Source organism: Aricia agestis, chromosome 6 (genome assembly GCF_905147365.1).
Source record: "Aricia agestis chromosome 6, ilAriAges1.1, whole genome shotgun sequence".
Taxonomy (NCBI): domain Eukaryota; kingdom Metazoa; phylum Arthropoda; class Insecta; order Lepidoptera; family Lycaenidae; genus Aricia; species Aricia agestis.
In genome coordinates, this window is record NC_056411.1 from 14,063,223 (window position 1) to 14,308,152 (window position 244,930).

General features: G+C 36.7%; 6 protein-coding genes and 2 long non-coding RNA genes across 13 annotated transcripts; 5 read left to right on the top strand and 3 right to left on the bottom strand.

The window, feature by feature from the left end:
* Positions 1–343: 343 nt before the first annotated feature.
* On the bottom strand, positions 344–40,238 carry LOC121728101 (rabphilin-3A). Its single transcript, XM_042116210.1, has 9 exons — positions 40,105–40,238; positions 25,914–26,059; positions 23,926–24,070; positions 23,107–23,275; positions 18,352–18,465; positions 8,251–8,578; positions 6,937–7,081; positions 3,334–3,561; positions 344–804 (listed from the first exon to the last, which is right to left on the bottom strand). The coding sequence occupies exons 1-9, from the start codon at positions 40,170–40,172 to the stop codon at positions 507–509; spliced, it is 1,641 nt and encodes a 546-aa protein (XP_041972144.1). The 5' UTR covers positions 40,173–40,238; the 3' UTR covers positions 344–506.
* Positions 21,661–35,222, top strand: LOC121728104 (ribonuclease T2-like). The gene is made up of 4 exons (XM_042116216.1): positions 21,661–21,737; positions 29,266–29,441; positions 33,080–33,668; positions 34,964–35,222. The coding sequence occupies exons 2-4, from the start codon at positions 29,317–29,319 to the stop codon at positions 35,096–35,098; spliced, it is 849 nt and encodes a 282-aa protein (XP_041972150.1). The 5' UTR covers positions 21,661–21,737; positions 29,266–29,316; the 3' UTR covers positions 35,099–35,222.
* Positions 40,239–53,223: 12,985 nt separating the features above from the next.
* Positions 53,224–105,532, top strand: LOC121728103 (RILP-like protein homolog). 3 transcript variants are annotated; one of them, XM_042116214.1, is made up of 9 exons: positions 53,224–53,651; positions 56,502–56,622; positions 65,274–65,413; positions 94,669–94,743; positions 95,187–95,285; positions 96,488–96,666; positions 97,835–97,963; positions 100,731–100,818; positions 101,721–101,805. In XM_042116214.1, the coding sequence occupies exons 1-8, from the start codon at positions 53,352–53,354 to the stop codon at positions 100,807–100,809; spliced, it is 1,122 nt and encodes a 373-aa protein (XP_041972148.1). In that variant the 5' UTR covers positions 53,224–53,351; the 3' UTR covers positions 100,810–100,818; positions 101,721–101,805. The 3 variants fall into 3 exon arrangements, with proteins under 3 accessions (XP_041972148.1, XP_041972147.1, XP_041972149.1); XM_042116213.1 differs by lacking the exon at positions 100,731–100,818 and having other exon boundaries at positions 101,721–101,832; XM_042116215.1 differs by lacking the exons at positions 100,731–100,818; positions 101,721–101,805 and adding an exon at positions 104,045–105,532 and having other exon boundaries at positions 53,225–53,651.
* Positions 66,943–87,302, bottom strand: LOC121728105. Its single transcript, XR_006035759.1, has 3 exons — positions 87,268–87,302; positions 84,773–84,777; positions 66,943–66,976 (listed from the first exon to the last, which is right to left on the bottom strand). It is a non-coding gene; the product is annotated as an uncharacterized LOC121728105 (long non-coding RNA).
* On the top strand, positions 101,846–104,049 carry LOC121728102. The gene has a single exon (XM_042116212.1). The coding sequence runs from the start codon at positions 101,846–101,848 to the stop codon at positions 103,079–103,081; it is 1,236 nt and encodes a 411-aa protein (XP_041972146.1). The 3' UTR covers positions 103,082–104,049.
* Positions 105,533–112,946: 7,414 nt separating the features above from the next.
* On the top strand, positions 112,947–187,409 carry LOC121728099 (stress response protein nst1). 4 transcript variants are annotated; one of them, XM_042116206.1, is made up of 7 exons: positions 112,947–113,085; positions 141,250–141,286; positions 165,971–166,165; positions 168,603–168,784; positions 180,145–180,419; positions 181,146–181,391; positions 185,881–187,409. In XM_042116206.1, the coding sequence occupies exons 3-7, from the start codon at positions 166,001–166,003 to the stop codon at positions 187,092–187,094; spliced, it is 2,082 nt and encodes a 693-aa protein (XP_041972140.1). In that variant the 5' UTR covers positions 112,947–113,085; positions 141,250–141,286; positions 165,971–166,000; the 3' UTR covers positions 187,095–187,409. The 4 variants fall into 4 exon arrangements, with proteins under 4 accessions (XP_041972140.1, XP_041972142.1, XP_041972141.1 ...); XM_042116208.1 differs by having other exon boundaries at positions 181,164–181,391; XM_042116207.1 differs by having other exon boundaries at positions 180,145–180,404.
* Positions 187,410–187,871: 462 nt separating this feature from the next.
* Positions 187,872–205,072, top strand: LOC121728106. Its single transcript, XR_006035760.1, has 3 exons — positions 187,872–188,588; positions 189,131–189,138; positions 205,058–205,072. It is a non-coding gene; the product is annotated as an uncharacterized LOC121728106 (long non-coding RNA).
* On the bottom strand, positions 196,207–235,513 carry LOC121728098. Its single transcript, XM_042116205.1, has 8 exons — positions 235,355–235,513; positions 203,476–203,551; positions 202,511–202,705; positions 201,053–202,437; positions 199,528–200,319; positions 198,171–198,362; positions 197,023–197,141; positions 196,207–196,635 (listed from the first exon to the last, which is right to left on the bottom strand). The coding sequence occupies exons 3-8, from the start codon at positions 202,703–202,705 to the stop codon at positions 196,400–196,402; spliced, it is 2,919 nt and encodes a 972-aa protein (XP_041972139.1). The 5' UTR covers positions 203,476–203,551; positions 235,355–235,513; the 3' UTR covers positions 196,207–196,399.
* Positions 235,514–244,930: the final 9,417 nt, after the last annotated feature.

Genomic DNA, 244,930 nt, shown 5'->3' on the forward strand with positions numbered 1-244,930 from the left:
TAGTTAAATAAAGTTGTTCGTGTCACAAGAAAATAGATTCTATACTCTACTTGGCACAATAATCCTGTATTAATATCATACTACACTTAACATTTTTGAACCAAATTTTATTAACAATTAAAACATATACAAATTTACTATTTTTTTTATAAATTCTAAAATTTTTTTGCAATGTTAGAGGCAAGTAAAATGTCTGTAACTTTTAACATTATTCTACTAACTTTTGAAGGGATTAGTCTCTTCAAAAGTGAGTAGAGATAAGCAAGCAGAAATAGAGCAATGCAGACGCCTTGATTTTTAAGTCTAAACAATTTGTAATTAATAAAGTCCGATCTGCTATGACGTTAAGTGATTACAGGTAGGCGTTTGAGAAGCTACGGAAAAGTAACGCCAAGTCACCAACACAAGAGCAGAAAGAAGATAAGTAGCCTATTAGTACAAGATTCGAAGCTCGATAATTCTTTCTGTTTTGTTTAGATTAAGTTGGATCTGAAACTATACGCATTTTACATATGCTGGGTGTCAGTCAAGGAGTGCCACTGCTCGTGGCGGTGGTCGGGAAACTTGATGCTGTCCATCCAGTGCTTGAGTCTCCTGCCCTTGCTGCTGGCACCGATGACGAGGCTGCCGAGGAAGTCGTTGGGCTTCCCGTAGTCCTTGTCCCAGACGGTCAGCGTGAGGTTCTGTCGGGCCAGCTCCATAGGCCGCGTCTCGAAGAGAAACTCCTCGTTCCACACAGGGTTGAGGTTCCGCCATTTTATGGATGTCTTGTGCTTTTTGTGATACGGGTCTGGATCTAGGTGTCTGTAATAAATGCATAATTACTGCAATTAAATATAAATAGTGTTTAACGTGTGGGAACCGTATATTTTGCCAGGATATAAATCCTTTATATAATATAATAATATCTATGGACGCTTCACACCACGTGGTTTAGATGAGAGGTAACAGACAGATAGACAGACAGACACCCTTTCGCATTTATAATAATACTAGATGTCCCGCGCGGCTTCGCCCGCGTAAATTAGGAATTTTACAGAAACCGTACATTTTCCCATAAAAAATATTTCCCCCGTTTTTCCCACATTTTCCTGAGTTTCTTTGGTCGTATTAGTCTTAGCGTGATAATATAATATAGCCTATAGTCTTACTCGATAAATGATCTATCTAACACTGAGATAAGTTTTTAAATCGGACCTGTAGTTCCTGAGATTGACGCGTTCAAGCGAACATACTCTTCAGGTTTATAATATTAGGTAGGTAAGTATAGATTTTTTTAAATTATCGCTTGACAAACTCGAGTCTCGATCTACAAGACTATGAAATGGTATAATATGGTAGTGATGATGATGATGATGATGATGATGATGATGATGAATATAATTTGCATAGTAGCAAATGCTTTCTGTTCTTAAAACAACGCCGAAACTCCCAAACTTGTATCTATAAAGAATCAGGAGTTCTCTCAGCACCTTCCGAACCACGGTATACCAGGTATATCTCGGAGCAAAATCTTACTTGTTGGTAGCATATGCTTAGAATACTTCTCACGAAACCGAAGTCACCACATGTTTCCCTATAAGTTTTGAGGAGTTCCCTCGATTACTTATGGATCCTTCATCAGATCACCACTTTTGTGAATATAATACCAAATTGGGATGATACCCTATATACCAAAAGAAAAATTTTGAAAATCGGTTAACAAACGGCGGAGTAATCGTTGAATATAAGAAAACGAACATAACACCTCCCCCATTTTGAAAGTCGGTTAAAATTGTAGCCTATGTGTTATTCTGATGTATAAGCTATATTATTGTAAAGTTTCATTAAAATTCGTTCAGTAGTTTTTGCGTGAAAGAGTAACAAACATCCATACATCCACACATCCATACATCCAAACAAACTTTCGCCTTTATAATATTATATGATATTGAATGTACCGTAACTTCTTGGTGGAAATTCATGTTTCACAGTAATAATATACACTTTTCATGCACTTTTTCTACTTTTATTAATAACAATTATGTTTTACACGACCGGTTTCGATAAAATCATCATCAGGTGTAGTGCAGGTAATTTTAAATTTTTAAATAATTGGTAAACAAAAATAGGGTTGTCAGCGTCATGAAAAATTTCTACCATTTTCTACAATTTAAATTTTCTACAATTTTCTACCAAAAACAATACTTTTCTACCAAAAAAACAAATAAAATTTTAAATGTAAAACCTTTCATATAAACCTTTGATATTGATAAATTAATGACTAAAATAGGAGTTGTACTTAAATAGCAACATAAATATAAAATTGGTCAGAAAATCATTAAATTAAAAAACAATAATTACATTAAATAGATCAACAATTCAATTTAAATGTCCTATAACTATAATAAATAAATAATAATAATTAACAATTCATAAAATGTCTACCAAAAAAAAGATGTTGAGCCGAAAAAATTTTTGGATCATTATCAGCAACGCAAAACTTTGTTATCATAAATATCAATACAACAATAAATGAGAAAATTGTCTGTCTGCCTGTTACCTCTTTACGCTATTAAAACGCTGAACCGATTTTAAGCCATTGAACGCAGTTACGGGTGTCACCTAGTTATCCCTACAATGAATCTCTTGGCAAATGGAAAAATCATAACATCATAATATAATGAGAGTTTAATGGAGAAAGGAAAGCGAATGTCATCGATTCCCAAAGGGAAAAAAATCGGTTTTCTTTGCTTTTAAAATTCAGTTTCTTAAGTCATTTAGGGCATTTTTGTGAAAATTCAGTAGAAAATTAAGCTAAATCACATGGGATGCCCGTTTTCACCAATCACGCTCAACGCTAAAGCTCTGGTTTCCTCCAAATCTTTTAGCGTCATGTTGCGAGCTGAAAACCAGCGTTGCGAACTGTGTTTTGCAACATATCATGCTGAGTAGGCGCCGATTTGGTAAGACTTGTATTTGAAATGTTATTGATTATTTGTATTGTACATATTTTACTGTTTTACCAAATTAAGTTTCTTTCTTTCTTTCTTCTTTCATGTATAATTCTTAGCACAAATACGTTTTTGAAAACCCTTATATTTTGTCAATGTTCTTAGGCCCTAAGGATGTAGGTGACACATAAACAATAATTCATTATTGAAAGATGGGTACACTTAATGGCCGCTAGGCGACACTTAAGCGTTAGGAGGTGGTTGGTGAAAACGGGCACTAGTCCTCTAAAGCCGTACATATTTATTCGAACAAAACTGTTTACTGTGTACGATGTTGCCACAGTGTAGCGTCCAATTATTGCAGTAATAGGTATTTATTGTCCGTGACAATAAAACTTACAATTTGACAAACGGATCCGAGTATCCGTTGCTGTCCTGGGAGGGGAGGTCGGCGCCGCGGCACACGGTGACCACGAGCGCGCGCTTCTTGGTGTTGTAGCAGAGGGCGAGCAGCAGGCGCGGGCCGGTCGGCTCGGAGCCGGACGGGCCGCCCAGCGCGAGCCGGAGCTGAGTCTTGCTGCACTCGCGCAGCGCTATCGTCACCGAGCCGATCTCGTCGCACCCATACCTGAAGAAAGAGAGAAGAGAGATTTTTTTCTAGATGACGCCCGCAAATCCGTTGCGTCATAATTCGCTCATCTTGGGAACCGTAAATTTTCGCAGGATGAAGAATATTATAGAATATTCTTCATCCTGCGAAAATTTACGGTTAGGTTTGTTAATTTTCGGAGATACTTCGAATCCCGGGAAGGGACATAGGTCCTTTCCCGGGATTCGAAGAATCTCCCTACCAAACTCAAAAAAGATTTTGGCGTGAAGAGGTTATAGACAGACAGACAATATACAGTGTGTTAGTGTAAACACCGTTATCCTTGAAACCATCAAATGAGCCCGTCAAAATAAACAACTTTTTCTACGAGAACAATGCTGGGAATTTAAAAAAAAATGCCGTCTTCATACCCATACGGATGCCCATATCGGCAATTTGTATGGGTATGAAGACGGATTTTTTTGAGTTCCCAGCATTGTTCTCATGGAAAAAGTTGTTCATTAGGACGGGCTATTTGATGGTTATGGCTAACTCAAGAAATTACGTATCCATTCATTTTTAATCAGTAGCACAAAAATAAAGTTTCATGTTTCTAACTCAAGAAATGACGGACTTTCATTCAAACTTTCAACTCCCTTGGGGGTAGAATTTCTAAAAACGCTTAAATACCTATCCATTCATTTTTAATCAGCAGTCCAAAAATAAACTTTCATGTTTCTAACTTAAGAAATGACGGACTTTCATTTAAACTTTCAACATCTATTTCACCCCCTTGGGGGTAGAATTTTCAGAAACGCTTAAACACGTATCCATTCATTTTTAATCAGAACTCAAAAATAAAGTTTCATGTTTCTAACTCAAGAAATGACGGAGTTTCATTAAAACTTTCAACCCTTATTTCACCCCCTTCGGGGTAAAATTTTCAAAATTTCTTCCTTAGTGGGTGTCTACTTAATAAAACAACCCTACTCACCAAATTTCGTGGCTGTAACTTTTACAGTTTTTGCTCAGCGATGATGAATCAGTCAGTCAGTCAGGACATGTAATTTTTTAAGTATAGATAACTTGGAATGTACCAAAACAAAGTGATAAGTAAAATACTTTATAGGATGAGTATGAGTCCCCACTCCCCTGTATTTCTATACAGATAAAAGTAGCAACTCTGAAAGTATTTTTTTTTATTTATATGGAAAAGGGCCCCAGTGCAGCGTCATGAATTTGCCTATACAAAAGGTTTAAAAAGTTGCCCTTTTAGCGCTACTATACTTTCGCAGTGAACTCTATGTTACATACAATAATGAGCAAAAAATCCCTTAGTAAATATTATTTCTTTTCATTTATCTTACAGAATTACGTCATCATAATATTAAGTATTTTTTTTTTCCAAAATATATTTTTACAGATAATTCTGCAGATAGAAACAAGGTAACCTCTATCTCAAAAAGCAGTATAGAAACAGTAAATTACAATTTTTGTTTAAAAATAGACCAGTGTCAGAATTTAATGCATCTGCTCAAATTTAACATTGCATTTTCATTTGCATAAATTCTTCTGTCTATACTATAGAACAAGCGGATATAGCCCGGCCGCACATTGTCCGAATTCTGATCAGAAACAGTTGAATTTCGCCGGACCGCCACCCCGCACACTATCCGAAATATCCTTCCGGCGAGTTCGAGCTCACTCGGCTCAGTACAAAATGTAAGAGACAGCGCGGACGTTCAACTGTTTCGTATCAGAAATTTTGGACAATGCGCGGCCGGGCTTAATTCAAATTCAAATTCAAATTCAAATTGTTTATTTCAGACAGCGCATAATTATAGTCCATATTAAAAATTATATAAATCCCAATAAATGCACAACATAAAATACCTGATTACAAATTACGTGCATGCATTTGTGTCCATTTCTTCATGAATGGACACTCAGTGTCCATTCGACTCGCAATGAGTTGCAGGTAACTGTTGGAGCTGCCGCGTACTCTTCTCATCAGGGATGCGGATCTTTTTCGCATTATTGCAGCAAAGCTGTCCACTCCGGCGTCCGCGAACATCCCTGACGCGCTACAGAATCGCGGCAGCCCCATCAGTGTCCGAAACCCATTATTATATTGGACCCGCAGGGCACTATAAGCCGTTAGCGTATGTTTGACCCATAGGCTGCACGTATAGAATGCCTGACAGTAGGCGCGAAACAAAGTAACCTTCGCCTCTGCCGTGCATTTAGCAAACCTACGAGCCAACATATTTGCCCTGACTGATATTGCCCTTCGTTCCCTCGACATGTCCAGGTCATCAGCAAGCGACTCGGTGATCCAGTGGCCCAGGTACTTTACTCTCTCGACTCTTCTGAGCGGCTCGTTGTTCAGAGTCACGCTCGGCATTGAGTAACTCTTGGTTCCCGCCTTGAACACGATTATCTCGCTCTTGTTGATATGCTCGCTAATGTTCAAGTTATTTGACTTTAAGGGTGGGTTGCACCAACTTACTTAAACTGTAACTTTAACTTTAACCATGAATAACAAAATGTCAAATGAACTTTCAAATCCCTAGTAAAAGTCCATAATGGACGCCATATTTGACGATAACCTTAACCTTAACTATAACTACGCCTCTGATGCAACCCACCCTAAAAATTTGTTGAGTTTGTCTGACAACCGCCGCCGTCACCGGGACGCAAAAATTCAAATAAAATGCCATTTTATGACCTAGGCCAGCTATCCCCAACCCGCGGCCCGCAGGCCTCACGCGGCCCGCCGGGACTTTATTTGTGACCCGCGTGATGTTAAACCATTTTGAAATTCACGCCTTCCGGCAAAATAATGTAAAGTCATCGTTAAGGTCGTGATTTTTTTTTCAATTATAAATCGTTAATTATGAATAACGTTATTTTTTAAACCGAAAAATGTTTGTTGCGGCCCGCGAGACCAATACCAAAACATGTTTGTAGCCCGTATAAAAAAAGGTTGGGGACCACTGACCTAAGCTATAGGTTTCATTTTGCTCTACGTCACTACAAAATAGCGATGGCATGGGTCGCTAAACCAGTGTCGGTAGAAAATCGGTAGATAATTTTTATCACCATTCACCGTTCTTGAGATGCAGCCTGGAGACGGACGCGGACGGACAGACAGCGAAGTCTTAGGGCCAGGCCACAACACTGCGTTGCGGCGTCGCATCGCAAAAACAAAATCGCACAAAAATGCGATGCGATGTGACAACGCAAAAATTTTATCGGAAATGTCGCTGACACATCGCAAATTTCCACGATGCGTGCTGCGACGTCGCAGATTTTTACGATGCGATGCCGCAACGCATTGCTGTGGCCTGGCCCTTAGCAATAGGGTCCCGTTTTTACCCCTTAGTTACGGAACACTAAAAATGTTGTAATTACCTGTCATCGTCGAAAAGTACAATTTCTAAGGACTTCATCGACAAATCCGATTCTGTGATACCAAAAAAGTGTAGGGTCTCGTTGAACTCAGGGTTTTTCGTTTTGTGCACAGTCTTCGTCCTCAGTCTGTTGGAGTATGAGTCCTCTGAAAAAAAAAGAACGATTAAACGACTAAAATGTATTATTCTAACTTCATTTGATTATATACTCTACGCAAATATAAATTTAATTTAAAATAACGGTAAACAGAGATTAAAATATTATGCTCGAAACGCTACCGTGAATAAATTAGTCTAATTTGATACCAGTGCCTTTCCAATTAGTGTCAAAAACGGGCAAAGAATCACAAAGAGATGCTAATTCATATATTTTTATACGTGGGAGAGCCATGCTTCGGCGCGAATGGGCCGGCTTGACCGGAGAAATACCACGTTCTGACAGAAAACCGGCGTGAAACAGCGCTTGCGCTGTGTTTCGCCGGGTGAGTGAGTTTACCGGAGGCCCAATCCCCTACCCTATTTCCTTCCCTACCCTCCCCTATTCCCTTCCCTTCTAGGGAGGGTAGGCTCTCCTTTATTACCCTATTCCCTCTTAAAAGGCCGGCAACGCACTTGCAGCTCTTCTGATGCTGCGAGTGGCCACGGAAGTTGCTTTCCATCAGGTGATCCGTTTGCTAGTTTGCCCCCTTATTTCATAAAAAATAAAATCTGCACACACTAAAAGCGAAAAAAGATTTCCGTACAAAACGCCCAAAGAAACAAGTTTGAGAGTCTTTGTTCAGATTTTCGCATTGCATTCAGTTCAGGGATACAGCCTTGAGACAGACGTACGGATATTGTAATAAGTCTGAGTAATTACTTTTTATAATTTTCCTAAATGTCGACGTTTTTGTTGGCCACGGTACATTCTTCTGTGATTAAACCAATTATTATACCTTATTTCTCTAAAAGTTTTTAAAAAATCTAAAGAGGTAACATACAGATTTTGCATTTATAATAAAATTACTAGATGGCCCGCTGTGAACTTTGCATCACTTTACCTCTAATATAAACCTTCTCTGAACTTCTACGAATATTTCATGACTAAGCTTAGTGAAATCGGTTCAGCCGTTCTCGAGTTAATTTTTACTAACGAAATTAATTTTTATATTATATAGATCATAAAACCAAAAGCGTGTAAAAAATGCTCAATAAGCATAAATACAATCATCCTCATAGGCCAAAGCATAACCAACCATAAAGTTAATATAACCAAACCATAAAGTTAATATTACCTTTACCGATAGGTAATATTAACTCTATGAACCATACTAACCGCGCGGTAATATTTCGAGTCGGCAGAATGGATCTGACAGGCCCGTCATGTCCATGCCGATGAGGCCCCTCGCCCGCAGGACTGTCACCGCCAAAGACGACGTCCCGACGTCATACTCCAACTTCACTTCCAACGTCCCGAAACCGGAGTCCGGTATCGTTGGGACTCTCTCTCTCTCCTTCCTAACACTCCTCATGCTGTAGGCGCTGCCTTTGCTGCCCGTGCGTTTCAGAAGAGACCGCTGGTTGAAGCTGTCGGTTCTGTGAAGGCTTAAACCGCTGACGCCATGGGAAAGGATGTCCGTTTCGTTCCATTCCTGCGGCGAATCCTGAAAAAACAAGTCATCATATTGTACCATCGAGGAAGTTGATTCCTATGCAATTGACAGACCAACGTTATTTGGTCGAATATGTCAATTCAATGTTAATTGTGATCTGTCAGCTGGGTTTGACGTAATTAGTGATGGGTAATTTTCCGAAAAATTTCAAAGCTCGGAAATTTTTCAATTTATTTTTCAGAAAAATTGAATAATTGGAAAAATAATGGAAAAATTTTTTTTTATTGAAATTATTAGTTTAAATGAAATAGTAAATAGTAAAAATGAAATGAAATATCAAATATGGTTCATATTAAGTTGAAATTCAAAGGCTTGATTGACTTTAGATGTTGTTTAGTTGTTTAAAAACACAATATCTTTTTTTAAGCCATAATATCTTAAATTTTATTTTTTACTAAAATGGTAAGGACCAAAGCTGTCGCAAATTTGATTTTCTACAATTTTTGTCCTTGTAATTTTCATTGTAAAATCAGTATTTAGGGAAATAACTGCAAAAAACAAGTCAAAGTAGAATTTTGCCTATATCTCAATAATTAAAATCAAATTTAGCGCAAATAATTGAAGAAACAAAGTTGTAGATGATAGATTATTAAATTTCCTACAAATTTGATCCTTATGAGTTTTTCTACGCCTATGGTAAATGTACCGGAGAGTCCGGGACCCGAGCCACTGGATAAAACTGGATATTTCTGATCATGGATTAGACCCAATAATAATAATAATAAATAATTATTAGTATTATTATTATTATTTTAAAAAACTGGCCAAGTGCGAGTCGGACTCGCTCACGAAGGGTTCCGTACCATTATAAAGCAAAGATAGGCAAGTGCTTTTTGTATGGGAGCTAACAAAATCCCCCTAAATATTTATTTTATTTAAGGTGAGGTCTTATCTCAATCCAAAAAGATAACTTTTGCACACAACCAAAGACCAAGCTTGTAATAAGTAATAAGATTCATTTTAGCTTAGCATAATATGTAGTTTTTAGGGGCGGATCTTCTCTATTTTTCATGTGTTTTTTAAAGTTCCCGAACCGGTGGTAGGCCTCATGTAGACGCGACGTTCTAAAAGTGTTAACTTTGTTAACCTACTTAGAAATAAATATTTTTCATTTCATATCTTTCTAAATAAATATTAAGAAAAGAGATTGTTCGGTTCAGACTTTTTTAAAATAGATTCATTAACAATTTATTAAAATAAAATGTAAGTTATTCTTGTTAATACTTATATTTCGATGACAAAGAGTTTCGTTTGAGGTGAGTTTGTAAATTAATTACAGCGAAAGTATAATTTTTTTTAAAATGTTTATGGCTTAAATCCTTTTAAATATTGTGCTCTATATCTCATATTTTGTTACGTTTCGTTATTATATTGGAACTAAGTAAATCGAGTGTCAAGAAATAACAAAATGGGGTTTCACTTTGCCTTAAAAGTTTTTATTATGACCGTCTAGGGTTGATATTGAACATTGCGCACCATCAATATAATAATTGTCAAATAAACCGTTCAATAAAATTAAAGCGTGATATTACACTATACAATAATTGATCGTCTAAGGGCCGGCTTATGCAACAAATCATAGAAGTTTTCAAGAAAAAGAATAAATAAAAAATGTTATCCCGTAGTTATCTTGTTTTATTTTCTAATCTTGGTTGACATTTCAATTTGGAAAAATATTTGAAAAATTGGAAAAATATATTGGAAATTTTTCTTTTTTCTTTTCTTTTCTTTCGGAAACTTTTCCATTACCCATCTGTAGACGTAATGCAACCAAACTACTTAGGTCCCCGATTTGCATAGGAATCAACTTCTCTGATAGTACCTATCATAGAAGTTGATTCATAGGCAGACCTACGTCATTTGGTCGCATTATGCACGCAGGTCGCACCTAGCAGACAGCTCACATTATATTGACATAGGCAGTTGACGGATCTACGTCATTGTCCCACCAAATGACGTAGATCCGTCAACTGCCTATAAATCAATTTATTCGATGGTACCATAAAGTTAATATACCTAGCGGAATAGAGCAACAATCTCGAGCTGTCAAACGAAACCGAAATTGGTTTCATCTGTGTGTAAAAATATGTGTACGTATACACTTACACAAGCATGATTGAACAATATGATTTCTATGAGATTAAATTGTCAACGTGCGGCACGTGCCGACTGGACGTCAAAAAAAGAGTGCTGCTGTCATGTATCACACGTCTCTTTTTACCACGCAGTGTTACTGATAGTGACATCTCTCTTGCTCAGGCCTTTGTTTCTCTATTCCGCTAGGTATATTAACTTTATGGATGGTACCTACATACCATCATAGAAATTGATTCATATGGTCAATTAAATTTTAGCCGTGATTTTGTACGCTCGGTTTGACGTAATGACGACAAAATTACGTAGGCGATTTGCCTATGAATCATCTACTAAAAAAACTCTTTCGGCGCTGCTAATTCGACAGCGAACTCTATATTTGGGACTCATTTGTCACTCAGTTTTGTTATACCCAGTATACTCTGACCTTTTTGTTTTGCAGATTAACTAAAATAAACCATATTGAGATTTGTGCCTGCAGATGTGAAATTTAATATCGTACGAACCCAGTCGCTTCAATTTCGTTTGAAAAAGAAAAAGATTTTCATTCGTCTATCTAAACTTCGTCGCAATAGGTTTTCAAGTTAAAAAGGTTTTGCAGAAAATGTTGAATGTTTATTTGATTAGGTATACCTTGTTATAGGTCACATTCGTAATAAACCAAAGTATAAATAAAAATATTTTATTAGCTGCCAACTCGAATTATTGATGTATTGGGTATTAATTAAGCCATACTGTTTCAATATTTGATTTGGTTTCCGTTTCAACAATGTTATTTTTAGATTCACTAGAGATCGCCCAATGGTCGAAATTCGACCTTACTTGCAACGATATTAGGACTACTACCTATATTTTGTAAAAAATATTGACTTTATCATAGTTTTTTTTAATTCTTGTCTCTGGGACTCAGCTGATCTCAGACTGGCTGTTTAAGCATTGTCTAATCTATACATATAATAAAACTGTAGAAATGACAATTCTGTACATTAAAGATATCCAAAAAATAATAAGCGGGGGCTGTTACTACATCGCTATAGAAGCCAAAACTGTGGTTAGTTTTTTGTCTGTCTGTCTGTCTGTCTGTCTGTCTGTCTGTCTGTCTGTCTGTCTGTCTGTATGTTTGTTCCAGCATCACACGAAAACTACTGATCCGATTTAAATTTTCCCCCCTCACCCCTCTAAGGGGACCAAAGAGGCGCAGCCCCCCCAAGTAAGGGCAGGAGCAAACCCCCCCTCCTGGTAATGTTGCTAAGCAAAATGGTGTTGCGTCGTTAGTGTTCAGTTTTACTTCTCCTTCTTTAGAATCGAAGTAAGTTATTTATTAAAAGTGAAATTAATCTAACCAAAACTAAACATGCAGATTTTGCGTGTCGTTTCATTAATATGTGGGAAGCTTTGCCCCTGCCCCTACTTGGGGGGGCGCAGCCCCCCCAACCCCCCCCCCCCCCACCTGGTAATGTTCCCAAGCAAAAACGTGTTCCGTCGTTAGTGTTGAGTTTTACTTCTCCTTCTTTAGAATCAAAGTAAGTTATTTATTAAAAGTGAAATTAATCTAACCAAAACATGCAGATTTTGCGTGTCGTTTGATTAACATGCGGGAGGCTTTGCCCCCGGCCGGTACTTGGGGGGGCGCATCCCCCTCCTGGTAATGTTGCTAAGCAAAATGGTGTTGCGTCGTTAGTGTTGAGTTTTACTTCTCCTTCTTTAGAATCAAAGTAAGTTATTTATTAAAAGTGAAATTAATCTAACCAAAACTAAACATGCAGATTTTGCGTGTCGTTTGATTAACATGCGGGAGGCTTTGCCCCCGACCGGTACTTGGGGGGCTGCGCCCCCCCAAACCCCCCCTCCTGGTAATGTTGCCAAGCAAAAACGTGTTCCGTCGTTAGTGTTGAGTTTTACTTCTCCTTCTTTAGAATCAAAGTAAGTTATTTATTAAAAGTGAAATTAATCTAACCAAAACTAAACATGCAGATTTTGCGTGTCGTTTGACTTAGTTGAAAGGATAACGATAAAAAGTAACATAGGCTACTTTTGGTCTTGGAAAAACATCATGTTTCTAAAGGAGATTTGCGAGAATATTCGTATTGTACACGATTTTCGAATTTCACGCGAGCGAAGCCGCGGGCAAAAGCTAGTAGTATATAAAATGAAATAAAAAAAACAATAATCCATTTTCAATCTGTCAACTTGTTGTCAACAGACTTCAACCATAAATAAAAGAGTATAATTCGTATGTATAGGCTTGTCACTCAAAAATCTGTCATTTTTCCTAGTAGTAGTGTCGTAGTGTGTGTAACGTTTTATTTTTTAAAAATATTTATGATAAAAGCATCATTTTAAAATAATATTAGCTCGATGCACTCCTTCACCATATAAACTATAACTGTGCAAAATTTCATGCACCTATGTTTCCCAATTTTTCGTAAAAAGGGTTACAAAGTTTTTCTCTCACGTAATAATATATAGATTCCCAGTATTTGGCCGGGCAAACGGGCGACCAAAAATCACAACATACAATTTCTACAATATCTTATTTCTTTAAACGAGCAATTCTTGTTATTTGACCGACATATATATATATATATATATATATATATATATATATATATATATATATATATATATATATATATATATATATATATATATATATATATATATATATATACATATATCTCGGTCAAATAGCTAGTAAATATTAAATTTGGAAGACCGTATGTGTGTTTATTTATTTATTTACGCTCATAATTCTCGTATACCGATGAATCTATTTAGATGATACCATAATTTTGGCTGATTTTGAGTTCAAGCGAGCTGGCTATAAGTCGCAACGACGGTTATAGAGTACCTACTTAATGTATATCATCACGTTGCTTTGATTACCACAGTCGCGTTCGGCTGTAGCTCGTTAGGCATTAGCGCCGGACAAGTGACGTAACAGCAGAAGCGTAGCGTGCATTGGCGAGGCCCTGTATAAAATAAATATTAAGGGGGGGGGCAGCCCTATGGGGTAGGGGTAGGCCTTTTTCACTTTTAAGAAATGGAACGTTTATAATACATATAATAATTTTGCTTACGCACGTTGGGGGCCCCTGTGGCGAGGTGGTAGCTACGCCCCTGCGTAACAGTGACGTAGTGTCACGACAGAATGTGTTTAATGAGGGTAGTCACACGTCAGTGACTTATTACTTAACAGTCCGAGGGTTGTGACTAACGATGAATACTCGTCATCGTCATTGTTAGCTGGTACAAAGCACTGGTTATTGCTATATTAAGTACCAGCAGAACATTAAAATTTAATGTTTAATATATATACAGCACTTCTATATCATAATAATATACATATAATATATATAATATTCATCCTATATCATGATTAAAATGAAACAACTGTACTTTGAGCGAATAAATAACTTTATTTTTCTGGGGGCACCGAAGTGCCGCCGCCAAGATGAGCCAAGTGAAGCGCGCAAGGGCACAACCTACCTTTTCTCGAATTATTATTATGAAGGAGTAAAAATTATTTTCCGAAGAGATAATTTACTTATTATAAGCGCGAAAGTATAAAATCTCCATACCAAAATATGACTGTATGGAAGTACTTTTAGTCCCGGGAAAGGACTTTGGATAGTTTTTGCAGCGTCGCAAGAATAAAAAACTTGAGAGGTGTCAAGGGACACCCGAATGGAACGAAGTTATTTCTAATGTTCAAAAAACCTGTATACATATTATTATACACTCAAAAAAAATATTTAAAAAAAACCCATCTATTGATGCCCAGGAATACTAACAACGCATCGCTGTTTATTCTCAAAAAACGACATCTATCAACGCCCTCTCTAAAACTCGGTCAGCAAAATGATTCCCAGGTCAATTCACAGACTCCAACACTGACATCGACGACGCGGATGCAGTCATTATCCGAAGGGATGCATAAAGTGCACACTGCACAGATTGTCTTCCTCCCGCACACGCACCCCGCTTGGTGACGCCCACTATCGTTATATTTTAATTTCGCCATAATTTCAAAACTAAACGTCCAATTTTAATCATTCACAGACCAAATGTTATCTACATAAACTGTACTTAGTGATGAAATAATTTATTTTCATAAGGATTAATAGCATAAGTAAAATAAACGCGTTTAAATGTAGTCCAAAAAATATTCAAAATTTTTAAATAAAAAAATGGTTATTGTGCCTCACTCGACATAGATAAGTATAGTGTGTCGCGGACTTTTTTGTAGATATTTATAAGATCTACAATTACTTATAACATTTATGGTTATATCTATTATAGTTTCGGCAGCGTACGCAAAATAAGTAACTTTTCTGGTTGATTTTCCACCTGGCGTCCGAAAAACCCAAATATCTTACGAAACCCAATTTTTTCCAAAATAAAATTTAGCCTATGTTCAGCTGAAATAATGTAGAATCCATTGGCTTTTGCTTGGAGTAGTTTAAATAAAGCCAAAATCCTCGAACTTGTATCTATAAGGATTCAAAAGTTCTGTTGGGTACCTTCGGAACCAGGGTACATCCTGGTGCAAAATCTTACTTTTTGGTAGTATATGCCTGAAACACTTCAGAAAAAATCGAAATCACTATATGTTTCCATATAAATTTTGAGGAGTTCCCTCGATTAATCATGGATCCCATCATCAGGTCACCACTTTTATGAACATGGTACCAAATTCGAGTCAAACCCTATACAACACAACAATAATTTTGTAAATCGGACTACAAACGGCTGAGTAATCGTTAAACATACATAAAAAAAAATACATACAGCCGAACGTATTACCTCCTCCTTTTTGGAAGTCGGTCAAAAATTGATGTTTTATTTCGAGAACAATTTTTTTCACAACGTCTACGTGTCGACCTACCGGTTCAAGAACTAAACGGAAAGAAGAACCGGCGTATAAAATTCATTTTTAGGGATCCGTACCCAAAAGGTTAAAACGGGACCCTATTACCGAGACTTCGATGTCTGTCACTCTGTCTGTCTGTATCCTGGCTGTATCTCAAGAACCGCTATAGCTAGACTTCTGAAATTTTCACAGATTGTGTAGGTATTTCTGGTGCCGCTATAACAAAAAAATAATAAAAACACAATAAAGTTGATTTAAGGGGGAGGGGGGGGGGGGGCTTGTCCAAGAAATTGTCATTTGCATAAAAGACGCGCAAAGACCCGCCCTATGTGTCTATTCCTCGTTAAAACGGCGGAACGAAAGCGGATAAAACGCCACAAATCATTTGTAGCGCATACTTATGTAACTGTTAATCCCGAAAATATGAACGCTTCCCCTGGGTACACGGTTTGACCCAGCATAATGTCAATACCGTATCAAGGTAATATAGAATTTAACATCAGCGCGTTTGGGCTTAATTTCGCGTGAACATCAAAGCGTTCCGAACACAATAGAGATTTCAAACTTTTTATAACAAATTCCGTTGAAATCTATCTGGATTCCGTCCAGATTCCATATTAAAGAATGTTCTGGATTGTTTAAACGTGATTGTAGGTTCAGGCGTGGGCGTATCGACGTTCTATTTATAAAGTGTCCTTGTTTTATTCCTACGAGGGAATTCCGGGAATACTTCATTATAAATATTAATTCGATATTGTCTACTTATTGGACGGCAATTCTAGTATGTAGGTTGCAATAAAAGGAAAAAAGGTGGAACATTATACTGAAAAATAAAGAAAAAAACTTCTATGACCTAACATAATATTATGTTTCTGTGACAAACGCCCCAACATCATTAATTTGACCATACAAAAATGAAAAAAGGAAATAAATTAGCGCTGCTACTTTTACAATGATTGGCTCTATTCAAGGGATCACCTTCACGAGAATACGTAGAAAAATACGTTAGGATAGTTAGGATACGACATACACAGGGTGTGTATGACGTTATACTAATGTATTATCAATTTGTTTTGTAACAGCCTGTATAAAAAGTAAATTTTTCCGCAGCTAATTAAAAACATCGGCCAAGTGCGAGTCGGACTCGCGCACGAAAGGATTCCGGTACCATTATGGAGCAAAACTTGTGTTTGAGCCCCCCTTAATTATTAATTTTATTTAAATTTTATAACCAATTATTAAAGTGTATTTTATACAATTAGGTATTTTGTGAACATTTCAGGCCTACTTGTTGTCATCATTTATATAGAGCAAAATTTTCCAAAAAGATCACATTTATCGTATGGGAGCCCCCCTTAAATATTTAATTTATTTTATTTTTAGTATTTGTTGTTATAGCGGCTACAGATTACCGTTCTTGAGTTATAGCCTGGAGACAGACAGACAGACGGACAGACATCGAAGTCTAAGTAATAGGGTCCCGTTTTCACCTTTTAGGTACGGAACCCTAAAAAGATAAGAAGATTATTTTTATTAAAATACATATCAAAAAGATAAAGTAACATGGCGAAAAATATACTCCCGGCAACAAGTTTCTATTTAACCACAGTAAAAAACTTTAGATTAATCTCGATAGGGCAATCCTTTCCTGCGCCCAAAGTCTACGGCATGCCTACGATGCGTAGACCCTCTACGACGCGTAGACCCTCTACGGCGCGTAGACCCTCTACGGCGCGTAGACATTAGCTTGATGGGCGAATATTATTCACTAGATGACGCCTGCACCTTCAAAATTAAGCGTGGGAACCGTACATTTTTTGGGAATAAAAGTATATCTTGTACTTAGTCCTTTCAGGACTCATAGTAATATCCCCATATCAAATTTCGACAGTTTAGGTTAATGCGGTTTGGACGTGAAGAGGTAACAGACGGACTGACACACTTTCGTATTCATAATATTAGTATGCAGTAGGGATTTCAGCTCCTATCTTAAAGCTATAAGACCTTCCTTCGAGACCACTTTTGTACATTTTTAGATTTTTTACCACATAATATGGTGGTCGCGTGAGATTCTCGTAGAATTAGGGTGAAGCCAAACGAGCGTAATTATGTTAGTCGTGAGTCGCAGAATTCCTGCCGCGTAAATATCTTTTCATACAAATCATTACTCACAAAATTACGCTCGTGTGAATCAAACAGGACTTTTGTATGAAACTGAATGCAGCAGAATTTCTGCCAGCTGAAATTCTGCGACTCACAACTCACAAATTACTCTCGTTTGTCCTCATCTTTACATGATCAAGCATACTATGAAGACCCGGATTAACAATTAGAAAATGAAGTTCTTACAGCGGGGCTAAAATGGTCGCTTTGGAGAATTATATATTGAATCATAATATGATTCATTTTTAATCTCCACTTTGCGTGCATTTCATATAGTGAGTCACTTCGATTAATGATCGGTCGAAGCGCGCGAGCGCCGCGCAAGAGACCAATAATTGATGTAAGCGAATCACTATATGAATTGCACGCAAAGTGGAGTTTAAAAGTGATTCGCTTCGATTAATGATTGGTCTACGCGCGCGAGCGCCACTCGCGGGGCCAATCATTAATCTAAGTGAATCACTATATGAATTGCACGCAAAGTGGAGTTTAAAAATTAATCATATTATGATTAATTATATGATTCTCCAAAGCGACCATTTTAGCCCAGCTGATCACGGCTAGCATTGAATTGAAATAACCCGACCTAATAATAAAATTCCGCTATCGGCCTATGAATAAATTACTATGATACCTGTGAGATGGTGACGGACCGTCGGTCGGAGCTGGTCTGGCGGGTGACGGGCGGGGCGGCCGTCAGCGGGGAGCCCGGCTCGGAGTCCGCCTTGCCCTCGTTGTTGCTCGCCTCCTGTCACAAACACGTTATTAGGAGTTACAGTGACGGGTAAGGGTGGTAACTGGTAGACCAAGACAGCTAAAAATACAAACGCATTATTTGAATTATATCCGAAAAACTCGAAACAAGACATTGCGAGGTGACGCGTCGACGTAACGCGATGCATCCATACTATATACTATCATCATCATTATCATCATATCAGCCTATAGTCGTCCACTGCTGGACATAGGCCTCTCTCAATGAACGCCAAGATGACCGATCTCCTGCTACTCGCATCCAACATGGGCCTGCAACTAAGCGGAGATCGTCGTCCCACCTAGTTGGAGGTCGACCTTCACCCTGATTTCCCAGCCTTGGTCTCCATTCCAGAGTAAGTTTACTCCAGCGATCGTCTGTTCTTCGAGCTACGTGACCAACCAGTTCCACTTCAGCATTATATACTATAGTATTATAAATGCGAAAGTGTGTCTATCTGTCTGTCTGTCGACTGTCTGTCTGACTGTTACCTCTTCACGCCCGAACCACTGAACCGATTTAGCTGAAATTTGGTATGGAGATATTTTGAGTCCCGGGAAAGGACATAGGATACTTTTTATCCCGAAAAATGTATGGTTCTCGCGCAATAAACGAATTTTGGCGCAACGGAGTTTCGGGCATAATTTAGTTATTGAATAAGTTAGGTATTCAAAACTGAACAGTTTTGAATACACAAGAAGATGCTGTATGCTAAACGAACTAAAGACTTGCCGCACGCGATGTCGAAATGTACGGTTTCCGCGCTTAATTGTTGAGTTGCAGGCGTCATCTAGTAAATAATATTCGCCCATCAGGACAATGTCTATTGCCTACGCATCGTAGAGGGTCTACGCGTCGTAGACATGCCGTAGACGACATTGGCAGCAGGAAAGGATTGCCCTATCGCGCCGTCAAATGACATTTAAGCCAGGGTTATATTAAACCGGACTGGATCAAGTGGACCAGCTGATCACACATTCGTCCGCACCGTTCGCGCCACATTTCGTGACGTCATATCATACAATGATTATTGATTTCTAAAATCGACGCGTACGGTGCGTACTATTGTGCGATCACCTTTAGCAACATTTCAATCGAAAACGATTTCTTTAAATGCATGAAATAAATTGGAAATCTGATTTTATACTTTTTAATAATAAATTTTTTGGCGTTACATTGAATGCGACTGGAGTTATATTAAAAAAGTTTTGTATGCTGCAGAAAGATCGAGTATAAAAGCAATTATGTTGAATTCTTCACGTGAAACTTGCATCATATACGAAACTGATAATACCTAACAAAACCGGCCAGTGCGAGATGGACTCGCACACGAATGGTTCCGAACCATAGTTTCTATAAGTACTAATTACTAAATATAGTTTTTATTATTCGTAGAAAAACATTTATTATTTACTTTATTCTTATTGTTTCAAAGCCGTTTAGTTAATATTTTTTGTGCTGCGCCAAAACAAACCTACCCCAGTACCCACATTAAATATTTGTTTAAGTACGTACATTTTATAATTTTAGCTTCGCTGTAGATACAAAAAATATCTCAGTTTTCATTAAAATTCACATTTCTGAATCAATTTAAACTTCTATTATTTTATCATTTCACATTATTTTAGTTCGCTAAACAAGAATGACAATTTGGAGAATTTCCCATTTGTCAGGAACGTGTGGGCTTGACCTTTCATAAATAATACAGTAATAATATGTTATCTCTGCCCTTTATACTACGCCATTTAGGGCCTTTCCACACGACATATTTTTTGCGCACTGACGACGCGCGCTTTTAATGCGCTCGTCTTCTGCGCGTTTTCATGGCGTCTTGGCCATAGAATTAGAACGTTAGAAAAGGCATTCCATACAATCGAAAATGTGTCACCCTCGAAATGAGTGAGCTCACTCATCTGAGAGCAGTGTGCCATAGGACGCGTTAACAGCCGGACGTGTTAAACTCATTAATTACCGCGTTGTTTTTCGCTACATTTCGCTCCAGAATGCCGTCATGTGCCTTCCGACAGTGCAATAACAAAACGAGGAATACAAATAAAGCCAAAGGTGTAATATTTCACACGTAATTACTAAGATTTTATTAATATTTAAATTATTGTCTTCCATTTTATGAGAAAACTCAAAGCGAAGCGTAAAATGAGCGAAAGAGAAAGTAGTATATGATATTACTGTTAGACAAAAAAGGACATTGTATTTAAAAAAGAAATTTCTTTGTGATTGGTTATTTCTTTTGTGTGCGTAAAATGTTACTGTGTGCGTTTTTCGACAGCAGTTTCAATGAAACTTACTTGCTATGCCCCTTCCTTTAGTGTTATATATTCCGTGGTTTTGGCAGATATAAAGTTTAAAACGTGACGGATTCCTTGCGTTTTCTGAGCGTTCAACTTGCGTTTGTATCGATACAAACGACTGCGCTGTAAAAAAAACGTCGTGTGGAATGGCCCTTATTTATCAAAGTTTATGTTACGTTAAAGGCCATTTATCGGTCATTGAGTATTACAAAAGGGATGGCCTTTTGCCCTTTTGTTTATAAACAGCTAGAATTTGCCCGCAATCTCCCAGAAATTTGCAAATCACGCGGAACACGACATTTTGCTGTGGCTTAATTTAGTCAAATAGTGGTAAATAAATTCTTAACATAGGATATTTATCAAATTTTTCCAAAGTTAAATTAATTGAATTTTAAAAATTTAAGGCTGCATTCGGAGTTATTTTATGATCGCTGGTGTTAGTGACATAATGTTTTGACCTTTAAGTCTATAATATTATTATATTATGTATATTATGTATAGTTCATAAAATAAGTAACGGTACTTTTTTTACATGGGGAAATGCTTTACGCATCCCCGGCGGATTGGGGACATCGGCCGGGGTATGTAGGACTCTCCGAGGAGCTACCCACTAAAACCCCATGGTGCTTCACTCCCCGCTTAGACAAAGTTAACGGTACTTAGTAATAATGAACTGCCCTACATGAGGCTGTAGCACAGATAGCTTTACATTATTATTCGTGACGTATAGACAGACAGAAAATAAATGATTTCTAAATAAGATACGAATCTTATGAAAAGAGTCTGAATATTCGTTTGTATGTATTTAGAATACCATTATAAACGAGCAAGGCTCATCAAATTGATTTCCTAGAAATGGATTCTCTCTTTGTACAATTATATAAAATTCGCATTGGAGTTCTTAGAATATTGTGGAACATTCGCAGTAGTACAGTCATCAGTGTTTTCTTGGAATAGGTAAGTAATATTATGTTGTCTGTTGGATACGTAACTATAGCGTTTTTAATTTTTTATCTTAGTTATCTACTTGAGAATCAATTGAGAATAAAGATTAATTTATTATGTCAAAAATAAAATAAGACGTACTTTATTTTTCTAATTAATCCTTCGATCGTGGATTCTTGGAAATCTATTGTTATTCTATTGTGTCTCGCTCACCGGTAAGCTTATGTGGCTTGATGGGTGTTCCTGTTAAAATATAATATGTAAATTGATCTAGATCAATTTACATATTATATTTTAACAGTAACAATATTTTAATAGGATTAGCTCCTATTAAAATATTATTCCTATTAAAGTATTTCAACATTATTATTTTCTTTCTATGATATTAGAATTTTGTTGTTGTTGTTGAAAATGTTTCTATTTAATTAATCGTCTTAAATGTTGTGAAATCTTCAAATTACATCTCCATTTAAATGATGTCCAGACCTATAATTAAACGGAAAAATCGAGATCAAAGGCAAAGGAGCGCTAAAAGCTTAGAGCCATTTTGTATTCCTTTTGTATCTTGCGATCACGTAAATAAATTGAAAAACAGGCTATGAATATTCAACGCTACATTTGAGGATCGTTTAACATAAAAATTTATTACAACTTATTCAATTAAATATTCGAACATCACCATTAATTTGCAGTACGGTAATTGTCGACTTCAGATTTGATTTTACCCTAGATAATAAGCCAAAAATTTTCTTTAAAGGCACTTAATTTATAGATTTACGCGCTGCGAAGAAAACCCAATTAACGCTTCAAAATGTACGGTTGCTGGTTACCTTTTTTATTTATTTATTTCCCCCTACATGATACAGGCCAATTGTTACTTTTATTTTCCTTTTCACAGATGATTTTATGATTTAATACAAATCCTTTTATAATTTCTCTTACAAATGAATCCTATGCCGATTACCATATAAAACGATAGAACATAATAATTATATTAATTTTAAACAATACATTATTGGCACTTTTCAAGAGAAAAACTTATATTGGCATACAATTTCTGAAAATCTTTAGAAATCTAGATACCAACAATGGGATGTCTGCCAGCGATAGGTTCATACAGTGGCGGGGCAAGACTTAAGTTTAAGTGGGGTGTGTGTATACAAGATATATTTTGCGAGGTCCCCTGATGGGTGACGCAAGAGGATGGATTTTGTTGAGATAAAGGTTAAGTTTATGATACTCAATTTTTTATTTATAAGTAAAACAAAATATTTTTTTCAAATTTAAGTATCAAAATTCATAGATCCGAAAAAATCCTACAAAATCCGGCGTAAGGCGTGGGCGATGGCCCACATCGACCACGCTGCCTCTGGTTTCGTACCTGTAAAGACCTGGAGAACTGGGTGTCGCTGTATCTGGCGGTGATCTTCTTCTCTGGCATGGTGTACTTGGGCAGGGTCCGGAAGAACCACGCGCCTGACTTCTTCCAAACCTCCCTGGACTCCGCGCACAGATTACACATGTACTGGTCCCGGGGGTATAGCGACGATCTACGTTATTCAAAATGGCGGTTAGAATATATTATACTCATAATAAATTCAGTTTTGATTTTGAAATTATTACAGGTAGTTTGTGTACCTTCATGATTAATAATTATTTTATGTGAATTAAGCTAGAGGCGCTACGTCTGACTACCACACAGTAGTTACACAAAAAAAAGTAGAGTAAAAGAGAGAAAATAGAGTAAAAGAGTGGAATATTACTTCCACTTTGGAGCCGCGTCGCATGACTTCAGCTGAGTCCTGGCGATTCTAATATTTATACGTTCCGTAACAAGTGTGCAATGCCACTAAAAGAGTATTCACTTTGAAAATGCTCACTTTTCTAGCCCTTTCAGTCTTCACGCTTTTTGGACACCTTTAACTTGTATCGTAATGGGCCGTTTACATTCAGATTTCAGCCCTGTCAGACAGTGAACGCTGGGTCACTTGCGCTGCCACTCTCATGCTGCTGCCGTGGCCCGACGCGGCACAGTAGACGGCTGAGTGTAAACGCTCCCTCGCGTGACACGTCGTATTCAGGGTAATATTTCTGACAACGCGAGGAGCAACGGCAGTGGCTGAATGTAAATGACTCTTTACATTCGTTATGCCCCTACCCCCTTCTTCCCGCTCCTCCCTCAGCTGTTACGTACACTCACCTTTGCGCTGGCATCTCGATGACGCACTTGGGGCAGGCGGAGTTCCTGCACAGGGAACACGTGCGGAGGGGCGACAGCAGCTTGGACGTGTCGCCGCACAGCAGGCAGGTTTTAGGTGCCGGACCGGACGCCGTCCGACGCATACCTGAGCAAGATGGTCGCCGATGATGTTTTATGGCTCTGTACACACTCGTCGAGCCGGCCGAGCGCGAGTGTGTACAGGGCGCTCTAGTCCTCGTCTCGTTGGCTCGCGAGGAAAACCAGAGCAAGCATGTACGGCTGCCGATCTCGGCGAGTGTTTACATCTTGTACAGCCGCCATTCACGGGCGTATATAAATATATAGCTTTGACAAGGGAGGCTAACGTAAAAAGCGGCTAAGTGCGAGTTGGATATTTTTTATACAATGTGTACCGCACCTATTTTAATCGCCGAGGTACATATTATATTATTGTCGAAATTGGACAAGACGTAAGATAGATAGTAATGGGGGGGAGGTCCGGACCCCCAGGATACCCCCCTTATATACGCCCATGCCGCCATTATACTTTATGTTACTAGATGACGAACGCAGCTCCGTTGCGCCAAAATTAGTTCCGGCATAAAAGTATCCTATGTCCTTTCCCGGGACCTAGTTCAAGACGGCTCACCGTTTTTGACGTGAGAGGATTACCTGCCTTTTAAGGCTGACAGACACACTTTCACATTTATAATATTAGTATGAAGTAGATGACTTCCGCAACGTGTATTACATTATTGTCGGGGAGATTGGGACCTGAGTCCCTCAGGTCCCAATCTCCCCGACATATACGACACCCTTAATTCTAGTCAACCACAGCATGTGGTGATATATAATATCAATAATTATCACACTTTTAGTCCCACTGTCCTAGTGTTTCTGTGTGATGTTTATTTCCCTTGGTCATTTTCGGCACGCGTGAACGGCGGGATCGATTTTGATGAAATTTGACGTCTATAGGCTATAAAGGGAAAGAAAGGGCATAGGCTACATTTTATCGGTTAAAAGTTCCTGCCCCATTTAATACTGCGCATACGAAATTCGTGGGTAGTTTAAAATAAAAATTAAATCATACTTGTTTGTTTGCGGCGAGTCGAAACGATTTAATCCAAGGCTGATTTGATGCGATCAATCGTCACGATTTTCATCAGATCGATCGTAAAGACCAATCGTATCGTATATGGGGCGCTTTAGTCTCACGCTGTCCGTCGTCACTGATGGCCCGAGATGTATGAAATTCTAGGAAGCGTTTCCGAAAAAATCGTATATTTATCAGCACGCACGCACCGAACGCGCCGCATTTTAGAATTCGTTGTATGAAATGATGTGAAACCTTGCACATTCGCATCTGCACCGTACGCGCCGCTTTTCGTGTACTACGAGTATGCGGTGCGTTCGACGAATGTGCGATCAGCTAAATTCGTAGTGGTTTGCGCTGATATTTCACACAATTCGGGGTCAGCGCCGACGGTCAGCGTGAGACTGAATTCAGCCTAAGGCTGCCTTCACATTAAGTCGCGAGTAGTACGGCAACCACGCGGCACGTTTTAGTATAAACTCGCGCGGCTGCCGCACTACTCGCGACTTAGTGTGAAGGCAGCCTAATGGCGCATTTTCACTGGTTACGGCCTGCATGCGGGGTGCGAGAGATCATGCCACGACCAATAGACATGCGCCATTCGTTGTCACTTGTCATAGACTCCCCGTATGCTGTATACCGTACGAGTTAACGACTAATGAAAATATGGGTGTTCGCTGCGTTAAGCGTGCGCCCGGCGCGGCCACCCGCGAGGCGTACTTGTATTATGTCATATCATAGAGCAGCGTTGCGTTGAGCGGGTCAGCCGTCGCACGAGGCGAGCGCACGGCGCGGGAGCCCGCGACGGGCAGCCGCGCCGGGCACACGCTCAACGCAGCGAAAGCCCTAAGATTTTTGTACACGTAATAATGTCGTTCGTCACGTTACTGACCTTCAAGTCGAGCGACTAGTCGTCCGACGCGTTTGGCTTCCGTTTCTTCTAATTTCTCAGCTCGCTTGACGACAGCCAGAATGGCATCCCTCTCGTTAGGAGTCAGCGGGGGCTCGCTGCGGGCAGCGCTCCAGCCCGTCCGAAGCCTGCGTCACACAAAATTACAATTAGACGTCTATTGTTATCGCCATAAGGTCGAAAGTGACGGTGACCGAGCAATGAACGTACAGACGAAATATTCAGAGGAAAGGAGAAATTGACCTACACATATACGTTGACTAATTTGAGGTTATTTGGAGCCTATGGGGGCTATTCAAGGATCAGGTGTTTTTTGTAACCGCACTTTAAAATAAATTTTGGTGTCGTTGGTAGCTTCAGACGAGTTGCAAAATACATAATAATATTATATTATGTAAAGTTGCTTGCAACTTCGAGTCGTTAGCGCAGAAATTAGTTTTTTGCGAAGCACAACATTATGTACGACACATATTTTTGTCTTAAAAAGTTTCGTTTGTCTTTTCAGTGGGCTCAAAGATTACAATAATCATCCAAGTGCGAGTTTTTGCTTATTTTTCCTCTATAACGGTACGGAGCCCTTCGTGCGCAAGTCCATCTCGCACTTGGCTGATTATTTTTAATCGTACGACGAATAAACGTCTGCCGCTAACCAACATTACTGAAAACCATTTAAATACATTTTATGGGAAATGTAGAAGCATTACACCCTCTTTTTTTTATTATCTTAACCTAATATTCAATTATAACTATCGTCGTAAAACACGACGATCTCATATTATGAAGACATGAGTAGATGAAAGGGGTAACTGACAAATTGAAAACTATTATTTTTTTATAAATGAAGGCTTTAGGACCGGGAAAGTAATATGTAATAAAAAAAAAGGATTATTTGTATAGCTAGACGTATTAGCTGATGATGAAGTGAGGAAGTTGCAAGGGTCATTCAAGTTATAATGAAAAAAATAAGTATAACACATTTACTTGACGCATCGCTGGAATGCAATAACATACCCGCTCCAATCTCCATAATTACGGAGATTCCGTAATTTACCGTATCTAGAGCCTTATAAATTATATATTAATAGTTTGAAAGCTATAAAAATATAATAAAAATACAGCAATAATCTTCACTATATCAACATTCCTTTCCCCGTTTTAAATTTTCAATTTTTGTTTATTATAGTCATGATATTATATTAGCTTCCAAAGTAGGTAATACCAATTTATTAAAATTGAAGCATACTTTTTGTATCTTCCTAGTATTTACAAATTACATTTATTTGAAACGCACGACAACAAATATACCACATTTCATTAACTACACATTCCCCGTTTTAAATTTTTTAGATCAATTTTGAACTAAGATAAGTAAAAAAAATAGGATTTTTGTGCGATCTCGGCAACGCGTCAAATGTATGGTCAAGATCGTTCGCTCGGGGGATGGTCTAAATGTGACCTTGTTATAATTGTTAATTGTAAATGTCAGTTACCCACTTCATCCACTCATGTCTTCATATATGACCGCTTTATGTGGCTTTATCTCTCATTGTAGTTATACGCCCTTATCAGCTAATCGTGTAAGCCCCGGCCAGCTTGTTGCAAACTTGTTGCTATTCTCTCATTATAGGGTGTAACAAAACTAAGTTATAATACTTTAGGGTGTGTACCTGTTGCTTGTTAAGGGTTCACTGTGAAAGTGCTGTGTCACTGAACTCTCTACAAGGAACACGTATATACCCTAAAGTATTATCAGTTTAGTCTTGTTACACCTTGTTTATTATATATCAAAATATCTCTTTATAAATAAAAATATAGTTTACGGGGTGTAAAATTACTTTACAAGTTAGAGGGGGATACACTTTTTAGCACTTTAGAAGAGTCTCTCTCGGAAACTATACAGGTTAGGAAAAAATGATATTAGAAACCTCAATATGATTTTTAAAGACCTATGTATAAATACGCCACACGCATAGCCTAGATGATTTTTTTTGTTTCAGTTGTACCTATGGGGCCTACAATTTTTAATAATTAATAAATTAAATTAATTAAATTAATCGCTGATGTGTCATAGAGAACTTGAAATACAAAGCTCCATACATTATCTGTCAAACTCTTCATTAAATAATTGAAGGTTAATCATAATTAAAATATGTCTCTGGCCGCCGTACTCAGAGACATTTAATTATGATTAACCTTCAATTTAATGAACGACACAAAAAATGACAGATAATGTATGGGGCTTATGTCAAAATTTACATTTAATATTTTAATTAATTAATGTTCCACTCTGAGTGCAGCAGTGAGTACGGCGGTTAGACTTAAAATCCCACTTGCATGATCTGGGTTTAAAGTTATCCCTCGGTTAAAACTTTTAAATATCATACGTCTCTTTCATAAATTCGAGGAACGAGAGAAATAGCAAGAGTGGGGAGGGAAGTGGGCAGCGTGAATATGTAAATAGGTGACTCGCGCAGCGCGCTGCCACTGCTCATGCCGCTGCCATTGCCCGGCGCTCCCCCGAGTGTCGGTTTTTCGGGCGGAAGTCAAAGGACGGGCAGCGCGAGCGCGAGTGTTTACATTCAGCTCTCTGGCTCACTTGCCGCCAGCGTTTTGAACGAGAAGCACGTGCGACAAAATCCACAAAAATGTCACCGTCTACGATATCGCCGCCAACTGAGTGGAGTAACGAGAAAATCATTAAGTTTTTTCTATTTCTATGAATTACCCTCATCCACAATTTCCTTAGGGTAAAAGGGGAGGGTAGGGAAGGGAAGGGAAGGGAATAGGGGAGGGTAGGGAAAGGAATAGGGATTGGGCCTCCGGTAAATTCACTCACTCGGCGAAACACCGGCGTGAAACAGCGCTTGCGCTAAGCGCTGTTTCACGCCGGTTTTCTGTGAGATCGTGGTATTTCTCCGGTCAAGCCGGCCCATTCGTGCCGAAGCATGGCTCTCCCACGTATCAAATGCGTTTTGATCTCTTTTTAAAATATCCATAGAGTTATATATACTCAGCAGACATAATGCTGTCGCCGCAACAGTTTCGATATCCGCCATCGTTGCGAGTCGTTACGTACCTAAAAGAGTATGAGGGCTGAGTGTGACCACCCAGTCGCCTCTATAATGCCGCAGAAGTATTTGAGGCAATATTTCCGACAGCGGCAGGAGCAGTGGCAAGGGCTGAGTGTAAACGTGTAATTATGTACATACCTAGGAATTTTAACCAACACTCGTGCAAGCTAGTTGACCTTAGAATTAAAACGTGTTCAGGGATCAAACCCAGACGTGTCACCAACGCTTACCTTCTTGAGCACTAATTGATAAGTGTTTGCCAGGGTGCAGGGAAAGTCCTCAGAATACCTAGCTTTGGACTTTAAATACTGAAGATGGAGTGGAACCAACTTTTGTTCCTGATCCTGGTCTTCCAAACGTTGCTGATAACCAGTGATGCTTTTTTACGAAATTCAAGCATTTTCGATCTAGATATTTTCGATTATGACGATTTTCGTAGGTAAGTTTTTATTTATTTTCATTTAAAGATTATTTATTAATTGCTGATTCTGATGTCTTTTCGTTACCAAACGAAACGCTACCAAATATTAAAGATGTTTTGCTGTTTCCCGCCTTGCTTGTTTTTTTTTTATGAAATAAGGGGACAAACGAGCAAACGGGTCACCTGATGGAAAGCAACTTCCGTCGCCCATGGACACTCGCAGCATCAGAAGAGCTGTAGGTTAATAGGGTAATAGGGGAGGGTAGGGATGGGAAAGGGAAGGTAAGGGAATAGGGGAGGGTAGGAAAGGGAATAGGGTAGGGGGTTGGGCCTCCGGTAAACTCACTCACTCGGCGAAACACAGCGCAAGCGCTGTTTCACGCCGGTTTTCTGTGAGAACGTCTTATTTCTCCGGTCGAGCATTCGTGCCGTAGCATGGCTCTCTTTGTAAGCTGGTTTACGTTGTTTTTTCTTTTAGTTCATTTTTTAGGGTTCCGTACCCATAGGGTAGAAACGGGACCCTATTACTGAGACTTCGATGTCTGTCCGTCTGTTTGTCTCCAGGCTGTAACTCAAGAACGGTAATAGCTAACGAGTTGAAATTTTCACAGATTATGTATATCTGTTGCCGCCGTAACAACAAATACTAAAAGCAAAATAAAATCTATATTTAAGGGGGGCTCCCATGCAACAAACGTAATTTTTTTTTGGCCTTTTTTGCTCTATATCAATAATGGCAACAGGTAGGTACTTGAATTTTTCTCAAAGTCCTAAGTTATATATCTACTTTAATATTTAATAATAATATTAAAATAAAATAAAAAATTAAGGGGGGCTCCCATACAAAAAACACAAATATTTGCCTAATTTTGCTCTATAATGGTACGGATATAGGTTAAGTTGAGTTTGATAATTTTTATGTTGTTTCAGTACTAATATTATGTTACATACCAAATTTCAGCTTTCTAAGACTTCAGGAAGTACCCTAACAGTTTTGATGATCGGTGAGTCAGTGACCAAATTGTGGATTTTTGGACACCTATAAAATCTAAAGTATAATAGCTACGATATTCAAACTTTGCGCATTTAATAACTATACCCATGTTATTATATCTTAAAAATTTCAACTATCTGGCATTATTCAAACCAAAGTTACGAGGGTTCAAAAATACGACGAAACGTTTCGAGAAAAGGTAGGTAGTGCCCTTGCGCGCTTCGCTTGGCTCATCTTGGCGGGGGCACTCCCGTGCCCCCAGATTTATTTGTCGTTTGATTTGGTGAATTGGCGGCAAATCTAAAACTCTTCTTATGGCGGCTCTCGACATAGGCGAACGCGTTGGCCAACGCGTCTGCAGACGCGTTGGCCCAATGTGTAGAACGGGCGTTCGCGCGTTGGCCGTAGGTATTTAGACGTTGGCCGACGCGTCTGCGAGCTTGCCGCGCGGGTCGGAAATGTCGGCAAAGATCAAAGGACATTTGTCGCAAGCTTCGTGCTTCATCCACACATAGGCCGCGCGATCAGTTCGCCCGGAGTTATAGTTATGATAAATATAATAATATGTAATAATTTTTATATGTAATAATTTAATAAATAATAAGTAGGTAATAAAATAATTACTTATATTATTTTAATATTATAAAATATTATGTAAAAGTGAGTTTATTTCTTTGTTTGTTACGTTTTCTCGCCTTTTATTTATTTATTTCGAGAATACCCTTTAAAAACTTTTTCTTGTCCACATTTACAAAGTAATTATATGCTGTGAATAAATATACAGCTACAGCTGTTAGCGACTCAACATCCATTTTGAATCCGTCCGCACATTGGCGCGATCCAAAGCATACTGAGCGACCTTCCTATGTGTGGATTACTCACAAACGCCGTTGCAAGCGCACTGCCAACGCGTCTGCGAACGCGTTGGCCAACGCGTTCGCCTATATGGGGAGGCGGCCTTACACGTGAAAATGAACTTAACGCGAGAAAATTTTCAGTTAATGATTTTTTATGACTTTCGTTGTGGGTTTACTCATTAACAAAGCTTTGATAGGCTGCTATTACCATTTCATAATGAAGCCGCATCTCGTGTCACTATTTACAATTGATTTAACAAGTTTAATCGTGGACGTAGCAATCTCACTGATGATCCGCGAGATTCATTTCCTTTAACAGCGACTACTGAAGTTAACATTAGTGTTGTGCGACGCATGATAGAGGGAGATAAAAGAGAGACCTACCAGCAGATATGGGCAAGCCTAGGCATTGCTATGAGTCAAGTTCAAAAAATATTACATGAACATTTAGGCGTCAGGAAGCTTTGTACCAGATGCATTCCCCATACTTCAATCGACGACCAGAAACGCCTTCGCATGGACTGGTGTCGCCAAATGTTAGATAAGTTCAACGGCGGTGACTCAAATGCTGTATTTGACAATCTCACAGGTGATGAAAGCTGGGTATATTGCTGTGAACCCGAAACCAAAAGACCAGCTCAAGGGGTGTTTCCTTTCGAGGTTTGGCCAACTAAGGTAAAGAAAGGAAGAAGTCAAGGCAAAAAGATGATTGCCTCATTCTTTGGTCGGAAATGTAATTTTGCGACAGTTGTGCTAGAAAATGAAAGGACAGTTACTGCAGAATGGTATGTCAATCGCTGTATGCCTGTCATCTTGGAAAAATTTCGACAGCAGCGCCCTCGAAGCAGGACACTCCTTCACCACAACAATGCTTCAGCGCACTCCGCGAGACGGACTGTTGAATATTTGACTATGGCACGTGTTGAGATATTGAGTCATACGCCATATAGTCCTGGCGCCCTGCGGCTTTAATTTATTCCCAAGAAATGAAGATACAATTCGAGGTACTCGCTTTACGAGCCCTGAAGATGCGATAAAAGCGTACGAAAATGCCACAGAAGAGACCCCTAAGGAAGACTGGGCCCACTGCTTTTTTCGGTGATTCCATCGAATGTGACGATGTGTAGAGAGGAACGGAGATTACTTCTAAAAACAATAAAAGTATTGTCAACTTTCTACATTAAGCCGTTTTTCATTTTCTAAACATTTTCAGTGTTACCTAGGTATCTCAATATCACACTACCACACTGTCTCATAATTAGTTCATTCATTTTGACCTCATAAATTGGCTTCTAGGCTAGGCATAATTCGTTTCCCGATTCATATCTTTGAAAAACATACAAATATAATATAGCTGAGTGCCTATCGATATAAACTCTTTTTTTTTTAATATGAAATAAGGGGGCAAACGAGCAAACGGGTCACCTGATGGAAAGCAACTTCCGTCGCCCATGGACACTCGCAGCATCAGAAGAGCTGCAGGTGCGTTGCCGGCCTTCTAAGGGGTAATAGGGGAGGATAGGGAAGGGAATAGGGGAGGGTACGGAAGGGAATAGGGGAGGGTACGGAAAGAAATAGGGGAGGGTAGGGAAAGGAAAAGGGTAGGGGATTGGGCCTCCGGTAAACTCACTTACTCGGCGAAACACAGCGGAAGCGCTGTTTCACACCGGTTTTCTGTGAGGACGTGATATTTCTCCGGTCGAGCCGGCCCATTCGTGCCGAAGCACGGCTCTGCCACGTCAACAATTATTTAGATTATCTTATATTATGATTATCGGGGATTATCGCTATTTGCCTGTTTGCAGATCAGATGCAGCCACAACCAAAAATAAATGTGTAGACACAGAACAGAGAATCGCACCGGCCGAGGACTGCTTCGACTACTTCATCCTGGCTGTGATTTGGACTTTCGGGTACGCATACAAGCAGAAGTTGATGGGCGTGCAAAGTAGAGCCAAACTCGGCGGGCAATGGGTCATTCACGGCCTCTGGCCTTCGTGGCTTCATGAAGAGAACCCAAATTGTGTAAGATACGACCAGGTCTTCGTTGAATACCGATTAAAAAATGAAAAATTTAGGGGTCCACTCAAAGACGACAATCTTCATACGTTTTTATCGAATAACTGGTATAGCATCAGACAGACACCGCCCAAGAATTTATGGGATCATGAATTTAAAGCGCACGGAAGCTGCGCTACCCGTGCCAGGAAGATTAAAGATAGCGTTGGCTATTATAGAGAAGCTCTCCGCTTGTTTTTTAATCTAAATCTAAATACCCTATTTAACAACAACAAATATCGTGCTGGAGACAAAATGAAATTGTCGCAAATTGTTGAAATACTTCACGAGCAAGTTAAGAAGAAAGTCAAAGTCCAATTTACACCACAAAAAGGGGTAAGTATGGGCTGGTATGGGTCAATACTCAATTCAGACCGCAACGTGACGTCAGAATAAACAGAACAGCCCTAGTAGACAAGGCGTTGGCGTTTACGATAATCGCTTGTCTAGGCCCTCCGGCGACGTGTAGAAGCATTTCTAAAGTATTGAATTGGCAGACTCCAATTCCATGAGACGTCATGCAAATCTGTCAATTCAATAAATGCTTCTACGCGACGCGTTGCGGTCTAAATTGATCCGGAGTGCGTCGTGCCGTCACTCGCTTCATTCCTGCGAGCTCAATACCCTCCCAGCCCTTCTTAGGGTAATTTCACATTGCGACGCCACGAGGTGCACCTTACCCAAAATCGATCCCTGAGAGGTCGGGTTTATTTGCGGTCTTTTATGTTAAAGTAGCTATAAAATTCTTGGAGATTTTAAATATATTTTTTATTTAGCGAGCCTTCGCTGGTTTAAAATAAAAACTGAACACTCGTCAGCTCCAAATATGTATTTATTTTAAAACACTTCGCTTATCCGAAAAAGAAAAGAAAATTTGAAAACCCATTCTACGCTCCACGATCTATATCCATAAATATTATAAACTAGATTTTCCGCGCGGCTTCGCCCGCGTAAATTAGATATTTCACAGAAAAATCAGTCACAAAAAAAGCCTATAATCCTTCACGTGGTCTACTTCCTACGAGTATCTGATCCAAATAACAAATGATCTCTAGTAGTTCGTGAGTTAAGCCCTTTCAAATAATTTCCCCCGTTTTTTCCATATTTTCCTCTATTTCTTCGCTTGACTATTAGTCTTAGCATGATAAAATATAGCCTATAGCCTTCCTCGATAACTGGGCTATCTAACACTCAAAGAATTTTTCTAATCGGACCAGTAGTACCTCAGTTTAGCGTGTTCATATAAGCCCTTTCAAATAATTTTCTCCGTTTTTTCCACATTTTCCTCTATTTCTTCGTTTCTATTAGTCTTAGCGTGATAAAATATAGCTGATGAAATATAGTGATATAATATAGTTCCTGAGATTAGCGCGTTCAAACAAACACCATTCCGATTTATAATATTAGTATAGAATATAGATGCAAAATATCTTTTTGTCTGACGACTGGTAAAATACGGTTCTAAACGGTCCAGACTTATACCACTGAACTGTTTTTAATGATATATTTTGACATGTAGATATTTTGAGTTCCAGGAAAGTATAACGGTTCCCGCGCCATGAACGAATTTCAGCGGAACGGAGTTGAGTGACGTCCCTTTATTTCGAATAAACCATTAAACATTTTTTTAGGGTACTGAAAATTATCTAACGGAGTTGTTTATCTGCTATAACTACAATCTGGAAGCTATTGACTGTCCCTATTTAGAGAGTCAAGACCGTAATGGGGATTTAGAGATCACGTTTCCTGCAAACATTCCTAAGTAGTCATCAACATCGTAAGTGTTTACTGTTTTACCTGTCTGTGTGAAACGGTGTAAAGTACCCGTGAGAGGTAAACCTGTTGGTGTATGACATCATGTGAAATGAATAAACTTTAACTAAAATGTTATTTTGTGTATTTATAATATCCTTGCTAATATTATAAACTAGCGACCCGCCCTGGCATCGCACGGGTATTAAATATATAGCCACTGAAAATATGATTAAAATCGATAGCCTATGATCCTTCACGTGGTCTACTTCTTATCTGTGCCAAATAACATAAAAATTGCTCCAATAGTTCGCGAGATAAGCCCTTTCAAATAATTTCCCCCGTTATTTCCACATTCTCCTATTAGTCTTAGCGTGATACAATATAGCCTTTAGCCTTCCTCAATAAATAGGCTATCTGACACTGAAGAATTTTTCAAATCGGACCAGTAGTTCCTGATATTAGCGCGTTCAAGTTAGCCCTTTCAAATAATTTTCCCGTTTTTTTCCACATTTTCCTCTATTTCTTCGCTCCTATTAGTCTTAACGTGATAACCTTTTAAAGGGATAAAATATAGCCTATAGCCTTCCTCGATAAATGGGCTTAATAAAAGTATTAAAAATATATATATAAATTATGATTTAATTTAACAAAATAGTCGCTAATTACAGCTGTGTATTTAATAATATCTATGGACGCTTCACACCACGTCAGTCTGGCCCCGTGGTAAGTACTTAAAGGACTTGTGTTACAGGTACCAGACAATGGAAATATATTTAATACTTATATATTATACATATATTTAAGATTTTATAATATCACACACATATTTAATACACATCCAGACCCGGGAACATTGAAAACCAGACAACGGAAATATATTTAATACTTTTATACTATACATATTTGATATTACATAATTATATTTAAGATTTTTATTTTATTGGGTTCCGTTTTTTGCCATTTGGCTACGGAACCCTAATGACGAAAGTCTGGCTTGCTGTATTCATACTAATATTAAATACAAATGCGATAGTGTGTCTGTCTGTTTGTCTGTCTGTTACCTCTTTACGTTCAAACCGCTGAGCTGATTTTGCTTAGGGGAGATACTTTTGAATCCGGGAAAGGACTACTTATATCTCGGAAAAAGGTACGGTTACCAAGCGAATCGAACCTTGACGCAACGGACGTCATCTTGTTTGTAAGTAAATGTGATAGAAATTGTACAGAGTTTGAACTTCGAACGTACAGGAAACGGATGCGGCTGATAGCGCTCAGTGACAAGGTCGCATCCTTGCTTTTATTTTTAGAACGAACCTGCGAGCAACCTTTAGCTATAGAAAAATAATGAAAGGTCAATGATCTAATAGTCAGGGAGCCCTAGAACAATTTTTTTTTATTACTATCAAGCAAATTTTACACATCAAGAAACATACAAAAAATCAGCTGGGTTCCGTTTTAGGGTACCGTAGTCAACCAAGTTTTGTTGATTACAATTTTTACCCTTAAACTGAACCCTAACCAGCAGATTTTTTGTAGGTATATTTGTAGGTATATTTGTAGGTTAATAGTTATATAATTGAAGAGTAACATTGTCCTACAAATAGAACAATCCATATTTTAGGACCATTAAATCAAAGTATGAAATCCTTTGTATCTCTGTTACCACTTTCAAGATTATTCGCAGATAAAAATGTTGTTTGTCAAATCAAAATGAAGCTACTCACAAAAAATTAGCTTGATAGAAATTAAAAAAAAAAAGACGGGTTACACTCCGGGTGTGTCGGTAGAAGTGAAAACTTGATTATTAACGTTGTGCATTATTTTTTTAACCCATTTTTTATGAAAAACGGGTAAAAAAATTGTTTTTTTTAATTAATCGAAACCCTTACAATCGATTAAATTTTTAACCCATTTTTTATGAAAATCGATTTTAAAAAAATCGATTTTCATAAAAAATAATCGAAACCCTTACAATCGATTAAAAATATAGACAATCGAAAAAACAATCGATTGTTCGATTAATCGATGTTACAACACTACTCTCCAACCGTCTTACGGTTTTTCGATCAGCACGAGAATCTGACGCGAGTTTCACAGTTTAATTTACCCATCCCACAAAAGTGCTCAACGCCGCTAAAGAAGTTTTCACTTCAAAAATTTGCTCTAGGGCTCCCGGACTATAAATGTTTCTCTGAGGGAGCATTATGGAAGTCCGTCTTTTATGTGGAAGATAATTAGCCTAAACACTTATATTTCTAGATCTATATGACTGGAATTTTCTTTGTCTAGGATCAAGTAGCAAGTACAGGGGGACACTAAAAGTTTTGCACTTCTAGCTTTTTTGTTTTGAGTTTTGAATGTTATATTTTTTTAAACCTTGCAACCTTCCTAGCAACATAAAAAAAAAAATTGGCGGGAAATCATTTGTCAATTGTTTTTTATCACGCATTAAAGTTCTACGTACGCAACGAAATTGGAATTAGGTCGAAAAGATTTTAGAGCGATGATTTTTAATGATTTTAAAAGTTCTCTCACTCCGCAAGACTGTGCTGCTCGTGTTCAAAATCTTTTGGGAAGAAAGTACCTTGTTTGAGCACCGTGAGGAGATGGTATACTGAATTTGAGAGAGGTCGAGTTTCTTTACATGACGAATTTCGTGAAGGGCGGCCTTCAACTGCCGTCAACGAAATTAATGTGGCTACTATTAAGCGGCTAATTGAAGAAAACCCGCAGATTATCTATGAGACAATTTGAGGACTATTGGGGACTAGTATGAACCAAATTAAAAAAAAATTACACGAAGAATTGTCAGTTCGGAGACTTTGTTGTCGTTGGATCCCTCATGAACTGACAGCGGAGCAGAAGCGGGCTCGCGTGGAATGGTGCTCACAGATGCTACTGAAGCACGCCCACGGACATTCTAACGCTGTTTATGACATTGTCACAGGAGACGAAACGTGGATTTGTTGTTTTGAACCCGAAAAAGAACAGAAATCTTGTGAGTGGGTGTTTGAAAATGAGAACAAGCCAACAAAAGTGAGGCAGGCGAGAAACGTTGGTAAGAAAATGATCGCGTTTTTTTCTGACATATGGATCCCATCTGTACAATTCCACTTGGAGATTAAAAGAGTGTTAATGCTGAGTGGTATACTACCATTTGTTTACCCAGGATATTAGAAAAGATTTGCGAAAGACGACCAAAAAGCCGCATTCTCCTACATCACGACAACGCCTCTTCACACACGGCCAACAAAACAAAGTCATTTTTAGGTTCCAAAAAATCACAACTCGTCACCCATCCTGCACATAGTCCCGACCTAGCACCCTGTGATTTCTGTATTTTTCCCAAAATTAAAGATTTAATGAGAGGTTTCACTTTTACCAACTCCGAAGAGGCAGTGATAGCGTTCAATCAGCACGTAGAAAACATGCCTTCAGATCTGTGGTCCTCCTGTTTTGAAAAATGGTTCGGTCGCATAAAAAATGTTTAGAATGTAAAGGAGAGTATTTTGAAAAGCAATAAACATAATATTTTGGTTATAACACGTCGTTTTTTTTAAGTTACGCAAAACTTTCAGTGTATGTTTATACTTGAAAATTTACTACTCTGCTCAAAATTCGATACTTACTAATAACGCAAAAATGCAAAAATTTGGCAGGCAAGCTTTAGGACTCAGGGCCCAATAAGTCAGCAAGATAGGCCTAGGAAACTATTGATAATACTTTTAATTATTTTTCCATTGGCTTATTTCTTACATAAAAACAAAACCGTAACATAATATAACCGTAATTATAGTGCTAAAACTATAAATAGCCAATAAGCACGACAGCCCCCCCTTTCTTTCTTTTTGAACTTAACTTATTTCGGTATACTAATCTTTACAGAGTTCCTACTATTTCTGAACTAAGACTCTTATGCCTGTTTTCACCAACCGCTTCCTAACGCTAAGTGGTTAGCAGCCATTAAGGGTACAATATCCTTCAAGATTTCACGAATGTTTGTGTGTCACGTTCGTCCTTAAGGCGTAAGAACTTTTTCAAAACATTACTTTTTTTAAATGTGTTTGTTTTAAGAGATAAATGACCCGCAAATATCGCTAGGGTTTTTTTTAATATGAAATAAGGGAGCAAACGGGTCACCTGATGGAAAGCAACTTCCGTCGCCCATGGACACTCGCAGCATCAGAAGAGCTGCAAGTGCGTTGACGGCCTTTTAAGAGGGAATAGGTTAATATAGTAAGGAAGGGAAGGGAATAGGGGAGGGAAGAGAGGGGAATAGGGTAGGGGATTGGGCCTCCGGTAAACTCACTCACTCGACGAAACACAGCGCAAGTGCTGTTTCACGCCGGTTTTCTGTGAGAACGTGGTATTTCTCCGGTCGAGCCGGCCCATTCGTGCCGAAGCATGGCTCTCCCACGTATATAGGGTACACTTAGCGTTAGGAGACCGTTGGTGAAAAATGCAAATAGGCATTAAACTTTGTCACTAACTCATGTAATGTCATCGATAAAACAAAATACTTTATCAAAAATTGGACTGCAATTTTCCAGGTAGGTTCTGAGTGCAGATAACCTAACTTCAACGTATTGCGTTTTCCGCACGGTTAAGCATGACCAACATTTATTAGTTTTTCAGTTGTTTCGAATCGCTTTTCTACCTTCATATTATACTACTGTGTGGCAAAATAAACTGTACAATTTTATTCTACTTCGAGACTTATAAACAAAAACTACCTAAGTATAAAAAAATCTAAATAATACGTTTTTAAGCCTTTTGGTAGCTGGCAAAAATGAAACACGATGAAAAAGTGGGTTTTGCTAATTTTGTTAATCTCTATGCAAGGAATTTTATAATAATTCCCTGGCTCATCACATTGATATCCTAAGTTTGTTAGTCAGTCGTAGATCGCAGATGGTATTAAAAATAAACACAAATACAAGTCACAAACACTGTTTATCACCGGGAAAACAACGATGTAAACAAAAACATTTGCAGCGGAAAAACGCTGAATACTCACTTAGCTCGCAGCGAGAGTTGTCTGTCGTTAGGGCACACATACTTGTTACCTTTGCTTTGATAGTTCATTGTAAAAAAAAAAAACTTTTAAATAAAGAACGTTCCGTTTCGGGATACACCGAACGCTCCCGCCTGTTGATTCGATACAACTGTTGCTTTGCCGAGGCCGTCCCACTCCCACTACATACATAATCGATAATGTACTGTACATTTCAGCATGTTCCGTCGTTTATCTCTCGCTACATCGTAAGGGCACTTAACTTATAATTGCTACTCGTCTTATATTATATTCTATCTTATAATTAAATTAATAAGAGGTTCTAACATTGTTGAGACTCGAAAGAGCTTTTTTGACGTGCTTTAATAAAATAATAAATATACTTTATTGTGCACACGTTAAGAAGAAAATTACAACATTTATTAACTAATACAGTGTACTACAATGGCGGCCTTATTACTAATTAGTAATTTCTTCCATTTAATTCAACAGGTAAAGGACTGAATATTATTGAATTATTATTATGAGTGTGCAATATTGTAGTAGATAAGATGACATTATTTTTAATGATACATACATAAATACATACATACCAACATTAATATAATACACATATAAATAGGTAATAACATAAAAAGTAAGTACAGAAACAAATTTAGAGGTTGGAACTTATAGCTAACAGTAATAACTTGATGATCAATTTTGAATATTAATTATAATAGCATGAATGTCAATTTATATAGGATGGGTATTATCACTAATAGAAAGAAAATGTTCTTTTACCAGCATCTTAAACCGATAACGTGTAGCCGTCATTCTTATATGGGTTGGTAGTGAATTCCACAGCCTTATTCCCGTAGCAACAAAAGAAGAGTTATAGTATTTAGTTTGTTGCACAGGCACGTCTAAAAGGCGATTTGAAGCAGAACGTAACTCTTTCTCTGCTTGTCGAAACGAAAAGTTATCCTTTAAATAAGACGGCAGATACGGATCATGTATGATGGAGAACACAAGTGACAGAATGCGAGCATCACGTCGAAGACGAATTGGCAGCCACTTGAGTTTCCTACGGTATTCGGATACATGATCGAACTTCCTAAGGCCGAAAATAAATCTTATGGCAAGATTTTGAAGCCGCTCTAGTTTGTTGAGCTGTTCCTCAGTCAGTTTGACAAAACAAGTATCTGCATAATCGAGAATAGATAAGATCAGAGACTCTGCTATCCTTATTTTGGTCGGTATAGGAAGAACGTAGCGCAGTCGGGAAATGGAGTACCAAGTAGCAAACACTTTTCTGCTAATTTCTTTACTTTGTTGTCCCCAGGACAGGGTTTCGTCAAGGTAAACCCCCAAATACTTTACAGTCTGACTTAAAGGTACAATTGTACCATCAACGACCACCGATGGTAGGCTACCCCTGTCAACTCTAGAAATCAGGCCAGGACTACCAATTACTATCAGCTGTGTCTTGGTTTGATTGATATGAAGACCGTGGCGCATCGCCCAATTGCAAATGACATCAATATCTCTATTCAAATTATTCAAGGTGGCATATAGGTTATTTAAAGTCGTCTGAGAGTAGATCTGTAAGTCGTCAGCGTAAAGGTGGAAAGATGACAGAATATTTTGAGTGATGTTATTAATAAAAAGGGCAAATAACAGAGGGGATAAGACACCACCTTGCGGAACACCAGTCGAGATAACAGTCCAATCAGAACAAGAGTTGCCCAACTTTACTCTCTGGCGGCGTCCCACAAGATAGCTTCGGAACAAATTATAACCGATGGTGATAAATTTAGAGACTTCAAGATTCCAATCAATACATCGTGGTCGACAGTATTAAATGCACTGCTAAAGTCGAATAAAGCTAGTACCGTGAGTAACTTTTTATCCATGCCAAGTCGTATATCGTCAGTTACTTTTATTAACGCAGTAGTGGTACTGTGACCACGTCGGAAACCTGACTGAAAAGAGCTTAAAATATTATTCTGCATTACGTAATTAGTAAGCTGATGACAGACCAATCGTTCAAACACTTTAGAGAGAAAAGGTAGTATAGAAATTGGACGGTAGTCTGAAACCAGCCTAGGTCTAACAGATTTAGGTAATGGAATTACACTAGCATCCTTCCACGCGCTAGGATAAATTGAAGTAATGACAGCATGGTTAAAAATATCCACAAGTATAGGCACAATGATATCGAGAACGGGGATAATCATTTTTCGACTAATACCATCGTCGCCGATAGCATTAGAAAATTTAAATGCAACATATTTTTTGACATCATCCTCATTGAATTTATTAAGAACAAATGAAGGAAAGTCGTGCGTGGGAAAATTTTCTAGACTGTCAATAGTTTGAGACTTTAGTTGCGAGCTAAGTAAAGTTAAGGGAGCTGCAAAGTGACAGTTAAGGGTATCTGGGTCTAACATGTTGGTATTATTATCCGCACTTTTGCCGACTCCTAGGGATCTCAGGAATTTCCATACTTGACCGGGCTCACCATTTTCCAAAGACGAATGAATGTAATGCCGCTGAGCGTCCCTACACATTCTGTTACAGCGATTTCTTATTTGGATGTACTTCTCTCGGTGGTCCCTACTGTTGGAGTTTTTGTATTTAGTTTTCGCAGAATGCTTTTGCTTAATTAGTAGTTTAATGTCCTCAGTAAGCCATGGCGCTGGATAATGTTTTAATTTAACGGGTCTAATTGGGGCATGTCTGTCATAAAGGCTAGTAAGAAGCGAGTTAAAAGTATATAATTTATTATCAACATGATCAGCCTGAAGGACCAAGGACCAATCAATGTTTTTAGCGTCATTCCTCAAATTCTCAATATTTAGAGCTGCAAAATTCCGCTGCATTAAAACTTTCCTCTTTACTTTAGGAGGACGCACACTATAAGAGAGGTAGATTAAGTCATGAAAGGAGAAAATATCAGCGGAACATTGACCATGCCTTTGTACAAGATTAGGGGATGACACAATCATGAGGTCCAGTAAAGAAGGGGTACAGCCAGACATATGTGTGGCGTTTGTCGGAAGCAGGTGCAAGTTACAGCTTTCCAAAATTGAGGCGAGTCTCCTAGATCTAGAGTATTAATCACCCTTAACCATGCAGGTATTAAAATCGCCCATAATAATAGTATGCTGGTAGTTCGGGGTGTGTGATTCTAGCAGTTGCTCAAATACTGAGAAGTAGTCCATCTGAGAAGAAGGACAATAGCATACGCCGAGGAGAACTTTATTTGTAATCGTTAATTGAACCTCAACGAACAAGTATTCTGGAGAGTTGGATACAGGCGGCTGAGCAGACAAACTCACGTGAGTATAAACTAGATCTGACCTTAGATATATAGCTACACCTCCCCCGGTCCTGCCAATTCGATCATTTCGGAGTAACTTATATCCAGGTGAGCAGTAAGTAGTGGACGGAAGGTACGGCTTGAGCCAGGACTCCGATACAAGGATGGCATCAATGTGAGATTGATCAGTAAAGGAAGCAAGAAAATCCGGGAAATGTGCCGGTATGCTTTGGGCGTTAATATGGACTACATTGAAGTTTTTATGGACATTCACAAAGTTGGAGGTAAGAGCTTCATCAAGGGGAACAAAAGTAGCACTTAAATAACTGTCATGGCTGTCACTGTTCACACAAACTGAATAAAAATCTTCAAAACTGGGATTATGCATAAGTTCTATAGCAATTTAGATTAATGTTTAATAAATTAAATATAATAAAATACAAATAAATAAAATATAATTAAATAAATAGTAATAAAATACTGTTTAAAAATCAATTCAACTATCACCTTTACCCAGCAGTGCCAAAAAAAAAAAAAAGAAGATTGTAGATATAAAATTCAAAATCCAACATAAACAAAAAACAAAAAGCAAACACAAAAAAAAATGCATAAAGAAAAGAAAATTAAAAAAGCAAACCAAACCAAGTCATTGTAAAATACATTTCTAAAAGAGGTACTAAACACAATAACAATAGTAACAAGTTTATAAATATTATAGTAAATTAGTAATATACAGTACCAATTGCATTAATAACTAAGTATACTATATTATAATATTATTAGTAGGACATTAATATCAAATTTAGCAGTATAAAATAGGTACAGTATAATAAAAATAAAAAATAAAACAATGGACTTTTACTAGTGCAGTGTTGATGGTTAATCAACGACTTAAAAAAAAATCTGCATTTGACAATTGACACTTAAATATCAAAACATTGACAAGTGACAATTGACAACTAAAATTTCTAAGATTCTAACCTGTTCGATTGTTAACGTAATTTTCAAAAACTTTGCTGTGCTTTATATTATTTTGTTACTAAAATATGTAGCTCTTAACTTCGTTACGCCAAAGTCCGTTCGGAAATCGTACATTATTCCGGGATAATAGACAGGCGATAGAAATACTAATACATATATACACTTTTTTATATTAGTGTGTATTAATAGTAATAGTGGCCCAAATATTTTGGTATAAGTATTTTCTTTTCATAAAGAACACTGGTTTCTAATGAGATATAAGCAGAGTAGACAGAACTATATTAGTATATTAGGTACAATTCGTATGTTGTACTACTACAAAAATATAAATATTTTTTTATTCTAGTAAACATAGAGTACACTGCTATTTAGTTATCTGTGCCCTAACCCCTAAGGTGACTTTCCGATCCAAAGATCGGAAAGTTGTTTGCGGTTTGGGCCATAAATACCTAGCGGCTAGGTATATTAACTTTATGGTTTGGGCACAGCGGCAAACCGCAAGCAACCGCGATCGACAAAAATTCAAAGAAATAAATGACACTTTATGACATAGGCCAGGGGTCACCAGATGGCGGCCCACGGTCCGCCTCCGGACCGCCGCGCCGCGCCGCGATTGTGTGCGGACCCAGGCATTTTCGAAGATCAACTTTGTTAAAAATAAATATCGGTCTCGACTTACTGATGAACATATTATTATCTCCAGGACTTAATGTCAATAGCTTGCACCAATTTCACTCCGAACTTCAGGCAGATAATTATTAATTACCAGCAAAACTTGTAACTTTTCTCATTGTTAATTATTGTGTAAATATTTTACCTTTGCCGTAATTACCTTCTGTTTAATAAATACTTTTTTTATGAAATGTGTGGACCGCGAAGGTCATTTCATTTCTTAAAATGGACCCCGAGCGAAACTAATTGGTGACCTGCAGGCGCGGTCCGAAGGGGGGGGGGGGGGTCATAGGGGACATGACCCCCCCCAAAATCTAATGTCCAATTGAAAAATCTCAAAATCTTGCCAAATAATAAAAGGAAATTTCTATTTATCCCCTAACCACCACTATGCCAGACCTTAGACAGCTGTCAACCCAGAACCGTTCTAGGGCGCAGATAAAAACAAAATATTATATGTATTAGTGTAGTGACTAGTGTGTGACCCCCCCAAAATTTCAGGCTGCGACCGCGCCTGACCGACCTGTGACCTAGGCTATAGGGTATATAAGGTTTCATATTGCTCTACGCTACTACAAAGAAGCGGCGGCATAGGTCGTGTGCCGCGCTGATCTGAACATTACCTTAAGAAAATTCAAAATATTATTATTCTGCTTTCTGTTATATTTCTTTTATGCGATTGATAAGTCTCTTCTTATTTAACTAGAAACAAACAACAACGTATGCAGAAACTCGAGATCCTTTGTAGAAGTAATTCAAAACTATGCAATTGTAGTTTTCCTTTAATTATCTAGTTGTATACATAATAGAAAAACATACAGTATCGTAACTCAGCCGGGCTCTTGAAATCAAATTCAAAAAAAAAAGACGGGCGTTAGTGTGAAGAGAGAATTTATCGCTTTATTCGCCCTCTTCAACTACGTGCGCTTGATGTAGCACCTACATCATGCGTATCGCAATCACAATAGATTCTCAATTGTTATGCGGCAGCTGATTTGTGGGTCAGGCGATACAGAAAGATGGTCTTCTGTATGTTTCTCCTATGGCTTAGCTTTAGGCTAGTATAATAAAACTTTATCTTTAAACTTTCAACTAACTAAAACGGGCTTTGGCCCACCACACATTCCCACCACTGTATCTCCTGTGTCGCCAGGATCGACAGCGGCATCCAACCACGAAAACCCTTTGATATGATCTCAGGGAGCCCGAGGGACATGCTAAAGCTGTCTTGGGACCCGCAACGAAATTAATCAGAAGAAAATAGGAGGAGTAGGAAGAATTCCAGATTCCCTCCCCAATATAAAGCGGGAGACAGCACAAAGTTGCAGTGACCGAAAGTCAAAGAACTGAAGGGGAGAAGCACCACGGGAATTTAACGTTAATAATAATAGTGACTACTATGCTACAGCTAAATTAATTTATTGTGTTAGACTGTTGCCAATAGTAATTGTGACAAAAACGCTTGAAGGCACGGAAGTTCCTAGCGCTGTCCACGAGATCACCGTAGTATGCGACACCAGATGTGCAGAGTAGGTTGTTTAGCATTGTAGTTCTTTCGTCCTGCCAGAGACTGCACTCCCAGAGAACATGATGAGCTGTTTGTTCAAACATATTGCCTTCGGTCGAGCACTCGCACATGGGTGATGCTACCAGATTAAATCCGTAGAGTTTGGCCTTAAAATTTCCATGACCGGTCAGGAATTGAGAAACGCAGTGATCAATATCCATCCAATGTTTGGATAGTCGTTCACGAATATTAGGGAAAAAATTATAAAGATGTCGCCCTTTGGTGGAACAGTCCCAACGCGTCTGCCATTCGGAGATTAGGCTTTGCAAAGAGTTTTCTAAAGGTTCAAACAATCTTGCTATTTTATTTTTATCGCGAGCGCTTAAAAAGAACGGGTTGTCAATGTTTTTGTTATGATAGTACATTGTCGCACGACGCTGAATCTCAAGGTCAACGGGTAAAACTCCGGCTAACACGGGCAAGGCTTCGGTGCTTGTGGTTCTATAAGCTTTGCACAAGAATATAAGAGCAAGACGTTGGCTTTGTAGCAACTTGCGACGAGCCGCGCCGATAGTTGCTCTGTCGGCCCACACGGGGGCCCCGTAGCAAATGCTACCAAGGTAAGTAGCAGTGTAAATTAATTTTAGGGTTTTGAATGAAAGGCCCCATGTCGAAGTAGATATTTTGGTAAAGGAGTAAAAGTTGCGTTTCGCTTTCTCACCGGTTTGAATTATATGTTCTAAAAATGTAAATTTATTTTCTAAGTAAAAACCAAGATAACAGAGCGACTGTTTGCGTTTAACGTTAATATTGTCAAGTTTAATGCTAGGGGAAGATATAAGGGAACCTTTTAAAAGAATTTGGTAAGTTTTTTGCGCGGCGAATTTCAGACGATTACGCTCACCCCAGTCAGATATTAAATTAAGACTACTGTTGGCTTTAGACTCAATTTCGGAACGCGAGTTTGCTTGAACGATAAGAAACCCGTCATCGGCGTAACCAACTAGTATACAAAGCGGTGGAAGTGGAAGACTTAACAAATCGTCGAATCCGATGTTCCATAATTTAGGCGAAATTACCGATCCTTGAGGGCAGCCGCACGTTAAATCTTTGACATGTGTACAATGTCCTAGACGAAGCTTAGTTTGACCGTTAGAAAAGTAAGAATGTATTATAGAATAAATATTGCAGTAACACCCTCGATTTTTTAGTTTTAATAGCACCATCGGCCACCAGGCATGGTCGAAGGCCCCGGAAATATCTAATGAAATAGCGACCACGTATTTAGTTTCCGACAAATTAACTATTTTTCTTACTTCTAACGCCGCGTCCACAGTCGATTTCCCGGCGGTGAAACCGAACTGGTGGCTATGGAATTTAGGGCCACCGGGTAGCAGGCGAGGTACGATGAGACGTTCTAGTAATTTACCTAAGCAAGGCAGTATCGTTATCGGACGGTAAGATTTTGGGTCGTCAGGAGGTTTGTTTCCCGCTTTAGGTATTAATTTTATGCAACCGGAACGCCAAATTTTTGGAAAAATACCTTCTGCGATACATCTGTTGTAAACATATAGAATCGATGAATTGGCCGCTAAACACGCTTGCTTTATCATAATATTCGATATTTTATCCTCGCCCGCAGATTTTTTTATAGGCAAAAGGTTTACTATTTTAATAAACTCCTCCGGGGTTGGTACATCTGAGACCGGTGTATGAATGGGGTCTAACATTCTACTCCTAATGTCGCGATGGTGTTCATCATCCAAGGAGGGCTCGTCGTCTGGGATGAGAACGTTTAGATATGCCTTCGCCGTTTCCTCTAAACTACAAGTGTAAGAGTTGTTAATTTTAATATTTGAGAAAAAGTTTGGCTCATTACTACTACTGGGTTTAAGCTCGTGATATAAAGAGGACCAGGATCCTTTAAACTTTCAACGTGCTGATCAATTTTTTTGCCTTTTATTCATAAATTTACTCGGTACTTTCCTTAAACAAAGGAAGTACGATATAGAAATTGAATACCGTGGCTGAAAAAGAACCGACCCCATTGTTTTTATGATAGATTTAGAAAATTATACACTTTATAGTCTATACTCTATAGAGCAGGGGTAACCAATTAGTTTCGCTCGGGGTACGTTTTAAGAAATAAAATGACCTTCGCGGTCCGCACATTTCAAAAAAATTACTAAAGTACAAATGTAAAATTACGGAAATAACAAAGGTATTCGTTTTCGTCAATGAGAAAAGTGTCAATTTTTGTTGCTACGTCATGTTCATCGGTATGTCGAGGACTCGAGACCGAAATTAATTTTTAACGAAGTTCATCTTCGAACATGCTTGGTCCGCACACAATGGGTCGGCGGTCCGGATGCGGACCGCGGTCCGCCATTTGGTGATCCCTGCTATAGAGTATAGTCTATAGTGTACCTATATGTTAGACTATATGGGCCATTGTCAGACTTATTAACTTAGGCCTTCGACACACAATAGCAATTAGCACATAATCGGGGCAATAGTTCCAATGCCAGATCCAAGAGCCTCCGCAACAGATTGTCCCAATTATTATTTATTACAGTCGCCTCGTATCACTTTCCTCCCAATATAAATCTTCCCTGGACTTCTACGAACATTTTTCGAGCCGTTCAGTTCAGCCGTTCTCGAATGTTAGCGAGACTAACAAAATTCATTTTCAATTATCTGTAAATTACAAGTACGTGAATATTTTAATTATAAAAGCTATATGACGGCCGCAACTCCATTGCGCCAAAATTCCTTTATCGTGCGGGAATTGTATATTTTCCGGGATAAAATGTATCCTATGTCTATTCATCACTCTATTCTCGGGATTCAAAGTATTTCCATACAAAATTTCAGCAAAATCGTTTTAGTGGTCTGGGCATGAAGAGGTAGAGGAGAGGAGCTCTAGTATATCCCACAACCTGTACATTTTGTGGTAAACTTTACAGAAAACTCTAACGCCTACTGATTTGTGCTTTAACACAGTAATTTTTATTTGTAGATGTGTTTAAATCATCATTCATCAGTCAGCCAAGGTTTATTATATTATGTAGGTAGATGTAAAAAAAACTTTTTTTTATATTATGTAGATGTATAGTCACAATAGATCCTTAAGGGTCGCAGTGACATCAGGGCTACTCTACCTGCCTTCAGCAAAAAAAAAGTAGATGTATTATCATCAGTCAGTCAAGGTGTAACTGACGACGCGAGCCCTCACAAAGCTCGGCTTTTAGCTAATAATCTTATATATAAAATTCTCATGTCACAATGTTAGTTACCGTACTCCTCCGAAACGGCTGTACTAATTTTTAACAAATTTTATATACATATATGTTCAGTAGGTCTGAGAATCGGCTACTGGGTACTTTTTATATTGATAAGTGCATTTGTTGAATAAATAATAGTAAATTATTACTGAGACTGACGGCGACCATTGTTTGTGCGACGGGATAGCGATGGACGTTGCCATGGACTACTTATTTAGTCACTTCAATAAAATAATATGGGCGAAATACTTAAATTTATGGCAAAGCAACGTTTGCCGGGACAACGTATATTAGTATAGAAGTATACATGGACTAGGATTAAAAAATATCTCGTAGCGTTGTCGTAGCTCGTAGCTCGGCGTAGCTCGTAGGCCGTAGCCGTGAAGTAGCAGCGTAGCTCAACGCGCGCGAGCTCCAAGGACACCTGCTAAGGAGCATGCCGATTTCGGGGTCAAGATGTTTATTTTTCGAATATGGAATAGGTAGCCAAACATAGAACAATGAGAAGTATTTATGTAGATTAAAGTTGATTAAAGATTTAAAGAAGTATATATTTTATTATGTTCGGGCCACACTAACGAGAAACGCCGTTAATTATCGCGTTAATTCTAAAACATGTTATAGCATTGTCGCCTTTACATGCCACTAATTAAAGGCGTTAATGCTATAACATGTTTTAGAATTAACGCGATAATTAACGGCGTTTCTCGTTAGTGTGGCCCGAACATTAAAAAATATGTTAATTATACAGGGTGTACCGTGTAACAAAAATAAGTGATAATACTTTAGGGTGTCTACATGTTCCTTGTAGATAATTCACTGTGAAAGTAGAAACACGTACACACCCTAAAGTATTATCACTTATTTTTGTTTTGTTACACACTGTATAAAAATAGATCACTAATAATAATTGTAAAGTTGCGAATTTATAGACCACCCTTGATCGGCGTCAAATCGGCGTAGACTTCTGTAAGGGTGGGTTGCACCAGCCTACCTAGCATACGCCAACGAGATATCTCACTCTACATGTTTTCTCGATGTTTGATGGTTTGTCTCTTCATCTCTATTCACCCTAGCATGACAAACATTTTTTCTCGCGTAGATCTATCATCGAAATAACACATTTTTATAGAGTGTGGTCGAGATAATTTCGAGATTTTGACAGTATGAGACGAGTAACTACTCGTCTCATAATGTCAAAATTTAATTATCTCGAGAGTGAGATATCTCGTTGGCGTATGCTAGGTAGGCAGAGGCCTGGTTATAGTTACAGTTATTGTCAAAGTTGTGGTTATAGTTAAGGCTAACTTTAACTTTAACCTTAACTTTGACCACAGAATTTGACAGATGACAGCTGGCCCGACAAGGCTTTAAATGAATGTGGGTGGGGGCGCTGCTGGTAAAGAAGAACTGTCAAGAATGGCGTTTATGTATGATGACAGCGTTTTTTCGCCACGTTCATTTAAAGCCTTGTCGAGCTTAAGATTACCGTTAAACGTGGCGTCCATTATTGACTTAAACCAAAGATTTGACATTTTTCATTGTAGTTAAAGTTAACCCACCTATTGTCAATTAAATAAAATCGCAAAATGGCTCCCATTAACATTTAATACTTAATACCCTAATAATTATGCAATTATTATAATTTGTGCGTTTTAAGATGATATGGGTGACACTTCTTATATTCATTGCTACGGGTTTTTTTTACAAGAAAACAAAAAAAATTATATTCCATCTACAAAAACAAATGTTTCCTATAATTGTAAATGAATAAAAATGAAAATTTGCTAAATGGTAACTTATTAATATAAAATTATAAATTTTAACTGTGAAAATTATTGTTACAAAAATATTTGAAAAATGTCAGATGCATGAAATCGAACTTATGCCAATAGAGATTGACACTGTTGAATCGAAATCAAATCGATAAAAAGGGCGGCCATTCTAAATCGCCGGCGCCACTCTGAAACGTCAGTACGAAATCGATAATTTCGATTGCAATTCCTTTACGAAATGATTCGATATTTTTAAACTATCGATTAATGTTCTTAGGTAACTTCCCTACTATTGTCAATTATAATGTGTCACCCATATCATCTTAAAACGCACAAACCATAGTATGAAATGTGCAGAGATGCGCAAAAACGTCACATTCAATCGTGTGTCGAAAATGGTTACGAAGCTTTTATACGTGGGAGAGCCATGCTTCGGCACGAAAAGGCCGGCTCGACCGGAGAAATACCACGTTCTCACAGAAAACCAGCGTGAAACAGCGCTTGCGCTGTGTTTCGCCGAGTGAGTGAGTTTACCGGAGGCCCAATCCGCTACCCTATTCCCTTCCCTACCCTCCCCTATTCCCTTCCCTTCCCTACCCTCCCTATTCCCTTTTAAAAGGACGGCAACGCACTTGCAGCTCTTCTGATGCTGCGAGTGTCCATGGGCGATGGAAGTTGCTTTCCATCAGGTGACCCGTTTGCTCGTTTGCCCCCTTATTATATTAAAAAAAAAAAAAAAAGCTAAAGTGTTTTTTGTATGGGAGCCCCCCTTAAATTTTTATTTTATTTTAATATTATTATTAAATATTAAAGTACACATTTGACAAAAAAATGTGTGAAAAATTCAAGTCTCTACCTCTTGCCGTTATTGATAAAGAGCGAAAAAGGCCGAAAAAATCACGTTTGTTGTATGGGAGCCCCCCTTAAATATTAATTTTATTTGGTTTTCATCATTTGTTGTTATAGCGGCAACAGATATACACAATGTGTGAAAATTTCAGCTCTCTAGCTATTACCGTTATTGAGTTACAGCCTGAGGACAGACGGAAAGATGGACAGGAGTAAGGACGGACATTGAAGTCTCAGTAATAGGGTCCCGTTTTTAACCTTTGGGTACGGTATTGTATTGGGCATTGGCACAACTTTTTATAATATTATGGCATTCGATAGGAAAAATAATATTATAAACTTTATCCATTCTCCTTTTGTTGCAAGATATGGAAATTAACTTGCCCACACTCTTCACTGACATCTAGCGGTAAACTTGAAGAAATAACTTTTAAGTTGCAAAGATAGTAGTGCCCTCTAGATTTGAAATAAACTTGTAGAATTTCTATGAAATTAACGTTTAGTTTCGCAGTACTAACTTTTTAACTTTGGAAGGCATGTGTTGGGTATTTTCCATACCAAGGAAGGTACCATACATGTTATTTATTTAGTTTTAAAACATGACTTTTATGACTTATCAGTTGTCACCAAGTACCAACTTAACACATAACATTTCTCTGTCTTATTTAAAAATATTAAAAAAAAAATATACGTCAAGCTGCAACTGTCAATATGTCAATGTCAAAGTGCGACGTTTGTCACGATGACAGATGATTGAGGATTCCTTTCCCGTTTCAAGTTTCCACTTTTCAGTAATAATGGCGCATTTGTTGAAGGTGGATATATTCCTGTAAAATTAGTGTGTTAACAGTGTAGTGAAGTGAAAATAAACTGTTTTGATGCCTTATCACAGGCGCTTGTGTGTCAAAATGCCGGATTACGACGACGAGGTGACCGTCGTGGACGTGTATGACTTGGCGTCGGACATTGGTAAAGAATGTGAAATAATTATCGAGAAATATGGCCCTGAAGCTGTAACGGCTCTATTGCCCAAAGTGATAAACACACTGGAACTATTAGAAAACCTCGCCGTACGGAATGAAAAGGAAAACCAGGCGCTGCACGAGTTGACGGCGAAGATATCGCAGCTAGAAAACGATAAGATAGAAAAGGCAGAATACAGACAACGGTTCGAAAAGGTGCGTAATAGAGGTCATGATTATTTGGTTATTAAATAATTACGTGCATCAACATGAAACTCACTGGTTTCAACATCTTCGTTCCTACATTGTACTTGTGTTTGTGGATATTGCACGACGCTCACAATTCACATTCCCAATACAGAACGTATTTCCAATGTTTGTTGTTAGAACTTTAAAAAGTAAAGTATAACAATAATTGTTACAACATTAATTGTAGCATGTACTTTTTAAAGAGTTGGTTTGTAATGTAAATTTACAAAATTACATGCCAGAAGAGCAAAATTGAATTTTGACATTACTCATCCCGAGATAACTTTCAAGTTGAGGGATAAATTACCTAAATTATTGTCTTAAAAAAATTTAAGGAACAATAATTAATTAAAAAAATATTTTTTTTTTACTTATCTTCGCTTGTACAATGTTAGTATAGAATAAAATTTAAATATTTTTAAAATTACCTTCATTTACAAAGTTTCACTGCAACTGCACTCAATGCTAACTTAAAATAAAATTACAAATACCTACATGATAGGTTTTTATTAAAATGCTTACGGAAGTGTTACTCATAATTCTGTTCCAGTATGTGTTTTTTTGTAAAAGGGAAGGAAATATTCTTGTTTTATTGTACTATTAGAGAAGTTGATTTCAAGGCAGATGGCAGACCAACGTGAATTGGTTGCGTTGAGTCGAACCCATCCAACAGATCACAGCTACCATTGAATGGACATAATCTGACCAAACGTCGGTCCGTCTAAGCCTATGAATCAATTTCTTCGATGGTACCTGAATGTGCATTACAATAATTATTCAAACAAATATAAGAACATGTTCTTTTATTAATATCCATCAATCCCCAAGTGGCAGCCAGCATGCTACATGCTGCATAACAAATAAAAATCTATTGTGCCTGCGATACCCACGATGGAGGTGTTAATTCATCAAGCCGCATCAGTCACCGTTGACCGAGACACAATAGAAATTCTATTGTGACTTGTTTTTCTACTATCGACGGGTTAAAGTTAATAAAGTTTTAACCCTCTAATCAAAATAATTAAAAGATCTACATGTATACTGGCATTATGGTTATGCTATGTTTTGTATTTGTCTGATGAATAAGAAAAGTAAATTAATTACAATAACACTGTCATCATGCTATTTAGTAAGAGATTAACAGCCACTCTCAGAGTTATTTAGATTACATTTAATGATGATTAAACTTCAATTTAATGAAGAGTTTGACAGATAAAGTGTAGTTAAGTCTTAAGTGAAAATATTTATTTAATCATAGTTAAGTAATTAATATTTATCTCAAATAGGGCAGAATGTTCTAATATTATGTACTTAGAAGATAATGTAAGGAAAGTGTTCACAAGACATTCGTTTTTGTTGTCATTTTGTATTACTGTTAGCTGGTATGATCAATTTCTAAACTACTTTCTATTGTTTATTGCGGATAAATGATTGAGCAGGTGGTAATTAACCATCAGGTTGTGGGTTCAAATATTCACATCCGGATTCTGGATCTGAGTTTTCCATATTTCTTGGTCATGAATACCATGTGCATTTAATTTTGTACATGTTATTTAACAAATCTCATCATTATTATGACTTGTATTGTACAAAATTATTGTTTAATGACAATAAGAATACATTAAAAATATCTCTCGATGACTAAAAGTAAAACTAGGAAGCAAATATTATGTAGGAATTACATTATAGTAGAACCTCTAGAACAACAAGCATGTATGCTGTGTTTCATTCATACCTTGACCAACATAAACAATGTTTGTGTGTTGCTTACAATATTTTCATATTAATGAGAATGCTGAAAAGCAAGTTACATAGCAAACTTGACTATTCTTTTCAATGTAAAATACATAACTGGATTTTGCCAGTAACAATGTGCAAAAATCTGTCTGTTTTAAGGGATTTTCAGACAGAAACAATTAAAAAGTACCCTATGCTTTCCTTAAGGTCTACACATCATATTTAACTAAGTTCAATACAAACAAACAAATCATAATTAAAATTATTCTATACTAGACGTTCCGCGCGGCTTCGCCCGCATAAATAAGATATTTCAACAGACAAAGTAGTCCACAAAAATAGCCTATGATCCTTCACGTGGTCTACGTCTCATCTGTGCCAAATAACATAAAAATTGCTCCAGTAGTTCGTGAGATAAGCCCTTTCAAATAATTTCCCCCCGTTTTTTCCACATTTTCCTCTGTTTCTTCGCTCCTATTAGTGTCACAATGGGTCGGCGGCCCGGATGCGGACCGCGGTCTGCCATTTGGTGACCCCTGGCCTATAACCTTCCTCGATAAATGGGCTATCTAACACCGAAAGAACTTTTCAAATCGGATCAGTAGAACTTCCTGAGATTAGCGCGTTCAAACAAACAAACAAACTCTTCCGCTTTATAATATTAGTACATAGATATGCAGCAGCAAACATTTTCTTTATGCAATTTTAATAAGAATGCTAAGCTGTACTTATGTTCATTAACAATATTGAATAATAACACACTGAATAATAATTCACTTTTGAATAATAATACACTTTTTACCGACTTCCAAAAAGGAGGAGGTTATACATTCGGCTGTATGTATCTTTTTTTCACCTTGCATAATATTTCACTAAAAATTTAATTAACTTTTTGTAGAAGTCATGATTAAACTTTCTACATTTAATCATGGTCCCTATATATAATATATAAGCTTGGATATATAAAGACTTTCATTCTCAGACATTATTACAAAATTATACTGTAATTAGAAAATTTTAAATAAGAGGCTAGACTTATCGCATAATATTAAAAAGTTAATGTTGTTATTTTTTTTTCAGGAAATTGAAGCCATCGAAGAGCAATGGCGAACAGAGTCGGCAGATTTGGTAACAGCAGTCGCACGCTTACAAGAAGAGAACAAACGCTTAAGACGGACCTTAAACTCACCGGCTGCAGATGGTAAGTCTTACTTTTACTATTAATGGTTATCCGGACTTATTTATTGGTAACACGATGTTGCCTGCAACATTGTTGCGTCAATCATTTTAATTTCAAATGTGGCAAAGTAGCCACATTTGAAAAGGCACATAATAGACGAAATAACATTGTTACTTGACACAGACTAATCCAGTGTCAAAATATTTTTTTCCACTGCACCATTATCAAGAAGTAGTTTTATATCTATGCGATCTAAGCAAATAAGTTGTAACATTTTATAAGTTCCTTTTTAGGGTTCCATAGTTTAAGTTTCTATATGCAAATAGTTCTTAACTACACTGGCGATTGTAAAACGCTACAAAATCTCAATGCGGGTGCCTGTCTAATTAAGTTGTCTGTTTCTTCATATTAAAAATGCGGGTCTGTCAATGCTAAAAGCCTTATAGGAAAATTTTACCAGCTAAAACTTAATATAACAATACTCAAACTCGCAACCGTGAAATATGTATTGTTTTATAGATTTTCTAATATATATAGAGCCAAAGCCAAAGTTGCTACTAGTCCCAAAAGTTTTTTTTTAATGTTGGAACGCTTTAAATTACATGTTTGTTTGTCTTTTTGATGGCAAAGTACTTTGTAAAATGAGACGTGAGACATCAATTTTTCAATCAAATCCTCAGTGAAACAAATGCTTTTAAATATATTTTTTTACACAATGCTGGCTTAATCTAATCCAATCTTGGTTCACCGTACCCAGAGCTTTGAGTAATCAGTCACCTTTTATCAGAAAAATTACGTGAAAATCAAGCGTTTATCAGGATCTCAATAAATCAATGCTGCTGATTAAGTTTTTAAGTATAAGAACCTTCAAGAAGAGAGGCCCAGAGGGTATTCCCTCTTAAAGGTTCGCGCTTACTTTGTCGGCGCGTGCCGGGGCTTGCCGGAGCAGATCTGAAAGCGCGTGTGAGCAAAATGCGCTATAGCACACTATTGCCGGGCTGGGCCGCATCTCATTGACGGATTTTGAGTACTTTGGATAGCTCCAGTGTGACCACTCTTAAATCACTCGTGACTCGATATATCAAAAACGTTGCTATATTCTACTAAAATCTAGACCGGGTTTTAGCTTCTACCGAAAATCTACCTTTATTAATCAATGTATTCTACGTGGTTGAAACTAAAATAAAACTAAAATGTTTATATGGGCTGTCTTCATTATGCATTTTAATTTTTTATATTATTTGTTATATAATATCGATCTTCTATTAAAATTTACAACAAATTTTGGACTACTAAATCGTCATTCATTTGACCTCAAATCTACCAAAAAGTGGAAATCTATGTGAAGTGTGGTCACACTGTTGCCGGGGCGCAGCGGGTTTGTCGGTCCTTGCCGGGCCTTGTCGCATTGACGGAAATCCGCTGCGCCCCGACACAGTGTGCGATCAAAAATGCGATGAGCCCCGGCACGGCCCGTCTCAATGGGCTCACTCCTTATAAGGCCAGCAACGCATCAGATGTTTCGAGCGTCCATGGGCGACGTTAGTTTCTGTCCATCAGGTGACCCGTATGACTTTTGCCCCCTAATTTTATTAAAATAAACTTGCAAGAGGGTGAACCAACAGCTTATTCGATCACAATATCATCTTCAGTCAAAATCAGTGTATGTATCCGTTTGAAGTTACGACGCGCGACGCGATACAGCACACAGATATTATGTCATAGTCCATAGACTTAAACATGTAGACATAGACTAAGTCTTAAAAACTTCGATCTGTTTGCGTCAGGGTTGCAGCCGGGCTAAAAATCAGAAATCAAATCAAAAAAGAAAAATCATTTCATCATCACGATTATCTTGACAGTTTTACCATATCGTGCGTGTCAATCCATCCGCATGGAAGTGCACCATGTCCGCTTGCGGTAACACTAAGCATCGACGAGTTTCCGTAATATTCACAAGAAAAAAAACTATACAACGTAAAGCATCCGTGGCCTTTTCAATCGTGTTCAAAAACGTAAAATATGTAAAAATACAAGCAGGGCTGCACAACCTTTTGTTTGTGCCGGCTCTGGCGATGTGATATTTTTAGCGAAGCCCCCCCCCCAAGCGTAGAAAAACGTTAATCTGCTCGGGCAGTCTCAACAATCTAAGGTCTAGACACCTAAATTCTCTGCCTAGAGATGAGAACAAAACATACAAATATTGACACTTAATAATTTTATGTGATTTTATCTCGTGGCTTAGACTAGCACACGATCGCATCGAATTCCACTAGCTTATAAGTCCATTCAGAGTTATGTTACTTCCGAGTTCCGACACAACCTTTATGCTAACAACATAAGGATGATTTTAGTAACAGGTAATGTAACTTTGAACGGACTGAAGCGAAATACGCACATTTTCCTTGTCCAAATATTTGTTGACGCAACCATAATGTGATCAATCTGTCGCAAAGTATTCCGTTGCCTAACTTATGACCTTGAGTATAATGAAGCCCAGACGAGATTGTGTCACAATTATTTGACTATTCGGCATTCAACGCCTCTGTAGTCCAGTGGCTTAGAGCAGTGTACCGCGGGCGTGGCCAGTGGTTGGTGTGCCTCAAAAAAATTACATTTTACCTACATAACATACCTACCTAGTTTAAAATAATCGGCCAAGTGCGAGTCGTACTCGCGGACGGAGGGTTCAAAATAGCAAAAATAGGCCAAAAATTGTGTTTTTTGTATAATCACCTGATTGTCTGACAAGTCAGACGTCAAAAGTGAGTCCTGCGCCTCACTCGCTAGTCGCGTCAATCTTTCGTTCCACTGGGTTATGACTTATGAGAGTAAAGGGATAGAGAATGCTCTTGTGGACTGCGCACATACTTGGGCACTATAAAAATACTCCTGCGTAACTGGTCCGGTTTCAATGAATCTAGCCACCGTCACCGAAACCGATGTCGGAGTTTTTATTATTCGGTTACAGACTACAAACTAGAATATCACTAACGTTATAGGTTCTGTAGGAAAGTAGTCTAAGATGGGGAGGTCATTATCATCGGTCCATAACGTCACAACTCACAACCAGTACAATAGTGGTGGAGTATATTCCTCAATGAGTATATCACAAGGCTTTTAACTATTTATTTAACTACTTTCATACTCAAGCATCAGCAGCAGCATGAGTGAAGAACATTGATATCTTTTTTTTCCATAACCTGTAATCTATTTGGAATGGAATGGAATGGCTGCACCATTTCCAATGGACTACCTCCAATCCGAACCTGAGGTACTCTATTGACTATTTTATAACAGCTGTCCAGTGTTCTGTCACAATAGACATAACGACCAGTAGTTCGACTGCAAAGAGACGGACAGGTTTCAATATCTGTCAAATTCGTCGGGTTTCACTAGGATTATGAACGGAATGTGCCTCGCGCTGGCTGATAAAATTTATTTTTAAATATTAAAAATTTTAATCACATGTGCCAAAACACAAACAACAATACGACCAAAGAGAAACACGTCCATCGAATATGTCATAGTTTTAAATTCGTATGTAACAAGTTAACAACCCTAGCGACGATTTTCGTCATAATACGTCAAATTTAAAAATTTCAACATCAGTTCTAAGTCGGCATACTCTATCATTATGTCTACTCTGGTTCTGTAGTCATAGATCGAAATTGATTTGTTTGAATATTTTGACAGTTCATTTGACATTAATTGAAGACATAGGGCCAGGCCACAACACAACGTAATTTAAAAACCATAAATACATTTCATATAACCTATGGGCAAATTATAGTGTATGCTTGAACTAATCTATATGTACAAATTTTGGAAACTTAAATATCACTCTCCTCTGTTGGCAAAATTAGAATCCCTGTTTTTATAGAGGTATTTTTAACCGACTTCCAAAAAGGAGGAGGTTATATGTTCGGCAGTGGAGATTTTTTTTTATTTTTTTTTATTTTTATTTGATTAATTATTGTGTTATAAAAGTTGACCAATCGTCTTATAGCTGGGTAATTTAAAGATAAAGACATGATGAATACTGACAATGAACTTTAATTTCCTAGCTTTAATCATTGTTGAGAAAAATCGATATTGCTGCAGCCAAATTATCAAGGCGTCACCTTTAAAAGATATTACACAGAGTGCTTGTGATCGCATCGTGTAGCGGCCGGTATCTCTGCATTTTTACGGATATATTATGTTGAAAAACAAAACTTAACGCCCTCATATGAAGAGCTTTGAGAGATGTATCGGCCCGCAGCAGCTAACGAGCGGGATTACGTAACGTCGTTCAACCGACAAGCTGGTATCACTTTTGAACGTTATTGCCAACGGAATAAGGTCGATAAGAGCTCACCAGGTACACCACTTCAGTCTGGCCTTTCTCCGGCATGATACATTTTATCACATAATTGGTATTCATTATAGCGTCTTTTCAATGGACCACCCCAGTCTAGGTTTGAGAGGATAAACAATAGATGATTTTATCTACTTTAGGTCGACTGGATTCCAATACCCTGATTCTATTTTAATCTAACATTAAAACGGCTTCGATTAAGTCGGGATTCTGCCAAATATCAAAATACTATTCTCGTGTATGTGCAACAAAAGTAAAACGATGGACTTTTTGGAGATCAATTAGAGCGCGTTTGACGTTATTTCGTATTTGTAGTTTACACTGAGACTGCGTCGATATAATATCGAAGCTGTATTAATGCTGGATGAAACTATTTGAATCAGAGTACAGGGCTCAGTATATTACATTTTACATTAATAAAATACGCGGCCTACGTATACTGCCTACGCTTGTAGTTTAGCTCCTATTTCGTACAGGGTTGAATGAGGTAAAATGTATGATCCCCTAAGTTATCCGCCCTTTAAGCTTCTTGCGGAAAATGTCGGAGTGATGGCTTAAGCTAGCTATTGCTTACGACATCGGGTAATGGAGCTTACTGTGAGAATAGATGGATAAAACGAAATATAAAATACTACTACGGAACCCTATATTGCGTGTGGCCCGACACGCACTTGGCCGGTTTTTTCCGTTATAAAAAGTACCCTATGTCTTTTCCCGGGACTGGAAGTATCTCCATACCTTTAACAAAATCGGTTCAGCGGTTTGGGCGTGAAGAACAGACAGACAGACACACTTCCTCATTTATAATATTAGTAAGGATTAGATGATCCAATCATCTAATCCTTGCTAAATTAAGCTATTACAATTCACATCTCTCTACCCTTCCCTTCCCTACCCTTCCCTATTCCTTTCCTTACCTCCCTTACCCTGTAATCCTATTCCCTCTTAAAAAGCCGGAAACGCACCTGCAGCTCTTATGATGTTGCGTGTGTCTGTCGCAGCCGACTGGTTTAAATAGCCGTTCGATCAAACAGCTAGCCCTTTGATTGAACAACGCCATTCAATCACACGTCTAGCTTTTATATTGAATATTTTAGTCGCTCAAAACGTTCAACACTACAGCTGATTCAAAAGCCGCCGTCTAATTGAAGTAGTTCAGCGCGCACCGCAGCGGCGCTAGGTGCGTTTTATTTACAATATGGCGTCAACTAGCAGGTCTTTGTTGGTGTTTGTGGTTGTTTTTCGGAAAGAAAGTAGATAATAAAAGTTACAAGTGTTATTAAAGAGACAAAAATTGTAGAGGCACATACGAGTGAATCAAAGTTTCAAAAAATATTCGAGGAGAAATTACGGGATTATGAAATGGATGGACGCAGCCCACCGGAAAAGGGGGGTTCGGGGGGCACAGCCCCCCGTCAAAACAAAAACAAACACAATCCAGAAAGTCCAAAAGTTGGTTAGGTTAGAACTTAGACCACAACACAGAGTGAGCCGAGCGAGCGCAGCGAGCGTGCTGCGGCAGGAGCCGGCGACCGTTATCAAACAAAAGGGGGGCTCGGGGGGCGCAGCCCCCCGCCGAAAAAAAACCAAACACAATCCAGAAAGTCCAAAATTAGGTTAGGTTAGAACTGTGACTGTTGTGCTGCGGCAGCAGCAGGCGACCGCCACAAAGCACGCCTCAGATTTTTTTATTTTTACTTATTGCATTAAACTTTTGGTCACCCCTTAAACTTAATCCGAGAATAATCTTTCAATAAAATACAAAAAGTTTTCCTATTCTCCCAAATTACAACATATTAAGCTAATGGTCGCCCTAGTTAATTTGCCATTAAACCAGTTGGCTAAGCGTCGTCTAGCTGTAGTGTTGAACGTTGTAGTCAACAAGTCGGCTAAACGACGTATAGCCGTGTGATTGAATGGCGTTGTTCAGTCAAAGGGCTAGCTGTTTGATTGAACGGCTATTTAAACCAGTCGGCTGCGACATGTCCATGGGCGACGGAAGTTGCTTTCCATCAGGTGACCCGTTTGCTCGTTTGCCCGCTTATTTCATTAAAAAAAACCTAGTTGATATAGACTGAAATGTAACTATTCTTCGACTGAGCGATGCCCCCTAGCTGACGTACAACCGGTTCAATGCACTATTTGGCATGAAACACTTGGAGATAGTTGTGAGAAGATCATATTATGTGTGGGGAGGTAGGTGGGAAGGCTATAAATAGAAACTAATACGGTAATGTAGTTTTATTTATTATCCACACTAATATTACAAATGCGAAAGTATGTCTGTCTGTTAGCTCCTCACGCCCAAACTGCTGAACCGATTTTCCTGAATTTTGGTATGGAGACTTTGAGCAGTTTTGAGTTCCGGGAAGGACTTAGGATTATTTTAAAGGTTTCCGTTCCGAGTTGCTGGCGTAGTTTTACTATAATTATTAATTGCCAAGTACTACTTACCATAAGAGTCTATAAAAGTTAAAATAGTAGTAGTAAAAATGCTAAGAAGGTTAAGGTTCAAGTATAGAAGTTGACGAACAAGATTATTAGAATTAAAAAATCGTATTTCCTCGATTTACCTATTATACGTTTTGAAGTTGCCTTTTGCTTGATACTTAATATGATACATGATACTTATAATATAATTATTACATCAACATTATGGCTCAATGAACGGAACAAAAGTAAAAGTCATCATATCTAGTTCTACGATCAATATTCATTCATGCATCATTTACTTAGTCTTTTTTTTTATTTATTAGGAAAACAAACAAGTATACTAAGAAATCACAAAGGAAATTACATACTAAACTTAAAATAAACAACAGTATACACTATACTCCACTATGTTTTCACATATTACTTACTAAGAAAAAAGCAGTATATATATTTTTTTCTTGGATCACAATTTGTCCATTTTTGACCTTATTGATCAAATGACCACTGACTTTGTCATTGGTGACTCGCCAAGGAGTCATTTACTTAAAAAGCCTTTTTGATCCCTCCGATAATCTTATATCTTTAAATGAGCAATTCTTGTTAAAATCGTTATAGCCGATTCCGAGATTCCTTATATATATATATATATATATATATATATATAAGGAATCTCGGAATCGGCTATAACGATTTTCATGAAATTTGTTATATAGGGGGTTTCGGGGGCGATAAATCCATCTAGCTAGGAATCATTTTTAGAAAATGTCATTTTATTCGTGTTTTATCGAATACCGAGCGAAGCTCGGTCAAATAGCTAGTAGTATTTATAAAAGCTTATGACTCAAGTGAGTAACCATTACAAAATTTCATACATTTGATGTCAGTATTAAATTGATTACACGTCTGGTCGTTTAGACCATAGTAACTACGTCCTCCTCTTATCAGTGATAGTTTTTTTCCTCATAACTCAGAAGCTACCTGTATTTTTTACAATGAAATAAAATGGTGACAGAATAAAATATTCACCTTCAGTAAATCAGTAGGTACACTCTCTCTTCAAAAGATGAAGATAAATGAGAACCTGAGAAAATTCTATGAAATGAAAAAACATAATATTAACGCTGAGAGCTTCGGCGGGAATCTGATAAAAATTCAATTTATTTTTTCTAACCTTTCTTATTTTCGCCCTTTACCATGGCCCTTTTTGTTTTATGTTTCCGCGCTTTGACACGAACGGGAGCTGAATTATGTTTTTAACCGACTTCGTCTAAAGGCTATGTTTTTTTACAGTTGGCATAAATTCTATACTCTTTAGCACGCAAGTCTAGAGCCCAAACCGCTTTTGAGGTTGGGTCATCAGAAGTCAGGACATATTTTGATGAACTGGTTTCTTGAAGGCAAAGAATGCGCAAAAAACAAAATAATATCTATATATTTTTTTATATCTATGGACGCTTCACACCACGTCAGTCTGGCCCTGTGCTAAGTTCTTGAAGGACTTGTGTTACGGGTACAAGACAACGGAAATATATTTAATACTTTTATATTATACATATATCGAGGATTTTCATTATATTTTTTTGTTCCGTCGGCGGGATTCGAACCCGCGACCGCCGGCTTGCGCTACCGACGCGCCACCAGCTGAGCCACAGAGGTCGTCAACACTTCATCCTAATTATTTGCGACGCATCGAAAATAATAATTACTTATATCTATTCCAAACAAGTAGGCATCCTTAGATTCGTTAGGCATTGGGTTAACATAGCTTGGCGCTGTCGAGTTTTCGCTATTTGACCCATTTCCTTCGGAGGTTAGGTGATTTTACCGTTTTCGTCCGAGGGTAGGCTATTTTAATTCTATTGATGCCGTTTCGTTTCAGGCACAAGCGCTCCACCATCGCCGGCCAGGGAGCACGACCAGGAGGTGTTGTCTCGACTCAGCAGCACGGCCGAGAAGCAGCGGGCCACGCTGCGCCGACAGGAGAACCAGCTGCAGGAGAAACAGCAGATGATTGAAAGTGTGAGTACATTACTCTAGAATCTTCTAGTATGATAAAAACCCTATAAGAGAAATGAGAAACTCTGAAGATAAAATATAATACCTAATTTGTTCCCCCTACTAAGTGATTACTTATAGGTATCAACTATCAGAGATATTACATCATTGCTACCATCCAAACTCAGAGACAATAATGATAATATTTTTTAATTTAATGACGAATTTGACAGATAATATATTGTGTTTAAGTGATGAATAATGATTAAATGTCTATGACGGCGGTAGACACCCCGCATACTGCACACTTTCTATAGGCCGATAGTTTGATCAGGTTGGGCTGTTAGCGCGCACACTACGCCAACAAAACGGTTGGGTTGGTGGTGAGTGCGCAGACTAGACAACAGTCGGCCGATTGTTCTCACACGATTCCATTCATAGCGATAGATTGCTACTGCCGAGTCGGCCGACCTAACGTCGGCGTCGTGTGCGTGCGTTGAAGAACGTCGTACTGATTAAGCATCGGCCGACAGTTTGCCGATGGTTAAGTTTGAAGGCAATCGTATAGACTATAGCCCATCAAACTTAATTATTTATCGGTCCATACAAAATCGTTGTAGTATGCGGACTTGCATACATCTTCATACTGATGATAAACCCGACCAGTTTTACATAGTAAAGATCCTGTGGATAGTAAGGTTTCTGTCAGTCTTCATTTAAATACCTAGTTACGTAATCAATAAATGGCTCTTTGTCATAATCCTTATGGTTACTACTATTAAAAATGCGAAAGTGTGTCAGTACGTCTGTTACGTCTTCACGCTTAAATGGCTGAACCGATTTGGATAAAATTCGATTTAGAGATACTCGAAGAGACGGGAAAAGACATAGGATAATTTTTGTTACAGAAAAATGTACGGTTTCTGCGTGATAAACTAATTTCGTCACAACTCACAAGTCACAACGGAGTTTCGGGCATCATCGATAGTAATCAATACAATATTCTTGAGTAGGTACAGTCTTTAAAATGTATTATCTATTGACTTTTTTTTTTAAATAAAATAAGGGGGCAAACGAGCAAACGGGTCACTTGATGGAAAGCAACTTCCGTCGCCCTCACTCGCAGCATCAGAAGAGCTGCAGCGTTGCCGGCCTTTTAAGAGGGAATAGGGTAATAGGGGAGGATAGGGATGGGAAGGGAATAGGGGAGGGTAGGGAAGGGAATAGGGTCGGGGATTGGACCTCCGGTAAACTCACTCACTCGGCGAAACACAGCGCAAGCGCTGTTTCACGCCGGTTTTCTGTGAGACTGTGACTATTTGTAACTAAAAATGTATCGGATCATCGACCTTAAAATGAAGTACAAGTATAATTAGTTAAGTCTGCGTGTAATTGGCAATAAAGTATACAAATAGGTAGTCGTTGTATTCAGTAATGTGCGTGCTCAATAAAAGAAAATCCATTCGACAACTAGACCTCGCAGTAATTCGTTTAGGGAGCTGTAAATTTTCTGCGCTAAAAGCTATATTATGTCCTTTTCCATTAAAGTGGGCTTAAATTATTCCAATCCAGTGATCAAATCCAACGCTGGTTGGTACTGGATAAATGTAAACGGGTACTAAAATGCACTGAATAATTATGAAGGTCACATGAATTACAGTAAAATATCTCCATCTAGAATTCAACTAAATAGGCTCAGTGGCTTAAGCGTAAAGAAGTAACACTGACGTGCAGACACACACTTTGGTTTGTTTATTAGTAAGGATAAGATTTCGCATTTTCAATATCATTGTTTTTATAAGATAGCGACATTGATAAATGGATCTCCTTACTCCTTATCTACCAAAATACATCGAAGATATTATTTTTCTTTGAGGAAAATACCTTATCGTTATTCTATTATAATATCATCACCCCCCTTTTAATCCAAATTCGATGCCCGAATTCTTATTTTGTGGATACAAAAAAGATTTGAATTCGTTCAACTGAAATTCTCGGCATAATGACACTAAGCATAAAAATGCAAAGTCATACAATGTATTGTTAGAAGAAAGCTACTTTGGTTAGACTTATATGTTTCTTAGGCTCTTTGAGAGCAAGTTTAAGACTATAGTGGCCACGGTGTTTTCATTATTTTTTAAATTTAAACGCCTTCGCGGTCTAGTGGTTTAGAGCTTGTCTCCCGACTCAAAGGTCGCAAGTATGATTCCGGAGAACTCAAAAAATTGGGGTCGTTTCATAAAATCGTAACTCATATTGATGATCATCATTCGCCTCTCCTGTAGGCAAGTAACTCATTCAACGCTGCTATCTTAAAGGTGAACTCACACACATGCCCTAATGTACAGACAGGATAGGCATCGGTATTGAAAAAAAAATCGGCCAAGTGCGAGTCGAATTCGCGCACTAAGGGTTCCGTACCGTTGTAGAGCAAAATTAGGCCAAAAATAGTGTTTTTTTGTATGGGGGGCCCCCTTACATTTTTATTCTATTTTAATATTATTATAAATTATTAAAGTAGGTACATGTTATATAATTGGACTTTCTGAAAATTTCATGTCCCAACCTGTTGCCATTATTGATACCGAGCAAAAAAAGCCAAAAAATTACGTTTGTTATATTATGGGAGCCCCTCTTAGATATTAATTTTATTTGTTGTTGTAGCGTTCTTGAGATATAGCCTGGAGACAGACAGACAGACAGGCAGACAGACGGACAGACATCGATGTCTCAGTAATAGGGTCCCGTTTTTACCCTTTAAAACGGTAGATGAAAAATATATATATTAGTTATAATATAGAGGTAACATGGTAATAGAAATGGTGACGAATATTTGACGAACGGTGATCTCATCTCACCTGTAGGTCACCTGGCGCGTCACAACGACCAGATAAATCTTTATTGCGACCTTCGCTTTACACCTCGTTTATTGGCTACAAACCCCAAATAAAGTTAATGGAACAAATAGCGATTGGGTAATAAGGTTCGAAATTAGATTTCGTTTAGCCTATATTTTAGCTAATTTATGTATACGTAGAGCAAAGGCTCCCAACCTTATTTTGTCTACCGCCCACTTTAAGAACAAATTATGTTTTAGCACCCCCATAGTTTCGATTTTAAATGCATCCAGATGAAATAAATCACCCCCCAAGCAGAGGTTTGGGGGGTGATTTATTTATCTATCTATACTTATAAAATTACATGTCCTGACTGATTGACTGACTGATTCATCATCGCTGAGCAAAAACTGTAAAAGTTATAGCCACGAAATTTGGTGAGTAGGGTTGTTTTATTAAGTAGACACCCACTAAGGAAGGAATTTTGAAAATTTTACCCCGAAGGGGGTGAAATAAGGGTTGAAAGTTTTAATGAAAGTCCGTCATTTCTTGAGTTAGAAACATAAAACTTTATTTTTGTGCTACTGATTAAAAATGAATGGATACGTATTTAAGTGTTTCTGGTAATTCTACCCCCAAGGGGGTGAAATTGGGGTAGAAAGTTTCAATGAAAGTCCGTCATTTCTTGAGTTAGAAACATGAAAGTTTATTGACATTTTTGTTTGACGTTTGCTTAAATAGGGTCCGTTTTTACCCTTTGTATAAGGAACCACAAAAACAAAAAGGAGAAAACTATCCATCTTTGTTATTATACTATGTTAACGCGGATGAAGTCGCGGGCAACAGCTAGTATAGTTATAAAACTTGTGTCTAACCTCTACGTCAGCCTTTCCCAAAGTGGGCGATAACGCCCCCTTGTGGGCGCTGAGGGTCTGAAGGGGGACGGTGTGGGACCCGGAAAAAAATGGGGGCGTTGTGTCTAACAACAACGCCCCCATTTTTTTCCGGGACCTAGAGGTTAGACACAAGTTTTATAGGTATATTTTGTCTGATATGTTAGAAAAGTCGCTTGATAGAGAGTAATATGTCTTCTAAACTATAGTCTACTAAGTTAAGGAGGAGACGAAAATGTACGGAAATATAAAAATAGAGTTTACTTTTTCACACAACTTGCGGATCCTTAATTCGTTATATTTAGCCAAAGAAAGTTGTGATTGTTTTCTGTTGAAAACTAAGAGCTGAACGCAATTATTATCGTAGTATGGATTATTACTAGATGACGCCCGCAACTCCGTTGCGCCAAAATTCGTTCGAATCGTACATTTTTTCCGGGACTCAAGGAATCTCAATACCAAATTTCAGCAAAATCGGTTCAGTGGTTTGGACGTGAAGAGGTAACAGAGAGACAGACATACACTTTCGCATTTATAATATTAGTATGGATTCAGTTTAATTATACCTAACATTCATAGGTCATCCCTAGTATTTTTAAGATCAAATAGAAACTTCGATGAAAAAAAAAAACTTAAATTCTCAGCAGACTGTTACGTGGTTGAAAACTTGAAGCTACCATGGCAATATTTCCGCCAGGTGAATGGTGTTATTGCGAGCACATCGTGTACAATGATGTGGTCACTTTCTTTCGCCATCAATTGTAATAATGGAATCTAGATAACTGTTCAGACTATAATTACTGGCGCAATGTAGACGCTAAATCAGAAATGAGTGAAAGTAAATGGTAAAATAGTTTTGTTAATGAACCAATATCTCAATGCTGTTATAAGCGAAAAGCGTTTAAATCTTTATTCAAAATATCCTACAACTGGAAGCTTTGGTGTAGGCGAAATTTAAAAACAATGTTTGAAAAGTGTATTTTTATTTTATTTCCTTCAAATCACAATCATCATCAGAACTCATTATCATACTATAAGTCCTAGCATATTATATTATGATAATGAGTGACTAATGGCTCGAGAAGAGATTATGAATTCATGTATTTCTGTTTGTAGAAATGGTGTAGGCCGAAATCTCTTTGGCATTAAAATATTGTGGCTTATGCAGAATGAATACAAGAGCGATCCGATAAATTTAAAGGCTTTTTCATCAGAGTCGATGAAAATTTTATTTTAATTGGTGTGCCGCATAAAATATTTTGTTATGATGATCATTGATCACACAGTTTTACAGAAGTGGTTGATGCCGAAAATGAACTGCATCTTAAATCTTAGAGTTAGCCTGACTCTCCATTTTCTGGAGAAAAATTGAGAATTGCCGATTTTCAAGTAAAATTCAAGTAAAAACATTAATTTCATAGTTATAAAAGTGCGCATAACAGTGTCTACCAACTTGAAAGAGATTAGGCTTAATTTTAGGGTTACCTACCGAAAGTGTTCTTGAAATTATTGTATTAGAACCGCATCAGATACAATCGTATTTTGTTTATTTGTGTAAATAATCTGCTGTATTGTGTATTCTGTGGAAATGTTATATTATGCATTACATAGGTGATGCATATGTAAACTCAGGGGCATAATAACCCTGAACCAACAGTTCTGTGGGGACTGAGAGTCAGCCGCCGGCGAATCGTGTCAATGGCGGGGTCGAGACTCTCGTAGCGAAATTCCACCCACAGCGTTATATTATTCATTTTTATGTGGAGTTACTTGAGTGTGTTGAAAATAACTAACTTACAGTAGGTCGTTAGGTACTAAGCGTGGGTTAATGTTTCATTAGATTTGTATAGTATTTCGGCTGGGTTTTAATTAAAAAGCTTTGTCCACATTGTGCCTTTTTCTGTTCATCAAGGGCATGCCTTATAGCGCTGTCAACAGCGAACGTGAGGCATGCCCGTAACGTCGTAGCGCGCGCTAGGACACTTTTCTTTCAACGCGGGTGGATTTTGACGCGCGTCACGGGCATGCCACATCTTCGCTGTTGACTGCGCTATAACGCATTATTGAACAAAAAAAAGGCACAATGTGGACAAAGCTATTGAGATTGAAATGAAAGTGACGCTTACAATATTATCATATTTAAGCGAACACTTGTGTTTGGATACATAATATAATTTTCTAACAGTGTTAAATTCGTCCAAATAACAGAAATGATGAGTCTTTACGATTCAGAAGAGATTAGCCTTTAAGTATACTGTCAGAAGTTTTCTTCTGACACAATACTCTTCCAACAATATGTAATTCGCCCTTACAAAGATAGGAATAAGCCTTTTAGGAGCCTCGAGCACTGCCTAGTGTTCTGTCCATTTTCATATCGTTGTTTTAGTTCGAGTGATGTCGGCAACAGTTCCATCACAATGTTTCTATCCTGTTACCACAATTTTGAACTTTATTCCTGTTACAATAAGGCTGACTTCTGGTAGGCTGTGACTGGGCATATGTGTGTAATCGAGTGGAACCGCGAATCAGCTGGTGTTGCATGAGCATTGGGCTGAACGCGTGCTGTTACAATATCCTTTACAACTGTTCAAGCATTAGTTGTTCCGTTTTTATTATCATTTTGTGTGTGATGCATTGTCTATAACTTAACGGCTAACGGTCTTACTACAAAAAGACTTAAACATCCGTTGAACAGTTGATTAGAGAAAAATTCAGTACAAAATGGTCTCAAAATAACTGTTCAACAGATGTTAAATCTTTTGTGGTAAGACCGTTCGCGTTAGTGTCTATACAAATTTTATGTAAGGTATACCTATGTCGTAAGGTGTATCTCAGATACAGTATCTGTCTGTCTCTTACCTTCTCGACCGAAGCCGATGAAATAAGCAAGTATAGTAATTTTGAGTCTATAAGAAAAACATAGGATGTATTAGGTGAAGAATAGATTGAAAGATTTAGAAAAAAGGAATAGAAGGGATTTCCCAAGGCATCAATTATGTATGTTCTTCATTTCTTTTTATGATGTTTCGAATTGCTATCAAATGTTCCAATACTTACCTTTAAAATTGGTAGTTGGGGATTGATACTTGGTTTTATCGTTTTTGCGTCGTTGATGCCCATTTGTCTTAAACAACTTTATTCCCAATCTATCTATAATCTATCTTCTGTAATATATAAAAATATATTTTCAATTGTGTTAGTAACGCTAAAACTCGAAAACGGCTGAACGGATTGGGCTTATTTTAGTCTTAAAATATTCGTAGAAGTCCAGGGAAGGTTTTAAAGTGACACGAAGGTTCACCGGGACAGCTAGTAAATTATATTTCTTGGTTGTTTGATGTTGCTCCAGATTATAATTGTTGCCTACATTTAAATTTAGATATCGGTTTTGGAATTTATTCAAATTTTAACAATTCACTAAATTCGTCCCCTGAAACCTTTCAGACGAACCTTGAATTTAAAATATGTTATCAAATGCCGAACATTGGAAAACACTTCTCAAAATGAAAAGCTATAAAATCTCTTCATCCTAAAAAGAAAGATTTCTCGTTGAAAAGATATTTAAGGGACAAGTCCTAAAATACTTTTCAAGGAAAAGGCGGTCTTCAAATCGATCAATGAGTAATTAAGATTCTCCCAGGAGAGTATGACAGCATTGCGAAATCCATAGACTATATTATAGGACAGCTTAACTCAACCTGCGGCCCGCCGGATCCTCATCATTTGCCCGCGTCAAGGTCAATTTCTCGTCCACCGGCAAAATTGTGCAAAGTCGTGAAAATCGTAAAACTTTTTCATTTAAATTAAATCGTTAATTTGTAAGAAACTTCCTATTTTTAATCGACGTCGAAATAGGAGTAGGGCCATAATATTGTGTTCGTCTATATTTACCCCTAATAATGTTTGTTTGTGGCCCGCGTTACAAAATATACTAAACGTGTTTGTGAATTGTGGCCTGTATAAAAAAGGTTAAGTACCATTGCATTGCTATAGAACATAAATAATATTTTCAATTCGTCTGGCGTGTATATTGCTGTTTGTTCAGGACTAAGCCGGGGGTGTACTAATAGTATGTATTCTGTGCCGGGGGTGAAATTTAATGAAATACTGCTTAGTGACAGTTTAGGGTCCCGCGCTTAACATGCCTAAATTATGGAATGTCTTTAAGGATACTAGGAATAACTTGGCGTGGGTCCTCATTCTGTTTTAAGTGTTTAGAGATTATAATTTTCACATAGAGTTTCTAGATAACAACTAACAACCGTACTTCGTATGTTTAGTTGAGTAATCATCGTTTCTGTATTACATGCCTAATCTGAATCGTTTTTGATCCTTAATCAACATAGTGGCATTCTTATTTTTCATTAGAATTATTGGAGGAATGTCAGGAAAAAGTATTCCGTTGTTTAGATTTTAACAAACTTTTTGACTACAAATTTTTTCAAACGACTTTCCAGAAATACGAAATATTTAGACACAAACATTTTTAAACTTTATTTTACTTATAATGTACTTACTGGCGTAGCGTCTATGAAAGAAGTTACTTTTTTTAAGTATAAAATTCAGTGGTTGCCAAAATAAACCAATAGGCGTTCAAGTCACAGCAATCAAATAAAATACCCTAACTTTTAAGGATATTTCATAAAATACAAACTGTTTTTACAGAACACTAGTCCTTGAAATGATGCATACGATACGGACGCGGTCGTACCGGCATTTTCCACCGGAAAACTCTAATCTTATGCGGCTGCATCGTGTTGCATACTCGAGCTCGGCTAATCTTGACAGTGTTATCGCTTGGGGCTAGCTTTTCAATTCAATCCGTTGTTTACTTGTCGGTAAAAATATATACAAAGTGAATGTTTAAAGTAATGTCTCGGCCAAAGGAAAGTTCAAGAGTTTATTCTGCAAAGTTTCTAAATAGAATGAAATATTCAATATAATACTGTATATTATGTATAAGCTATTTTTCTTTATTCTATTTTGTATTTAGTGATAAAACAAATTTCACCTCAACGAAAAGTTTAAAAGCTGTTATGATCGAGAGTGTTCTTAGTCATTACTCATTACTTATAATTCATCATCATCTGACATCTGTGTTTGCTTGTTTACTTAAAAATTAAATACAATACTAATATTTCCTTTAGCTATTATTTTATAAAGTGTGTGATTGCAGTAGTGCAAGTTATTTAATGATAGGTAGTAACTCAATAAGTGTAACAGATATTTGTTGAAAAGCCCAGAAAGATTCATGATTTCCAAAAATATAACGAGTCAAAATAAGTAAATCGTGTTTTTCGTTAGCCAAATCTATATATTAATACGTGAGCCAAAAACTTTGTATCCCTTTTGACGAAAAATGGGGAAACGTAGGTGAATGAAATTTTGCACAGTTATAGTTTATATGGTGAATGAGTGCATCGAGCTAATATTATTTTGAAATTATGCTTTTATCATAAAAAAAATTAACAAATAAAACATTACACACACACTAGGAAAATGACAGATTTTTGAGTGACAAGCCTATACATACGAAATAAACTCTTTTATTTATGGTTGAAGTCTGTTGACAACAAGGTGACAAATTGAAAATGGATTATAGTCTTTTTTATTGAGATACTATTAGACAATGCTTACACGGCCAGTCCGCTGAGTCCATAGACTTAATATATACTGTCGTAGCTGAGTCCTAGAGACAAGAGTTGAAAAGATAAAGTCAATATTTTTTTTACAAAATGTAGTCCTAATGTCGTTGAAACTAAAGTCGAATTTCGACCATTGGGCGATCTCTAGTATTAGATAAATATACAATCTATACTAATATTATAATTGGGAAGAGTTTGTTTGTTTGTTTGTTTGAACGCGCTAATCTCCAGTACTGGTCCGATTTGAAATTTTTTTTTACTGTTGGATAACCCATTTATCGAGGAAGACTATAGGCTATATTATTTTATCACGCTAAGTATAATAGGAGCGAAGATATAGAGGAAAATGTGGAAAAAACGGGGGAAAATTATTTGAAAGGGCTTATTTGAACGCGCTAATCTCAGGAACTACTGGTCCGATTTGAAAAATTCTTTCAGTGTTAGATATCTCATTGATCGAAGAAGGTTATAAGCTATATTTTATCACGCTAAAACTATTAAGAGCGAAGAAATAGAGGAAAATGTGGAAAAAACGGGGGAAATTATATGAAAGGGCCTATTTGAACGCGCTAATCTCAGGAACTGCTTATCCGATTTGAAAAATTCTTTCAATGTTAGATAGCCCATACATCGAGGTAGGCTATAGGCTGTATTTTATCACGCTAAGACTTATAGGAGCGAAGAAATAGATGAAAATGTGGGAAAAACGGGGGAAATTATATGGAATTGCTTATTATATTATGAACTACTGGAGAAATTTTTATGTTATTTGGCAAACATGAAGAATAGACCACGTGAAGGGACATAGGCTATTTTTTGCTGCAAAATGTACGGTTGCGTGAAATTCCTAAATTACGCAAGCGAAGCCGCGCGGCACATCTATATATAATAAAATCGTAGGAAAGTCAATTCTGTATATTGAATATTTTTGTACAATAAATAATACTTTGGATGTGAACTACTATGGTAACGCGGACGAAGTCGCGGGCAACAGCTAGTGATAAAATAAATCTCAACTTCATTTGAGTCAATCGTATTACGGGATCGTAATACTTATTAGAAAACACAGCAAAATTTGACAGCCCGCTCTTAATATTTAATTTACTGAATTTTGAAGTCGAGACTCCAGACAAAAAGTCATTAAAGAAAAATGTATATCTTTAAATCTGCTCACCTTTGACATTTATATAATTATTAGAGGATGTTCTTAACTTCAAACTGTGTAATGACTAATGACTAATGGCCTACCGCTTATCGATATGGCGAGATTTGATTAGCTAACGAAACGATACATAAGATGGCACTGGCCATTACCTGCCAATACACTGGAGTCTGGACTAGTTAAAGGAAGACCATTTTAATGACATCAAAATGAGTCATTACTCATTATAATATTATGAGCTATATCTGATGAATCATGTAACGTATACTAATTACTAAACACTAATCCTATTGGATATTGTGGTATCTTTAGAAAATGTAAGCAGATATATTATAGCAATTTTATAATGTGATTGCTTGGCTATTCGCTTAATTTATTAATGTAGGATCAATGGAGACTAAAATTCTATGGGATGGGATAATTTTTTAACTGCCGTTTTTAGTACCGTGTTTATATTAAAATATGGTCTTTGTTAACAGTATAAGTATCTTCATAAATACTTTGGTCTTCTCAAAAAAATGCTATAAGAATCTTTTTACAATTGGCGGCTTCATTACAAATATCAAATGTCTAAACACCTCATTCGTTAACTTTAAATCTGAGACGCCGCTACGAGGGCACTTACATACAAAGATTTCCAAGTTTTTGGTTTTGACATAGTCGAGTAAAATGCTATCAATAAGTAAAAAAAATGCTATCAGTATCGCGTTATAATTGGAACAAATAAAGACAAGTGAACCGCAGTGGGCAGGCGGCCAACTTAGTGCAAGTAGAGGCGGGCTAATTAAATTGTTTAAAAAGCACACCGCCTCGGAACTGGAAGTTGAGACAATTAATTATGTTAGAGCACTGTCAGCTATTGGACAACACTGTAAAATGTGGATTGTGCTGTGAATTGAGCTGCAAGAAACATTAATTTGTTGACGGTGGCCGGTTTCATTGAAACCAGGCCAGGTACGCAGGAGTAATTTTATAGTGCCCAAGTGTGTGCGCAGTACACAAGAGCACTCTCTATTCCTTTTACTCTCATAACCCAGTGGGACGGAAGACCGACACGACTGGCGAGAGATCAGGCGCAGGACCGACTTTTTACATGCCCATCCGACGCATGGATCATCTTACTTGTCAGACAATCAGGTGATCAGCCTGCATTGTCCTAACCAAACTTGGAAATAACATGTTTCCAACGCGGGATTCGAACCCACGACCTCCGGAGTCGAGAGCGACGCTCTAACCACTAGACCACGGAGGCGTTTAACAAATAAAACATTACACACACAACACACTAGGAAAAATGACAGATTTTTGAGTGACAAGCCTATACATACAAATTATACTCTTAATTTATTTATGGTTGAAGTCTGTTGACAACAAGGTGACAAATTGAAAATGGATTATAGTTTTTTTTTATTTAATCTTAGATACTATTAGACAATGCTTACACGGCCAGTCTGAGATCAGCTGAGTCCCAGAGACAAGAGTTGAAAAAAATATGATGAAGTCAATATTTTTAGTCCTAATATCGTTGTAACTAAGGTCGAATTTCAAGCATTGGGCGATCTCTAGTAAAATTAACTTTCTCAACAAACAAATTTCAAAGAAAGTTAATTCCACAGCATCACGAAGTTTATGTCGATAGAAAAAAGGTCATATTGTCAGACATAAAATAAGTCTTTATGCCTAAAAACTACTTACTAATAAAAAGCAAGCCCTAAATTATAATGTCAAGCAGAGCGTTGCCCTGCAGTTAACATTTACAAGGTCGGTAGTCGGTACATTTGACATTTGGAGGCATTGACGAACTTTGGTATCAAAGGTTAGATTTGGGCGTTGCGTGATCACTTTTTAGTTGACTACATCTGATTAATGCTACTACAGTACATTTCTTTGGCATACTCTAGACCACGGGTCACCAAATGGCGGACCGCGGTCCGCATTCGGACCGCCGCGCCGACCCATTGTGTGCGGACCACCGACCAAACATTTTCGAAGATGAACTTCGTTTAATTGCACCAATTTCACTGCAAACTTCAGACAGATAATTAGCAACAAAAATTATCACTTTTCTCATTGCTATGTAAATAAATACCTTTGTAATTTCTGTAATTATTTTTGTTTAAAAAATATTTTTTATAAAATGTGCGGACCGCGAAGGTCATTTCATTCCTTAAAATGGACCCCGAGCGAAACTAATTGGTGACCCCTGCTCTAGACTCAATGCCAAGAAAAAACTGCCGTAAAATAGGACATATTATTATCACTGCAATATTTTCAGGCTAGAGGCAGCACCAGCATTTAAATATAATACAGTTAACAGAAAGTTTTGTTTCACGTTGACAACGTTCCTGTCAATATTCGTCACGTTTATGTCGGATTTTGGTAGGTTTATTAAAGTACCCCGTACACGGTAATTCAGCATGACCATTCATTTACGTGAATTACATGCTGCATGATGAACGCTCATTTTTCATCATGCAGCATGATAATTCAGGAGGATAATTCAAGAGTATAATAATAATGTTATTTACTAAACTAAAAAATACGTGGGAGAGCCATGCTTCGGCACGAATGGGCCGGCTCGTTACCACGTTCTCACAGAAAACCGGCATGAAACAGCGCTTGCGCTGTGTTTCACCGAGTGAGTGAGTTTACCGGAGGCCCAATCCCTTACCCTATTCCCTTCCCTTCCCACCCCTACCCTCCCCTCAGGGGCGTCTTTCCCATAGGTGCAACGTGTACGGTGCACACGGGCGCCGCAGTCCTAGGGGCACCGAGCGCCGCTCGCACTTGGCGCGCGCCCGCGCTGGCCGGGGCAGTCGAGGAGAAGGTGAATAGGTGTTTCATCCTCCTCTTCACAGAATCTGCAAGTCCTAAACAGAATGGGTATTTGTAGCATAATTTTTGTGTAATATCCGAAGCTCTTCTTATATTTGTAGAATTACAGCAAAGCAAGGCGCGCCATTACCGGCTCGGCTTTTGCAATATAAATATTATAATCTTTATTTTTCAACGTGAAATGAACCTTAAATGTGAAAAGCATAGTGTTCTAATTTAGAAAACAAACTGTGCCATGCTGGCTCTTCGGATGTAGAGAAGTTAGAGCTCTTCAATGAAATCGAATAATGAAATCGAATTAATACCGATGTTGTGATGATGTGATGTTTGATAAGTATATAACATGAAATTTAAAGTAAAATTGAAGTACTTAAGCGATATAAAATTTTATGTTTTGGGGTTAAGCTTGTTAGGGTCAGTCAAGACATCATGGTCAAAACCGAAAAAAACTTCAATCTACAAACAAATAACAATAGAGTTTGTTATCTATTTATATTGGAGAAATTTGACAGTACCTTTACTAACTTGATGTGCTGTTATAGTTCGTCTGGTGGAACGAAGGAAGCCACCGCCTAGAGTCCTCACCCTCAAACGGCCGGACAAACTGTACTTTTACTTTGTACCCATTTCATTTTGACCGCGCGCGCGCTTCTTAGGGGGCGCTAGGGTAATGTTTGCACACGGGCGCCACATGGGCTAGAGACGGCCCTGCGGCTCCCCTATTACCCTATTCGCTCTTAAAAGGCCAGCAACGCACCTGCAGCTCTTCTAATGCTGCGAGTGTCCATGGGCGACGGAAGTTTCTTTCCATCAGGTGACCTGCTTTGCTCGTTTGCCCCCTTATTTCATTAAAAAAATATACAAAATTTTAATTGTTCTCAATAGTTTATAATTTATATTATAAACTATTAAAAACTAATTATTATAATTTATGTTATAAACTATTAAAAATAATAATTAAAATTTAGTGCTGGTATCTGTACACGGGTGGCGGGGCTTTTGTCATAATAAACACACTCGTGTTATTAACAAGTTAATTAAAACAAGCGACCCGCCCCGGCGTCGCACGGGTAGGTATAAAATATATAGCCACTAAATAACTGATTAAAATCGATAGCCTATGATCCTTCACGTGGGCTACTTCTTATCTGTGCCAAATAACATAAAAATTGCCGCAGTAGTTCGCGAGATAAGCCCTTTCAAATTATTTCCTCCGTTTTTTCCGCATTCTTCTATTAGTCTTAGCGTGATAAAATATAGCCTATAGACTTCCTCAATAAATGGACTATCTAACACTGAAAGAATTTTTCAAATCGGACCAGTAGTTCCTGAGATTAGCGCGTTCAAGTTAGCCCTTTCAAATAATTTTCCACATTTTCATCTATTTCTTCGCTCCTATTAGTCTTAGCGTGATAAAATATAGCCTATAGCCTTCCTCGATAAATGGGCTATCTAACACTGAGAAAATCATCAAAATCCGTTGCGTAGTTTTAAAGATTAAAGGGAACAAAGGGACATGAGGGAAAAAAAGCGACTTTGTTTTATAATAAGTACTAGCTGTCCCGGCAAATGTTGTTTTGCCTGTTTACCCAGTTTTTCTGCTTTTCTTTTGAGGTTTTTCTGATTTTTTTTTGTTTTATAAACCTCACGGAGCCCGAGACCTTTCCAACGAATGCAAAATCGTGGAAATCGGTTCGTGCGTTCTGGAGTTATAGCGCGAGCGTCACGAAGGAAACCCCGACTTATTTTTATATATTAGCTGTGATATTAGATAGATACAGATATGTATTGAAAGAAGTTACATATTAAAACACTTTAATGAACAATAAAACTAAAACGTAAATTAATAAACTAATAAAATGAAATAAAAGAAATGCGAAAACAAGTTACCGCGTGGAGCTCGGAAAATTATCTCCTTCTCTATTCTATTATTATTTTATATTAGGGTATATACGTGGGAGAGCCATGCTTCGGCACGAATGGGCCGGCTCGACCGGATAAATACCACGTTCTCACAGAAAACCGGCGTGAAACAGCGCTTGCGCTGTGTTTCGCCGAGTGAGTGAGTTTACCGGAGGCCCAATCCCCTAACCTATTCCCTTTCCTACCTTCCCCTATTCCCTTCCCTTCCCTACCCTCCCCTATTACCTTATTCCCTCTTAAAAGGCCGGCAACGCACATGCAGCTCTTCTGATGCTGCGAGTGTCCATGGGCGACGGAAGTTGCTTTCCATCAGGTGACTCGTTTGCTCGTTTGCCCCCTTATTTCATAAAAAAAAAAATCGAAATTCAGAACAGACGAAAAAAAAACACATACCTATTATATCCGATAAGTACTTATATATTTTTTTAAATTTATGTTTAGGCACAGAATATATATTAGTAGTACCAAGTATAGGTTAAACATTTTAAGAAACATTTCAGTCTAAACTCTAAACTGCCAAAAATTAAAAAAAAAAAATTAGCTCGAATAAATGTATAATTTCACAAAAATATTTCACACACCATAATAACGGAAAATAAACAAAAAAAAACTTGAGAGGTGTCAAAGGACACCCGGGCTTAGATAGGTATTATTTCTTATGTACTTAAGTAATACCTGTATAGGGGAACTGAAGGCAAAATTGTATATTTAAGGCAAAACTCGTCTTACATCAACAAATATAGCTTTACTATTAAATTTTTTATAGAATATCTTTATTATTAATCACTCTACAATTCCTATTAATCACACAGGCCATTTTGCCTGCGTGTGAAGGTAAAATGGACCACGGTAAAGGGCAAAATGGTCCCAATGCATATGTCATTTGGGGAATACCTTTTACAAATAAATGTTGTGTACAACTAAACTACAATGTGCCTAGAGGAGACAAATCATGCACTGCACCCGTCTTTTTTGTTTTTAGGTTCTCATGAATAAATGTCACATTTTGAAGTTAACCGTTTTACCCCTTTCATTCTTTACATACTATATTAAAGTTAAAATCATGCAGAACACTGTGTCATATCATTAAATAGAAAATATTAATTACAACAAAAGTGCGGACTGGTCAAAATTGTGTTTTTTACATCAAAATGTGAAAAAAATATTTAACCGCAATAAAAATCCGCTGTTCCGTATGACAGTTTCGCCGGCACTGACCGAGAACGGGAAGGGCCCGAGTAATTAGTAGCGTTACCTAGCAAATAGATGGCCCTAGAAGGTTTCAAGTAATTTGACCGTTCCGTTTTGCCTGCATGGTCCGTTTTGCATGCAGTTCCCCTACACTCAAAAATAGACGTCGCTTCACCGCACTGTTCAATGCCAGAGAGGGGGAGAGAAACAAGCACTACCGCACGGCTTACAACTATTTAGCATTTTTGCTATAGTTTTTAAAGTAAGTAACTAGTATAACATGTAAACTGGACCTTCGTTCCATCCGGGTGTCCCTTGACACCTCACAAGTTTTTTATGATGATAATCTTATTCATTGCACCTTGAATAAATTATTGAACAAATATTTCCGGTTTCCCACACCGGTTTCGGTGACGGTGGCCGGTTTCATTGAGACCATCCCACAGGAGTAATTTTATAGTGCTCAAATGTGTGCACAGTACACAAGAGTAGGTATACTCTCTATTCCTTTTACTCTCCTAGCAGTCCTAGCCCAGTGGGCCGAAAGAACGACACGACTGGCGAAAGATCAGGCGCAGGACCGACTTTTTACATGCCCATCCGACGCATGGATCATCTTACTTGTCAGACAATCAGGTGATCAGCCTGCATTGTCCTAACCAATCTTGGAAATAAAATATTGTTTCCAACGCGAGAATCAAACCCACGACCACGCTAAACCACTGGACCACGGAGATCACGATACGTTCTTGTAAATACTTACCGACGTTTTTTGTATAAATTAAATTGAAAAAGTTATTTCATCATCATCATCATCATATCAGCCTATATTCGTCCAAAAGTTATTTATTAGCAATAAAATATTATATTATGGCAAAATATATTATTTGATTTATTAATTTTGCGCACATTAACAGTTTGTATGCCCTGTTCAAAGAAACGCATAATTTTTTTAAGTGCTCGGGAGCACCACCCTGGAACTGAGTTGTCCCATGGGCATGCCGATGACATGCCGATCGCGCGATCCGCTGCATTATTGCATGACGAAAAATTAAACCACTTGTAAATCAATGTACAGCACGTAGTTTGCATGTCATTCGCGTCATTCACTACAATAAACGATCATGCGTGAATTACAGCACGTAACTCATGTCGTGCTGAAAAATTAAAGAAGTTGTAATTCAATGTACAGCACGTGGTACAGCACGTAGTTTGCATGTAATTCGCATCATTCACTGCAATACACGATAATTCATGCATTACAGCACGTAATGCATGTAATGCAGAATTACCGTTTAGCGAGCGCATAACGGCCGTTCCCAATATTTGACCTATTTCTGGTTTTGCCCTACTAGAGATAGGAATAGCTCACATTAGACATTAGAGACATATATTTTATGTCAATTGTGAGCTATTCCTATCTCTAGTAGGGCAAAACCACAGATAGATCAAATATTGGGAACGGCCGTAAGTGTATGTGTTAGTAGCGCCCTCTACTGCGACCTTTGCGTAATATACCCTAATATAGAACACTATAGCAGGGGTTCCCAAACTTATTTTGTCTAATGCCCACTTTGAGAACAAATTATGTTTCAGCGCCCTCCATTGTGTCAATTTAAAATGCATCTGGATGAAATGAAAATACAAATTACCCCTCAAGCCTCTACACAACGCCCCCATTTTTTTCTGGGTCCAACAAGACCTTCAGCGCCCACAAAGGGGCGCTATCGCCCACTTTGCAGGGAAAGGCTGCTCTACAGTATAAACAGTTTATCTGATTTAAGCCATCTTTGTCGGAGTATGTCATTCTCATCACCACAGTCGCTTTTATTTTCCTCGTTTAACAATCTTTGTAAGAGAAGTGAATAATAATATATTTCAATAAACATGCTCAAGTGAAATCTTAGTTAAAAATCACATGCACTGTGTAAAAGCTACGTATGAACGTAGTAGTGTTTCGTAAAAGCAACCACTTGAATGCGATAAAGTCGTCCATTTGCCTCCGCAGCGGGTCAAGTGTACTATTGCCACAGTATAATATTATGCAGTAACTCAACTGAGTCCACAAAATCTAAGGCTTGATTTACACGTGGCGGCACCGCATATATTTAAAATATTCCTTGTGATCTCGTGGTGTAGCCGCCAGACCGCGCGTTCGGGCAGGCGCATCCAGCCTTATTCGGTCTGGAGGCAAGTTTTCGTGCAACGTGAGACTGCATTGCTTACTATCTACTTAGGGTCACTTCCTATTAAAATAAGAAGCTTCAATTATATTCAACGAGCCTTTGAAAATTCGAACGGACAACCAGATACGCGACAAGTCTGTTCATGCAATGTGTACTTTCTTGTGTAATACAAATTTCAGCGTTGCATTGACGCGTTATTTAGCGCGAACTGTTCTTTACAGTTACTTATATAAAATTTTGCTAGTAAGCACAGGCATACCGCGTGCGCCAGACAGGCGTGGACGTTCTAGTACATGAAGGTGGTCTACTGTATAATATGTCTATATTGTGCTATTGCCGGCCGTATATTTACTTGTACTGGTTGGTACAGTTTACACGTGCAATTTCCTTTTCTGGAACGTTCTGTTCAGGATTTGCATAAACGACTGTTTATAGTTTGCCTACCTTCTGTCTACTCATTCGGTAGTTGTAGGGTACAAGGATTGTCTTGTCTTTTAATTATATTCATCATTATCACTACTAATACCTTTACCATTGTAGGACTAACTTTCTTAATAAAAAGTACTGCATTAATCATAAGTTTACCTTTCGTTTAAGGCCTGTATTCACTTTGATTAGTGATAAGTGCAGGTGATTAGAGATTAGGAGTAGTTAAGTAAGTGTGGACAGCGACTGATTAGTGCAAGTCTTTCTCCTAATCACTATAATCACCTGAACTTATCACTAATCAAAGTTAATACAGGCCTTAAGCTTCACCGTATTCGACTAAAATTCATTAAAATTTGTATCTACTCTTATAGTTCGTGTACCTGTAAGGTAACTTGCCTAACCATAGAAGTTAGCGCAGATGTTACAATATATACAACACAGTAAACTACAAAGTCTGACGCTGGAGTAGAACTGGCGTAGTTCCAAACACCAGAGCCTTCTAGGCGTCATAAGTTCACAAATCATAAGTTTATTCTGTAGACATAAAGTTAATCATAAATAAAACAATTTAAAAGGTTTAAAATTATTAAAATTGTATGTGGGCTGCGGCCCAAAAAGGTTTGCTTTTTCTATCAAATCCTAAATGTATAATGCAGCCTCTCTGCGTTAGTTAATGATGTACCCACAGACATAGATCAAGATATAAGTACTGTGACGTACCGATGATAAGAAACGTGTCCATTATCTAGGCTAACGTTTCTATTTGAATTTCTACAGCTCAATACGGCACTTTTAGGCATTTAGGCCTACGAATCATAAAAACTAAGGAAAAGTAACTCCGTCAAAAAACATGCTCCACAGTACTTGTAAAAAAAGTGTACCTTAGGTACACATTTGCAATATTTAGGTGACCTTGAGCGGTACTAGGGTGACGTTACATGACAGATCAGAAGAAAGGAACCAAATTTAAAACGCTAATAGTATGGGAGTTACGATTCCTTAGTTTTTATTATTCGTAGATTTAGGCATTTCAAAAATTCCGATTGACGTCCGATTCCGATAGTAGACTAAAGAAGCATTGCACGTCGTTTGGGAAATATCACTATCACACTCACCCGCGTGGTTAGTACTGCACCGGGGACGACGCCGGCGCCTTCCCCGAGGACTTAACACGACCCGAACGACAAACAGACAGACCGACCGAAATCCGGTGCCGAGCTCGATCCCGGGTTCGAGTTCGCATGCGGATAGCATAGGAACACACCTAAATCATGACCGCAACCGCGACATTGTCGTAGAGAGCTCTACCAATTACTTTGACATTAGAACATACACGCGTATGTCACCCCAACCGGACTCGGAAGGGGAGAGGGACGGCCCTCTTTTAAGCAATAACATTAATAACTTGAGCTTATCTACCGCAATAACTCGTACGCAGCTAGTTTGTGCTACCGCGCGCGAGCAGCCTCACTCGTCTGAGAGTGAGTAAGGGGTCGGACCCCTTAAGAGCAGGGGGGACCCGTGTCCCCACGTCAGATAAAATAGCTTATTTTCGTAGCTCTCCCCAATATTGCCCGTCTAGAATGTCACACGTGTGACTTTAGGGGAGGGAGTCAGGCCCCCCTCATTGTTTATTTCCAAACCAACTAGCAACAGACTAGTTATAGCCACGATTAAACTACCATGGTCTTAACCAGACCAGTAGCTTAGACCCTTTCGAAAAAAAAAAAAAGTCGTTTGGGAACGCGATATGGCCCGCGAAGTACATACACATGCGGTATCTATCTTGATCTATGTAGGTACCAATAATAATAGGTAGTATCAGAAAAGTTGATTCGTAGGCAGATGGCGGACCTACGTAATTTGGTCGCGTTAAGTTAAACCCAGCTAACAGATTACGAATTATTACAAACTAGCTGTCCCGGTGAACTTCGTGTCACTTTAAAACCTTCCCTGGACTTCTACGAATATTTTAAGACTAAAATTAGCCCAATCCGTTCAGCCGTTTTCGAGTTTTAGTGTTACTAACACTATATATATATATATATATATATATATATATATATATATATATATATATATATATATATATATATATATATATATATATATATATATATATATATATATATATTCGGCTGTTTGCCCATGTTCTACGTCGATTGCTACCATGGTTGTCCATCACAGCCTAACAACGTCATTAGACATACGAGATAACATTGTAAAATTTAAACAATGAACTTATTTCAGGCTTTACTAATAACTTTGAATTATACGCATTTAGTACTAAATTATATGTGAATACTTTAAGTACATTTTGTATTTAATTAAACTGCAACTGAGTTAACAATAAACGAGTGAATTCAACGTATGAAGTGCAGTCATACATTAAATTACATGGTCGCTATACTCTGGTTTAACACGTAACATGAGGTTATTTGCATAATAATACGGCCAATAGAGCGCGGTGAACTTCGTCAGTTTAGAATATATTAATATGATGAATTGATGATGCTTATTACTTGCCATGAATATAAATAATGGATGGAGATGTTTGCAAAAATACAAAGTTTTGAAAAACTATTACAACCCGCGACATCTTTACTAATCTATTGACACCTATTTTTTTTTTAAATCAAGCTAGTTGTTTACCAGCTTCGTGGGTATAGACTGCCAAAAATTTAAATCTTCTTTTTGGCTTCGCCGTAGTCTGGTTAAAATCTGGAAATTCCTTTAGCCCCTAATGGCAGGTTTACTTTATTCCAATCCAGCGCTACATTGCTACTGGAACAATGTAAACGGGTACTGGAATGGTATAATACAGTGTCTATTTACATTATTCCAGGAACAATCCAGCGCTGGACTGAATTATTGGATTGGAATAATGTAAACCGACCATTTAGGCAAAAATAATTTACCTTGGCTCTGTCCCAACTCCAAATGTATGATTGAAACTTTTCATATCAATTACGTTAAAGGTGCTCCATCTAATGGGTCGTTATGTCAAATAGCGATAGCAAAAATTTAATAGATAATAAAATAATTAGTTACCTGAACATAACCTATATTTTAGTTTGACGCGGGACAGTATCAGTAACCATTCGATATATTTCATTTTTAGAGAACTCCATTGAAATAATCCTTTCTGATCCATCTTATCTTTAGGCTTATTAATTACGTGAATCAGCACGCGTAAAAATAAACTGCTTATAAATAATTATATTTAGAGATTGTGGGAGTAATTTGTGTAAGTATGTGATAAAAGATAGAATAAAAGTTATTCAAACGACTTAGCAAGAGCAATCCTAGTTATTTGCTTGAATTAACTGTAGTTGCAGTACATCTCCTTAACTCAGTGTTCAGTGTAAGTTAAGGAGATAATAAATAATTATATTGCAACTAGTTAATAAAATAAGTTCCCAAAACTGCTGCAACGAATTTGTTGACGCCCTAACAGTGCAGCGTGCCAGTTTTTCAAGTGGAAGTGGAAAATGCATTGCCGCAGGGCGCAGGACGAATAAAACGTATCATGCGACAGCTATGTTACAGGCGTTTGACAGCTAATATAACGCAATATATGCTGTCAAACGCCTGTTGTATATTTGCGAGGTATTATGTAAACACCCTGCCGTTTTTTTAAACCTCATGGATCATGATGCAGGTTTCATAGAGACTTGGCTCTCTCTAGGCAAAATGTTGCTCAGTGAATATTCCTGAAAAGATTCTGAATAAAGCAGGAAGTAGAGTGCGGGTGTCGTAAAAATTCAACTGTTATTGCTAGCACACGTGCCGCGTTATGCATACGTTTGAGATGGAAAATTTTATGCCCCACGTAGGCAATTTTCATTGCTTTCAATTTACTTAGTATATTTTATAACTGGACATTAATATCAGAGTAGACAGAATTATAGAGTATGCCGACTTAGAACTGATGTTGAAATGTTTAAATTTGATGTATTATGACGAAAATCGTTGCTAGGGTTGTTAAATTGCTACCTACGAATTTAAAACTATGACATATTCGCTGGACGTATTCCTCTTTGGTCGTATTGTTGTTTGTGTTTTGGCACATGTGATTAAAATTGTCAGAATCCAATTTTGAAATCTTTATTTTAAATATTTAAAAATAAATTATATCAGCCAGCGCGAGGCACATTCCGTTTATAATCCTAGTGAAACCCGACGAATTTGACAGATATTGAAACCTGTCCGTCTCTTTGCAGTCGAACTACTGGTCGTTATGTCTATTGTGTTAATATGTTTCAACATTACAATATATTATAGCTAGAAGCACGAGTATTTCATTCAAAAACGAGCATGCAACTATAGTCTATAGGTACTCACTACTATGTTTGGGAGTAAAATAGCAAAGTAAAGTAAAATAGCCGTTTTACCAACCACCTAATAACGGTAAGTAACTACTAAAAGAGCGCCAGGGACAACTATCTCTTGTAACAAATACGTTTTTATCAAAACTTAGGCGTCGTAAAAATTTCTTGAGGATTAAGGATGTAGGTGTATGTAAATTCTTACTGGATGTGTACACTTTTTTTTTATAAAATAAGGGGGCAAACGAGCAAACGGGTCACCTGATGGAAAGCAACTTCCGTCGCCCATGGACACTCGCAGAAGAGCTGCATGTGCGTTGCCGACCTTTAAGGGAAAATAGGGGAGGGTAGGGAAGGGAATAGGGTAGGGGATTGGGCCTCCGGTAAACTCACTCACTCGGCAAAACACTGCGCAAGCGCTGTTTCACGCCGGTTTTCTGTGAGAACGTGGTATTTCTCCGGTCGAGCCGGCCCATTCGTGCCGAAGCGTGGCTCTCCCGCGTACCTACTACAATCGTAATGGAAATGACATCCGAATACCAAACCAAATATGCGTAATTTCGATTGTTAGTCACGTTCGCGACTAATCGCCAATAATCTCGCATAAGGCTTCATTAACATGAAAGCTTAGCGTTCCGTCAATACAAATCAAATGGAATTTGCGTATTGCTGAGCGTCGACGCGTTTGAACATTGTAGGACTGAAAGTCTCTACTCTCTACTTACAGTCCAATTTCGGTCCAGTGAATAGGTCAAAGGGTTACTTGGTTGTAGCATGTGCTATAGATGCAACGTTTTGAGAACTCAAACGCCAATGTCTGAGTGACCGTAATCTGCAACTGCATTGGGAGCATTAGAATATTTTTGTACATTATAACAACAACGCTTTTACTATTATATGTACAATTGTACATATATACCTATCGGTTTGAAAATTCTGGTCCCTAATAGAAATGCAAAAAAGGTTTTGTAATATTTTGCTTTTTTTAGAATAAAATTCGAGAAGTTATCCTTTTAGGATACTTTATGGTACTTTTAGGATAGTGTCGCATTTGCCAAATGCGACACTATCCTTAAAGTATCATATTGGAATAAAATTCAGACGATAGTTTTAGCAATCGTGAGTGCACCTCTGAATTTCATTATCATTGCTTGCACGGAGTGCATTCGCCTAAATTTACAATCTTCATTTAATATTAAAGTTAAAATGTGATTCACTGGAACACATTACTGGGAATGGAGCTGGATGCTGGATGGATAGCGTGCATTTATAATGTAAAGTATAATCTAAAGCTGCAAAGTATTTCCAGCTCTATTCGTACGATATAGGGTTTATATTTCATCGCTCGAGTAAAATTTTTCGGCTGGAGCGATTGACATCGCTGATGGATCCGTCCATAATTAATTTTTGAGTTATGACAATGATAAGGGAGGCTTAAGAGCTCCTGTAAAGTTGCGACACTTTTATTCCTAATTAACCGGAAGTTCTACGACTCTTGTCTCTCTTACCTCATCAGTTATGTTTTTTAAGTCTACTGTTGTAATAGTCAGGGATCCCTAGAACAATTTTTTTTTATTATTATCAAGCAAATTTTTTGTGAGTTAGCTTAATTTTGATAAGACGAACAACAATTTTATGTGCGAAAAATCTCGAAAGTGGTAGCTAACAGAGATAGAAAAGATTTCATACTTTAATTGTATGGTCCTAAAATATGTATTTTTCATTTTGTATGACAATGTTACTCTTAAATTATATACAGTAACTATTAACCTATCAATATACAAAAAATCTGCTGGTTAGGGTACCGTTTTAGGGTTCTGTAATCTACAAAACTAGGTTGACTACGGAACCCTTAAACGGAACCATCAGATTTTTTTGTATGTTTATAGGTTAATAGTTATATAATTTAGGAGTAACATTATCCTACAAATAGAACAATCCATATTTTGTCCACATAAACGGACAAAAATGTAAGTACCTAAGTAAAGAAATCGATTATACCAAAATTCTCGTCACTAGTTAGGCTTGATATTTATTTATGATTTAACTTAATCGACGTTTGTTATTTTAATAATATAATATTACTATAGATAGTCATGATGGTTTTACATACTATAAAACTGAAGAAGTGGTCAGATGGGGCAAATGACGTAGGCCTTCTATTTTAATTTGTTGGTTAAGAAATCTAACATACTGGCACCAGCTTTAGGCATATCTTCCAGTGGCAATTTGCATGTTAACTTGAGAAGTGTGTACCCATCGATACCCGTCAATTCTACCCTCGTCCTAGCGACAGTGAAACCTTATCAACACCACCCAACCCCTTTATAATGTGAGTTATGGACATGTCAACAGATCTATATGTATAGGGCTAATGTTTTGGTAGGTAGCTATCCCTTATTCAGAGAAAAGCCTTGACTTGTGTAGAGATTTGGAATGGCGGTATAGAAACCACGTCAGTGGTAGGTAGGTGCTCTTGACGAGTATTTCAATTACGAAAAAGAAATATTTAAGTTTCTAATTGATCACTTTTATCATTTACGCTGATTTCCCTGTCACGCTGACTGCGCGCGCACCGTCGGCGCTGATGGCCCGAGATGTATGAAATTGTAGGAAGCGTTTTCGAACAACGCGTTGCGATCTGCGCTGACACAATAGACATAATACCAGTAGTTCGACTGCAAAGAAACGGACAGGTTTCAATATCTGTCAAATTCGTCGGGTTTCACTAGGATTATGAATGGATTGTGCCTCGCGCTGGCTGATATAATTTATTTTTAAATATTTAAAATAAAGATTTCAAAATTGGATTCTGACAATTTTAATCGCATGTGCCAAAACACAAACAACAATACGACCAAAGAGGAACACGTCCAGCGAATATGACATAGTTTTAAATTCGTAGGTAACAAGTTAACAACCCTAGCGACGATTTTCGTCATAATACGTCAAATTTAAAAATTTCAACATCAGTTCTAAGTCGGCATACTCTATAATTCTGTCTACTCTGGCGCTGATGTTTCATACATTTCGTTAGTCGGTCAGCGTGACAAGAAAATCAACCTTATGATTATTTTATCATTCACTGTGACTCTGCCCGCATAAACATTTATCCTAGAGAAGCAGTGCCTTTTTCGAGATTAAAAGTAGCCCATGGTTTTCCAGACCCCTAGGCAAAGTTTTCATTTTATTTTGAGAAAAAAAAAACATACCCAGTTAATTTTATAACGATGTTTATGATCAGAATTTTGCCCCCAGAGGGCTACTCAATTATTTATACAAGCGTAATAAAGCCTAATTGTGTTAGTTAAAAATAACGGCTTTCCAACGCGGCTCCTGCGTTAATGAATTAAAAGCTTCTCCATTAGTCTTCGCAATGAAATTATCATTAATAACTTCAAAATAGAGGTATATGTTTTTCAATTAGCCGAATAGTGATGGCGTAATCAAGTGCTCTATAAAAATATTATTATAAAAGTAATAGTTTCTTAAAACAGGCATATTCTAATTTACATGATTTTGTCAACATCTTCAGAGCTTCTAAAATCCGCGTAATGGAGAATTTGCATGCGTCGGTCAGCCAAATACCATTAGCTATGTCCACACTATCCAATTTCATCTTCAATTTTCGTCATCATCTTTTTATTCAACTTTTGTTTAGCATATTCAATAATTGAATACGTCAAAATCCACCCGCATTGGAAAGAAAAGTGTCATAGCGTCACGGGCATGCCTCACGTGCGACGTTGACTACGCTATAACGCATGCTCTTGATGAACAAAAAAAGGCACAGTGTGGACAAAGCTATTTACGACTTTTATTCAATGATCGGTCAGAACTCAAAATTATAGAGACAAAAAGAGTGTTCCAGAAGGCCCCAATTTTGATTGTTTTATAGCTACTTTGATGTGTACTTCGTAGTACCAGACATCTAAAATACTTGTTACCTACTTTAAATATTATCTTCATCGACATGTAAATAGCTAAAAGGGAAAAGTAGGAAAATCCACCGAACACGTCTAAGGGTCTACACAGACGGACCGCATTTCAACTGCAATCCAACTGCAAATTGCAGTTCAAGTGCAGTTTAAATGCAGTTGACACGACTGCAATACGACTGCAATAGAACTGCAAACGAAACGCGCAGTCGGCAGTTTGGTTGCAGTCGGCGTGCAGTCGTGCAGTTGAAATGCGGTCCGTCTGTGTAGACCCTTAGAAGAGCACTGAAAGTATTCATAAATGTATGATGTAAAAATAATCGTAAATGCTCCCGCTAAGCCTCCGGCTAAACGTAAATATACACTATACAGTAGTATACAGCTCACAATCCGCTCGTCAGTAACAGAAGTTCGCTTCACGAAGTTGTTTAGAGCTTCGCTTTGATATTCTGAATACAGATTCATTTTAAATGCAGATGAGATACCAAGTACCAAGTTAATAGTTGTGTACCTGAGACAAACTATAGAAGGTCGTAATTTTACAGCTGAAAATCTTTTTGACTCAGCTTATTCGTAGAAACTTGTTAGCTATTGTTACAGTATAAATAAACTTATATCTTTAAATTATACTTTAATTAGCATTATACTCGTATAGTAGGTAATATGGATAAACGAAAAAAAAACTATAAAATAATGATTTTATTAGCTGCATAAAGGGATTTTTGCATAATTTATGTCAAAATACCACATTCTTGAAATTACGATAGGTTTTTTTATCTATTGATAAAGAAAATTGAATTTCGTAGATGTGAAATCATTTAATTGTTTATCAGTACTATCAGTTATCGATCTAGGAACTCCTAGCTCATGATAAACTTCAATATAGTTGTCCCCAGACCCCAGCGAACACATAAAATGTTTTATCGGCACTTATCTGCCTAATGCCACCACAATTCACAATTCACATGACACTTGACACACTATAAATAATTTAAAGTAGAGTAACATATTGTGTCCTTGAACAAAATTTGTTTATTTAATAAACAATCAAATCAGCTCAACATAATATCTGTGAGTTTTCTTTACGCCGGTTCTTCCCGACGAATTAGTTCGCGAATATCGATTCGGAAACTAATTCGGCGAATAGTATTGTACTAATAATAGAATAGAATAACTAGATGGGGCCTACACTACATCGGGTAGGCCTCATGTAGTCGTTCTAAAACAGTTAATTTTAAACCGATTTGGAAAATTGATGTTTATGGTGTTTATGGTCGCACGCAGGTGCGAATAAATACTGCATTGCCTTGTTCAAGTTATCTGAAATCACGCTCATGTCAGTGCTCCCGATTGTGATCTAAAGGGAGATCGCAGACGACAGACTTTTTGTGCGTTCGAGTCTGCGGCGCCCATACAGTCGGCATGGCCGCGCCATACCGACTGTATGGGCGCCGCAGACTCGATCGCACAAAAAGTCTGTCGTCTGCGATCTCCCTAAGAGTGTCAACTGTTTATAATACTGTGGTTGACATCTCAAGAGAATGAAAAGCAGAAAATGAACATCAAAGGCTCCGAATCCGATATCTTATCAATGTCAATCGATTTATGAAATATTCTCGATAGATATTGTTTTCCTCGTCCCCAGCGAACTTGGCATTTTTATCGGCAACTGACACGCCCTGTCACATGACATTATCGCCATCAATTTATCATAGCGATATTGGCGATTTACTATGGAACCATTTTAAAAAAAGAAGTAGAAGTGATAACGTATCTTTTGCGCTCGACGCGCAATACTTTGCACGTGAAAAAACGATGCAACGTTAAAAACTTTTAACAGTTTTGTTATGACTTATGATCAACACTATTATGCCAAAATCGTATTAACATGGCCATTGTTGACGTTTTGCAGTTGACGAATCAAGTGGAGAAGTATGCGCAGGTCGCGAGGGATCTCCGACGGAAGCACAAGCAGCTACAAAATCAGGTACATAATAAGTATAATATAATATTATTTCAACGGAAAGTTTATGTAATTTTTATAGTTTTCCCCTAAGTGTCAGAAGACTGCTGTTTCTGAATTAAATTATATGTGTACCCTATTTCTGCTATTTCTTTAGAATAGCTTTGTTTACACTCACACAGAGCAGTCGCTAACGACAAAGGAACGCCTAACGACTGACTTTTTGAAGTTTTGACCAATCAGAAGTCATAACGCGTTTGATATTTATTAACAACAAATCCCGATGCAGGGGGCTTACAATGAAACCATTTTGAGACTCAAACGATCGAATCAGAATGCCGCGTCCTACTCTAACAACGTCATTTCACGTTTGTTTGAGTAGGACGCGGAATTTCGTTGTCCGGCCCCTGATTCGGGGTAGGTACTATAACTAAGATTTTTTTTACATCTTCGGTGTTGTTTTTCAGTTGCGGTTAGTATGCGAGGAGCGGTCGGAGCTGTCCGCGATCGTGCAGTCGCAGCAGAGGGACCTGGCCGCTATACAGCAGTCGGACGCACAGAACAAGGTAACCCATAGACTAGGTAACTCTTAGACGAGGTAACCTTATGACAAGGTAGCCTTCAGACGAGGTAACCTTCAGACTACGTATCCTCAGACAAGGTAGCCCTCAGACAAGGCATCCCTCAGGCAAGGTAGCTCTTAGGGCCCCGCTACACCGGAATGGCAGAGGCGAGGCGAGCAATTTTAGTGTCATATGATTTTAAACTTTATCTTCATTATTGTAATTTGTAATACATAGTACCTATCGCTTGAGAAATCGCGGCCGCCGGCGGCCGCCAGCGGCCACGAGTGTAGCGCGGTCCTTAGACAACGATTCCCTTAGATATTTTCCTTTGACGTCTTCGTAAACCAAAATTATTGTCAGAATCACCAGGGTCCTAATACTCCCAAATGGCTTTCTATACCTATTTTGACGAAATTTTGCACTGGAGTTGGCCAAGAAGCTACTTTAAGCCGTGAAAATCTCTACGGTAATTTTACGGTTCCTTTAGGATTTCTTATTCCACCCACTAAGCCACGAGAATAAGAAAATATAGCTGCATGCAGAATAGAGAAAAGCTTTGTAAAATTCGCTAAAACACATAACATAATAAGTGTTACCCCCGGGCAGTCCCGTGGGTGAACAACTTTATCAATTTAAGCGAACTGTAGTTATTTTATATGACGTAACTGTGGGTATGCTTTGGAATTTTCATCATAAAGGTCCAGATCGCAGTTCGCGCTAAGAGTTACAGTAGTTCGTAACGGAGCGATGCGACGCGACTTTTCCACGTGCTGAAGTGGCGTTGCAGTTCCGCTGCCGTAGAGTGCGGTTACCTCATACAATTTCATACAATTTACTAGCTGTCCCGGCAAACGTTTCTTTGCCATATACAGTATTTCGCCCGTATTATTTTATTGAAGTGACTAAATAAGTATGTCACCATGGCAACGTCCATCGCTATCCCGTCGCACAAACAATGGTCGCCATCAGTCTCGAGTTGTAATCATTTACTTTTTTTTTTTCGAAATCGGTGTGTGGTTGTGTACTGCTGCATGCAGTAGTGTTCAAGATGAATTTCCACCAAGAACAGACAGTACAATCAATTACATTTAAGTTGTGGATAGCCTATCCGACACTTATCAGGAAGTGGTGAAACAGGCCCTAAGTTTTATTGTACATACAAACCCTATAGTAAGTTCTAACATCATCATTTTACCCTCCAGTGCACATCATGCGGCGTGGCGCTGGCGGACGGCGGCGACGACGAGGACCAGTCGTCGAAGCCGACGTTCAGCGTGCGCGAGCTGCGCGCCATACTACACGAGCGGAACGAGCTCAAGACCAAGCTCATCCGGGCCGAGGAGCAGCTGCAGGCGATGCAGGTCGAGCCACAGCCTGACAGGTGAGTTGGATATAAATTGATTGCAATTTTTTTTGCACATTCCTTCGATCGCGGATTCTTGGAAATGCTATTGTAATCTATTGTTGTCGCGATCACCGGTGCTCTTATGGGGCTTGAAGGATTAATAATTTTAGCAACACCTGATTTGTGACCAAAAAAGTTAAGACTTAAAATGTAAATAAAAGCTGTGAATTCTTCGAAGATCCGTTGAATTCTTCGTAGTGACTTTAAAGCTGTCTTCACACCAAAGTCACCCAGGCGGCATTAACCCGTCGGGTTAGTGGCGGTGGTAAATCCGGCGGCTTCTGAATGTTGCAATTCGGATATATTGGCCGGCGGTATGACGTCGCGGTGTTTTGGGTCCCAAAATAATTGTTTTGAACGTTGTTAGTTATATTAGTTTTTCGATTTTCCATTCTATATTGTTTTTGTTCATAAAAAACGCACTATTCCTCGAAGGCCAGTGAGCAAAAGGATGCAGAGCGCGGAGTGTGCCGCCGGGAAAAAAGCTTGTTTCAAAATAAGGCCGCCAGCATGGCTCGGCTTTGGGGTGTCTAGACAGCTTTACGCGGTTATAAAAATGTATTTGGTCGTTTCGGTCGTTTACCTATTATAATAATTATCATTAGTACTGGCTTTCAAATTGATATTATTCTTGCGGTCTCTCCACGTTGGCCCATTTAGAAAGACCGCAAGAACGCAAATAAGTGCGATTATAATATACGTGTAGAGGGGCATACAAGATGATGATTGTCCATGATCGACATTGTAGCAAAATGGTTATCGATTTGATTTGGCTATGGCCCAAGGTTAATAATTCCAGTGCAGTCAGTTCGTTATCACCATTTAACGTATTACTTTTGTCTTTACCGTATATTCTAAAGTTTTAATTAACTACACAACTGCACCCATTATACTCGCTAGCTATTTTACCAAGCTTTGCTCGGAATTCGATAAAACACGAATAAAATGACATTTTCTAAAAATGATTCCTAGCTACATCGATTTACCGCCCTCGAAATCCCCTATATACTAAATTTCATGAAAATCGTTGGGGCCGATTCCGAGATTCCAATTATATATGTAAATACTTAATATATACAAGAATTGCTCGTTTAAAGATATAAGATAATAAAATAGACTACAATGATCAACCCGAAAATTCCAGTACGAGCTCAGCAGACACGTCGCCATCAATAAGCACTACGGCGGCGGACGACGAGGCCCCCGTGCAGGGGCCCCTGCCCGCCGAACCCGACGACGCCCCGTGGAAGAGGAACAGCGGCATCAGGAAGTTGTGAGTATACCTTATTGCGTTACGTTAGAGTCGATATTGCAGTGTGGGTGATCTGAAGAGGGCGAATAAGGAAAACTAAATTAAAGTAACTACACTCGTTTTTGTTAATTATTTTTAAGAGTAAATGTAAATTCCTACAAGCTGTTGATGTGCCAAAATAAATAAATAAAGAAATAAATGGTAAGCCATGCCACCAACAGGCAAACACAGACATATATCCTTATAATAACTCTTTTTCGTCGGGTCTAAAAATCTATAAAATTTTCGGGTTTTTATCCATGCATAAAACTTACATTTTACCAAAGTCTGAAAGAAAGTATCTGGTTAACTGTTTTATACAAAATTATTTTTGTGACTCTTCAGATCATTCATACTGAATTCTATATATTTTTAAATATACATTCTGATATTATGTTATTTAATATATTTTTAGGGAGTATAAAAATTATCATTTATTAAATTCAGGTTTATTAGTTTCAGTAAAACTAATTGATTTAAATAATAAATGCAACCGTATACAAGTAGTGTTCTTAACATTTTAAACTTTCGCGTTGCATTATAATTAAACTTTTTAATCCGGACTTAACGCGCTTATTCTAGTAGTAATTCTACTACGAGTACATACTTTTTCCCGACGTTCTTGACTTTTCCCGACGGCCGAAACGTCGAGAAAAAGTATGTACCTACTCGTAGTAGCATTACTACTAGAATAAGTCGCGTTAAGTGCCTTTTAAAAAGTCTAAGTAGTGTTCTTATTTGCCTTTGTAAGAATATTTTAGAGCTGAAATATGAGCCGCAGACCGGGTAAAATATTGCAGTTCTAAAATTTTAACTTTTTTTGTACAAAAGTTGCAATTATTACTTCTTTGAAATGCTTGTTCTCATTCAGCATGTAAATAACTCAACTTGGGAACTCTTTATTCTTAATAGGTATTGGGTTTTTAATATACTAATATTATAACTAACACAACTTACCTACTGCGGGCGGTGTGCACCATTTAAACGACGGTTAAACATTGGTTAAATAATCATTGGTTTAAATTTTACGATAGTTAAATGTGTGTGTGCCGACCGTTACGACTGAATACGAACTATTTATTTCTTCAAAGCGGTGATTTATTCTTCTTAACTGCTAAACTGTGAATTTGTATTGAAATTAATAATTTTTCTTTCAATTCACTTCACATTTTGGCATAATTTATTTAATTGTAAATTATATTTTAAATATTATTGGTTGGTTCACACTTTTAATTTTCAAAGTTTTGCACTAATTTTATTTCACAATGTTTATAAGTATATTTGTTACAAATATGTGTTTATGTACATTTTTAGTGTTTATTTGTACATATCTAATTTATTTATCCATATTTCACCTACATTTCATGTTACGCTTTATATTTGGTTCTGGTACATTTTTCTTGTTTATCTTTATATTAGTTCGTTACAATAATGCGCATGTTCAGACATTTTTGGGTTTTTTTTTTTTTTTAAGTTATTCAAAATTCTACCGGCTACTGTGTTCTAGGTGCGTTATTGTATGACATAATGGAAAATGACACCAGGGCCGAAAGAGATGACACGGCGACATCGTCCGCACGGCACGGCATGACAGTAAACACCTTGCTTCGCTTGACCCTTACCTGAGTGTTGCTTGTACAAATCTTTTGATATTAACCCCTTTGAGCCCAGTCGCACAGATCTGGGTAAGTTAACCCTGGTTTAAACGTGTTTACTTAAACCAGGGTTAGCTTTAAGCCAAATCTGATAAAGTGGCCGTTTTGGTTATTCGGTATACCGAACTTATAAAATACCCATCTTTTTCTGTTGTGTGACTTTTCCAAGTCATCAGGCGAACATAAACTGTTACTACTTAGCACAGATAATAATAACTACAGTTTAACAGGTTAAACTTTACAAGTTTTTGTTTAAAATAAAAAGGGGTCTAGAATACAGCTTGTGACTTTTACGATCACAATCAATGATTCAGTTTTATCATCTTTTGATAGTTATAAAAATACTGCGAAACTGTATAGGTACTGCAAATATTATATACTGTAGTAATACTGCAAATTCTCGACCTATCTCCGTCCCGGCCTTTACACAGAACCACTGTTTATAATAAGGTTCAATTTATACCGCCGCGGAATGAAACTGAAGCTACTTTTTGCAACGAAACTGTATATTGCACAATAAACATTATAACACACAAATTAAATACGAGGTAAAAACCGGAGGATTCTCGAGAATTTCGCGAACGACGCGCGTCCATTTTTTGGCTCGTATTTAATTTGTGTGTTATACGGTTTGTAAAGTCAATTGAGCTATGTATAGTTTCGTTGAAAAAAGTCGCCTTCGTTTAATTCCGCGGCGGTATAAATTGAGCCTTATCCTTAAACAGTGGTTTTAGGTAAAGGCCAGTGACTAGTGAGATAGGTCGAGGATTTGCAGTGGTATAAAATCAGAACATTTGCACAAGCAACACATCTCCCTTAATACTGCTAGGCTCCCATGTTTTCGTTGTGCTAATTTTTTACGTATAGCTATAAATACGCTCCTATTTCTTCTAAACAGTCTTCTTACAAATTTTTTAACCTTCCTCCTTCAAATGTATAACCTTTCGTGTTTTTTTTTTAAATATCTTAACAAAATCCTCACGACCTTCCTTGAAATGTTTAACCTCCTTTCGTGTTTTTTTTAAATTCCTCAGTATTTTCGGTAAAGGTTTTTATTCATATTTTGTTCGTCGTGTCGGCTGTGGTTGGGTTAGGTTCTGGTTGGCGCTGTCGACTCGCGACGCCGGCCGCCGCTCGCCCCCGCCTCGCATCTCTTTCGGCCCCTGGTACTGAAGGATTCAGGTAAATACCCTCCTTGGGTAAACAGGAATTAGGAAAAAACAGGGTATTTCCCGAAATCATAGACAAAGCTATTTATTGTGAGATGGACCGTCACGATTAAAACAGGGTATAATATATCGCTCAAGTTTCGACTAAAATTAGTCATTTGCTGTTATTATTAAAAATATATACTCAACGCTTACGCTATAATGTATGTCTCTTTTATGTTCTCTCGAATGGCGTTTCCTAAGTCAAAGACTCATGGATTAGAATAAGTGTGGAGTAAATATTTTTATTAATAAGGGGGAATAAGGCTAGGTTAAAATAAGTTACTATAGTGTATTGGATACACTATAATAAAGCTTATAAAATGTAAAAAAAAACTAGATTTTTTAAATTTTGATATTAATGATGTTTGATTTATCCAAAACTAGAATTATTGTATCCTAGTTAAATTTTGTTTGCATCGTTATATGAATCATACCTATTAATATTTTTATGCACCGACTATATTGTAGAAACTTAATACTCATAGAACTAGAACACATTAATTTTTTAAGTAATAATTAAGTTGTTTGTTGGTATATATTTTATGTTATTATCTATTTAATTTTATACACTATTAAATGTATTTTGTGAGTGTTATAACATTTTACACGCTTATTATGGTTCACTTAACTCGTACAATATCTACTGCTCTCATTTTTTTCTAAATAAGGTCAGGGTTTTATATTTACAGCCAGTCTTCATAAGTGTAAACTCATCTCCTCGACACGATTGCATAGAAATATTTTGTTGACATTTAAATATAAAATTACAAATTATTCTTAATAATTAATTATATTAAAAATTGAAAAAACAATTCTATGCAATCTCTATTCTATATCTATGGGACGGTATTCAGAGGTTTTGTCGGTCCGCAGTTTTCGCAAGCTCTTTGCTGAGTCTGATCTCTCCATGGGGGCGTTCCCCCGGCCGCTGTCCACGCGCGGCGCGGGCGCTCCGCCCTCCGGCCTTCCCACCGCCCCCGCGTAGGCACTCCGACCCAATGCGCCGCCCTCGCGACGCCCCCAAACTCCGCCGCTTCTCCGAGATCCGGAACCCGAAGCCCGAGCTCGACCTCCGCCGCGAGCTCCTCGACCTCAATCTCAAGGGCAGCGAGGTGACGTGCTGGCTCGGCGAGTTTGACGAGCGAGACGAATCCGACGAGACCGACGAGGAGGACTTCCGGTTCAACCACGACATCCCGCTCCAGAGGTCCATCTCGCTCGATCGCGGCCTCGACATCTTCGTCTACCTCCAGACGATCGGCTCCGAAACCACCAGCAGCGCGACGTCCGGCTGGACCGTCAGCTCCCGGGGCAACTCGGAGCTCCGCCTCGAGCAGTACAGAAGCTTCGAGGATATACCCGCTTCTCCGGTAGTGAAAAGCAGGCACATATCCATAGACGTCACCAATTCCAAGAACGTGGCGCTGTCGGTACTCAGGGAGAGCTACGCCGGTATAGAGGAGAGCGGCGTTTCGCCGCAGATCAAGAAGTTGCAGAAGACGTTCTCCTTCAAAAATTTCGCAGATTACAAGATGTCGGCGAGAAATTCTGTCGAGAATCTGATTGAGAAGGAGGACGAGGTCGAGACGGTCGCCCGGACCCCGACGTACAGGGATATCAACTTCGGATGTAACGACGACGACACAGAGAGGAGTCCGCGGCAGCGGAGAGTGGGCGTCACCACAAACGAGTGGCAGGAGAAAGTCGATTTGAGGAAGGACGTGCTCAAACACAGCCTCGTTAGCTTCAAGAGTTGCAACGATCTATTGGCCCCAAAACAGGCCCCAACCGATACGGGCCGCTCGCACGATTTGAAGGAGACGCTAAGGAGGAGCAGGAGCGGAGACGTGCTGAACAATTTGCGTAAACTAAGAAGGACTCTATCGGAGCAACCCCAAACGAACGAACAAACCATACCCGAAATAGTTGTAATAGACACCGACGATATTAAGGAGAATAGTGACCCACCCACTGACACTTCCAATCTAGATGTAGTGAGTTGTAGCTGTCAAATTTGTATGGAAGGTGAGGAGAAAAAAGACAACGGCTCCTTCCTCCGAAGAATATTCTTAAGGATAGTGACGTACAAGGACTTGGGCAAATCAATCGCTTCCGATGAAAGGAGTGACGTTAAGGATCGGGAAATGTACCACTGTATAATCAATCTTCTAAGATGGTTGCTAGGTCTCTGGTTACGTCACTTAGACCACAAACAAAACATATGTGCTTCTTAACATTGTATTTAGTATAGGACTACGCTAGGTATTTATTGTATTTTTAAGTACTCAGATGTTTACACTGTGACCATATTATATCATTCTTCCGAATGTTAGAAGTAGTTTTATAACCAAACTTTACTATCATGTACTTTTCTTTTATACTGTGATTTCCTTAAAACATCTTCATAAAAAGTAAGATCATTTTTATACTCTAACACTATCAAAAATTCTTCAAAATTAGTAGGCAGTCGCAATTAATTTTGTGGTTTAGATACCTACAGTTAAATCTACATTAAAATCATTGTATAGATCGTTAAGAGATAAAATTGTTTTATTATGGTTGTGTATATTGAACCAACAACTTTTTTAATGTTATAAGATGATGCACCATTTTTCAACTAAGTACATTACCTCTTCGGGTCATTACATACTGGCGCAGAATCGAAAAGCACTGAATAAAAGATTAGAGAACCTAATATAGCATATCCACTCTAATGGACCACAACTTAATGCACATATTCCTTTGATAAAAAGCGTTGGTAACATGAATTGGCCCATACAGTGCTTCTACAAGGTGCTAAGTTTTGCATGTCAGGTTCAATATACCATGTCAACGGATGTGTGGGTGTATGGCTGTGTACGTTTTGTATAAGTTGTGTTGTAGTGTAGGGTAACATGTAACCATGTGTGTGTTAGATAAGGGTGGCTATACATATTTTATTTTCAGTGATATTTTAATTTACAATTATATTTATTGGATATTTGAATTATTTTTATTTCATCACAAAGTCGACTATATTGGGAATGTGTAGTACTAGTGAGGTAAGCCTTCCTACTATTTGAACTGCATGTCGAGCAAGTGTAGATTGGGTTGGTAAAGTTGGCAACATTGAGAATTTGACGTTTCCAAATTTCTTAGATTTTGCATGTTCGAATTTTAAAACTCTGATTTCAAATAAAGTAAATCGATCTTTGCAGGTGGCTTCTGTGGCTGTTGCGATGTACAATAAAAAAGTTCACAAGATCCAACAGCACGGAAAATTAATCGTATTTATTCTGAATATGAACTTTGCATTCCATTTTTGAAAATGTGTTTATTTTTAATGTTTTATGCTGTGTGCTTACTTTAACTGTGATTTTAATACTTGAGTTTTAATGTTACTGAATAGCTGTTGAAGGCTCGATTATAGCTCTGATAGAAGCTCGTTAGCGGCCTAACTTCCAATTTTACTAACCGACTTCCAAAAAGGAGGTTCTTGTATTTTATCTCTCGACCTAACGGCGTAGTTGTCGTATTTTAGTACCACTGCTTAGTCGGAGTATTCCAAAACAGTAGCTCGACAATAAACATTACAAAAGACAGACTTCTAGATGTAGCAACTTTAAATCTAGACAGTAGGTACGTCAAATTTTTATCTACAAACTCTTGCAGAATAATAAGACTAAACACCACCTCATTATAGAAAATAGTTATAGGAAAAATATATCAGGGAAAGTTCAGAACTTCAGAGTCTGAAGTTCAGACACAGGGTAGGTTCGGATCATTTAAGTTAACGCAAAAGGCGAGACTGCACTAGTCGACACTTCGCTGTAGCCGAGCGACATAGAATTGACGTTTTGTGTCGCGTAGCGTCGCTACCGCGCAGTGCAGCTTGCATGCGATTTCATAAAGAATATTATGCCGTGACGTGTCGTGTCGCTTTGCTGCAGTGGAGGTACGCCCAGTGCGGTCTCATCTTGAATGAGCAAATATTCTATTGCCTAGCTTAATATGGCGTAGATATCGTACCGTGGTATCAGGCGAATAAAAATCTTGATCTAGCATTACTTATCTTGAATAATTGCCCGCACTTACCCTGTTTTCACTTACCCTGACTCCTACTGTTGTTTATCAATTCGCTTGTAGTATTTTGTAGCTTTAAGTTAGTAAACGACCTTTATTTACTGAAGATGTATTTATTAGCTTTACTCATAATATATCCTAGACGTGGAGTCTTTGTTATCGCATAGAACTACTGTAGGTACGGTTTCCTTGGCTATGAAGTGGTTTATATGTCATGTGATGGGCGTCAGACCCGGAATTTTTGCGTGATCGCGCTTGTGCCAATTTTAAAAATGGAATTTGTAGTTTTTAAGCCCGATTTTTTCAAAAATAATAATTGGTGTTAGCATTCCTGTTCAATCTATGTAACCAGTTGCTGCTTTTAGCGTGTATCTTTTTGTCGTGTTTTGCAAGTATGTCCCCAATCTAAACTTTTTTTTAAATTACTTAATTAAATTACTGGCGCCTAACGAAAACTAGTCAAGTACTCGGTTCTAGGTTCTGTAATTAGATGTAAGCTTTATTTTGTAGACGGGGGAGTGTCAGTAGCGGACCTAACCCAGTGCATCAAAACTCCTGTAACTCCCCCGTCGGTTTACGGCCGTTCCCAATATTCAATCTAGCTCTGGTTTGACATACATGATACAACCGATCGCAGCTAACATTGAATTGACATAAAAAATATATATGTCGCTAATGTCTAATGTGAGCTATTCCTATCTCTAGTAGGGCAAAACCAGAGATAGATGAAATATTGGGAACGGCCGTTAAGGAATTTGGTGTTTGTTAAATATTTCTAAACTTTGCAGCCTCATAGCGAAGTTATTTTCTATGGCTTATAACTATTATTTTATTAAAATTCTTATGAATTCTCATGAACTTATGATTTTATTGAAACTTAATCATTTCATTTTATTCAACTATCAATAATTCCTCTCTTAGCTATAAATATGTTTTTCTCTTGTGTTAAAGAGAATGTAACTTGGCTAGAGAGGGCTCATGTTGTAGATGGTTATAATCTAAAGACAATTTTATTGGAATAATGGAAAATAAATGTTGACCGTGTCAAATTAATTAAAAATATGTTTATACTAAGTTCATATTGTGTTTCCTTTACTCCTTTACCTTTAAAATATGAGGTCTATGTTTATTTTTTATATTTGGCCAAAATATGGATTCTAAAGGTACGTCCAGATTAGAGGTGACTATGTTGACTGTATAGACTGGTAACGTCACGCTAATCTGGACGCAACCTTGTACTTGGCTAGACAAACAAGCAAGTCTCCAAAAGTATAAATAATTTAGCTGATATCATCAGTAGCCCTAGCATGGCCACCAGTAGAAATGCGAAAGTATAGACAAACTATGGACATAAACTTAAGGTGCCGTTCCGATCTTTACCGCAGCTAATCGTGACCGACAAAAAATCTATTAAAATGTCACTTTATGACAGGCTATAGTATATGTCATAAAGTAGGATATTATTTGAATTTTTAGGACCATAGTCTGTCCTAAAGTGGCATTTTAATTGAATTTTTCGGAACGAAAAAAGATCGGAACGGCACCTTAAGTTTGTTTCTACAGTTTGTCTATACTTTCGCATTTCTATTGATGGCCATGCTAGGGCTACAGGTAAGTATACCTCAGCAACACTTGTAGATCCGCAAAGTAGTAAGCGACTACCGGCGTTCTGAGACACTGCAACCTTGCCACCTCTTGTCTGTGCTGTTTTTGCAGTTAGCCACCTTTTCCTAAAGATATATGTTGTTGGTGGGTTTTAATTTGAAAAACACCGATAGCTTTCTACAATAATAATATGAGTAATGTTATCAACGATTAAAGGAAGTAGGTTGAAATTACTTGCATTAAATAGTAAAACTAGATTTCAAAGATAACATTTTACATTTCTATTTACTATTAGTAGATAAGATAACATAATATAATAGACTTTTTATGAAATAAGGGTGCAAACGAGCAAACGGGCCACCTGATGGAAAGCCACTACCGCCGCCCATGGACACCCGCGACATCAGAAGAGCTGCAGATGCGTTGCCGGCCTTTTAAGAGGGAATACGCTCTCTTCTTGAAGGTTTGCAGGTCGTATAGGTCCGGAAATACTTACTGCTGGTGACAGTTCGTTCCAAAGTTTTACTTGCGCGGCAGAAAGTTACGCAAAAACGCACGGTGGAAGACTGCCACTTATCAAGGTGATGAGGATGGTATATTTTTCGCGTGGGGCGATGGCGAAAAGTTGCAGGAGGTATGATTCCGAATAATTCCTCAGAGTACTCCCCGTGATACTACCGATAGAGGATGCAGAGTGAAGCTACATCTCGGCGAAATTCCAAGGGGTCCAAGCTGTTTGAAACACTATGGCAGTCAACAATTCGAGCGGCCATTCGTTGGATACGATCCAGAGGGAGCGGTATTTTGGCGCCCCTTACACCCAGAAAGAAGAACAATATTCCATATGAGACCGAACCTGCGCCTTCTAGAGTTGTAGGCGTTGGTCTGGACTGAAATAAGGGGGCAAACGAGCAAATAGGTCACCTGATGGAAAGCAACTTCCGTAGCTGCAGGTGCGTTGCCGGCCTTTTAAGAGGGAATAGGGTAATAGGGGAGGGTAGGGATGGGAAGGGAAGGGAATAGGGGAGGGTAGGGGATTGGGCTTCCAGTAAACTCACTCACTCGGCGAAACACAGCTCAAGCGCTGTTTCACGCCGGTTTTCTGTGAGAACGTGGTATTTCTCCGGTCGAGCCGGCCCATTCGTGCCGAAGCATGGCTCTCCCACGTATCCCTGTCTCGCTCTACTTTGTTATAAGTAACTCTAAAAACCAGCTACTTATTCCACTGATCATGATGAATACAGGATGGATTAGTTAGTGTAAAAAGTTATTTGCAAACAGGCTAAAGAAACAACGTGTGAGGTTAAAGGCTTAAAGGGTGAAGAGTAAGCCCCCACTAAAGTAATTGGCAATTTTACCACAGCCTATAGAATAAATCATCATTACTGTCTGAGGCGGCATTAAATAACTTAAAACGCAATCAGCATTCCACGGCTTGACATTACGAAGTTATGATAATTTTCATATATTGTTGATGCTGCGGCTTGTTACTGTGAAGGTGACTTTTCGATTATCGCGGCAAGCGGTCGCGATCGACTAAAAATAAAATGACACTAATTTATGATTTAGGTCCGATGCTATAATAGTTTCATTTTGTTCTACGCCTCTATAAAAAAGGGGCGAAATGGGTCGCTAGGCCAATGTGGGTAGAAAATTCAACTTAAGTATAGCCACAGAATATATATTATTAGTACCAAGTATAGCCTACTTCATATTTTTAGGGTTCCGTACCCAAAGGGTAAAAACGGGACCCTATTACTAAGACTTCGTTGTCTGTCCGTCTGTCTGTCTCCAGGCTGTATCTCAAGAACCGTTATAGCTAGAGTTCTGAATTTTTTACAGATTGTGTATATCTATTGCTGCTATAACAACAATTAATATTGAAAACAAAATAAAATTAATTGATTTTTTAGCCTTTTTTGTTCGATATCAATAATGACAACAGGCAGGCAGTTGAAATTTTCACAGCATCCTAAATTATATGTGTATTTACTTTAATAATTAATTATAAAATTAAAATTTAAGGGCCCCCCTTAAATTTTAATTCCCATACAAAACACAACTTGGCCTATTTTTTCTCGATAACGGTACGGAACCCGGACTCGCGCACGAAGCGCGACTGTGTTACTGTGTACGGGTTCCGTAGTCCGTATCGTACTCGCACTTGGCCGATTTTTTTCAATGTTCCTGTGTCTTGGATGTGTATAAAATGTATGTATAATATAATAAAAATCTTAAATATATGTATAGTATAAAAGTATTAAGTAAATATATTTCCGTTGCCTGGTACCCGTAACACAAGTCCTTCAGTTATTTACCTCGGGGCCGGACTGACGTGGTGTGAAGCTTCTATAGATATTATATAGTTATTCTTATTCATAGCATTTTATTTGAACTTTTGTCGATCGCAGTCGGTTGTCGCGAGGATCGGAACGCCACCTTGAGGGAATCGAAAGAACCAGTCTGTGTGACATTTGGACGATGACTAAAACACCACAAATTTGGCACTACAACGTCATTTAAGATAATAACTTATTTAAATTAAATTTTAGTGGTAGAAAGTTAATGGGAAGGTGAAAGGTCTTCTGTAAAATAAAGATTTACGAAAACAAACATCGACCGACTTTTGGTTTGATTGGGATTCCAGAATAAGGACAACCTATTATAAAATGAATCTTCTATATGAATCTTACTATAAGAAAGATGGGAGCTAGACTAAAGAAATTCCACAGGCACACAGGCGCCAAAATCTTTTTTTTTGCACACAGGCGCCAGTACGGGGGTCCTGCATAGGCCAATCCTAAAACTTAGTAGCTAAGCTAGCTTAGTAGCTTTATGGTACTTTTCAAATGATTACCATGAAACAAGTAAAGGACGTATAAGAGTCAACAAAGTTTTGATCAGTAGCTGACCTTGAAAACCCCAAACCAAATATCAGCAATAAGCAAAACTACCTGGATCATCAAATTAACATAACACAAAAAGAAATTCGCGAAGTTTGAATTCCTTCGCAAATCGCAGCTTATTTATTTTACGATGAGACAATAGAACCTTTTTAATGTTGGACCGGTTGCGAGTTCACAGCAGGTTGCGGCCTACATGCGCCAACTTTCTTCCGATGAAAAAACACGTCAAGATTCAAGACTAGGGTTGCCAGGTCGCTAAACTGAAAAGCCGGACAAAGTTGAAAAAACACGTCAAGACTCAAGACTAGGGTTGCCTAAACTGAAAAGCCAGACAACTGACAAAGTCAGCTTAGGTAGCCCTGGATTTATAAATAGGTGCCGGGGCCTAGGGGCGGCAGCGTCCTAGGGGGTCGGCATCATCCTAGGAGGCAGCCTGCAGCAGATTACATAAGGTGGCCTACACACATAAAAAATAAATCCGGCACTGAGTTTAGCCGGTCATTCGTATAATAAAGCCGAAAAATCTCTCTAAACTCTACAGTCTACACTCAGAACTCATTAGGTAAGGCAGTAAGTTCGGCAGCACGTGTACAGTTTATCTATTTTATTAAAAAAATTTAAAATTAGTAGGATTCTCGCATATTTTTTTGTTTTAAAACTTGTAGCTCTACAAAAGCCGGACTTCCCTTAATTTTCTCCGGACACGTGGCACCCCTACTCAAGACAGTTTAAATTTTATATCACCTTCCGGCATTCTGTTAGGAGGTCGTGGATGAGTGATTGCGCCTCATCGACAGGTATTAAATCATAGTTAATTTCAGGACCGTAAGCCCGCGGTTACCGTGCGTTAGATGCGCTAGCGGTAATGTCAACAAACTGTAAACTTAAAGAATTTAAATCACTATCTGAAAGGTGTTTTAAGCAATAAGTAATAAAGGAAAACGATACTTAGGGCCTGTGTCACCACTTCCTGATAAATGCCGAATAGGCTATCCACCACTTAACTTGACAGTTAAAGTATGGAGAATCTGTCAAAAAAGTTGTGAATGGCTTATTCGGCACTTTATCAGAAAGTGGTGAAACAGGCCCTTAGCCTACCTTTGTTTTCCACAACAAATGTTTCGTTGAATTCCAGGTAAACTATTTTCAATAATTTCTATATGTATATCGATGGACATGCCAGTCTGCTTGCTAAGTTTACGAAGTAGACTTTAGGTACTTGTCTTACGGATACCATACAACAGAAATATATTTAACTATTTTACTCTACACAATATACTTGAGATTATTTTTATTATTTTGTAGGTACACATATTTAATTGTAAAATGTTTCAAAACATCGCTATTATCAATGGTGGTGCGAAGTTAACAGGAATTACTAATAGTTAGTTGTCACGTTAGGTTCGAAGGTATTCTACGTGCATGCGTTGTCTCTGAGCGTGCAGTTTCTCAATTTTCTATTCGATTCGACATTTGAGACACGCACGCGTATGTCGAAACACTCGTCCAACAAAAACCGTGGTAATAATGCTAATACTTTCTAAATTATTGTGACAGTCGTATTCTACATATTTTTGTACTTATTATCAGGTTTACGGGGCGTCCATAAGTTGCCCGAGACTTTTTTGATGATTTTTGACCCCTCTTCCCCGTGTGAGATTCACCTCGACTCCCACTTACCCCAACAAATCTAAGAACGGAGTATTAAAAAATAATAACACACTGCGAATACTCAAATTATTATTGTTATGCCAGAAGGAGCCCTTTAGAGCCTACAGTTCTGGTTGAGTTTTGCAGTGAACCATAATTCGTTGAAGTCCAGGGAAGGTTTTAAAGTGACACGAAGTTCACCGGGACAGCTAGTGATGGATAAAAATAAACCAACAAAACAAACAATGCTCTGATTATTATATAAGTAAAAATTTTGCATTCCACATGGGATTCGGTAACATTTGGCTAGACCTCCTAAACACCTCGGGTAATTTGTGGACGCCCCCCCGTCGTAACCGATCTTGGTCCACCGAAATTCGAGTTATAAGAATTGGGCCTCTGGTGTCTATGCTTGGATGGTCATTTATAACACCATAGTTCGTACCCATCTATCAGTGAGATGTTATCTGTAGAGATTGTTATCTATACAGAATGACACATGGAATCTCCACTTGGCCCAAATAAACTGACATGTTATTAGTAAAACTAGAAATGCGTGATCGCTTCGGTTAAAGCACCATTAGTATTCTGATTTATAAGGCTGGTTAAAGACGTAAGAGTAGAATGAAAGCCTATAAATGCAGCCTGAAAAGTGAAAAGCGCGCTATTTGACGTTTCAAATTTCACACATTAAGGAGCTGTTTCACCACTTCTTGATAAGTGCCGGATAGGCTTTTCACAATTTATCTGACAGATACTCCATACTCTCTGTCAGATAAGTTGTGGATAACCTATCCGGCACTTATCAGGAAGTGGTGAAACAGACCTTTAATCCTATATCTGGGCGAGGAGTCGGGTCTCAGTCGTCCCCGTCAGAAGAGAACGAGAGAAGAAAGGGTAAGTATCATATTTCAGAAAATGTTACAAAATAATCAATAGTTTTTAAAGTTTCTACTTACTACCAAGTACCAAGTGTCTTCAGATTCGGATTTCTTTACCACCTTTCAGTAGCGAAGGCTGCTTCTGATGGAAACCGTAGCCTATATTGCCTAAGTAGGTAAGTCTTCAAAATGTATGAGGTAGGTAAGCAAAGCTTTATATGAACCATACAATTATACTGATACCACCTTTTCTGCTTACCAAGTGTCAAAAGCCTATAGTTTTCCGTCATTCAGACCACGTCTTTTAAAAGTAATAAATGAAGCAGTCAAGATCATGCCTATTGATAAGTGGTCCTCCGTTTATCTCGAACGCGGTCACTTCTATCGGTCCCGCTATGTTCAAGTACTTAATAAACATTTTACACATTAATCAGCGTGTCAAGACTCGTTTGGAGCCAAGTCGTCGATGTAAAGTATCAAGACGTTGGCATCCATCACGGTTCGGTTGTGGTGCGGAATAGATGGAGCGCGCGTAGCCGAATATCGAGGCCGGGGTGTTGACGTGTACGTCGCTCCACCGCTTTTGATACTTTGATACTATTAGAAGCTACAAGGGGCATTTAGAGTAGAATAACTGTGAGAAAATTTGTCCAGTTCATGGTTACCATAGATACAGGACCAATGTAGCCATATTACCAAATTATAACTAGCCAAATTAAGAATTTCTAAACCTACACATCTGTTCGAAACTAAGAAACATTTCTTCTAACTACTCGCAATTATTCAGATGGAGACCGACATTTTAGTAATTAAAAACAATTAAGCTATTAACAATAAAACTATTATCAGTCATTACTTCTGTTATAATTGAAGCCATCACGAAGATATTATTCTCAAGAGCGTATCGTCGCAGCACAGCGCGAAAGGTGAGTCTGCGCGGGCGCAGCGTGACGACTGACGTGTAACCTCAGCTCCCCAGCCGCCAGCGACGTACGCCGACCGCCGTCCGCCAGTCGCGCCCGTACCGCCGCCCGCTACACGTCGCACGCGCTAGTGACAAAGTTTGTGAAAACGATTTGATATAAACATTGTGTCTGTGTGTCGGGATTGTTGTCTGTTCTCTTGGATTTGCCGGTAAGTTTTGCAGCATGTTTGAAAGTTTTGGAGTCGGTAAAAGCCTTAAAAGCACAGTTGAATTCAGGGTAAACTTAAGGAGGTGAACTTGTTGAAGCCATATTTACAGAGGCAGTTACTTTTTGAATTGTGGTTTATTGAAATTTGAAGTCAACAATGTTATAAACGCGAAAATGTCTGTTACCTCTTTAAGCTTTACCCTCATAAGATGTAGACGCAATCTGGAATGGAGATTCTTTGAGTCCTTAAAAAGGACATTAGATCACGGAAAATGTAATGACTCCCATTTGGTATACAAATATCTGCACGAAGTTATTGAAATATCTTCTAAGCTACTCTTATCCAAAAAAGATATTGTAAAAAATGTGCCAAAGTGAAGGCTTATCAGGACGAGCGAAGCGAGCCCTAGTATATCCCACATTTTGTGGTACACTTTACTGAAAAACTATCACGCCTATTGATTTGTGCTTTAACATAGTAATTTTTATTTATATGTAGATGTGTTATCATCAGTTAGTCGAGGTGTGACGATGCGAGCAATTACAAAGCTCGGCTTTTTGCTAGTTACATAGAAACCTTTGTTATTTGCAAAACCAAGCTTTTACCTGTTGGAAGTAATCAGCAGTACGAGGTCACAATATGAAAGAGCTTAGGTAGCAAGTGTAAAATGTAGTTCAATGTAAGCACACCTTTATTAGTATTGTTTAGAATGTAGAAAAAAATAAGATAGAAGAAGAACAGAAATATAAAAAACTACAAATTAACCCATCAAGCATCTTAACTGCTTCTATCACTGTCCACAATTTTCTTGCTTGTCGATACATAACTTTTTGATTTTCCAGCCTTATAGCAAGACTTCTTTCTGAGAAGATGCAATTTTGTTGCGCTGCAATAGGATCAATTATTATTTACAAAGAAATGCTTAAGAAATTGATAAGCAAATCCTGCCCTCTCTTCCTTTTTGATGTCAGCTAGTTAATTAACCTATCCTTAATGAGAATCAACATTGTTTTGCAACTAAATGTTGGAACTACTTCCAAGTTTCCAATAGTAGGTACCTCATAAGAATGTTTAGTTTCAGGTCAAGCGATGCGTATGTAATCGCAGGGCGCAGTTTCCTGATCCATTGTGATGTAAATTAGTCGATTGTTTTGCAAAGAATGCGTTTATACTCGAGTCTAAACAGTGGTTTAGTAATCTTTAACAGTAGCGAATTAAGGGCAATCAAGACTTCGCATCAGGTGAATGCCTCTTGAATATTGAAGGCCTAATCGTAAATAGCACAGTGTATTTACATTTCTGACTAGCAATCGTTTTCCACGTTGGCGACTAGAATGCCAATGGAAGAGGTGTTTAATTATGCAAAATACAACAGAAAGAAAATCAAAAGTTTAACAGGACATTTGAGTTATTTGTTCGAATAGATGTTGCCGCAATGCTGCAGAAATTCGTTTGTCATAAGGATTTACAGTTATAACAATCGGCCCCACAAGTTTTGCAATGCCAGCAGTTCTTTTACAAATCTTTAGTTCCATATCTACTTACCTCTTTTTACAGGAGATATTGTTTTTTTTTTTAATGAAATAAGGGGGCAAACGAGCACACGGGTCACCTGATGGAAAGCAACTTCCGTCGCCCATGGACACTCGCAGCATCAGAAGAGCTGCAAGTACGTTGCCGGCCTTTTAAGAGGGAATAAGGTAATAGGGGAGGGTAAGGAAGGGAAGGGAAGGGAATAGGGGATGGTAGGGAAGGGAATAGGGTAGGGGATTGGGCCTCCGGTAAACTCACTCACTCGGCGAAACACAGCGCAAGCGCTGTTTCACGCCGGTGCCGGCCCATTCGTGCCGAAGCATGGCTCTCCCACGTATATTGTGCAAGTGGATCAGACATAATTCAGCACATAGTTTCATTCCAAAGTAATGAACATCGCCAGCAGTTTATACCATTAGCAACAAAGCAATTATTTCATAATTGAGATTCAACAGTTTTTGTTAATCATCATTATGTTGAACAAAAACATATAATGCCTTGTGTACTATTTATTCTTCTCGCCTTTGATTTGGATACGAATTTACAAATAATAATATGGTGGTAGTAGGTACCAGGTACATACGTATATTTAGGTACCTACCTACCTACTACATTAAACTTAATAGGTTCTAATTAAACACGATATTCATGATGATAATCACATTAATTTTATAAAGGTTTACAAGGTGTATGTTTGGAACTGCTGGACATGTTTTCTTTCACGGAAATACCAAGTTTCTAGACTATGGATGAACATAATATGCCAGACATTCCGACAAACTACATATTTATTTCCGTGGAATACTGTAATAAATAATAATATAACAATAACAAAATATTGAGGTTGTATTTTAAACATTTGAAGTGGACAGACATACCTACCTACTTACATCAAAATATCATGTAAGTACTTACATACTTACTAAAATAATATAAAATATTTTTATTACTTATAATAATTTGCATTATTGTATAAATTAACATTGACCCATTGGGCGAGGGAAGAATATTTCTCTATATTCAAATATGATAATTTTATGTTGTTATGAATGTGTATGATTTATACAAGGTTACCCATAGGTCTATGGGTTTCGAAAGCCATACTCATAAACTTATGTATCTTATGATACGTAAGCACCGTAAAGTCATTTTACTATGGTAAAGTTTTAACTATAATTACTTAAAATAATTTGAAAAAGATTTGTATGATTTGTATGGGCAAGAACCCCAGCGTCATGAATTTTCCCATACAAAAGTTAAAAAAAACACTTTCAACGCATACCTACCCTAAAGCAGGGGTTCCCAAAGTGTGCGCCGTGGAATGGCAAGAGGGGTGCCGTGAGTCGATCCTCCATCATTTGTTACGTAAAGCAGGTACATGACTAAATATTTGTTTATTATGATTTACCTGCATAACGTAGGTATAATTATTATTAAAGGTGTTTATTTTTATAATAGCTAGGTAGAGTACGGTGCCGTGACAAAATATTGTGACGTGCAACTGCGCCGCAGGCTGAAAAAGATTGGGAACCCCTGCCCTAATGTATTATAACTTTGTTTTACACCCTATATAATAATTAATAACTTATTATTTATCAAATTATTCTTTCTGTAAACCGAAAGCTTTCAGTAACAACGCGACGGTTTTAAGTAAAATCTACGAAAGTATCGGCTGTCCAACGCATCGCTAACGCCCATTAATTAATAAAAGGTTTCTAAAAAGTAATTTTCACTTAAATTGGCAATTATATTATATACTTATCTTGTGGCTCGAGGCGGCCATGGTGTTTTCACTCTCAATGCTCATTAATCACCACCTCCATACGTGTTAGGTAATTATTACCTGTTATTGTGTTATATCAGGCGATTGAAGAAAGTTAAGTGATATGACCAGCAGGGGTAGGTACCCAACATTGGGTATGAAAATCAAAATCCTTTGGGCATGAAATTATACTTTTAAATCAGTGCGGGCTCCATGAGAATAGGTTGGGAATCAATGACAAAGACTAACCGTTGCTCTCAAACTACTGTTACCGGGAGGCGTATTGCCAAACTGTATACTGACCCAGACCGGGGTTGCTCTGAGTTCGATCGCAGTTTGCCTTTATAGTTGAAGAGCAAACTGTATACCTATTCAGAGCGTGTCTGAATCGAAATACATTTTGCTTTAAAATACTTGAGCAAAATACATACGAGTCCAGACGTCCATACTTTTCGGCGTCTGGTGTAGTATGTAATATGGCATCGATAATTTAGAGCAAAATGCATGCGAGTGCAGACATATCTTATCTCTTTTATTCCCGCGCGGCGCGCTATCATGCCTGCCTTGTCTTCTAAAACTTGCGCCGCTTGCGACCTTGACGCCTTTTTGTCAGTTGTAGTTGATTAATGATTACATTTACTTTAATTATGATTATACATGATTACACAAATTTATGTATTAAAGACTTTATTTTTCAATATCGACCCCTTTCTGTGACCCCTTTAGTAAGAAATGTAGTAAAAGCCAAAATTCGATGTTTCAATACAGGCAAAAAACAAAAATAGTAATTATGACATTTTTCTGTTCTTGATTCATTAATTTATTTGTTTGTTGTTGATTGAAGGAACCCTTTATTATTTTCAGTGAACATCGATTACAAATAGGTACAATTTATTGTGTCAGTCAGTACATCTTTCTTATGAAAAATTAATAAATACTGTCATTGGAAACACTTACATTTTTTTTTACCTGTACCTATAATTGTTACAGTTCAAATTTTTACAGTTCAAATTTTTCAAAATACTTACTCGTACAACGGGTTTTCTTTCGTTGTAACCCAAAATGATTCACTATAGGTATGTTTTAGGGAAAGTTGTTCAGTTTCACGGATAGGTATAACAACCACACACAACAACATAACAAAAATATACGGGAAATTATTAAACACATTGTATAGGTAGTTACAGATATTCGCATGTCACAGTTTGCTTTACATACAAGCGAGCAAAGTGCATACCTACTCAGATTGGTCTGAGCTCGTATATACTTTGCTCCAATTTTCAATGAGCGCGACGTAGTTCAGTACAGACTATGGGCGTCTGGGTCAGTATACAGTTTGGCAATACGCTACCGGGAGACAAGGAGGAAAGTTTTCAATTCTCGTATCTCGAAATATATTTTGTACCCGAGAATCCAAATGAGATTACAGGTGAATCACAAAGAACGTTTGAGGTACTTATACTGACTAAATTAAAATTACTAGAGTTCGCCCTATGGTCGAAATTCGACCTTAGTTTCAAGGACATTAGGGCTACTACCTATATTTTGTAAAAGATATTGCCTTTATCATATATTTTTTTTCTACTCTTGTCTCTGGGACCTCAAACTGGTCGTGTAAGAATTGTGGCATTGTTTGTCTAATAGTATCTAAGATTCAATAAAAAAAAACTGTAATCCATTTCCAATTTGTCAACATGTTGTCAACAGACTTCAACCATAAATAAAAGAGTATAATTCGTATGTTTGTCACTCAAAAATCTGTCATCTTCTTCAGTGTGCGTATTGTAGTGTGTGTAATATTTTATTTGTTAAAAAATGTATGATAAAAGCATAGTTTCAAAATAATAGCTCGAAGCACTCCTTCACCTTATAAACTATAACTGTGCCAAATTTCATTCACCTACGTTTCCTCATTTTTCGTCAAAAAGGATACAAAGTTTTTCGTTCACGTGAATGGCGTTGTTCAGTCAAAGGGCTAGCTGTTTGATTGAACGGCTATTTAAACCAGTCGGCTGCGACATATAGATAAGATGGAAACTACGTATGCAATGGTCCTACAAAATAGTCAACCCAAAATGTAACTAATATTACTTCTATTGATTTCAAACCTCTACTCCTACTGTACCCAAATTCATAGAGTAAGTAAACTTGAACTTTTTATTACCTTAAAATAGGTTTATAGTTGGCTAAAGTTACTGGTTTTACAAGCAAAATGAAGAAACATACCTACATCTAATTTTTCATTAAAAACATATTAAATTCAATATAAAAATAAGGAAACATAAATATTAAGTTTACATCGACCTTAAACATTTTATTTTTTAATATGTCCGTAAATAAGACGCATTTTAATGTATAATTTTTATTCATCGCCTTTGTTTTTTATTTTTTAATGTTGAGTCACTTACCATCTTAATTGCTAAGTACAAAAGCAAGTCAAAAATTTTCAAAGTTTAGTAAAAATAAGTTTGAATGATTGCAACTTATATTATCTACTTTGCAATTTAGAACATTAAATTTAACCATACCTTCTTACTTCTTAAGAACACGTTAAATGTTTGTTTTTTTTTACTAATAAGAAATTGGAATTAGATAACAGACTATAATTTTAATGAAAATGTTTATTAGCCCTGATGGTAAATACCAACATGGCGATGAAAAATCCAGCTGTCAAGGTCACAATAAATGTCACACTTTATGCTTATTTAATATATTTATTTCTATTAGTAGGTCAAACAAAAAATACACTCAACAATTAATACTTCACAGATTGCTCACATTACTTTATATCTGACAATCTAACATGGCATTCCAAATAGCAGTTTGACATCGTCAACATTTTTTCGATAAGCTATCTTATCCTTTATCTAGCTTTTTATGCAAGTGAAAGTTGTTTTCAATCCATGCATGTTGCGTAGAGTATCTGGTATATTAATATGATAATTTATAACATAATATTAAGGAAATAATATAGCGAATAATCCTAGATTTCTACGTGTCTTCGAATATCGTTCGCATGATTTTCTCCCGATACACTTTCTACAATTATGAACTGTAGATTAAAGTATGAGTGTTCAATTATTTGAAAGTAGTTGATTAAAATCGGATCTCGTGAGTTGCGCTTACGCAGAATATGACGCAACCATCAGTTTAAGTAGCTTTTTAGGAGAATTAAATGTCAACATGTTTCCTTCACTGCGCTGAAAATACTCATTAATCGTTTTAAGATATAATGCATACTATTAAGCAGTAAAATATTTATATTGAATGGAAGTAAATAGCAGTATTTTGAAATCCACGGAAAAAAAACTTCGTCGAGCTTATTTTTTTTAATAAAAAAAAATGTTTAGAAAAAGGTTTGCAACTAATGTTATAGAGAAATAAATGCTGATATCCTTCTAAGTCCTACCTTCATCGCTGTCTCGTTTTGCAACTTTGCACCATCTGTTAGACATAATAATATTATAAATTACCTACGTTATATTAATTTGTAAGAAATATGCTAAATTATTCATCGCCGAATCTAGATTGATTAATAGAATAACATTAGCATTTGTTATTAATTAGTGCATGTGCCTGCAAATGTTTTGCACCTCAATGTCATAGTCTATTGACTAAACGGGTCATTTGAATTCTCAAAATTTGCAAGTTCAAAAACATTTTTATACGTTTCCTAGAATAATTTAATACTTACATTTCCTAGAATAATAAAGGTGAGTTCACATTGTGTTAAAGGAGATCTAAACCGTAAATGACTTGAACGATGAAAGAGGAAGCAAAATTTAAAATTTCTTGACGTTTCTTTACATTTTATTAATTATTATTATAATTTTTATTTATCGCAGCTATCGCTGTAATGAAAAGTCGCATTACGCAACACTCATATCGTTTTTGCACAGTCTGTCTGCTGCAGTTTTGGTATAAATAGAGAAAGATTAGAGCCATTTCTTTTTTAAATTTCCTTATTTTATACCTAGTAATCTCATGACGCCTATCCGTACGGCTTATATCAAATCCGTGGGTCAATATTTTGATCCTTACATTGACTATAGGTAAGGCAAAGCTTAGATGAATAAAGCAACTCCAACACATAAAAACCTGAAAAAAATCAGCTCCAATGGCATATTTGGATACAGAAACAATATTTTCCAAAGTTATAGGAGTTATAGCACAATGTAGGAATGTGTTAGAAATATGGGAGGTACTGTGGTTCTATATTTAGATCGCATTTGTACCGAGCAATCACCTCTGTGGCTGCCGCGATTCACGACAAAAACCCAGCCACAATCACAGCATTTTTAGAATAGGAACGGAGACGCAGGTTCTTTAAGAATAGCGACCTAGGTTGTAATGTTACTAGATGTATAACTTCGTGACGTTTTGTTTATTACACTGTAACAGAATACAGACGGACAGAAAACCGATTTTCGCATTTATTATATTTGTATTGGACAAGCAATTCTCATAATTAACTGTAGCCGAAGATGGCTGAAGTCAAAACCAATGCTCATAGGAGGAAACATTTTCATACTTCGTGTAACACACTATAAAACAGGTCAACTTGTTATATAAAATGGCAGATAGTTTAAGTTTCTTTCTAAGTTTCTAAGTTTAAGTTTCTTATTCATGATTAGTTTACATTAATTTAATGAAGAGTTTGGCGGAATTCTATGTGTCTAAACACACTAGGCTGAATTACGCCGGCGTAATTTCCGCCGCAAATGTCAAACGCATACAAAACGCAACGTACTCGTAATAGTGTCTCACCCCTCGTATTTGGCCCGTATTTTGTAGGTATGCAATTTAAACGCGGCGTAAACACGGTGGTATTTACGCCGGCGTAATTCAGCCTAGTGTGTTTAGAGCCTATGAAGCTTTTGTGAAAACCTTTATTTGTGTAATTGCTAGATGAAGTGCGGCGTGAAACTCACTGGATTACAGTAACATAGTTCACAGTCGTGAGTCGGGAGTTGGGACAGCGTTACGCTCCACAAAGTGACTAAATAGTAATCACTCGCTCCACGATTCTCTCCTCTAGCTCTACTTACTCTGTTCTATCAATCTCTACATTACCGAGCTCTGTTTATTTTGATAACGTATGTACCATGAGGGTTGATTCAGAGGCAGATTACGGATATAATATGGGCTAGATTATACGAACGAGTAGAATGGCGAGACAGTGCCCTCGGCCGAGCACATCCATAATAAATTAACGAGTACTTAGCCGAGTACACTCGCCACTCTACTCGGTAGGTGTAATCAAGACATATTATGTTATTTAGACGAATCATGTTGACAGATAGTTAAGGGGAATTTAATTTTCAATATAAGTAATTAAATTATTACTATCTATCATTAATTTTATAATCAGGTATAATATTTCAATTAATAATATTAGTTAATGTCACATATAAATAGCAGGGTCATATTTGATAAATATAAATAAGGTTATTTAATCATATTTATTATCATTAGAATTTTTATAAATGTTAAATTGTCGTATAATACTTTGGCATTAATAATATTCGTATGGATGTCGCTCCTTAAAACATTCAAAAATGTTTTGATATTTTTGGAATGGTTTGCAATTTTTGAAATCGTAAATGTTGAGAGCGATATGTTCTTGGCTGTGAATTGTGATCAATTTTGACAGTTCGATTTTAAAAAATTGTTTTCCTTTTTTTTGTTTGTTCAATGAAACGTTAAGATTGAAATAATACTTGAAAAGGCAGTTACAGTGGTCATTCCCACGTTTCATAACGCGGAGTCTGCGAGACGGTTTAAATGGTTTTGGACGAAAACGTGTGAAACACAAACACTAGAGAAAGTCGTGTAGGACGTTGGAAAGTACGATGTTTTCGACGTGTGGACTCGGACGTATTGACAGGGGAGTATTTATATGAAAGTTACCGAATAACTTTTATTGGCTTGTCCTTCTGTTGCGTAACAGCTTTATGATTAATGGCGTTGGGGGGCATAGGGTTAATCTATTGTAAGAATATAATTAGCACTAAGATATCGGTAGATGCAAAAGTCTTGCTATACCTTAATTGGTCAATGTGAGTTTAGCTTATTTCATTGGTAACTAGCTGTCTCGGCAATTGTTTTGCCATAAAATGATTTTCCCTATTTTCCTGCTTTTCTCTTGAAATTTTTTCTGGTTTTTTTTTTCTGTAGACCTCAAAAAGCCCGAGACCTTTCCAACGAATGCAAAACCGTGGAAATCATTTCGTGCGTTCTGGAGTTATAGTGTCAGGAAGGAAAACCTGACTTATTTTTATATATTAGATTTTCGATATTTGTAATTAATAACTCGCTGGTTGACGGGGAAAGTTAGAGCTCTAAGTTTTTCCAATTGTACCTACATAAAACTTTCGATATAGCGGGTTTACATTGTTCAAATCCAGCGATCCAATCTAGCGATCCAATCCAGCGCTGGATTGGAATCACTGTAGGATTTTCCTGAGAATTACAATTTACACCAGCCTTTCTCAAAGTGGGCGATAATGCCCCTTTGTGGGCCCTGAAGGTCAGAAGGGTCAAGGGGGGTGAGGCACCCAGAAAAAAATGGGGGCGTTATGTAAAGGCTTGGGGGGTGATTTATTTCATCAGGATGCATTTTAAATTGAAACAATGGGGGCACTAAAATATAATTTGTTTTTAAAGTGGGCGGTAGATTAAATAAGTTTAGGAACCTCTGATTTACACCATATTTCAGACAGTAAAACTATAAAGACATCGGTACACAGTATTTTCCTAGATGATGTCACGGTGTAATCTCCAAGGCTATGGCTTAATGAATTGACTGAACCCAATTAAGCAGTAAACAGAGCTGAACCGAGCAATAAATGACACTTGTTTTTTACCTACGCAAATAACGGATGTCGTATATAAAAGCTGTCGTTGAAGAACTAGTAGATTAAAACCTTTACGTGTTGAAAGGAAATACAAGATAATAGTATTAAACTCTACGCCTGCAAGAAGAGCAATGTTTTTATGTTTTGCCAGTGCCATAATATTTGACGTTAAAGTTTTTGAACAAAAAAAAATACTACTGTTTTCGTTGCTATATCACAAATGTACAAGTTGTTGTGGTCGCTAATGACCCTGATGTTAAAGCGAACTTAAATAAATAAATTAAAAAAAAAATACAAATCAAATATGTACCCCAAAACTCTGTGATGGTGATTTTTTCTTCGGAGTTCCTTTTATGTGTTCTTGAAAAAAAATCATTCGTACAAGAACACATTGGACACGTCAACTATAGGCAAACGAAGTAGGAAGACGTCTTAGTACCTCATTTGCCTACAAACAAGCAACTTTATTGCATTTATACATAATTAGTATGAAAGAAAACTCACGAGGAAGTATCGAAAAAAGTACCAACGGAATGTGGAAAAGGAAATTAACTTATTACTGCAAAAAGTGCACGCGCCACACAATGCGCATGTCGGAGAATTATACTTCTTATTCATTAATCATTAAGCCTGATTAATTATAAGAGACATTTCTTATTAATAAAGTTAGTCATGCATTGATATTCAAAAGCCCCAAGCGGCCATATCCGGCCGCAATAACAATAGATAAGCTATTGTGTCTCGTTTTTCTACGATCGAAGGGTAGAATTTGGAGGTTATTTTTAAAAGTCAGATAGAAAACTAGGAATAAAATTGGAACAAAACTTATAAGTATAAGTGATAACTAGTTTTCTTTACATTTATAACACACAACAATCTATGTAGGCAAAATTAAATACCAAAACAATTACTCAAAAACTGTGAACAGAGTATTTGTTAACAATTTTCGGTTTCCAAACCAAACCAAAAAAATTAAAGCCTCTAATGTCAAAATTGCCCCAAACAACCCCGAATTGGGGCTTTTAATTGATCAATCTTCTAGCATCGACAAGGTTCAGCATACGTCTCTGATTATGACGTAGCTATGCTAACAATACATACAGGTTTGCTAACATTTCTTTGCAAAGTTTGCTAACAGTATGAGGCAACGTTAGCGAATACCATGGTAACACGGTACCACGCATGTTGCAACACTAATTCACTTTTACTGCTGTTCACGCGAGGAGAAAACAATCGACCATCAACCATGCTTATACGGACTTTCTACGCTCCTGTGCCTCAATTCTACCATTTTAATTCAACACTAATCTTTTTTCGGTTAGGTTTTGTTGCAGTCTCTGTATAATAATTAATAACTAACTCTCTGACTAATAAAACTGTTTACCCAGCTATAATTTATTTTATTTACTTTAATAAGGTTCACCAACAGTACATACATTGATACACATATAAAATAATTAAGCAAAGTAAAGATCTGATGTATGTACCAATTATAGGCGTACATATCATTACAAATTGAGTGACAAAATTATTACACTTAAATAAATGATATTAGACAAAGATAACAAAGATAAAGTTATTAACAGAGATAACAATATGACTAATATTTGAGTTACAGCCTTACAGGAGAGAGTGCTAAGTGGTTTGAAGGGCATTCATCAAAGTGTTTTTAAATTTATATATGTTATGGATAAATATGTCTATATCTTTACTGTCAGCTTTTAAGAGCTCGTTATAATATGAAATATTGTTTTTATAAACTTGTAACAGAAATAGATTAGTTTTATTCGCTCTGCGTGCACTGTACTTAATGTTAAAGTTTAGACAAGAAAGAAGTTCAGGACAATCTATTAGAGAATGTACAATTTTGTAGAGGTAAATGCAATCAAAGTATTTGCGACGTGTTTCTAAGGTTTGAAAATACGGAGCCTGTCTGCATATTTCAAGTCTGAGTCAAGGTTTATGACGATAGAAGAGAATCTTAGACACTTTTTCTGGATCCGCTTCACAGAATCTATGTGTTTTATAGTGAGGTGTCCATATAACACTACCATATTCCAAGACACTGCGGACCAGTGCAAAGAAAAGATAAAGGAGACTTTGTGGATTTTTAAATTCTAGGGTAGATCTACAAACAAATTCAAGAAGTCGAAAAGCCTTTGAGGTGATATGCTCGTAATGGGCTCTAAAAAAAAGAAAGCTTGTCATCAAATAGAATACCAAGGTCTTTTATTATTGTAGATCGAGCAAGTTCTTGATTGTTGATATTATAACAATAAGTAATTCTAGTCCGTTTGTTTGAGAAAGAGATGACAGAGCACTTTTTAATATTAAGGTGCATTTGATTGCGTTGACACCAGTTAAGAGCAACATCAAGATCTCTTTGCAGCTTGTTGCAATCAACAATAGATCTTATTTGATTAAAGATTTTTAGGTCATCTGCATACAATAAACAATGACAAGATAAAATCACAATTAAATCGTTTATAAAGATGACTAAAAATATAGGCCCTAAATGGGAGCCCTGCGGAACTCCAGATGTCACCTTTAATGGCAAAGATAAGAATCCCTTAAGAACAACTAACTGACTTCTATTGCTAAGGTAAGAGCTAGCCCAGCGCAATAAGCTACCACTGATACCGCACCTCGAAAGCTTATGACAAAGTAAGACATGGTTTACTCTGTCAAAAGCCTTCGAAAAGTCAGTATAAATGGCGTCTACTTGGTGAGTGCATAAGATTGACAGAGGTAGTTTTTATATACGAGAAGATTACTAATTGTTGACCTGTTTTTAACGAAACCGTGTTGTTTGTCAGAAATAATAGGCCTAATGAAGTTGTATATATGGTCGTATGCAATGGATTCAAAAAGTTTTGCGAGGCATGATAATGCTGATAGGTCTGTAGTTCTCACAATTAGATTTGTCGCCGCTTTTATGAATAGGGGTAACAAAGGCTGTTTTCCATCGTGTCGGAAAAATTACCAGTACTTAGCGATAGACTGAAAATGATGGAGAGAGGCTTAGATAATTCCTTATTACAGCATTTGACAAAACTAGGTGGAATGCGATCGGGACCAGAGCCCTTGCTTTTATCTATTTTTTTTATTTTACGTTCTACATCTTCAGTGGATACAGAAATATACGATAAGCAATTATTGTTCAAGTTAGGCGATGCTATGCAATTACTTGAGTCAAAATTATTGGAAAAATTCGAATTGCCATCATAAACAGATCCAAAGTATTTAGAAAAAAGTTCGCATATTCCTTCACCTGATGAGGCAAAAGTGCCTTTATATGACATAATGTTTGGAACAGATACATGTCCTTTTCTATTACTAATATATCTCCAAAAATTTTTAATATTACTTTGTAATGATTTTTCTGTAGCTATAAGATATTTTTTATAATACAAGCTCTGCCTGTATTTGTTGGTTAAAAATGGTTAAAAAGACTACTTTTTAACCAAAATACAAATTACGTCAGGGTTTAGTAAGTACTATCAACAAGAAAAAGAGATGTTATATTTTTAAGCATTTCATCTCACAAAAAATAATATTTTAAAAATATTTCATCTCCAACACTTCTTAAAAACCAATTAAAAGTATATTTAATCTAATTATTACTAATCTAACACCATAGGAAATGGCACCACCATTTATGTCGCATTTGTAGGCATCATTAAAAAACCATTTTTATTCTAAGCACTATTCTATTTAGCGTAACGAGTACATAATGCGAAATTTATATCCTAACTGTTAACTGCGGTTTATTCTGAATACCGAGTACCTACCGAGCTACTGAGAAACCACATAAAACAAACATTAAGCTAAAAGCACGTTAGGACAATAAGTTTTGCCCTTGTGCATGCCAAGGCTGGTATAAATAATAAATAGTCAGTACTCAAGATGCATCTCTGTCTCAAGACACGGTTCAGGCTCTGTGATTGATTGGCTGTCAAAATTTGGACCAATCACAGAGCCGAACCGCGTCGCATCTTAAGACGAATATCTAAGCAAATGACCTTGGACGTTTGACGCGGAGCGCCATCTGTTTATGAATCAATGTAGGTTGCCAAGCTACGGTAAGTTACATAATATTTCCGCTAGATCTAGCATTTAGCAATTTATTTTGCAGAGGTGGGCAGAGTAATAATAAACAGAGACTACTTGTTTTTCTTTTCGAATTAATTAAATAAAATAAATATGTACATAGAATACTTTTTTATTTTATCCCCTTTTAACCCGTATTTTATGTATGTCCCGTATTATATGTATCTCGAATACGGCTCAAACGATTTTCATGATATTTGGAGCGGGGGAGGTTTCAGGGGAGAAGACGCGGAGATGAATGTTTCATTTTTTGCCACTGAAATAGAAGTCTTTCAGCTTTTTCTACATTTTTGTTTCCCAGAATTCCTCATCACGATGGATTATTTCCGTTTTAACTGGAAAGTTTTTGCCAGACTATATACCAAAAATGCATTTTTTGCTTCTGGTTACATGAAGCTGGCCCTTTATTTGGTAGAACCATGCGTGGTTTTTATTTATTACAAAAAAATAAAAACCATATAGAAGTGCAATCCATATAGAAGTCTTTCAGCTTTTTCTCCATTTTTGTATCCAAGAATTCCTCATCACGATAGATTATTTCCGTTGTAACTGGAATGTTTTTGGAAGACCATATACCAAAAATGCATTTTTTGCTTCTGGTTACATGAAGCTGGCCCTTTATTTGGTAGAACCATGCGTGGTTTTTATTTGTTACAAAAAAATAAAAACCATATAGAAGTGCAATCCATATAGAAGTCTTTCAGCTTTTTCTCCATTTTTGTTTCCCAGAATTCCTCATCACGATAGATTATTTCCGTTTTAACTGGAATGTTTTTGGAAGACCATATACCAAAAATGCATTTTTTGCTTCTGGTTACATGAAGCTGGCCCTGTATTTGGTAGAACCATGCGTGGTTTTTATTCATTTGTAACCCGCCTTTGGTTTTTTTTATAAAACGTTAATTGTTTATCATTTATGGCTTTTTCTACACCAACATTGTAACAACATTTTGGGCACTTTATTTCTACTATAGTGTCGTCATCTACAGTGCCATCTGGGGTTGCTCCAAAATATTGGACTTCCGGATATTGGACAGGACAGGAATTTTTGTATTCGAGTAAATTTGAGAATTATTAAGTTATTTTTTTTTTCCTTTTGGGCAATGGGGCTTGTTGGCTTGAATGGTGGGGGACTAATTTTCTTTTTTCTGACTTTTTTTCATTTTTTCTTGTAACAGTCTCTGTTATATACTGTGGGTCCCTAATAGGTATTTTTCTCGGATATCTAGGATCCACTAATTCAGGCAGCTGATTGTGCTGACAAAAAAAAAATACTACTACTCCCTCCAGTCTGGCTTTTTGTTTTTAATATAATCAATAATTAATATTTACGTTAAAAGATAATAATAATATTTCTTACTGGACATTTGAATCCGTGTTATCATTAATCTGATGTAATGACTCTTCTAAATTTTGTCCTTCGGTTGCATTAATTTCAACTATCCTACCTTCCAAGGTAGTAGGATCCATCCTACAGGATTACAAAAATAAAAATTTTGTGAATAAAAACAATTTGAAAATCAATGCATTGTCTGATGCGTATACACATGAAGGTATATTAAATGATGATGAAATGTATTTTGCGCTGTAGCTAATAGTGAACAATATCGCGTAACAACGGTCCGGCGCATTATAGCACGAAAGTAAATTTCGCTAGTCCCAAAAATGTTTTTGATGATTATTGATTACTTAAAAATTAATACAATTCTAATATTTCCTTTAGTTAATCTTTTATATAGTGTGTGATTGTAGTAGTGCAAGTTATTGAATGATAGTAACTCAATAAGTGTAACAGATATTTGTTGAAAAACCCAGAAAAATTCATAATTTCGAAAAATTAAACTATAGAGTCAAAATAAATGAATCGTGTTTTCCGTTAGGCAAGTATCAGATAAATATACAATCATTAAATAAATCTCAATTTCATTTGTGTTTCATCGTCTTCCGGGATCGTAATACTTATTAGAAAACACAGCAAAAAAAGGGAGCTCGGTCTTAATGCCAAATTACAGCTTTGTAAGTCCTATAGTCTTTGAGCAAGACTGCGGACAGACAGACAGACAGACGGACAGACCGAAATTATAAGGGTTCCTTGTTGACTACAGAACCCTAAAAATTTCATTAAAAGTATTTTTTTTAAATTTTACGGCTTCCTTTAACAATACTGAACCTTCCCTGAAGCTATGGCATATTATCTCCATGTATGGCAAACATTTTTTAAACATCCTATAGTTATGTAGGTATAATAGTGTAACAGTAAAAAATAATTGTTTGAAGTCTCTGTGATAAACTATTCTGTATGCTATACATTTACGTAACAATTTACATTACAATGTCCGATAAATAATAGACTGTTGTAAATGCATCTGATGATCACATGATCATAATATTATTTTTCACTTTTACAAAATCGAAAAGTGCAAACTGTTAAAACTTAAAGCCGGTAAATTGTCAAAGTGAGACTAATCAAAAGAAGAGCACGCACTGCTTGTGCCGTGTGCGCGGAACGGCAACGCCGCGCTCCGTTGTACATATCTCGAGTTGACAACGACGCATTCTGTAACTAATTTACGCCTGTTAAATTTTATGAGCAAATGCTTTACTACATTTACTAGTGGAGTTTGATTTACAGTAGGCACTAAAGAGTTTGATGATAAAACTTCTATTTTGCAATACTGTTTATCGCAAATGGTTCGCGATCAACAAGATAAAAAATAAAGAAACATGTATGCAAAGATTCATTATAAACGGATTAGCTAAACCAAAAAAAAAACCCATCCTAAAATATACATCTTACGCGATTTAAAAATATATTTTCTGATAACTGAATAAAGATCACCAAAAATATCGTTCACGACAATATATTTCAAGATACACTTTCTAATTACACAAAACTTCTGTATTTCCCGATCTGTAATTTAGCTGTAAAACATCGCCAAAAAGACGTCTAAAACGCATTTTGCTTTACTATTCACCTTAAGTACCTACTGACTATTTATACCAGCCTTAGATAGGTATTACTTAGGAACAAAATTAAGGTTTACAGAATCCTGCAAGTTTTATTGCAAGTTTTTATTAAAGATAAATTAATATTCATTCTAATGCTTGTCAATTGTTATCACATATAACACAATAATCGGCCAAGTGCGAGTCGGACCCGCGCACGAAGGGTTCCGACTTTCGTACCGAACCGAACAAAAATAGGCACAAAATTGTGTTTTTTGTATGGGAGCCCCCTTAAATTTTATTTTTATTTTAATATTATTATTAAATATTAAAGTAGGTACATATAGAAACTAAAGGACTTTGTGTAAAATTCAAGTGCTTACCTGTTGCCACTATTGTCATAGAGCAAAAAAGGCTAAACAAATCACGTTTGTTGTATTGGATTGGAGCCCCCTTTAAATATTTATTTTATTTTGTTCTTAGTATTTGTTGTTATAGCGGCAACAGAAATTCACAATCTGTGTAATCTATCTAAAGCGGTTCTTGAGATACAGCCTGGAGAACGAAGAAGTCGAAGTCCTAAGACATCGTAAAAATGGGATCCTATTATTACTAATAATAGGGTCCCATTTTTACCCTTTGGGTATGGAACCCTAATAAACATTATGCTATAAAATCCAAAACATCTAAGAAATGACGGCAGACGAATTTTCACAATTTGGTAAAAACCATCAAAATTTTTGTTACCATTTCGCCACTATCAATAAAAATTTGAATGTTATCGAAACTGAATATGTACCAGTCATCTCGTATTATCTTTCATATTCGATTACAAGCTTTGTACTTACGCGCACATAAGTTTATAAGCTTATTAAAAGTTTAAAAGCATTTTTATAAAACGTAGAAAAAAATTGGCATAAAATCCTTAATCTTCGAATACATTGCCTGTAAATATCTAGCTTGCTCCTAAAATTAAATTACTAATATCCCCTTGCTACTGTGTCTTACTTTATTTAAAAATGTTAAATATGCCTTACTAGATGGCGCCCGCAACTACCTTTCGCCAAAATTAGTTAATCGCACGGAAACCGTACATTTTCCGGGGATTAACATTATTATATTATGTCCTTTCTCGGGACTCGTAGTATCTCCATAGTCCATACGGTTCAGCAAAATCGGCTTAGCGGTTTGGGCGTGAAGACGTAACATACAAACAGACAGGCACACTTTCGCATTTATAATATTAGTACCTATGGAAGTTATTGTTGCTTTTTAGGGTTCCGTACCAAAAGGGTAAAAACGAGACACTATTACTGAGACTTCGATGTCTGTCCGTCTGTCTGTCTGTCTCCAGGCTGTTACTCAAGAACTGCTATAGCTAGACTTCTGAAATTTTCACAGAATATTGTGTATTTTTGGTGCCGCTATAACAACAAATATTAAAAACCAAATAAAATTGAGATTTAAGGGAGGCTCCCATACAACAAACGTGATTTTTTGGCCTTTTTTGCTCTACATCGATAATGGAAACAGGTAGGTAACTGGTAAGTACTTGAATTTTTCACAAAGTCCTTAATTATATGTGTACTTTAATGCGTGCGCGAGTCCGACTCGCACTTGGCTGTTTTTTTTTAATATAATAATAAATTGAACTTGTGCACTCGCCTGTACATTCCGGCATGTTTGGGACAGGTACAAGCGCGTTAATGGTACAGGTTTGTTCGCCGGCGGTTGTTTTTGTGAGCGGCGGGCGTGAACCCATCGTAATACTTAGCTTTTTGTACTCTAGCACGTCCCTACTGTACCTTTAATTGTCCCTGTCAAAGTACTATAGGTGAGGTAAAAAAAAAAATACACGCGCAAAAATCAACAAGAAGTTCGCATTTTTACTCAATTTTTTTTTATCAGAACAAAATATGACATTTTTGTACATGAAAATAGAAACCAGAATCGGCTGCGGCAAAATAAAAATTTAAAAGATAAAAGTTTTATATCTCTTTAATTTACAAGATGTTATCTTAACTATTTTGTATACAACCGTATCGTAATATTTATAGCGTGTTTAAAACCATTAGTCATTACCATAAACAAAACTCTGTCGAAAAAGAAACATTTTCACTTTTAAATTGTTCACTTACCACACCTCTTTTACTTGGCCTTGTTACTAAATAGTTTTCAAGTAGAAAAAATGTCTACGATTTAACATTTAGGATATTCGACTTTGGAGTCTAGCTCTAGTCTCAGTTGCTTCATATTTATCAATGCTGAGAGTTCGATCAGTTTAAAAATATAGATTTGATAATAGGTATATTTAATCCAATGTATAATATTATAACTCACCTCTATAAAGCTATAACTTACGTATATTTATTGTATAACGTACATTATTATGTATAATATGTAATTAAATTAACTGACTAAATTGCGAATATTTATTGCTTAATTAATTTGCAAATGTCAATTATTAATTAAAATAATTACCTTCAATCCAGTCGTGTTATATTCTCGCGAACTTTATACGATCTAATGATGATGATGAAAATGATTGAAGAAAACACCAATGGACTTATATCTTTAATCTTTACATTCACGTCAAAGATCTTTACTTTCTTTTACATCATATTTCCTAACAATACGTCTGCAATGCTGTCATAGGGCATAGACTACGTAGACGACAATGGTGATGAATGATCACGAAAGTGATGATGATGATGGTGATAATTTTCGCCATCCTCAGGGACAGTTGCGTAAGCGCTAACTCAATTTTCCAGAAGGTGCCAACTGTCATTGTACCGTAAACTGAGTGAGTGTTTGTAATCGGACATCGATTCGCTCGTGTACCGTTCCTAGAAGCTATGCTAGCCTGGTATAAAACTACTTGAAGTTCGAGTTTTCTTGCAAAAAGTCTTAACTTTCAAAGTGCATTTTGGTATTTAAAAGTGCATTTTGAAATCAGTCGTGTTGAAATGTTTTCCAAGAAGTTTTTGATGTGCTCGTAAAATAATAAAATATTTATTTTAGAATCCTCAAGATTCGAGAATACAGATTATTTTCACAGTTACTGCCTTAACGTACCTACCATAGTAGAAGTATCCCTATACCAATAATAAGTCTTGTTTAATAACTTTGAATGTTAGAAATAGGTAACAATAAGAGACTTAAGCAAAATAGCAATTTGATAAATTTTACGTATTTTTCTTGTGAAATACGACTGAGGTGTTCATAGGCTATCGTATTTTCATAAGACAGTTATATATTTTCTAATGGAACATCGTAAACTTTAGTTTCTGGTATTGTATCTAGCGCTCACCAGTCACCACTCCAACGATGGCTGCGCCCGCGCCGCTCACCTTGGAATGCAGTTTCTATGCCTTTGTCATGATCAGAGCGGCCTTCTATCCCACTCACATTTGCTTTTACCTCCTCCATATATAGGCATGATTTAATATTTATCAATTAGATGCGATTATTTTCGCATTAAATAAAGATTATTTTTCTCCACGCATTTGTAATCCTTGCGATTTGATTGCTTTGTGATTCGTTAGCGATTTTGCTTTATCGATTGAATTTAGCAACAAAATAACGTTAACATATCATCAGTACTAGGGACTATTTCGAAAGCAAGCTACAGGAGCTGTGTCATCGCAGCTCGTGCAGCTTGTTAACAGCTACAGTTAACAGTACCTACAGCAAAACTAGCAAGTTCTACAGTAGATTACGGATCAAATATACATTTACCGTAGCTGTGTTGCCAGTTGCCACTGCTCCTGTAGATAGCTTTTTAACCACTATTGTCTAGTATTTCGACACAGTCTCGACTTCTACAAGCGACTTATTTCAACAAAAATATTTTAGATGCAAGTATTAAACGTTTTAAATACCAAAGGTTTTATCCAGATGTTGCAACGGAACGTGATGTTTTGGTAAACAACTTTTGAGCAGTTTACTGCTGATAATATCTGGCCAGGTTTGACTCGTTCGCGAAGGTTTCACGCTGACCTCTCGCCTCGGCGAAAGTAAGATACGTCCTATCAGGTCTAGATATTCCACGTATTTAATGGGAATTAAGTGTAGAAAGCAATTATTTTACATCAATAAGGCAATGAATGCAGTGCCTCGATAAGAGCCAACACCCAGTAGAATCTAGGTATGCATAGTGCATGCCTTCGTTGGTCAATGCATTTCTTCCTTTAATATTCTTTTACATTTTTTTCAAATTTCCCTTCTGTTCCTGGAAGATAGTCTTTTGCTCGAAGTTTTAGTGATGATTAAACTGTAATATAATATATCAGTAAAAATTTGAGCAAACCAAAAGAAATTAAAGTTGAATGAAAAAAATCGTCTGACCGAACGGGATTAATTTGAACCCAGGGTCTTTAATTGCTAACAAGATGTTGTTGAAAGCATAATACCTCTTTATGTTGTCTTTCTTTACAGGAAGTTTTTGGAAGTTGCATAAAAAAAAAACTAAAATAACTAAAAAATGGCTTCCCAGGATTACAATGTATTTTCCTTTATTTACGCATTTTTTGCAAAAGAAAAAACTTGAAGTTACTCGCATTTTAAAAATTATTTGGCTGAATTATACACTTATGCGTCAGGTTTATTATAACATTGCGGTACTTTCACGCGTATCATGTTGTAGTTCGGTTTTCTGCGCCAGTGACCGCCGGCGCTGGTTACGACAATTTCACGGAAGGACGAAACATCGTAATAACACCTGCCATAATGGATTTATACACGAGACAATCATTATAACATTGTAATAAATTACATTGTATTAAAATAATTTGCTTTTAAGTTGGGAAATATTGAACATTGCCTCTCAATCTTATTGTAAAGTTAATTGTACTAAAACGTATTGTTCAATATTAAGTATTGTAGGTTTAAGAGCTGCCCTATAAGTATTCTAAATTTAATTTTGAAATTCTAAATTTAATTTTGTAATTTTGTAATTCTGTCTAAATTTAATGTTGTAATAAACTCTCCAGCCTAGTCTTATTAATCTTGCAATTGATGGTCACAATATAATCCTACCAAATTAACTAGATTCGCTAATTGCCTATGAGTCAATTTTATATCTGAAAGAGAAGGCTATCAATTGATAGTACTATAAGAATACGCTATAATTTATAATCCTTATTCCACCTGCAGTCGAACTAGTCCTGAGTCTTGACTCCCGAGTCCCGATTCTCAACTCGAATTTAGATCTTTCATTATTCATTCATCAACACTAATATTACAAACGAGCTTTTGCCCGCGGCTTCGCTCGCGTTAAGAAGTAATATTATATACCAACTTTCATCCCCTATTTTAATCCCTTGGAGGTGGAATTGATCAAAATCCTTTCTTAACGGATGCGTACGTCATAATATCTACCTGTATGCCAAATTTCAGCCCGATTCGTCCAGTGGTTTGGGCTGTGCGTTGATAGATCACCATGTCAGTCGGTTCAATACCACCTTTGAGTTTAATATATTATATAGATGAAGAAAGTGTGTCTGTCTGTCTGTCTTCACACCTAAAGGTATGGAAATATTTTGAATCCCGGAAAGGACATAGGATACGTTTTATCCCGAAAAAATGTACGATTCTCGCGCGATAAATGATTTTATTCGTATCGGAGTCGCTATCGTCCAATGATATTTACTCTAGTATTTTAGAAACTCATTGCTATCGTCTGTAACATTTATTCGATTACGGAAATAATAATGTACAAGTATGTAAGCGGTATGTACGCGAACTTTGTGAATTCCCACGCCCATGTTTATGTAATTATCTCGAAATCGTATACCGTTTATATATATTTACTTTCATTTAATCGGCTTCTTAATATTTAGTGCTAAGCGCGTGTTTTTACGTCAATCTCGAATCTCGCGTCATTATGAGCTAACGACAATTTTGTTTTTGCCTTGATAATTTATTTGCGATTACCAATTTCACTTTCGATAATATAATGCAGTTAGTGCAGCTATTATAGCAGGCAAATCACATACAGAGTGATGATTTATTCCATATTGAGTCTTTTTGGAATGAATATAGTCCTATCTTGAACCGACTTCCGAAAAGAAGGTTTCTGTATTCGGCCCTATATATTTTACTTTATATGGTAGCAAACTTTTACTCGCTAATAAAAAGCAAAGTTTAAGAATGATTATCATTTATTAAACTTTTTCATTAGTAGGTATCTAAAATATTATAAAAACTCTTGAAAGTTAAAAAGCATTTGGCTGTTTGTAGCTTTCCTCGCATTTAGGCCTATTTAACTAATCGTAATTCAATCTTTAACAAATTAAAGATTGAATTTATTACTGAAATTATCTGTGCAAAACGCTTCTGATATAATATATTAACACGGATTTCAATATAAATAAAAGAAGATAAAACACAAGTTCAAAATTGGCAACTTTCTGTTTTACTATAGATAAGACATCAACGCGCTCAGATTCTACGTTTATGTTTAAACAATATTGTCGTCGTGGAATGTAGATTGACTTGTTTTATTCATATCTAAATCACAAACAGGTAGATCAGGATACATAAAATTCGATCCTCGTTTTTATATAAAATATATTTTGATTTAAACTTTTACGATAAAAGTTTAAATCAAATATTTAAGATAATATTTAAATATTTGCTTTCCCAAATATTAAAGATTTATTTCCGAGATCTTTACTATTATTTTGAATGAGATATGTTTAATTATTTTTAGTAGACTCCCAAATTGATGATAAAAGAAGGAGAGAGACTTAGACGCGTGCCAAAATAAACGTTTTCCGTGGAGTAATTTAATAATACTTTAATATTGAATATTAATAAATTTTATTAATAACTTTAGTTACAGATTCTTTACACATTATGATAAAAATATCTCCAATTATTAAGGTTTTGAAATCACAGCAAGTAAAAGACGAATATCTTTAATTATTATTAATTATATATAATAATCATTATAATTACTTAATCTTTACTTAAATGAAAATTTTCATAAAAGCTCCATACATTATTATCTATCAAACTCATCCTTAAATTCAAGTTTAATCATCATACTTTTATGTCTCCTGCGGCCGTTAGTCTCCTACAACTCTTGCCAATTTTACTTCATCTGCAACTACCAGGCTAACATATTAGGGTATCAGAGAATATCATCTCTGATCTCGTATTGTTCAGTCGCCAAGGTTAGGCGGTCCTGACCGGTCACATTCCGCCACGCTCACATCATACCGGCCAAAACTCTACCAATACTTGATAACTGGATTTAACTACTTTTGTGATGTAAACAATATATTATGTATTACTTTTTAAGCAACAGAATCTTGTTGAATTAATAATTGGTTTCCTGGCAATGGAAACGATATTCATTTTATTTTATATAAATCTAGGGAGTTTGGGTAATATCTGGAAATGTTAATAAATGTTTTACTAGCTAAAAGCCGAGCTTTGTAAGGGCTCACGTCGTTTTTCTGCGTGGTAATAATCTTTAAGGCAGTTTTTTACATATTATAGTAACTAAACCTTGACTGACCGATGATAATACATCATTGATAACACATCTACATTTAAATAAAAATTACTATGAGCACAAATCAATAGGCGTGATAGTTTTTCCGTAAAGTGTACCACAAAAGTGCTCAGGTTGTGGGATATACTAGGGCTCATTTCGCTCGCCCTGATAATATAATTTTGGAATTCAATTAACAAAATATGCGTGGAATTTACTAGGTCTACCAGATAAACTCTACGGCCTAGGAAATCGTGTAACCGAGCTAGAAAATTTTCATTTAAACAGCACAATATTATTTCTCATATCACAGTACCTACCATAATATCATACTCATTATTTTTCAATATCAGTCAAGCCAATTAATAGAACTGTTAGTACATTTAAGGTCAGCTAATCAATGAAGTAGGAAGAGTAAAAGTACTCTTGCGATGTAGGAAGTTACGCACATTGGAACTCTAGACGCATTTACACAACTATTTCATCTAAACATTCACTTAACAGAATACGGCGACAAGTTATCACAACTTGAACGTCATCATCAGTTCATACTAAAACTAAATAAGTCGAGGCGGATGTATAAAACTGTGCAATAAAGAATTTCAAATAGCGTGACGCTGTTTGACATTTCCAATTTTTGTCGCTAAGTATAAGGGTTAGGTCACACTGAAACAAGACGAGACAAGGCGCAGCTTTGCGATGGATGAAACGATACAAAATAGAAATGTCAAATAGCATTACACCGCTCAAATTTTTTATTTTGTATCGTAAAAATTAAAACAACAAAGTTACATGCATTCAATATATTGGCTCAGCTAGGAATTTAGATATACCTATTATGAGTCCTTCTTGAAGGTATTTAAGATCCTTCTTTTTAAAAATAGGTTGCGTAAACCGTCTTTTCAGCTTGCGCTAGTTCTTTTGGTGCAATGGAGCGTTTCACGAACAGAAGAACGTTGAGTTTCAATTACGATTCGTAAATCAGTTTATATAAATCGTTTAGCGGTTCAGTTACGTTCGTACTCGTATTATACAATCCTTAATTGAAGACTTTAGTGGATAAAGTGGTTAACTACCATTTTAAAACATAAATGGCAATAGGGAACATGCAAATATAATATTTATGAAAATTTTGCTATTAGAACGTTAAAAAAATATAATAGAAGGGCCACTGCAAGGTTAATATTTTACAAAATATTTTTTTTTACAAAAATTACGAATTAAAAGTAACTAGAAACGGAACGGATTTCAAAACACCAATCAGTGTTCAGTAACGTCACACATGCTATCCCCGCGTGCCATTTAGCGTTAAAAACGATCAAATGCCTCCAATTTGAGCGTTTTGATCGTTTTTAACGCTAAATGGAACGCGGGGCATGACTACTTTTTGAGAGGTACGATCAGGTGGGGCCATTGTCAATAATTGTCAAACAGTAGTGACGTCATACAGACTATAGATCCGTTTTGGCGCCAAAATTTTAATTGTCAATTTTAAACCGCATTTTTTGCAGTAAATTCCAGTATTTTAATTTTTTAAATATACTTGTGGTCTATTGTACATGGAGTTCTTTGAAGTAAACACAAAAATAAAAATATCGCATCTTCTTTTGCATATCAAATCATTTTCCCAGTCCACAAAGTCAACTTCAGTTTCTTTTTGGTGAGAGACCGACGCATCTTCTGTCGACCTTTGAAGTGGAGGAATTCTGGCCAACTGATGTGGTCTACCAAAGGTTCCGGGGGAGACTCCGGAATGAAGCGCGCGTCACGTCACCGATAACTATAATATAGTGTATATAATTTATATTTTATATGTATGTCAGTCATTAAGGATTGTATGGGCCTATGTAGCCTGATATAAATAAATAAATAATAAAAAAGCCTCTATTTATGCAAAAAACCGCAAATGTTCAATTTGTTAGTTACCCACTTCATCTGCTCACGTCTTCAATTATTAGAAGTACGCTAAAAGTTTACGTGTTAACGATAACTACTGCTACGTAACATATCCGTCACTACATCCGAGGCTGTTATAACAATAAATATTTGTTGTGTTTGTAGTAGGATATTTAGGAAGTCCCACACATCCTTCTGTCAAGGATGATTCAAATATTTGTAAAGGTTAATTGAAGCGTTTAAAAATAGATTAGTGACGGAAACTGTTGTATGAAACTGAAATTGTTTTTTTAAGTGACACGAAGTTCACCGGGACAGCTAGTATTTTATAAATAACTACTTGACCCGGCGAATTTCGTACGCGATACGATATCACTTCCCTCCTAATAAAAACCTTCCCAGGGCTTTCACGAACATTTCAATACTAAAATTAGCTAAATCGGTTCAGCCGATCTCAAGTTTCAGCGAGACGAACAAAATTTAAAATTGATATAGCTTATCTTATAACTTTAAACGAGCAAACGAGCAATCGAATACCGAGCCAATACCAAATAGCTAGTAATTTAAAATTGTCAATGCGCTAAGGCGTTTTCAGTCATTCAAAGTGCTTAAAACGAAATAAATATTCACCTGTGTACACGTGTCTGTACACAGGTGAATATTGTTGTTTTTGAACACCAATAAAATTAGTGAACTATTTTAATGATGTTATAATGGCAGACATACATAGTAGAGTTGACCTCGAAGTTTTTAACACCTAACTCATCTTCGTGACTGACGACTTTTTGCTCGTCTACGCCCGAACCCATCTTCAATAAAAAAATATAAACGTTTCCTCAATCAAACAAAGGAAAAAATATTTTAATAAATTACCAGTGGTGTCATCCTCAGTTTAAAAATACTTTTGTTATGATAAGACCCTTTAGCTGCAGAATATCCCATGATATTTTTGTTACTTAAGAATGTTGAAATTAAACCATACTAGCTGTGGCAAAGATATAATTATAATACAAATCCTATCGGCTTCTCTTTATATTTAACACATGTTTTTAGTCAATAAAAGACATCACATAATAATTATTATAAAACAATAATAATTAAATTTTTGTCTTCTTTTGTGACTTCAAAATTGTATTTGTGACTCCACGTTAGCAACTATTGTAGGAGTAAAGCTTATACAGACTAACAAACTAGTTCCTAATATAGCACTTGCCACCTCGTTAGCTGTTGGAATTACATTTTATAGTGTCTATATCCTATTAAATATTCAATTTATTACTATATCGTATACCTCACCCTTATACGAGTATTTATAAACATATTAATATATTGCTTGGCTAGCAACCTCGTGCTGACATTCATGTATATCGGGGAACCGATCATTTTTCTCGCATGTAAATTTGTCCCATGTCATGACCTTTTCTGGGACTCAAAGTATCTTCATAACAAAACTTAAAATCGGCTTATCGGTTTATGCGTGATATTGCTTCTACTCAGACTGCTATAGACAAACATTAAGTAGTAATTTTAAGGTATTAATTTTCGTTTTTTTTCTTCAGGTGAAACCAGACAGCAAACATCAGCAAGTCACAAAAGGTACAACTCATTCTTCTCCAGCTTCTATTAAAAAATAAGCATTCTATTTTTAAATTCTCTGCTTAGAAATGAGGTTAAAGCATAGACACATAATTTATTATCTGTGTTAAGTCGGGTGTTGTTAGGCCGGAGTCTGTGGTTAAGAGTTTTCTCTGCCATTTTGAGGTCGCGGTGGAACGCTTATTACTATAGCGTATGATAGCGTATGAACATAGTAATTGTGGCAAGGACACGAACACACTTAGCATAATTAGCTATGTAATTTATAATAACACTTTATATTCACACCATTGAACGCATTGTTTTGTTATTACATATTTCAAAATTATTTTCAGTTATTTTTTTTCGCACAAAGTGGACTGATTAGCGATTGTATTGAAACTAGATTTCAGAAATCCTACTAATATTATAAAGGCGAAAGTTTGTTTGGATGTATGGATGTGTGGATGTATGGATGTATGGATGTTTGTTACTCTTTCACGCAAAAACTACTGAACGGATTTTAATAAAACTTTACAATAATATAGCTTATACATCAGAATAACACATAGGCTACAATTTTAACCGACTTTCGAAATGGAGGAGGTGTTATGTTCGTTTTTTTTATCTTCAACGATTACTCCGCCGTTTGTGAACCGATTTTCAAAATTTTTCTTTTGGTGTATAGGTTATCATGCTAATTTGGTACCATATTCATAAAAGTGGTGACCTGATGAAGAGATCCATAAGTAATCGTGGGAACTCCTCAAAATTTATATGGAAATATGTGGTGACTTCGGTTTCGTGAGCAGTATTCTAAGCATATGCTACCAACAAGTAAGATTTTGCACAAAAGGTATACCATGGTTCGGAAGGTGCTGAGAGAACTCCTGATTCTTTATATATACAAGATTGGGAGTTTTGACGTTGTTTTAAGAGCGGAAAGCATATGCTACTATGCAAATTACCTTCATCTTAATCATCATCACTACCATAAGCCGTTATAGAACCATGTGTCATCCCGTATTGACCATATTATTGGTACTTTTCATAGTATTTTATGATATATCACTTAAACCGCGGGGCACAGCTAGTTTAATATATAAAAATAAGTCGGGTTTTCCTTCCTGACGCTATAACTCCAGAACGCACGAACCGATTTCCACGGTTTTGCATTCGTTGGAAAGGTCTCGGGTTCAGTGAGGTCTGTAGAAAAAAAATCAGAAAAAACTTCAAGAGAAGAGCAGGAAAACAGGGAAAATCATTTTATGGCAAAACAACATTTGCCGGGACAGCTAGTTGAATATATAATTGAAAACAATGTATGTACTTACTAGATTTATTTTAGTATTTCAAATTATAAACAAATTAATAATTATAAAGATTAAAAGTAACTTGTATTGAATAGGCTATGGAACCTCATGTCTGAATTGAATATGTGAACTTCGGGAAAATACGTCACGTATTTCATGAAAATCGATGTGTATATATATATTATATATACATATATATGTATGTATATGTATATATATATATATAATAATTTATATATATATATATATATATATATATATATATATATATATATATATATATATATATATATATATATATATATATATATATATATATATATATATATATATATATATATATATATATATAAATTATTATATATATATATACATATACATACATATATATGTATATATAATATATATATACACATCGATTTTCATGAAATTTAGTATATAGGGGGTTTCGGGGGCGATAAATCGATCTAGCTAGGAATCATTTTTAGAAAATGTCATTTTCATCGAATACCGAGCAAAGCTCTGTGAAATAGCTGGTATAAATTGAAGCAGACATATGCAGCAAGTACGGCTCATCGTATAATCCGTTCTAATATATCTTCGCACACGTACGAAACTTTCATCGTCGTGCATAAACTTTTCATCGCGACTCCTCAACACTTTCTCGTTCTCTCTTGACCGTCTGTCGTCTATTATTGTTAAGGTTGTGGAATATCATACTGCTAATGTCAATAGGGTAAGTTCATACTGAAAACAAGCGTAATGGCCCGGAAGCTGTCAATCTCAAAAGTGCCCTCATAGTGTGCATGAAATTTTTTGATGAAAATAGATAGTTTAGAAGTATAGCTACTCGAAACGCTCGGTTTGCGTGGATTTGCAAAGCCAAAAATACGTAAAATTTTTTATGTGCCATTCCCAGGTCAGGGAATCATTTTGCTGACCGAGTCTTTCCTGGGTAGGCTTTTTGCAGCCGTAACTGACATCCACGCGGGCGGAGCCGCGGGCGACTGCTAGTAATAATATGTACAACTCTAAGACAACAAGCTATAATATAGCCTTGTGGCCTCATAGGTAACTAAAAAGGGTAAAATTATTATTTTTTAACAAAAAATTAAAACCGACTTCCAAGGTAAAAACAAAAGTAATATTCTTAAAAATAATCTAAAAAGAATCAAATAATTCTTATTCCTTATTATAGTGCCGTCTTCAGACTTCGCCTCTTCTTCTTCTTTTCTTGATCTTCATGCTTTTGAAGTCGGTACCAGCTTACCTTAGCGTAAGTTCTATGTCAAGGATCTCAGAACTTTTCCGGGCTGGTAGCGACTTCAAAAGTACGAAGATTGAGTACAGAAATACTTGAGGTTTAGGCGAAGTCTGAAGACGGCACTATAATAAGGAATAAGAATTATTTGATTCTTTTTAGATTATTTTTAAGAATATTACTTTTGTTTTTACCATGGAAGTCGGTTTTAATTTTTTGTTAAAAAACAATAATTTTCACTTTTGTATAGGCAAGCGCCCCAGCGTAACGAGTTTTCCTATACAAAAAAAAGTTTGGTCTTTCAGCGCTGCTACTTTCACAGTGAACTCTCTATACAAGGGACACATACACAGTTACACACCCTAAAGTATTATCACTTAGTTTTGTTACAACATACATCCTGTAAGTATACGATTCAAATCGTTTTTAAGATGCGAAGTGGCCCCCTTTTTAATTTGTTGATCTGAACATGGTTCATGCGTCATAGGTAATTTTAACATTCACCGAAAATTATTATTGATTAACCTTATAAAGGCTTCTTTAATCATTATATTTTGCTGAATAACTATTAATAGAATAATGATTACGCTATATTTGTAATAATATTCTATTCTCTAACAATATAAGGTGCCTATTAAATCATTTTAATTTGTTTTAAAAACATAGATTACGAAATAGTTACCACCTTTTTTAAAAAATCGTTTGGTGCTACAAAAAAGGCAAAATCCATTAAATTTAACTGTTCAATTCATCTTAAAATAATACTTGAAATTGAGTCTTAACAGTTTATAAATAGAGTCATTATTTCAGTGGTGTGGGTGTTATGAAAAAGTTTCGTAACTGGGCCTTTTGTGATAATGAACGTAAAAAAGAATTGAAATCGAATCACGTTCGGTAATAAAGCGATCAGTCACATTAAATCAACAACTGCACTTGATCGTTTACAACTGTCTTATGTCACGTCAAATTCAAATAGATCTTCTAAACTCTACTGCAGTCTACAGTGGTTCTCAAACTATTTTGGTGGCAGAACCCTTTTAAGAAATGACATTTCTGACGGACTCCCGAAAGAAGGAATGTTTTATCTTTGAATAAACATTTCTAATAACAGTTAGGGACATACCTGTTTCTAATTACATTAAGATCAATATTTTCTTAAAAATGTCTACTTCTTTTATAGTTTATACATTTATTCATGTAAATAGACCATTAACTAAGATTTCACGCAGCAAGTAGCTCTATTATAGGTCGATTGCTATGTGACACTTTGGTTCACTTTCAAGCAACGATATCAAAATACTTTTGTTACTGCACTGTCGGAAGGCACATGACGGCATTCTGGAGCGAAATGTTGCGAAAAACAACGCGGTAATTAATGAATTAAACACGTCTGGCTGTTACCGCGTCCTAAGGCACAATGCTCTCAGATGAGTGAGCTCACTCATTTCGAGGGTGACACTTATGCCTTTTCTAACGTTCTGATTCTGTGCTTTCAAGTACATTGTATTGCTAGTCAAAGACGTATTGACCTGCTGTTTTCTTTTGACTAGGCTGACTATGTTGCGTTAATTCCGTATGTGCTTTAGCAACCATACGGATATTTAAAATCTTATTCCAAGCATTACAGTATTAAAAAAGTGGTTACATCGCTTTGAAAATACTGTATAACTCAGCTAAAATCATTCTATTTTTGCTCAAAAAGCAAAAATATAATAATTTTCGCTTCTTGGTTCAGTTTCATCAACCCGGCCGGATCCGGTCGGATTGATAGGAATCCGGTCAAATCCGGTCCGGATTGAAAATGACGCCGGATTGCAATCCCTACCTAGCGGCCAAAGGGTACATATCCTCCAAGATTTCACGAATTTTTGTGTGTCACGTTCGTCCTTAGGGCGTAAGACCTTTTGCAAAACATTACTTTTTTTTAAATGTGTTTGTTTTAAGAGATATTTGACCCGCAACGATCGCTAGGGAACACTTAGCGTTAGGAGACCGTTGGTGTAAACAGGCATTGGTTACCTGGTTTTAATCTACACGTAACGAATTCCTGATTTTGCTTAATCTTCAAATTCAGTCCTAACAAACTACTCTGGTAACTCTTCTATATCTATTGTCGATGCTAACAAACAAATTTTACTCCTTTTGCAATATGTAGGTACGAATTTTCAATTTCGTTAGTCTAGCTAAAACTCGAGGACGGCTAAACCGATTTGATTAATTTTAGTCTTGAAATATTCGTGGAAGTTCAGAAAAGGTTTATATTAAGAGGGAAGTGAATAGTGATACGAAGCTTGCCGGGTAATCTAGTTTATAATAAAGATAGACATTACAGATAGTAGACAGGCTAACAAATAAGTAATGTTACTTATAGGCTTCTATTGTAGTGATCAATAAAGCAGCGGGTGCTATCAGCGGCGGAGTAACGGGCTAGGTCGATGACAGTAGTCCTGCGCGTGCGCACCGCCCGTAGCCCGTACTAAACATCGTTTATAGTTATATCAGTTATATCACCGATGAATTTCTATAGGACTGATATAATATTGTGGTATATTAATTGGCATTCTTTTGCTTACTAATACTATGAATTAGCTGCAGCCCGCGACGTAACGAAAAATATTCAGTCTACAGTTTTGACTTTCTATCTATATGTGTGTCTATCTCTTCTAGTCTGTCTGTTTCTAGAAGAGTTTTTGTTGCGAAAAACTGTGCGGTTTCCGCGCTTTAAACATATTCAGCGTAACAGAGTTATCTCGTATAAAATAGAACTTTTGTACCGATAAGTAATAAGTTACTTGTAACTTCCTTGTTACAAAAGTCAACTTACAGCTACTATTATTCGTAGACTTACAGATAGGAAATTATTTTAGTATTTTGATTGTGTCTCTCAACACCTAAGGGCGCTAATCTGACCTTGATGAATATCCTTTCCTGGATAACACATGTAAAGGGCAAGATGTTGATGTAGAACACGGTGCGGTATGCGGCGCTGTCCCCACAATCAGCTAGGGCTATCAACCATTAAAAAACTCATATTTTTAATTAATTTTGTTAGACGATTAGTTTAATGATGTTATGAAAGTGTTTTAAGGGTTGTAGTTTTTGTTCGCCTGGTATTTTCATGGAACGAAAATAGTTCAGAGACAAAAAAAAACATACTATTTAGGGCCATTTTGCATTGCACGAAGCGTATCGATGCCTTTGCGATGAGCCATTCATATTTAGAAAAAAAACCGGCGGCCCCATACTGCAAGCAGCAAGTCTGATTTCAATAGTATCTTGTAAAAAAGTTCAATTTTGAATGGGTCATTTCTAACCTTACCCGTACTAATAATATGAGCAGGAATTGAGTTAAAAGTTGTTTTATTTTATTGTCAGCCCTATTCTCAGGTGCAAATCTGACCGTTACAGCCGGTCCTTGGACCGGTCCCCAACACCATTTGTTTCAGGAAGTAGAGCCTTGAAAAACAAGGTCATATGGATCTTACGTAAATTGGTCTGTCGGAATATCACATTATTAAACTCATTATTTTTGTCAATTATTTTTGATACTAAAAATATGTAGATTGAACACCAAGGCGAGATGGATTTTTTCCATGAAAGTTATTCATTAATCATCACACAACAGTTAAGTACATCTATATTCTACTAGCCGTCCCGGTGAACTTCGTGTCACTTTAAAACCTTTCCTGGACTTCTACAAATATTTTAAGACAAAAATCAGCGCAATCTGTTCAGCCGTTTGCGAGTTTTAGCGCGACTAACACATTTGAAAATCCATTTTTATATATGTAGATATATTGAAAACAGTTCTACTAATGCTGATTATATTAGTCAATTCAGAGCAGCTTGCGGGGTGGTACAGTCCGAGTAGGGCGCTTTAGTATTTCTTCTACTTATCTATCTGCCGCACTCAGAGAGGAACATATAGGCTGCGTTTCCACTGAAGGGGAGCGGAGCGAAGCGGAGCTTAGCGGTGCCGAGTTGACCAATCACCATGCTCGAAATCTTCGCTGTCATTCCGCTGGAATAGCACGATTGGTCAATTCGGGCACCGCTAAGCTCCGCTCCGCTTCAGTCCAAACGCAGCCTAATAATTACTTAAATAGTTATATAATTCAAAATTTGGACATAAGTCCACACATTATCTGTCAAACTCTTCATTATAAATTAAAGGTTAGGTAATCACTAATCATAATTAAATGTCTCTGAGTACGGCGGTAAGACATATTATATGTGTCTTAGCTTAACCCTTTTACTCACTAGACTTTCTTCGGTCAGTATATACATTGTTGGAGGAGCTTTTAATTCGGGTTCGAAGACCTTGCCGGTCTAGCCGCCGTCCACACGTCCACACGTCCACAGGTACGTTACGTAAAAGCTTTCACTTTCATCTGAGCGATATACATTCATAATGACAATTATAACCAAAACCTGTCGATACAGCGACAAAGTGTATCAGAATTAATGTGAAAAATTAACAGTTCAATTACTTATATGAAATCAAAGCCTTTCCACCTCTTTGCATTGTCAATCGACTTCGATAGCCAGGTTCTTCGTAATTTTACCCGTCTACATAGACTCTAGACTAGACATAATATGGAGAAGGTCGTTTTTTTTCGAAGGCAGATTTTTATAGCCCTGACGTCACTGCGATTCTTAAATGATCTAATTGTTACTACTTCTCGAGGGGCTTTTAGCATATTCTACGGATTTAATCTACAAATAACAGTTTCAATATGTTATAAACTTTAGGGTGTCTTCTCAGCTTTCTCCTAATACTCAATCTTTAATTGAAACGTGAATTAAGAGTAATAATATAAAACAAAATGCTATCATTTCAAATGTCAACTCTTTTCTATGTCATAAATAATGTAAAAACGATTTAATGTATATTACGTATAAAATATCTGTCGATAGAAATAAGGTGACATACTATTAATAGTGATATGTGAACTTATTAATTGATATAGTTCTCAGCATATATCATGGGAACAGAACTGACCTATGAGGATATTACAAACTCACACACAAAGAGGAAATAGTTTATGTAGGAAAATTTATACCGAAATAGACACTCGTATTGAGGTTAATACAGTTTATATAATGTTAAGTATTACTTAAGTTTTATTATTCTACATGTCCATCATAATTAATCTGTTTCCTATTAGCCTTGTTAAAGGCGTACTCAAATAAATAGATACTCAAGTTTAACGTTCTATTTAATCAGAGTGTTAAGTTATAAATGTGATAACTATAATATTATGTCTGTGCTGTCTGTTATCTCTTCACGCCAAAACTGCTAGACTGATTTTGCTTGTTTTATTATGGCAAGAATGGTTTCCACATACCAAACTTTATTTATTTATATATATAGAGGCCTATACCCGAGAAGGGGCAACTTCACCACATTCAACTATTGCTAATTAAACAACTCTTATATTTACTGCGTGGTGAATTGAACAAAAGGCTATAAGAATAATAATAATGAATAGAAGAAAAATTTAAGGAAAAAATAAAATGTAATATTATGCAAAGGTCGGAGCAGAGAGCGCTACCACCACATACAGTAAATAATCCGGCAAAAATCCAAAATGTTGCACACGTCGTATCAGAATATTCACAGAAACGTTGTCATACGTCGGGAAAAACTTTATATTTACTATCTGTGCCCTACTAGACAAGTGGCAAGCGCTTATCGTAAACGCTAACAAAATGTATGCGATTTGACATAAGTCATCGCTTCGCTAGCGAATACTAATGTCAAATCCCATACATTTTGTTGGCGTTTACTATCGTTATCGCTTGCCAGTTGCCACTTGTCTAGTTGTCTACAGGGCCTGATACTGCATCTAGCATGAAAACATTGGAGTAATATAATATCTAAAGTTTATGATGGTATTTCCTAATTTTAAATAGCATACCTTATGTAATGAATATTGTAGCCTTCAGGGCAATAGAAAACGTCGATATGAAATATGTTGGCCACTTTCACCGTTACATCTTGGCCAAACAAAGCTTCATTTACCGCTGTTTTAATAATAGCCGTTGAAAGCGTATAATATGCGTTAATTAATAATCCTACATACACACGTTAGCTTAATTGGTTTTAAAATAAGCACATCAACAGACATTTTAACACAGTTTTAAATTTAGAACAGGGAAAAGACTTCAAAAATTCTGTTGAAAGAGCTGAAACTTTACAGGTGGTCCATTGATAAGGGACTGTTTGAAGTCGGATTTTTGTTAAAATTATATTCATTACAAACTATCATGCCTGGGACTGTCGGTTTGGGACTTAAGTGTTGCTTCTGCAGTCATAGGAAAGATTGGTCAACACGTCAGCCAACCATTTGTGGATTTCGACGACGTTTTCTCTTCACAAATTCAATTTTAAAACGTCCAGAATTATTATACTCGAGATCTTCGACCTTATTTTTAAACGATTTCCGAAAAAGTTGAAGTTTATTGCGCAATTTTGACATTTATCCACTAAACCATGAAACACTCTTAAATGTGCGAAATTGTAACTACTTATACCAATATGTATATTCAATAATAATAAGTACATATTATGTAAGCTGGTATAATTATTATGAAACAATAATAATGTATGCGGCCTATATCATTATAAAAAATACCTATAATATTTTTATTACCGCAACAAATGACGGGTAATTTTCATTTGAAGTGTTATTTTTAGGACCTTGTTCTAGTTACGAGTAGGCTCTACATTTCAAAATATTAATGGCATTAAACATTTGAATGAGCACCTTTATAATACAGAGAAAGAGATATTATTGTAAGGTGCTGATCTTACGGACTACTTGACCGATTTTTATGATATTCGGCACAAATATAGAGTGGACCCCAACTAGGAAGCCATAGGCTCCTTCTTTTAACATAATAAACAAAATTCCGTGAAATCGTCGTTGCTCCTGCCAAATCCTGTTATGTGTTTTAAGTCAAATTTTCAGTGGTAGACAATAAACTATTTTATTGAATGATTGATGGATTTATCAATAAATTAAAGGTCTTAGTTCGTACATAATAAGACTCGCCACCATACTCCATTTTTAGTTTATTGATAAGTCCAACCATCATGCAATAAAATAGTTTATCGTTTACCCTTGAAAATTGTACTAAAAACACATACAGGATTTGGCAGGCGCAACGACGAAATATGTACTATATTCTAGAAAATATAATAGAGTTATAATGCCGCCTCAGTATTAAAAAAACTACAAAATATTATTCTGATAAAATGTGAAAAATGTTTTTACCGCTCAAACTCCAAATTGAATTTTAAAAAGATTTACTATTTTGCTGTTCCATAGAATCTGAACTGTATCGCAACCGTATTAATGTTGTACCAGAACCGGGGTACTATTACATAGTTACATACTATGTGTAACAGATATGTTATATAATATACCAACATATTGAAATCTCATGTTACACATCTGTTTATTAATTATATTGATTAAGGTTAGATGTGAGCAGATTGTTATTATTTTCTTCTTTCCGGGTCAAAAAAGTATATTATGTTGTAGTCATCTACTTAAATTAAGCAATCAATTCGAGGTGTAGGCCGTTCATAAACGTGTTAAAAATGTCTGCTTGATTTTTTTCGTACGTACACATGATATTTTATAGCTCGATTTATATGCATCCGAACGTGCGGTTTGAAATTAAATGAAATGAAAATATTTATTTCTTAAATAGGTTAACAATGTTAACACTTTTAGAACGTCTACATGATGCTTACCACCGCGCTGGTTTGGCCGCTGCACCGCGAGATCACCGCGAGAGAAAAATTTCTAAAAGAGTACATTATCAAACAAGTAGACTTGGTCCTATAGAAAGAGTCGAAGATAAAACTATTTTTCAACCTTATGTGATATGTCTTCAGCAATAAGGTCTCGTACGCAGAACTGAGATGCGACGTCGCACAGTGGTCCGAAATCGCTAAATAGTGGACATTCGCAAAAAAGTTCGATTTTGGTGTGGAAAAAATACAAACCGATAGATTTTAAGAGCAGTAACAATAAATCCTTATTAAGTTTTCTATAAAAATGTATATTTAAGGTGAAAAAAAATAATTACGAAAATTATATGGGTATAATGTAATATATAAAACGAGTCCTTAAAAAGCAACAATACTTATATGTACTTACAAACATGGATAGCAAAAACAAAATTAAACTAAAATTAACTACTGACTAAACTATTGTAATTATAATAAAATAAAAATTGTTACACACACTAATAACCCAAACAATTTCAAATGAAACTTATTTATTGTTACTCTTTAGGAAATCTATCGAATAGTATTTTTTTCCACACCTAAAAAGTTAGTAAAATTATTTCAAAATTTTGAACCCCTCTACTGCAAAAGGCTGCACGTAAATTTTCGTGTTTTTTTTTTAACCTTAAATACCACTAGAACTTTACTTGTTTCAAAAATGAACCAGAATGACCTAGTAGTTTTTGCAAAAAATCTATTTAAGATTCTTTCCCATACATCATTTTCGTAATTATTTTTTTTTCATCTTAAATATACATTTTTATAAAAAACTTAATAAGGATTTATTGTTACTCCTCTTAAAATCTATCGTATGGTATTTTTTTCCACACCAAAATCGAACTTTTTTGCGAATTTCCACTATTTAGCGATTTCGGACCACTGTGCGTCGCATCGCAAATATCGGTGGCAAGAACACAATAAACACTTTAAAAATTCGCTATCAATATTTGAGATGCGACGTAAGACGTTGCATTGCAATTTTGTGTACGAGCCTTATGAGCTTTGTAGTAATAATACTGTAATATGTATTCTGTGGCTAAATTTATACGAGGGCGGGATGATAAGTAACTAGCCTAATACTTCTACACTCCGTTAAATTTCCGTGATAAAATTAATTTTATTATTTGATATAGTCTCTGTGAACCTCTATGCACTTACTCTATCTTAATTCTAAAGCAGTAGTGCCTCCTATAAAATGATTTTTTCGAGGCCTTCAAAATCAACAAAATACTCCTCTACCGCGGCTATAACTTCATCATTTGTGGCAAATTTCTGTCCGCCCCAAAAGTTTTGAGCTAAGAGAATAAATAGAAGTCTGATGGCGCTAGATCAGGCGAATAAGGTGGGTGGGGCAGCAAATTATACTTTAATTAATTGATTTTCTTTAATTCTTTTTTGATCGTACGTAAGCAATTGCGGCACTTAACGAGCCGGTAACTTTTTCATATTTAATTCGTCACTTGGGATATGTTGTATCCGTCCTTTTGAGATACATATAGTGTCTGCTATTTCAGATAACTTCCTTCGTCGGTCTGCTAAAACCATAACATGTACTTTCACGACTATTTCCGGAGATGTGACGATTTTTGGACGTCCAGGGCGGCTTCATCTTTGACTCATAATATACAACCGCGTTTAAACTCAGCTACTCAGTTTTTTACTGTGGCGTAAGAAGAAGCAGATTCACCCAAAACATTTTTTAATTCATCATAGATATATCTCCCCTATATGCCCTTCATATGAGGAAACTTTATCACCGCTCTTTGTTCATTTTTATCCATATTCAAAACAGTTGACGAAATTTATTTTCAAATGATAAAAAATCAATAAAATTTTCACGCATTCAATTAATAAATCGAGATAAAAAAATGTGCAAGGTGATAATATTCAAAGTGTATAAGCGTTCTCTGTGGAAATACAAAGAGAAAAAAAAAACCTTTTGAGCGTGATTACGATTAGAAAATGTTGTACTTCGTCTACTCTTTCTTGACAGACAGTACGCTAGATTTGTCGGCAAAAGTACGTACATGTCACCTGTGTGGCCGTAAGCTTATCTGCGGTCGTCGACCCCGCTGATAACGCGGTAGCTTTATTCTGTTACACAATCTCACTTCAGGTAGCGTAAATAGTGCGTGAAACTCAATTGGAACAAACTGTTCCAATCTTCGCTTTGCTTACTTATAGTTAAAAATGTTCAATGTTATAAGTAAACTAGCTGTCCCGGCAAACGTTGCTTTGCCATAAAATTATTTTCCCTGTTTTCCTGCTTTTTTCTTAAAGTTTTTTCTGATTTTTTTTCTATAGATCTCACGGAGCCCGAGACCTTTCAAAGCAAAACCGTGGAAATCGGTTCGTGCGTTCTGGAGTTATAGCGTCAGGTGGCGCGGCCATCATTTAGTAACTTTAGTAATTATTATATCCGAAATAACCTGTTAGTGTTACATATCGCTTGCCTCTTATCTTCAAATTTACGACATCAGACGTCTCAAATGTAAAGAGATGAATACCAAAACATACGAAAGTTGTGTAATATAAGCTTTAAGATCATTCTAGAAAGTAGTAACGGATGTCAGTACATGTTTGTAAATTTAACCAGTTAAAAGACAGGATCACATACTGTGGAATTTGTGTCAAAACAAGGCAGGTCTTAAGATCTTTCTTTGCTTACACAAAATTATGTTTTCTTGTTTTTATCTTTATCGGTCTCAAGATAAGAAAATTTAAGTGAGAGTTTAAGAAATTAATATATTATGTGCTTACTATTATATTATATTTTAGTCGATTTTACAGTCATGAATGCTTTTTAATCTTTACTTAGCAACAGGAACTACTCCTGCCCTTATGGGTAGGTTAGGTTATAAGAAGGCAGGAACAGAAGACATTAAAAAAATTAACAGCATCACAAATTATATAGATGACAGCCGTGTGAGCCATAGTTGATGGTACAAACCACGAGACTACAACTTCATGATAAATGTCAAAGTTACCGTGGAAACTTGTGACTCGTCTCATGCTTCAAACTAAAGTATAAAATAAATAATATATTTATACATGATAGGACATAATTTACATACAGGTTACTCAACAAGTGGGCACAACCAGTATGAGCTTTCGCCTTACGAAAGCTGCGGGTCATCAACTTCCGCAGGTTGCGTCAACCATCAACCATAAACACAACCAGCAACCATTAACAACAACTAGCAACCAATTCGCGCATCCATCAGGAAACATTTATATTTTAATCTAGTCACTTTCCGTAGCATACAGTCAAGATAGGAAATGACTATAATAGCTGAATAGATATAAAATAAATTAACATACTATTTATTGGTTTTATATTTGACGAATTTGAGCTTCCGATTAGGTCTGGGCTTAGTTTCTATTGCCCTTTAATCCTTCGATCGCGGATTCTTGGAAATCTATAATTGTTATTATATTGTTGTCGCGGTCACCGGTGTCCTTATGGGGCTTGATAGGTTAAAACTTCAACAATTATTAATATGTAACAAGTTTTAGTAATTGATTTCTTCGACATCTAACCTCCTCGAAGTTGCAATTTAAAGGACATTCTAATAATTAATTATTATCAGTATTATATTATTTATATTAAATTGTTTACGCGATTTTTTGGCTAGAAACAATGATCTCTCTGGACATACTGAAATTAAACGCAACAACGTTAGGTAGGTGTTATTTAAGGTAAGTCCATTACGTAGAAACTTTCATACATCATGATGGATCTCATCCGAGTTCCACACGAGCACGTCGATATGATCAGAAAGTAATTATCGAGTTTACGGTCAATTTCCCACTTTCGTTGGCGTTGGCGGACAAAAACGCCGGCGCACCCGACCGCGACCGCGACGGGGTGCTTTATGTAACTGAGTGGTCAGACCTCCCAAGTGCCCAAAAATTCATTATCTTTAAGCCCGCTGTACACATTGGGCCAACTCTTATGGCCAGTACTCACTATTGGTATTACTCAGTATTACTCGATAGTTTTACTCCAAATCGAGTAAAAATGATCGTGTGAACCGCAAAACTCACAACTCGAAGGCTCGCATCGAGCCAGCTCGATGGAATTAAATAAATCTAATTTCTTTCGAACTAAGAGCCAGTCCACACGGCGCGTTGCGTCAGCGTTGCGTCGACGCAGCGCAACGCCACACCACACACGTCGCCATAAACTTGGTGCGCGAGTCAAAACTACTCCACTCCAACCTCCACTAGAAGCGAAGTTAGCGAAGTGAGTGAAAAGTTAAATAAGAATGCGTATCCCTATACTATTCTACTTATATACTAACCCCCTTACTAATAAACGTTGTATAAGCTTTGAATAGTTATACAGTGTTTTGTTCCTGTCACACAAGTGATATTTTTAATTGGATTGAAGAAGACAAAACACTGTATAACTATTCAAAGCTTAAACAGCGTTTATTAGTAAGGGGGTGTATCTATACTATTATATTTAGAATTAACCAACGTTTGTATGTCACCTGAGTACGTAGGACCTAAGGAATTGGGTTCCACATAAGTATTGTCAAAATCGAGACTTTTATAGCGTAGGTAAAAACATACATTAAAATATAGGTCTGAATGAATACAATATAGCAGGGTTTCTCAAAGTGGGGTACGCGAACCCCTAGGGGTCCGCCATTCGACGGCAGGGGGTTCGCAACAAGATTTACGTAATGGTGGCAACAGGAGTCATTATTAGAAATGTCCGTAAACTCTGTATGTCCTTAGATCTCTTCAAGCTGATTTCAATAGGATGTCTTTGATAGATTTTTGGGCAGCAGAAGGGGTTCGCTGTCAACTGGAAATTTTAAAAGGGGTTCTTGGAGCCGAAAGTTTGAGAAACAATATAGCTGCGTTCCGTTTTTCGTTTGTGCGTAAACACCGTTTACAAAACAAAGTCTTATAATATGCGTAACAATCGAAAAATGTAACAAAGATTCATCTCAAATTATAACCATAGGAAGATATTGCCCTACAATGAGAGCAAAGCCTTTCCTTATAATTATTTCGCCTCATTTGCATGCACAGTTAGATCACCAATAATTGTAGTTTTCTATTACCGTGACAGCAAGTCGTGACTCCTTCATAGACAATACTCTTGTAATCAGGGCCGTATTTAGGGGAGGGCAAACGGGGAAGTTGCCCAGGGCCTCAACAATAGAAGTAACTCAAAAAACATTGAAAGAAAAACCCTTTATTTTTTTTGCGTTTTAGCTTTGTTCAACATAAAATTGATGAAGAGGCTGCTTTTGTCAGTTCTTGCCAATAATTTCTATATTTTTTTCATGCAAAAGTGATCATCATAAGTTCGTAACCACCATGATGTTGACATTTTTTTACTTAATTGCTGATAAACAGCAAATATTATGTTCGTCAACAAAAATTTCAGAACTTTTTAGTTCTGAAATTTTTCTTTTGAAAAAATGCTGTTTTATTTGAAATATAATTTTGGCCAAGAAGATGCCCCCTTGGCTCTTACATCTACATTGTCCCTGGGTCACCACACCACTGAATACGACCCTGCTTGTAATGCGGATGGTACTTCCAGCTCCATCTGACAATAGAATTTCCACCGCGCTATGTTATTAGCCTTGATTATGACATATAACACGATAGTATATAATCAACATACATAAGAACTAGTACAAGTTAATTAGTATGATGATTTGTGCTTTAGAGCTTTAGTTCACATTTGCAATAGGAATAATAGTTGACTCAAGTGTTTGATGCTGCATCTCCTTCGAAGGAAAAATCGAAAGAAAAATCGATTGAGAAAAAATATAATTGACTGGCTGTCCCGGCAACGTTGTTTTGCCATAAAATTATTTTCCCTGTTTTCCTGCTTTTCTCTTGAAGTTTTTTTCTGATTTTTTAGCTATAGACATCACGGAGCCCGAGACCTTTCCAACGAATGCAAAACCGTGGAAATCGGTTCGTGCGTTCTGGAGTTGTAGCGTCAGGAAGGAAAACCCGACTTATTTTTATATAATATTAATCAATTGATTAATATAGATCATAAACGTTTTAACCGATATATAAGTATCATCGAGGAAATTGATTCCTAGACGGTTGACAGACCAACGTCATTTGGTCGGATCATGTTTTAATTTTGATTGTGATCTGTCGGCTGTGTTTGACGTAACGCGACCAAACTACGTAGGTCCCCCATCTGCTGAATTCAGAGTATCTCAGCGGCTTAAGTGTCAGAGGTCGAAAAAAGATAGACACAATTTCGCGTTTATAAATATAAGTATAATAGTTTTAGTATGAATTGAATTAAGAAGGATTTGAAATGCAAAGATTAACATATCATTATGTGACAGATACATCGATAATGTTTAAAGTTTAAGGGGTTAATAACACAAAACAATTGCGTAACCACATGGTATCGGCACATTGAAAACAATCCATCATTGGGTTGCATTAACCATAACTGCGGTTGCGTCACCGCTAACTGTGACAGTAGCGGTCCTAACGGTTGCGCCCTGCCGGCTGCCACCCATTACTGTTGTCACGGGTGAATCGGTTGATAGTCTTCATGCTAGCACCGATTAGTATAGAGCCTATAGAGTATAGACTCTAGAATATGGTGGAACAGAACAGCTACATAGTGCAGTATTGTACTAGCCTACACTAAAGAATCGCTCTCATTTAAACTCATTTAAATACGTGGGAGAGCCATGCTATACGTGAGAGAGCCATGCTTATACGTGGAAGAGCCATGCTTCGGCACGAATGGACTGGCTCGACCGGATAAATACCACGTTCTCACAGAAAACGGGCGTGAAACAGCGCTTGCGCTGTGTTTCGCTGAGTGAGTGAGTTTACCGGAGGCCCAATCCCCTACCCTATTCCCTTCCCTACCCAAACCCTATTCCCTTCCCTTCCCATCCCTACCCTCCCCTATTACCTTATTCCGTCTTAAAAGGCCGGCAACGCACCTGCAGCTCTTCTGATGCTGCGAGTGTCCATAAGCGATGGAAGTTGCTTTCCATCAGGTGACCCGTTTGCTCGTTTGCCTCCTTATTTCATTAAAAAAACTTAGAGTTAAATTAGCAAAATTTTGAAGATCGTCATCGAAAAACGGCGAAGGTTTTCCTTTTGAAGAGAAACCTTAGATACTGTAATTATTTGCGAAAATGTATATTATATTATATATTGTATAGTTCTAAAATCTCAAGTAGAAAGGTGCACAGAAAACATTGGCCGAAAATAAACGTTCTCATAGCAAAAATGTCTCTCTGCTTTCAACTAATATACAGAATATGAGAACGTGTGTTTTAGAAATGTTTTTGTTTAAACAATGAGCTTTCGTGAGTGAGAACCGAGTCACCGAGTGGCCCAAATGTTTGATGGTCGTTATTTCGTGATCACTCATGTTTTGTTGCAAGACAGTTACAGTTGAACGGCCACTTAAAGACAGCCAACATTTAAATAACTCATAAGCGATCCGTTAGTGTATTGTTTATATATCTTCGCAAAGGAGCAGATTGCGTTACTAGCAAATACACTATACTCCAACCAAAATCTGACATGTTGACAGAAACAAAACTTTGTGTCTATGCTGGTGCTGCTTCTATTGTAAAACATTGCAGTAATTTATATCCTATTCGCAGTGGCGGCCCTAGGGGGTAGCTAACAGGGCAAACGCCCGGGACCTCGCTCTTGCAGGCGCAAGGTATTTTTTCGTAAGACAAAAAAATCCTGGGCCTCGCAAAGACCCTGCGCCCGGGGCCTCGCAATGGGTAAGGCCGCCACTACCGTTTCGCAAAAGTATTTTTAATGTTTGGTGTCTAAACGAATGTTTCAGTAAAATGTCGTATTCGCAAAAAGTTGTAATATGTTATATGAGGTGTCTCAACGAATGTTTTGCTTCTTTCTTTTTAGGGTTCCGTACGAAGGGGTACAACAGCCCTATTGCTAAGAATTCGCTGTCTATCTATCCGTCCTTCTGTCGGCTCGACTATCTCAAGAACCACTGATATAGCTCGACAGACAGACAAACTAACTAAATATGTATTTCTGTTGCAAGCAAAGTCTACGGAGAAAATCTTTTATTGCGCTGGAACTGTAGGTATATTTTTCTCAAAGAAAAACTATCGTATATCCTTTCCTGGGACATTTGTATCTTTTTTAACGGGCTTTGGCCCACCACACATTCCCACCACTGTATCTCCTGTGTCGCCAGGATCGACAGCGGCATCCAACCACGAAAACCCTTTGATATGATCTCAGGGAGCCCGAGGGACATGCTAAAGCTGTCTTGAGAGAGTTCCTAGCGCTGTCCACGAGATCACCGTAGTATGCGACACCAGATGTGCAGAGTAGGTTGTTTAGCATTGTAGTCCTGCCAGAGACTGCACTCCCAGAGAACATGATGAGCTGTTTGTTCAAACATGTTGCCTTCGGTCGAGCACTCGCACATGGGTGATGCTACCAGATTAAATCCGTAGAGTTTGGCCTTAAAATTTCCATGACCGGTCAGGAATTGAGAAACGCAGTGATCAATATCCATCCAATGTTTGGATAGTCGTTCACGAATATTAGGGAAAAAATTATAAAGATGTCGCCCTTTGGTGGAACAGTCCCAACGCGTCTGCCATTCGGAGATTAGGCTTTGCAAAGAGTTTTCTAAAGGTTCAAATAATCTTGCTATTTTATTTCTATCGCGAGCGCTTAAAAAGAACGGGTTGTCAATGTTTTTGTTATGATAGTACATTGTCGTACGACGCTGAATCTCAAGGCCAACGGGTAAAACTCCGGCTAACACGGACAAGGCTTCGGTGCTTGTGCTTCTGTAAGCTTTGCACAAGAATATAAGAGCAAGACGTTGGCTTTGTATCGTATGGGACATTCGTATCTGCATTTCGCGGTAACAGGCAGATACTTTCGATTTTACAATATAAAATATTAGTATACTTAATTATAATTGGCAGCTAATCTTTCCTAACGTGACCTCAACACGCCGTGCATCATCCCAACAAAAACATCTTATACAATACTATTGTCACATCATATGAGGACAAAAACAGCTGATCGCATCGGCGCAAACGTGGGAACCTATTAAAGGATGGATAATAGTAATTGGTCAGTATTCACACGGTGCCTAAGTATGACACCCGCAAGAAACGCACAATACCACATTGTATGCACGTGACGGGTATATGCACCTTAAGGAAAGCAAACGAACGTCCATGGCCTCTTATCACGCTAGGTTGGCTACCAAACTCTTTTCACCTGACGTGATCGTGAGCCTTTTATTTCTGCCTAATGTTAAACTGTGAATTTTAACATAAAAAGACTATTAATTTGATCTGGAGTGCTTAATCCGTCATGGATAATCCGTAATAGGCTTGATGACAATTTTTTTTCTTATTGGTAATTGAAAGACCCTTAAAAAATAGAAACATCGCTGTAAGAATGACTCTGATAGCTTAAAAATTCACCAAGATATGACAATTCAAACATCTCATAAAATAGACCTGCCCGAAACGCTCCATACAAAGTGCTACGAAAGACTGACGTCACTATTTCGTAGTTTGTACGCATCGGGAGAGAACTTTGTTCGGTAGGTATATTAAATATTGCGTTTATGAAAGTGGTTTCATAGCAAAAGTTGCTTTTAATTGCATAAATTATCGATTGGTATACAAATATTAAGAAATTTAATTGAAAAAAAAATCGACTTGATTATCTAACTTTGAAGGCGCATAACAAAAAAAACAAAAATGCTATCGAGCTTTACAGCTCAAATTACTTTTGGGAACACTTATTTTTCACCGTGATTTCTTTATTTTATTAACAAAATTCGCTAATCTTTGACCTTGTCATCATCACTATTATGTACAAATCTTCAAAAAGATATCAAATCTGCTTTAAATAACTACCTTCTGTGAACTAACTGCCTTTTGTTAGTTATGTAACTTCTCATCGTAAAGATTTTAACTATAACTAGCTGTTGCCCGCAACTTTGTCCGCGTGAATGTATGTTATTAAAATCGAGATTTAGAAAATTGAACACCCATCTACGACTATTATATTTGGATCTATATTACACATGAAATTTTTTATTTAGGTCAAAGAGACCCAGGAAACTTGAACCTCAGATATTATCGTTTTGAAAAATCCTTTTCAAAACGTTAAAAATTCATAACCTACAATAACGACGTGGCGGTAATATCGTGGGCGTCCGCGGTAAAACGATAACATAGGGAAGTAAAATGTATGGAAATATAATATGAAGACGCTTTTAAATTTTCGTCGACGATAACTTTTTAACGTGCACGTTAGAGGACATCACGACATCTACACTCTTCTGAACCGCACAAAACATCCGCGTTGCGTGAAATCAAAAGGGCATAAATTAACGAACCCAACGTTTTATTGTGGAAGTCAGCGTCCACGATAACGTGACGTCCGGAATTATAAAAGCGCATAATAGAAGTATGAAGAATTGTAATTACTCTTTGTATTCAAAGCGGAGACAGCAAAAAGTTGCAGTGACGGAATATCAAATAACTTACCACGAAAATGAGCTAGGTATAGCTAAATTCATATTGGAATTTGTTGTGTAAAGACTGTTGCCAATAATAATTGTGACAAAAACGCTTGAAGGCGAATATCATCGTAGTATGCGACATCAGATTTACACTGTAGGTTGTCTAGCATTGTAGTTCTTTCATCTTGGCAGAAAAAACTCTCCCAGAGAACATGATGAGAGGTTTATTCAAACATATTGCCTTCGGTCGTACATAATATTCTATCATTTCTACCTATGTGCTCGATCGATGCTAGTAACATAGATCCGTAAAGTTTGACTTTAAAATTTCCATGGCCGGTGGTAACGAATTGAGATACGCAGTGGTCAATATCCATCCAGGGTTTGGATAATCGTTCGATCGAATCGAATATTAGGAAAAGTTTTAAAGATCGACCTTTGCTAGAATTGGTTTTTTACAGATTATATATATCTGTTGCTGCTATAACAACAAATACTGAAAACAAAATAAAATCAATATTTAAAGGGGGCTCCCATACAACAAACATGTTTTTTTTTGGCCTTTTTTGCTCGATGTCAATAATGACAACAGGCAGGCAGTTGAAATTTTCACAGGATCCTTTATTATATGTGTACTTTAATAATTAATAATAAAATCAGAATATAATTAAAATTTAAGAGGGGCTCCCATACAAAAACACAACCTTTGGCCTATTTTTTCTCTATAACAGCACGGAACCCTACGTGCGCGAGTCCGACTCGCACTTGGCCGATTTTATTGTAAACATGGTATCAAATTCGGGGAATCTATACAACAAAAAAATAATTTTGAAAATCTGACCACAAACAGCAAAATAAACATTAGCTCCTCCTTTTTTGAAAGTCGGTTAAAAAAAAGTATCTAAAATGTTGACCAGGGATGTAAGGTATCATCATGCCAAATTTCATTGAAATCGGTCCAGGGGATTCAGAGATTAGCCTGTACAAACAGACAAACAGACAAACAGACAGAGAAACAAAAATTTCAAAAACAGTTAAAATGTGTTCTACTACTCTTCTAACATGCCCCTGACTGGTTTTTTCAAGTTTATTTTCAATGTACAAAAATTTTACCGCTACGATTTTATTATAAGTAATAGATATATAGATAAGGGCCTGTTTCACCACTTTCTGATATAGTGCCTATTCACAACTTTTTTGACAGATTCTCCATACTTGATCAATCAAGTTAATTAGTGGATAACCTTATCAGGAAGTGGTGAAACAGGTCCTAACTATAGGATCGTAACAGCGACCCTATTGTAGCAAATCTCTCAAAAACTCTGATATTAGTAGAAATCACCCACCTACCTATTTTAGTTATCATCATCATCATCACTGTCTAGTTATCATTCTAATCTTACTCTTGAGGCTTAACCTCAGCAATGTGATGGTGATGAAAACAATGATGATGATGACGACGATGATGAGTGATGAACTGATGACGAAAGGACCAAACTTCACGATGCACCATGATGTCAGAGGAAATACAAAATCATTCTAATCTTACTCTTGAGGCTTACCCTCAGCAATGTGATGGTGATGAAAACAATGATGATGATGTCGATGATGATGAGTGATGACCAAAGGTCACAAACTTCACGATGCACCATGATGTCAGAGGAAACACAGAAGATAATACTTATTAAAAGGTCAAATAGCTAAACAACAGGTTCTCAAACAGGTGCCGACTTGAGAATTTACCTGGTTGTGATTGCGTAATTGTCAACTTATTTGTTTGATACCTAATATTAGGTATGTATTAGGGTTGTTTCAGGCCGTACAGGTTCGACAAGGCTTTATATGAACGTGGCGAGAAAAGGAACTAACGCTTTTATCATACAAGAACGTCATTTTTGACAGTTCTCCTTTACCAGGTGCAGCGCCCATTGACAGTTTGACACATTCAAATAAAGCCTTGTCGGACAGTAGATGCACTTCTAAATTTATAATATGAATTTGACATATTCGCAAGACGTCTCACGCAATTGAAATCTGCCAAATCCATACAAATTTATGCCGCGGCGCGCCTCGCCTCGCCTCGTCGCGTTGCGGTCTGAATTGACCCTTAGTTAGCAATACTAACTGCCGCACTCGGAGACATTTAATTACAATTAAACTTCAATTGAATGAAGATTTTGACAGACAATGTATGGGGTTTATGGCAAAATCTTTGTTTAATTACAGTTAAGTAATTGATATTCGTCTGTGAATGCGGCAGATAGAATAGCTTGTTGTACTATAATAAGAGAAGTCGGTTCATAAACAGATTGCGAAGTGCGAACCTACGTACTTTGGTCGGGTTTTTGACTTGACACAATCTGGCTAATTAACGTAGATCCGCTATCTGCATATCAATTTCCTTGATGGTAGATACATATAGCTAGTAGCTACTTAGTAAAATTACTATGTTAACACCTGTACAAAGCCATTGTATGAAACAGTAGAAGGATCCAATTCACATCTAGTTATTTAGGCAATTAAGTAAAGAAGTCAAGGTTTGAGAACCGCTGAGGCAATGAATGCGTGAGAGAATTCGTAAACACAGACCGACAACACCAACACGCAGTGTCCACTTGCCCAAGTGAGTGGACAGTGGACACTGTACATTTTGCTTATGACAAAATGTGTCCGTGTTTAGGCTGACCTATCTAATGACGGGACATCTACATAAGCTGTTACAAGCTTAATATTATTACATGTTAGATATTAGCTATGTCCACACTATGCAATTTCATCTTCAATTTTCGTCATCATCTTTTTATTCAACTTTCGTTTGGCATATTCAATAATTGAATGCGTCAAAATCCAACAGGTTGGAAAGAAAAGTGTCATAGCGTCGCGCGCATGCCTCACGTGCGATGTTGACTGCGCTATAACGCATGCCCTTGAATTTGATGAACAAAGAAAGTGTGGACAGAGCTATCGATATCATATTTCATTATAATATAAAGTTTGGAGTATCACACTCTGTTACTTTGCTATTATATTTGATTGATAAGATCACTAAACCAGAGTAGACAGAATGATAGAGTATGCCGACTTAGAACTGATGTTGAAATTTTTTAATTTGACGTATTATGACGAAAATCTTTGCTAGGGTTGTTAAATTGTTACCTACGAATTTAAAACTATGACATATTCGCTGGACGTATTCATCTTTGGTCGTATTGTTGTTTGTGTTTTGGCACATGCGATTAAAATTGTCAGAATCCAATTTTGAAATGCTTATTTTAAATATTTAAAAATAAATTATATCAGCCAGCGCGAGGCACAATCCATTCATAATCCTAGTGAAACCCGACGAATTTGACAGATATTGAAACCTGTCCGTTTCTTTGCAGTCGAACTACTGGTAGTTATGTCTATTGTGATAATATGGAGACTCTACATACCAATTTTGCATATTATGTCGTATTTGACAGGGCTTCATAATGAACGAAACCAAAAGAATGTATTCACCCCTTTATTGGCAATTTTAAAAAACTCCTTTAATTGCTAATGTTTCCAGTGGGTTATTTATAAAACGAAGGAGCCATACGTATTAACTTTTACATCAATTTATTATTCATAAAGAATTGCTTATTGTTTTTATTCAGTCTTTTGCAGTTACGAAACTAATTTTTTTTCTAAAATACCTCTATTTGGATGTATTTTAACTTTACTCTGTCAATATCCTTAACCCATTTCCAGTTTAAAATAAAAAAGTGCCGTATCGGATTCAAATAAAAAAAAATGAGCCGCTGATTTACGATTACTTCTCGCATTCCAGATTACCAACAATGACATAGGAGCAACAACAATGGCGCTGCGACTTAAAAAGGACATAAAGAAGGCGTCGTACTACGTATGGTTCCTGGGGGCGCAGGAGTCGCGCGGGCTGCGGGGGGAGGAGTACGCGCTGCCCGCCATTGCCGTGCTCGAGGAGCGGGCGAGGGACCTCGAGCCGTTTAAGGTTACGCTGCAGGTAGGGGTTTTTTAAAAATCGAATATCGTGTTTTATGGCGCATGTTTTTGTACCCCGATTCTGCTGTTTTAGATCAACATTGGTTTCGATATATGCAGTTGCGATGCAGATTAAGTACTTACTACTTGTTAAACCACATGATGGAATAAAATGTTAGACAAAAAAGGCGAACAACTGCTGTATTTTATTTGTTTCTGACGTAAGTTTATGAGAATCTATTTTGTTGTTTAGTTCCTAGTTTCTTTTTCGAGTGCATATTTCATTTTCGTGGGCTGTAGCCTAAAGCCAAGTAGGTACTTGACTACAGCCTACAACTGGTAACATTTGAGATTACCAACTTGAGATGTATCATAATATTAGATAGACCCACATAAACGCTACTTTTTATCCCAAAAAGTAAATTATCTTGTGCAAACATAATTAATAGTAAATTATCTTTAGTAAATTATACAGTAACAAAATAGCTTTAGGATCTAGAAATTGCAGGCAAAAGCTACCAAATATTTAGGTTTAAATAAATATTTTTTATATAGATTAACCATCATGAAGTACCTATTGTCGTTATAATACTATTATTGGCCATTATGCAAACCGCCATCTTAGGCGATGAACACGATGTTGTATTGTGAGGATGTGACTACCTGACTGGTTTGAACTGTGACCTACAGCTTGACCTTTGTTTGACAATTTTGTAGGAATGTGATCAAAATGGCAACCGCACGATTAGTATGAGAAATCTTTGATGTCGGATTAATTAATTTTCCTATGTTTCACCGGTAAACATAAATCGAAACAAAAACAAATTAAAGGTTATCCATTATCCATTATATATTCCTCCTACAAATTAATTACCTAAGTATAATAATATAATGAAAATTGAAAATGTATTTCGATTAACATAATATAGTCAAGCTTCAACACATCATTATTAATTACTAATAAACTTCGTCTTATCACAGATTACTAAATAGTTACTATGAATGTATTCTTTGACGTTGAGAATATTATGTTGCCCTTTATTTTATCTTTGATTGGTCCGGAATGGATTAAAGTTGGAGTTTATTTAAAATAGTAGAATCAGGGTACAGCTTTTGAAGTGTTTGGCACCTTGGGCATTTGAAGTTCATTTGACTTTCAAGAGAACGCTATTTTTAACCCCCTGCCAAAAAGGGGGGTGTTAATACTATAGTTTGACGTGTCTCTATCTGTGGCATCGCAGCATACAAACGGCGGACCTATTTTGATCTAGTTTTCTAGATGTAATTTACTTTTAGTAAAAATAAAATGATTACATCTAGGAAAAATCGGTCTAAATCCAAGCTGTAGGCTAAAAATGAGGCCTGTCCATGATAAATTTAAATATAACAACAAATTGTAACTCACTAATGTCGTAATCGACACTTGGAAATAGCCCCAAGACAAACACAAAATTAACACCTTGGTTCTAATTTGGAGTCAATTTTACGATTGACAAACTTGCCGTATGACTTTGAGTTTTTCTTTGTCCGAAACCACATAAGGACTTTAAATTAAATGAAGCATAATATTATGGCTGTTTATCTTAGTTTATCAATTTAGATACTAAACCACCATTAAATTTCTTTTATTTTTTTTTCTTAAGGTCATAAAGGTTCCATGCTAAAAGCTCCTTTTATACGGACAACTATAAAGAAGCCTATCACAACGTTTTTACAAATTTTGTAAAGTTCATTGGAAATTATAGAGGCTGATGCAAATCCAATCTATCTTATTCTAAAGTCTTCACTATAGGTGCTTTCCATCGTCATAGGTACTTTCCATACTCATAAAATGATCCACACCCTGTTATATATTATAATAACCAAAGACTTCTATTTTTAAATAGAATTCTTTGATAATAACTAGCTAAGCGGAAAAAAATGTACGAATTTACGACATCACATTAGAAACCCCAACAATAACAGTATTTCTCCACGTTATTATACTTATAAACCTTCCTCTTGAATCACACTATCTATTAAATAAAACCGCATCAAAATCCGTTGGGTAGTTTTAAAGATTAAAGGGAACAAAGGGACATGAGGGAAAAAAGCGACTTTGTTTTATAATATGTATAGATACTTAATATAGGATTATTTGTCCAAGTCTGTTAGGCTACTATTGTATCAGGCAAACCCTGTACGAGTAAAATCTCTATATAAATAGCTTGGATCTTTTAAAAAGGCTTTGTTAGTGCCAGATTTTAACAAGCTATGCACCATCGAGGAAATTGATTCCTAGGCACTTGACAGACCTACGTCATGACGTGAATGTTAGCTGTGATCGGTCGGATCAAGGATGAGTTAGACTTAACGCGACCAAATTACTTAGGTCCGCCATGATGTCCACGTCATAGTTACATTTTAGGCTGAGATCACAGATGTATCACATGAATAAAAAACATCACAAATCTTTCCAGGTGTCCCACAAGGGTCTGAAGATAGTCCAGAATGTGACGGCAAAGGGCAAGCAGCAGACAATCAAGCACTTCATCCCCCATGGCAGCATAACCAGCGCAGTGGTGCAGGGAGACGTGGTGGCGTGTGTGCTGCTACTGTATAACCCCATCACAGGATGTCCAGTACACGTGCACGCGTACAGGTAGGCTCTTGAACTAAATAGTTGGCTCTTTGAATATTTAAAGCGGCTGGAAGACATAACTTGGCTCTTGGACTTTACAAATGTGTTTGCTCTAAGACTATATAAGCGTGACTGCTAAAGCTATCTTGAGTCCTGTACTACATTTACTCGTAGTTTGGCTCTTAGAATATACACAACTGAATGTCAAAGTTTGGCTCTTGGACTATATTTTGGCTACGCACCTGTAAATCTATCGTGGCCCTTTGACTGTCGGCTCTTACTTTGGTTAGATCTAAGACAGTACCTAAATACCGTTAGGCATATTTTGGTCTCTAGGATAATTTTGAAGACGTTTGGATAAAAATAAACATACGTTGATAGTAATTCGATGTTATTACTTAGGTATGCTAGAAGTTATAATAATATACTATATTTTACTCTACACGTTAATACTCGTTAACAAGTAGATAAAATACGTTTTGTACGTTTTGGGTAAAAAATATCGAATACAACCAAAATATGGTGAACTTTTTTCTCAAACATAACAAGCAATTTTAGTTTCACATATCACAAGATTACCTGTTGTTCTGTATGTCAGACTGTAAACACTTAATGAGCAACGGGTAATTTACGCTGTCAGAGTAACGGTCAGCTCTGGGTCAGGAATAGCAACGAAATCATTAGGCCGCTATAAAAATTGTAGCGGGGCACGTGAGAAAAAGTTATAGAAATAGTTTTTAAAGTTACTATTTTCTACATGAGTGATTTATGTACACAGTAGATGTTGCTTGCCAGCAAGCTTTGTTTATCGCGCATTGATCTATTGATGACTTTTCCGGGTCAAAATCTATCCTTTTCTGGACTCAAATTTATCTACATAACAACTTTAGAGATAAAATAATTATTCTAAAGTTGAACTTGAATCGACAAAGTTTCTATCAAAAATTAACTCACTATGATTTTAGCTGAAATTAAAAAAATTTAATGTATAAAAATGGATTTCCAATTATGTTAGTAACGCTATAACTCGATACCGGCTGGACTGATTCTGCTAATTTTAGTCTTAAAATAATCCTTGAAGTCTGGGCAAGGTTTTAAAGTGACACGAAGTTCACCGGGACAGCTAGAATTATATAAAAATGGATTTTCAATTGTGTTACTAACGCTAAAACTCGAAAGCGGCTGAACGGATTGGGATAATTTTAGTCTCAAAATATTCGTAGAAGTCCAGGGAAGGTTTTAAAGTGACACGAAGTTCTCCGAGACAGCTAGTATTTTAATAAAATTACCATTACTCAAGCGTAATTTACTACTTACTACTTAGTAGCCAGATGTTCTCAACAGTCAACACGCACATTATAATAATGTCCCACCGAAATCGGTACAATTTCGGTGGGATCGAGCATAACAATAGTTAGTTACAAGATACAAGGTGATACTTGTTGCACATGACATGCCGAGATATTCGTGCCACGAACACAATGGTTTCGTCACTCAGCTGGGCGTGCCAGTCACAGACTGAAAATTGATTTACTGTCTAACTTTCATGTTTATTTTTAACGCTCACTTCCAAGGCTTTTAAGTAATAAATACTACGGCTGTCAGTCATCAATGATGATGATTGCTTTGTTATTCATCGTCTATTTACAATGAAAAGTAATGTAACTTTAACATGAAACTTATAGATGTAACTCGTAAGTACTAACAGATAAATTGATCCATAGGCAGATGGTGGACCTACGTAAATTGGTCGGATTGTATCCATGAGTCGAAAATACGACCAACATGGACTTGACATAACTCGACCTAATAATGTAGGTCGAGTCATGAGTCTACCTACCCAGACTACTCAGTACTCAGAATGCGTACCTAACTGCATTTCCCTAACGTAATAAAAAAGTCAGCCTATGAATCAATTTAACTGATAGTACATTTGAGCGAGTTTCGACAACGAGCATCCGTAAGTACCGTTGTACCGTTCCCTATTTTCATGCAAAAGTTGAAACATCTCACTTAAAGTATGAAGAAAGATGCCGGCAATGCACCTGCAAGACGCTGGCATTTGCGCTGTCGCAACTAATGCTATAGCGGTATCGCCCCGCGACCATCCTCATTACAACCTGCTAAACTTCCTCCTTATAAACATGAGCGTGCGTTGAACTGCGATTAAACTGCAAAGTGAGAAGATGGGACCTAGAAAATAAGCAATCATAGAACGAAATTGGCAATAGAACGTGTTAATTTAAGTTAGCCTTTTATAAGTTGCAGAAAGATTGGACGAATTGTTTTTAAATTTCCTGATCGAGTTCGAGTGTCTAAGAGACAGCTTGCATATTTTGATCCTCTCTTTTGTAGGGTAAGCGTCGATGCCTTGCGACGACGATGCGAAAAATGCATGGGACACACTTATTCCTAACTTCGATGTCGAAATAACTACTCACTACCTAGTAATTTACTTTTACGGATGCCTGGAAGAAACTGCTTCCAGCAGTAAGGCCGCCATTTCAAACTGTTTTTTTCCCTCTTTGTATCTGATTTGTTTCATTAATGGTTTGAATAAAGAGTTTTTTATTCATTTATTTATTTATTTGCATTTATCTTGCTTATTTCCATGTTCTTACATAACATATATGTACTTACGATACGAAAGTAATTAATGTGGTTTTAATTATCTAGTTTGTGAGTTTGGCAACCCTACACTGACATATCACGCTGCGAGCATCCGCCGGGTCGCGTCGATCGACTCGCCAGCTATTTGTGACAAGGCCTATCTTGCTAACCTTTTGCTTATTCAACGTACCAGATGGTGCAGTATCATCATCTTGCGGCAGGCATTCTGGTATATACCTAACACTGAGTTTGTCTGTCGCATGTCTGTTGCCTCTACACTTTTAATGCTGAAGCAATTCTGATCTAATTTGGTGTGGTTAGCGCTTTGAGCCCATGAAAGGACGTAGGGTGGTTTTTACCCCGGAAAATGATAATACGTGGGAGAGCCTTGCTTTGGCACGAATGGGCCGGCTCGACCGGAGAAATACCACGTTCTCTCAGAAAACCGGCGTGAAACAGCGCTTGCGCTTTGTTTCACCGAGTGAGTGAGTTTACCGGAGGCCCAAATCCCCTACCCTATTCCCTTCCCTTCCCTCCCCTATTACCCTATTCCCTCTTAAAAAGCCGGCAACGCACTTGCAACTCTTCTGATGCTGCGTGTATCCATGGGCGACGGAAGTTGCTTTCCATCAGGTGACCCGTTTGCTCGTTTGCCCCCTCATTTCATAAAAAAAAAAATGCCGAATTTCAACTAAACGTAGCTTATGTACGGCACGTAGTATTTTTTAAAAGAAACTAAAGGTATTAGGTAAAGAGCGCCTTAAATGTAGCCTTTTCACTGACAGAACAAAGACGGCATATAATGCAATAAGGACGCTATAGTTTAATGAAATATAAGCACAGTAAAATAAAGCATTTCTCTTCCGGGGCCAATATATTTGAGGCCCTTCACAATCTTGAACTTAGTAGCATTGACCTCGTGGTCGTTTAGCACTGATTGCAAATTCAGATCTCGCTTTTCTAGTTCTCGGTGCCCGCGGCCATCCTGCTACATACTATTCATACAACCGGTTTCAGTCTATGTAAAAGGATTTTTTTCAATCGATTTTTAATCGACATCGAGTCGAAATAATGTCGAATGATTCATGCAGAAATAAGGGAAGTAATAACTAATAAGTACACTCTTTAGACCTTTACGATATTTTAAACCACATTTTAATTATTTTCGTGTATGCTTATAATATGATCTTATCTAATGCGTATGATCTATATTTTTTAAATGTAAATGTCAATTTTACCGACATACTCAAAAGAGTAGGCTATAATAATTGGCTGTATTATATACACGAATTTCAAAGAGAATTTCATGCAATACCTAAACAAAAAATCGCGTTAGTAACATTCATATTCATCAAATATTTCTTAGTATAGTTGGGTAAGGCTGTAAGGCTGCGTTTTGCAATTTCTTAATGGAAATGCAAATGCTTCGTGAATTTAGTTATTACAAAAGATCTATGAATAGGCAAACGTGCTGACATTTTTTCTCACCCTGTCAACACTTAATTATTATTATTCAGCATGTAGTGTTACTGATAGTGACATCTCTCTTGCTCAGGCCTTTGTTTCTCTATTCCGCTAGGTATATTAACTTTATGAACAAAACTAAGTGATAATACTTTAGGGTGTGTATGAGTCCCGTGTATCAAAGCGCATATAGTTTACTGTAAAAGTAGCAGCGCTGAGAGAGCAAATTTTTTTTTCACTTTTGTATGGGAAAACTCGTGACGCTGGGCCTGGAGCGCTTGCTCATACAAATCACAAAAAGATTTTGGTCTTTCAGCTCTGCTACTTTCACAGTGAACTCCCTACAAGGAACACATACACACCCTAAAATATTATCACTAATTAGTTTTGTTACACCCTATTTATAACCTACTTAATAGCCATTCTCAAAGTGTGCTCTGCGGAGTCCAAGGGTTCCGTAAAGGCTTTGTAGGGGCACGGAGAGCGATACATAATTTGTTTTTAGAATGTCATCAGACACAAGTATAGTCCGTGCAATCCACGAAGACGCGTCACGCGCCCCACCAAATTTTGGGTGGGCATCTTTTCCTTTGACCGTGACGCTTTCTCTTAATTGGTCTATTTATTGTAGTGTGCGCGTGCACTTATAGGTAATTAGTGTGTACAGATAACACTCAAACATTGGCGAAAGCTTGTACACATACTATAAACGATTAGGAGGAATAGTGGGGCGCGTCTTCGTGGATTGCACGGACTATATTATCCGATGTATTATTTTCCTCTATGGACATAAGCATGGAGACAATTCATTCAAAGACAAAACATTTTTTATTATGGGTTCGCTAAAATTGTACTTCTTAAAAGGGGAACCCTTTCTCCAAAAAAGTTTGAGAACCGCGCTGACCTACTTCATACAGCTGTAGATGATAAATCTAAAATGTTTAGTGTGTCGCGTTTGACACCATTTAGAAAAACATTTATCTGTAGAAATAATTCTCTTTGAAACCTATTATTAAACGTTCTTGATTTGTAATTGAAAAACAATTTGTTTTTAATTACAGCTTATGCCATGATATCAGTAGTAACGGAAAGTCATTAAGTTTCGTTTGTCCGTTACCACGGCCTGGCGGACCAGTTAGCCTTCACTCGAATATTGCTCTTACGTAATATGTATATTTTTGTAACACGAAAACAAATAGTAGGTAGCCATGTTACTACAAAAACAAAAAACAAAAATATATCCTAAATATCATCCAAAATATAGCTGGCATCTTTTACTCTTGTCTTTAGTCTTTACTAATACAAACTACAAAGCCACTGTATGCAGACTTTATAGGTAGATACGATGTTTTGCTTATGTCTGTTAAGTAGGAAAATCCTTTTCAAAAAAAAACCAAGGACAAAAAATTTATAACATCCGTAGGTATTATATAGTTAAACACGTTTTTCATATTTTTATTAGTAATGTATTCTATTAGCTTTCTAGAGGTAAGTAGAAAAAGCTGTTTTAAAGTTATTTGGTGCTAAAAATAACGTTTTTCCTCTAGCACCAATATTTTGGGCGTATCTATCATATTAAGATGTCAAACCAAACTTGACTTTCTCCGGCATTCTTGAGGTGGTTTTGTTGTAAAATATTTTTGTAGATGTAAAAACACGTTTGGGTGTTTTTCTGAATAGATGGTTGACGAAGCGTAAAGTGGGAATTAAAAATGTGCCAGCTTTGTAGAAAACCGCTTTAATATTACTTTCATTTTTCGCCTGGCCATTTTGTAGTTTTTTTTTTTTTTTTGTGAGACTCGCAAGAACTGCGCAAAATGTTCACAATTTCTTTCGTAATTGGTTTGATTTGCAAAAAGTTGGAAAAGTTACCGGCGATTTGGACTCACTTTCAATACCTTTTGCAATTAAGTCAGCGAAATTTTCATTAAAATCTAAATTTTTGTGGTAAAATTCATACAAATATTACAAATTATACGAAAGTAGATATTATGTTTGTCTGTAACTTCTTCACACACTAACTGAACCGTATGAAATCTGATTATGTATACTTTGGTTATGTCATAGGATAGTTAAAGCTTTTTAACTAAATTCTAAAAAGGAGGAGGTTATACAAGGTGCAAATAAACTAACCTGCGAATTTTTTTCCAGGGCTTAGGTATCATTAAGAGAGTCAATTTAACAAAATAAAATTGAGTGTTATTTTTTTAGATGACATATTTTATCCCATTTAAATTGTTGCAGAACGGTCATTCGCGGCGGTGGATATGAGCGGGGGTGATTAATTGTGGTGTTTTTTAGGATAACTTTTGGAAGCTATTTCTCTACATTTTAGTACTGAGTGATTATAAAAGAAAAAATAAGTGTGTTTTTATTTTTAACAAGGATCAATGTATCAAAATTTGGCCGGAAGGTTTAATTGCACCCTGTATAACTTCCTCCTTATAAAAAATATCCACATATTTCTTTGTTCATATTATTTTTTAATAATTCTAACTTTTGGTAGCATTTGAGCATTTGAGAGTTTTAAGGTGTTTCAAAATATAATATAGACTCAACTACTAGTGCCAATTGAATAACTGCTTAAAGCAAGAGATGTAAAATCTCTTGCTTACCTCCAGTCAGTACATATACGCGTGTGTACATAAAACTCGTACATAACAGTACAGGAAATTAGGTTGCGGACACATAAGGGAACCTGGGTGACCGCGCAACCCGCCACTGCGGGACATTACCGAATCCGGTCCCCGCAACCGACAACCGCCGCGCGCCGGTAACTGTTTTATGAAAACGTGTCAAGCCGATAGCGCCGAGTTAATCGATTTATCGCACGACGATTCGATCGAGTATTTACAGTTGAATGTGTGCACTTTGACCTACAAACTCGGTTTGATCGTAGACATACCTAAATAGCTATACAAGTCTGCAAAAAGCTTAGCCGAAAATTATACATAAAAACTATTTTATCAGCTTGTTTATGTGATGCACAAATGGTACAGTTGTAGTAATATCAAAATACATAATATTTGCTAACCAATATTTCTTAGAAGGTGCTACCAATAAATGAAGATGAAGAATTGAATAAATTTTATAAAACTGCCAACTTTTGAGAGGAAGGTAGACAGAAAATATTGAAGCTGAGAAAACAGTTTTCTATTCGTACTCTAAAGTCAAAACGATAAAGAACCTACAAATTACCTCAAATTCTTTATAATCTTCTTCTTATATATAAAATTCTCGTGTCACAATGTTAGGCCCCGTACTCCTTCGAAACGGCTTTACTGATTTTTACCCAATTTTATATGCATATTCAGTAGGTCTGAGAATCGGCTACTGGCTACTTTTTATATTGATAAGTGCATTTATTGAATGAATAATAGTAAATTATTACAACTCGAGACTGACGGCGACCATTGTTTGTGCGACGGGATAGCGATGGACGTTGCCATGGTGACATACTTATTTAGTCACTTCAATAAAAAAATACGGGCGAAATACTTTATATGGCAAAGAAACGTTTGCCGGGACAGCTAGTAGCTATGTAAATATGTATTCAAATGTAAATAGGCTTATACAATGACGCAAGTATCAGCGATCGGGGGCGGTGAGCCGGCAACTAATGTCATATACCTGATTGAGTAATTAGACCACCATAGCCCCAATACCGGGCCACGATCAGCCTATTGTATGTAAAGCAAGTTTCATTGTTGGTACTTAAGGGCATACATAATACCTTGCATAAAAAATGTTTGTTGAACTTTCAATTGGGGAGTACGCAATAGGATTGGTAATTTGGTACTAACTAAATTGGTGCGGCAAATAGCAGGACGAATATTTCGACACCCCCACCGAATAATCGGACAATCGTAAAAATGAAAATGTTCAGGAGAGCCGAAAAACTGATTTTTGTTAATAACTCCGTCATAAAAAAAGCATCAAAGACTTTTTATATCTCAAATGAAAGCTAATTTTTTTGCCTATCTTGCTATCTTAACAATATTTAATTACCACCGAAGGTTTTTTTTTAAATAAAGCAAAACGCAACTTATCGTTCTGGAGTAAGTCAAGCTCAGATCATTATTGTCTATTGCATGATTATTCGGGTAATTTTGCGTTTCGACTTCAATAAAATGCACATATTATTCGGGGAAATTGTTTGGGATAAGAATATTGGTAAACACCTATTACTTTACTATTCGGTGATTAAAAAATATTGTACACTTTATAATTATAGTCATTGTCGTTTATTCCAATGATTTTCTACTATAGGTAAAATAAAAATAATATGTATTTTTGTTTTAATACATTCATTATTTGATGACATAAATGACATTCTTGCAATCGAAACAGCTCTTGGTTCAAAAAAATACACTCTGGAGACTGGCTCTATCGTTTTAATAGTACTTATAATCATTGCAGTTGCTTAAAATGTTAATCATAACCCTCATCGCCACCGGAGTACCAAAGCTGGTGTCACAATAATCAATATATTATGTTCTAATAAAATGAATGATAATGGCAGGAAATTGCTTTAGACAGTCTTCCGAGAGCATCATAGGCCTTTTATATATGACGGTGCTTTAATCGTCGACTTCTGTCTACATCGTAATACAGTTCAATGTAATCAGGATCAAAACTATGTTAAAAACTTCTCAAGTTACAATACAATACAATATTCACACAACACACTATAACAGCACATCTTATAGTAGCTATCAATCGCATTACTAATTAAATACTGAACTGGGTCCCATTAGGACCTGCAGGACAACTTCCACGAATAATGTTTGACTGTCTGACAGCTGCTTGCAGGCGTGAAACCGTCGCGTCGTCCGACTCAGATTCTACAAGTTGTCCAAAATAAAACCCAACCAATATGCCTTTATGCCCCAAAGGTGCACCGAAGACGCGCTCTATAGGTTATTGAACCACATCAGAAAGAAGAGAGAGAAGGAGAAAATTTATTTTATGGTATCGCTGGACACAGAAGGGGCCTTCGGCAATGCTTGGTGGCCAGCTGTAAAGGTTCGATTAGCTGAAGTTAGGTGTCTGGGGAACCTGAGGCGGGTGATCAGCGGCTACCTGAGTGGAAGGAGTGTGAAAGTGAGATGCGCAGGAGTGGAAGTGTGCAGTAGGCAGCAATTTATTTACCCGAATAGTCATGCAATAGTTGTTTATCGTCAATTCGTTTTGACATATTTTTTCGCAATAGCCTATTGCCCAGTTTTTGGTGTAAAATACAATTTTAAGTATTGTTATGGAATAAACACATAATTTTTTATATCTTTGTAAATATCCACAGAAAAATTCTGAAAAAAATTCACATGATGTATTTTGACTTCTAGATGCCAAAAATCGCATAACAGCAAAAACCCCACAATAGCACATTGTCTGATTATTCGGTGGGGGCGTCGATTTATTCTTTTCTCTTTTGTTTGTGGTAGTATCTGTTTTATTGGCCATTATGATGAATAAATTTTGGTGAAATCCAAGTCTTCGATCTATAGACTATTACTAAATGTGGTTAGGCATAGATAAGTCAACAACAGAAGTCAAATACAAGGACAACTTATACAAACATAAATTAATGATATCCTATTCTATCAAAAAAATGTATTTAATAAAGAGAGTAAAAAAAAACGTGACTTCAAAAAGAAGATTCTCCTGTCTAGTGTTAGCTTATCAGTTCTAGCATCTTTGTTAACTGGAATATGTTCAACCTTACAACCAAATATATTATAGCCATAATATGCAGCTAGTTTAATGCTATGTATGGCCTCCTAGACGATTAGGGCCTATACGGCAGGAGGCCACTTCTTTTAGGCATGCCGTAAGAAAATTACGTAAATGTTTGAAATACAACATCAAATTTTTGTATTTCCATATGCGATAATAATGTAAATGCCAAGGTCAGCTTGCATAATTAAATATTTAATCGCAAAGTATTTTCAAAGTCAATTTTGCACTTACGTTTCCAAGATGGCGGAAGTTGTCTGTTTAAAAATTCGTTTTATAACTTCGAGGAGATTAAAAGGAACAAGAACTTTTAGGTTATCTTTTTAAATTATTTATTGCATAACATATTTTAATAACTATTTATTTACACACATAAGTGAAATCTAATCATTTTTATAACTGAAATTAAATAATATTATCTAATTATCTTAGGGTGGGTTGCACCAGAGGCGTGGTTAAAGTTAAAGTTAAAGTTATGGTTATAGTTAAGGCTAAATTTAGCTTTAACTTTAACTTTGACCGAAGAAATTGACTGATGACAGCTGGTCCAACAAGGTTATAAATGAACGTGGGCGGGGGCGGTGTTGATAAAGGAGAACTGTCAAAAATGGCGTTTTTGTATGATGACGTCGTTAGTGCGCCTTTTTTCTTTTTTCGCCACGTGCATTTAAAACCTTGTCGAGCTCTATGGTTATGGTTAAATATGGCGTCTTGATGGCGTCCATTTTTAACTTTAACCAAAGATTTGACATTTTGCATTTAAAGTTAAAGTTGCAGTTAAAGTTATAGTTACAGTTATAGTTAAAGTTGATTGGTGCACCCCAACCTTAGTATGAGAATGCATTTGCTTAAAATTGTAGGAAAGTTTTTTTAGAAAACGAGTTAGCAATTTAAAGCTGTTTTTGTAATTTTATATCTAGATTTCAGACGTAACTCACGCGAAGAAAGCTAACTACATAAACGAGCTAGTGTACGATACAGCTTATATAAGTAACTAATAGTTTAGTCAACCCGTGGTATGTGGGTTAATGCAGTAGTTTGACCAAATACGAGATAAAAATGTTTGTAAACGAATGTGTACTGCAATACTTGTAATAGCTAGATACTTCTAAATAAGGTATTATCGATTACTTAACTTCTACTAAAAACTTGAATACCGTTTATTGGAGAAGCAGTAATATTAATTTCATATTTGGGTACTTATAGCAGGGTATTAGTAATTTGTGCTAATGGGTATTTAGTAATATCATAAAAACATCTGCAGAAAGTAACATTTATTTCATTTTGTCTTATACAGATGTTGCATTTAGTAAACTGTGCTAAGTAATAACTATTAAGTAACATGTAGTATGAAAATAAAATATTTTAATATCCTTTCCAATACGACCTGCAAACCTTCAAGAAGAGAGCGTTAAGCGTATTCTCTCTTAAAAGACCGGCAACACACCTGCAGCTCTTTTAATGTTGCGAGTGTCCATGGGCGACAGTAGTTGTTTTCCATGAGGTGACCCGATTGCTCGTTTGCCACCTTATTTAAAAAATCCTATAAAAATATTTTTTTTCGTCCACAGATGTGACTCCGACCACACAGCTGAGATGTTGTACACGCACCTTCTGGCACTGATAGAGCGGCCAGAGAACCAGAAGAAGTTCGCAGACATAGAGCGGAAACTCCAGATGAGAGGGGCTCTACCTTCCTCCAAGAAACCCCCAGACTCCTCCCTGGGCTCCGAGATCTCCAGAGAATCAGACTCGGGCAGTAATGAGGACAGAAATGTTGCCAATCTATACGATAGCCTCGCTGCCGAGCTCAAACAGAAACTGTCTACAGGTAAAAAGGGTATAGGTTAGTTGAATTTTTTTCTATAGGTCCTAAAGCTTGTGCTTTGCTGGTATGTATAATATGTAAATGTATGTACAACGTATTTTAATATGTATGTAATTATTGAAATACCAATGCCGCGTCCGTAACTATCTTTTACCAAATAATTCGTGTTATTTTCGTTAACATGTAGCAATGGAATGTATTTTTGGCTAATCAAATGTATTGAACAATCCTCAAAAGTTTATTTGTTTTGAAATTGGAATTAACAACTAGGCTAATAAGTGGATAAGCATTACACACTGCCTATAAGTTTTCTCGTAATATTTTCAACATATCATTATATCATCTAATTGCCATTGCAGTGTATTTTCAAGCAATTGCTCACTAGCGGTCAAGTGATGCAAGGGCGATCATTAATGATACTTTCATTATATAATGCATTATGATGTTGCTTATTATATATTTTTGTGCTTATTTTGTCACGCCATATTTTAATTAAAATGTTCATTAATTTTGCAATAAAGACACTTAGATTTTTCAGTGGTAAATTAATTAGTATTTATGATTTCTACCTGCACGAAATTTCTTTAGACCTGGCTTGTACGGTAGATAATATTATGTAAAAGCATTTTTCCACAGATTATTTATAATCCATATATTTATTTATTGCATCTACCTGCACACGCTTGTATAGGCACCCTTAAGTTCCCTATTTTGTTTATTAATATTAAGCCATAAATCCTACAGGAAAAGGTGATTTTGCAGGGAAGAGTCCGATTCTGCTGCCTCCTCGTGACTATGACACGGTCCACCGGCAGAAGGGGAACCTGAGTAACATCGACACCCGGCGCTGCCTCAACCAGAACATCGTTGGCATCAATGCCAGGCGCAAGCTGGAGTCGTCCGGCGGCAGCTCTGGCATCGGCAGCGACCTGGCACCCTCGCCGGAGAGGAACGAGTACCCGAGACAACACGACAACCATAGCACTAGTGGTATGTACTGTGTCAAAGTTATCTTTGGAGGAGAGTCGTGTTTTTTTGGATAAGAAATAGCCTATGTGTTAATCCATAGACCAAACGACTTGTTCCCAATAAAATCCATTTTGGCGTATTTGAGTGACAAACTTTTAGGCTGCCTTCACATAGTCGACTTAATGTGAACGCAGCCTTACATTTATCAGGGCGAGCGAAGCGAGCCCTAGTATATCCCACAACCTTTATATTTTGTGGTACACTTTACGGAAAAACTATCAAGCCTATTGATTTGTGCTCTAAAAAGTAATTTTATTTATACGTAGATGTGTTATCATCAGTCAGTCCAGGTTTTTTATATATAGGTGTGTTATCAGTATCACCAGTCAGTCGAGGTATGACGACGCGAGCCCTTACAAAGCTCGGCTTTTAGTTAGTAGGTATCTAATTAAAAATGGGAACACAATAGTAGTATAATTCTACTGATTACCAGTTATAAGAGAAATATTTTTTACGTTCCGTGGTAATCCATAGGCCATGGCTCACAATTTGAATATATGTAGGCACGACGTGTCGTGTAGGCTTCCATCCATAACTATGATTACTTTATTGGAAGTCATCGAACCCAATCAGTGTAACGGTGGTTTTGGATTATTGGCAATACAAGCTATATAAGTTACTATAGCCGTAACTTGTAACCACAAAACAGTGTTGCGAAAAAACTGTAATGTAAATTAAAGCCCTGGCCTTAGTTTAGGTATTGCCGAACGTTAAGAAACTTACAACGTACCTACCAACTATTATAAGAATTTCAGTGATAAGGTTTTGGAAGTGGAAGGCACTCTATCAAACTAATCATACTTATACAGTGCTATATACTATAACGCCTCCGTGGTCTAATGGTATAGAGCGCGGCTCTTGACTCGGAGGTTGTGGGTTCGATTCCCGCGTTGGAAACATGTTATTTCGTGACAATGTAGGCTGATCACCTGATTGTCTGACAATAAGATGATCCATGCGTCGGATGGGCATGTAAATAGTCGGTCCTGCGCCGGTCTTTCGCCGGTCGTGTCGGTCTTCCGTCCCACTGGGTTATGAGAGTAAAGGAATAGAGAGTGCTCTTGTGTACTGCGCACACACTTAGGCACTCCTGACACCTCACACAAATTACTCCTGCGTAGCTGGCCTGGTTTCAATGAAACCGGCCACCGTCATCGAAAACCGGTGTGGGAGCTATTATTATTATATATGTACTATATACCAGTGTTTCCCAAACTTGTAGGGATCGCGACCCATCTACAAAAAAGTTTAAAGTTCGTGGCCCACCTTGTGTCATGAAGACAAAAAGCGGTATGTCGCTGCCGCTGACCATAATATCATCATCGTCAGCCTACTGCCGTTCACTGCTTGACTTGGGCCTTTTCTAAAGCTCCTCACCACACCCAATTCAATTAAAAAACGTACCGTACGTAAGTACAACAATCCTATAGTTTCAGAGCCCACCCAAAATCTACCCGCGACCCACCAGTGAGTCGCCACCCACACTTTGGGAAATGCTGCTATATACCTTTAGTACACAAACATACATACATATTTATCACAATCAATATTTGAATAATGTAATATTGACGTTGTAAAGGTGAAGAATCTCTTGCGGTAGGAATTTGAATGCATCACGTCATCGACCGACGACGCCGACGGTCGTGACCGACGCGCATCCGCTAACTTATAGCTTTTGTATACAATATTTATAAATAAATATCATCATCATTATCATCATCTCCATCATTATGAGTCCGAGGTCACATTGCGTTGAAGTTGTTTTGATATGCCATATTATAATCGTTTTGTTGCGTCGGATCCGATGTTCGACGAAATTATAGAAAACTAAATGACGCCCGCAACTCCGTTGCGCCAAAATTCGTTTATCGCGTGGGAACCGTACATTTTTCCAGGATAAAAACTATCCTATGTCCTTTCCCGGGACTCGAAGTATCTCCATGCCAAATTTCAGCAAAATCGGTTCAGCGGTTCGAGCGTGAAGAGGTAACAGACAGACAGACAGACACACTTTCGCATTTATAATATTAATATGGATGGTCACTTTTCCAACCCCTCTAGTTTCGTTGGAGGGTAGGTTGGAGGTTAAAGATAGGATAGTGAAAGCAGAGTTGTCACTTCTATCGTGGATTTGCAAGTCGTCGCAACGCAGATGTGGAATACGCAGCGACGACACAACGCATTACGCAACTAACCACAACGCAATTGAGCAGGGTTCCGCATTTATCTACTCCCTCAATATTGGGATGGGCCACGGATGGACATTAAAGCCTAAAATATAAAAAAACTTACTTTTTATTTAGTCTGAGCAAAAAATAAATCGCCTTATCATAAGAAACTTAATCCTTCCTGACGTTCGTAGAAAAAACACCTTACATGGTTACTTCTTAGGATGATAGGCCTCACATAATTTATCTATTTATAAACTAGAGGTAGTAAGTATACGCGTTATGAATAACAAACTATAGGTACTACCGATACCGGTTGAATCTCTACGCGCTATAAAAGCCGACTTATAAGGATTTTCGTATTTTAATAAACTTAGAACAAAATACGAACTCAAACCTTTTTCCTCCAATCTGCAGATACGTTTTGTATATTAAGTGGCTTCATGAAATATGTGAACATATATGCATAATATATTTTTGGTGCTGGAGATAAGTACTTTTAGTCAGGGAACCTTAGATTTTTTTTTATTATTACTATCAAGCTAATTATTTGTGAATAGCTTCATTTTGATGAGACAAACAACATGTTTCTCTGCGAAAAATTTTGAAAGTGGTAACTAACAGAGATAGAAATGATTTCATAGTTTGATTTGATGTAGCCTGTAGGGTAGGGTTCTGTAATCAACAAAACTTGGTTGACTACGGTACCCTAAAATGGAATTCTAACCAGAAGATGTTTTGTATATTGGTAGGTTAATAGTTATATAATTTAAGAGTAACATTGTCCTACAAATAGAACAATCCATATTTTAGGACCATCAAATCAAAGTATGAAATCTTTTCTATCTCTGTTAGTACTTAGCTACCACTTGAAGATTTTTTGCAGATAAAAATGTTGTTTCTCGTATCAAAATGAAGCTACTCACAAAAAATTTGCTTGATAGTAATCAAAAAAAAAAGTTCTAGGGCTCCCTGACTATTTAATGCGTTTGTTTCAACTTTTAACTACAATCATTTGATATAATAAACTACATAATATAGACAATTAGGTACCATATATACCTACTACAGTTCATCGAAATAGAAACATACATTTTACACTTAAAAATTTCACTAAGTTCATCACATTTTTATACCTGATATTACATACAAAATTAATACTATTGACTTGTAACTTAGTCTACTTTAAAGGGTAATTAAAACGAAACGCCTTTTCTATCTGCATTATAATATTCTATTAATTGTAACCATGTTGTAAGACGTAGGTAACCTTACAGTAGTAAATTATGGACGTGTTTAACATAATGTATCTCATTATTGCAATCTCGCCCTCAAATACCTCAACAACGCCTTCGACTATTGCACATACGCAAACAATAGTAAATATTATAATTAGAAACCTGTAGTATGAATGTCGTTGCTGCGCTAGTCAACTCTCCATACAAACGTTCTTGGAAATGTTTTCTCAAAACATTGTTGATTGTAATTTGTAGCACAATATATTGATGTTCGCATATTTAACTTTAAATATTGTAATACTTTATATTTTGTTGACATTGCGCATTTTAAGCTGTCTTAAATATACCTAAGGTGTAGCGTTTTTCTAATTAATGAGTCTATGCAGTCTTAATGAATCTAAATCTAATGTGCAATCAATCTTCGCATGTTTCAATCAAAATCGCTGTCATTAAGGAGAAACTTAGCAACAATTAAATTCTATTTATAGTATTCTAACAATTCGAAGCGTGCCAATCATTATACACTTCCCTATTAAAATTTTTACTTTTCAATCAGAAGAGATTCACATCAATTAGTAGAATCCTCGAATTTCTCTCAAATTTAGCCATAAAATTGGTGGACAGGTTCCTTTTCGTGTCAGCGAGAATTCGGAGAACACGTTTAGACACTACGAGATGTGACCAGGTACCGTTAATAGTAAAAGTGACTGACAATAGGTCAAGTATTGTTATTTGTTAGCCATATCGCGCATATATTATGTCTAAGTAGGCGACGAACGAGACAAGTAGCATAGTTTATCGCGACACTGACACAAATAACATAATTAATACGTTTCTCACAGGTGGAAGAAAGTGAATCAGTATAAATAATCCATTATTTTCTTGATAAGAATTCAATCGTCATCTTAATTAGCATAATATTTATATCAAATCACAATCTCTGCGAGCCCCCCTTTCTCTGTTATCTTAAAATAACCTAATCATTCCGATGACTCAAGGTGTTCGAGTTGGACTTATTCTAATGCCAATGTTCTGGTATTTCAGAGGAAGACTGGGCGGAGAGCACCGCGTACCTGATGCACGAGGGCTTCGACGTGTCCCCCCCGCGCCGCGCCGCCTCCCCGCCCCGCGCCTCCCCGCCGCGCCGCGCCCTCTCCCCGCACTCCCCCCGCAACTACAACATGGCTGCCGACTTCCCCGACGACTACGCCGCGCAGTTCCGCGACCAGCTCGCGCCCTTCCGCGAGCAGACGTTCGAGAGGCGCTTCCGACACGAGTCCCTCGAGCGCGGCAAGGATAAGGCCGACAAGTACTCCGACGACGGACCCAACTACGTCCGGAGGTTCGTCCCCGACACCAAGCACTCCAACCGGAGCATAGACCGAGCCGAGGAGAGGCGGTTCGGCAAGCTGCAGCGCGGGGCCAGCGAAGGCAGCCTCCAGATTACGGACACGTCGCCCAAGGAGCGCTTCAACGTCGCCAAGGAGAAGTTCCGGAACCTTGAGCGGGAGAGGTTCAACAGGGAGCTCCAGGCACACATGGCGATGCGGCGGAGCATGCTCGAGAGGAACGGTCGCTCCACATCTTCCCCCGAGGAAGAAAGACGAGACGAGCGACCCGACAGGCAGAGGGATATGAGCACCCGCAGGGAAAACGAGCGCTCGCTCCGGGAGTTCGAGCGCGCACACAGGGAACCCGAGCGATCGCTCAGGGAACCCGAGCGTTCGCTCAGGGAACCGGAACGTCCGCTCAGGGAACCGGAGCGCTCCCACAGGGAACCGGAGCGTCCGCACAGGGAGCCCGAGCGCCGAAAGGAGGACCGAGTGCGCGATTTGGGTGTCCCGGATCTGGCTCACAGGGAAATAGAGCGGCTGCCTCGCGTCGGACGGAAACGCGACGACGTGAAGCGATACGAGTACGGCTCCGAGGACTATCTGAGCCGGATCGAGCCGAAGCCGCACCGGGACGAGTTCGACCGCTACCGGGAGAGGCGGGAGCTTGACCGCCGCATCGAGGAGGACGAGATCGTGGAGCCGGTGATTGACGAGCGGCGCCGGGACTGGTCGGACCGGCAGCGCGGATTCAGCCGCTCGCGGCTGGTGGAGGAGCAGCGCCAGTCCTACGCCGAGGGCGACCGCTTCTACGAGCGCGACTTTCGTGAGTTCCGCGAGCTCGCCGACCGCCAGCAGGCCAAGTACCGCCACAGCTACGCCGAGCCCCTCCCGCGCACTCGCCTCGGCGCCGTCCGCCCCTACTGAATGCCATATGGTCCGAGCCCCGAAGGACCTAGATAAGTGTTTACTGTATAATATATACCCAATATACGAGATATATCGATAGGATACGTTGTTATACTTGTCTCAAATACGCGAATCAAAGATGCCTGCTCAATATGAGTTTACAAAAATATTATTTTTCTACTGTACTAATGTAGTCATGTACAAAACCTGAACACATTTTAGGAGTAGTTTATAAAATAAACTTTATAATAGGGTCTTACTCAACCGACATTACAAGCTGACAATTTTGTAACAAAATGACTTAAGAGTCCGGGTGCCATCGCAATTATCATACAAACGTAATACCTATTCCCCATTTCCTATACGAGAATATTTACCATATTTGAGTTATTATTATCAGTGACGGATTAACCCTTAATCAAATTAAGCAATTATAGCCTAGGGCATCACGTCAGAGGGGGCACCAGATGAAGCACAAAAAAATTCGTCCTTATAATTATCTCACTCTCACGTCACCAAAAAAGTTTCTAGGAAAAAACTGATGTTGGGGACCACAGGCATGGATAGCTTAGGGCATCAAGTAGTCTTAATCCGTCACTGGTTATTATTCAGCTTAAGATAGTAATTACCTAGGTTCCTGTACAAACATTCACTGCAAAATATTTACATACCAAAAATATGAACGATTACAATTTAGTATGTAAATATTGTAATCGTTCATATTTTTGGTAAGTATATAAATATAAAATTACTATCTTAAGCTGAATAATAACTCAAATATGGTAAATATTCTCGTATGAGAAATTATCTTGGTATTACGTTTGTATGAGAACTGCGATGGCAGCCGGACTCTTAACTGACAAGATTGTACCTCTATTAAAAATTAAAATATACAATTACTTTTTGGCAAAATTGTCGAATTGTAATGTTGGTTAAATACCCTGTAGGTAACTGTAAGCAGTTAAAAGTAGATTTATAATATTTATCTGTATAATATGGTGGTAACAATGCACAAAACGAAATAACTAGGTACTTATACATTCCTTATGCAACGAATAAAATAGTTAATACTCAGAGAAATTCATATACTTTGTAAATATAATTTATATTTAAGCTATATTATTATAAAACGATATATTATATTATGTATAAAATGTATGGTCTTTGCATTTTGAATCGGGTACAATAAAATTGTTAGTCCTTTTTAGAGATTATTGGTGTGTTATATTGTCCAATATGTTCTTAGTAAACGCTGGTAGATTAAGACGAACGAATTCAAAGACAAAACTATTTAGAATTTACAAGACGAAATATGTTAGAAATAAGGCATTGTTTACATGTGTTCGATCTGCAGAACTTTGGCCAGTGCTTAAAGACATTAGCACCAACATTTCTTATTCAATTTCTTGCATTTTTTTAGCAGATCGACTCGATGTGATGGGTGCTGTTCTAATCATTATTGTTTTGATTGATTTCGACCAATACGATAATATTTAAATCGTTGGCCATTTTGTTATTATTAAAGTTAAGAAATGTATGCCAAGTCTTGATTAGAATAACATTTTGCACTAAAAATACGGGAACTGCCGAAAATAAATTGTGTTCAAGTAATTTCTTAATTTCTGCCAAATTATGTTAAAATTGAAATAATAAATTTGGTTCCTTAATAATGTAGCTTACTACTTTCAAATTGTATTAGACAGTCAATGCCACAATGATTTTTATTATTAAGCAATGTTATACTTACTACGCATATCTCAGTAAATAGATACTATGTTAAAACAAAACATCTGAAGACTGACAAAATCATAAATAAAATATACTTAGTTTCTGCTTGTCCATTCATTCTAAGTTGTATGCGTATTCATTTGCTTTAAATAATAATAATCAGTGGCAACTTCATTAAAGTGTTATTAGATTTTAATTCAAAAATCAGCTTTTTTAAAAGCTTTTATTATATTTTGTCGAAAGCCTGCTCGACAAACCAGTGTTAAATAAATCCGTCCATCAGTTTTGGCAATGTAACTGAAAATGTTAATAAAAATATGTAAAAGTCTTTTATGTTTTTTAGTTTACCCTAAAGCAAACATCGCGACAAAAAACGTTATGTTTCAAAATACAAAGTTGTCTTACCTCCAACTATACTGTTACCCTAGTCACTGACCTCTATGCGGGCTCCACACTCGCGGCGCGAATTGCGGCCGCGATTCACGGATGTAACGCACCGTGAACACGACGCGAACAAATACGGCCCTCTACACTCGCAATCTTCGCATTTACTTTCGTGCATTTGAGAACGGACGTTGAAGTCACTGTTGCTGCTGCTCTGACATTGTGTGCGACTCTGAATAAAAGCGAGTGTGGATGATGCCACGTTCGCGCTTCGCGAGCCCTTTGTCGCTGGCCAAAAAACCGACACCGGACGGCCGACGGGGAAAGCCACGAAGCGCGAACACGAAGCGCGAACACGACGCGAAACCCTCCACACTCGTGGGTCGCGGCCTTCGCGGGCTTTCGCGCCGCGAGTGTGGAGCCCACGTATCTTATAATACGCTGGACTGGCTATGCCGTATAAAATGACAGCTATTTTATTGGATATAGGTAATCCCCGCGTTCCACTAGCTATACAAACGCTAACGCTCAAGACCGTAGTTTTTCCCATTCCACTTGCATGTGAGCGTCAGTGATATAAGGGTGAATTTCAACAAATGACCTTTTTTATCATATCGGTGAACTTTTTTATTTATACATATTTTATATACTTTTCAGGTTTTATGTATTCTTTAGGACACAAAATGTTCCCAAATTTAATATCATTAACGTATCATTTAAGACTAAGGAGAAAATTCAGTTTGAATTCTGGTTTCCACCGATATGATAAACAGGCACCGATTTTTATTTCTGTGCACCGATATGATAAGTTTAACCACCGAAATGACATACTAATCCAGCGATATGATAATATTATCTTCATAATATTATATTTATAATATAAGTATTTATTTTGATACAGAACAGAGTACTTAAAATAAAATTAAAATATTTTTAAAATGCTTTACAATATTTGATGTAAGGACTTAGAATTAAAAAAATATATATATCATCGTTGTCTTTACCGATTCAGTGCGGATGACACGGCAGCCGTGTCATACAGGTTTTTAACGTATGGCGTATGACACGTGAGCCGTGTCATTTAAAAAACTATTGTATCTCCCTCAAATTACACCTTAGAAAGTTCTTCGTCTTAATTTTCCACGTAAAACAAGCCTATAGGCTTCGCCTCTGAATATTCTGTGAATTGAAAAAAAGTAGGGGCCGTCAACCTTTTTTAAAGGTGCATTCATTGCGGATTACACGGCGGCCGTGTCTTATGGGTTTTTAACGTGTGGCGTATGACACGTGAGCCGTGTCATTTAGAAAGCGATTGTTTCTCCCTCAAATTACACTTTAGAAGGTTCTACTCTGAACAAAACCGTCTTAATTTTCCACGTAAAACAAGCCTATAGGCTTCGCCTCTGAATATTCAGTGAATTGAAAGGAAGTAGGGGCTGTCCTCTTTTTTAGCCCGGCCGTACACTATCCGAAATTTCGGATCAGAAAAATTCGGTCAGACAATTCGGTAGCATATGATCATAATACATCCCATATAACCAAAATAACCATATTATGTTCCTAATTGATTTTCAAGAAGTCCACTGGATCCTCATGGTTCCCATCATCAGACCACCACTTTTGTGAACATGGTACCAACTCGAAACCGGATCAATCGGAATAAATACTGTATACAATAAAAGAAAAATTTAAAAAATCGGTTCACAAACGGCGGAGTAATCGTTGAACACACATAAAAAATATCCACAGCCGAACGTATAACCTCCTCCTCCTCCTCCTTTTTAGAAGTCGGTTAAAAAAACTTAACAACGAACTTCTTTAAAATTTATCTACGAACGTATAATTTACATCGGAAACCCAGATCTATTTAATATAAGTACTCATTTTTCTAAATTTGAAACCTACAAAAGGTTTGCAACATCTGAATAAAAAAATCGCTTGCCTGCCATTTTCAGGTTAACACTTAGTAAAACTACTCGAAATCAACTCAAAACTACGTAACCTTCCGTTAACATCAATGGTTTTGGTTCAACTAAATAAAACAAGTTAAAAAACGCCTAAAAACCAAGAAAAACAATAAACCTTTTTGAACGTGGCGGGTGACACGGTAGCCGTGTCACCTACTTCTATGGCGTATGATACGGCTCACGTATCACGAGAAAATTATATGCCGCCACGACTGAAAGTCTTCAAAAATGTGCGCCGCATTGAATCGGTTAAAACGAACTAGATGTGAAAAGAAAAATTAAGTAAAAACTTTAAATTGCCCAATACATCCTTACATCCATTCATTTTTACAATCTTGCGCATTTGTAATTTTTTTTGTATACTTAACGAAATGCCACTAGATCAACCGATATGATAAAACAATTCACCGATATGGTAAAATTATCAACCGATATGATAAAGCAATCCACCGATGTGACAAAACTGTGCGTTGGTCATGATTCCAAACACCGATATTAGATTTAAGACACCGATTCGTTTTTTCTTATCATTTCGGTGTAAATTATCATATCGGAGGTTAAAATGACCACCGATTACACCGATATGAGAGCAGCGACGTGGGAAAAAACGCACTTTTTAGGAAATTATAAAAAATGCATTATATCTAAGATAAATTTGGTTACAGATAATGAAGCTTAATCACTTACTACATTCATTAGAACCAAACAACAATTTTAAAACTATTAATTACATTTTAAAAATTCAATCACCGATATTATAAAATAATTGACCGAGAGCATTTTAATGGCATACTTATGTTGTTCACGGGAATATGCAGCGTTTTGAACCAAATCCGTCTTGACTGCGTGGAAGCGCCCACTAAGGAGTAAATTAAAATTGGGGTGGGGGGACTGTCCGACTCGTCGATGAAAAGTAATGCTTAAATTTCTTTTATCCAGCGATATGAGAAAAATTCTCAGGACAAGTACATTTGTGCCTCTAAGTAACTATAATCGTTAATTAAATAATAAAATATGGTTTATAATAATAGATAAACTAATATTCTATGAAACAATATAAGTTATACCCTTAAATTGTTCATATTTGCTAGTATGTAAGCGTTTTTGTTTGTAAAAAAAGTAGAGGGACAGCACCGATTTGATAAAAATAGATATTTAAGTTATTAATTTCTACCTTTGTAATAGTCCTATTTTTGCCACAATCCTATAGCTACCCATTGAATAGTAAAACAAATAATTTACAACAATTTTCCCTTTTTTTAATAGTAATTTCAACGAAGACAATAAAAAAAGCCGTTTGGGAAATTCACCCATAAACTCAAGTGAAACGGATTATGGAGCGTTTTAGCGTTATGAGAAAAGTTTAAAAAAAGCATATTTTTTTATACATTGAACAGAACTTGGATATTAATAAGATCCTTTTCTTGAAGTCGTAAATTAAAGTACTTATATAATATGTAATTGTGTATAGTTAAGTGTATTTCTTTTACAAATAAAATACATGTTATATTTCTTATTATTATTATTTTTTACTCTTATTTTAATAACATTTTAAAAATTAAATCACATTAAATTTTAATATAAGTTCCTTTTCCGCTTCCTCATAATGAGGAAGTTCCGCAATATTTTGGGTTCCTCAACCGTTACCGCATCCTCATAAATAAAAATAAAAAAATCCTCTTCCGCTATCGCTTCCTCAAAATTTAAGAGGAATTTATGAGGAATTTCACTGCGCATGCGCGTCGCGTATCTAATTATGGCAACACACAGGCTATTCACTCATCTTATTTTTTGTGTGCGTGTGTTGTGTATGTTACTGAGCGCCTCCTTAACTGCTGGACCGATTTTGATGATTCTTTATTAGAGTCCACTGGAAAATGACCTTTTAATTATTTTTTGTGTAATGTATGTACCTAGTTAGTAGTTATGTACAGACAGGACAAAGGCTTTTGGGTTGGGTGATGGGTCCGCTAGTATTTATAATTTCCTATCATCTCATTCCTCATCCGCTTCCTCATCCGCATCCTCTTCCTCAAAAAAATATCCTCTTCCTCATCCGCATCCTCTAAATTTGCGCGTGACAATTCCTCTTCCTCCTCCTCTTCCTCATACTCACTTCCTCAACAACCCTAGTTTATATTTCTCTATGTATTTTACTAACAAAACCACCAGTGTTCCCAAAGTGATAATGCGCATAGTAATTTTCGTAATTTTTCGGCAACGGTCGTATTCCCCGAGCGTCGGAAGACGTCGCTGCAAGCGCTGTTTGCAGCGACGTAGAGGCGTCTGACGTTGCTTATAAGTTACCATGGTAACGCCGCGACGGCTTCCCGGTGAGCTATAGCACCTACGGCCCGGCCGCACCTGCGTCTATCGTCCCAAGCTTCGTGCTATGAGACGATACTATTGGACGATACACGCAGATCGTCCAATACTACGCAGATGCGGCCGCGGCATATTGACTGACCGGCAACAGCGGACAGCCACCGGCTATATGATATTTACTTCTATTTCCTTTGAACAAGGTGCAAAATGCAAGTGCATTGCTTGGGGCTCTTACCTTTCATAGATTCGGGTGTTTTCGTGATTACGACAGTTAGCGAAGATTTCCATGCGCATCATTAATTTGAGAGTACCATGTACTTTGCATATTGTCTCATAAAAGTTAGGTAACAAACCGCGTAAGTCAAATTTGAAAAGTTTACTCCTGTAAACCTTTATATTTGACTCACGTATTAGATACTTATTCGTAAATTTTCGTCTCTCCTCAGACGAAAATTAGTATTTTATACAAAAATCATTTGACCTTTCATTTAAAACAATTTCTTTGTCAATTAAACTATATCATTTTAGTTTATTTAATATATTTCAATTAAGTAATACTTACTATTGTTTCTTATGAAATAATATAAAGTTTTTTGTCTCTACTCTCTCCTGAAAACTTTCTGAACATGGCTTTCACGGTATTGTTGCGTTAAAATTATAAAAAAAAACTAGAATGCCCACTTCGACCCAGCTTCTGGTCGTTTTGGGCTCCTGGAATATAGCCTCCCAAAATTTTTTATTCTAAGTAATTTTTTGATTTTTATACTCGGATAGCCGCGTTTGTTCCTCGTTTGTTCTTGATTGTTCGTTATAAATAATGGTTTGTTCGTTTTTCAAATAAAACAATTATTTTTAAATATTATTTACAATTTAATAAAGAATCCTTACAAGTATAAAAATATTGCACTTATATTGCACAATCGTAGACATAGGAGTATTTTATAATTACAACAAAACGACATTTGAATTCACATTCGAAATACATAATGAGACATTATTACAATATTATAATATAATAAAACATGCTATTATCAACCGTCATTACTCATTATTCATTAAACATCTGGCATACGTACAATACCAAAATGTGTAACACCATAATACGCAGAAGTTAAAGGAAACTCTGGGCTAACATGTACCTACCAAGTTAATTTATGCGTATTAGAAAAGAAATAAATGAAAAAAAATTATAAAAAGTACATACTTAATATTATATAAAAAATAGTACAAAAAGACTACTAAGTACATTACAATAAATGTCGTTTCGTTTAAGACTATGACTGGAAACTAAAATTATGCATTATGATATTTTATAAATAAATACCTACACATACATAGTTTAATACAAAATAATCATCGCAATACCTATATTAACTCCTTATTAACAAATAAGGTGGTATACGTGAGATACAATCAAATAAATAAAAGTTACTAATGAAATTAATGTACAAAATGCCATAAGACTTTCAATGTACACACTTAAACTTTTTCGGGATGTTTATTTAGTAACTTGTGCTTAAAAATAAAATAAAATAGCATGACAAACCCTATTCATGAATCTAATCGATGACAAAAAGTTACACCGAAATTAGTAAATTTTAGAAATTAAAAATAAAATATCAAGTTTCCCAAAAAGAACTACCTACATTTATGAAAATTTTCGTCTCATCCCATAAAATGAATAAATACGTAGAAACACCTCGGAATTCATATCGTATAATGATATCAATTTTGATAAAAATCCCAAATAAATCAATGGCAAAAGTAGATTTAAATAACAAGAAATAGATAAAAGTCACTAGTAACAGCTTGTTACCCGCACAGTAACAGTTACAAGTAACCCTAGCCTCTTTTCCACGAGCGCTTTAAAATAGCGCTAAAAATTGAATTTTGTGCTGATAATGGAATTCTGCACTAATTCCATTCTGCGCTAATAATGGAATTCTGCGCTAATAATGGAATTCTGCGCTATTAATGGAATTCTGCGCTATTAATGGAATTCTGCGCTATTAATGGAATTCTGCGCTATTGATAGAGTCCTGCGCTGAAAATGAAATTCTGCGCGTATAATGTAATACTGCGCTGAAAATCGAATTCTGTGCTAATAATGGAATTATGCGCTTATGATATGAGTTGTAAATCGATCACACGTAACAACTATTTTACCAATTAAGTAGATGTAATATACCTATTAGCGCATAAATTCTATTATTACTAACGCCACAAAATGCTCGTGAAAATGAGGTCTTATACGCTTAAATCTCAACAGTCATGCTGCACAATTAGTTCTGTAAATGTATTATAGAAACAAAGTGCTGTCGATTAAAATTTACATCAAGTGCGTTCAGAGTTACGAGCAGTTTACCTCATGCAGCCTCACTCCCGAAACTAGTTCGATTTCGAATTACGATTCTGAAAGTTTCGATCATGATCCTCAACAACCTTCAAATCGGAATGGTGTTGAGCAAACACATCAAACTTTTCGATGCTTGGCCATAATGCATTTGGCAGTTTCAACAGCGAAAAACAGGTTCAAATTACATAATATGTAAGGTAAATGACTAGTAGATTGGACAGTACCAGTCATTGGAAAAAGCACAAAAACACAATATTTATTAATGTTGCTTTAAAAATGTCCTGTTTTTACAGTAAAAGAATGCCTGTTTTTAAATAAAAACCGTCAGTTTTTAAAGCAACATTAATAAATATGGCGTTTTTGTGCTTTTTCCAATGACTAGTACTGTCCAATCTACTAGTCATTTACCCTACTTAATATCGAAATCGAATCGTTCGAAATCGAAAATTAAATAAACTTTCAATTTCGAACTTCGACTAAGAAAATCTTGTCGAAGTCGGGAGTTCCAAAATGACCGATATCGATTCATAATATGTTTCGGGAATAAGACGACTCTGAACACACTACGGGAAGTATCCTAGCGTGTCCTCCAGACTGGCGTTCCTACTGAGAGGTCTGTGGTCGAACATCTTCGCGAAGGACGGGGTTGTGGGTCCGGCCTGGAGGCTCGTCCGGCGCCCTCCGGCCAGAGACCGGACGTCCGTCCGCTGGGACAGCCGGACGTCCGCGAACAGCGCCGCCATCTCCGCAGACTTCTTCACGCTGAGAGCGTCCTGAGACCCCGCACCGGTGCTGCGAACTGGAACGTAGGAAACAGTTTGAAGGAATTTTCAACATACAAGATACGCGTGGAAATATTTTTTAGATGAGAAAAGGCAGAAGGAAATATACAAGCATTGCAAATACACGAAAAGGCTTAGAATCAGCCCCGAATTTATAAAAAAGGCGTTAGCCCACGGCCTAGGGGCGGCAGCGTCCAGTGGCGTAGTCAATAATATCTAGTTTCCTTCGATTTCACATCGCAGGCGCTTGCAATGCCTTATGTCAAATTACATACATTTTTGATTTGTAACTTTGCTGTCTGCCAGTTCATAATCAAAAATGTAAGTGACGTAGGGGATTGTTAGGTGGCATGTCCTTTGGTGAATTTAAATCCCATGATATGTAAGAGTAAACCAGAACGTACCGGTGAGCCGTTGCATGTTCCGCGGCCGCTTGTCCTGCGGTCGGTTCTGCAGCAGCAGCTCGTAGTCCAGCGCCAGGTTGTCGGAGCTGCGCGCGCGCCGCGACCGCGATGACCTGCTCCTGGAAACGTGCAACATTCAACTTTAGTGTCATGTCATAAAATCTGAATTCTTTCGTAGGCCTGCGCAATTGTATTTTTTAAAATTCTTATAGGTACATATTATTTTTTATGTTCAAACAAAGTCCCTGAAGGGCAGTGCTTCTCGTCGCTAATAGAGATCTGCTCTTTCGTAGTAGGTTTGCAGATTCGTCATAGTCCGGACATTCCGCTGGCGACAGTACATCCAAAAAAATTGTGTGGCAGAAAAATTCGGGTAAGATCCACACTGGGGCACTGCCCCTAAAATTGATGAGGAATAATAGTTTTGTTTATTAATAATGTAAGGCAATATAAAAGAATTCCTTTACAATATAATATTAGGTGTGTAACGTGTAAACAATAGCTCTTAAATGATGTAACGAAAAAACTCGAGGTGCACTCATAAATCGCACTCGTAGTACGTGGTAGTACGGACTACGGAAGTGCACAGCTCGATAGCCAACACGTACTTGACCGTTATTTCGTAATCGGATAAAGTATCGCCGTTACAACCGGAAAATAATCCGATAAACTCTTGTCTTAGATTTAAACAATTTTTCATTTTATTATAAGTGAGAAATAAGCATAGAGATTAGAAATGGATTAGTGTGGTTAGTTAACCATAGATGTGGAGAAACTATAGTAGCCCGTGCTAAAATCCGTTTCGCTACTTTACCTTATTTAAAACACATTAATGTGTGCGAGAAAATGGAATTGGGTGGTCAGTGGTCTAGATGAAGATAGTCAACTGTATAACATCTCCTGGAGTTCCAGCATAGAGCATGAAAATTGAGAATTTTATATATTCATACATACTATCAGGGAAATTGATTCTTATACAGGTGGTCCTTCGTAATTATGCCAAGTTATGTTATGGCCAAATTCAAGACAAATCACGGTGGACAGGGACTCGACATAGCCCGATCAAACAACGTAGCTCTGCTTATGAATCAATTTCTTTAATGTCTATGATGTATTCGAAAATTATTTAAAGCTTTTAGAGTATTGACCTAGTTTTCGTCTTGCCGTTGTACTCGTCGAAGGACTTGAGGCGGTCGGCGTAGAAGTTCCTGGCGGGTTTGAGGTAGTCGAGGCTGTGCGCGGTGGCCAGCCGCCGCGGCCCGCTGCAGTAGCACTTGTTGCTGTCGGCGCAGCTCTCCGAGTCGCACGAGCACACGCTGTAGTCGCCATCGTACGTCTCCCTGGAAAATTATACAAAAACGTTGCAGCAAATATAAATAACGTTAAAGGAATTCTAGAAGATAAAGTAGTGTCGGTTAAAGAACTCTCGTTTATTTCTACAGTTTCTGAAACATGTAGATCGTATTAAAATTGCTTTTCTAAAGGAGTGCAACACCCGATAACTGATGTGTGGGTACGTAAGCATGGGCCAACCCAGGATTTTAGCTGGGGGGAGGGGGGGGCAGCATACCTGCTCCGAGAAGATGGTCGGTCTGGTATATTGAAACAAAAAGTCTTGAAAATTGACTTTTATTAATCTGACTGAAAATATAATATTTTATTTCCAAAACTTCATTTTGCGCAGAGTATATTACACGTTTTTAAACGTGTAACCTACTCTTCAGGTTTCCCACTTTCCAGGAAAATTGACGTTTATTTTATCTTCAGCTGCCTGGGTACGCCCATGCACGTAAGTGAAGTTGCATTCGATCAACATTCATGGGACTTGACAAAACGCATCGCTAAGGGCCTGATCACACCTACCGAGTAGAGTGGCCTAGCTGACTCTACTCAGGACCTAAGTGACATGGGGCTTTCGAAGCCTTAATTAGGTCAAATCCCATTTTTTGTTTCTGCTTTTTTTATCAAAACTATGGAACACTACTTAATATTAAATATAATATATAGACTCTCTTTAATACGATAGCTTTTGTAACAGTTATTATTATTAAATCACTAGTATATACTCAGTTAAAAAATTACAACTAAATTATGTGCGAAATTTTTCCACGAAACTCTTTACTTTTAACTCACACATACGTCCTGCATCAATGAATTCGTGACAATAATGTGTTAAATATATTTCTAATTTAGCTGATATCTAAGGTTAATAATTATTTCTGGCTCGATGCAGAAATGAAATGTGTGTGGTAGAACTAGAGCATGACAAATCGTCGGCTCGCGACGGCCGCTCGTCGTGAGCTACAGAATTCAATTACTTTCTGAGGAAAATTTTTAATTTTTTTGTCTATTGTTTGAGTGAGTTTGATATAATAATAAGTGCGCTGCCAAAACATTTGCTTCCTCTCTCAAATACATGTGGGTGTAACGAGCGAGTTGAAGTCAATATTTTAGAAGCAGGTACTGTTATGTTCCATGTTAGAGAAATTAATAAAAAGTACTCACTTAAAGCAATCTTTACACTTCGTCTTCCCTAGTAGTTTAGTTTGAGTGGAATCTTTCGGTTTGTAGCCAGTCTTCAGGGAGCAGTAGCATCGGTCCACGCAACCCTCCGACTCACATTCGGAGCAGGACACGTAACCGCTCGAGCTGTTCCTATTCTGGCAGCCCAGGCGATTGCTCAACGTAAGAAAGTCTGAATCCTCTGAAGCAGAATTCCTTTCTCCCTGTCTGTGCTTGCCGCTCCGCTTGGAGACGTGCACCGGATTTTCCGAGCGTTTGGAATTCCTCTCCCTCATCGTCTGTCTCCTCGGCGGAGGCAGCTCGGGCTCCTTCGGCTTAAACTGTCGTATGTCGTAGCTCGAAGTCGAAACTGAACTTTCCGATATCTGTTTGCTGTCCGTCGGCTTGGGAGCGTTGAATATTATCTGCGACTTCTTGTCGTTCTTCTGAAAATCCTTCCCGAACGGCAGACGAAATACCATTCGGAGGCCGCTGGCTCCCTTGAATATTTTCTTCCTTTTAATTTGGAACGTGCTGTTCTTTCGTAGGACTCGTTTCTTCTGCTTCTTCATTATGGCTTTACTGTGTTGGAATATTTCGTCTTTTGTGAGCGTCACTGCCAATTTTAAAAGGAACTCCTTGTATATGGGTTTCAAATCGTTGAAAGACATTCCCTCCGGATCTATTATGGCATCTAGTATTTCGTCCATCGAATGCAAGTTTTCTTGAACTTTGAATTCATTAAAAAGTTCATTAAACCCCAATGGCGATCCACCTCCTTTCTTTCCATTGTTTCTGAAAAAAGGAGTGCACGGTTTAATTTCCCTTGCTCAATGTTACTCGTAATTTATAAGGCTGAAATAATTTACTATTAATTGGTATAAAATGTCTGGATAAGAGGAATGTAGCGGACGCGGTTACATTAGCACAATTATGTTCACGCAAGATGTCGAAACTCATCAAGCGTGTTCAATTCGATCTTAATAAAGTACTTTTGCTGTTAGTTAATTGGTATAAGAAATTGCAAACTATTTATAGTCACTATCATCGTCCAGCTATCAACACCGTTCGAACCACGTTCGAACATTACTTTTAAAAACTATAATTTTTCTTATTCTTACCTCAACACAATATAAGAATATGCATTTAAATAACAATTTTATTAACCGGCTTCAAAAAAGGAGGTTATCAATTCGACGCGTATGTACATGTAATATTTCCAGAACTGCCCATTTTTCGTATAATATGTTTGTCTATTACCAGCGTCTGAACAAATGTGCCAAATTTCAAAAGTATATGTATGTATGTTTTTATGTTTGTGTTCGCACATCTCTGGAACTACCATTCCGATTTTAGTAATTCTTTTTTTGTTGTACTAGGTATTGTTCAACTTAGAAAATTGTGCAAGTTTCATTAAAATCGGTTCAGTAGTTTTGGAGATAGGGAGTGTTAATTCTCAATTACATACGATTTTGAAGTCGGTTTTATCTATTTAGAATAGAGTTATTTAGAAAAAGTTTTTGCTTACCTGTGTCCGATCGATTTATACCTAGTTAGGCCGCCGGCGTTCAAAAAACTTCCTGATCGTGGTATGGCCACTTTTGTAAGAATATCACCAGACTCACTAAGAGATTTCCTAAGACTTTGGCTTCGTTTTAAAGACTCCTGCGGCATTTCCGCCTGGGAGTGTAAAAAAGATTTAGTCGGTATCGGAGGCGGTAACGTCGGCGGCCTCTGAATGTTTTTCTTTCTCTCCAACTCGCGAAACATCTCTATCCGCTCCGAAACTTTACTTCTCATCGAGGATTCGCTGCTCGTGTGGTTCGGTGGAGGTTGAACGCGACTTACTCTTCGATACTCGTTTGCGGCAGAATTTTTGGAATTACGAGTGTCGCTACCACTCGTATCGTTACTTTTAATCAAATCTAATTTCGCCTTAACTTGGTCGACTGTTATTCTTTTCTGTTCCCGGGGGCTGCGAGGTTCCAATCGATCCAGCTGATTATCCGATAGAGATTTATCGGTCTTAGAATTTTCCACGTAGGATCCGTTGGCGGAGACGCCGTCGGCCCGGTCGCTGTCGCCGCTCGTGGAGGAGGTACTCCGCTTCTTCCGCGGCGGTCGCGTCGGTATGTCGTTGGCCGGTATACTACTCGCTATACTCATACAGCTGACTCCGTTGCGATTCTTGAACTTCTTGTCGTTGTGCCCCTGCCTGCTCATGTGCGACATGAGCGATTTGTACAGCGTGGCCGCTATGACTATGGCGTCCTCGGTCGTCTGACATACGAACCCGTGGCACTCCAGCTGTTTCGCGACGCCGATTTTCCTCATCACGACAGCGAAAAGAGGCGAATGTGAGTTTTCGTTGTGAGAGAGGATGTATTTTTTGTCGGACGTCTCCAACGTCTTGAAGAGCGACTGTCGGTCGATGTTGTCGGGGTCCGTGATCAAAGGAACGAACGCGTAGCTCGGGCGGTCTCGGTTCACAAAAGATTGCACGACAAATTTGACGGCCGACCAAACGGCTATCGTCGGAAAGGGATTGAGTTGCTCCAAATCTCCCTTCTCCCCCTTGTATCCCACCTTGAGACCGCTCTTAGATATTTCGAGACGACCGGAGAACGCGTTCTTGTTGCGGTAATTTCTTCTATATGCGAAGTACAGATCTCGGAGAGGATCCTGAAGTCCGGATAGGCTAGTCACTTTGCTCTGCAGCGGCGTGGAGCCGAGGTAGTGGACGTTGAACACGTGAACGCCGATCATCTCGGAGACTTGCGGGGAGTCCCCGGCCATGTCCGCGAACATCCTCTCTATACGGTCCTGGACCGTGTTGTTAATTTTTTTAATTTTATTTTGGGCGTAGATGCTGTCATCGTCACATTTCCCCTTTGAGATAATGTTCAAACTGGACTGTAACAAAATAAATTTATATATAAACATTGATTCTCAATTTTTGATTTACAAACTTAAGTAGCTCACTCACTCTTTCTTTTCGCGGGGTCTCCGATATAGTTCCATATTGAGGTAGACTTATGAGGGACCTCGTGTCGTCGAAAAGCGCGTCGATCTTCTGTTTGTATACTGAGAGTGAGGAGACACTGGGTGCCCGAGCCTCCTCATCATGAGGTCCCAGGTGGAAACCGTTGATCGGTGAACCGCCACTGTCGCTGGTCACCATCTACAAGTAATAATTATTAATGAATACAAAATATATTATAGTATTTATTACACAACTTTATTTTCGCGGTCTATAAAGGTCTACCTTTGGTCCAAACAGTACACTGTACAGCTGATATGTAATTGAAATGTTATATTATTATTATAATCGTATTCAGTTTTAATTGTAGTTGTTTCAATATTATTTTTTACATTTGATGATGAATATATATGATACATCATAATAAAAATTATACATTTAAATAAAATTATTTAATAACGTTTATTAACGCAAGTAACACATTAAGTAATAAATAAATCATCTAATCGAAGAAGATACGGCATAATGTTCAAGTATGGATTTTAATTAATGACTAATGTAATACATGCTATATTATATACGAGCTTTAGCTCGCGGCTTCGCTCACGTTAAGAAGTATTATTATATACAAACTTTCATCCCCTATTTGAACCCCTTGGGGTTGGAATTTATCAAAATCCTTTCTTAACGGATGCCTACGTTATAACATCTACCCACATGCCACATTTCAGCCCGATCCGTCCAGTGGTATGGGCTGTGCGTTGATAGATCACTATGTCAGTCAGTCACCTTTGAGTTTTATATACATATATAGATTTTATTGACTACCCGTGATGTTGGTATCACTTTCCTCTTAAAATAAACCTTCCCTGGACTTCCACAAATATTTCAAGACTAAAATTTTTAAATTCATTTACATTGATTGTTGAATGATTTACTTAATTTTAGCAAGTTAAAATATATTTTGTTACCTTTTATTTTGTGATTGGGCACCAAGCCCAAAGATTCTTTGCATTTTTGTTCTAATTCATTTCACGTCTGGAACCTCTGCAACAAATATAATATTAACAACATTAATTATTTTTTAAACATTATTTCATAAAAAAATAGTAGATAGCTTATTTTAAATACACCTAGATACTCGTATTGTATACCCAAGGAACTGTACACATAGAAGACAAAATATTCTCGCACGGTTACTCAATATCTATACATTTGACACAAGCAAATAAAACATAAAATATACATAATTTATTATCTCAGTAACTATAGTACACAAATAAAAAATCCGAATTGTAACTAAATTTCACACATGGTCAAAGTTCGATTGCAAAAAGCTCTCTATACTATTGAATGACGTTAATTAGTGACCAACTTTTACGAACAAATGTCTGACATTAGACAGTAGTATTGAGTCACTGCTATCTAGAGACAGTACGCCAGCAGAATCGAATCAATCTTCAGAAGTGACTTGCAAACTTAATCAACTTTCACTGTTTGTAATGATTCAGAAGCTTTTAATGAAATAATGCTGCAATCAAGAAAGAAATGAAGGAAATGGCCGAGACTATAAGTCAAACGGAATTTTGGAGATAAAAATGCTAATAGGTATTATTATTTTTTAACAAAAAATTAAAACCGACTTCCAAGGTAAAAACAAAAGTAATATTCTTAAAAATAATCTAAAAAGAATCAAATAATTCTTATTCGTTATTATAGTGCCGTCTTCAGACTTCGCCTAAACCTCAACTATTTCTGTAGTCAATCTTCGTACTTTTGAAGTCGCTACCAGCCCAGAAAAGTTCTGAGATCCTTGACATAGAACTTACGCTAAGGTAAGCTGGTACTGACTTCAAAAGCATGAAGATTGAGTACAGAAATAGTTGAGGTTTAGGCGAAGTCTGAACTGCACAGATTGTCACCAAGTTCGTGCGGGAGGAACCCGCACGAACTTGGTGACGTCCACTATCGTTATATTTTCATTTCGCCATAATTTCAAACTAAACGTCCAATTTTAATCATTAAAAGACCAAATGTTATCTACATAAACCGTACTTAGTGATGAAATAATTTATTTTCATAAGGATTAATTGCATAAGTAAAATAAACGCGTTTAAATGTTGTCCAAAAAAAATTCAAGATTTTTAAATAACAAAATTGTTATTGTGCCTTACTCGACATAGATAAGTATAGTGTGTCGCAGACTTTTTTGTAGATATTTATAAGATCTACAATTACTTAGAACATTTTATGGTTCTATCTTATATAGTTTCGGCAGCGTACGCAAAATAAGTAACTTTTCTGGTTGATTTTACACCTGGCGTCCGAAAAACCCAAATATATTATGAAACCCAATTTTTTCCAAAATAAAATTTAGCCAGCAGAAATAATGTAGAATTCATTGGCTTTTGCTTGGAGTAGTATAAAGAAAGCCAAAATCCTCGAACTTGTATCTATAAGGATTCAAAAGTTCTGTTGGAAGTACCTTTGGAACCAGGGTACATCCTGGTGCAAAATCTTACTTTTTGGTAGTATATGCCTAAAACACTTCAGAAAAAATTAAAATCACTATATGTTTCCATACAAATTTCAAGGAGTCTCCTCGATTCCTCATGGATTTCATCATTAGATCACCATTTTTGTGAACATGGTACCAACCTCGGATTTAACCCTGTACAACAACAAAATAATCATGAAGATCGGTCCACGAACGGCGAAGTTATGGTTGAACATACACAAATATATATATATATATATATATATATATATATATATATATATATATATATATTGTACTTATACAGATATGTTACGTCCATACTATTTTCCGGCTTAAATCTCTTCCGAACAATTTTCAAATTCAAAATTGCAGACATTGACATATTTGACAGATAAGTGAAACAAAAGATACGAAAAACCATTTACGTAAAAGAGACAGTTCTATTTTTAAACGTCGAATCGTATCGCTGTCTCTTTCTTCGCCTGAGCTATGACGAAAATTCGATTTTTTCCAGATTGTTCGAAAAAAATAATTGAAAATGTAAATAATCGAGGTATTTATTGCAATCAAGACATGTGGTAAGAGATTCCATGTGTTTTGTTTACTTTCGAGTCATAATTGGTACATTTTCGATACAGGCACGACGTCATTTTCAATTTATTTAGGTAAGACAAGACGCGGCACATTCGTGACTGCGCTCGATGCAGACTAAACAACAGACGGCCCAATTGGGCCGTATTTAAAGCTTCACAACGCGCGCGGTAGTAACATATCTGGTTTGAGTATTTCATCATTGGAAGTCGGTTAAAAATGCAGCTTCACAATGCAGATTTTATTTAGAATCGAAAAATTACTTCATGTTGACGTTTTAAATACAAAAGTCTGTCTGTCTATTTTATGTTTATCTATTTGTCACCTGATTCAAAATAAAAAAAAAGTTAATTTATAGACTTCACGCTTAACCGATTTTGATGAAATTTGGTATGAGGGTACTTTGACTTTTAAGTCCTGAAAAATTATTGCAATACTTCACTTGACACTTCCATACACTTTATAGTTTTGGCACTACTGTGGTCTGTGGAACAAGCATACATAGGGTGGCATATAAATAGATACTTATAGATTTTTACTACCAATATAAAGTCAATATTACAATTTTTATTGACATTATTACAACAATATTGTAAACACAATGAAGCAATAAACAATAAACCTGCGTTAAGAACGTATAACTCAAGTTATTTGAAGAATCATACACAAAAGACAGCTTACTTTCTTACTACTTTCATAACATTACAGTACACTGAATCTTGTACTCATAAATTTCACTCGCATTAATTTCGGCGGTAAAGTGTTGTAAGTCAAAATCATCATAATCTGGATCCGCGGACATAACAGAGAAAGCGCACGCGTCACGAAACGAGAGATCTCGTCAATATTAACTCGCTTTATTACTTAGGTTTAAACTTCATTTTTATTGTTCTTTTATGGTCACCAGTTCATGTAGTAAATATTGGGAAGAGGAAGTAGGATATTTTTTGAAGTTTATATAATAATTATGTTTTTTAACGATGACTAGTTTTACTTTTCTACTAGTTCAAGGACGTCCGAGGTGGCATGTCATAAAAATAAATTATCATTCACAAAAACACTTTCTCCAAGAAAAATGGCTTGCCGAAAAATCTGAAGAGATTAGTAATTTTATGGCAACGTTTATTGTTATTACTTTATGTGCTAGCAGCTAGTATATTCTCTAGTTATGTACGTGAGGTTATGTGGGGTAAACGGTAACCGCGAACGGTCCCCGTTACAGACTCAGCGCCAAATCGTATTTGCTAAATAGCGGATTGTTTAGAAAATATTAAAAATGAAAGTTATGCAGTTATGCGCGTTTGACTCAAGGAATAAACAAGACTATATTATTAGATTCTGGTTTAAAACTTTAAATATGACCTGAAATGACTCATTTAATCGAAATGATAAATGGAATGTTTGACATGTTATTTCTTAAATAATACTTAATAATTAATAATAAAAAAGTTTTTTTTTTGTCGTGAAGACAAAAAGAAATATAATGTTAAAAATCATAAAATTGCAAAATGCATAAAATTACAGTTACAACTCATTTAGTTACAGCTATTACGATCTTGTCCTATACCCTTAAAGTCAAAACAATCAACCACAAAAACATAAACCTTCGAATTTTCGATTGCCTAATTTCATTGCCTGTAAATGTCAATGTCTTTAGGACTATACCAAAGTGGATAATAATAGTATTTAATAACATTTAATTACAAAATTTGACGGCAGCTTAAAAATCAAGGCTGTGTGGTGGCTGTGTGCAATGTTAAAAGTTTCGATAGTTATTTTAATATCACACAAATAGTAGCCAAATATCACAAATTCACAACATTCTTTATAATAATTTAATATGAATAAATTAGTGTTAGGCAATTTACTTTACATGATATCTTGCGCGATAAAAATATTTTTTATCTCAAACATAATTTTAATTTTTAAGGTACCTTTTTCTATATAGGTAAGCAAGATTTATAGAATCTCTAAAATAAGTATAAATTCTAAATGCACAATGCACAAAAATTCTAAATGCGTCTAACAACATTGTTCGAGTATGAAATTATGAAAATGAAATTTGCAAGATTCCTAATCTTATATAAAAAAATGGATTTTCAAATGTGTTAGTCGCGCTAAAACTCGAAAACGGCTGAACGGATTGGGCTGATTTTAGTCTTAAAATATTCGTAGAAGTCCAGGGAAGATTTTAAAGTGACACGAAGTTCACCGGGACAGCTAGTCTATATATATAAAAAAGGATTTTCAATTGTGTTAGTAACGCTAAAACTCGAAAACGGCTGAACAAATTGGGCTAATTTTAGTCTTAAAATATTTGTAGTATAAGTCCAGGGAAGGTTTTAAAGTGACACGAAGTTCACCGAGACAGCTAGTATTTGATAAAATACTTGCAATCAACAATATAAAATTAATTTTGCACACACTTTTTATAAGTTCTATTTAATTAGAAGGTAATGTAAATTTTGGCAGAAAAATGTTACTTTTGTTACCGAACTTGGCTGTCAAAATTCATCATCAGGCTGATAGGCTAAGCTGAAAGTTCTCTCTTCTATCATATCATCGTTTCTTCTCGTCTGACGCAGAACCTCACTAGAGGGAGGGCGTAGAGGGAATGGCGTATAAGTCTATACGATTTAATATGAGCGTGTAAATCGTAATGCCTGTCACCGTTATATCTGCAGGCTGCGCCGCCGTACAACTGGGTTTGTGGGCTACCACGCATCATCTCTTAATCCCTAACTGTTATCGATAACTCGATATTAACGGTCACATACATAAAATACTTTGTAAACTGCAATAAAGTCTTATAGCCTGTACTTTGTGTCCATACTGATAATGAAGAAAAAATGTGTCCGGTTGTAATATCTTCTAAACAGATGAACGCATTTTCGATTATATTTAGCATGGAGATACTCTAAGACCTAAGTGATGCAATGGGAAAGGATACAGGAAGGTTATAGTCCTATAAATATTTCTCAACTTCTAGCTATGAATATTTTTAGGCTATCGGTAGAATCTACAATCAATTTATAATCTAATCCTCCACTTTCCGTACCTATCATAATCGTATCTATAACTAGCCAATAATCGTCGTCGTTGTTCATAGGCAGATAGCAAACCTACGTCATTTGGTTTGGTTTTGTCGGTTCAATATTGGTCGTGATCTATCGGTTGGGTTTGACATAACGCGACCAAAATATAACGTAGGCCCTACGAATCAACTTCTCTGATAGAATATAAATTATTATCATCATGCAATTTGACAAGATCATTACCATGCACTCGCACGAGCCTACTTACCGCATGTAATGACATAGAGGCTCCCACTGTGTAATTTAATTTCAAGACCGCCATTACTATCATCTGTCAAGCCTGTACGAGTACGTGAGTGAATAGGCTCCAAGTTATTGCCTTTTATAAACGTGCGATACTTAAGAAACTTAAAGTCCTGTTTGGGACACAGACTTACTGCTGCACTCAGAGACATTTAATAATAATAATAATACCCCCCACACCGGTTTCGGTGACGGTGGCCGGTTTCATTGAAACCAGGCCAGGTACGCAGGAGTAATTTTATAGTGCCCAAGTGTGTGCGCAGTACACAAGAGCACTCTCTATTCCTTTACTCTCATAACCCAGTGGGACGGAAGACCGACACGACTGGCGAGAGATCAGGCGCAGGACCGACTTTTTACATGCCCATCCGACGCATGGATCATCTTACTTGTTAGACAATCAGGTGATCAGCCTGCATTGTCCTAACCAAACTTGGAAATAACATGTTTCCAACGCGGGAGTCGAACCCACGACCTCCGAGTAAAGAGCCATGCTCCTCACCTCTGGACCACGGAGGCGTTCGAGACATTTCAAAGACATTTAATGATGATTTAACCCCAGTTTAAACCATCAATCCCCAAGCGGCACCCGGCTGCCGCATAACAATTGAAAATTGATTATGGATGTAAGGCTATTACTAAAATAATTATTATGTAGTTTTTCATACGTGGCTCGTCACTAACGACGCCAATGTACTTCAATAATCAAAATGTGTGGGACCATTCATTTGACCACGGTTTTTGACTTGCTTGTAAATTGGCATGTCACTTCTATTTTATTTTACATCTATATATCACACAAAATTTCAATATACCGTCAAGCAAGAATAGAAAAGAGATTGGGTTGATATAGACACTTTTCAGCAATCCAATAGGATGAAAAGTTTCCATATCAATGATTAAAATGATTTGATTGATGATTAAGTATTAAATGATCAAATGATTAAATGATTGAAGATTAAATGATTAAAAGCATGGGAGGTCAATAGACCTCCCATGCTTTTAATTGTTACTAGATGACCAAGTAAACTTCGTATCGCTTCCCTTCTAAATCCCAACACAAAAACCTAAACCTTCATACAAAAATTATAAACCTTCCCTTGTCGCCTTCCATCAATATTTATTACTAATCTAGCAATATTTCGAAATCAATGATAAAATTATTATTCTTCCTTGTATGAAAAATTATGGCTATCACGTGACTTGTTGTAAATAATTAATGACTCGTGCCAAAATTCAACGAGCTTCGATACATTTTTATTTCGCATTTTCCTCAATCGCAATCGGCTGGAATATTTTTTGAGGTATTTACTTTTTATCAATTTACTCATAACAACTTATAATAAATCAAGTCGAGTAAAAGTAAAATTTAAACTTTCTTTAACTTCGCATCGACAGTAAATTAGACAGCCTTATGACTATCATAAACTAGACTGCTAAGTCACGTAGTTATAAAATCAAAAATCCGAATATATTAGAAACATTTGCCACGGTCGAGCCCTGCTATAAATTAGCGAGCGGACCGAGCGATCCGCATTATTTTGACATAAAATATGCCATACTGCAATATACGTCAACTTTCCGCCTTATTTATGGCATATCCAGCTGCTCGGTGATTGTTACCGCGTGCTTATGGTAGAAAGCAGATTCTTATCGAGTTTTCGTAATAATATTATAAAATTCACGTAATGGGGATTGTCCATTTTTTTTTTAATTTTGCTCATTACATAAACATTTCGAGGAATAAGGTCAGTGATTGTTTTTCTGTATATAAACGAAAAAAATACCCATTAGTTACTTATATTTTTGAACAAATATGTTTAACCTTTGTTTGACCTTCAATGGCGTTAAATTAGCAATAAATTCGACCAACATTACGTTTCGAACTTTTGGTAAGCTTCTCGTATCAGCTTTCACATAATGAGAACTTGCATTTGACGAACCAGCCATTATAAATAAGATTGAAAGGAAAAAACATACTGCAGAGGTCAATTATTGGCCGCCGATGATGACGTCAGAGCGAAACTTTAAACATTTATTGAGAAAAAACTAGCCATTGAATTTCAAAATTATTTAATTTATATTCTTAAAATACCCTATTTTAACGAAAAAAAGTATAAAAAGTACCTGTGATTTTTTTTGGACAATGCCCATTATTATTTTCAATTTTGGCATCGCTAGTTATGGGCTTAATCGCTTATGTATTTTCCAATATTGTTTGGAATCAACGAACTAGCTTTAATTGTAGCTATTAAAGTGTCGATTTATGTAACTTTTTTCACTTTAATCGTTTTCAAACAAAAATAGTCTTATTACGTAATTTATGACTTGTGTGATTTTTGTGTTACTCGTATTGTGATTTTTGTATTGTTAAACCTTAAGTAAAAAAATATATTCTATTCAAGGAAATAAAAGCATCGGTAAAATGATATTGAGTTTCGTCAAATCAGGAGTCAGGACAATCAACATAATCTGATACGCGAAAGACCCTAATACTTTGGTATTTGTATGTTTAATTTGATTTAAAAACCGCGCAAGGGCTGAGAAATTGAAATTTGAAAGGTACCATAAAATCCGATTTAAAATATATTACGAAGAATCATAATAAAATATTAAGTACTTACATATTTATTTGCTTATAAAAATAAATAGCTACTATGATCGGAGAAATTATTTAATGTGTACCGTGTGGTACAATAAATAATAAAATTAAATTAAGAAATTAAAAAAAAACCCCCGCCAAACAACTTTAAAAAGTAATGAAATAATATATTTTACTGACTTTAAGTTTAAATAATTCCTAAGTGTAAAGTGATATTTTAGTCCATAATTGTTGTCACGGTGTGTCTGGGGACCGCCAACAGTGTCTTTTGCATTTTGTATCGCCATGTCACTGATTGTCTCGATTTGGTTTGCTGAAAACTGACCCTTAAACTATAATGTTGTGAAATCAAACATCTACATTAGCGGTCCCCCGACACACCTTGACAACAATAATTATGGACTAAAATATCACTTTACACTTAGGAATCATTTAAACTTAATGTCAGTAAAATATATTATTTCATTACTTTTTAAAGTTGTTTGGCGGGGTTTTTTTTAAATTTCTTAATTTAATTTTATTTCATGCTTTTTAAACTTGTGTTGGTTATAGTGCAGAATAATTCCTATCAACAGGATCATATTATATCACAATGAATACCATCTAGGAATGTCCTTTGGGATGAGGAATATGAGTCCAAACATGAAACCTCCACTTTGGGTTCATATGGAGCTCGGCTCCTATAGAATCCAGGTGATGCTGTAGCAGCAGCATGCAAAAATTTATTGGTTATCTACGTCTTACTAGTTGTCGCAATTAAAATGAGCCCAAACACGAAACCATTGCTCTAAGTTGGTGAGGAGTTGGGTATCCTATTGATTACCAGGTGATGCTGCAGCACCAGGTCAACTTTCCATTAATGTGTAAATATTCATAAATGTCACGAACTAGAATGCAATAAAGCCCACCAAACGACTGCAAGTTGCTAAACGGCCCTTCACGAACCAGATGTACCGCGATTTTTCAGCACAGAGCAGGCTGATGATGATGAACTGTAGCTAAGAACACTCTCAATTAAGTCAGCTTTCAAACAAAAAAAACTACATCAGAATCGGTCCAGCCGTTTGGATGCTACGATGCCACAGACAGACAGACAGACAGACACGTCAAACTTATAACACCCCTCTTTTTTGTCGGGGGTTAAATAATCTATACTAGTCTATACTATCTATACTAATATTATAAATGCGAAAGTATCTCTGTCTGTCTGTCTGTCTCGCTTTCACGCCAAAACTACCAAACCGATTGTAATGAAATTTTGTACACAGATAGTCTAAAGCCTGAGAAAGGACATAGATTACTTTTTAACTGGAAAAAAGGGTTGTAAGGGGATGAAAATGCGTAAATTTGTTCAAATTAAGTTGTCTGTCTGTGCCTGTCTGTAAAGTGTAAACATTGAAGTTTGAAGTAAGCGTACCGCGGAAGCACCTCTGTCGTGCAAATTTTGCAATTTGCAGAAATGTAGCCTACATGGTTCAACGGGAACTATAATCTTATATATAAAATTCTCGTGTCACAATGTTCGTTCCCGTACTCCGAAACGGCTTGACCGATTCTAATGAAATTTTGTGAGCATATTGAAGTAGGTCTGAGAATCGGCCAACATCTATTTTTCATACCAAAAATTATTTATATTACTTTGACTTTAACCTTAACTATAACCGGAAAAATTGACAGATGTCGTATGAGAATATGGGGTGTTTGGACGCCATATTTAACTTTAACTATAACCACGCCTCTGGTGCAACCCAACCTAAGTTAGTAAGTTACTCTACTAGTGGACTTCAGCTTATGACGCGCGGTAGTTCCCGTCAACTACCGCGCGTCATAAGCTGAAGTCCACGCGGACGGAGTCGCGGGCAACAGGTAGTAGATAATAATTAGGCTGAATAAATATTAAAAGAAAAACAGCGCTTTGCGGCGACGTAGAGGCTTACACGTTACCATGGTAACGTCACTGGCCACGTCGCGATGGCTTCCCGGTGAGCATAGCACTTATGGCTGGTTTACACGTATTAAGTTGATAAGAAGTAAGTATTAACTAAATTTTAACTTATGAAATATGTCAAGTGACAAGCCCCGCCTGCCAACATAATAGAAAATAGTCAAAATTCTAATTATCTTGTTTACTACGTACCTAACAAAATTTTAACTTGCTACTTGCTACTAAATTTTGTGTTTACATGCAATTAGTAACTTAAAATTAAGTTAAAAATTAGTAAACTACTTATCTACTTAATACGTGTGAACCAGCCATTATTGACGGACCGGCGACAGCGAACAGCCACCGGCGATATTTACTTCTATTGCCTTCGAACAAGGTGCAAAATGCAAGTGCAATGTTTGGGGCTCTTACGTTTCATACAATCGGGCGTTTTCATGATTACGACAATTAGCGAAGATTTGCATGCGCATTATTAATTTGGGAGTACTGTACGTGGCTTCTAATGACTTAACTACAATTAAATCTTCATTTAATTGTAGTTAAGTCATTCATATTCGCCTCAGAGTGCGGCAGTTATATTTAAAGTTATAACCATGGGCGTACCGAGGGGGGGGGGGGGCAGGGGGGGCAGCTGCCCCCCCCTGGATCATGTTGACGTCCCTACTAAGTATATTATCTAGTACTTTCATCTATAAAAATAATTGCCATTTGTTTGCAATACAATATTTTTACAACTAAAAATTATTAATTTTTTATTCTATATGAACACCTAGCTTATAAAAAATCTGATTTCCCCCCCCCCCCCCCCCCCTGGCCCAGAATCTGCGTAATTTGCCCTCCACTGGCCCAGAATCTGCGTAATTTGCCCCCCCTGGCCCAGAACCTGGGTACGCCCATGGTTATAACTAACTCTAATGGTAATCTATGAGAATATTACATAAGATCATTGTAAGAAACGATATGAAACGTCGTTATGGGCGTAATTGTATCGGTTCTAACTCTCTTTTACCGTACACGGCTATAAAACTTTCCACTTTTCGGTTATTCGGTCTCCAGTTACACATAACACACTGGATTTCTGAGAAACATTTATTCTGAGGTTTCTGAGGTATTTTTTTAGGATTTTATGTTTTCAACCCCCGACAAAAAAGAAGGTGTTATAAGTTTGACTTGTCTGTCTGTCTGTTTGTCAGTGTTTGTATCTGTCCGTGGGATCGTAGCATCCAAACGGGTGGACCGATTTTGATCTAGTTTTTTTTTGTTTGAAAGCTGACATGATCGAGAGTGTTCTTAGCTAAAATTCATCGTCATCAGCCTGCTCAGTGCTGGAAAATCAGGGTTTATCTAGTTCAGAAAAGGCCGTTAGCAACTTGCAGTCGTTTGATGGGTTTAATATTTCATTATATAAGTAGTTCGTTATCATCGTTCTCATCATCTATATCAAAACATGATCAGAACATTCACTTTCACAATTTATTTCTTGCTGAAACGGTTGTTCAAGCATTTTTCTACATTGTTTATTTGGCCGAGGATAACACCAATAACAAAATCTCAAAACGTAAACAAGCGACTGTGTAAATGCATTAGCCGTTCAGCTCTCGCATTACGTCACAACACTAATATGAAGTAAACAACTCAATCACCTATAGGCTATATCAGTGCGGGAAGGGGTGGAGTGACCCTGTAATCTTTGACGGGTCTTTCGGTCCGTTACCCGCAAGTAATGGAAAAAAATATCAATCAGTGCGTTATCAGGCCGGAAGACCTTAGCAAGAATTTAATGCTTTATCGAATAGCCCGTAAAGTCCTAAACTCAAACCTATACTTGTCTCATTTAAACATACAAAAATACTTATTATACAGCCCCCGCACTAGTTCACCGTTTCTCGCCTCCGCACAGAGCGCGAGTACATGCGTCGGGTGTTTGAAACGAATATCGCAGCGAACGTGTTAAAAGGAAAAAACCGGACATCAGGCGGGATTTATATTATGCGGCACGAACGCGCGGTTTGCCCGCTAAACCGCGAGATCACAAACAAAAATATTATGTAACGATTTATTTAAATAGGGCGCGGTCTCGCTTTCCTTGTAATCTCGCTGTGTAGCCGCCTAACCGTGCGTACTTATACGCGCGCGCGGTCACATAATATAAATCCAGCCTTAGTAGATAGCTGTTTTATTAATAATAGTATTTTAAAAAGATAAAACCGACTTCAAATTGTACGTAATTGAGAATTAAAATTCCCTATCTCAAAAACTACTGAACCGATTTTGATGAAACTTGCAGTATTCCCTTAGTTGAACAATACCTAGTAAAACAAAAAAATAATCACTTAAATCGGACTTGTAGTTCCGGAGATATGCGTGCACAAACATAAAACATACATACATATTACATACATACATACACTTTTGAAATTTGGCACATTTGTTCAGAACCTGCTATAGATTAACTAGGGATTGCAATCCGGATACTTCGAAATCCGAAAAATCCGGATAATCCGGATTTTTCGGGCCTACGAAAAATCCGGATTTTTAGTTTTGAAAATCCGGATTTTCGGTTTTTTCGAATAGTTGGTAAAATTATGAAAAATAAGCTTTTACGTAGTATAAAATTAATTTAGATGTATTGTGTAGCATCTGACATACAAATTCACATTTGTTTAAAGTCACAATCACAAAGTTGCGCGCTCAATAGGTACCTATCTCAGTACTTCGTATGTCCAACATTGCATTGTTTAGTTATTTTGCGGTTGTAAATTGTGTATTTACATATTTAAATCTTATAAAGAACGTCATTTTTTAATATCTTATGACCTACCGTTTATTTTACCATACATTTTACTATTTAATAATATGACTGCAATCATGATAAATGTACAATAATTATTCTTTTAGGATATTGTCAGTATTGAATAAAATGGTTTTCTATAAAATCTTCTGATTTGTAAGTTTGTCTAATATAATAAAGGAAAAGGATTTATAAAATATTAAAATGTTGATTTAAAGTTTAAAGAATTATTTTAAGTTTGTTTTATTCTGTACAATAAGCCTATTGGGTTAAATTATATACCTCCAAGGGAGAGTTTGCAACCGTGTGCTAGTCTGAGGTCTTTGCAATAATCGTTTGCTCACAAGAGAGCCAAGAGATGATAGTAAATAAAAATATATTCATCTTCTCTGACAGTCAAGCTGCACTTAGCACTACAGCAGAAATTTTGTCCAAATTGGTTCTATATTGTGGTGATACGTAAAACATGCTGGAAGAGAACAACTTCGACTAGTCTGGGCCCCGGGTCACATTAACGTCTTTATGCTTAGAGCTGAGAATCTCATATACGGTCCAGAAGCGGTCTGTGAAACATCTCTCATTACTACAAAGCAAGTGCTCGAGGCATAATGTCGCAAACTAAGAAAAGAGCAATGTAATTAGACTCCTGGCCTTGAACATTCTAAAGCACTAATTCCTGGCTTTTACAAAACTAACTATTAAAACTTATAGATAAGAATAAAAATAAAAATCTTAATAATCTTAAACTTAAATAATAGAATAAAAATCTTTACGTTCACATAATAACTAGTATATCTAGCATTACGATTTACGACTTGCAGATTCTAGGAAAAGGGCCGAGACACCTTTTAACTTGTTTTGTTTTTACCTTGTTGACTATACTACTTTACTCAGCAGCTGTAGCTGCTGCAGCTCAGGCAGCTCAAACTCACCTTCTCTACTATAGAGGAAATTGGTGGCACCAATTCCAACCGCATCGTTCAATTTATGAGGATTAAGTAGTCACAATAGATCCTCAGGAGTCTTGGTGACTTCAGAGCTACAGAGTACAGCAACCTGCCTTCAGAGGGAAAAAATGCCTCCAGGGCATCGAGATATATTTTCCTAGGCCTATTCAAATATCTTTAAAAAAATCAAGATATTTTTAAGTTATTAATAACGTCTTAATTATCAGATACTGTTATTTTATTTTCTTGCTTCATCACGCCCATGTGAAAATCACTAACTTAAGAAAAATGTTAATTGTTTTAAGACGTCTGATATTGCGCTTTTAAAATCAATGTTTAATAAAGAAATAACAAGAAAATAACTCGCATTTAAAGCTTTTAATCAAAAATATTAGAAAAAAATCATTAAATCCGGATTATCCGGATAATCCGGATTTGAGCTTGTCAAAATCCGAAAATCCGGATTTTTTTAAAAATCCGTTTTTTGCAATCCCTAAGATTAACATAATATAAAAACTGGACAGTTCTGGAAATATTACATACATACGCGTCGAATTGATAACCTCCTTTTTTTGAAGTCGGTTAAAACACAGTTATGTTTAAATTGATCCCAATAATTGTAAAGAAGGAGGGAGAGAAAAGAGGAGAGCAGTTTACAGTTATAATCCAAAATAATAGAAAGGTAGCAAAACGGTTTTGTACATAAAATTCTGCATACCACAATTAAGATCTAGATAACAAATAATTTATTAATTCTAAAATTTCTAACGGTGCATGATCCTAAGAGTACTTTTTATAGCATTAAATTTTATGAGGTAATAGCTACCGTAAAAAATCTACTATTTAAAAAAAAATTCGACGCATTAAAAAAATTACTTACTTAAAAAAAAAAAGATAGAGCATCTTATTAATTATGCTATTTTCATCAATCATTGTAATAATGTGATTGTTATTTATTTTACACCAAAATCAACTTTTCATCCATGTTGCTCGCCGATGTGGTGCGAAAAGATAGCAAAACACTAAATTACATTAATTTATTTCACAAGCTGTGCTGTAACAGCTTATTCCATTACATAAATTGATAATCTGATAGCGAACTACCAATATCAATTCTAGTACCATTAAGTACAGTAGGTATAATACGTAGTACAGTAATATAATCAACAGTAACCTACAAAACTAAATCGCACAAGCTATATACAAAAACAATCAGCATGTCCGTCTGTAATCTAATGTTCAGGTAACTGTTCGCTGTAGAGTTAAAAATGCCAGCAATTTCCATACATTACATTCACATTATAACTAGGGTTGCCTGCTCTTACAGGTAAGGGTTACAACAGGATACTTATTTATAAATTAAGTTTCTAAAATTTCAGGATTTTTGCATTTTAAGGACACTTTATCTACTGACTTTTTTGTCAGATTAACATCGATAGAATAATAGAATTATTTAACAGTTATCTGATCAAATTAAAATAGCATATTAGAACAAAGATGTACAAAATTAACTTTTAAACTCCTTTTGGGTAAATTCGTCACAAAATTATTGTGTTTTTAACCGACTTCCAAAAGGGAGGAGGTTATAATATGTTGGTCTGCATATTTTGTCTTATTTGTCTTTGAATGACTTGGTAGTCATTCGAAGACACATAAGCAACCTTCTTCCCTTATCTGACAACCCTAGGTATAATCAATCTATGTTCTAGCCGGCCGGGAGATCTGGCGGAAAGCATTAATTTCCTTGACATACTCGTAGAAAGTAGCCTGAATTCTGTGGATATTGCTACAATTTGCTAATTACATGTAGTATGTTTGTTCGATAGTCATGTCTTACTTGCAATAATTTGTATGAGCTTCTATTAAATAGAAGAGCAACAGGCTTTACTTTCCCCAAGTTTTATAAAGTACAATTTAACAATGTTAATGTTTTTCCAAATAACTTTTCTGGGCTTGTGGAAAATACGAGAGAAACCTTAACACTTAGAGCCTGTTTCACCACTTCCTGGTAAGTGCTGGATAGGCTATCCACCACTTAACTTGACAGAGTATGAGGAATCTATCAAAAAAGTTGTGGATAGCCTATCCAGCACTTTATCAGGAATTGGTGAAACATGCCCTTACTGTAATATCTTTAGGCTTCTAAAATACGAAAACTTAACACTCCCAATTATTATTTATCTGAGCTCAAAGAATAATATACAAGAACTACCTTTACCCTTATAAGCATTATTCTGGGCTTTTTTTTAAACGGGCAAAAGCCAAAAAGCCCACCACACATTCCCACCACTGCAACTCCTGTGTCGCCAGGGTCAACAGTGGTAACCAACCACGAAAACCCTTTGATATGATCTCAGGGATGCCCGAGGGACAAGCTAAATCTGTCTTGGGACCCGCAACGAAATTAATCAGAAGAAATTTAGGAGTAGGAGATATCCAATTTCCCTCCCCAAGCAAAGCGGGAGACAGTCAAATTGTAAAGACATTGATGTCCGAACAAAGGAGGAAGCACCACGGGAAAAAAATAAATATGCCTACTTCATAAAAATAATTATTCTGGGCTTGCAGAATAAAACATAAACATTCTTGAAGCTTCCAGACTATACAAGAACCACCTTTACACTCCCAATAGTTTCTCCGAGCTTCTAGAAAATACGATAACAAATACAACAAAAGAAGTATTCTGTATTGTAACGAACTATAACCCCAACCTTGCTTTCTCGCTGAAAGCGCCTCGTCACTCTGAACTTGACCAGCGCCAACGTGAGCAGACAAAGAGAAAATTGCTTGAGCAATCGACTTTTCGACAATCATTTTGCTTATTAGCAATTTTAATGAGCCCAGCATTGTTTCTTAGTAAAAGTAAAAGTTATTTTAACAGATTAGATCATGTTGGGGTTTTTCGGTAATTTTGACGACGAGTTTTGAGTAAACACGTAGTGACCACTTCACATAGTTTAAGGGATTTATGAATTAAGAATATTTTATGGAGATACCGTTATGACTTTACTCTTTAGCAGCGTAAGGCAGCTGATCGTATTATTTAACTACATAATATCGATTACAATGTTTAACAACAGACAAATAAGGTAAGTCATCTCTGATAGACATCAATACCTTATAGTGTAAAGTATATATTATACGACAAACTTTGAACGATAAATAGCTCTCCTGATGTTCACTACATACCTACCTATACCTAGTCAAAGGCGACACACATACACAATACAGCACAGAACGTCAGGTGAAGAAAGAATTAAGAGTTTGGGCCTGCTTTACAATCATGGCTTATAATAGTTTTTATTATTCGTAGCTTATAAGTTATAACCACGTCTTGTCTCTATCGCTCTAAATAAAATTACTTAGCAGAAACTATATATATATATATATATATATATATATATATATATATATATATATTACGGATCGGGCTGAAATTTGGCATGTAGGTAGCTGTTATGACGTAGGCATCCGCTAAGAAAGGATTTTGATCAATTCTACCCCCAAGTGGTCAAAATGGGGGATGAAAGTTTGTATATAATAATACTTGCTAATGCGAGCTATGCCGCGGTCAAAAGCTCGTTTAACATAAAATATGAAACAGACCCCTAATAAAAACAGGCATGAGGCACACTCGGCAGTTATGTCATAGTTAATTTCTGATTAAATTAAAATATTCTATTTGAAATTAGTAACAGGTTTCGTATGGTTATCAGTTAGGCTATCTACTCGTAATATCGTCGTCTGAGCGCGGGTTATCATAACTAAATTCGATCTCGTGAAAGTCTAACTCTCCGGCCTAAACGAGGCAAGACGAGGCTCTGCCCCTCTATCATGAGCTCTTAAAGCCAGCCAGAATACTGACTGGCTCGCATTTTGGTACCATGACCTCTATTTTCCAGCCAGTCAGTGGTCACGTGACACAAAACTCACTTCTCCATTGTTAACTGAGTAATAATTTCGTATCATGTCAACACTTCTGACATAAGCTCGCTTGCTTTTACGTCAAATACAGCAATTCAATAAACACCAACCAACGAGTAGCTTTTACTGAATAGTTTACATTTTAGTAATTTTATTTATTAATATTACATACTTTTTAGTCTTAAATTATATTGCTATTTAGTTGGTTAGTTACTTAATAAGTTATATTTTAGTCTATAGCATATATTTTAGTGAAAATAATTCGTTATTAAAACCAAAAAACTAAACATTCGAAGTGTCCAAATTTTTGGAAAACGATTAAGTATTCTCAAGTTAATCACGAAGTGATACATAAGTAAAGACGTAGAGACCTTAGTAATCCATTTAGTGTCAGTGAGGTTTCAGAATAATAACATAAGTGAGGTGTAGTATACCTATATGTCTAGTCAACAATAAGGTTTGCATTTGTGCGATGAGCTAAGACTGCATTGATTTAGTACACAAGAAACACATACAAGGTATAAGGAACACAAGTGTTGTGTATAATTACTGTAAAACAAGTATGAATTTTCACCAAAAACCTACAGGTACAATCTTATAGTTGCATTGTAGGTTTTTGTGTTATTTCACAAACTATTTCCTTGTAAACCTGAAGTATTTTGGTATATGCATGATAAACACTGCACCAAAGAGGTAAATAATTCAATATTACTTACTTTTAACAAGAATTTTCAGAACACAACCTTTTAAACTTTAGATGTATGTATAACATGCTCCGGATAAACATTGACACACCTAAACTACTAGAAAAGTTAAATAATTGATATGATATTATCAATCCCAATTAGAATCCCAATTAGCTAAATTCTCATATGAGCACTTTTTCATTTATAACTTCTTCTCTTGACTACAATATGGTATTATATGATGGGAATAGTGTAAATCACTAAATTTTACTCAAAAACAAAAACCTACATTATAGTACTTTTCCAAAAAAGACTTACTTAATAAGAATTGCATATCAAACATATGGAACTTATTGTTCATAAAACATAATATTATCATAGGAACATATATTATTATGTATTACCAAAAATACTTTTGTACTTACCTCAATAATAATAATAAGTATTAGTTTTATATTAAATTAAAACTTAAAATACATGAGGACTTACTATGTACTTCTTAGGAACCTATCTTAGGAGCATTTCGTACAATCTTTTGATTGCAGTAGGTCTTTGTGTTATTTCACAAACTATTTCCTTGTAAACCATGCATGATAAACGCTGCACCAAAGAGGTAAATTCAAAGGTATTACTTTCTCAATAACAAGAATTTTGAGAACACAACCTTTGAAACTTTAGATTCATGTATATTCACGAATAAATATTGACACACACATACACCTAAACTACTAGAAAAGTTAAATCATTGATAATATAAAATCCAAATTAGCTAAATTCTCATATGCACTTTTTCATTTATAACTTCTCTTGACTACAATATGATATAATATACAATGGGAATAGTCACTAAAACTCAAAAATATAATCCTACATTACTTATAGTACTTTTTCCAAAAAGACATAACAAAAATTGCATAACAAACATACTTATTGTTCATAAAACATAATATTTTCATTGGAACTTATATTATTATTACCAAAAATTCTTTTGTACCTCAATAATAATAATATTAGTTTTATATTATTACATTAAAATTTAAAATACATGAGGACTTTAGTAAGTCCTCATGTATTATACATTTTAAAAAGATGTGGTCGTTTTAGGGACCTATCAGACAGAGTGGTCACGCGTTGAAGCATTTGCGTTGGAGCAGTCAGTGTGTGACTGAGGAGCAATTCTGACACATTCAGAACTCCTCCTGTGTGAGTATATAGAGATACTCACACGGGAGGCATTCTACAACATAATACAACACAAAGAACAAAACCCTTGACCGCTCTCTGTCTGAGATATCCCAGGCAATTTCCCATAGTTGCAACTTGCAATGCAGTTTCTAATTGTTATTGGTTTGCCAAATAAAAGTCTGAAATTATAATATTGTTTTTATCTTTCATCAAAAGTTGGTATTTGAACTCCTTTAATAATAATAAATTAATATTTACACAAGGGATATTTGATTCATCTTCTTTGATTTTAAGTGACAAGACCTTGTTTAAGATTTCCGCTGTATAAATATTTTTATAAGTATAATATAAAAGAGATTTAACACTTGCCTATCTGATACTAGGTTGATAATAAGGTGTAAGACAAATGTAGTACCTATTGATGAAAGCTGTGTATGAATATGTATCTAAGGTAGGTATATTTAAGTGAGAAAATAAATGAAAAAACATTTAAAAACGAGTATTTATTAAATTTCTTTTAATTAAAGCTTTTGAGTGAATATATATTATCTTCCTAGGACTTCGTCATCATTACACTTGCAATTCTTTATTATAAAATGTAGTACTTATAGTATCTCAGTGTTAGCAATCATCCTTTATCCTGAAAAATATTTGGTTCAGCGTACACAGTACTAATAATGTAAAATGCCTTACAAGGCACGAAAAGGGGATTATTAAACTTATAAATTGCCTGTTTATGTTACAATAATACCTATTTGAAAGCTCAAAAAAACGTAGGTGTTCAAGAATGAGTTCAAGTTCAACAAACTATGTTCAACTCATGACATCAACTCTGTTGTAATGCATGTAATTGTAATCCACAAGTTTGATGCATTTCTAAGACTTTTTCATGGTAGATTATTTAGCGTAGGTATCAAATAGGTATAGGATATAATAAACTTATCAATTTCTTGCTTATAACATAATCTCTATAAACTTAATAACAATATCTAATTATCTTTTTTTTTGTCTCCTTCTTCTTCTCTTTTTTAATTGCCGACTCAGTTAGTTGCCAATGTCAGAGAATTCTTTCTCCTCTAGATCGCCATGCTTGTGATAATATAAACATGAAGGAGTGTTATTTTCTCAGTGTTTTCATAAAGGGCTTATAAAATACCAAAAAATATAAATAAAACCATTTACACATTTATAATAATTACCTTTAAATACAATAAATCGGTTCAAAAGTAACTATTCCTACATTGACCACGTTATATATTAGAAAATAGTATATTTTATAATAAAAAATATCAATCTTTTTTTAAACTATATTTTCATCTTGATTTACAATTTTTCCGTTAGTCGTTATGGCTAAGCCATTTCAATTCCTAAAAAAAAACAATTCCGTTAGTCAAATTTGACGTTCGTGTTTGACATTTCTTAATCCAGTTCAGAGACAAATATTACAGGTTAAAACCATTCAGAAGTAAAAGTGCACATGATACCGAAACAGAACCACTCACTTTACAACTGTTTACATACCTGCACGGATTAGCTCAGGTTTTGACAAAGTTAATGATAGGGGTCCAGTGCAATATTAACGATCGGATGATAAAGATTTAAGGGTAAAAAAGTTGAGAAGCCAATTTTAATTGCATATTTTTATAACCTCGAAATACAAAAGTTACCTAAAATGACTTTTTTCGTGGCCTCGATAAGACAAAATTGTTTTTGAATATAATATATGTAGTTACGTAATGCAATTGCTATCTCTTGGACATTTTTACAACCTTAGACGCTGGAAAATCGATCATGGCGTTTCTTTGTTTAGATCTATCTAAAATTATTGAAATGTAAAGCAGCATCATGCAATTTCTTCCCGTCTCGTATTTTTTTTTTCTCGTTTCTGTGTGAAACGTCGCCAACGCGGACATATTACGCCTGTGGAGTTTACTTATCTGATGTTTTTATTAATAAGAGATTTATTTATAAGAGCTAAGCTTAGATTAAGTTGTTTAATGGGCAAATGAATAATGCTGTTAAATAGTTAAACTCCGGTCAATAAACCTTGAAAACCAGGCACTAGTCTAACTATTATGTTATTCTATATTATCACACTTTACTTAATTAAAATGTGAAACACATAATTTGTAATTTGCATATACTATAAAAGATCTATTATATTATATCCACTAACAAGGAAATTATTATATTCAACAATATGCACCATAGTAAGAGGTTTTCGGTCTAATAATTAAATTACTGTTACTTACGCAGAACTGGATCATCGCGTGATAGGCAAAAGGCTTTTGTCAATGAGCATTTGGGCATTGGTAAAGTAGAGTAGGTATAGCTGCTGAATGTAGATGAAGCGGGGGTGATTTTTATATGGGGCTATTCGTGAGTTTATGTCACCAAATTTTTTGCAACTAGACTACTCCGCAATTCTGTCGTGCCCGCAAATCTGCCCTAAGCGGGGAGTGGAGCACCCTGCACTACGGGGTTTTAGTAGGTAGAACCTATTAAAACCCCGTTCGGTGTAAGTGTAGTTACTTCACCGTGAGAAATATAAAAAAATCACTCTCAACCTTCGAGAACCGTGCCTTATTTATATTATCGGGTATCCCATTTTTCCCGAGCAGTTTTGTTTTGGGCAAATCAGATATTGTCAGTAGCTTTGGGCAAATTGAAGTTTAAACAGTTTCTTCACAAAAAAAATGCAATGGCCAAATCGGGCACTAGTAGTAACAAATTAATAATTGTTTAATAACCTAATCACTAATTGATAGCAATCAGTGTATATGCGATGGACACGTCGCGATGTATTTCCAAATTCAGTTTGTAATTTTGTTTAAGTAATTGTTTTAATTGGCAGACGGTAACTTGTACATTAGTACAATCAATTTCTTCAATGCGTAAACTATTTACAAAAGAAATTTATTTTTATTGTATAACAATACGCCTTGCAGAGGTAATAACTGGACTTAGTATTAGCTCTAGAGATGTATATAGAATGATGAATAATGTATATGTTAAACGTACAATTTATTTCAAATGTAATCTCGACTCGAGAGTCGAGATTACATTTACTTGTGATACCGAGGTATCACAAGATCTAAAATAGTAATATCAGAAAAATAAACATTTTTGGAAGTTGTTTATCTATACTAATATTATAATTCTCCAGAGTTTGTTTGTTTGTTTGTTTGAACGCGCTAATCTCAGGAACTACTGGTCCGATTTGAAAAATTCTTTCAGTGTATAGCCCATTGATCGAGAAAGGTTATAGGCTATATTTTATCACGCTAAGACTAATAGGAGCGAAGAAATAGTGGAAAATGTGGAAAAAACGGGGGAAATTATATGAAAGGGCTTATTTGAACGCGCTAATCTCAGGAACTACTGGTCCGATTTAAAAAATCTTTCAGTATTAGATAACCCATTTCTTGAGAAATGTTATAGGCTATATTTTATCACGCTAAGACTAATAGGAGCGAAGAAATAGTGGAAAATGTGGAAAAAACGGGGGAAATTATATGAAAGGGCTTATTTGAACGCGCTAATCTCAGGAACTACTGGTCCGATTTAAAAAATCTTTTAGTATTAGATAACCCATTTCTTGAGAAATGTTATAGGCTATATTTTATCACGCTAAGACTAATAAGAGCGAAGAAATAGCGGAAAGTGTGGAAAAAACGGGGGAAATTATTTGAAAGGGCTTATTTGAACGCGCTAATCTCAGGAACTACTTGTCCGATTTGAAAGTTTATTTTACTGTTGGATAGCCCATTTATCGAGGAAGGCTATAGGCTATATTTTATCACGCTTAATATAATAGGAGCTAAGAAATAGAGGAAAATGTGGAAAAAACGGGGGAAAATTATTTGAAAGGGCTTATTTGAACGCGCTAATCTCAGGAACTACTGGTCAGATTTGAAAAATTCTTTCAGTGTTAGATATCCCATTGATCGAGGAAGGTTATAAGCTATATTTTATCACGCTAAGACTAATAAGAGCGAAGAAATAGATGAAAATGTGGAAAAAACGGGGGAAATTATATGGAATTGCTTATTATATTATGAACTACTGGAGCAATTTTTATATTATTTGGCATACATGAAGAATAGACCACGTGAAGGGAAATAGGCTATTTTTTGCTGCAAAATGTACGGTTGCGTGAAATTCCTAAATTACGCAAGCGAAGCCGCGCGAAACATCTATATATAATAAAATCGTAGGAAAGTCAATTCTGTATATTTAATATTTTTGTACAATAAATAATACTTGGGGTGTGATCTACTATGCTAACGCGGACGAAGTCGCGGGCAACAGCTAGTCTTCTAATAAATGGTATATCAAACATACAAAACATCGTACAAATAATATGCAAATTTTATATCAATAGATATACCATTGACTCGTTTGATATTACCATCTTCGCCTACGGTATGAAGTAATTAACACGAAGTTCCGTAATTGTTCCATAATCCGAGACTGTAAATGTTAACCTTATGTAAAATTAGATTTTAGACCGAGCAATTACCATACACTTAGAGGTATTTTGCATAAAATAGAAACTTGTTTAGGAGAGGAGAAAAGATCGCTTTTAAGATAAGCACTAAGCAGTATTTCACTCGCCATCTCATGCACGTCATGTTTCAAAATTATTCAAGTTGGAAACATTGATGAAATTATTAAAATATACCCTAACTTATAAATTACTAGATGACGCCTGCAACTCCGTTGCGCCAAAGTCATTTATCGCGCGGGAACCGTACATTTTTGTGATAAAAAGAATCCTTTGTCCTTTCTCGGGACTCAAGTCCATACCAAATTTCAGTCAAATTGGTTCAGCGGTTTAGGCGTGAAGAGGAGACAGACAGACAAACACTCTTTCACATTTATAATATTATTAGTATGGATAATTACTTGTAAAGACTAAAGATACAATAGGCAATATTTGCAACAAGGCTGTTGTTTTCAGTGAATTGACTACTGGATAGATTTTCATAGGCACAGATGTGTTCTACTCGTAAGTATATAATATTTTTGCCAAATTGCCTTCATAAGGCTGCGTTTCCATCAGAGATGTGTTGCGAGGAATGTGTTTTTAAGATCCAATAGCATCGCCGCGCTGAGCGATGTCATGGCAAGCTTACGTCAATGAAGCGATTCTATTGGTTCTTTTTTTTTATGAAATAAGGGGGGCAAACGAGCAAACGGGTCACCTGATGGAAAGCAACTTCCGTCGCCCATGGACACTCGCAGCATCAGAAGAGCTGCAGGTGCGTTGCCGGCCTTTTAAGAGGGAATAGGGTAATAGGGGAGGGCAGGGATGGGAAGGGAATAGGGGAGGGTAGGGAAGGGAATAGGGTAGGGGATTGGGCCTCCGGTAAACTCACTCACTCGGCGAAACACAGCGCAAGCGCTGTTTCACGCCGGTTTTCTGTGAGAACGTGGTATTTCTCCGGTCGAGCCAGTCTATTCGTGCCGAAGCATGGCTCTCCCACGTATTTACATTCTTCGCAATTCTCAAAAACACATTCTTCGCAACCCATCTCTGGTAAAAACGCAGCCTTAGGAAGGACCCCGGTCACAGGCTATTTCTATTGCAGAAAGTCGTGGGCAACATCTACTCGTATTTAATATAAAAAGTCGTCGGGGGCGTCTCTCGCGACAGCCGTGAAAATGAACATTTTCTTCATTACCTAACGTGCAATTCTATATCGCTATATTGTCATTAAGCACACCGGGCCTATAATATAACATATAATAATAATTTCCGCGCGTGCTCTAATACTGTATTATAAACTGCGATTTGCTCATGTAACCACACGTTGGATTTCTTGTCGACTTTTGTAATAACTACTCGGCGTTGGCTATTAGCGCTGCTGTTTCGTTAAATGCAGGTTAAGCTAACCTAATGCCTATGACAGATTTGAAAACATCCGGGCAGCTTCTAGTCAAGCTTAACGAGGAAGACAGCATGTCAGCAGTCATTTCAAACAATAGCATAAGAATCTATTGTGCGGTGAATTCTCTTGTGTAGGTAGGTACTGACTGTGCTATTACTACCAAATTTCCGATTCTTTCAGCAAAAATTGTGTTTTTTTATGAAATAAGAGGGCAAACGAGCAAACGGGTCACCTGATGGAAAGCTACTTCCGTCGCCCATGCACACTCGCAGCATCAGAAGAGCTGCAGGTGCGTTGCCGGTCTTTTAAGAGGGAATAGGGTAATAGGGGAGGGTAGGGAAGGGAATAGGGGAGGGTAGGGAAGGGAATAGGGGAGGGTAGGGAAGGGAATAGGGGAGGGTAGGGAAGGAAATAGGGGAGGGTAGGGCCTTCCCTACCCTCCCCTATTTCCTTCCCTACCCTAAAGGAAAAGGGTAGGGGATTGGGCCTCCGGTAAGCTCACTCACTCGGCGAAACACAGCGCAAGCGCTGTTTCACGCCAGTTTTCTGTGGGCCCGTGCTATTTTTCCGGTCGAGCCGGCCCATTCGTGCCGAAGCATGGCTCTTCCACGTCAATTTATTTGTTAATATAAGTAATTTTAATTAAGTTAAAGTCAATTTTACTTTTATTAATTTTACTTTTTTTGCTTTTCATCAAATGAGCCGTTTACTCGGTTGCCCCCTAATTTTATACAAATTGTTTTTGTAAAAAATAACATGAAGTGTTATATTCAAAACAAAATTATGATAATACAAAGAGGAAGTTTCACCTTCCAATCTTTTGAATTTATAACGTGAACGATAACCAACAAAAGTGAAGCGAGTTCCACGAGTCATTCAGAAAGTGTGTTATATCTACACATAAGTGTTTTCTCTAATATGAATACACTTCATAGACGAAAAATACGCAGCCGAACATACAACCTTCTCCTTCTTGGAAGTCGGTTAAAAAAAGCATTCAATGTAACTTCAGTGAACTTCGTCAGTGAACTTCGCAAATAAAATATACTTTGCAACGCCTCCGTGGTCTAGTGGTGTAGAGCGCGGCTCTTGACTCGGAGGTCGTGGGTTCGATTCCCGCATTGGAAACATGCTATTTCCAAGTTTGGTTAGGACAATGCAGGCTGATAACCTTATTGTCTGACAAGTAAGATGATCCATGCGTCGGATGGGTATGTAAAAAGTCGTTCCTGCACCTGATCTCTCGCCGGTCGTGTCCCACTGGGTTATGAGAGTAAAGGAATAGAGAGCGCTCTTGTGTACTGCGCACACACTTAGGCACTATAAAATGACTCCTGCGTAGCTGGTCTGGTTTCAATGAAACCGGCACCGAAACCGGTGTAGGAGCTGTTATTATTATTATTATTTGCAAATACATAATTATTTAAAACTAGATGACGCCGGCAACTCCGTTGCAACAAAATTCATTTATCCCGCAGGAACCCATGTCCTTTCCCGGGACTCAAAGTATCTCCATACCAAATTTTAGCAAAATCGGTTCAGTGGTTTAAGCGTGAAGAGGTAACAGACAGACACATTTTAACATTTTAATATTAGTACAGATTATACAAAGTTGTGTGCCTAATGAACTGTAAACATTAAGACAATCGTATAATTATTTACTTTATTATTTATTAATATAAAGTCGCAGACGAAGATGCGGGTACCAGCTAGTGTAATCACTAGCTGGTACCCGCGACTTCGTCTGCGCACCAGTATTATTCGAGTAAGTATATCGAGCAGCTTCTATATTTGCTTGGTGAAAAGAACTAACATTATGACAATCAAATTATGACATAATACGTATTTTTGCCATGTTTTTCTCATGATTAGCGTTAGTGGTAAATTCAGTTTTTTATAGTAGAAACTTTCATGCGAAAATTCTGTACGTATTGACACCAAAAAATGACATTTACCTTAACCAACCATAAAAATATTGCATATTGTATTACATTACACGTAAAAGAACTTGTATGAAAGTGAGACAGAAATTCTTAGCAAATCAGGGTGCTAACAACACTAAAGTGCAATTTCACACCATCTTCTATGTCGGACATTTTGTATGTCATTGTGTTAAACTTATTATATGGGACGAACGAACTAACAGGTCGCCTTACGGAAAGCGACTACTGACGCTGAAGGAATCGCAAGTGCTTTGCGATGCGATGCTTGAGAAAACGCTTATATTTAATCGCTTTAATGTGATTTTTTTTTATTCTTTTAGTTTTTTTTTCCTTTAATTTTTTTCCTTGAAGAGTTAATCTACATCATCTCTTCTCATACTCATCTTTCCTTAGATTTTACAATCATTATGTAGCAACTTATAAGGAAATATTTCAGATATTATGTTTTTTTACAACATAAAGATAGTAAAGCCTTTAAAATAAACACTTTAATAGGTAAGTACCGTTTTGAAATCCAAATTGTATTGTTGTTTACAAAGTTATAACTGAACTTTTATAACCAAAACCTTCGAAACCAGAGCACATTTAAATACTGACCTACAAAATAAATGATATCATTAAAACCGCCGAATTTAACCGTTAAATGTCATTAACTCAGTCTGAATCTCGTACATTGTTTTGTAATTTCATCTAGTATACCTACTATGGTTTAACGCAAACTATGATCTTAATCAGAGTATGCTTATATAACAATTTCGATGTAGGCAGTTAAATTTTGTAATATTTCTGGTTGCACCACTCTACATTCTCATAAAGTCAAAGTTTATCTATACATATAAATAAAATTGGAGTGTCTGTTTGTAATATTAAAATAACCGTTTTTTACTACATGCATATGAATATTTAGACGGTACTTACACCAAAATAACAATTTTTAGAATTTTTGTCTGTCTGTATGTCTGTCTGTTTGTTCCGGCTAATCTCCGAAATGGCTGGACCAATATTGACGGGACTTTTATTGGCAGATAGCTGATGTAATAAGGAGTAACTTAGGCTATTTTTTAACCGACTTCCAAAAAGGAGGAGGACATATTTTTACTTTTTTATTTTTTACCTATGTATTTTACATTTTGTTGACGCGGACGAAGTCGCGGGTAACAGCTAGTTAAAAATATTATGTTGTGTAACATAAATTATTTTCACTGAGTACTGACTGATAGTGGTTAATAAACAGATACTAACCGCCGCACATGGACACATTTAATGAGTACTTATATTTAATGAGGAGTTTCGCAGAAAATGTATGAAGCTTATATCAAAATGGCCGTTAGTTTTCACCATCCGTTAGAATGAACGTTCTAAAATTAATATTTTACAGCGTGTTAAGCCGTGTGTAGAGAAGATCTCAACGCGCGCGCGGCCGTCAGTAATAGTAAATTTTGTTTTAACCAAGTAGTAAAGTTCTTCTTCAAAGGGTTCTCAACTCGACAAATATGTTTTTTTTTTGTTTGTTCGTGGATAACTTTACCGGTTGTATACCGATTTTGATGGTTATTTTTGTTGGAAAGAGGATACTTCACAGATGGTTACATGATAAGGAAATACTATTTAAACGATTTTTTTTATTAAATTATCTTTTTACATTTTCTACATATAAGCGACTCTCCTTAGCGATTCTCCAAAGAAAGAATGCGTATCTCAAAAATTTTAATTACTTTCCGCGTCTCTACTTTTGAGATATGCGTTTCTTCGTCACTGCACATGCATTTCGTAATTTGAGTGACGAAAGTCATAATACGTTTTATAAATACACATTCACTATAATGAAAGTGATAATTTGGTTACAGCCCGAGCATAGACCATAGACGTGAGGACACAGAGAAAGCGAGCAACAAAAACACTTATCGGGCACACCCAAAAGTGCTGACTCAGGGAAGTGTACGTATTTATGTAGTACTAGATGACACCCGCAAACCCGGAGCGGAAACCGATCATTTTTCTGGGATAAAAACTATCCTATGTCCTTTCTTGGGACTCAAAGTATCTCTATGCCAAATTTCAGCAAAATCGGTTCAGCGGTTCGAGCGTGAAGAGGTAACAGACAGACTGACAGACACACTTTCGCATTTATAATATTATAGTATTTATAGTATATAGTATGGAAGTATAGATTTTTTTGTCTACGTTGAACGTAATGTCTAACGGGACGTAGTACGTTCCGTTTACGTGGGAGAGCCATGCTTCGGCACGAATGGGCCGGCTCGACTGGAGAAATATCACGTTCTCACAGAAAACCGGCGTGAAACAGCGCTTGCGCTGTGTTTCGCCGAGTGAGTGAGTTTACCGGAGGCCCAATTCCCTTCCCTATCATCCCCAATTCCCTTCCCTTCCCATCCCTACCCTCCCCTATTACCCTATTCCCTCTTAAAAGGCCAGCAACGCACTTGCAGCTCTTCTGATGCTGCGAGTGTCCATGGGCGACGGAGGTTGCTTTCCATCAGGTGACCCGTTTGCTCGTTTGCCCCCTTATTTCATAAAAAAAAAAGGTAGTCCCACTTCCCAGATAAATTTCACCATTTCATTCCACCAGGATGGGTTACCAATGTTACCAGTCATAAATCTATCCATCTATTTATTCTTGAAAGCTCAAACAATTATCATCATATTAAAAATCTATCACCGACCAGACACTAGGGTACTTATTTACACACTAAGAAAATAATGTTTAAACTCAACCCCTAAAGGGGGTGAAATAGTTTGTATACTAGACACTATTTTATCCGCGGTAAAAGCTAGTTAGCAATCTTCCATTACGGAATATCGGTCCGCGGCAGGAAGCGGCGGTCGGCGGCGGTCGAGAGCCAGCGATCGAAACACTTCCTCGTGATTATCGTTACTGGATCATATTGAACCGGCGTAGCCTGGACCGGACAGTTACATATGTTCCAGGATACGTATTTTGTACCGTAACACCGTCCCTAAATAATGGCGAAACGAGTCACAAAACATCATAAAAATAAATAAAAATTATTTTATCTACACTAATAATAATATCTATATATTAATACGTGAGCCAAAAACTTTGTATCCCTTTTGACGAAAAATGGGGAAACGTAGGTAAATGAAATTTTGCACAGTTATATATTTGATCGAAGACAGTTATAGTTTATATGGCGAAGGAGTGCATTGAGCTAATATTATTTTTAATTTTGCTTTTATCATACATATTTTTAACAAATAAAACATTACACACACAACAACACACTCACTAGGAAAAATGACAGATTTTTGAGTGACAAGCCTATACATTTTACACGAATTATAGTCTTTTATTTATGGTTGAAGTCTGTTGACAACAAAGTGACAAATTAAAAATGGATTATAGTTTTTTTATTGAATCTTAGATACTATTAGACATTAATGCTTAGTGCTTACACGGCCAGTCTGAGATCAGCGAGACAAGAGTTGAAAAAAATATGATAAAGTCAATATTTTTTTGCAAAATTTAGGTAGTAGTCCTAATGTCGTTGAAGCTAAGGTCGAATTTCGACCATTGGGCGATCTCTAGTTAATAAAGAGGTAAAGTTTTTTTTTTGTTTGTAGAAGGTAATCTCTTAAAGATCATACTTTTTCTATGTGCCAGACGAAGACAAGCAGATTTGTATAATTAGTTGCTGCATAAATGTTATGTAAATAAAGATGCTTTAGGGGTACAATGTTTTATCCTTGAGCGACAAATCATTGATGAGAATTGAGATTACTGGACTCCATCCCCTTAAACACCTAACGTAATTTATGGATGCCGCCTAGTCTCGCTGTTTAATGTTTAAATGTGTGACATACCCAAACCTTGGGTCCGATCGCTTCTCTATCGCTTCTTTATAGTATACCTATATAATATATCATATTTGTTCTGCAATTCACATTAAAACGTAGTGATTTGATGTTCCCAAACAGAGGTTTTTTTTGTTGGCTTTTGGCACTGACACCGGTGGTGTACTTTGCAACAAATTATAAGGGTAATATTATTCAATATTTTTCATCATCATTTTACTATATCGTCAAGTCTAAACTCTAAAGTCTAGTCAAAGTCTAAGTAAAATTCAAAACAGTCAAGGAGTCAAGTCGGTGGATTCAGTAAAGTGGTAGACTCTTTACTGAAACTTTCGACGGAGTTTTGGAGGGAACAAAAATAGCCCGTTTCTGGAAGATGTAGCATTTGCCTACACTTGTGCACGATAAAGAATATCTAATTTTACACATTAAGAACCCAGTTAACACAATTTTAGGGAAATAATACAAAAACACAACATCACACTTTCACATTCCCGGCGAAACGCCCAAACAGAGTGGTTAAAAAAACATTATAAATCCCTAAACAGAATGCACTTTTTTTCAACTACCCCAAAAGCTATAAATAATAGTACAAAGTTTCAATTACTACATATTATATTATATAACTATAAATAATGATTATGCCAACTTACTAAAATAATTCACTTACCATGATATTTACAAATCTCCATGTATCAATCCACAAAAAATCCAATTATATGAAAGTAACTTAAACTTGTGAAAACAGAGAGCACCTAATAAATCACAGATTCATCACATTCCAAATCTCGCGCGAGTCATAGACAATATTTTCTTTTTTTAATTGGTCAGGTGGTAAAGACGCGTGCGGCCGCGGCGCCGGACTTTGGTCAACTGTAGCACAGCAGGACAGCACTGTACCGTCACTAGAACATATTGCACGCTGCATCGATTGTGTTCTTTCATCTGTGATAGATGCTGAAGATGTATTGGGTTGAAATATCTTGGAACTATCTTCTTTGTTGTTTTATTATGCTCGCTCTGCATTAAAAGTTAGAAATGATCATGTCAGGAGCATCCTTGTTGTATTGTACTAGTCAGTAATCGACTACGTTCATTTTTACTATATTTTTCCTTCAGACGACAACCTGAAAATAAAACTTATAAAGTATTTTTTTTAATTCATCAGAGCCAACATCTTTCCAAGAATCATAAAACTAATTGGTAGAAAGGGGTATGGACTATCACGATAGAGTTTGACTCAAAGATACTTAGGGGTAAGGTAGAGCAGTTATAAATGCAACTAATTATAATTTAAAGCGCAACGTGTAAGTAATTATAAAACTTCCATCAGTCTAATGCCGATGTGCAGTTATTTTGTTTGTCAGTTTACAGCTATTTTGTTATTTATGTATTTGCACATGTTGCTCTCGCAATAATGAGGTAAGTATAATTATACTCGTATTGTATAAAGCTTATAACAATATATTCTATTCGGTCCAACCGCGACCGTTTGTGTAAGTACCAGAAAAGAAATAACAACTAGACATGCGTTTGAAAAAAGAAATGCTTGTTGTTTTTTTAAATATCTGGGGTACTATGATTGTTGCTTTACAGACAAAACATTTAATTTTAGCATGCTTTAACTGTTATGAAAATAAAATAGATTCAAAGGAAAATGTTATTGTTTGTATATTAACGACTCTAACTTATCTACAGTTTTAAATATTATATAGGTACGTAGTATATACGTGGGAGAGCCATGCTTCGGCGCGAATGGGCCGGCTCGACCGGAGAAATAACACGTTCTCACAGAAAACCGGCGTGAAACAGCGCTTGCGCTGTGTTTCACCGAGTGAGTGAGTTTACCGGAGGCCCAATCCCCTACCCTATTCCCTTCCTTGCCCTCCCCTATTCCCTTCCCTTCCCATCCCTACCCTCCCCTATTATCCTATTCCCTTTTAAAAGGCCGGCAACGCACCTGCAGCTCTTCTGATGCTGCGAGTGTCCATGGGCGACGGTAGTTGCTTTCCATCAGGTAACCCGTTTGCTCGTTTGCTCGTTATTTCATTAAAAAAAAAGTATAGTATGACGCAAATTATCATACAATTTCGAACTGTACATACTTGAAGCATAATATATTTATTTACAGATTAGGATTTTTTTCCTAATACCTAAAGAATATTTATCATAAAAGAAAATAAGTCTGATAAAAGTGATCAAGATCATAAAACTATATTAAGTCATAACTATGTAATTAAATAGTGCAGAATAGAGCTAGAAAATTAATGGCACAATAGTGACTATAACATGACACCCAGAATGTCAATCACCGCTTGTAAAAAGGTCATTATAGTGTCGCAGATAGTGTGGAGAATGAGGCTACATTTCTAATTTTCGAATTACGTGTCATGCTGAGCTAAAATTAATTAATATTTATGCTTAACGAAGTGTTAAAATTGCTTGTATAAATAAACAATAATATTATTTATTATTTAAACTTTTTAGAACGTGTTATTAATAATCATTATTATAGCGCTGCATGTATTTAAAATTAATTTATCACTTTACAAGAGATTTTAAACAAACTCGCTAATATCTAAATTCTAAATAGTCTTCTACAAATAACAAGGCAGATTTTGAAAGCAAAATGCCTTGGCAAATGGCCACATTCAAATATATATATACTATATAGTTAAATGACTACTTACTTTAACAATAATACAGGGTGCAATTAAACCTTCCTGCCAAATTTTTTCCAGGGCTTAGGTATCATTAGGAGAGTCCATTTAAGCAAAAAAATTGAGTGTTATTTTTTTTTCAATGACATATTTTATCCTTTTTAAAATCGTTGCAGAACGGTCACTCGCGGCGCGGGGGAATGAGAGGGGGTGACGCGGGGGGAAAGGCGCGCGCACGCGCGGCCGACGCATCGTGTCCATTAATAGTGTTTTTTAGGATAACTTTCGGAAGGTATTTCTCAACATTTTAGTACTGAGTGACTATAAAAGAAAAAATACGTGTATTTTTATTTTGAACAAGGATCAATATATCAAAATTTGGCAGGAAGATTTAATTGCACCCTGTATAATTAATGAAGAGTTTGACAGAAAATAAATGGAGTATTAAGTATGTCAAAATCTTCATTAAATTAATCATTAAAATATATCCTTGAGCGAGGGCGTTAACAAAATAATAACCTCTAAATTCTGATTGTATGTAAATAAATGAAACAGCATTGCTGTAAAAACGAATGTGTAACTCTGCCAACTTTTTGAACCTGCACTGACCATTTTTGGTAAAATTTGATATGAAGAAACTTTGAGAAGAACAAAGGATATTTCTTAATCCATCTGTCAATAAATTTCATCACCGTTAACTGAAGCAACAGTTAGAATATGTCCACATAAATATATATAACAAAGTGGCGAGCAACATTTAGTAATTGTATAAAATAACTGAAATGTGATATGAACGCAGTGCGGTAAATCACTGGCGAGAAAGTCACCGTATATTTTGCCTTTTCTTCGCAAGTTTGCGCTGAGAAAGCGCGTACTTTTAATGATTAATTTACTTTTTTTATAACGTTTGCGCCTTATTAGCGCTAATTATCTCATGAATTAAGCATTAAGAGAAATATTTGAATGGTAATTTAAACAAATAAAACTATATGTCTACGTTTCGGAGCACTCGAAATAACTAAATTGTTTTAATTAATATTTAGTAAGAGAACGTTCGCTGACGCCTTTTATAGTTAATCTAAATAATTAATCAGTAATTTTTATAAAACATTATATTATAATCTGATGTTCCAATTTTAAATAAGAGTTAAATTTCATTTGAGTTCTTGTGTTTTTCTAGAGTTCTAAAAAGATGACTTGTTTATTAATAAATAATAGACATACTTACCTATCTACTATTTAAATGTGAATTTAAATGCGAATATGTAATGCATAATATATTATGTCTGTGCCCGTAACTACTTTAAGCCTAAACGTAGTAACTAGGTATTTACTTATAGTAATCTGTGCCTAAACCGCTTAACTGGTTTAGATGACATTTGTTATACATTAAATCCCAGAAAAGGAGATAGGTCAGTTCTTTTTACGGAATTTTTAGTTATCCCGCGAAAAACGAATTTCTGTAAGTACATGAAAACTACAAGAGACTTCTTTTTTTTTACATGGGGAAATGCCTTGCGCATCCCCGGTGAATTGGGCTGAGGTATGTGGGAGTGGGACTACCCCTAGGTCTCCCCTTTTAAACCCCATGGTGCTCCACTCTCCGCTTAGGCATAGTTCCGGGCACGATCAACCCACCGCAAGCAAGAAGCATCTAAAGGAAGAATAATTCATATTTAAAATTTATTTAAGTACAATATAAAGTGTTATTATCGCGGGTAGAAGGAACGCAACGGTGCGTATGCGCAAGTAACAGGCGCGGCGGGCGTAGACGTTGCATAAATGCGTAGCTCATTATGCGTAGACGTGCCGTTTCGCGGAAATACAGACGCTTGCTCCTGACGCAGCGTTTGAACAAAATATTAATTAATTATACAGAGTGAAACAAACTGCGCTTAACACAGAGAATTTTACGTACGTGGGATGTGCTATTGATATTGTGTCGCTCTCAGATCTTTTAGTCACTTTGTGGCTGTTGTCTGCCGAAAGTTTGTCAAACGCTAGTCTAAATGGTACTCTACTCTTTAATATTTCTGTTGTTGTTTGAAACTCCCATTAGTAGATACTATTTATTTTTACCAAGTGTAGCTTCATAGTTATGATATTGTTACGAATACGGACACACAGTGCCATCTAGCGTCAACCGGTGGAACCACTCGGGGAATACAAACATAAATCCGTCACTCGATACTAGATGGCGTTAGGTGTACGAGTACATGCGCTTATTTTATAGAAACGTTCAACCCATGTTTACGCGAGCCAGGTACGTTCTAGAAACGAACACTGTGGAATAGTCTGGGAATAGCCTTGGCCCTTATTTAATAAATAGCCGCGCAGTCATGCGGGCCATTCAATCAGTTCAGTTTGAGCGATCTTCAAGGCGACTTCGAAGTGAAAACAAGAGCGATACCATTGAAACCTACGACTTAGCTACGAATTACGATCTAGGACAGTGTCAGTGCTCAGTGTTTTGATTAAATAATTATACACTTTCCTTGCACTTATTTCACTGTATTTTAATATATTTATTACAAAATTGTTAAATACACGTCGGTTTCGAAAAAATCATCATCAGGTGAATTTTCAAACCCGGTCGTGTGTTTAACAATTTTGTAATAAATACCTATATATTAAAATAAAGTGGAATAAGTGCAAGGAAAGTGTATAATTATTTAATTGAAGATGAAATTCCACCAAGAAGTGACAGTACATTTAATATCATATCTTAATGTTTTGGACCTTGTGATTTGTGTTAAACCTAGTGCTAGTGATCAAAGTCTTCATAAAAGTCAGCAGGTCTTGCTCTCCAAATCCGTCGAACCCTAGCACGTAACAATATTCTGCTGCGTGTAAACGAGACCGTTACCGCACACGCCGCTGCACTCGCGTCTTACCGTTTAACGTTTGAATAACAATTCATTTTCCCCAACTAATGCAAAACATACAATAATTATTAGCGCTTTAAGAGTTCATACTGCAGAAAATCTTATAATTGGCATTCACAGTACCTCTTTTAAAATAAAAATCTAAGTTGCCAATAATAGAATGACTTCCAAGGATGGGGTAGTTTACGACAGTATATTATAAGTTTATGGTTTCCGCGACAGTATATTATAAGTTTATGGTTTCCGCTATATGCAAAATTTTAAATTATAAATCAATGTTACTTTGATAAGTTGGCTCGTTGGATTGTTAAACTTTTCTGAACTAATTTGGAAGATTTCTGCTAAATTACAACAGATTTCTACAGCTTTTCAGAAACACTGAAATAACTAAAATGTTTAATCCAATTATCTGGCAAAAAATCACTTAGACTCACTTTAGAAGCAAGTATGTATATAAATAATCGGCCAAGTGCGGACTCGCACACGGAGTGTACCGTACCATTATAGAGCAAAATTAGGCAAAAAAAAATGTGTTTTTTGTATGGGAGCCCCCCTTAATTTTTTATTTTATTTTAGTATTAAAATTAAATATTAAAGTACACATATAAGTAAGGACTTCGAGAAAAATTCAAGTAACTACCTGTTGCCATTTTTGATATAGAGCAAAAAAGGTAAAAAAAAATCACGTTTGTTTTATGGGATTAAATATTCATTTTATTTTGTTTTTAGTATTTGTTGTTATAGCGGCAACAGATATACATATTACATAACCTGTGAAAATTTCAACTCTCTAGCTAGACCCGTTCTTGAGTTACATCCTGGAGACAGACAGACAGACAGAGAGACGGACAGACGGACAGACAACGAGGTCTTAGTAATAGGGTCCCGTTTTTACCCTTTGGGTACGGAACCCCAAAAATCAAGACAAAAAAATAGATTTTTTGATGATTACCGTTACAAACTTTAAATCCTAAATTGAGCGCTTTTATAATACTAGATTTCGCAAAATAGCATTAGAAAGTACGTAATTGTTTTCAAGTTTTTTGTTTTCGAAAGTTTTTTTCAAATACCGGTACGTACCATAAATGTGACCTAAGACATTTTGTAACATCGGGTTACACGTTTCTTACGTAATTCGCAAATACTTTCTTCCATTTTTGATAAAGTTTAAGTGATCCTAACCGTTAATACCAGAAGATAGTATAGAATATAGATAGCGATTGCTTTACTCTCTTCTTCCCTAACCTACAGCGTAGGTATTGTAACCTATCAAGCTCAAAGTTAAGTCTCTAGTGTAAGGCTTCCCAAACTATGCGTCGCGACACCCCGGGGCCCCGCGACACTGTCCCAGGGGCATCGCATATCAACACAACCAAATCGAGTGAGCGCCGCGCGCATTAGGTATGTCAATCATACATCCCGTGATTCGCAGGCAGTCTCAATCCCCGGTTTCAGAAGCTATGCTCAGAAAAGGTAGCGTAGCCTTCACATTAGCCAGCCTTGCTGGCCTTAATATCTTTCTTAGCTATCTCTTTTAATTTTTATGCTTATGTTTTGATTTCGTCATTATCTTCTAATAAAAATATAAATATCCAAATAGTGTTTATATGATGATAACCTATGTTGGCTGGTTCTAAAATTAGAAAATATTTTTGGGGGCTGGGTTGAGGGGCGTCGTAAAGAAATAGCAAAGTCCCAAGGGCGTCACAGTACAAATAAATTTGGGAAGCCCTGCTCTAGCGCGTATATTTTAAAAATATACACAATACAATAATTAATACTCAAAAAACATAACCCACCTGCCGCAGTCGGATAAAATGTAAAAGAAACGTTTACATCCAGTGACCGGTCGACTTACGAGTATTACACACGAATTGATGTAAGTCATTTCAACATTTCCACTAGATTCCCACTGCAAATTTCGGTATGCTTTCAATTACTTATAGGTACAGTAGGTACCTATAAGTAATTGAAAGTATTATATAAGCTCTTGCCCTGGATACCTGATATCAGTCGACGAATATGTACTATCAGAGAAGTTGATTCCTAGGCAGATGGGGGACCTACGTAGTTTGGTCGCGTTATGTCAAACTCAGCCGACAGATGATATCACAATTAACATTGAATTGATATGATCCGACCAAATGACGTTAGCGGTTAGTGTAAGTGAGTACATACAGTTTTGCTCGATCGAACAATCACGTAGAGTAGAAACCACGGCTCGGGCTTTCATCCACACATTCAGTATTGCTCGATAGTTTTACTCCATTTCGAAGGAAATTAGCTACGACTAATAAAAACTAAGGAAGAGTAGCTGTGTCAAAAATTTGTCAAGCCGGCTCACGAGCCTTCAAACTGGCTCGATGCGAGCCATCGAGCTGTGAGTTTTGCGGTCCACACGGTGGCTTTTGCTCGATTTCGAGTAAAACTATCGAGCAAAATCGTATGTGAGTACTTAGCATTAGACTGTCAACTGCCTAGGAATCAATTTCCTCGATGGTACAAATCATTATGCAATCCCCCTGGGATGTACTATTTCGCAATTGTTCCTTGCGTGACTTGATCTGATTCCGTCGGATCCTAATAATAAAATTACTTTAAATATGAAAGTTGGGCGTAATTAAACCAATCCTTGAAGCAATTACTATTGCCTGCATGTACAAAACTACAAAGTTATTGGGAAAATGTCTGTTTGTTTGGTTGAAATAGGAATACTGAGGTTTGCATTTACTTAATACTTACATACTTACCTATAATTCGATACGACTTATTTTTTTCTGATTCCATAAAAAACTTGCTTTTGTTGGTTCCTTAGTTGTACTGTATTTCAATTTGGCACTTAAGAGGATTCCACACCGCCCTTTTTTCCATACAAACGTTGTCCCCTGTTTCCTCCCTGGATAATGCTAGTAGAGTTATAATTTTTTTTCCTGAATATCTACGGCCACTAATACAATGTCCCTATGTTTTCTTTTTTTTCATAATTTATTTATTAAATAAGATATGAACGTTCAAAAACCCAAAAAAATGGCCAGATTTTTCACTGTGTTCAAACGTCCAGAAAACAGATTTGGCTAGATTATACAAAAAAATCAAAACATAGGAACACAGCTCAAGCCTTTTTTTAATCTTTAATGAAAAAAGTACTTAAATCGGTTAAGTTTTGGAGAAGGAATCAGGGGACAACGAATCGTTGATTTTCTGGATTTTCTGCAGTTGTCTCTATCGCGTTCTGCGGTATAGGCTTGAGGTAAGGGAGACAGCTATAGATATTACACGTACTTTTTTTTCATTTCTCTAGCCCCTGTTGTATCCTCTTAACACGATATTAACTATTTTCATTTTTGTGGGTATATATGTCGCAGCCGATTGGTTTAAATAGCCGTTCAATCAAACAGCTAGCCCTTTGACTGAACAACGCCATTTAATCACACGTCTAGCTTTTAGATTGAATATTTTAGTGGCTCAAAACGTTCAACACTACAGCTGATTCAAAAGCCGCCGTCTAATTGAAGTAGTTCAGCGCGCATCGCTACGGCGCTAGGTGCGTTTTATTTACAATATGGCGTCAACTAGCTGGTGTTTGTTGTATTGCTTGTGGTTGTTTTTCGGAAAGAAAGTAGTTAATAAAAGTTACAAGTGTTATTAAAGAGACAAAAATTATTGAGGCACATACGAGTGAATCAAAATTTCAACAAATATTCGAGGAGAAATTACGGGATTATGAAGTACATCACCAAGGTATTTATTGCAATTCCATTAATAATAAATCAGCTATAATTATTGTATGTGCTAAATATGTTCAAAATAAGTTAGAACACAGGCGGGGGCTGTGCCCCCGAACCGCCGCCGAAAGGGGGGTTCGGGGGCACAGCCCCCGCCAAAACAAAAACAAACACAATCCAGAAAGTCCAAAAGTAGGTTAGGTTAGAACTGTGACTGCTGCGGCAGCAGCCGGCGACCGTCACAAAACACGCCTCAGAATTTTTTATTTTTACTTATTGCATTAAACTTTTGGTCACCCTTAAACTTAATCCGAGAATAAACTTTCAATAAAATACAAAAAGTTTTCCTATTCTCCCAAATTACATATTATTAAACTAATCACCCTAGTTAATTTGCCATTAAACCAGTTGGCTAAGCGTCGTCTAGCTGTAGTGTTGAACGTTGTAGTCAACAAGTCGACTAAACGACGTAAAGCCGTGTGATTGAATGGCGTTGTTCAGTCAAAGGGCTAGCTGTTTGATTGAACGGCTATTTAAACCAGTCCGCACTCGGCTGCGACATATATAAAACAAGTCTCTATAGTACCTCTAGGCGCCATCTATCGACATACAATAGGGGCCTAAACACATAACCGCGGCGCGGCGCCGCAACGCACTAAATTCCAGCGTTATGACGTCACACTTGTTGACAATGATTCAGTTTGTTTCTGTAGGTTTCTGGGATTCCCTAGTGTAATAAATATTAATAAAAAGTATTTGTTTTATTTTACCTTATAGCCCAGCATTTCCAAAGCAGTAACGGGCTTCCTTCCTTTTACATTATTTTCCTGTATATATTTTAATTCTTAATAATATCTCTTCAAATGATGATATACTCATTTTAAAGTAGGGGAAACATTTGTGTGGGAGCCCTAATAGTGTCCCGTATTTACCATTTTTGAAATAATTGAATTTAATAAAAATAAATTGAATATAA

Coding starts and splice junctions, on each gene's coding strand:
- LOC121728104 (XM_042116216.1), top strand. CDS start 29,317: ATGGAGTGGAACCAACTTTTGTTCCTGATCCTGGTCTTCCAAACGTTG. Junction 29,442..33,079: donor GATTATGACGATTTTCGTAG/GTAAGTTTTTAT, acceptor GCCTGTTTGCAG/ATCAGATGCAGCCACAACCA. Junction 33,669..34,963: donor AATTTACACCACAAAAAGGG/GTAAGTATGGGC, acceptor ACATTTTTTTAG/GGTACTGAAAATTATCTAAC.
- LOC121728101 (XM_042116210.1), bottom strand. CDS start 40,172: ATGAACTATCAAAGCAAAGGTAACAAGTATGTGTGCCCTAACGACAGA. Junction 26,060..40,104: donor CAACTCTCGCTGCGAGCTAA/GTGAGTATTCAG, acceptor TGTGTGACGCAG/GCTTCGGACGGGCTGGAGCG. Junction 23,276..23,925: donor ATCGAGATGCCAGCGCAAAG/GTGAGTGTACGT, acceptor TGAATAACGTAG/ATCGTCGCTATACCCCCGGG.
- LOC121728103 (XM_042116213.1), top strand. CDS start 53,352: ATGCCTTATCACAGGCGCTTGTGTGTCAAAATGCCGGATTACGACGAC. Junction 65,414..94,668: donor AACAGCAGATGATTGAAAGT/GTGAGTACATTA, acceptor GACGTTTTGCAG/TTGACGAATCAAGTGGAGAA. Junction 95,286..96,487: donor AGTCGGACGCACAGAACAAG/GTAACCCATAGA, acceptor TTTACCCTCCAG/TGCACATCATGCGGCGTGGC.
- LOC121728102 (XM_042116212.1), top strand. CDS start 101,846: ATGCGCCGCCCTCGCGACGCCCCCAAACTCCGCCGCTTCTCCGAGATC.
- LOC121728099 (XM_042116206.1), top strand. CDS start 166,001: ATGGCGCTGCGACTTAAAAAGGACATAAAGAAGGCGTCGTACTACGTA. Junction 168,785..180,144: donor GTACACGTGCACGCGTACAG/GTAGGCTCTTGA, acceptor TTTCGTCCACAG/ATGTGACTCCGACCACACAG. Junction 181,392..185,880: donor CGACAACCATAGCACTAGTG/GTATGTACTGTG, acceptor CTGGTATTTCAG/AGGAAGACTGGGCGGAGAGC.
- LOC121728098 (XM_042116205.1), bottom strand. CDS start 202,705: ATGGTGACCAGCGACAGTGGCGGTTCACCGATCAACGGTTTCCACCTG. Junction 200,320..201,052: donor TATAAATCGATCGGACACAG/GTAAGCAAAAAC, acceptor TCCTTTTTTCAG/AAACAATGGAAAGAAAGGAG. Junction 198,363..199,527: donor AAGTGTAAAGATTGCTTTAA/GTGAGTACTTTT, acceptor ATAATTTTCCAG/GGAGACGTACGATGGCGACT.